Source organism: Panthera leo, chromosome A1 (genome assembly GCF_018350215.1).
Source record: "Panthera leo isolate Ple1 chromosome A1, P.leo_Ple1_pat1.1, whole genome shotgun sequence".
Taxonomy (NCBI): domain Eukaryota; kingdom Metazoa; phylum Chordata; class Mammalia; order Carnivora; family Felidae; genus Panthera; species Panthera leo.
This window is the reverse complement of record NC_056679.1, coordinates 149766141-150054498: the sequence shown is the minus strand read 5'-3', so window position 1 is coordinate 150054498 and position 288358 is coordinate 149766141. Positions and strand designations below refer to the sequence as shown.

General features: G+C 35.8%; 2 protein-coding genes and 1 long non-coding RNA gene across 4 annotated transcripts; 2 read left to right on the top strand and 1 right to left on the bottom strand.

The window, feature by feature from the left end:
- Nucleotides 1–98839: 98839 nt before the first annotated feature.
- Nucleotides 98840–118196, top strand: CCNH (cyclin H). Of its 2 annotated transcripts, none has more exons than XM_042942932.1 (9): nt 98840–99098; nt 101166–101288; nt 103943–104016; nt 105033–105243; nt 108677–108840; nt 112020–112090; nt 114533–114644; nt 117424–117499; nt 118043–118196. In XM_042942932.1, the coding sequence occupies exons 1-9, from the start codon at nt 98982–98984 to the stop codon at nt 118079–118081; spliced, it is 987 nt and encodes a 328-aa protein (XP_042798866.1). In that variant the 5' UTR covers nt 98840–98981; the 3' UTR covers nt 118082–118196. The 2 variants fall into 2 exon arrangements, with proteins under 2 accessions (XP_042798866.1, XP_042798875.1); XM_042942941.1 differs by having other exon boundaries at nt 98841–99098; nt 117424–117484.
- Nucleotides 118197–118731: 535 nt separating this feature from the next.
- Nucleotides 118732–122832, top strand: LOC122222440. The gene is made up of 2 exons (XR_006203758.1): nt 118732–119728; nt 121817–122832. It is a non-coding gene; the product is annotated as an uncharacterized LOC122222440 (long non-coding RNA).
- On the bottom strand, nt 120406–235637 carry RASA1 (RAS p21 protein activator 1). Its single transcript, XM_042942920.1, has 25 exons — nt 234545–235637; nt 182000–182152; nt 180597–180732; nt 179876–179946; nt 175543–175660; nt 172412–172443; nt 163304–163356; nt 160789–160939; nt 155875–155953; nt 149779–149899; nt 148652–148808; nt 140929–141016; nt 138891–138968; nt 136890–137047; nt 136299–136375; nt 134794–134966; nt 134316–134475; nt 133087–133229; nt 131572–131687; nt 130763–130849; nt 128499–128566; nt 126413–126501; nt 124972–125049; nt 122260–122394; nt 120406–121211 (listed from the first exon to the last, which is right to left on the bottom strand). Exons 1-25 carry the CDS (start codon nt 235057–235059, stop codon nt 121128–121130), a joined length of 3120 nt encoding a protein of 1039 aa, XP_042798854.1. The 5' UTR covers nt 235060–235637; the 3' UTR covers nt 120406–121127.
- Nucleotides 235638–288358: the final 52721 nt, after the last annotated feature.

Sequence of the window (288358 nt, the reverse complement as noted above, 5' to 3'; positions counted from 1 at the left end):
AACTTTAAAAAATCTTCACAACAACTTCACTAGGAGTAGATTCTATCTGTAAAAGACATATTCATTACTCATCCATAAAGCAACTCCTAATTTGTTCAAGTTTGATTTTGAGATGATGGCAAGTCAAATATAATAATAATGAAAAGCTTGAAATTTTGCAAGAATTAACAAAATATGACACAAACACAAAGTGTGTAAAGGCTATTGAAAAAATGGCACTGCAGACTTGCTTGATGCAGAGTTTATTCAAACCATGAATTTTGGTAAAAAAAAAAGGGGGGGAGGCAATTATTTAAGCCCAGTAAAAGAGCCCAAAGTATAACATAAACAGGTAGGTCTGTATTTCATTTACAAATACCTTCTCCCATTCAGTAAGTTGTGTTTCATTTTGTTGATGGTTTCCTTTGCTGTGCAGCTTTTTTTAGTTTGATGTATTCTCATTTTTTTTGTGCCTGTACCTTTGAAGTCAGGTCTAAGGGAAAAAAAATATTAAGACGGATGTCAATGTTTTGTTCTAGGATTTTTATGGTTTCATGTCACACATTCAAGTCTTTAATCCATTTTGAGTTAGTTTCTGTGTATGGTGTAAGAGAGCAATCCATACCAATTCTTTTACATGTAGCTTTCAAGTTTTGTCAGCACTATTTATCAATGAGACGGTCCTTTCCCCATTGTATATTCTTGTCTCCTTAGACATAAATTAACTGATAATGTATGTGTGGGTTTGTGTCTGAGATCTCTATTCCCTTCCAGTGATCTATATACGTCTGTATTTATGGCAATACCATACTGTTTAGATTACTATATCTTTGTGGTACAGTTTGAAATCATGGTGCATGATATCTCCAGCTTTGTTCTTCTTTGTCAAAATTGTTTTGGCTATTTGGGATCTTCTATAGTTCCATACAAATTTTAGAATTATTTGTTCCAATTCTGTGAAAATTTTCAGTAGAATTTTGATAGGAATTGCATTGAATCTGTAAATTATTTTGGATAGTATGGATATTTTCACAATAGTAATTCTTCTAATCCATTAGCATGGGGCATCTTTCTATTTACTTGTGTCATGTTCACTTTTTTTGTCAATGTGTTAGAGTTTTCAGTGTACAGGTCTTTCACTTCCTTGGTTAAATTTATGCCTGGGTATTTCATTTTTTTTTTTCTGATATGATGATAAATGGGATTGTTTTCTTGATTTCTCTTTCGGATCATTTGTCGGTGTATAGAAATGCAACAGATGTTGTATATTTTGTATCTTGCAACTTTACTAAATTCATTCATTCCAACAGTTTTTCTGGTAGAGGTTGAAGATTTTTTGGTATATAATATGTCTTCTGCAAATAGTGACAATTTACTTTTGTTTTCAATTTGTGTATCTTCCTTCCTTCCTTCCTTCCTTCCTTTCTTCCTTCCTTCCTTCCTTCCTTCCATCTATCCATCCATCCATCCTTCTTCCTTTCCCTTTCTTTCTTCCTTTCTTTCAGCCTAATTTCTGTGGTTATACTATGTTAAATAAAAGTAGTGAACATGGGCATCTTTGTCTTATTCCTGATCGTAGAAGAAATGCTTTCAGCTTTCCACCATTGAATATGGTATTAGCTATGTGTTTGTCATATATGGTCTTGTGTTGAGGTTTATTCTCTCTATACCCACTTTGTTTAAATTTTTCTCACAGGGGCACCTGGGGCCTCAGTTGGTTGTGCATTTGTTCAACTCTTGATTTCAGGTCATGACCCCAGGGTCATGGGATCAAGCCCTGCATCAAGCTTACTTGGGATTCTCTCTCTCTCTCCCCCTTCGATTCTCCCCTCTCTCCCATTCATGCTCTCTCTAGATATAAAAAAAAAATTTTTAATTACCATAAATGAATGTTGGATTTTATGAGATTTTTTCTGCATCTATTAAGATGATGATATAATTTTATCTTCCATTTTGTTGACATGATATTACACACTGATTGATTTACATATGTTGAACAGTTCGTGCATCCCTGGAATAAATTCCATTTGGTCATGGTGTATGATACTTTTAATGTATTGTTGATTTCAGTTTGGTAATATTTTTGAGGATTTTTGCCTCTGTTATCATCAGGGCTATTGGCTTGTATTCTCCCTTTTTTATGGTCTCCTTGTCTCGTTTTGGTATCAGGATAATGTTAGCTTTGTAAAATGAGTTTCAGAGCTTTCCCTTCTCTCTAATTTTTTGGATGAGTTTGAGAATGATAGGTGTTATTCTTTTTTGTTTGGTAGAATTCACCAATGAAGCTGTCTGGTCCTGAAGTTTTGTTTGTTGGAAGGTTTGGGGTTGCTGATTCATTCTTCTTACTAGTAATTGGTTTATTCAGAATTTCTCTTTCTTCATGATTGAGTCTTAAAAGATTTTAAATTCCTAGGAATGTATCCATTTCTTCTAGGTTATCCAATTTGTTTGCCTATAAATGTTCATAGTAGTCTCATGATCTTTTTTATCTCTGTGGTATTAGTTGTAAGTTCTTTTTTATTTCTAATATTATTTATTTGAACACTTTCTCTTTCTTTCTGGGTGAGTCTATCTAAAGATTTGTCACTTTTATTTATCTTTTCAAGGAACGAGCTCTTAGTGTCATTGATCTTTCCTATTGTCTTTTTAATCTCTATTCCATTTATTTTCACTCTGATCTTTGTTACCTTCTTTTTTCTAAAATGCTGGGGTTTATTTGTTCTTATTTTCCTAGTTCGTTTAGGTGTAAAGTTAAATTGTTTATTTGGGATTTCTCTCTGTTTGAAGATAGGCCTGTATTGCTAGGAGCTTCTCTTGGAGAACTGCTTTTGCTGCTTCCCGTAGATTTTTGTTAATCTATCTCAGTTTTCATTTGTCTCTGGGTACTTTTTCTCCCCTGATTCCTTCAATGAGCCAGTGGTTTTTCGGTAATATGTATTTGTAGCTTTTTCAGTTTTCTTTTCCCACTGTGGTCAGAAGTGATTCTTCATATGATTTCCGTATTCTTGATTTCAGTGTTCAATGTTTTATTGCCTCAACATTTAATGTTTCCTGGAGAATGTTCCCTATGCTCCTGAGAAGAATGTGTATTCTGTTGTTTTGGGATGGAATGTTTTGTATATATCTGTTAAATCCCTCCCATTTAATGTGTCATTTATGACTGATGTTTTCTGATTAATAATCTGTCTTGGATGATCTATCCATTGATGTAAATGGGTTGTTAAAATACCCTATTGTTACTATATTGATGTCAATTTCTCCCTTTTGGTCTGTTAATACTTGCTTTATATAATTTGGTGCTTATCAGTTGAGTGCACTTTTATTTATAAATGCTATATCTTCTGACAAGATTCACCTTTTTATCATTATGTAATTACATCCACCTTTGTCTTTTATTATAGCTTTGTTTTGAAGTCTATTTGGTGATATCCATATAGCTATGACAGCTGTCTTTTTGCTTCCATTTGCATGGAATACCTTTTTTGAATTCCTTCACTTTCAGTCTTTGGGTGTCCTTAATTCTAAAGTGAGTCTCTTATGGGCAGTTTATGGATGTGTCTTATTTCTTAATCCATTCAGTCACTTTATGCCTTTTGATTGGACAATTCAGTCCATTACATTTAAAGTAATTATTGATAGGTATGCACTTACTGTAATTTTGTTATTTTCTAGCTGTTTTTGTAATTTATCTTTTCTTCTTCCTTTTCTCTGTTCCTTTGTGGTTTGATGATTTTCTTTAATGTTCTGTTTGGATTTCTTTCTCATTTTCTTTTGTGTATTTACTATAATTTTACTTTGAGATTACTGTTTGGTTCATACATATCATCCTGTATTTATAGCAGTCTCTTTTAAGTTCATGGCAACTTAAATCTGAACACATTCCCAAACTCTTCGTGTTTACTTCCACCTTTCATATTTTGTATTTTTTATTTTACTTTAGACATGTTTTTATTTTATGCATCTATTAACTCATTACAGTTTTAATTTTACTACCTTTATTCCTTTAACCTTCATATTAGCTTTAAAAGTAATTAATCTACCTTTATTATATATTTACTTTTCTAGTAAGATTTTTACTTACATATGTTTTCCTCTTAGTAATTAGTACCATTTCTTTAATGGTCCCTCTAATATTTCTTGTAAGGCAATTTAGTAGTAATCAACTCCTTTAGCTTTTGTCTAAAAAATTCTATCCTTCAAATCTGAATGATAACTTTGCCAGGTAGACTATCCATGGTTAGACATTCTTCCCTTTCAGCACTTTGACTAGTGTGGCTTGTATATTTTCTGCTGAGAAATCTGCTCATAGCCTTATGGGGTTTCCTTTGCAAGTAACAATTTGTTTTCCTCTTGCCACTTAAGGTTCTCTTTTTTTCAACTTTAACTTTTAACATTTTAATTATAATGTGTCTTGGTGTGGATTTCTTTGTGTCCATCTTATTTAGAACTCCATGGGTTTCTTGGAACTGGATGTCGATTTACTTCTTTAAATTAGTTAGGAAAGTTTTCAGCCATTATTTCTTCAAATAAGTTTTCTGCCCCTTTTTGCCTCTCTCTTCTCCTTCTTGGACCTCTTTAATGCAAAAGTTACTACCCTTGATGTTTTCTCATAAGTCTCTGAAATTATCCTTTTTTAAAAAAAATACTATTTTTCTTTTTGCAGCTATGTCTGCGTGAGTTCCATTATTTATTTTACAGCTGGATGGTCTGTTCTGCTTCATCCAGTCTGCTGTTAAACCCTTCTGGTGTACTTTTCAGTCCAGTTATTGTGTTCTTCAGCTCTGTGGCTTCTGTTTGTACTTTGATATGTTTTCTCCCTCTTTGTTGGAGTTCTCGCTGTGTTCCTCCATTTTTCTCCCAAGTTCATTAGCATCTTTATGACCATTACTTGAAATTCTTTATCTGGTAAATTACTTTTTAATCCATAGCATTAAGGTATTTTCTGAGATGTTGTCTTCTTCTTCATTTGGAATGTATTTCTTTGTCTCCTCATTTTACTTGACTCCATTTCTATGTAATAGGTGAAAGAGCTATGCCTTTCAGTCTTGGAGAGGTGTCCTTCTATAGGTGATGAACCTACTTGCCTTAGCTGGTGGTTGTCTCTCTAACCTTTGTGATTGTCTAAACTGTCTGACTTATTACTGATACACTCCAGTTGTTGAATATATGCCAAGATCTATCCGTGGAAGAATCTCATTTAGCATCTAGTTGCAGGCTGATTGGAAGCCAGCCATTTAAAGTATGCACATATATACAGTCCTGAGAGTCCACAATTGTAATCCCTGTTTGCCTCCAGACCGGGATATCTGGTGTTGTCCTTTAGGGAGCAGTTGCAAAAATCAGGGGTCCATATAAGTGTATAAGCTCTTTTCAAGGAAATCTTGTTAAGCTGTAATGAGGCCAGGGGATATGCAAGGATGATGCGTATTTTGCATATTTGCTTATTTTGCATAAGCATATTTGCTTATTTTCCCTGGGAGTGCCTCCTTAGCCTCTAGAGGTATGGCAACCTAAAGTCTGTCTGTCAGTTTAAAGCTCCAGTCTAGGAAATAGGCCTTTTTCAAAGGAATACTGGATTGTGTTTCAGTCGTCTGTGTAGTGATATGGGAGCATGGGGCAAGCTGAGGGCAAGGTGCATGCTAACAGCACCACCGCCCCCACCCCCCTACTCCCAGTGGGATGTGTATGATATTCCTTGGACACTCCAGACTATCCCGAAACAGGAAAGGACAAAAAACCAAATGGTTAAACTGATAAGCGTTTCCACCAGTTTACCAGAAAAAGGCAACCCCATCACAGCCTGAAGTCCAAGAACTCCCTATTGTCTTAATGTTACTGCTTTGCTAGAAGGAAAAACAACCTTAGCTTGACAATAGCGAGGCCACCCGTAAGTCTTTAGCATGTGAGTCTCTTTGGAAACTCCCTCTTGACTTTATTCCCCCCACTACATAAAAGGTTGCCCCCTACAACGAATGTGCAGCTCTTCGTGCCCATGGGTTCTGTCCCCATGCTTAAATAAAATTACCTTTTTGCACCAAAGACATCTTGAAGAATTATTTCTTAGTCATCCGCTCCAGACCCCACAAACCCACTATCACCCCAGAACTTCATCACAGTGCCCGCCAAGAACCCTTTCTGATTGTTGCAGTCTGATGGTGTTAGAGAATGCAGCCCTCTTGGCCACTAAGGCTAGGTAATCAAGAGATGTCCTCTGATGGGTTGTCTGTGCCCACTGGCTTGAGCAAGTCATCTGGAGAGGGGTGGGTGTGGGGCAAGCTCACCAGCTTCAGAAAGGCTGTAAGGGAAATGTCTTGACTGCCTGAGTCCACATTCTTGAGCAGTACGGTAGGAGGGTGCCTTGTCTGTGCACTCATGCCAGCTTTAGCCTAGAAGTGGGAGACTGTTGAGACAGTTCTCACTCACCAGCCCTAGACAGAAAGTGAAGTAGTGTCAAAACCACCAGTGCTCACAGACTTTAGCTAGGGAGCTGGAGAACTCTGAAACTGTTGGTGCTCATCTGCTTTAGCCAAGGAATAGGAGAATGCTGCTACTGCCAGCCTCATCAAGTGCCTTGACCCCTCACCCCTGCCTATTCCAGGAATATGACAAGAAGTTTCCTCATGACAGCTTGCTCACCTGTGCTAGTAGACTATATGGAGAGTATAATGATGTTGTCAGCCAACATCTCCATCATCTCCTGGGAATGTGTGAACTGTCCCCTGCCTCTCCAGCTGATGGTCTCAAATCAGCAAATAAATTTCCCTCCCATATATTCTAGGCACTTTCAAATTGCTTTTTTTCCCCTTGTGATCTTGAGGTGAATGAGACCACCTACATGCCTTCCAAAAAGGGAATTTCTGTTTCTCATAGCACTTTAGAGCCCCCAGACATCTATCTCATTGGCTTTCCAAGCCAGACGTTCTGGGGACGCACCTCTCCAGAGCAGATCCCAGGGGCTGAGGTGCCCAATGTGGGGCATCAACCCCTTGCTCATCCAGAAGTGTCTGTCTGATGAGATCCCTCACTATTGTGTGTCTCAGTACTAGGGGTGGGGATTTTTATGAGATCATGTCTCTGCCTTTCCTAACCGTCTTCATATGGTCCTTTAATCCTTTGTTGTGGGGAGCAGTTCATCTAGCTTTCAGATCTTTTTTCAGATGGAAGTGATCTATGTGTACAGATTTGGTGTCTCCGTGGTAGGAGGTGAGTTCAGGATCTTTCTACACTGCTATCTTTGACCTTCTCCTCTCTTCAAGGCTTAAGAAATTCATTTGTCCCTTTCTGTGCGCCCAACCTTCTGAATATCATTAGTGAACTCTCTACAATTCCAAGTCCATGATCCTTCCATTCTATTATTTAGTAAATGATCTATTTTTCCCAGGTACTATAATATTCTCTGGAGATAAGTTAAAAAACTAGACAAAAATTCCTGCTCTTAAGGAGTTTACACCTTATTGGGCGAGGGAGGAAATGGGAAAGAAATTAAATAATAAAGTAAAATATACAGATGGTAATACATGCTATGTATATACATGTATATACAGAATATACAGAATATACAGAATATACAAAATATACAGAAAAGCAAAGTAAGAGTGAGTAGAGTGTGTGTTTGTGAAGGTATAGGGCAGGGAAGGTGTGGTTTTATTTTATTTTTTTATTTTAAATTTTATTTATTTTGAGTAAGAGCATGAGCTGGGGCAGGACAGAGAGAGGGAGAGAGAGAATCCCACGCTGAAAGTGGAGCCAGGTGCTGGGCTTGATTTCAAGACCAAGATCATGACCTGAGCTGAAATCAAGAGTCTGGTGCTTAACCTACTGAGTCACGCAGATGCCCTGAGTGTGGTTTTAAATAGAGTGTTCGGGATAACCGTCACTGGAAAAGTGACAATTGAACACCGTGCAAAATAAAGGAATCAGTCATTGGCATAAGTATTCAGAGCAGAAGGGAAAAGGGAACTGCAAACTCCCAAAAGCAGATAATGATTCTGGACTCAATTTTGAAAAAGACGGGGAGTGTTGAGGATATTGACAGAGTTGTGCCATGATCTGACTTGCATTTGTGCTTTGTGCTAAGAGTAAATGAATCTAAAGCTCTATGCAGGTAAATGTAGGGTGGAAGATGTAAAAATGAGAGTCTTGAGTACAGATGGAGAAGTTAAAAGCAAGAAGGTTCATGGAAACTTCCAAAGAAAGTGTGTGAGAAGAAAAATCAAATAGGGGCAATAATGGAAGTTTGCTGGATATTAATAGGTAAGGGAAGAGAGAGATATATGAACTTAAAGAATCCAAGAAAGAACTGGTCAAAAACAAATGGGAAAAATGAACAGGCCTGAAAGGTAAAGACTGTTGAGGTTCATTAAGGACCCAGATAAGCTTAGAATCATTAATTTGGACTCAGCGAAATTTGGACTGACGTAGGGTTGTTTGGTAGGTTTAGCAGTACTACTCTGCCAGGATAGCATAGAAGCCTTGTTGAAGAATTGATTCAGAGTTGTGGTTCTGTTGAGCAGGTGCAATAAACAATAGAAACATCAAATAATTGAGATTCAGATGAGAGAAAGTGGGTAAGATATTCAACCACATGGTTCCAGGCAGGGGAAAAGTCAATAAATCCAAAAGAAGGATAAATAATGAGGAAACATAAGCATAAAGAAGCATGATGCATCTAAGGACCTGAAGAGCAGATTTAATGGGAATGAGGTTGAGATTGTGGATGCAAAAGAGTTGTTCGAGAGTGGGATATGGGTGATTTCAATTTTTAATGTGGAACATAATACAACAAAATATAATTATATTGAACTTACTTAAAAGTTGATATGTTTGTTTAAAATATCTTAGACTATAGACATTTTCATTTCATGATATAAATTTTGCTATTCTCATTTAACCTTTTTGGCTGTTGTCATAAAATCCCATATTAAAAGATTGTCTTCCAGGTGTTTTTAGTTAGAGATATCTGTTCTAGTATATGCCAACTGACTGCTATGAGCAACACTGAGGGCCCCAATGCAGCAAAGCTACCTCCAGTGTACAGAATCCTCTTGTCATAAGGCTTATTTCACAATGGATGCAAGCATTTTACTCAAACTTGAATAGTTTTAGGGAGTCCAAACATCTTGAAAGAAGTTTTTGCTGTGATCAAATGGCAAAATGCCATCTGAGTGGGTTTTCTTTTCTGTTAAATAGTCTGAATTAAAAGCATTCACAATTAGTAAAGCCAAAGAAAACAAGACATATAGAAGCAAAGATGTATTATTTAAATAGAAATGTTGTGCTTACTACCAATTATAATCATAAAGATTACATAGATAACAGATGACTGTTATAGATATAGACATAGATAACAGATAATAGCTAGCTAGATGACTTTTGTTCTCCTTTTAAACTGTAGTCGAATAACTCTCTTAGAGCAAGGTAACATAGTTCACTCGTTCTGCTCATGCTTCTTCAACTTTTCTGTGTCTTTTTTTCTAAATCAGCAGAGCAAGTTCTGTCGGGTGTGATTTTCTTTTTCAGTCAAAGCTGAAGCAAATTGCTTCACCTTCTCTCAGGTGAAGGGCACTACTTTGAGTTTGCTGCTGGTCCCTTTAAGTTCCCATTACTAAGTGTGAACCTAAATTTGCAGTTTTGCCCCCCTTTTCCTAGTATTAAAATCTGCCTGGCTGTGGAATGGATGCTTACCACATTAAAGCTCTGTGTAAAATCATGACAAATTGACCTCAAAGGCTCCTTTGGTCATTAATCTCCAAATGTCCCTCTCTAATGTATAACCCACAAAGGAAGAACTTGGTAACTCCCTGCAACAGAACGAAATCAAAATTTTATGGTCCTCAAAAGTAGTGCTCCCGAAAGTAAATTCAGCGGCACAAGGTCCTCCTATTTCACTTCCACCAAATAACCACTTTTCCTGTACCATTAATAGAGAATTTATCCAAAAAAAGAATTCCATAAAAGCTTAACTAGATGTTAAGAAAAAGAAGTAAACTAAATGCAAGAGTTAATAAGAGGGATGATAACATCAGGCATAATTTGATGGATCATGTCCACCAATGTGTTAAAATAGGAAATAAAAGAAAAACTGTGGCGAAAAAAGAGAAAAAGGAACAAAGTCCCAGAGACGTATAAAGGGAAAATGAAGAAATGAATGAAAGAAGGCGATGAGAAGTTAAATTTTAAAATAGAGGATGGAGAATTTCTTTTAAAGTATAACATTATTATTTTAATAGTAATATTAAAATATTAAATCCCAGGGTGATTAGTAAACAAAGATAAAATAATTTTTTAAAATTCTGTTTACATGCCACTGTTATGTTTTTTTTTTAATTTTTATTTAGTGTACTGCCATTTAATTAAAAATGTCAATACCCCTTTCTTATATCATTGAGTGGATTATTTCATATAAATACTTTCACATGAAAAGAATAATCACACAGTGTCTCAAATGCAGAGGACCCATTATGTGTGTACATTAGTCAGAATATTCAATTCTACTTGAATAAACACAATTATAGTGCTCACATTTTTAAATTTCCTGGATGCCTAACTATTCCATCAGTGCTTTAGGATTACCCACTTATTTCAAGTGTAATTGGGATATTCCCCCCCAAAATCTATATTTCTTCTTTATTATAGACATGTGCTCAGATTTATTCAAACAGGGAACAATTTCTGCAGCATCCTTTAAAAATAAATAAAGTATCTGATGGTGATTGTTGTGTTGCAGGTTCAGACGTTTTAATGTATTCCTCCTTGGAAAAAAATAACAACTAGGAACAATAATCACAGGCAAAACTTTGCAACACCAATTGCCTTGAAAAGGAAACAAATATTTCCCACACACACAAGAAAAAATACTGTCCATTCCTGTCAGCCTTTTCAACCTCTTTTGTGTTCCAAGAAATTGCGAGTAATGAAAACAGGGCAGAGCCAATCAAATGGGTGTGTATACTAGTGCACTGTGAGAGTTGAAAGCTCTGCATTTAAAATAAGGTTTATGCATAATTCATAGCCTATGCATGTTTATGTAAATTACCAAAGGCGGAAGTGTATACTAAACCAGAATCTGAGGTAAAATGACGATGTTATAATATACTGCTGGACTTGCACCTCGCCAATTCAACATATCCCCGTTATACTATTCTTGAAAATTACATCATGTGCCAGTTCACACTAAGAAATCGAATAAAACTTTGGCTTACACACATTGTATACTTTTCAACATTTCCTTCAGGTTCAATATAATATTAAACACCGACATTTAGCCATATATAATTCGAACAGCCCGGGAATAAAGATGTACATATATATTCCTGTTAATGGGTGTTAGGAAAGTTGGGAGAAATAGAAACAGTGCCTGGAAATTTAATTTAAAGATAGGAAGGTTTTTAATGTATAGGAATTTTCAGTTAAAAAAAAAAAAAAAGAAAAAGAAAAAGGAAATGAACCCTTCCATCATTGAAAACGGTAAATTTTGGAGTATAAAATAGTATTTGGAAGGCAACTTCCCATCTAACATGGAACACTGGAGTGGTTTCTGGTGGTGACATTCAGCTCAGACTCATCTTCTGGGTTAAAGTGTTCTTTTGAATCAGTCATTGTGGGCTGCCAGCAGAGGAGAAGAGCTCATTTGCATGAGCTCTCCACCTCCTGGTCAGCGCTGAAAATCTTGGCAGCTTAGCCCTGCAATTGGCAAAGGAGTGTTTCAAAAAAAAAATTAATAAATAAGGGCTTCCAAACAAAACATTGTTGCTGAATTAAGTCCACTGCACCTGAAATTCATTGCTCTGTTATCTCTTAAATTGTTGTAAATATAGCAGGCATTTTAAAGTCATTTCTGTTTATTCCCTTCCTAATGTACTGTGTGAGCCATTTTTCACATGTGTTAACGTACTATATGCAAATGGCGTTTAATGTGTTTTATTCACAGAATGCATTTGCAAATCATTTTGTGTATGGAGGAAAGCAGTTGCTTCACTTTTGCATGTGACACAGAAAAGGAGGAATACATATCACTACATTTCTAAAACGAGAGAACATTTAAATGAAATGAGGAAAGCCCACAGATGCTACAATAGAAATTTTCTGTTTCTAATTTACCTATTAGTACCTTTTTCACAGACTTTCAAAATAGGGAGCTGAATTTCTCTTGCTAGGAATTTTAAGCTCTTGTCATTAAAAACAATTATCCCTTCCATTATTCGTGCTTAAGTTCACGTGTACTGTTCCTCTTAGAAATCAAAAGAAATGCTCAGAAAACAGCAAACACTTCTAGGTGAAGCAAAAATTAATTTAAACATTTGTGCTCCATGTTCTACCACAGTAACTGAGAGTGATTTCTCACACATCTAATCATCATGTATTTTATTCATGGCATTTAAAGACTTTGAAATAATTTGCAGCAGAATTTATTTTACTTTAAATTGTTCTCATACACTAAACTATATAAAAATCAGTAGGTATTTACAAATTGCAGAGTGGATTAAATATTGACGATGTATTAAAATTCCATTTTTGTGTATTAAATATGTAACAAAAATGAACATCTCTAATTGTGATAAAAATAATGTGAGGAATGTGTATAACATAATGCTTTTATTCTACTAATTTATAGAAATAGGTCCCTAAATGGTTATTATTTTCATTCCATGTATATAGAATGACCAGGAAAATGCTGGCAATTACTCTGTGAATGGTGTTCTACCCTGGCATGAAGCTATAACTAATTTGCATATAGCATTGTTGGAAATGAAGCCTGTGACATACAGATCATCATCAACATTGGGAATTCACACTGCCAACTGTACCTCCTCATACAAATACATACTGCCACTTATGGATCAAAGAGAGTGTTGCGACTGTCGTCCTTAGCTATTAAAACACATCACGCTACCAGAATTTTAAAACATGTTATAGAAGTGGGATATTTATCGTTAGAAGGATGGTTTTTTTCTTTGTTATGTAAACAAAAGGAATTCTCTTAAAACTTACTCCATCGAAATATTTATCTTTTACTTATGTCGTATTTTCCCCAAAAGAAAAATCATAGAGTACAAATTTTTTTAAATAATTTGATATATTAGCAAACACACTTTATGTTTTTCTATTGACAGGAAGAACATTTAACAGTAAGAGAAAAATTAAAATGTAGATAAAAATCCACTAATTTTTGAACAATGGCTTAGTAGTTTCTATGGTGACATGAGTCCACAAATAGAAACTCAAGAGTGGCAATTTTTACCTAATTTATCAAATAAATAAGCAAAAGAGAATTTTAGGTTACCTGAATAATTACCTCAGTGATTGCTTTCGTGTTGCATATAGAGACTGGCTTATGTTCTACTATTCATCTTTATTTAAAAAAAAAAAATGTTTTCCTGTGCAGTTTAGAAGACTACTTTGAATTTCACAAAATAAGGTTTTTATTATTACTTGACATACATAAAAGCTTTCTTGACAACAAAATAGTGAATTGGTTATGAAACTTGAAGAGAATTGAGCTCCCAGCACTAAGATCTTTTCTACCAAATTTTTGAAAGAGGGCATGTGAATGTATTACAGAATTCACATCTGCCCTATGGGACTGTCTATAGCAGATTGTTTCTATACATTTTATGTCAAGACTTGCCTACTGAGGCATATACAATAGGTATGCACTTGAGTATAATTTATAAAGTATGCTTACAAGATATTTCTCTAATGTCTTCACCTACTGCCTATTACCTTTCTTGCCCTCTAATTTTCATGAGGCTCCGCTGTGCATCTTATTTTCTATTTAGCGAAGAAGTTGAGTGATCGGTTATGGATGATAACAGAAAAAATCAGTCAAATGTGGACAAGGCTGGCCTGATAAGACTGCAATGAAGTATGCTTTTGGTTGTGTAATAATTTTCCAGCTGTGTTCTAGTTTAAGAAAATGTCCAACATGACATCCCTAGCTTAACTCAGTCACACATTTCATACAGGTAGTATTTTTCAGATGACACCAAGTTCGAAGGGGTTGCTAACACTTCAGAAGAGAAGATCAGAATTCAAAGTGACCTCGATAAATTGAAGAAACAGCATGAACCAGATGAAATACTAGCTGCCCTCAGGTCCTACAGGGGGAAAAATACATCTGAGCTAGAATTCATCACTCATTTATTCATTCATCAAATATTTATTGAATGCCTACTATGTGCCAGCCACAAGCTGAGTGTCATTTAATGCAAATGTAGTTTTAGTTAGAAATCTGTCCTCTACTTTAATGCATAACTGGCCTCCTTTAGGAAATGAATCCCTTTCAAAATTGCATGTTCTTACAAAGTGCAAAACGAATAGTTGTAGAAAGGAAAACACAAGCACCTCAAGAAATACCAGCATCCTACTGAAATATGTGTGTGTGTGTGTATACTTCTTTTAAAAGTAAATATATTTGTGTATATAGTCTTTTTTCTTTAGTATACTATACATTGATTTTATTTTGTCCATATCTATGTTTATTTGAGCACTGCTCGACTGGTTCAGTGACATCAATTTTTTTTCTTTTTTTAATCTCTAAAGTATTTGTCTCTGGGCTGTGGTCAAGACTCAAAAAAACACAAAAACCATTTTGATTATGTTTCTTGTTCATTTATATACTACAAAAGCAAAGCGTGCCTTTGTTTACAAGAATGTTGACTGATTGAAGTTCAGTTGACACACAGTGTTATATTAGTTTCAGATGTACAACATAGTGGTTTGACAACTCTGTATATTATGCTATGCTCACCACAAATATAGCTGCCATGTGTCACCGTACAGAGGCTGTTACAATGCCGTTGACTATATTCCCTATACTGTACTTTTCATTCTTCTGACTTGCTCATTCCATAACTAAAAGCCTGTACCTCCCACTCCCTTAACCCATTTTGCCCATGCCCCCCTCTACCCATCCTCTGTATTTATAAATCTGTTTCTGTTTTTTGTTGTTGTTGCTTATTTGTTTGTTTTAGATTCCACATATAACTAGAATCATAAGGTATTTGACTATTTCATTTGGCATAATACTCTCTAGGCCTATCCATGTTGTTGCAAATGGCAAGATCTCATTTTTCTTTATAGCTCATTAATATTCCCTTGTATATAAAAATACTAGATTGTCCTTATCCATTCATCTTATCCATGGACACTTAAGTTGTTTACATATCATGGCTATTTAAACAATTCTACAATGAATGTAGAAGTGGATTAACTTTTCTAATTAGTGTTTTCATTTTCTTTGGGTCAATACTCAGTAGTGGCATTACTAATTTCCTGTGGTATTCCTATTTTTCATTTTTTGAGGAACTTCCACAATGTTTTTTCCAGTGGTTGCACCAATTTACATTCCCACCAATAGTGGGAAATTGAAAAGGGAGCGTTCCCTTTTCTCCACATCCTCACCAACTCTTGTTTCTGTTCTTTTTAATACCCGGCATTCTGACTGGTGTGAAGTAAGATCTCCTTGTGGTTTTGATTCATGTTTCCCCTGATGGTTAGTGATATCGAGCATCTTGTCAAGTGTCTGTTAGTTACCTGTATGTCTTCTTTGGAAAAAATGTCTATTCAGGTCCTCAGCCCATTTTTAAATTGGATTATTTTGTTTTTGGGGGGTAAGTTGTGTAAGTTCTTTATATATTTTGCATACCAACCCCTCATTGGATATATTGTTTGCAAATATCTTTGCCTGTTCAGTAGGTTGCCTTTTAGTTATATCTTATTTTCTAAAATTTTCAAATTCCAGTTTAATTAATGTACAATGTTAGTTTCAGGTGTACAATATAGTGATTCAACAATTGCATATAGTACTCAATGCTCATCACAATAAGTGTACTCTTAAGCCTTTTCATTTTGTTGATGGTTTTCTTTGCTGTGCAGAAGCTTTTTGGGGTGTGTAGTCCCAGTAATTTTAGCTGTTATTTCCCTTGACTGAGGAGACAGATCTATAAATATGTTGCTAAGGCTGATGTCCAAGAGATTACTGCCTATGTTTTCTTCTATGAGTTTTATGGGTTTCAGGCCTTGGTCCAGTTTTATTCTTTTACATATAGCTGTCCAGTTTTCCCAGTTTCTTCTCCCCATTGTATATTCTTAAATCTTTAGTTCTAGATTAATTAACCATATACGTGTGGGCTTATTTCTGAACTATCTTATTTCATTAATTGATATGTCTATTTTTATTCAGTACCATACTGTTTTGATTGCTATATTTCTGTAGTAGCTTGAAATTTTGTATTGTGATACCTGCAGCTTTGTTCTTCTTTCTCAAGATTGCTTTTCTTATTCAAGATCTTTTATGGTTCGATACAAATCTTAAGATGATGTGTTCTGGTTCTATGAAAAATATTATTGGTATTTTGATAGGGATTACATTGAATCTGTAGATTGCTCTGGATAATCTTTTCTAAGTAAGTCATTTTTGGAGGCAAAATAAATCATATTTAATGTTTAATTTTGGATTATCATAAGATTTATAATAAAAGTAACTACAAATGTATTTTACTGGTTCAGTCTTTGTCTGCACAATACAGGAATACTCATTTGACTTTTAAAAATTTGATCCAAGGGGCATTTGGATGGCTCAGTCAGTTACGCATCTGACTTCGGCTCAGGTCATGATCTCGTGGTCTGTGAGTTCAAGGTCTGCATCAGGTTCTGGGCTGACAGCTCAGAGCCTGGAGCCCACTTCAGATTCTGTGTTTCCGTTGCTCTCATCCCCTCCTCCTTCACACTCTGTCTCTCTCTCAAAAATGAGTAAACATTAAAAAAAAATTTTTTTTTTTGATCCCAGTAGTGTCCTACCTTTGTTCCCACCCTGGTTGCCTTGAAGAAAAGTAATCATGCATCCTGGTTTGATTGGGACAATTTACACCTGCTGTGCCAACATAATTATTAATGTCTATAAGTGATCAGTTTAAGCAATAAATTATGTGATTCCCCCTGGTTTGAAGTGTCTCTTCACTTGTACCCAAGCACTGAATCTTTTAATGGGGTGAAATAAAATGCAGTTCTTAAGAAGTTGGCTGGACACCAAGGGAGACATAAATATCAACAGATCCTTCCAGGGGGAAAGCAAGGACCTGAAGGATGAACAGACTTCACACAATGGTATAGATAAAAGGGAGCTAGTACTCAAGAACCCATTAAAGCTGTCAAATTTGAGAACATTGGACAGCAAATCCTAATTAACAACTTACTTGACACAGTTCATCTTTGAGCAAAAACCACTTGAGAGAGGTGTGTTCAACTTGAAAAACATGTTCCAGAGACAAAACAGGCAGAAATGATAATAATATATGATAGTAATACTTACAAATAAATATTAAATACCTATGTATAATAAAAAAATATTTTTATTACTTTTCCAGCCTTTCACCATTACTTGAAAACAGACAATGTATATGTTTTTCTGGTAACCAATACTTTGTTCTACACAGATTACAATTTTTTGTAATGTTTTCCTCTTCTCAATTTTGTAACTTTAGGTGTGAGGAAATAAAGAGTTAAATTTTTAAACAGCCACTGATATGCTCTCTAAAGCAATTATTCCTTCTGTCACCAAGAGATAAATGTACTACCACAAGACATTACAAATGTGCTCCTCTAGACTCTAATACAAATTACTGTCAGACCACACCATTTAAAGTCTTCCTCCTCTTATTTAGTGAAGCCAATTTCTTTTGATTCTTTTTACATATAAAGAAGAAAATATCTTGCTCCGATGATTGTTGAACACATTTTAACAATTTTTAACCCTTTTAAAATGACATTAACCACTTAGTAACTCTTAACACCATTCAATACTGAGATTCACAGACATTCTGGAACAAGTTGATGGGGAAAAGAGCATCTGGTATTGTATGAGTTTTCTACCATCTGTTAGGGTTGCAGAAAGCACCCCAATCAATGGAAGGGACTCTAGAGTTAGTCCTAACTTCAAGGCTCATGAAGAATTTAAAGTGCAAAAATTGGAGTATAGGTTTACCTCCATTATAGTCTCATCCCAAGAAGAAATGGTCTCAGTCATTCAGAGCATATAATTCTGCTTAGAGATTATGAGCACATGCATATATATAATTTGTGGCTTTGCAGCATAACATTTTCAGCTTATTGAGCCTGTGAAAAAATAAATCTAACTAGCAACTCATTCTTGAGAAGGTGAAATTAAAACTGAACTACTTGGCAGTATACAGGCCATGAAAAACATGCCATGAATTAGGCTAAGGCCTAAGCAAGGTTGTGAAAGAATACTGACTTTTTAAAAATTATCTATTTATTTATTTTGAGAAAGAGAAACTGCACAAGTGGGGAAGGGGCAGAGAGAGAGGGAGAGAGAGAATCTCAAGCAGGCTCTGTGCTGGCAGCAAGAAGCCCAATGTGGGGCTCCATCCCACGAAGCATGAGATCATGACTTGAGCCAAAATCAATAACCGATGCTTTACTGACTGAGCCAAGAGTAATGCCCCAAGAGTAGTGACTTTTTAAAGTAAAGGTCTCCAGTTTGTAGAGTGGAGAATAATGTAGAGGTTCAGAGCAAAGAAATGGTTTAACAAAAGCCTAAAAGACTGTCCAGTCCTAGATTCATTTCCACACTAGCCTTGCTAGCCAGACTGGACCAGCTGGACTTCCAGCCCCAGATGTTCATACTACCACACCCCTTAATTACTGTATCTCACAACTCTCTTGTTTTACCTCTCCAACTAAAAAAAAAAAACATCTAGGGAAAAAAGTGAAGTTTTAAATGTATAAGTTTAAATGTGTGAAACAGAGAAATTTTCATGAGTACAGAGTAGAAGTAGTACGTTGAAATTAATGAGAAACGGGTTAAATATTATGCCAAAATACTTGGAAAATCAAGCTTTGAGACCATTTGTCATAAAAACAAAAAACCTTGTCTATACTTGATTGGAAAAACTTTGACCAGGTTTAGAATAGGGAACCACAAGGCCTTGGCCTTTCTTATCTCAAGATAATTTATGCATTGATAAGATAAAACATTGGAAGGAAACAGACAGATGGAATATTCTGCAAGTCATGCTTTCTTTTTGGGGAAATTATGTCTACATTCTACTTAATGTTTTTATATTAGATCTTAAAGAAAATCACTTCTCTGTGCCCTAATTAGGAACAGTTACATTTCAATACTATCACTTTGAATTATCATTCATAAAAGATGAAATATCTCACCTTCTTTGAAACTAGCCACCACATCATTTCCCCTGAGTTTGGGCTATGAACAAAGGTGCTTTTTGGTAGACCCTCATACCTCTGATGATAAATCTTAAGTTTTCGAACTTTGAGAGAAGCAAAAATCAGCAAAGAACCAAAACCCAACATATATACTTCTAATTATTACTTAAAATTAACTCAGGTTGGTACTTAATGCCACCAAATACTACACTTCAAAATGGTTAAAATGGTAAATTTTGTTATATGCTACAATCTAAAAAAATAATTCAAGTTAAAAATAAAAAAGACTTTGAGGCACCTGGGTGGCTCACTTGGTTGAGCAACCAACTCTTGACGTCCGCTCAGGTCATGATCTCTTGGTTCGTGAGTTCGAGCCCCATGTCACATTCTGTGCTGACAGTGTAGAGACTGCTTGGGATTCTCTCCTTCTCTCTCTCTCTGCTTCTCCCCTGCTTGCATGCACTCTCCCTCTCTCTCTCTCTCTCAAAATAAATGAATATTGAAAAAAATTTATAATTTTTTAACATTTTTATTTATTTTTGAGAGACAGAGACAGAGCACAAGTGGGGTGGGAGGCGGGCAAGGGGACAGAGAGAGGTAGACACAGAATCTGAAGCAGGTTCCAGGCTCTGAGCTGTCAGCACAGAGTCCAACGAGGGGCTCGAACCCATGAACCATGAGATCATGACTTGAGCTGAAGTCAGACACTTAACCAATAGCTACCCAGGTGCCCTGAAAAAAAATTTTTTTAATAAGAAAAGCTTTAAAAAAGAAAAATCCTTTGACTTGTTTCTGCCTCTTAAAATTCTTAGTTTCAGAGCCAACTGATTGTGAAATAATTAATACAGTTAAGTAGGATGTGAATAGAGGAAGCAGACATCCATGATCCAGGTTTTCTAAAATGAATGAGGTAAGGCTAAAGTAGTGCAGGCCTTAAGAACTGGTTAGTCTTATGTTAGGGATTTAAAATAAAACAAGATTAATCCTCAATCCATCTTTACTTTTGAGGTCTTAATTAACATGATGAAGAGAGAGAAAAGAAAGGACCAGGTAAAATGGAGACATAATAATTAAGAGTGGAAAAAATTGATTTTTAAACATTCAAAAGCCCTTGACTATAGTGATTGCTTAGCTATAACTGCAGTGATAGGACTATTAGTTTTGTTTTTTGTTTTTTGTTTTTTTTTTAAGTTGTTGGCACATCAAAGAATTAAGCAAAATAATCCCTACTTACATTTTAAAATTGTGGCTACGATGCTTTCAAGTAAACTAAGCTCTCCTAACCCCTATAGGGAACGGCACTTTTTGAGAGAAAATAGTTATCAGAACCATATTTAATAAAATACTTTTTGCCCCTTTTAATAGACCATAAAATGCTGAGGTAATTCAGATATTCTTTATACAATGCAAGCCAGTATGTTCAATTTCTCTACCAAGAAGTGTATACAGTAGGGAATTAACTCAGCTAAATTCACAATTATGGACTATTTTATGGGCCTGTGACACCTCTCTCTGCTACTCTCCAGGGTCATTCTCATGCTCTTTCTTTTTCTATTCTTTGTTCTCTGCCAGAAACAACTCTTTTGCTTGGTCTCCATCAAATATCAAGCAAGACATCATCAGTTAAAAAATGGATAAGAATCCACCAACTGCCAGATGCTTGTGTAGCAGTCATTCTGCCTCCCCAGGAAAAAATGGCAGACAGGGGCTCTATTTCTAATAGAATGATGTCTTTCTAAAAGGTTATAACAAAATATTTTCTTCCCCAATTTTATAGAAAATACAAAGCAAGGATTTGGAAAAAATAATGAGGTTTTGCTTTTATTTTGCATGTTTTATTGACATGCTAACCTGAGTCCAAAGAGGAAGATAAAATGCTTTGATTAAGGTGCTAAGCAATAAGGACTTTGACTGGTTTCTCTCCTACTTACGTAATAACAAATGACAGTGTCATGACTATGCATTGGCTCTGAGCAAAGTTACTCATTAGAAGAAATTTCCCACTGGGGCTTTCCATGTCCTTTCATTACCTCTCCCTTCTTGGTGGGATGTATGTTGGTAAAGACTTTTGGGAATATCTTTAAACTTTAAAATACACATACTCCTAGGTGTTCTTGGGTGGCTCAGTTGGTTAAGCGTCTCTTATTTCAGCTCAGGTTATGACCTCACAGTTTATGGGATCAAGCCTTGCATCTGGCTCTTCACTGACACTGCAGACCTGCTTGGGATTCTCTCTCTCTCTCTCTCTCTCCCTCTCACTCTCACTCTAGAAAATAAATAAACAAAATTTAAAAAATAAGAACAATACACATTCTCCTTGATCCTGACACTTGTATAAATACTTCTGTAGGAGTGATTTTGACAAAGAAAAAGGCAGCCTCTGACATCTAGGAACTGTCCTAAGCCTTGATGGTGGTAGTTACTTGCCTGGCACCCAAGGTGAGACAGAGGTGTTCTTCTCTTGGACATAATCTCGTAGAACACCAACATCAGACAAGGTCAGTTTGTGACTGTGATGAGGTGAGAACAAACAGAAAAAACAATACAGCTTTCTGGAATCTTGCCCCAAATTGCCTAACTAAAACCCATATTTCATAAGTGCTTTCTCACACATGGTTCTTCATGACGTGCAGTCTCCCTTTACAACAACCAATAAACTCCTCTTACTGTCTGGTGGTCTTTTGTGAGAGGACAGAGAGAGTATTTACAGGAAGAATGTTGTTTAAACAGTATATATAATAGCAAAACTTGGAGATAGCCTATTTTTGCAGAAATATAAAAATGATTCAGTAAGTTATAACACAGTGATATTATGAAACAGACCTTGAAGAATAAGGTAAATACATGGTTATTCAGGGGAAAATCTCTAAGACATGCTGTTATGTTGGAAGAAAGGACAAACAAATAAAATTACAAAAATAGGATACTGTTATCTGTCGAAAGAAAACCCAACTGCTGTGTGTGTGTGTGTGTGTGTGTGTGTGTACAAAGTTCTGAAAGAATGCATATCGAACTTTTAACAGTGACATGGGGAAGAAGTAAAAAGGAAATGTTGATACTTTAACTCATACACATCTATATTGTTTTAATTTTGGCAGTTTTGCAATGTTTAATTTTTAGAAAAGACTTTATTTTTTAAAAAATAGACTTCTCAATAAATGCCCATATGATCATATATACATAAATACTATACATATATTTGCATTACATATGTTGAGGTGGTAATATACACAGAATTCTCTGCATTTACTTTTTTATATATATTCTGGAAACTCTCTAAGGCTAGTGCAGGCCTCAGTATTTATAACAGCTATATAATATTTCATAATAAAGATATTCAAGTTATTCATTATCCTGATAGACTTTTGTTTTATGTACTTTTTTGTCCACTATATATTAGATATTTTATATATATTTTGGCCACTATATATATTTCTGTGTATTTGTATACTTTCATTTTAGTGTTTTTTTTTCCCCCATGCCGTATAGATTGACAGGAATGGGATTTGGGAGACAAAGAGCATGGACTAATCTCAATTTTTAAATATTGAGATAATTTTCCTCAGAATAATTATTTCTACCAGCATTGTTTCAGAATATTCTTTCATTCAAATCCCAGCCACTAGGAGGTATCCTCTCTCTCTCCATGAATTTTGCCAAGTATAAAGTAATAACCTATTTTTACATTTTTCTGTTTTTGTTTTTGTTATTAGTGAGCTCTGGGCCCAATATGGGACTTGGACTCATCACCCCAGGATCAAGAGTCACATGCTCTACTGACCATGCCAGCCAGGTGTGCCTTGAATTTCCTTTTATAATGGTGGTTAAATATGTGCACACTAGTTTATTAGCAGTTTTGAATTTACTTTTCTGTGAATGGTCTTCACAGTGTGGCCTGTGTTCATTGTTCCATTTTTAATCATTTTATTAATAATTTATGAATTTTTTATATATTACAGATAAAATTCTAATTTGAAATATTTTTTCATTTTCTCTCCTATTTGGTATCTTGCTATTTTTAAATATATGGTTAAGTGTGCATTTCTTTCCTTTAATGATTTGAGAGTTCTTGATTAAACATTACCTCTAGTACCTCAGGTTTTACTCTCCTAAATTTCCTTTTTCAATTTGTATTTTCACATTCAAGTTTCTACTCCATCTGCAATTATATTCTGTATTTTACAGAAAGTGAGGGATAGTTCTCTTTTCTTCCAAGTGGAGAGCCTTTTCTGCCACTTATTAAAAGTGTACCTTTCTCACAAAGAATTGATAAACCATCTTTCATACATTAAAGTACCATATGGACTTATCCATAGGTACTAGTCCCATGTGTAATGGAATCTTTATTCTGACTCAGTTTTCTGATTTACTACATTCACCAGGACCTCCAACAGAAGTTGAATTATAATGATGTTGTACATTTTTACTAACTTTAATTTTTAGCTTTTCACCATTCAGAATGATGTTTGCTAATAATTTTGCACAAATAATATTTTTTCCAACTGAGTCAGTTGTATTTATTTAATTAAAAAAAATCATTGGGCACCTGATGGCTCAGTTTGTTAAGCGCTGGACTCTTGGTTTCAGTTCAAGTCATAATCTCATGGTTTGTGAGTTCGAGCCCCACGTTGGGGATTCTCTCCTCTCTCTCTCTCTCTCTCTCTCTCTCTCTCTCTCTCATTCCCTCTCTCAAGAATAAATAAATTTTAAAAACTTGTTTGAGTATATTCGACACACAATGTTACCTTAGTTTCAAGTGTACAGCATAGTGATTCAGTGTCTGTACATTATGCTGTGCTCACCACAAGTGTAGCTACCACTTGTCACTGTACAATGTTATTAGAGTATCACTGACTACATTTTCTTTACTATGCCTTTTATTCCTATAACTTATTCATCCATAACTGGAAGCCTGTATCTGTCATTCCTTTTCACCCATTTTGCCACAAATCCCCCCCTTTCCCCTCACCTCTGACAACCATCAGTTTCCTCTCTGTAATTATAGGTCTGATTCAGCTTTTTTTGTTCATTCGTTTCATTAATTCCATATATGAGCAAAATCATATAGTGTTTGTGTTTATCGGTCTGGCTTCACTTAGCAAAATACTTTCTAGGTTCATCCATGTTATTGCAAAGGACATGATCTTGTCCTTTTTATGGCTGCATAAATATTCCATTGTATACATATACCGCATCTATTCATTTATTGGACATAGGTTGATTTGGGGCTATTGTAAATAATGCTACAGTCAACATAGGGTATGTATATGTTTTTGAATATCTTTCCTTGTGTCAGTACACAGTAGTAGAATTATTGGTATTTGTATTTTTAATTCTTTGAGAAATCTCAATACTGTCCCACAGTGGTTGCACTGATTTTCATTCCCACCAGCAGTGCACATGGATTCCTTTTTCTCCACATCCTCGCCTACACTTGTGTTTTTGATTTTAGCCATTCTGACAGGTATGACGTAATAACTCATTGTGGTTTTGATTTGTATTCCCTTAATTACTAATGATGTTGAGTGTGTTTTCATGTGTATTTTGAACCTCTGTATGTTTTCTTTGGAAAAACATCTATTCAGATCCTCTGCCCATTTCTTAATACAGATTGTTTGTTTTTCGGTGTTGAGTTGTATACACATTCTTCATATATTTTAGATACTAACCCCTGATTAGATACATCATTTGCAAATATCTTCTCCCATTATGTAGGTTGCCTTTTAGTTTTGTTGACCATTTCCTTCCCTGTGCAGAAGCTTTTTGCTTTGATTTGCTCCCAGTAGTTTACTTTTGCTTTTGTTTCCCTTGACTTAGAAAGTACATCTAAAAAATATTGTTACAGCCAGCATCAGAGAGATTACTGCCTGTGTTCTCTTCTAGGACTTTGATGGTTTCATTTCTCACATTTAGATCTTTAAATCTATTTGAGTTTATTTTTGTATGTGGTATTAGCAGGTAGCCCAGTTTCATTCTTTTATATGTGACTGTCCAGTTTTCTCAGCACTATTTAGTGAGGAGCCTGTCTTTTCTCCATTGTGTATTCTTGCCTTCCTTGTCATAAATTAATTGACCATATAATCCTGGGTTTATACCTGGATTGTTTATTCTGTTTCATTGATCTATATATCTGTTTTTATGACAGGGCCATACTTTTTTGATCACTCTCATTTTGTAGTTTATCTTGAAATCTTGGATTGTGATACCTCCAGTGTTGTTCTTCCTCAGGATTGCTTTGGATATTTGGGGTCTTTGTGGTGCCATGCACACTTGGTACTAATTTTATATCCTGTAATTCTTCATAATTTATTTATTACCACTAGTAGTTTTTTGGTGGAGTCTTTAGAATTTTCTATGTGAAGTGTTATGTCTTCTGCAAATAATGGCAGTTTAACTTTTTCTTTACCAATTTGGATGCTTCTTATTTCTCTTGTCTGATTTCTGTGGCTAGAACTTTCAGGAGTATTTTGAATAAAAGTGGCAAGGATGGGAATTCTTGTTGTGTTCCTAATCTTAGAGGAAAAGCTCTCACTCTTTCACCATCAGTATGATACTAGCTTTGGGTTTGGTATATATGGCCTTTATTATGTTGATATATGTTCCCTCTAAGCTCACTTGGTTGAGAGTTTTTATCATGAATTGGTGTCGAATTATGCCAAATGCTTTTTCTGTGTCTATTTAGGTGATCACATAGTTTTAAATTTTGTGTTATTGATGTGTATCACATTGACTGATTTGTGAGTATTGAACCATCCTTGTATCCCCAAAATAAATCCCACTTGACTGTGGTGAATTTAATGTATTGTTGAATTCAGTTTGTTAATACTTTATTGAGGATTTTTGCATCTATAGTCACAGAGAAATGGCCTGTAGGTTTTTTGTTTTGTTTTTGTTTGTTTGTTTGTTGTAGCGTAGTATCTTTGTCTGATTTGGGTGTCAGGGTAATGAATGTATTTGGAAGCTTTTCTTCCTCTTCTATTCTTTGGAATAGTTTGAGGAGAATAAGTATTAACTCTTCTTTAAATGTTTTGTAGAATTCACATGTGAACCTATCCTGTCCTGGATTTTTATTTTTATTTTTTGTAGTTTTTTAAATTACAAATTCAATTTCACTATCACTACTAGTAATTGATCTGTTCAGATTTTCTCTTTCTTCCTGATTCAATTTGGGAAGATGGTATTTTTCTAGAAATTTATCCATTTCTTCTACGCTGTTCAATTTGTTGGCATATAGCTTTTCATAATAGTCTCTTATAATCCTTTGTATGTCTGTAATGTCAGTTATTATTTCTCTTTTGTTTCTAATTTTATTTGAATTCTTTCTCCTTTTTTTTTTTGATGAGAATGGCTAAGGGTTTATCACTTTTGTTTGTTTTCAAAGTTCCATCTCTTGGTATCATTGATTTTCTTTCTTTCTGTCTTTCTTTCTTTCTTTCTTTTTTTCTTTCTTTCTTTCTTTCTTTCACCGATATGTCACTAATTTCTCATCTGATCTTTTTTTATTTCCTTCATTTTACCCATCTTGAGCTTTGTTTGTTTTTCTTACTCTATGTCTTTTAGGTGTTAAGGTTAGATTATTTGTGTTTCCATTTTAATTTCTCTCCATGTATTTTTTTGATTCTTCTTTCATTGCTCCATTGACCCCTTGGTGGAATATCATGTTTAGCCTTTGCATGCTTTTTCCATGAATGTTTTTTCCAGTTTTTTTCTTGTGGTTAATTTCTAGTTTCATACCATTGTGTTTGGAAAGTAGGCATGGTATTATTTCAATCTTAAATTTATTGAGGCTTGCTTTGTGGTCTGACATATGATCTATACTGGAAAATGTTCCATGTGCACTTGAAAAGAATGTGTATTGTGTTTTATGGGGTGGAACATTCTGTATTTATCTGTTACATCCATCTGGTCTAATGTGTCATTCAAAGATATTATTCCTTTATTGATTTTTTGCCTATCCACTGATGTAAGTGGGGTGGGTGTTAATGTCCTCTACTATTATTGTGTTATCATCAATTTCTCTCTTTATGTCTGTTAACATTTGCTTTATATATTAAGGCGCTCCGTTGTTGAGTGTGTAGATATTTATAATTGTATATCCCCTTGTTGGATTGATTCCTTTAACATTATGCAATGCCCCTCTTTGTCTCTTGTTACAGTCTCTGTTGTAAAGTTTATTTTGTCTAATATAATTATTGTTCACCTGGTTTTTTTTTTTTTTTGCTTCCATTTGCATGATAAATATTTTTCCATCTCTTCCCTTTCAGTGTGCATGTGTCTTTAGATCTGAGGTGAGTCTTTTGTAGGCACAATATAGATGGGTCTGGTTTTTTTATCCATTCCACCCCCCTCTGTCTTTTTATGGGAGCAGTTAGGTCATTTACATTTAATTGTTGATAGGTATGTACTTACTGCCATTTCACTATTCTCTGGTTGTTCTTGTTTTTCTCTATTGTTCTCTTCATCTCTTTCTTTGAGATTAATGAGTTTCTGTAGTATTATGTCTGGAATTCTTTCTCTTTATTTTTTGTGTATGTATTACATATTTTGAGTTTGTGGATACCATGTGGTTCATATATAAAACATCCTAAATATATAGCAGTCTGTATTAAGTTAATGGTCATTGAAGTTCAAACACATTCTTTAAAAAAACTTTTTTTTGTTCCTTCCTCCACATATTTTGTATATGGTGCCATAATTTACATCTTGTTATTCATAATTTTCTTAGGTCTAATTATGGCCATTTCTTTTTCACTTAAAGAAATCTTTTTAACATTTATCGTAAGGCTTACTGGTGATAAACTCCTTTAACTTTTGTTTATCTGAGAAACTATCTCTCCTTCAAATTTAAATGATAATCTTGCCAGCTCAGTCGGTTAAGCCTCCAGCTTTGGCTCAGGTCATGATCTCACAGTCTGTGAGTTTGAGCCCCATGTCAGGCTCTGTGCTTATAGCTCAGAGCCTGGAGCCTGCTTTGGATTCTGTGTCTCCCTCTCTCTCTGCCTCTCCCCAGCTCATGTTCTGTCTCTCTTCCTCTCTCAAAAATAAAATAAGTATAAAATTTTTTTTAAAACAGGGAAAATGTGCCATGAGAGTTACAAAAATATAAAAACATTTTCCTTTCGCCCCACAAGCTCTCTGTTGACCTAACATGGAGGTTTTGTGTTTTTGTTTGTTTGTTTTAACTTAAATATAAGTTAGTTAACATATAGCACAATATAATTTCAGGAATACAATTTAGTGACCCATGACTTACATGTAACACCCAGTGCTCATCCCAACAAGTGTCCTACTTAATGCCTCTCACCCATGTAGCCCATCCCCCCACCTAACACCCCGCCAGCAACCCTCAGTTTGTTCTCTGTATTTACGAGTCTCTTATGGTTTGTCTTCCTCTCTGTTTTTATATTATTTTTGCTTCCTTTCCCCTGTGTTCATATATTTTGTATCTTAAATTCCACATATGAGTTAAATCATATGGTATTTGTCTTTCTCTGACTGACTTATTCCACTTAGTATAATATCCTCTAGTTCCATCCACACAGTTGTAAATGGCAAGATTTCATTCTTTTTGATTGATGAGTAACATTCCGTTGTGTACATTTATACCACATCTTCTTTATCCATTCATCTGTTGATGGACATTTGGGCTCTTTCCATACTTTGGCTATTGTTGATAGTGCTGCTATAAACATAAGGGTGCATGTGTCCCTTCAAATCAGCACTCCTGTATCCTTTCAACAAATACCTACTAGTGCAATTGCTGGGTCATAGGGTGGTTCTATTTTAATTTTTGAGGAACCTCCATACTGTTTTCCAGAGTGACTGCACCAGTTTGCATTCCCACCAGTAGTGCAATAACATGGAGTTTTTATTTAGTATTTAAGAACCTGCTTTCTGGGGCTTGGCAATACTAATGACCAAATGCAGACCCTCACAGGCACTTAAGGGGGCTGTGATCTGGCCCACAGGAATGCCCACCAGCTGCCAGGCTCCTCAGCCAGCCAGTCCCATCAGTACATCTTGAGGCTTTGTTTCCTCTTTAAATGGTCTTGGCAAGGTTGTTGAAAATATTTTGGTCACAGTTGTAGGAGTTTATGTCTGGACTCTCAATTCTATTCTATAGATATATGTTGATTATGTCAATACAACACAAAACAGTGTTTTTACTTTAGATTTACTGCTGATTTTAAAATCAGGAAGTGTGAGTCTTCCAACTTTGTTCTCCTTTTCGAGATTGCTTTGACTTTTAGGGACCCCTTGCAACTCCATATGAATATGAGGATTGCTTTTTCCAGGTCTTCCAAAAGGGTCATTGGAATTTTTATAGGAAGTGCATTGAATTGCTTTAGATAACAATGAGATTGTAACAGTATTAAGTCTTCCAATTCATGAACACGGATGTCTTTGCATGTATTTAGTTCTACTTAAATTTCTTTCATCAATGTTTTGTAGTTTTCAGTGCATAAATCTTTTACCACCTTTTTCCAAATTATTTTATTTCTTTGGATATAAAGCATCTTTTGGATGCTATTATAAATGGATTGCTTACTTAAAAGAAACATTGCTGAGTTTATTAGCTCTGGTAGCCTTTTTTGCTTGTGGATTTTTTGTGTTTTCTAAATATAGGATCATATCAACTGGAAATAAGTTTTGCTTATTTCCTTCCAATGTAGATGCCTATATTTCTTGTTCTTGCCTACTTACTCTGGCTAAAACTTCTAGGACAATGTTTAATAGCAGTGGTAAAAGTAGGCATCCTTGTTCTGTTCCTGTTCATAGAGAAAAGCTTTCATTCTTTCATTATAGAGTATGATGTGAGCTGTAAGTTTTCTATAAATGCCACTTACTGTGTTGATGAAGTGCCCCTTTAGCTTTTGGTTTAGTTTACTCTTTCTACTTCCTTACAGTGTAGTTAGGCTATTGATCTTTGCTTATATTTTAAATTTAAGCTTTCATAGGTGTCTTTCTTCTAGTTTTTTCTATGGTTTTTGGATCATCTACATAAGTTGACATTTTTCTTTGATTCCTCACTGGGGATCAGACAGCCACTGGAGTACCTTGGGAAGTGGCAGTACCAAAAGTGGTGTTGTGGGCTAGGTGCAGAGGCGCCAGCAAGTCCCTAAAGCTCCGTCTGACAATGGAAGAAGGTCTCTCCCATCCAAGTACTAACCAGGCCCGACCCTGCTTAGCTTCCGAGATCAGACGAGATCGGGCACGTTCAGGGTGGTATGGCCGTAGACTGGAAGAAGGTCTCTCTAGACCCCTCAACTGTCATCCTCTTTACCTAGTAAAGAGAACTCAGCCAACCTACCTGATCAAATTTCCCTCTAGCTTCCCAAATACTAGGTCAATCTATACACCTTCTAAAGATTGTCACATGGATCTCTGTGTCTGGAAATTAGTGTAAATATTTTATCTGATTATTGCTTTGATTTTTCCGAATGGTCTACAAAGCACTGTCTGTCCCTTCAAAGTAGGAAAAATTCAGTGCAGCCCTCTTGATCCAGACCTGAAAGAGCTTGAGGCTTCTAGGGCCCCCTCTTTCCACCTACCAACCTAGTGTCTGCTGATGCAGAGAAATTAGTTACCTGGTCTGCAGTTAAGAATATAGGGTGCCAGTCGTGTATTTTAGCTACCATTTTCCCAGACATTTAAAAAATGTATATTTTGATAATATTTTTCTTTTGTCTGAAGGACAGTTTTGTCATATCATGCAGCTATCCTGTTTATATTTAAGTGCATTTTGGAGTTTTAGATGGGAAATATAATCAATAAATATAAATTTCATATATAAATAACTTTTCAAGTATTCATCTCTTCTTACATAAATAGTATAATCATCACACTTCATAAATGGATATTAATATCATTTGCTCCAGAAAAACAATGAATTGAGGTTTTGTTTTTGTTTTTTGTTGTTTTTTTGCTATAGTTAAATTATTTCTTTCAATCGATGAGTAAACAAGCATACTTTGGAAGACCAATTCCAAAGGTAGTATTAAGAAGTATAAAATACCCCCAGCATATTTTTTGCTTGCAAAATGCAAAGATTTACCTCTTTATTTTCTGAAAACAAAGCCACAGAAGACAAAGTGAAACTTCAGAATAAACATTAGTCAAAAATTTACCCAGAGTCATCAGAACCAGTTACTGTAACTTAAATATATATTGTCTTATGATTTTAATAACCTTTGTAAGTCAAATGGTTCTCAAATGGCATTTATTTTCCAGTAACAATAATTGGTTTGCTGTAAGTCCCCTTTCCCTGAGCTATTTCTAAATCTGTTAGAAAAGACACTGCATGTACTTCAAAAAAATCTATTGCAAATGATATTTTTTTGCTAAAATATTTCTTTCCAGTTTTCTAGCTTTTAATTATAAACAATAAGTTAATGTCCCAAGTCTCTCTGTTGTAACCTACAGAGCCCCACTCTCACATTCCCTTGTTCACGCTGTCTCTCTCATAATAAATAAATAAACTGAAAAAAAATTTTTTTAATGAAAAATAAAACGCTAACAGTTTTACTCTTTTCATTACAAAAACTCAGAACTCACACATTTGTCACCTTCATCTAATAAAATGTTTCACCAGCTAAAGATAAATAGTAAGTAGCAATTTAGAAGTTACCCCAGGTAGTAGCACATTTTTATTTGCACTTTGTTGAACTGCCTTAGAGTTTTCAAATACTTGTTTTTTATTTTTTTAAGAGTTCATCTTTTGACAAAGAAGAGAAATAAAACTATTTGTTAATTACACTGGTAACCCACAGTAAGAAATAAGTGGGAAAGTTTGCTTGCATAGTTTAAAAATGTTCAAAATTTTCCGATTCTAAATTTTTAAATAAAAAGACAATCTTAGTTATAACAAACTCTGTCATCACCTACATATACTTAACAGTCTTTTAAAATATCAGTTTTAATCCCTCGTGAATTGCTTGCCAGTGTTTAAAATTGTAATGATACTACTCTGTAAATCTACTTGCTGTTTTTCTTCATTTATGACACTATTAGGTAATATATTCCAAATTGCACTTGAAAATGGAATTGTCCTGAAAATTCCAGTGTACTATAAGTGCCACATTTCACAATGAACATAGGATAGCCAACTGCACAGAGTTCAGACTTCAACCACAATTTCCCTAAATCGTGTATCAGGTAATCAGTCCATAGGTACTCATAATACATGAACTACTTTATTTTTAATAACAAATACAATATTTACTCACTGTGGGGATTTCAGAAAACAAAAAATTATGAAGAATTTATAATACTCATCTGTCAGCCTACTACTAACTTTACATTTCAGTGTATAACTCTTCATAAATATATACATATAACCCACCACAGTTGAGATCATATTACATGATTTATTTTGAAGGCTGCCTTCCATACCACATATATCATATAGAATTTTTAAAAATACTAGTGCTTTGTATATCTTCTATTCATTTTTTAAGTTTATATATTTATTTTTGAGAGATAGAGAGATAAAGAGCGAGCTGGGTAGGGGCAGAGAGAGGGGGGAGAGAGAGAATCCCAAGCAAGTTCTGCGCTGTCATGACCTGGGCTGAAATCAAGAGTCAGATGCTAACTGACCAGGCGCCCCACTTTGTATATCTTTAAATTGAGCTTCCACATAGGTATAACAGTAAGTATACTAGTTTTCCATGCCCAGGATAATAAATTAATTTCTTACAGATATCCACATTGTTCCTTGAATTTTGCTTAGGTATTTTAAACGATGTATTTCCTCTTTTAAGTAGTTGCTAATTAATTAGTATATTAGTGACTTAAACTCATAACAGATGTAACCTTTAAAGTGAAAGGCCTTTTAGTTGTTTTTTAATTAATAGACTCCAATTTTAAGAAAGTTAAGAGCCCATGAACCAGCTGGGTTGAACTATTATATACGGAAGGGTTGCTTTATATTTCAAATGTACACTTAGGTATTTGTAAATGATTAAAAGTATTAAAAGTAAAGACCTCAGTAGCACATAAAAGTTTAAAAAGTACCGTTCATAAGTAGATAGTAATTTTTTTTTGTTTTTGCATCTAGTTTATTCACTTCTTTTTATAAACGGTATTTAGAAATTAACCATATATCCATTAAGGCTGACCCAAAAGCTTCTCTTCATCCTCATTGCCTAACACAAAAAATTGTTGCTGCCACTACTGTTTCTGCTTTTATTGATAAAATTGATAAGAAAGTCCTCTTTCTGCTTTTCTCTATCACTCTTCAATAGCTTGGGAAAGTTAATGTATATTTTAGTGATCTCCAAAACAGAGTTCAGCAAATACTGAAAAACAAAGCAAAAAAAAATCTAAGCCTTAGTTCTTGGTGGTCATTGAAAAGACTTTAGAAATTAGCCTATACAAAGTGAAGTGAGGTGAGCAATCTTGGATGCCTAGGCCACAGGCAAAGATGTTACAGTGGATAACCCACATCTCTTTCACACTGGCCTGAATTTCTCTCCATTCATAGATTTAAAATAATGCCTTCAGCCCTTTGCCCTTTAATCTCCAGATAATGTCTTATATGACAACTACTATTGATCCTTAAGTGCCCTGGATTCTCATTAGCAACCTAAATGCTTTATGATGCAATGTATCTACTACCAGTATATCCTTAGTGTTCAGTCTCTTTATTGGTGCTGGATATCAGGGAAAACATTTATGGCCCAAATGGTATCTTTAAGTATGTGTTGGCTGGAACTATCACAGGTCACAATCTGCAAGTCTTCAGAGGATGGGGCTACAAAAGACAACCACCTCCATATTGGAAGTGAGGTTCTCATTTGCAGACTTCCTCCTCCATCCTTGCTGATGAGAAAAAAGCTAAAGTGAGTGGCAAGATGAAAACTGTTTCAGTGGGGAAAGAATTAGCATATGTAAGGTTTTACAAAACTGAGAGCTCAGCTTGATATGTTGGATCATCTTTACCATGATTCCATTGTATTTCGTGAGGTTAGTAGTTTTTTTCCCATTCTGTAAATCAGACTAGTTAGTCTTTACTAGATTATCCCTGTGACTTCATAGAGACCAAAGCTACATGGGTGTGTTATGCCCAGAATTCGTGATCCCCAAAGACCACCAGGGAGCTGAGTCCGATGCAAAAGCAAAGAGCCTTTATTTGAGCTAGCTCGAGCTCAATCCCCTACCTGCACTGAGGCAGTGGGGAGATACCTGAGAGAGAGCCTGAGTTTCAAAAAGCACAAAGGTTTTATAGGGATCATGGCCTTAACCGATTGGCTGGGGAAGGGTCATGGCCTCAGCTGATTGGCTGCCAAAGTGTGGTCCTAGATCAGCAATTATCAGCATCACCTGGAACTTGTTAAAAATGCAAATGTTGGGCCTGGTGGTCACAGACCCACTGAATCAGAAACTCTGGGGGTGGGGCTCAGTAATCTGTGTTTGAACAAGTCTTCCAGGAGATTCTGATGCACCTGAAGTTTAAGAACCACTGTGTCTGAAGTTGTTTAACATGTTTGGCCTCAGTGTATACAGAACTTTTCTCACTGGTCACCTATTAACCATTGGCTGTCAGCCTTGCTGTGTTATATAAATACCTAGCACCATCCCCAGAGACTCTGATTTAATTGGTTTGGGGAGGGGTCAGTTATTATAATACTCTCAGGTCATTCTAAGCCTGGACAGGGTTGAGGGCTCCTGCCTCTGGCCCCTACCTGAGAGAAGCCCTCCCTCTTCTACTCACACTTTTCATGCCTCTCACACTCCCCTTCCTCCCACCTCAGACTTCGGAAGAATGCATCAATCGGTAGCCTGCTTTCTTAGAAAACATAAGTTACTCAAGGGGAGGATGCGTGGTCTGAGGTTTGAGCGGGAACTTCTTTCTGCGGCCATGTCGGGGACATAGTCACTAGTCAGCCAGCCTAGGTCTGCTCTTTCAGGTGAAGGGGTCCCAACACTATTAACACAAATTTATTCTTCTCGTTTCTTAAATTGCTATAGTTTTGTATTGAGAATAAATGAGACTATACGATTTCCTGGAGGCTAGTGTGAGGTCTATCACTTCTCACTAAAGATTCAGGCAGTGGTATCTGGAGCAAAGCAGAGATGATAATAGGAGGAAAATAACATGGAGGAAAAAAACTAAAAGAGTGATCAGAAGAAATCCTTGAATATAAAATACCTCTGTACATTCACTTCCTTGCACCATTTAAGATCCAAATCACTGATTTACTATAAAATGCTTACATTGACTAGGTGACTTCATTGAGGTTTTAACAGTGAATTGTAAGTCCTGAAAATAGTTTGTCTCCATTTTCTTCATTCTAGGAACTCTCTTAATGTTTTGTTTTCTTACCCTACTCAATCCTCCATCAGCATCTCCTTGTATATGTAGTTTCTTTGTGCATATTCTCACATAACATTCCTTATCTCTTTAACTTTGCATGATCCACTTTAAGCTATTTAAAGATCACAGATATGTGCTAATTAGAGTGTCCCCCCAAAGGTATCAGTAAATCAGGCTGCTGCTAATCTAACCCTCCTAGTGTAGTTGAAATGCCCTAGGATGCACAAGGGTATTGAAAATATCAACCCTGGAGAACAAGATTTATCACCCCTGTCAAATAACACTCACACTGATGAATTCTGACTTTCACCTCAATATAAGTTAGAATCCACTTATTATTTAATTAGCCAATCTATGTAACTTTTGCCATTAAGTTTGACAACATATGCAGCCCTTCTCTCTACTTATATTATGGTGTAACCTAACATGAATAAAAGAGGAATTTAAAATTGAGAGTTCACCCTTCAAAGTCACATATTCTTTGACCTGTAGTTTGGCAATATGAATTTCTATGAAAACCTAAACCCTGTTGTAGCATTATAAGGTCTGGTGGCACTTTTAAAATGTAAATTCTTGATATCATATTGAGAAATATTTCTAGAAAGGAGTAGCTTATGGGTATACATTGGTTTATAAGGTTTATCTGAAATAGGCTGTTTAAATACTTTGTCTTAAGTATTTACTTGAGTATTTATTGATGACCTGAGCTATATCTTCTACCTCTATGAGAATGGTAGAGTTTAGCTATAGAATTGAAAATGCTTCTGAAAGAAAGAAAGAAAGAAAGAAAGAAAAAAAGGGAAGAAAATTCTAGTACTTCCACATATTGTTTAGCTGATGAAGCCAATTCTCTAAGTTTAAAGGGAAAGTGCATTCCATTCAAGGTACTACCCCCATGCCAATAAACCTTCCTTTTAAAAAAAAATTCCAACAAAACCTCAGTGTCTAAAAATGCTTCCATGTTGTAGTAGCTGCTGTTTTTGTTAAACTGGCATCCTGCCCCACCTTACATTATCCTAAGCACTATCCCATTCTTTTGTGGAATTTCTCCTTCCCCAATCCATCCGTGTGTTCCTAGTGGGGACTTCCCTTAGTATACCACTTCCCTAGCTACAAGTGGGATGGGTCCCTGATACATACTGAGCTGAACATACTGCTCTATCTCTGAGGCTACAAGGATTGTAGTAACACCAAATGGGTGACTCAAACTGAACTAGAGGACTTCTTAGTAGTATCTAATGGGAGATTGTCATGATCTCATTATTGCTTTTCAAGTTACATAGATGGAAGTTTTGTAGTCTGAAGTGATCTAGAGCCATATTTCCAATCATGAAGAAGATTCATCTGAAATTGGAAAAAGAATGTCTGATACGCAGAAAGAATCATAGAGACAGGATAGTGAGAAAAATAAACCTGATTGGGTTAAGTCCCCAAATCCTATCATCTTTAAGTCCAATTCCACACTTACATTTGCTGTGGATTGGTTATGTGAGACAATAAATTCTTCATATTTGCTTTAGTTGAGTTTTGCCACTTGAAATTATAATTAGATTATAGATTATAATTAAAGTATTTAGAACTAAATAAATAAGAATTCTGAGCCCTGGAATACATGGAAGTCTTAATAATTTTCAGGAAGCCTAGCAGGCTCTGATAAACCTTAAAAATTTTAAGAGGAAAGACAAACTTGCATCTAAGCACATATAATATGCAAGATATACAGGATACATAGTGTTATACTAACTGTCCATAATGATCTGTCTCAAAGAAGTAGCATTTATGAAGATGTTCAGATCATGGGTATTGCTCACATAATTTATTTACTTACTTTTTTAATATGAAATTTATTGTCAACTTGGTTTCCATACAACACCCAGTGCCCATCCCAACAGGTGCCCTCCTCAGTGCCCATCACCCCTCATCAACCCTCAGTTCAGACAATTTGAATAACTCTTGAGCCTCACTTTTCTCATATGTAAAATAGAGATAATAATATGTATCTCATAAGATTCATTCAGTGTCCAGTTAATACAAAGTACTCAAAAAAGGTATCTTGAAATCAATGACTATTCATCTCAGCTACCATAGTTTAGGCCCTTAAAACAGATAGAACCAAGATGTCCTAACTAAATATTTTATGCAGCATAATGAGAATAATGAAACTTACTAACTGAAAACATTTACTGGCCATTTAGAGCCTTCCTTCATAGTTTTATAGGATAGTGTAAATACACACCCTCATGTGGAATTCTACAGAGTAGAAAAGTTAACTGGTGTACGGGGAAGAAACACACAATAAAGCATTATTGTGTCTGGAAATTCACCTTGCCAGAGCATGTAAGTTCTCTCTGGACTAAGTTTACAGTATAAGCTGCTCACCATAAACTACAAAAGCTAGAAGGCAAATGAATTATGTCTTCAAAGTACTGAGAAACAAACAAAAAATCAAATGTAGAATTATGTCTTCAGTGAAAATAACAAACAGATAAAAGCTGAGAAATTTATCGTTAGAAGACTTAGGATGGCCTGAAATGTTAAAGTTCTCCAGGCAGAAGCAAATTGACGCCACATGGAAAACTTGGGCCTAAACATAAAAATATCACCACAAACAGTAAGTGTATGGGTAAATATAAGAGACTTTTTTTTTGTTAAAGGGTAATTGACTGTTCAAAGTATATTGTCTGTTTTTTCATGTGTTTAGAAGTAAAACATGTTACAAAAATAGCTCCAAGGACAGAAGAAAAAAAAAAGAAGTATACTGTTTTAAGGTTTATATGTTACAAATAAGTGATATAATTTGAAGAAAGATGGTGATAAGTATAAATTGGATATAATAAACTCTAGTGCAAATGTTGAAAAAAGTCATATAGGTAATAAGCCAGTAATGGAGACAAAATAAAATATTAACAAATGCTTAATTCAAAAAGACAGAAGAAAAGGGAAAATAAACCAAGAAGAACAAACGGAACAAATAGACAAGTTGGAAGATTTAAATAAGCATACTGATAATAACATTAAATGTAAATGATCTAAACAAAGTGTAAATGATCTGAACACAAAAGACCAGAGTGTCATACATATAGAAAGTCAAGATACAACTGACTGCTATCTATAAGAAACCTATTTTATTTATTTATTTATTTATTTATTTATTTATTTATTTATTTAATTTTTTTTTAATGTTTTATTTAACATTAAATAACAGAGAGACAGAGAGAGAGAGAGAGCATGAGCAGGGGAGGGTCAGAGAGAGAGGGAGACACAGAATCCAAAGCAGGCTCCAGGCTCTGAGCCGTCAGCACAGAGCCTGATGTGGGGCTCAAACTCACAGACCGCGAGATCATGACCTGAGCCGAAGTCAGACGCTCAACCGACTGAGCCACCCAGGTGCCCCAAGAAACCTATTTTATTTTTTTATTTTATTTTATTTTTTTTTTAACGTTTATTTATTTTTGAGACAGGGAGAGACAGAGCATGAACAGGGGAGGGTCAGAGAGAGGGAGACACAGAATATGAAGCAGGCTCCAGGCTCTGAGCTGTCAGCACAGAGCCCGACGCGGGGCTAGAACTCACGGACCACAAGATCATGACCTGAGCCGAAGTCGGCTGCCTAACCGACTGAGCCACCCAGGCGCCCCAAGAAACCTATTTTAAATAGAAAGATTCAAATAGTTAAAAAGATGTGGAAATATTATATTATACTATACTATAATATGGAATTAAACTATACTGTAGGGTAGAAATACTATAATATATAAATACCATAAAAATACTAAGTATAAGAAAGCTCGAGTGACTATATTAATGTAAGACAAAGGAGACTTTAGAACAAAGAATTTTATTCCCAGTGATAACATATGATAATGATAAAGTAGTTCACTAGCCAAGATGGCATAACATTTCTAAATGTCTATATATCTAATAAGAGCTTTAAAACACATAAAGCACAAACTGATCAATCTGAAAGGAGAAATGGACAAGTCCACAATTGTACTTGGCTATTTTACCACTCGTTTCTCAGTAATTGACAAAACAGAGAGAATATTAGCCATAATATAGAAGATTCAAACAGCACTAACCTGACTTAATTGATGTAAATAAAACATTATGCCTAACAATTGTACAGTACACATTCTTTTCAAGTGCACATGTAACATTCATTGAGGAAAGGCATATTGTGAATCAGTTTAAACCATACTGTTAAACAGTTAAATTAGGGACGAATAACAGAAAGATATCTGGAAAATCCCCAAATATTTGGCAATTAACGGACTTCTGTATAATTTACAGACCAAAGAAGAAATTACTAGAAATAAAATGATAAATAAAATATTTTTCAATCATTCATTCATATATCATAACTCCTATGGTATATTAGATGTTAACTTCTGGGAATGCATGATGTGAGAAGTGGCCTCTAATTGCAAACTAATGATCTTGTGGAGACAATAATGTGAAGCAACTCTTTATGGTGCTTTTTGTTTACAAAAGTCAATTTTTAACTTTTATCTTCCAGTATCTGAGACTTTACCATCCCTCTTCATTCTACAGTGAAACATTATAAACTATTTTCTCAAGCTTTTATTGGTAGATGTTTAAAGTTTTATACCAGGAACTGTGTGATATTGTTTTTAGTTATTGCTATTTTAAATGGGATTACATCAGATTACTTAAACAATTATTTAAGAATATATAAAAACATTGTTGATTTTATGTTAATTTTGTTACAAACTCAGTTTTGGGTATAGTGATTATTTTTGTTTGTTTTATTTTTTACTTTGACAGTTTATTTCAGTATTACAAGTTAATTATCACAAAAAATATAATCTTTAGCAAGTAAAATCATGCCAGGTGTTTTTGTTTGTTAGTTTTTTTTGTTTGTTTGTTTTCAATTCTCAAGTTAGCAAACATACAGTGTAGTCTTGGCATCAGGAATAGATTCCTGTGATTCATCACTTATATACAACACCAGTGCTTATCCCAATAAGTGCCCTCCTTAATGCCCATCACCATTTTAGCCCACCCCACCCACCCACCTCTCCTCCAGCAACCCTCAGTTTGTTCTCTGTATTTGAGTCTTTTATGGTTTGCCTCCCTCTGCTTTTATCTTACTTTTCCTTCCCTTCCCTTATGTTCATCTGTTGAGTTTCTCCAATTCCACATATGAGTGAAATTATATGATATATGTCTGACTTATTTTGCTTAGCATAATACACTCTAGTTCTATCCACATTGTTGCAAATGGCAAGATTTTGTTCTTTATCATTGCCAAATACTATTCCATTGTATACATATACTACATCTTAATCCATTCATCAGTTGGTGGACATTTGGGTTCCTTCCATAATTTAGCTATTGTTGATAGCAATGCCATAAACACAGGGTGCACGTGCCCCTTCAAATCAGCACTCCTATATCCTTTGGATAAATTCCTAGTAGTGCAATTGCTGGGTCATACGGTAATTCTATCTTTAATTTTTTGAGGAATCTCTATGCTGTTTTTCAGAGTGGTGCCCTAGTTTGCACTCCAATCTTCAGCTCCTAAAGCTGTTTGCAAAATAGAAACTGGCACTCCCCATATTTCTCATTCCCCAGTCATGGTTTGGGGAAGATTCTACCTTGTATCAACACAATACTGCACTTCCACAGCCTGTCTTTCCCTTTTGTCTCTCCACGAAAGGGGATCCCCCCCTCTGTTCCTATGCCACTGTTTATCTCTCTCAATTTGCATACATGCACCTCTGTCCTGCCAAGTTGTCTCCCTCCATCTGTGGAGATCTTTCTTTCACTCTGCAGATTGATTTCCTGGGTGTTCCAAGAGATCTGTGTTTGAGGTCTAGGGAAATGCTGGTCCCCCTACTTCTCTGCCATCTTAACTCCTCCAAAAGGAAGGAAATTCTAACACATGCTACAACATGGATGAACTAAAACCCAGATGCTTCTTCCTCTCTAGGCCACTCAAAGACCACATCACAGTAAACTGGTGGACAGTTGGCCCAGCCTAAGGCTACTGTTAGTGCAGGCATGAACAGCTGTATTGATCGTAGAGCAATCTTTACCCTATAAAGAGCTAAAACTGTGTTGGCCTTGGCCTTCAGCACCACAGCAGTGGTTGATAGGAGATGGTGGAGCATTATAACAGTGGTTCTTTAGTTTTAGTGGGAATTAGCAACTTCCAGAGAGTTGGAGAGTGGAGAGGGAAGATGGGGCGTAGGAGGACGCTGGGCTCACCACGCATCCTGCTGATCACTTAGATTCCACCTACACTTGCGTAACTAACCCAGAAAACCACCAGAAGACTAGCAGAACAGAGTCTCTGGAGCCAAGCGCAGACGAGAGGCCCACGGAAGAGGGTAGGAAGGGCGGAGAGGCAGTGCGCGCTCCACGGACTGGCGGGAGGGAGCCGGGGTGGAGAGGCGGCCTGCCCGCCAAGTAGAGCCCCCGAGTCTGGCTGGCAAAAGCAGAGGGGCCGGACAGAGTGTGTTCCGACAGCAAGCGGGACCTGACATCTGGAAGGTTATAAGCTAACAGCTCTGCTCAGAAAGGGGGAAGGCTGGAGGACAAAGGGAGGGAGAGTTGCTGAGCCCGGGGATGACAGAGCTCAGTTTGTTGGGGAACAAAGGCGCTCACCAGCGCCATCTCCCTCGCCCATCCCCCAGCCAAAATCCCACAGAGAACCGGTTCCTGCCAGGGAACTTGCTCACTCTGCGCAAACAACCAACGCTGTGCTTCTGCAGAGCCAACCCTCCCGCGGCTGGTCTGACTCCCTCCCGCTGCCACAGGGCCCCTCCTGAAGTGGATCACCTAAGGAGAAGTGAGCTAAGCCTGCCCCTCCTGCCCCCGAGCACCTTGCCTACCCACCTTGCCTACCCCAGCTAATACACCAGATCCCCAGCACCACAAGCCTGGCAGTGTGCAAGTAGCCCAGACTGGCAACGCCACCCCACAGTGAATCCCACCCCTAGGAGAGGGGAAGAGAAGGCACACACCAGTCTGACTGTGGCCCCAGCGGTGGTCTGGGGGCAGACATCAGGTCGGACTGCGGCCCCGCCCACCAACTCCAGTTATACACCACAGCACAGGGGAAGTGCCCTGCAGGTCCTCACCACTCCAGGGACTATCCAAAATGACCAAACGGAAGAATTCCCCTCAGAAGAATCTCCAGGAAATAACAACAGCTAATGAACTGATCAAAAAGGATTTAAATAATATAACAGAAAGTGAATTTAGAATAATAGTCATAAAATTAATCACTGGGCTTGAAAACAGTATAGAGGACAGCAGAGAATCTCTTGCTACAGAAATCAAGGGACTAAGGAACAGTCAGGAGGAGCTGAAAAACGCTTTAAACGAAATGCAAAATAAAATGGAAACAACGACGGCTCGGATTGAAGAGGCAGAGGAGAGAATAGATGAACTAGAAGATAAAGTTATGGAAAAAGAGGAAGCTGAGAAAAAGAGAGATAAAAAAATCCAGGAGTATGAGGGGAAAATTAGAGAACTAAGTGATACACTAAAGAGAAATAATATACGCATAATTGGTATCCCAGAGGAGGAAGAGAGAGGGAAAGGTGCTAAAGGTGTACTTGAAGAAATAATAGCTGAGAACTTCCCTGAACTGGGGAAGGAAAAAGGCATTGAAATCCAAGAGGCACAGAGAACTCCCTTCAGACGTAACTTGAATTGATCTTCTGCACGACATATCATAGTCAAACTGGCAAAATACAAGGATAAAGAGAAAATTCTGAAAGCAGCAAGGGATAAACGTGCCCTAACTTATAAAGGGAGACCTATAAGACTCGTGACTGATCTCTCTTTTGAAACTTGGCAGGCCAGAAAGGATTAGCACGAGATCTTCAATGTATTGAACAGAAAAAATATGCAGCCGAGAATCCTTTATCCAGCAAATCTGTCATTTAGAATAGAAGGAGAGGTAAAGGTCTTCCCAAACAAACAAAAACTGAAGGAGTTCATCACCACCAAACCAGCCCTACAAGAGATCCTAAGGGGGATCCTGTGAGACAAAGTACCAGAGACATATCTGCAAGCATAAAACATACAGACATCACAATGACTCTAAACCCATATCTTTCTATAATAACACTGAATGTAAATGGACTAAATGCGCCAACCAAAAGACATAGGGTATCAGAATGGATAAAAAAACAAGACCCATCTATTTGCTGTCTACAAGAGACTCATTTTAGATCTGAGGACACCTTTAGATTGAGAGTGAGGGGATGGAGAACTATGTATCATGCTACTGGAAGCCAAAAGAAAGCTGGAGTAGCCATACTTATATCAGACAAACTAGACTTTAAATTAAAGGCTGTAACAAGAGATGAAGAAGGGCATTACATAATAATTACAGGGTCTATCCATCAGGAAGAGCTAACAATTATAAATGTCTATGCACCGAATACCAGAGCCCCCAAATATATAAAACAACTACTCACAAACATAAGCAACCTTATTGATAAGAATGTGGTAATTGCAGGGGACTTTAACACTCCACTTACAAAATGGATAGATCATCCAGACACACGGTCAATAAAGAAACAAGGGCCCTGAATGATACATTGGATCCGATGGACTTGACAGATAGATTTAGAACTCTGCATCCCAAAGCAACAGAATATACTTTCTTCTCGAGTGCACATGGAACATTCTCCAAGATAGATCATACACTGGGTCACAAAACAGCCCTTCATAAGTTTACAAGAATTGAAATTATACCATGCATACTTTCAGACCACAATGCTATGAAGCTTGAAATCAACCACAGGAAAAAGTCTGGAAAACCTCCAAAAGCATGGAGGTTAAAGAACACCCTACTAAAGAATGAGTGGGTCAACCAGGCAATCAGAGAAGAAATTAAAAAATATATGGAAACAAACGAAAATGAAAATACAACAATCCAGACGCTTTGGGATGCAGTGAAGGCTGTCCTGAGAGGAAAATACATTGCAATCCAGGCCTATCTCAAGAAACAAGAAAAATCCCCCAAATGCCCCAAATCTAACAGCACACCTAAAGGAAATAGAAGCAGAACAGCAAAGGCAGGCTAAACCCAGCAGAAGAAGAGAAATAATAAATATCAGAGCAGAAATAAACAATATAGAATCTAAAAAAACGGTAGAGCAGATCAACGAAACCAAGAGTTGGTTTTTTGAAAAAATAAACAAAATTGACAAACCTCTAGCCAGGCTTCTCAAAAAGAAAAGGGAGATGACCCAAATAGATAAAATCATGAATGAAAATGGAATGATTACAACCAATCCCTCAGAGATACAAACAATTATCAGGGAATACTATGAAAAATTATATGCCAACAAATTGGACAACCTGCAAGAAATGGACAAATTCCTAAACACCCACACTCTTCCAAAACTCAATCAGGAGGAAATAGAAAGCTTGAACAGACCCATAACCAGCAAAGAAATTGAATCGGTATCAAAAATCTCCCAACAAATAAGAGTCCAGGACCCGATGGCTTCCCAGGGGAGTTCTACCAGACGTTTAAAGCAGAGATAATACCTATCCTTCTCAAGCTATTCCAAGAAATAGAAAGGGAAGGAAAACTTCCAGACTCATTCTATGAAGCCAGTATTCCTTTGATTCCTAAACCAGACAGAGACCCAGTAAAAAAAGAGAACTACAGGCCAATATCCCCGATGAATATGGATGCAAAAATTCTCAACAAGATACTAGCAAATCGAATTCAACAGCATATAAAAAGAATCATTCACCATGATCAAGTGGGATTCATTCCTGGGATGCAGGGCTGGTTCAACATTCGCAAATCAATCAACGTGATACATCACATTAATAAAAGAAAAGAGAAGAACCATATGATCCTGTCAATCGATGCAGAAAAGGCCTTTGACAAAATCCAGCACCGTTTCTTAATAAAAACCCTTGAGAAAGTCGGGATAGGAGGAACATACTTAAACATCATAAAAGCCATTTATGAAAAGCCCACAGCTATCATCATCCTCAATGTGGAAAAACTGAGAGCTTTTTCCCTGAGATCAGGAACATGACAGGGATGCCCACTCTCACCGCTGTTGTTTAACAGAGAGTTGGAGTAAAATGTAGATAGTAGATGCTCACTTTGCATGTGATCTGATTTAGTAGGTCTTGGGTAGAATACCACCTGTTCTCACCCTGGGAGTTCTTGGCTTACACTTTAATGCTAATCAGTAGAGATAGAAGAAAACGTGATACAACATACCAGGTATTCATTTTGTGTGTATAAGACAGTACAAGAAGAGTCTCAAATATGCAAGGATTCGAGAGAGAAAACTCACCAGCTATATTTGAAGATAAAATCCATTTAAAGGACAGATCCAAATAAAGAACTGAAGAATGAAGAATCATGATATCCTCTACTATTATTTTATTATTGAAAATAATTGACATACAATATTATTTTAGGTATATAACATATTGATTCAACAATTCTATATATTACTCTCTGCTCACAATGTAGTTACCATTTGTCACCATGTAATGTTACAATATTATTGACTGTATTCCTTATGCTGTGCTTATTCCATGACATATTTATTTTAAAACTGTAAGTTTGTGCCTCTTAATCTCCTTAATCTATTTAACCCCTCCCCCAGCCATCTCCCCTCTGGCCAATTCCCCCTTATTTAAAGTCTGTTTTGTTCGGGGCGCCTGGGCGGCTCAGTCAGTTGAGTGTCTGACTTCGGCTCATGTCATGATCTCACAATTTGTGGGTTCGAGCCCCACGTCGGGCTCTGTGCTGACCGCTCAGAGCCTGGAGCCTGCTTCAGATTCTGTGTCTCCTTCTCTCTCTGCCCCTCCCCGGCTCACACTTTGTCTCACCCTGTTTCTCAAAAATAAATAAATGTAAATTTTTTTTAATTAAGTCTGTTTTTTTCTTTGTTTTGCTTTTAAGATTCCATGTATAAGTGAAATCATGTGGCATTTGTCTTTCTCTGTCTGACTTATTTCACATAGCATTACACTCTGTAGGTCCATCCATGTTGTCACAGGTGGCAAGATCTTACTTTTTATGGCTGAGTAATATTCCAGCATATATATGTAACTCATTTATCCACTTATCTATTAATGGACACTTACATTGTTTCCAATTCTTGACTATTGTAACTAATACGGCAATAAACATAGGGTGCATATATCTTTTTGAATTAGTATTTTTGTTTTCTTTAATACCTAGAATTACTGAATCGTGAGGTATTTCTGTTTTTAATTTTTTGAGGAAAGTCCATACTGTTTTTGCAGTGGCTATACCAATTTACATTCCTCCCAACAGTGCACAGTTGTTCCCTTTTAACCACATTCTCACCAACAGTTGTTACTTGGGTCTTTTTAATACTAGCCATTCTGACTGGTGTGTGGTGACATCTCACAGTAGTTTTGATTTGTGTTTCCCTGATCATTAGTGATGTTGAACATTTTTTCATGTGGTCATTGGCCATTTGTAGGTATCTGGAAAAATGTCTATTCAAGTCTTTTGCCCATTTTTTAGTTGGATTAATTGGGGGTTTTTTGGTGTGGACATGTATAAAATCTGTATATATTTTAGATATTAACCCTTTATCAGATATCATTTCAAATATCATCTTCATGTGGTAGGTTGCTTTTTCATTTTGTTGGTGGTTTCCTTTGCTTTACAAAAGCTTCTTATTCTAGTGTAGTCCCAACATTTTATTTCTGCTTTTAATCATCTTGCTTGAGGAGACATATTCATAAATATGTTGTTAAGGCTGATGTCCAAGTGATTACTGCCTATGTTTTCTTTTTAGGATTTTAATGGTTTCAGGGCTCACAGTTAGGTCTTGATTCCATTCTAAGTTTATTTTTGTGCATGGTGTTAGAAAGAGGTCCCATTTCACTCTTTTACATGCAGCTCTCCAGTTTCCCTGACACCATTTATTGAAGAGACTATCTTTTGTCCATTGTATATCCTTCTTGATAATAGATTAAGTGACTATATAGATGCATTTTTATTTCTGGACTCTCTTGTCCCAGTACTATACTGTTTTGATTACTACAATTTAGTAGTAATTATTAGTATATCTTAATATCTGGGATCATGATACCTCCAGCTTTTTTTCTTCATCGATATTGCTTTCACTACTGGGGTCTTTTGTGGATCCAGACAAAATTTGGAATTATTTGTTCTAGTTCTGTGAAAAATGTTATTGGTATTTTGATAAGGATGACATTGAATCTGTGGATTGGTTAGTTTAGTATGGACATTTTAACAGTATTCGACCAATTCCATGACTGTGGAATATCTTTGAATTTACTTGTGTGGTCTTCAGTTTCTGTCATCAATGTCTTCTATTTTTAAGAATGTAGGTTTTTCACATCCTAGACTAAATCTATTCCTAGGAATTTAATTTTTGATGCATTTGTAACTGGGGTTGTTTTCTTAATTTCTCTTTCTGCTATCTTGTTATTAGTCAATAGAAGTATATTTCTGTATATTAATTTTATATCCTGCAACTCTACTGAATCCATTCATCAGTTCTAATATTTTTTGGTAGAATCTTTAGGTTTTTCTTAGTATAGTATCAGGTCATCTGACAGTTTTACTTGTTCCTTGCCAATTTGGATGCTTTTTTTTTTCTTGTGTAATTGCCGCAGCTAGGACTTCGAGTATGATATTTAATAAAAGTGGTGAGAAAGGATATCCTTTTCTTGCTCCTGATCCTAGAGGAAGAGCTTTCAGTTTTTCACTGTTGTGTATGTTGTTAGCTTTGGGTTTATTATACTGAGGTATGTTCCCTCTACACCTACTTTGTTAAGAGTTTTTATCATAAATGAATATTGTATTTTGTTGAATGCTTTTTCTGCACCTATTGAGTTGATCACATGGTTTTTATCCTTTCTCTTATTGGTAGGATATGTCACATTGATTGATTTGAGAATACTGAACCACCCTTGCATCCCTGGAATAAATACCATTTGATTGTGATGAATGATATTTGTAGTGTATTATTGAATTTGATTTGCAAATATTTTGTTGAGGATTTTTGCTTCTATCTTCATCAGAAATTTTGGCCTGTACTTTTATTTTCTTGTAGTATGTTTGTCTCGTTTTTGTATCAGGGTAATGCTAGGCTTGTAGAATTAATTTGAAAGTTTTCCTTCTTCTTTTATTTTTTGGAATAGTTTGAGAAAATACATATTAACTTTTCTATAGTGTTTGTTAGAATTTACCTATGAAGCCATTGGTTCTGAACTTCTGTGTATGGGGAGTTTTTTGATCACCAATTCAATTTCATTACTAGCAATCAGTCCACTCAAATTTTCTATTTTTTCCTGTTTGGTTTTGTAAGACTGTATGTTTCTGGGAATTTGTCTATTTCTTCTGAGTGACTGAATTGTTGGCATATAATTTTTCATAGTATTGTTTTCTAATTCTTTGTATTTCTGTAGTGTTGCCTATTTCTCCTCCATTTTTTATTTTGACTTCTCTCTTTTTTTCTTGATAAGTCTGGCTAAAGGTTTATCAATTTTGTTTATCTTTTCAAAGGACCAGCTCCTGGTTTCATTGATCTTATCCATTGTTTTTTAGTTTCTATCTTATTTCCACTCTAATCCTTATTATTTCCTTCTTTCTATTCATCTTGGGCTTTATTTTTTTTCCCCCCTGTCTCCTTTAGGTGTAAATTTAGGTTTTTATTTGAAGTTTTTCTTGTTTATTGAGGTAAAATTCATCCCTCTAAAATTCCCTTTTAGAACTGCTTTTGCTCCATCCCAAAGATTTTGGAACATTGTGTACTCATTTTCATTTGTATCCATGCACTATTGACTTTCTTTACTGACCCATTGCGTGTTGAGTAGCATGTTGTTTAGCCTACATGTGTTTGTATTTTTTTCCAGTTTTTTTCTTATAATTGATCTCTAGTTACATACCATTGTGGGGGAAAAAAGATGTCTGATATGATTTCAGTGTTACTAAATTTATTGAGATTGGCTTTGTGACTATGATCCATTGTAGAGAATGTTCCATGTGCACTTGAAAAGAATTTGTATTCTACTGTTTTTTGGATGGAATGTTCAGTGTATATCTGGTAGGTCCATCTAGTCTGTGTGTCATTCAAAGCCACTGTTTTCGGACTAATGTTCTGTCTGGATGACTTATCCATTGTTATAAGTGGGGTGTTAAATTCCTCTACTAGTATTATATAACTGTCGATTTCTCCCTTTATGTCTCTTAATATTTGCTTTATATATTTAGGTGGTCCTATGTTGTGTGCAGAGATATTTATTATTGATATATTTTCTTGTAGGATTGGTCCCTTTATCTTTTGTATTTTAAGTCTAATTTGTCTGTTATAAATATTGCTACCTGGGGTTTTTTTTTTCACTCCCATTTGCATGGTAAATATTTAATCCTTTCACTTGCAATCTGTATATATCTTTAGATCAGAAGTGAATCTCTATTAGATAGCTTATAGATGTTTTATTTTTTTTTAATCCATTCAGTCACACTTTCTCTTTTAATTGCAGCATTTAGTGCATTTACATTTAAAGTAATTATTGGGGCACCTGGGTGGCTCAGTCGGTTGAGCATCTGACTTTGACTCAGGTCATGATCTCCCACTCATGGGTTCCAGCCCGGCATTGGGCTCTGTGCTGACAGCTCAGAGCCTGGAGCCTTGCTTTGGATTCTGTCTCCCTCTCTCTCTGCCCTTCCCCCGCACCTCGCACTCTGTCTTTCTCTCTCAAAATAAATAAACATAATAAAAAAAATTTTTTAATAAAAAAAGTCATTATTGATAGTTATGTACTTATTGCCATTTTCTTAATTTTTTTTTCTGGTTCTTTTTGTAGTTCTTTTCTAGTCCTTTCTTCTCTTCTCTCTTCCCTTGGAGTTTGATGGCTTTCTTTAGTGTTATGATTGGATTCCTTTATCTTCATTTTTGTGTATCTATTACAGGATTTTTGATTTGTGGTTACCTTTGGGTTCATATATAACCTCCTATATGCATAGCAGTGTATTTTAAGTGATGGTCACAAGTACACACTCAAAAAGCACTGAATTTTTACTTTACTCTCCACATTTTATACGATGCCCTATATTTTTTAAAATTTTCTTGTATTCCTTGCCTAATTTTTGTAGATATAATTGATTTTACCACTTTTGTGTTTTAACCTCCATATTGACTTTATAAGTGATTAATATTTACTATTTGCTTTTATCTGTGAAATTTTTTCTTCCCTAATTTTCTTATTGCTAGTTATGGCCTTTTCTTTACACTTAAAGAATTCCCTTTAACATTCTCACAAGCCTGGTTTAGTGGAGATAAACTCCTGTTAACTTTAGTTTGAGAAACTTTTTATCTGTCCATCTATTTTGAAAGACAGTCCTGCTGGTTATTCTTGGTTGAAGATTTTTACTTTTAGCACGTTGAATATATCATGGCACTCCCTTCTGGACTGCAAAAAAATTTCTGGTGAAAATTCAGCTGATAGGCTTATATGTAACTGTTTTCTTCTTTAAAAAACATTAATCCAAAACGGGCTCCAGGGTCTGAGCTGTCAGCATAGAGCCCAATGCAGGGCTCAAACTCTGAACAGCTAGATCATGACCTGAGCTGAGGTCGGATGTTTAACCACTGAGCCACCCAGGCGCCCCTTTTCTTGCTTCTTTTAAATTTCATTGCTTTTTGTGATTTTAATTATTATGTGTCTTGGTGAGGACCTCCTTGGGTTCATCCTTCTTAGAGGTTGTTTCCTTCCTGAACCTGGATGTCTGTTTCCTTTTCCAAATTTGGGAAGTTTTCAGCTCTTATTTCTTGAAGTAAGTTTTCTGACCCCTTCTTCTTTTGCTTCTGGGATCCCTATAATGTAAATGTTACTATGTTTGATGATATTGCAAAGTTCCCTTAACTAGTTCTCATTTTTTCTTTTTTCTTTTTGCTGTTCAGTTTGGTTGCTTTCAATTACCTTGTCTTACAGATTGCTGATCCATTCTTCTTCATCCACTAATGCTGAGAAGGGACAGAAAACTCTGTACCAACAAATGAGATTACTCCACACTTGGCTATGAAAGAGAGGAGAAGACATGGGGGTCAACGATCGCAGACGAAGATCCAAGACCTGGTTCACCTCACTAGTAAGTACTCTGATTTATTGCAGGCCAATCACAGATCTCAGTTGGCTTGTTGTATACAGAGGGCGTTTAACATTTCAGGCTTGTGAAACCAGGGGGTGCATGACTTAACAATGCACAATCACAAGAGACAAATCAGAGATTTGCAGCAAGAGTCTATGTGTTCTATTGTTTTTCTAAACTTTGTATACAATGTATACATTGTACACAATGTATACATTGTTCCCCAAGGACAGCAGAAACACCTGGGAGGGCTGGTACCCCAGGGCATTCCTCAGTCAGGGTGGTTACCCATGCCCCTCCTGAGCTTAACTTCAGCCCACCAGAAATTTCTCTGTTACATTTTAGCTAGCCAAGCAATGTGTATAATCTCATCATCCTCAGTAATAACCCCAACACACTAATCTATTGATTTCCCCTAGTTTATTTTCTATTTCAGTTGTTGAATTCTTCAACTCTGTTTTTTTTTATATTTTCTGTCCACTCTTTTCTCAAGTCCAGCGAGTATTTTATGACCATTACTTTGAATTATTTAACAGATGTACTTCTCATATGTTTCAGTTAGCTCTTTCACTATAATTTTGTCATTCTTTAATTTCTGACAAATTCCTCTGGCTCATAATTTTGTCTAATTCTGTGTTAGGTAGTTCTGCCATATCTCCTGGTCTTAAAAGTAGTGGCCTTACGCAAAGAGGTTCTGTGGTGCCCTATAGAGCAACTCTTCCTGGTCACCAGGACCAGGCACAGCAATGGTGTCTCCTGTGTGGGCTGCATGTGTCGTTCTGTTGTGGCCAAGCCATGGCTGCCTTTAGCCCAGCCAGGTGCAGTGACCTGCTTTGCCTGCTGTGGGTGCACTGGCCAGGAGTTGCTTTCCACACTTTTGAGAGACTTACCTACAGCAGCTGTGTGCTTGTGGATGGGAGAGCTGTCTGCAATTAGCCTCTCTGTCACAACTGAAGACGCATCAAAGGGCAGGGCTTGCTGCCTGCATGGCCATCTGTGATGTTCAGCTACAGGAACTGCAGGCATGCTGATATGGGCTTATCTTCCCCTCTCCCCAGAGCAGGAGGCACTTTGAAGGGATGTCTGCCTAGACTGTTGGGTTGGATGGGGCAGGTCCACAGGAAAATGCCAGGGTGGGGCATATGGTATTAGGGCAGGCTATTCTAAGTGTCCATCTGTCTAGGCTAGGGAAGGGGAGGAGAAATGGTGCCCAGTAGTATTTTGTTCCCAGAGAAATCTACTGCTGATCCCTGTTGCTCCAAGACAGGTTCTGAGATTAAGATAAGTGAATATATTTCCTTCACATACACCCCAGGCTCGTTTCTGCTTCTGTAACATTTCTCGGGCTGAGTTATTTAGTGTGCTGACTCTTGAAGGGTGGGAGCTTAGTTTCCTCTAGCTGTCCTGCTCTCCCAGAATTAAGCTTGCTGATTTTTAAAGCTTCCGGAGTTAGGCCATGCTGGTTTTCAAAGCCAGACATAATGGGGACTGGTCTTGCCAATTGTATCTCCGGTGTCAGGAGTTCCTTGTCTGGCATCTGATACTCTTGCTTCTCTGTGCTGGTAGTATCCCTCCTGTTTGTGGCTAGTCATGCCAGGGCTTTGGTTTCCATGCATGTCTCCACTGCTCCTACCCTTTCCAGTGCAGCCTTTCTCAATGCTTGACCTTGGAAAGTCTGCTCTGCTAGTCTTCAGGTCATTTTCACTGGTAGTCACATAGATGTAACTGTTGTCTCAGTGTGTCCGTGGGCCAGGCTGGGCTCAGGATCCTGCTACTCCACCTTCCCAAAACTCACAGAAATTAAGTATTTTGAACTTAATGAAAATAACAACTTAATATATTAAAATGTAGTCATGAATATTAACAACTAAATGCTGTTAATCTGTCAGTTTTCCTCCAAATTGATCTATAAATAAATTGTCCAGAATGGTAGCCATTAGCCACGTAATCACATAATTGCTATTGAATACTGGATATCTGGCTAGTCTACATTAAGGTATGCTGTAAGTACAAGCACACCCCAGATTTTGATGACCTGGTGCCAAAAATGAATGTAAATTTTCACATCAATACTTTCATATTGATAACATTTTGCAGGGAAAATACTTTTGTATATTGAGTTAAATAAAATAATTTCTTGGGTTTAATTTTTTACCTTTTTAGTGTAGCTACCAGAAAAATTTAAATTATATATGTTCCTCATATATTTTGGCTTGAATTGTACTATGGTCTGAATATTTGTGTTCTCCTCCTTTCTCTGCTGACCGACCCCCAATTCCTATGCCCAAGGTGATGGCATTAGGACGTGAGGCCTCTGGGAGATGATTAAAGCTGAGCCCTCATGAATGGGATTAGCGCCCTTATAAAACCCACCTGTGAAAGCTCTCTCACACCTTCTGCCATGTGAAATTAGGTGGGATACTACTGCTCATAAACTGGATGGAGGACCCCACCAAACACAGAAACTGACCATGCAGACACCCTGATCTTGAACTTCCAGCCTCCAGAGCGGTGCGAAACATATTTCTGTTCTTTATAAGCCATTCCGTCTGTGGGATTTTGTTATTGCAGCCTGAACAGGCTAAGACACATTATATCCCATTGGTCTGCATTGATCTATAGACTAGTTTATAATGATTTATAAAATTATATTGAAATGCAAAAAATTGGCCCCCACCATATATCCTGTTAGTTTTCAACAACACGTGAAAGTAACCAATGAGGAAAGGATAGTATTTTCAACAAATGGTGTTGGAACAACTGGATAGAAAAATGAACCAAGGGGCGCCTGGGTGGCTCAGTCGGTTAAGTATCCGACTTCAGCTCAGGTCATGATCTCACAGTCCGTGAGTTCGAGCCCCGCGTCGGGCTCTGTGCTGACAGCTCAGAGCCTGGAGCCTGTTTCAGATTCTGTGTCTCCCTCTCTCTCTGACCCTCCCCCGTTCATGCTGTCTCTCCCTGTCTCAAAAATAAATAAACGTTAAAAAAAAAAAAAAAGAAAAATGAGCCGTGATCCTTGTCCCTAAATGTGGTACATAACAATTAATTTTAAATGGAACATAGAACTAAACATAAACTCTAAAATTATAAAGCTTCTGGAAGAAAACAGAAGAAAATATTTACAACCTTAAGGTTGGTGAAAATTTTTTAGGATGAAAAAGTACAAAGCATAAAAAACCCCAAAAAAATGGATATTATGAAAATTTTAAATTTCTACTCAACAATAGACACAATTAAAAAATAAGATACCACACTGAGAGAAAATATTTGTAAGAAGTATATTTAAAGACCAGATCCAGATATACAAAAAATATTAAAATTCAGTAATAAGAACAGAAGCAATCTGGTTAAAATTAGGCAAAGATTTTAACAGAATTTTCACAAAAGAAATAGATGGCAAAAGAGGAATTAAAAAGCTACCCTTAGTCATTAGTGAAAAGCAAATTAAAACAACAATGAGATATAAACACAAACTCCATAGCATAGGTAAAATATTTTAAAACTGATAATACACAGTATAATACAAAGCAAGAATATGGAGTAAGGATTTTCATACATTATTAGTTCAGGTGTAGAGTGGTACAATCACTGTGGGAAACTGTTGGGTAGTTTCTTATAAAGTTAAACATCTATGTATCAACTGACCCAGCACTTTTACTCTTGGATATTCACCCAACAGCAATGAAAAGAGTTGTTTATGAAATTCTATAGATTTATCCATAATAACCCTAAGTCAGAACAGACCACTGTCCATAAATGGGTACATAAATCATGCTAGTTATATAATAGAATACTACTTAGCAATAAAAAGGGATAAACTTCTGATAACATTCAACAACCTGGATTAATATCAAAAACATTGTTCTGAGGGAAAGACTTTAAAAATAAAAGACTATGCACCTTTTGATTCATTTATATGAAACTCTAAAAAAGGCAAATTTTATCTCTAGTGACAGAAAGAACACTGGTAGCCTGGGGTCAGAGGGCAAAGGAGGAACTTGTAAAGGAGGAATACAGGGAATCTTTTGGAATTTCTGAAATCTATATCTTGATTGTGGTGGTTACATGGGCATATGTATTTGTGAAAACTCATACATTTATTGTGTGTAAATTTCACTTCAATAAATTTGGGGACTTTTTTATTGATGAGAATGAAAGAGATTATTGAAGTGGGATTAAAAGACCAACAGTTTTATGTAATGCTCTTATTATAATTTTTATTTAAAGATAAACTCTTACCAATGTGATTCCCTTTTGCTCCATCATGTTCTTCTCCATAAAAATAGCTGTCCTCACTCTGTGGTTTTTTCTCTTATCCAGTATAGCATCATTGTTAAGAGAGAGTCAAGTTTTGAGGATGCAAAAAATTCAGAAACCATTTGAACACAACTTCATAAACTCGAGAAATTGATGGCTAAATAGCCATTTGTAGTATAATTTTGTTTCAAAAAATGAAGACTATTTCTCCAGAATTCCAAGCTCCTGATGCAAAGTTGTTTTTGCAGATATTCTGAGAAATAATTTCCTGGCAGCCAAGTGCTGTAACCCACATATTAGACAGAACACAGCTGTAAAAGAATGAAAATTCTGTCTATAAGACAAATTATTGTACCTATTGTCTTTTTTCTTCTACAAGGGAAAATAAAGTTACAGAACCCCAAGTCATAAATTCATGGATCATAGCTTGTGAGTTTTGCAACATTTTATCAACTATAAAAGAAGTCTAGTGAAGGTAAACACTACTCAGATTTTTTTTTTTTTGGTTACTTTTTTATGCTATCCTCAAACTATTATTCGTTAGTAGCCAAACAAACCTATTCATGCTAACTGGAGGTGAGAAAGTTCAACTTGCTTATCAAGAGAGGAATATTTCATTGCCAATGTTTTCTACAGTGACGCAAACTGATAAGCTTTAAATGAGGAAATCCACTCATGCTAGGAATATGATAGAAGAAATTATCTCTAGGCTTAACCTTTCTTGGGATAGGCATAAAGAACAAAATTTTCAAAATACATTTTTTTTTTTTGGTATCAGACTAGTGGTTTACATTTCCACACATTTAGAAAATAAAGAATAGTCCAAAAAAGTATTCAAACTGTGTTGATGTATTTAAAAAGAAATTGTGTCCCTGTCTTTTTTTATTTTTTATTTTTTATTTTTTATTTTTTTGGTTCTAAGTTTACTACTCTGACACATCTAACCTGAACCATATGCACAGCTTTGTCCCCAAGTCACCATGTGTCTTTTGGGAAGTGACTGAATTTCTCTTTGCCTTATATATATGTCTGACAAGATGAAAGAATTAAATGAGACAGTAGATAAAGGTTTTCTTAAAAGCATGTAGATTTTTAAAATCAAGGTCAGATGGTTTCTGATTACATATTCATGCTTGTGAAGGTCCTGTGTATTATAAATGATTCCAATGCAAGGTTCATCTCACTATCTTCACCCTGAATGAACAAATACACTTAACCTTTTTTTCTTCTACAGTCTCCCTTTCAACACAGCATTGAAGGATGCTTGTCTTTACAGTACAAATCATTCTTCCTTCTCCTTTATAGGCTCCACTACCTGTTCACCTAGCAAAATGGCTGATTGGCTACTAACTATATACTTATATTCTTATGACAGCTTGTCTACTTCCTCCTCTTTCTGAAGTTTTAGTTTCAATTGAAATATTTAGCAATAGGTACAAAAGCAAAATGGTGACTTTATTCTAACATTGATAGGACAATTTATTATTTATGCAGAAGGACAATGGAATTTGGTCCCTACCTCATACCATACCCAAAAGTCAATTACCTAAGCAATAAAGATATAAATGTGAGGAATAGACCATAAACATTTTAAAGGAAATACAGTTACAACATCAGGAGAGGAAAACAAGACATAAAAAGCAACATATATGAGACAAATGTTTAGGAGAAAAACATAAATTCAGGATAGGGAAGAATTTTTTGGACACAAAAAAACAATAGTTAGAAAACAAGGGAGTGCTAAATTCAACACATCAAAATTAAGGATTTCTGTTCAAAATACATGCAAATAAAAAGATGACAACTGCCACAAATATAGACATAAATGGAACAGAATTCCATTCCATTCCAGAATTCCATTCCATTCCAGAATTCCATTTATGACAGATAAAAGTCATAAATAAAAAAGACAAAAAAAGCTGAGTAGAAAAGTGGGTGAAAAAATAAAAAGAAACATTTCATAGAAGCATTTTAATAGAAGAGAAAACATGAATAGCTCATAAACATAAGAGACTCATAATAATTATTAATTGTCTGGAAAATGTAAATTAGAAACACAATTTCCTATCATTTGACATCTACATTGGCATAAATTTACAAACGTGACAATATCCTGTACTGGCCACAATACACATGATCAAGGAATCTGAGACACTTGTTGGGACCATAAATTGGCACCATCACTTTAAGAAAACAATTTAGTGTCATCCTGTAAAGGTAAGTAATCACATTACCTACAATTCAGCAATTGCACTCCTGGGTATAGAGCATCTCTCTTACACATGTGAAAGAGATATGTAGAACAACAGCAGTATAATTAATAACCAAAAGCCTGAAAAGCTAAATTCTATCAACAGGAGAATGAACAGTTATGTATTAGTGGAATCACTTAATGTGATCTTATAAAACAGTGAAATGAATGAACCATACCTACTTCTGTATGGAAGAATCTTAGATACTGAGACGTAAAAGCAAGTCCCGTAAGACATACACAAAGCAGTACTATTTTTTTTATGTTTTTTTTTAAGTTTTTATTTATTTATTTTGAGAGAGAGACATTGTGAGTGGGGAGGGGCAGAAAGAGAGAGAGAGAATCACAAGCAGGCTCTGCACATCTAGCACAGACCCTGACGTGGGGCTTGAACACAGAAACCCTGAGATCACTACCTGAGCCAAAATCAAGAGTCAGATGATTAACTGACTGAGCCTCCCAGGTGTCCCAAATCATTACTCTTTTTGTAAAGTTCAAAAACACAATGCATTTCTTAAGTATGCATTCATATGTGATTATAAAAGAAGCAAGTAATTGATAAAATTCAGGTTAGTGTCTACTTCTTGGAGGGAAGGATGGGGTTAGGAGACGGAGGGAGACCACAAATGGTTTCACAGGTATTTACAATGTCCTAATTCTTTAGTTGATGTGATTTCATTGGTGTTTATTTGATTACTTAACATTTATCAAAGAGTTGAAAACTAAAAGTTTAAAGATAAAGGTGTATTATGGGCTGAATTGTGTCCTTCTCCCCAAATTTGTATGTTGGAGCCCTAACCCCAAGTACTTCAGAATGTGATTGTTTTGGGGGCACCTGGGTAGCTCAGTGGGTTAAGCGCCTGACTTCAGCTCAGGTCATGACCTTGCAGTTCGTGAGTTGGAGCCCCACATTGGGCTCTGTGCTGACAGCTCAGAGCCTGGAGCCTGCTTCAGATTCTGTGTCTCCCTCTCTCTCTGCCCTTCCTCTGCTCGTGTGCTCTCTCTCTCTCAAAAATAAGTAAACATTAAAAAACAGTTTAGGAATGTGATTGTATTCAGAGGCAAGGTCTTTACAGAGGTAATTAAGTCAAAATAAAGTCATTAGGGAGGAACCTAACTCAATATGACTTGTGTTCTCATCAGAAGAGAAGATTAGGACTCAGGTGTGCACAGAAGGAAGAAAATGTGAAGACACAGGGAGAAGACAGTCATTTAAAAGCTAAGGAGGGAGGCTTCAGAAGATACCAACCGTGCCAACACCTTGGTCTCAGACTTCTGGCCCCCAAAACTGTGGGAAAATACATTTCTCTTGTTTAAGCCCCCCAGTCTGGTATTTATTATGGCAGCCCCTGCACACTAATGATATATACTTCATGAAATAGGATGAGTTACATTTATTACTTAATTTTTTTTCTGTTATTTGTGAGCTTAATTCATTTCTGTTAACTGGGAATTTAGCCATCATTGTGATGTGTTTTTGTTAGGAAGTATATTCCAGCTTTAAAACCGATGATATATAGTTAATATTTTGATTATAATCCATTTTTATACACAGGGTTCTGATTTTCTCAGCGTTCTGTTGATGGGCCCTGATGGAAGTTCTTTAGTCACCTTGTTACTGAACCTTAATTTTTTTTAAGTGCCTAATTCCTTTTAAGAATGGTGATATGTGGTTCTTTCATAAATTAGAGCCTGACGAGTACAAGTGGTTTATTTGGGAGTGAGAGTGGAGAGCCAGAAAAAAACCAGAAAGTCAGCAAAGGGTGTGTTAGGGAACTAGTTAGTCTTGCATCCAGGGGCGCTCCAGCTGGTGACCCACTGAGAAATCATAACCTTACAACTATCTCTTGATATATAGGAGGCTAGGGCATTTCCATCAACTCTAGTCCTCCACCAGTTGAAATGAACTGTCCAGCAATCCCATATTGCCCTTCCCCTGCTCGCACTCTCTCTCTCTCTCAAAACTAAACAAACATTAAAACAGTCAGTTGAGTGTCTGACTTCGGCTCATGTCACGGTCTCATGGTTTGTGAGTTTGAGCCCCACAGTCCGGCTCTGTGCTGATAGCTCAGAGCCTAGAGCCTGCTATGGCTTCTGTGTCTCCCTCTCTCTCTGCCCCTCCCCTGCTTGCTCTCTCTCTCAAAAATAAACAGATGTTAAAAAAAAATTATAACAAATCACTAAGGAAAGTGCCTGTAGACCTGCTATAGACATCATGTAAGTAAAATATCAGAAAAAATACACAAGGCCAAAATTTACTGGATAAGAAATTGCCTATACTTTTTACTGATAACATCAAATTATAATTCATATTATTTTAACTAATCTCTCTTTTCCATTTTACATAAATAATTTTTCTTTATGCTGGCAAATCTTAATGCCAGTAACACCTATATGGGCAAAAACAGTGAGTTAATCAATGAATCTGATTCCCTGAAATAGCACAAAACTTGAGAAAGAGGCACATGCTTATGATTTGCACATAGAATTTATTTTACTGCAAGCTATGATCAAAAGCGACTTCTTAGTTTAAAAATCTGAACCGATGCTGAAAAACTGCATAGAATCACCATTATTAATATGTGAAAATTTCTTTCCATGCAGAACATAATCCTTGAGCAATGCAGGAACATATATTATCACTTCTGAATCAAAGTTTTCTTGTGTTGCCTCAGGAGTCTTCCCTTTGCTCGTAGTTTCTCTCCCTCAGTGCCCTCTGCTGCTTTTGGGAGAGTAAACCCTTCCATCAGGGACCAGTCCAAGTCTGCTTCCTCTAAGTCACTGCTCTGACTCCTTTCCTGACAATAACAGCCTCTACCCTTAAACCTTATCTTTCTTCTTTAGATCTCAAGATTCTTAAGCCTCCATTATAGCTCTTTATGGTGTTTTCTCATCCACTAACTTATAAATCCTTAAATGCAGAATTCACATGTGATTTGTCTTTGAGTTCCTATTGCGTCTAAGTCAAGCAATTTGCATATGGTAGTTCTAAAAATATTTATTGGCTCAATGAGTTAAATGATTGTTTCCTGGTAATATGCCATAAGTTATTTGTTGCTCCTTGCTTCTATATCCCAAAAAGCTACTCTGATCCTTACATGTAGAAGTCTAGTTCTCCCATTCATCTGACCCATTGTGTAATATGTGGTTTTTCACTTTAATTCACAAATAGGTTACTGTTAACTATTTACAATCTAGGCTTAAGTTGTCTAGTGACAGTATACATTCAGGAATCCAGTTGGGCTAATGACAGTACTAATAAATGATAAGGGGTAGAATCTCCAAATGAAACACTTGTCTTGAATTTCTTTAAAAATAGAAAGCTTATAAATTAGTTTGTGAGCTCACATAATAGTTCCTTATTTATTCCAAAAATCTTTAGGATATCTTCATCCATGGAAATTATTCAAAAATTAGTTGTGTCCTTGCTACTTAGGTTTTCTGAAAATGGTTTGTAAATATTACAGGAAATTGGGAGAAAAAGAAATTTGCTTAATTCAGCCAGTTGGCAAAGGTAAACCATTCCTTTCCTCCCTTTCTCTTTTTCTTCGCTGGAATAGCATTCTGAGAAGGAAGTATCTCTCTGTAATCAAGGAGACTGGAATGAAACCTCCTTTAAAAGAATTTACAATTTCCTCATTTCAGTCACCGAGGATCCACACTGTGTACGTTTACACTCTAAAAATAGTGGTTATAAACTAATTCAGTAAAGAGCTGGTTTCTGCAAGATATTCTCAATTCTATTATGCTAATATCACAACCCGATCTACTCAATCTGTGAGGAACTTTTTCCAAGAATATTTCATGGGCAAAACAGAATTCACTAAGTTTGCCACTGGTTTCTAATCTATTACCATCAACTTAATTACAGTCTCTGGGAAGAACATTGGGAAAGTTCTTAGGAGCGTTTAAACACTTTTTTGGGGAGCACCTAATATTAAATTCAGAAAACATTGCCAATTTGTTAACTTTTCCAAACACCTCAAGAGATGGATTCTGTTATCTTACTAAGAAAAATAGTATTTCTACAGGGTCATCATCCTTTGAAGAAGGTGAACCTCAAATGCCTTTGGTGATATTTTATGCTCTAGACCTGTGCTATCCAATACAGTAATTAGGAACCACGTGTGGCTGTTCAGCACTGGCAATAAGGCTGGTTCACACTAAGATAAACTTAAATGTAAAATACAAGTCAGATGTTGAAGATGAAGTATTAAAAATGTAAAAATCTCAATAATTGTATATTGGTTATATGTATTAATAATATTTTAGATATTTAAAATATTATTTCACTTCTTTTTCCTTTTTATAAAAACAGTTTTTAGAAAATGTTAAACTATATACATGGCTTTTTAATTTTATTCACCTTATATCTCTATTGGACAGCATTGTTTTTTACTCTTAACCAGCTTTGCTCAAATAAGAAACATTTTGGGGGGTGGGTATCTGGGTGGCTCAGGCGGTTAAGCATCCGTTTCTTGATTTCAGCTCAGGTCATGATCTCATGGTTCGTGAGTCCTGCGCTGACAGTGTGGAGTCTGCTTGGGATTCTCCCTCTCCTTCCTTCTCTGATCCTCCCCCACGCTCGCTGTCTCTCAAAATAAATAAATAAACTGGGGCGCCTGGGTGGCTCAGCTGGTTAAGCGTCCGACTTTGGCTCAGGTCATGATCTTGCAATTTGTGAGTTTGAGCCCCACGTCGGGCTCTGTGCTGACAGCTCAGAGCCTGGAGCCTGCTTTGGATTCTGTGTCTCCCTCTCTCTGTGCCCCTCCTCCACTCAATGTTACCAATGATTATTAAGTCAAAAATTTTAAGAAAATAATGGATAATAACTGATCTTTCAAAGATGGACCGGTATTTTAGAGGTAATAGTTTGGCAAGTGATCTTTCCTTCATCAATAGTTGTGTTCAGATATAATGACAGTTTTGTGACTAAGTCTGGTACGATACTCAGGTGCCAAACTTAATGCCTGGTTGTGTGGTATGAGATATTTATTAATGTTAAGTGCTGATCAGTAGATATGGAGAACCAAGTGCAGTGTGTCAGCTCCCATTTAATGACTAATAATCACTCAAATGTTAATACTCTAGTGTCAGGATATCAATAAAATAAGTGCAGAATTAAGAAAAGAATAATTTAAAGATCTTAAAAGGAAGTACTACTAAGAACCAGAATCAAGTTACTAAATTAGAGTGACTTTCTTACCCTATCATTTAATCCACAGAGTGTTTTTTGGCCACTGGGATAGACAGCAAACATTACAGGTATAAGGGGAGTTTTCTTATAACTTTTTTTTTTAATCTGGATTTTTGCAAATTCTTTACCTGCTTTGTTTTTGAGAGAGAAAACTATTTTGTGGCTTCAAGTCATGAAAAGTGCAAAAGCAATGACACGCTAATAGGAAGGAGATACTTTTGGAGGTGTCTATTAACATATAAAAGTATGTTGCACACTTGTCAAATTTTCAAGTTTTTGTAGACAGTGCCAGTTTGCTATCATTTCCACTAGAAATGATTCAGAATCAGATATGTACTTAGCATTCAGAACCTCAGTGTTATTTAAACCAGACGAAGAGAGACATGAGTAGTGGCTGAGTAGTGTGGCTTTCCTTGCAAGGTTTTTGTTGCTAAGGAAACCACTTCCTTCTAATCCTTGTGTTCAGCCTGTCCATCCTCCTATCTGGCATCATTGCCTCTCAAGAAGGGCAACATCATAGCGTGGAATAAGAACAGGAAACAAAAAGGACAAAAACCAGAACATTAACCTGCTACACACAAACATTTCTCAGAAAATCTGCATGGTAGTGACTTCTGGGAAATGAAAAGCAGAACCAGTCCCCTAAAACTGACACACGTACATGTGCTAGCAGCTGCAAGGTACCGCATTCACACATACAAGTATGCAAAAACACCAATTTTCAAGTCACACTTGTGATTACAGAAGGGAATGTAATGTGTGAGGCCTGGACAGGACAGGACTTGGCAGATCAGAATCTCAGGGCTTGCTGGGTCAGCGTGGAGCCCTGTGATCCTTCTGAGAGGCAGAAGTCACTGGCAGGCAATGTGATCAGTGAGGTAACTTTGTGGGAATGGATTCGAAGGACCAGTACAAAGACTGAGACCTCTTAGGTCCTGGAGTGAGGCTGAGGTATGAAACAGCGAGCCAAATAAAATAATGAATAAATGAAAATAAAACTGACATGTACTGTTAAAAGAACCATAGGCAAAAGTAACTGTCCTCACAAACCCACTCTTGGCTTTCTCCTGGACATCTTAGCAAACCACTCCAAGACCCAAACTGACTTGCAAACAAACACAAAGAAAAAAAACCCAAACTCTAAAGAGTGATAATACACAGCAACTGATTTGAATAAATAAAGTCCAAAGCACAGTTCTGTCATCTGTGCTTCCAGAAGATATAAGATAATCAGTTCCTCTGCTGTTTGTTTGTTTTACTGTTTCTAGTAATTATTGCATCTGTTCTATGAACATTTGTTAAATTGAGTGTACCTGTATGGCAGAGGGTAAGCAATGTCCACCAAATTCTGAAGTCAGTTGGTGACATAAAAAGCTGCAGCCATAGTAACTAATTACATAACTAAATCAGATTTTAAAAAGCTGACAAAAAACAAACTTTTAAAATAACCGTTTACCAAAAGTTATTCATCATGAACCAGATGTACTAGTGGGTGCAGCTTGGTATAAGACCATGTTCAACACAAAAGGCCCCGAATAGCCAAAGTAATTTTGTAGAAGACCAAAACAGGAGGCATCACAGTCTCAGACTTTCGCCTCTACTACAAAGCTGTCATCATCAAGACAGCATGGTATTGGCACAAAAAAGACACATAGACCAATGGAATAGAATAGAAACCCCAGAACTAGACCCACAAAATTATGGCCAACTAATCTTTGACAAAGCAGGAAAGAATATCCAATGGAAAAAAGACAGTCTCTTTAACAAATGGTGCTGGGAGAACTGGACAGCAACGTGCAGAAGGTTGAAACTAGACCACTTTCTCACACCATTCACAAAAATAAACTCAAAATGGATAAAGGACCTGAATGTGAGACAGGAAACCATCAAAACCCTAGAGGAGAAAGCAGGAAAAGACTTCTCTGACCTCAGTCGTAGCAATTTCTTACTTGACACATCCCCAAAGGCAAGGGAATTAAAAGCAAAAATGAACTATTGGGACCTCATGAAGATAAAATCTTCTGTACAGCAAAGGAAACAATCAACAAAACTAAAAGGCAACCAATGGAATGGGAAAAGATATTTGCAAATGACATATCGGACAAAGGGCTAGTATCCAAAATCTATAAAGAGCTCACCAAACTCCACACCCAAAAAACAAATAATCCAGTGAAGAAATGGGCAGAAAACATGAATAGACACTTCTCTAAAGAAGACATCCGGATGGCCAACAGGCCCATGAAAAGATGCTCAACATCGCTCCTCATCAGGGAAATACAAATCAAAACCACACTCAGATATCACCTCACGCCAGTCAGAGTGGCCAAATGAACAAATCGGGAGACTATAGATGCTGGAGAGGATGTGGAGAAACAGGAACCCTCTTGCACTGTTGGTGGGAATGCCAATTGGTGCAGCCACTCTGGAAAACAGTGTGGAGGTTCCTCAAGAAATTAAAAATAGACCTACCCTATGACCCAGCAGAAGCGCTGCTAGGAACTTACCCAAGGGATACAGGAGTACTGATGCATAGGGGCACTTGTACTCCAATGTTTATAGCAGCACTCTCAACAATAACCAAATTATGGAAAGAGCCTAAATGTCCATCAACTGATGAATGGATAAAGAAATTGTGGTTTATATACACAATGGAATACTACGTGGCAATGAGAAAGAATGAAATAAGGCCTTTTGTAGCAACGTGGTTGGAACTGGAGAGTGTTATGCTAAATGATACAAGCCATACAGAGAAAGACAGATACCATATGTTTTCACTTTTATGTGGATCCTGAGAAACTTAACAGAAACCCATGGGGGAGGGGAAGAAAAAAAAAAAAAAGAGGTTAGAGTGGGAGAGAGCCAAAGCATAGGAGACTGTTAAAAACTGAGAACAAACTGAGGGTTGATGGGGGGTGGGAGGGAGGGGAGGGTGGGTGATGGGTATTGAGGAGGGCACCTTTTGGGATGAGCACTGGGTGTTGTATGGAAACCAATTTGACAATAAATTTCATATATTAAAAAAAAAGGACCATGTTCAAAGACTATATTCATTTTGTTTCCTTTTTCTTTCATAAACCTGGCACTTCACCTTATACTGCATTCACTGCCTTATAATATATATATTCTTGTATCTTCTTAAATGATAGCTGGTTCCCTAACACTTCTCTACAGAGCACCTTTGAGGACCTCCTCAGATAACCATCCAATTTAAGGCTTGTTCTTCTAGGCTCCCAAGAGTGACATTCTGTGCAACCCCACAATATAATTACCAAAACACACTGAACATGTAATAGCAATTTTTTTAAATGTTTGTTTATTTTTGAGAGAGACACCGAGACAGAGAGACTGAGAGAGGGAGACACAGAGTCTGAAGCAGGCTCCAGCATCTGAGCTGCCCGTATAGAGCCTGATGTGGGACTTGAACTCATGAACTGCTAGATCATGACCTGAACTGAAGTCAGACCCTTAACTGACTGAGTCACCTGGGCGCCCCAACATGTAATAGCAATTTATTGAATATTTGAAAACAGAAGCAAGTGGTCTTAAAATCTCTTTCCAATCAGTTTATCCATCAGTTTCTTGACTGTTTCTAAAGGCAGTCTCACAGACATATGCCTTCAAATTTTTCTTCTGTAGACATATCCAAATTGTCTTCTGGAACTCCCTTTTTACATGTTTATATCATCAGCTTTGAAAAATCTTAGCTATATCTGAGATCTGTATGAGAGAACTTCAAATTCATTTTCAACAAAGTATAGAGAGGAAAATAGTAATTTGCTATTGAGCACACTAATTTTGATTCCTTTTTTTTTCCTAGATAAAGACTATATTCCCATAGGGACCCAGTATTAATAAAGGATTCCTTTCCTGACAATTTGAGAAATTAGTTGCAGATGTTATAAATACTTAATCTCCATGCAATGTAGGAGTTACTTGCTTATTCATGCCCAGTAAAGAGAGAGAGAGAGGAGGTAGGTAACATTCAAAACTATCTAATTGTGAGCTGTTTCTGTTCTCCAAAATGTAGTTTTAGCATCACAGCACCAAAGACAAAGCCATACATGGGAAAAATTACATTCTCACAAAGTTGTCTGCTTTTATTTTACTCCATAATCTGATGTAAGGCTACAGCCCTTTGTGATGTTGTCTCCCTTCTACCCATGTTTCTGATATGAGTATAATGTTATCATTTTATGCTTAGGCATGAAGCACAAATATAATTTATTAACAGTTCTTCTACCATCATGAGGCATCCACTCTGTGTTTGACCAGTGAGCCATTTCTGAGCTGCAAATGTCTGATTTGGATGATGGTCGATTCGATTAGCTCAAATGTTAGTCACTGATGCATAGAAACAACAGAGCTATTTGAAGAGGCTGAATAGATGGTGAAATAATTTTTAATATTTTAATAATCTCCAATGGAACAAAAATTTGTAGGAAATTTTTACCCTTTGTTTCACATCTCCTGCTCAGCCCCAACCCGTCAGTGAAAGTACATTTGGGTATGTCCCATGTAGCTTCTGCTCCCTGCTCTCTGAGAGACAGAGGTCAAAATCCACTCAGGCAAGTCTTGAGGAAAACAGTAATAGCCAAAGACAAACTACCTTTCACAGGAAGCTGCATGTGTTGGGGGTCGTGAAGTGTCTGCTGGGCTCCAAGTGGGAAAGCCTAGCAGGATGGAACATGGATTCAGGGAGCATAAGAGGCTAGAAGAGAGACAGGGTGTGTAAGAAGATTGGAATTCTTGTTTGGAGGATTGTTGAAATGCTACACCGGTGTAAGACTAGTCCCTTTGGGTCTCATTTTTGTAATCATAACCCATACTAGTCAACTATAATATTCAGGTCATACATTTCTTTTGATGAAATTCCCAAACCTAATGCTTCCTCTGGAGGTGGGGGAAAAGGCTACAGAAAATCACAAAACAAGACCCATACTAACAAATCCATAACTTGGAAGAATATGGTAGCATCATGTTCATGTGTGACAACCAAGTGTGGCTTATCTCTTGGTAGTTGGCCTCCTGCTTATTGTATATAAAATTTTCCTTGCACACCCAAGAGCCTGGGCTGCAGCCAAGTCTCCCTAACAGGGCAGCTTCCTCCAGCCTCTCCGTGCCTTTTACACTTTTCTTTCTCACCAAGTAGCCCAGAGCCACATTTTAATAAGTGACCTTCAACAAGCTGAATAATTTCTTCAGTACATGGGTACATTCAAAAGCCTTGAAGGATTTAGCTGTAATAAGTAGTCCTAGCAAATATACGGTCTTATGAAGCCTTTGAAGTCTCTAAAAACTTCCCTTAAATAGCCTCAATTGAAGGTTCAGGCTAGATGATTTACAGAGCCCCTTGCAAAGTAAAAATCCTATGATTTGGGATCAGCAGAACCAGCTGGATATTACAGCTTAGTGCAGTTAATATGGCTCTCCTAGCTCTAAGAATATTTTTGGATCCAAACCATGGCGCTTGAATTGTTCAGCTATTAACTATTAATTAATGCCCTGTCTTCCCTGGGCTAACAATGAAACCAAACAACGTAGAGATTTGTATTCTCATTCCCCTACCTTAAATAATGATCTGATAAAAAATTTTCCATTAAATGCAATTAGAAAACATTGTACATAAATAAACATTTTTTAAAAGGTTAAAAAATGGGGGGCACCTGGGTAGTTCAGTTGGTTAAGCATCCACCTTCAGCTCAGGTCATGATCTCACGGTCCGTGAGTTCAAGCCCCATGTCAAGCTCTGTGCTGACAGCTCCCTTTCTCTCTGCCCCTCCCCTACTCTCTCTCTCTCTCTCTCTCTCAAAAATAAGTAAACATTAAAAAAATTATATATATAAAAAAAACATTGTGCAATACTGCAAGGCCAAAGATATTTTTCATGACTCTGGATTAATTGTCACTTAGCTGACTCAGGGTTTGTATTTATCCTTCAATGAACTATTACGTTATAACTCATACCTTCATCACCTATTTCTATAATGTATAAAAATGTTTGAAAATAATGTAGCAACATGTTCTTAATATTTCATTTTTCAGTTGGAGGTATTAAATACCAATTTTTTTTTTGGTTAAGTAATGAGTCAAATTTCTAATCATGTGCACTGAATATCTTTTTTTGAAATCCTTAACAACTTTTTATACTAATTACTGCTTATCAGAATAGTAATTGCTTTCTTAATCATGTATGGCATCTAGAGCATGATTTTTGGAGAAATAAAATTTTATTTTATTTTTATTATTTTTTAAAAATTTTTTAATGTTTATTTATTTTTGAGACAGAGCATGAACGGGGGAGGGTCAGAGAGAGAGGGAGACACAGAATCTGAAACAGGCTCCAGGCTCTGAGCTGTCAGCACAGAGCCCAATGTGGGGCTCGAACTCATGAACTGCGAGATCATGACCTGAGCCAAAGTTGGATACTTAACTGACCGAGCCACCCAGGTGCCCCTATTTTTGGAGAAATAAAATTTTAAAGAACAACTACAACAAACACACACATAAAGAATGATTATTAATAGATAACATAGAAATTAACTGAAAATTAACCTGTTAAAATCATTTTGATTAATAACCAGTTCCTGAATGGCAAAACTGACTGTTCAGTTCATAAAATTTACCAAAAATTTGTTTCAAGAAATATTCTTAGAGTATAGCCAATGAATTTTTTGAGTGTATCTACTGAACCTAATCTTTTGTTTTCCCCTAACATTATTGGTGGACTTAAAATACATCAGGCTTATTTTAAGTACTTTACATAAATTAATTTACTGTTCACAACAATCCTATTATCCCCATTTATAGAGAAGAAAACAGAGGCACTGTTATGCTGGGAAGCTTGCTCAAGGTCACACAGCCAATAAGATGTAAAGTCAGGCTTAATATTGCCATACTTCGTCATAAAATGACATTCACGGAAATTAAGAAGTTTAAGAATGTGTTCAGTATATCAAAAAATAAGGAGACTAGGGGTGAGGAGTTAAAATGGTGGAGTAGTAGGAGGACCCTATGCTTGCCTCATCCCTCAAACACAGCTACATAAATATCAAATCATTCTGAACACCCAAGAAATTTATCTGAGGACTGACAGAACAAACTGCACAACTAGAGAGAGAGAAGAGACAAGATCGTGGAAAGTAGGAGGTGTGGAGAGGTGATTTGGGGGAGAAAAGGATTGCAGGTGCTGAGGAGGGGAGGGAGCCGTGATCATGGAAAGGAGAGAGAGAGGGAGAAAGCAGCACACAGGGGACTGGACAAGGAAAACACCTCCCTAAACCCATTGACTGGGAAAATGAGAGGGGCTGACTATCATTGAATTTTAGAACGAGTGGAACTCAAAGACTGGAATTTTAGAAGTCTGTGCTGTGGCTGGTATTGAGCCTAGCAGGCACTGCAGTGCTCCTGTGAAGGAGGGCAGAGGTCCTGGAAAAGACAGAGCAATCTGAAGATTCCTTCCGATATGCTGGGAGAGATGGCTCCCCTTCTGAGTGCATCTGGGAGAGGTGGCATTGCCTCTCAGGGAACAAAAGAGCTGGCAGGGGCCATTGCACTCCCCCACCCCTTAAGCATAGGGGCAGAGACACCTGCTGAGGGCAGCTAACCTGGATGTTGGCTTTTGCTGCACTTTAAACTCCACATTCCTTCATGTTGGTGTGTCTGCCCTTCTGGGACAAACTGGCACCAGCCATAGCATTATGAGACTCTTCCCCATAGAATCAGTGCAGGTCTATGCCATACTGGGCCCTTAGAGTTTGGAGTTTTGAAACTCAGTGGCATGCCTGAGATAAAACACAGTGGACTGCAGCTGCCAGATGGACAGATGGTCCAGACACAGTCAAGGTGAAGGCAGTGATCTAAGGATGCCTTGGATACACCAGGGGAGATTTTTCATTCTCCTGTGAGAGCTTCCCAGAGAATGGTGGGGATGAACTCCCCTCTCCAGAGAGTAGGAAGAGGGCCAGAGCCATTTTTCTCCCCTGCCCATCAGAATGAACTGACTTCAGTGAGCAACACAATGCCAACAGTGGAGGCCTGAGCTAACCTGAGCTAACCCTGCCCCCTCGTGCTCTGCAGGTGCTTCTTTATTAGGGCAATGTGCCTGAGAACCAGAGCAGTGGGTCTTTCCTCAGAAGACCAGCACCCCACCCCCACCCCCACCCCCATGCACACAACAAGTCTACTGGCTATAGAATGCTTCAAAGCTACAGCTCTATTGGAAATAGGGTCAGGCTTTTTTTAACAAAGAGACTAGGGCACAACTAGTTAAAACTCACCACACTCTGGAAAAGATCCAAATATTTCTGACTGCAGGAAAGGAGAAACTCTGAAGAGGACTGACATTAGGAAAGAGCAGCCAAAACACAGGAGCAGAGTGCACACAGCATACACCAGAAACTTCCTGAAGCACCAGGTCCTGAACAGTATATGACCTTTTTTAATAAAGTCATTACTCTAAGGAGCAAGAAACGTAACAAGCTTTCTTAACACACAGAAGACAGAGACCTACACAAAATGCCAAGATGCAGGAATTCATCCAAAAAGAAAGAAGAAAGGGTCATAGACAGGGATGTAATTGAACACATATAATTAATATGATTGATCCAGAATTTAAAACAACAATCCTAAGGATACTACGGCTTGAGAAAAGCATAGAAAACACCAACGAGTCCCTTACCACAGAGATAAAAAACCTAAAAAGTAGTCAGGTTGAAATAAAAATGCTATAACCAAGATGTGAAACCAAGTGGATGTAATGCTGACAAGAATGGAAGAAGCAGAGGAAAGAGTTAAGTGATATAGAAGATAAAATAAGCTGAAAATAAGAGGAAGAGAAAAATGTTGGATCATGAATGTACACTTAGAGAACTGAGTGACTCCATAAAGCATAATAACATTCATATTATAGGAGTCCCAGAAGAAGAAGGGAAGGAAAAGGGGGTAGAAGGTTTATTTGAGCAAATTATAGCTGAAAACTTCCCTAACCTGGAGAAGGAAACACATCCAAATTCAGGAGGCACAGAGAACTCCCATCAAAATCAACAAAAGCAGGCCAATACCAAGGGATAGAGTAAAATTTTCAAAATATAGAGATAAGGAAAAAATTCTAAAAGCAGGAGGGGAAAAAAATCCCTAATTTATAAAGAAAGACAAATAAGGTTAGCAGCAGATCTCTCTACAGAAACTAGGCAGGCCAGAAGTGAGTGGCACCATATATTCAACGTGCTGAATGGGAAAAATGTGCGGCCAAGAATATTCTATCCAGCAAGGTTATCATTCAGAATAGAAGGAGAGATAAAGAGTTTCCTAGACAAACAAAAACCAAAGGAGTTTGTGACCACTAAACTAGCCCTGAGGAGGAATATTAAATGGGAATCTTTCAGAGGGAAAGAAAGGCCAAAAACAACAAAGACTAGAAAGGAACAGAGAAAATCTCTGGAAACAAGAACTTAACAAGTAATACAACGGCACTAAATAACTATTTATCAATAATCACTCTGGATGTAAATGGACTAATGCTCCAATCAAAGGAATCAGGTATCAGAATGGATAAAAAAACAACAAAACAAGACCTGTCTACATGCTACCTACAAGAGACTCATTTTAGACATAAAAACATCTGCAGATTGGGGCACCTGGGTGGCTTGGTCGGTTAAGCGTCCGACTTCGGCTCAGGTCACGATCTCGCGGTCGGTGGGTTCGAGCCCCGCGTCGGGCTCTGTGCTGACAGCTCAGAGCCTGGAGCCTGTTTCAGATTCTGTGTCTCCCTCTCTCTGTGACCCTCCCCCGTTCATGCTCTGTCTCTCTCTGTCTCAAAAATAAATAAACGTTAAAAAAAAAAAAATTAAAAAAAAAAAATCTGCAGATTGAAAGTGAGGGGACAGAAAACCACTTATCATGCTGATGGATGTCAACAGAAAGCTGGAGTAGCCATACTAATATCAGACAAACTAGATTTTAAACCAAAGACCATAATAAGAGATGAAAAAGGGCACTATATCATCATAAAAGGGTCTAACAACAAGGAGATCTAACAATTATAAATATTTATGCCACCAACTTGGAAGCACCCAAATAGAGAAAACAAAACACACATATAGGAACTCATTTATACAATACAATAACAGTATGGGGACTTTAATACCCCACTTAACAACCATGGACAGATGATCCAAGCAGAAAATCAACAGGGAAACACTGGGTTTGAATGACAGAGTGGACCAGATGTACTTAACAGATACTTTCAGAACATTTCATCCTAAAGCATCAGAATACACAATCTTTTCCAGCACACATGAGACATTTTCCAGAATAGATCACATACTGGGTCACAAATCAGGCCTCAAAAAGTACAAAGAGATTGAGATCATACCATGCATATTGTTAGACTACAATGCTACTAAACTTAATGTCAACCACAAGTAAAAACTTGGAAAGACAACAAATACATAGAAGTTAAAGAAGACTCTACAAAAGAATGAATGGATCAACCAGGATATTAAAGAAAAAATAAAAAAAAAATACATGGAAACAAATGAAAATATAAACATTATGGTTCAAAACCTTTGGGATGCAGAAAAAGTGACCGTTAAGAGGGAAATATATAAAAACACAGGCATATCTCAAGAAGTCAGAAAAATCTCAAATACACAACCTAACCTTACATTTAAAGGAGCTAGAAAAAGAACAACAAATGAAACTTAAAGCCAGCAGAAAGAAGGAAATAATAAAGATTAGAGCAGAAACAAACAAATGAAAAAAAAATAGTGGAACAGATCAATGAAACTAGAAGCTGGTTCTTTGAAAGAAATGATAAAATTGATAAACCCCTAGCCATAGTTATCAAAAAGAGAAAGGACCCCCAATAAATAAAATCACAAATGAGAGAGGAGAGATCTCAATCAACACCACAGAAATACAAACAATTATAAGAAAATATGATAAAAAATTATATGCCAACAAAGTGGGAAATCTTGAAGAAATGGATGAAGTGCTATAAATATATAAACTACTAAAATTGAAACAAAAAGAAATAGAAAATTTAAAAAGACTGGCAACCAGCAAAGAAATTGAATCATTAATCAAAAATCTCCCAAAAAACAAAAGTCCAGAGCCAGATGGCTTCCCAGGGAATTCTACCAAACATGTAATGAAGGGCTAATACCTATTCCTCAGAAATTGTTCCAAAGAAAAAGAAAACTTGCAAACTCATTGTATAAGGCCAGCATTACCTTGATTCCAAAACCAAAGACACCACTAAAAAGAAGAATTACAGGCCAATATCTCTGATAAACATGGATACAAATATTCTCAACAAGATACTAGCAAGTTGAATCCAACAGATTAAAAGAATCACTGAGGGAGCCTGTGTGGCTCAGTTGGTTAAGCATCCAACTCTTGACTTCAGCTCAGGTCATGATCTCACAGCCATGGGATCTAGTAGTCCCATGTTAGGCTCAGCACTGATAGCCTGGAGCCTGTTTACAATTCTCTCTTTCCTCTCTCTCTCTCTGCACCCCCCCCCCCGCCACTAGCATTCTCTCTTTTTTTCTCTCTCTCTGAATATATGTGTATATATAAATATAAATATATATATATATATATATATATATATATATATATATATATATATAAATATATATATATATATATGAATGATTCATCAGGATCAAGTGGGGTTTATTCCAGGGATGCATGGGTGGCTCATTATTTGCAAATCAGTCAGTGTGATACACCACATTGACAAAAGAAAGGATGAGAACTATACAACCCTCCCAATAGATACAGAAAAAAACATTTGACAAAGTACATCATCTGTTCTTGATAAAAACCCTCAAGAAAGTAGGGACAGAAGGAACATACATCAACATCATAAAGACCATATATAAAAGACCCACAACTAATAACATCCTCAAAGGGGGAAAAACTGAGAGCTTTTCCTCTATGGTCAGGAACACAACAGGGATATCCACTCTCACCACTGTCTTTGTTTGACCACTGTTATTTAACACAGTACTGGAAGTCCTAGCCTCAAAAGAAATAAAAGACATCCAAATTGGCAAGGAAGAAGGCAAACTTTCACTATTTGTAGACATAATGATAATCTATGTAGAGAACCTGCAAGACTCCACCAAAAAATTTTCAGAACTGATACACAAATTCAGTCAAGTCACAGGATACAAAATTAACATACAATAATCTGTTGCATTTCTTTACACCAAAAATCAAGCAACAAAAAGAGAAATCAAGGAATTGATCCCATTTATAATGCAACAAAAACCACAAGATACCTAGAAATAAATAAAACTTTCCAAACTCACGACAGTATTTGAGCCAAGGTAATGCTTTTCCTGGGAAGCACCTAGCCAGTGACTGAGCACAGTGGATGTCCTAGGGCCTGCCCACTTCTGCATCATGAGGATTCTTTGAAGAGGCAATCTTTAATCTGGGGCTTACCATTGATTTGGTCAGGACTTTCTCATACTTGTATCACACTTTAAGTCTCTCACTGCCCAATCTTGCCTCTTTCCTGTCAGGTGTCAGGTCAAACATGCCCATGACCAATCATTTTTTCACTTCTTTATCTTTGATAGGCACTATCAACCCTCTGTGTTTCTGATCAATAAACTTTTTGCACTTCTGACTCCAAATCAGCATCAGACTCTCAGAGAACCCAAAGTGACATATTAGATAACTCACATATTTATATCTCCTTGAAGTTTCACACCTGTAATTATATACATCTATTTAAAGTAACCTCCTGGATGTCTCAAAGAGAACTTAAATGGAACTTGGACAGATTTAACTCATAATCTCCTCCTAATTTTTTTTTCCATTCTGTTTAGTGAACAGGCCTAGCATCCATTTGGTTGGGCAAGTCAGAAAACTGGGAGCCATCCTCAACACTTATTCTTGGCAATCCTGCATATCCAGGTCATCAGCAAGTCATGCTGGTCTTACCTCCTATATATGCTACTTTTTCTGTTTTCTCTCTAGCTCCAATACCAATGGCCTTGGTCTAAAATACCATCATCTCTTGACTTATTTTATGCTAGTCTCCAAAAACTGCATCCACTATCATCACCAACCAATCTGCCATTCTCCATACTACAGCCATGATTGTTTTTCTAAACACACATCTGATCATGTCACCATCTGGTTTAAAATCCTCTTGTTGTTTCCAGGGTGTCTGGGTGGCTTAGTTGGTTAAACATCTGACTGTTGATCTCAGCTCAGGTCATGATCTCATGGTTAATGAGATCAAGCCCCACGTCATTCTCTGGGCTGACAGCATGGAGCCTGCTTGGGATTCTCTCTCTCCCCCTCTCTCTTTCTCTGTCTCTCTGCCCCTCCCCTGCTTGTGCTCTCTGTCTCAAAATAAATAAATAAACATTAAAAAAATAAAATCTTCCTGTTGTTCCCAGTTGTTCCTACAATAAAAACAAAAGTCTTTAATACAGAAAGTTCCTGTGTTCAAGCTCCAACCTCATTTGCCTTTCCTATGCCATATTGCAACTGCATGATGGCAGGGACAGTGCCCATTTTATTTATCATTTTATCTCAAAGTCTACTTGAACAACTGGCACACATCAGGTGCTCAATATATAGTTGTGTAATACATAATTAAATGATTGAGCAAATGAGTGCATCATTTGATTGAATCTATTCACAATCCACTGGACACATTTTGTGTTTTTTTATTGTTGTACTTAATCTCAGGGATGCCTATCTAAATCTTATCCATCCTTTAATTTTCAGCTCAAATATAAATTCCATCAAGAAGTTTTCCTGGACTTACTAGTTGAAAATAGTTATATACTCTATTATAAAATCCTATATTCTTAAAAACTACACTTAATATGTAATCATTTGATTAAATATCTTTAATATAACTAATATATCCAATTAAACTCCACATCCCTCAAGACAAGTGTTGAATTTATGCCTTTAAGTATTCTGCACATCAACCTACATACACATGTGTGTGTAAGTGCATATTCTTGACTTGATTGAATGATTTGATTGACTGATCTGGCAACATCTGGATGATTTGTCTTGCTACTAGAGCAACGGTGGTGATATTAGAAAGAGTGGATGAGGCTAATAAAAATGTGATGGCCCAGTAAAAAATGTTGGTTAGGCAATATATCTCTTGACTCTAACTTGAAGTATCAAGAATAGGAGACTCGTTTGGCCTATAAATTTTTGTTGGTTTTCTAAACTCAAATGTCATAAAATCTACTTCATAGCCACAAAATGTGCATTGGCTGTGTGTTTGTAAGAATTGCCTAAGCTTGACAATGGAGAAATTTTCCAAAGGAATAAAATGTTTACTGTTGAAGACCAAAAAGTTGATTTTAGGTGCTAGAGAGGCAGGCTGTTTAAAAATTTTGAACTGATTTGAATACATATTGATGTACATTAGAAAAAATAAACTCTCACATCAAAACCATGACTGTTATGGGGCGCCTCAGTTAAACATCCAACTTCGGCTCAGGTCATGATCTCACTGCCCGTGAGTTTGAGCCCGATGTCGGGCTCTGTCCTAACACCTCAGAGGCTGGAGCCTGTTTCAGATTCTGTCTCTGTCTCTCTGCCCCTCCCCTGCTTGCTTTCCATCTCTGTCTCCCTCGCTCTCTCTCAAATATAAAATAAAACATAAAAAAAAAGACGTTCATAGCTAATAGAGCTTTGGGTAGGATTGAAAAACAAGCATTTCAGTTTTGAAAGGTAATTGTAAATAAAAATATTAAAATCATTTGTGATATCAGATATGGCCAAAACCATGACTGAAGCTTCACAAACATTATTTTAGAGAACTGAAATGTTAGTCTAACTCATTATTGAAACCTAGATTCTTAGCACTCTTGAATCAGTAATTCAGTTTAATAGCTTTCATTCATCAGATATTTATGGAGCACTGTGTATAAGTAAAGCACTGAGCTCAAAACTAGAGAAATAAAATTATTAATAACATGTCTTTTGCTCAACAAGCTCACAACCTCAAGGGGAGGACACCATGGGAAAAAAAAAATAAACCTAGTGTGAATGCCCTAACAGAAGGACATTTACTGAAGGGTTAGTTGTGGAGGAGGAAGAAAGGTAAGAATAATGAGCTCTGCCTGGTGGAGAGGGTATCACATAAAAAAAGAGGGGTTAATACAGAAGCTTCATTTGGGAGGCCAGGTAGAAGTTCATCAGGCAAACAAGTGAAGTCACATAATTTCAGGTAAAGGCAACAATCTTTGTCAAACCAGAGAGGTATCTACAAGAGGTATTCCCAAAGGGCTGGAGCCTACATTGCAGTATGGTAGGGGACTGGAAACTATGGTAAGAGTCAAGTACAGGCCTACTACCCATGCCAAAGAGTTTTTGCTATACCTTAAAGATGTTAGAGGACCACTATTTCAGATACGCACATGATCAGGTTTCTATTTTTAAAAATAATATAAATGCCAGAGGATTTTTTGTATTCTCATGAATTTTAATGCAAAAAGTTTGAAAAGTACTTTTTCTAGCATAGATTCTCTTAAATTTTTTTTTCCAAAACACCCAAAAGTGAGATTTGAAGAAGAGACAAAAACTGAGGTGAGATGAGGAGAAACTTAAACTATTAGGGGAAAAAAGTCATCCACATTCATGAGTTCCAATCTCCTGTCCTGAGGGTCCTGCCTGTTTCTTAAGGAAAGTAGTTCCACTCCTACCTAGTCATTCAATATTCTTCTTTCATCTAAGAATTTCCAGAAGTATAATTGCATTAGCAATCACAAAAAGGGTACATTTTTATTATAAAAAGCTTCAAGTGATCACAGCTAAAATCACCAACAATGGGACAAGTAACATTGTTTTTATATTTTAAAAATTTCTTTAATGTTTGTTTATTTTTGAGAGAGAGAGAGACAGAATGTGGGGGTGGGGGGAGAGGAGCAGAGAGAGAGGGGAACACAGAGTCCAAAGCAGGCTCCAGGCTCTGAGCTGTCAGAACAGAGCTGGACATGGGGCTCGAACACCACGAAACGTGAGATCATGATCTGAGCTGAAGTCAGACGCTTAACCAACTGAGCCACCCACGCACCCTGGGACAAGTGACATTGTTTGCCCTCAGATAGTCTTCCTGCCAAAAATGCTTAACCTCATCTAATCATGAAGACTCATCATATAAGTTCAAGTTGAAGGACAAACCAAATTTCGGGAAGGTCAGTGACAGACTGGAGAACTGTTCTAGATTAACAGAGAAAAAAGAAGCAAGGCAAATTAATATAATGTGAAATCTTTGACTGCATCTTGATTTAAAAAGAAAAAAATTGGGATCTAATTGGGATAAGTGGAGAATTTTGAATATGGACTATATGTTAAATAATGAATTATCATTGTTAAATATCCTGAATGTGATCATTACATTGGGTGCCTGGGTGGCTCAGTTGGTTAAGCGTCTGACCCTTGATTTCAGCTCAGGTCATGATCTCTAAAGTTTGTGAGATGGAGCCCTGCATCAGGCTCTGCACTGACATCACACAGGGGGTTCTCTCTTTCCCTCTCTCTCCCTTTCTCTCTCCCCCTCCTCCAACTCAAGCTCGCCTTCTCCCTCACTCTCAAAATAAATAAATACACTTTAAAAAAAAGGACAAAGAAAAAAATGTTCTTGTTCTTCAAGTTATATGAAGAAATATTTGGAAGCAAAATTTCATAATTTCAAAATAAGTTACTCATATGTTTCAAAAATAAAAAATATTAATACTTACATAAAGAGAGAGCTAAAACAAATTTGTAAGGGTATATGGATCTTGATTTACTATTCTAGTGGATATTCTGTAAGCCTGACAGTTTTTCAAAATAAAATGTTAGAAAAGAATTGATGTCTGCGTCGCACCCTCAAGATTTCTGACTTCATTGGTTGGAGGTGGAGCCTAAACATGGAGGCTTTTTGAAGCTCCCAGATAATGCTTAACTTGAAAACCACTGCAACTGTTCAAAATTGTTAATCATTTTACAATTATGGGGTGGGGGTGGGCAGATATCACAAGTCCTTGAGGCTAGCAGTTCTTGAGCTTGGACTATATGCCATACACTTTTTAAGTGCTTACTATGTATTAATTGACTACTTTGATGAATTTCACAGGGAGTAGGCTTGGATAGATATTTGATTTTAGTTTGTTATTTATTTTTACAAGATGTGTCTGTGAGAGATTTACTTTCTAACAGAAACCCAAACCATTCCATCCCATAAATAAGATCAAACCATTTAAAAGAGCATCTGCTTGGAATATGTAAACTACCAGACCAGAGAGTTAAAATTTGAGAGTTTATGTGAAAAACGTTCAAATTAATAGGTGGTCATGATATATATCAGTGAAAGGGCAAGAGTTTTTCCACATAAAAACATATTAATGCAACAAAATCAATGATAAAATATGTACACAGTTAACTGAAACACTGAAAGAAGAGAGATATAAATTTCTAAAATAAATAGCTTAGTAAAAAATCAAACTTTATATCTGGCTTTCATCCAGAATAAAAGAGTTAAGGTGAAGATTCCAAGTTATTATTTTATGTTACATTTTATTAAAAGGTTAAATTGGAGACCTAATATCAAAGGAACTTTGTGTCTCCCTGGCCAAATATAAATTTAGCTTTCATTTGGTGCTGATTTCAGGGATTTGTATCACTTACAAGGGGAAAAATAGACATAATCTGGAGTTATAATTATGCCTTTTTATTTTTTGCCCTGGCTAGGCAATGTGCATTTGCCTAGTCAATGTTCTTGGTCTTTCCATGTTTTTGCATGGCAAAAATTAAATAAACGGTAATATTTCTACAAAAGGAAAGTTCACACAAAAAAACAGAAAATACTCTTCAATATAGTAGATTCAGTCTCTGATTCATTGCTGTCTCAAACAATGTATTACTTTTTTATTGTTATTACAGTAATTACATTGTAATATATCATTAAACAGAATTTTATCCTTTAACAAAATACAAGTAATTGGTTCCACCCCTTTCCTCCATTTGTGGTAAGAGTTCTAGTTACACAGCTTAAATTCAGCATGTTTAGAGCTTATCTTACACAGTTGTCCCTTGAACAACATGGGTTTGAACTATGCATGTCCAATTATACTTGAAATATTTTCTATAAGTACAGTACTATAAATATATTTGCTCTTCCTTGTGATTTTCCTAATAACATTTTTATTTATTTGTATCTTACTTAATGGTAATAATACATATACAAATATGTGATAATTGACTATGTATGTTATTGGTAAGTTTTCTAGTCAACAGTAGACTATCAGTAGTTAAGTTTTTGCAGTCAAAAGTTCTACGTGGATTTTCCACCACACGGAGGGTCAGCGCTCCTAACCCCCATATTGTTCAAGGGTCAACTGTACTGATAAGCACACAATGAATCTTTATCTTTCAATGTTCCTAAAAAACAAATTTTATTTAACTATTACTTCAGATATTATTCCCATACGTACATTAGCCAAAACAACTCACTTCTTCAGTTTTTAATTAGAAGAAATGAAATCTCCTGCCCCTTGTCTCTTCACTGCCATCTGCCCCCCTACAACCACAAAATGATGCATTATTTAAGAGCAATAATGTCCATGTTTTGAATTGGTCATATACAGCTAAGGAAGCAGCCATATGAATTTGACATACGAATTTGTTATTTACTTACACTTAGTAGTTTTAGGAGACAACATTGGAAATGAGTAAATGAAAAAAATTAATACTAGGAAGAGTTTTGGATAATGGTGGCCTTGAAAATCATAGGGAAGGAAATTTCTCCCTTATGGGTTTAGTCCTTCTTGTCCCTGAACACTATTTGCTCTGGAGTGTGTGTGTGTGTGTGTGTGTGCATGTGTGTGTATCTGTTTCTGTGTATGATTCAACAACTACTCACTGGGCATTAAGAATAAAGATTCCCACCTACAACTCATACCATTTGGAAGACTTTTAGAGGATAAGCTTGGAAAGGTTACACTCACTCTAGACCTGAGAGCTGGAATGTGCATGATGGATCTGAACTGTCCTTGAGCCTGCATGGGATTATTCTAATTCACAATTAGAATAGACTTCTGTGAGGTCTGGTAAATAGATTCTGGAGTGAAACGAACCTGTGGATGAGGTATAGAGTTTCTAACACTAGTTGGTGAGATTGCAAAGGAAAAACTCCTAGAAATATGAGGATAAAATGAGGTTGGGAACTAAAATGTGGAAATCGTTGGATGCTTCCCTGTTGGACAATGAGCAAGCCATATCTAACACACTCACTTACAATTCTTTCTCCATTATTTTTAGTTTTTGTCAACACTTTAATAAATTCAGATATAACTTAGCTGTTTGTAGTGGTCATGAGGTAGAAGTAAGAAACAGAGCCAATGAGACATATTGAGGCTGCACCACTTTTATCAAGAATATCTTCTGAGGGGATTTTGGCAAGGACCACCATTTTCTGAAGGGACCTTAAGTGTATGAACAGGATTAAAAAAAAAAAAAGTAAAGTCTTTCATCTGTTTTTTTCTAATGTATGCCATTGCCTGCCATCCTGCCATGTCTCTTCTTTCTATATACATTAGATATTGTTAAAAATAAAGTTTTTAAAACTGATTTTTTTCATCAAAAATGAGAGGGGGAAAAAAAGAACTGGAAATGAATAGTGTAGAATGTTGACTTCAGTTCCCAGAAGTCATTAAACTTGTCCCCTGACCTCTGCAGATGAACGTGGGATATCATAAAGTCCTTGTTAGGACCTTGGACATTTTACTAGTAAAAGTATAATCCCAGAGAAGCCAAGGTCTCAAGTCATTTCAAGAAGCATATGAAATGGTTTTCATTTGGGAAATTCATTTAGGAAAAAAATATATACGTTGATGTGAGTACAAACATATGTTAAACACATAGATTGACCCAAACCCATGATGCGTAAATAAGAGCCTGCTCATTTTTTGTCAACTCCAGAACTCTCACTGTACCCCACTTGGCTGTACCACGCATAGCTGTATAAAGTTGGCTTGCACACCTAAGAGATCATAATGAACCTGTAAGTTCCCTAGGATCTTATGGAATGTCACAAAGCCCTGCTGGGACCCTGAGGGCAGGCTCTGACAGCATCACTTCTTTGAAAATGTGCAGCAGAGTTCTGCTTATCGGTAACTAACCATAGAAGGGTACTAATACTTTCTGCTTTGTTCCAAATGAAAAAAGGACATGGGGGCATCACATCTGACATGCAGCAGGATCTTCCTGCTGGCAGACCTGAGAAGCTGGGATATTTAGGTAGTTAAAAGGTGACTGGCAGGAGGATCCATTGTGTTCACTGCATTGACATGCTTAACAGAATGTTGGGTAACAGTAAAATTCTGAATGCAAGATATAGATTTCTTGTCATATATCATGTTTAATAGATGTATTTAATATTCACTATTGAATATTAAAACTATATTCCCGTGAAGCAATAGAGGTATCAAGAAAGAAAAATGACATGTTATCTTTTTTGACATACAGAATAGTGGGAAAAGATTCAGAATAAATACTAACTTAATCATGACAGGTGTGCCTGGGGAAAGCACATGATAGTTACCATAAGCACTAGAGCATCAGATGAGGAGTCCAGAAAGCCTAGTTCTGTTCATGGCTGAGAGATCAAATATATTAACTTGGACAACCTTAAGTCACTCTCCTTAGTTTCCTCACCTGTCAAAGGCAGCAGCTAATCATATGTGTATATTAATTTGAGGAGCAAATAAGATAATGGGCATGATCACAGCAAACTTTTATAAAAATCCAAGTTATTATAATGGTTTAATGAGGTAAGGCCTCTATTATAGGCAAACACTGTCCATTAAGCATAAAATTATTTTAATTAGCAACTACAGGTCAGCTAAGCTATCCATATCAAAGTAGATAATATAAATATTAATATGAATATTTAAACAGGAGTGAGAGAAACATTGAAACAGTATTAAGATGGGGCACGTGAATGGCTCAGTGAGTTAAGTGTCTGACTTGGGCTCAGGTCACGATCTCACGGTTCATGGGTTTGAGTCCTGCATCAGGGTCTGTGCTGACAGCTCAGAGCCTGGAGCCTGCTTCAGATTCTGTGTCTTCTTCTCTCCCTGCCCCTCCCCCACTCATGCTCTGTCTCTCTCTGTCTCTAAAAATAAATATATGTTAAAAAAATTTTTTTAAAAAAAGAAACAGTATTAAGAGTAGTTTCAGGCCCTAAATCACTTCTCATCCCATTGACACAGATAAGTTATATCAAGCTCTTAGAAAATTCTTGATATTTTAAAAGAAATGTATCAATGAACATTAAATTCTTAGTCGTGCAATGTTTTTAAAGAAGAACTAGTATAGGGGCGCCTGGGTGGCTCAGTCGGTTGGGCGGCCGACTTTGGCTCAAGTCACGATCTCGCGGTCCGTTAGTTTGAGCCCCGCGTCGGGCTCTGGGCTGATGGCTCAGGGCCTGGAGCCTGCTTCCGATTCTGTGTCTCCCTCTCTCTCTGCCCCTCCCCCGTTCATGCTCTGTCTCTCTCTGTCTCAAAAATAAATAAACGTTAAAAAAAATAAATAAATAAAAATTAAAAAAAAAGAAGAACTAGTATAAAGAATAAAATCTTAGAAACTTAAAAAATTAGAATTGATGCATTAGGTACATTAAAATAGTGCACTGTAGGATATGCCTAAATTTACATAGTCCCAGTTCAGGAGGGCCCCACACTTTGGTGTGCCTCTCCTAAAGCCTCCTCTGGTCCCAGGTACTGGCCAGAGTTGGTGGTGCCATTTGTTGTTCTCTAAATCCAAATCATGAACTACAATGGTTCCGGTCACCTCTTCTCCACTTTGGGGAACGCTCCAATCCTCTTCCCAGGGTGTAAAATCAACCAAATATTCATAGAAGCTCTGGGATTCATGCCGATGGGGTTTTTCTGCACCCCAGAGTTAGTCCCTGTTCCAGGAGGGCAGCCTGTTGAGTGGATAACTCCTGCTAGTCAGCACAGCATTTCTTTTTGCAGGATCTGATGACATTGGGTTGCCATAAAGGCACCTACACAGCAGATGTCACTTAACTCTCTCATCAGATGTAAGTTCAGGGCTGGGCTACTGAGAATTCATGGCCAAGCCTGGGCTAGAGCTATGTGTAGGGGCTTGGGAATGAGATCTCACTCAATTCTCTTCTGACCACAGTGCCACCTCTAGTGTAGTATCCAAGGGTGTGTTTTACCCTATGAACCCCTGGCTACTGACTCCTAGCACAGTTGCCCATCTCCTCTGCAGGATCCATGCCATATCTACCAGCCCTCTGACTGTGGCCATACTTATTTATCCAACGACTTTGGATTGATATTGGCTCTTGCCTTTGATCAATGTGGTAATGCCATGTTCTTCTGAAATGATTTCCTTGTGCATATTTGATAATTTTTTTGCTTTCTCCTCCCCCAAAACCTCTCACCTATCCTTTCTACTGATGGCAGTGGAAGAAAGACAGGTAGTTACCAGTAAACTCATATTCTAAGAATGCAGTGATGATGGCATAAAGAGTTCAAGAGAAGACATGTTTGGAAGACGTGTTCTATGTTTATGCTATAAAATTCTAAATGGTAAATTTAATATGAGTGGAAAATAATTGTTTGCATTTTCCTACCTAGTCTAAGTAAGGCTTGTATTTGTGGTCATTATCAGGGAAGCTCAGTGAAAATATCTGAGAACAATCCTTAGAAGTTATCAATCTCAGGAGGAACTATGATGCATTTATGAGTGAATAATTATGTGAACAGAATTTAAAACATGACATTAGGGAAGTGCAGAGGTAAGATCTATATTTTTTAATATAAGCAGGTTCCAAAGAACTTTGACCTGTAACAACATTAATGCCTTTTGTGTCGATGAGATATATGCAATTAGCCAGGAATGATGCATTTGACAATGTAGGACATGAAGAAATGGTTCCTGAACTAGAGGAGATAATCCTCAGATACTACTGGGAGAGGCCACCGACCTTGAGATCTGCCACTGACCTTGATCAGTCCTGCATGTTCTTGCTCATTGTGCCAGATTATAAAATTAGTCTAACTCCTGCTACTGACCAGTTTCTATAACTGGTCACAAAAACATTTAGTAGGTCAAGGTGACTACAACAAGTGGTGGAGGGGTAGATCTGACTGGTTTACTGCTTGCTACAATATTTTGCAACTTGTTCAAAAAGTTTTGCACCTCCTCCCCTTTGGATACTCTCCTGTAATACAGCCCCCTTCATGTGCAAGTATCACCTGGGCCCCTTGCGTCACCCTCTGGGACTTGGCAAGGAGAACCAATACAAATATGCTGGCAATTATGCTGTTTTCTGTGCTGTGAACAACTGAGTCCATTGTCTCTGACTCTAGAATCCTTGAAATAGAAACAAAGTTGTTAGACTGCAAGTAGTAACCTCTCACAGACTTCACCTTTCTTGGCAGATAACCACACAGAATTTTCATGTGCATTGACTGGACAGTAAACAAATGCATAAAGATCCCTAATCATTATTCTAAATTTTCATCAATATAGCACTATAACTCACATGGGTGTATGAATTTTGTAACACATTTTGAAATCAGATTAGTCACATAGACTGGAACCAGACAGAAAATATTCACCCTGGACTCTGTACAGTATTACACTCTAGGTAGGGATGACCCTAGGTAGGTTTTCATTATTTGAATGGCTACTTATGCTGTTGAGTAGGAAATGTACCCACGTTGGCTTTTTGTCTTGTGAAACTGAGAGTGCTGAAATAATATTTAGGTATCCTCTGCTTTTTTGAAAGTTCGCATTATGCCACTTCATTTTTACAAAATACTTGTATTGGTAGCTGTTTTTGCTAACTGAAAGAAATCTGCAGAGAAGTTTCACTTTTACAGAAAAAAGGCCAAAAGTGAAAATAGCATTCAGTGTTTGTTTCACAGTGAGCCATCATACAGGCACTATGGCCAAGCTCCTAACCTGGAGTGATAGCTTTCAACTCTGTCAGTGAGCAACTGTGTTTTATCTGGGTTTATTTTGTGCAACTGTTAGCAAGATGTGTCCTGAGGTATCTGAAAAAGCCTAAGACAGGTTATTTTTGGGGCCTGGGGATGCTCAAGAAACTTGCCATACAAATTAATGGTAATTGTTCCTTTGCTTTCTGCCATTTCAGCTTACAAAGTTTTCATTAGAATCCTTCACTTTTGGATAATGGGGGAAACCTGTAGTCACATGTGTTAAGTATTACAGTTCTCAAAATATGTATTGTATAAGTAACCAAGAAAGTTAATAATTAAAAAGAACATTTTTATTGAACTATCATATGTCAGTCCCTGATCAAATATTTGATATCATTGATCTCATTTAATCCTAAAATCCTATTATCCTCAATATTCTTCAACCATTTAACATGTCTGAAATTCCATCCCTAATTAATATTTTAAAATACTCTACTTAAAGACATGGATAGAGTGAAGCTTAGGATAAGGAGAGTGTTAAGGACAGGTTGGGTTTTTTACAAGATATATTCAGAAGATACCAGATTACCTTGTAGATTGGATAAGAACAACAGAGATGAGGAACCATGAAAACTAAGGTTTTCAAGGACCTTAGGGATTGGAACTAAGGATTTGAATGCCTTCCTCAGGACTCTGTTTCTTTCCTTTTTTTTCAGTTCCTTTTTTCTGTTTAGAACTCATGGTACAAGCCTAAATCACCACCACTGGAAACTCCTGGACTCAGATTGTTAAATCTTCACCACTTGAGATAAAAGGGCTCATCCCTCTAACTTAAGTTCCTATGAAGGAGTCTGATGGGCACAATACGTATCACGTTCATATCCCAGAAGAAGGGCAAGATGCCAGACAAACTAAGCAAAGAAATATCTACAATAAGACATTAGACAATTATGGGTCCATTTTTACTTTCAAATTATGAACTAACTTTATCAGTATCACTGGTTTATTTTTGCAGGGAAAGTATGAAACTTGAATGCCACCTAGGAAGCCAGAACCCACAAAGCGATGAGCTTCCTACTATTTATGAGCATGGCACTGAGGTTAAAAAAAAATGAGGCTCTGTATAGCCAAGAAATGTATTCTAAACACATTGTAGTTATCAAGGATCATCAACCCCAAAGTATTCCTTATCACCAAAAAGGGATTGCCTAGTAAGGCCAATAAAGGCAGTGGAGTTTATTAATTATCTTTAACAAATAACTATATTAAGACTATCCAATGTCACAGAAACACTAGTTAATTGATTCAGCAGCATGTTTGAACTTACATTCGAAAAGGAAAACCACTTGTTCAGTATTGCACAAAAATACCGTCCATATTCTAATCGTGGATTTTGACGTCAAAGGTGCTCAGCTAAATGGGAGCTCTTTGCAATGGTTAACACTGTCAAAAACATTTATTTTCATAAACTTGCAAACTCCAGAGACAACCTCTTTCACTAGGGGACGTTTTACAGAACTGCTCCTGAAAACTGAGTGTACACAAAAGGACTGTATTATTTTGATGACTGTTCGCACTCATTTCTAGTATTGGCACCTTTTTATTAGAGCGACATCAAGATGTGTCTGTTAAAAAAAAAAGGTGCCTTTTACATGCCAAATGACTTACTAGGTGCATGCCATAGTGAAAAGGCAGGTTAAGGGGATGATTAGAGGGACATTTTTCTGTTATTTGTCATGAGTGCCTGCAACTATCTCCTCTCCTGATTGGGGGGAAAAATGTACTGGAATAGATACTGATGGCGTGAAAATAAAGATTAAGATACCCTAGTAGGCAATCAGCATTTATATCCTGTGGCAGGCTTGGAGGGGTAGATTTTTTTTAGGGGTGTTGGCTCCTTCCTTACTTTTTCTGAAATCAGGGCCATATGACATTCTTGGTCCTAAGACACTTTTGTCTTCCTGGGCCCCTTCCTCCATAAAAATCATTACAAATTGTATTTATCACTGGGTTGGCAGAGACAAATATATTGCTCCTTTATATTAAAACATTTTCTTTGACCTAAAAGTCTATTTTTATTTTTATTTTTATTTTTTTAAGAAATACAGATTCTTTTTTTTTTTTAATGTTTATTTATTTTTGAGACAGAGAGACAGAGCATGAGTTGGGGAGGAGCAGAGAGAGAGGGAGACACAGAATCCGAAGCAGGCTCCAGGCTCTGAGCTGCCAGCACAGAGCCGGACGCGGGGCTTGAACTCAGGAACTGTGAGATCACGATCTGAGCCGAAGTCGGACACCCAACCGACTGAGCCACCCAGGTGCCCCCTAGAAGTCTATTTTTAATTCTGATGTGAAGTATATTAAACCATGCTCATGCACCTCTGAAAGCGCTGTGGTCACCGGACACTGTGCCTACTGTGCACAACAGATAAGGTGGCCCTGACTAAAATCCACCTCTTTACTCTTCAAGAATATCCAGCCTTGGAAACCTAGTTCACTTAGGTTCGTGGCACTTCTAGGTGAGAACTATTATAAGATCAAAGATTCTAAATGGCTAGCCGGTGAGTCCAAAGATCCACTCATTTAAAAAGAATAACTAAAGAGCATCATCACCCACAGGCAAACAGTTCATTCTGTGTTGACTCAAACACAAATGTTGGAGTTGAAAAATTTAGATCAAAAAGAAATACAGTGCAGAAGCACATGCTCCCAAGGAAGCTTTCAAATGTTCCCTTTGAGTGAAATAAGTTGGCAGAACAGTGTCAGCTTAGAATATATTTAATATCTGTTGGTTAATGTCATGCCACATTCTACACTCCAAGCCACAGAAACTTAAGCAAACGCTTAGGAGGTGTTTGACAGAAACAAATATCTTTGTCCTAAATGAGATGAAATCCACTTCACATTATTCCGTTAATCATTCAATAAATATTAATTAGTTTCTACTGTATTAGATGCTAGGGATATGAGCCTAAGCCTGGTGTGTTGGGGGGTAGGAGATAGTGGTGGTGACACTAAAAAGGCAATGTGAAAGGGATTGTTTGCCATGTTAAGGAACTGATTTTATCCTAAAGTTGATGAGGAGCCAATGAATGATTTTAACTGAGGAATAGTATGATTAAAATTATAATTTAGAAAGATATTTATAGTAGCAGTATGGACCATTGGTTTTACAACCTTACTTTCAGGACAGAATCACCTGTTGAGCCTTGAAACTTGTCAATGCTCAGACCCCTCACTCCAAAGATAACTGTTCATTTAGCCTCAGGTAGGGCCCCAACCCTAAGGAGTTTTAAAAATTTCCAAGATGATTCTGATGTGCAACCAAGGTTGGAGAACCCCTGCTATGGAAGACTGGGATAGAACAAGACTGTGCGGTGAGAGATAATAAGGAACTAGATTAATAGTACTAGAGGAACACAGAGGAACTCACAGCATACAAGAACAAGAAATTTGTTTGGTTGGATTTACCATGAGTGATTTCAAAATGAGGACAATAAACCGGTGTCTCCAGGATCTAGCCACATGGCTCCACCATGTGGATAAACTGTGATGTATCAAGTCAGCTGATGGGTTTTTTTTTTTTCTGATCCTGGTTGCTGTTAACATGAGAATATTAGTAAAAATAAATTAAAAAGCCAAAAATAGTACATTGATTAGAAGAAAAATATGTATTGATACTTTAAAAGATTTAGAACTCAAATACTTTATTCAAATGTGATATAATGCTGTACATACGCTTTATAATTTTTCCTTGGGTACAACCTTTATGAGAAAGGTATTTATTTACTTGTATTAAGTCTAAAGTCTATTAAATAGTGAAATTATCACATCTGGTTTTGGGAAAAATATATTAGGTGAGTTGCTTTGAGGACTCAAAATGCCAAACATTTATAATTGCTTTTTATCTCTATAGGATTCCTTGAAAGTAGCTTCATAATCATACCCACTCTTATTCTTGGGCTATACTGAAATAATTCAGGTAGAAATTTTAAACTGATTAGAAGAGCAAAATAAGTTGATTAATTTTTATGACTATAGAAGTTTCTCATCTTATTTAACTACTCACATAATTCTCTTTAAAAGCTTGGAATGTGTGATTCTTAATGGGAAAATAAAACATCTTCATAGTCTGTAAACTTTCATACATGATTGGCTATTGTAATTTATCAATATCTCTTCAAGCAAATTCTAAAAATGAGATTATTAAACTAGTGAAATTAACATAGCAGTTCTAATTCTCCAGTCTTCAGACAGTGTGCTCAATAAGCACTTTTTCAGTTCATAATTAAGTTGTACTTTTCATCTCAAGGTTTAAGCCAAGTTTAAATTTCAATTCCATATTCTAATTTAATATATAAATCCAAAGGTTTATATTTCACTTCAAAACTGTCTTTGTTCTGGAAGAAACATAATCCTTACCAATTGAAAGGTATCAAAATCTATTAAAGCAAAAAAATAGTTCTAAAAATGTAAATGGCTAAGAATATTGTCTCACTGTAATGACACCCTGTTGACAGAAAGGTCTTTTTCTACACACAGGACAGTTATTAACAAATTAATAAATATTTTTAGATTATCTGCCAGATGTAAGGCACTATGTGTGCATCATAGGTGATGTCTAAAAACAGGATCCCTTCTTCAAAGAAATTTAAGTCTTTGTGGCAGTTCATATAATCACATATTAAAAGTCCAACAACAAGGCAACATGGATTATATTTAAAGTCTAAAACAGCGAAGCAAAGCAAGTGCAATGAGTAAGAAGACATCGCAGTAAGCTAGAATACTCAGGCAGTAACAGAAGAAACAGGATTTAGCTAGATAGACTTAAAAGAAATTTGTACAGACAGAAGGAGTTTAGGGCATTGCAGTCAGGGACTGTGACAACAGCGATAACTGAGAAACAGAACACAGTTTGCAGGCCAGCAGCATTGGCCATACTCAGGAGTACATTAGAAATAGAGAATCTTGTGCTTGGCCTATGGATCAGATTCTGCATTTTAACAAAAACTCTAGATGATTTTCACTTACATAAAAACTTTAAAGTACTCTTAAAGTAAAAGCAAACTTTTTTTTTTTTTTTGTAAAGGGTCAGATAATAAATATTTTTGTCCTAATGGGCCAACTACTCACCTTTGCTGCTTAGCATGAAAGCAGCCATAGATGATAACATGTAAATGAACAGGTTGGTTTCCAGTAAAACTGTATTATTGTGATGGTTAGTTTTATAAGTCAATTTGACTAGGACAGGGGGTGCCTAGGTATTTGGTTGAACATTGTTCTGGGTGTGTCTGAGAATGTTTCTGGATGAGGTAACATTTGAAATGGTAGACAGAGTGAAGCAAACTGCCCTCCTCAGTGTGGGTGGGCCTTATCCAATCTTTTGGAGGCCTGAATGGAACAAAAGGACAGATAAAGGTGAATTCACTCTTTCTGCCTGTTTTCCAACTGCCATGTTGATGCTTTCCTGCACTTGGACTAGAACTTAAAATAGGTTCTCCTGAGTCTCCAGTTTGTAGACAGCTGATCCTGGACCTTCTCAGCTTCAATAATTGCATAAGCCAATCCCTTATAATAAATTATAAGATATATAAATATATAAATAAATACAAATATATGTATGTATGAGTGTTCTGTTTCTCTAGAGAGCCCTAATATTTTTATCATCTCAATTCTAAATTTTATAACAATGGAAGAATAATAAAGAGGTTAGTAATTTTTATTAGTCTATAACCAAAGGATATTTTAATCCAATTGTGGGAGAATGAAATTTTCCTCACCTTTTTTAGCCAGTGGGAATGTGGTTATGAATAATTTTTTTTCAAATGGACATTACGTTTCACTGTGGTCATGTTGCTTGTGTATAAACATGAGGCCAACAAATGAATAAGCATCTCCTATTATTTCTTCTCACAAAGGTAACCTGGAATAAAAGTATGGTTGCCTTCATTCAACCTAACAGGTGGAGACTCTCCATGATAAGGTATGCTGTCATGCTTGTCATCCTCTGGGCTTTAAAAATCAACTGCATTGGGGTGCCTGGGCGGTTTAGTTGGTTAAGAATCAGACTTCGGCTCAGGTCATTATCTTATGGTTTGTGAGTTTGAGCCCTGCATTGGGCTCTTTGCTGACAGCTCGGAGCCTGGAGCCTGCTTCAGGTTCTGTGTCTCCCTCTCTCTGCTCCTCCCCTGCTCATGTGCTCACTCGCTCGATCTCTTTCTCTCTGTCAAAAATGAATATTTAAAAAAAAATAAAAATAATAAAAAAAAATTTAAAAAATCACCTGCACTGATATAACTGGAATAGTAGTTCTCAAAGTATAATCCAAGTTCCCAGCATCACCTGGGAACTAGTTAGAAATGTTAATTCTTGGTCCTACTCAAGACTGGGTGGTAGGGCCCAACAATTTGTGTTTTAACAAGCTCTCTAACTGGGTATGTTGAACATTAAAGTTTGAAAACCACCAAACTCAAGGGAACTCAATGTAACAATGCAGATTCTTGGGGCTCCACTCTAGATGTATTGAATGGGAATTTCTGATTTACATTTAACAAGCTCCCAAATGACTGTTAGATTCATTCATATTTGAAAGTCCCTATTTTAGAGTTGCTGCTTGTCTTTCAACCTACCACCCATCCAACCTGTAGGGCTTTGCCAAGTTCTATATTTTTTACATTTGCAAAAACTTCCAAACGTAATGCTAATTATCAAAAGAACCTAAGATTTTTAAAAATACAGACTCCCAGGTCTCACTCCAGAATTACACACAAAAACATATTATACAAATGTATCCCATTTCATATAGCATATATCATATGTTATATGATACGTATGACACACATGATATCTATCTGGGAACATGGTGAGGAATTTAATTTTATATTTCTGAATCTTATATAGCTATTCAAAGAGTGGACATTTGGGCCTCACCATTAGAATTGACCCCCTTGTCCTATTTTAATGTGGATTTTATAAAGTCTTCACTATTAAAACAATCACAAATAATTTCCAGATTAAAGTAATGCCATTCTGATTTTTCTCTCCCACTCAAAAATTTTAACATTATTACATACAAATTACTTGGCTTCACATTCAACACCCTCTGCTAATCTTCTTACTAATTCATGTCTCAATTAATTCACCTTTTTCTCCATCCGAGCTATGTTCTTTTCTGTCTCTAGATACACCTTGTAATTTGTTCCCCTCTACTTTGCCCAAGCAGATCCCATGCACCTGGAGTGATGCCTCCTTCAATATCAATAACAAAACCAAATTCACATAAGTGTTATAGCCTCCAATTAGCTTGTTCTAGGTATCCATTAGGTAATAGCTAACATTTATTGAATTATTTGTGGGTTGAACTATTGAACTATTTCCTTCACTGTCCAAAAGATGAAACTCAGGATAAAATAGATTAAAGTGATTTTCCCAAGAATACTCAGTAGCAAGGCAATACTAGATTTGGTGAGTCACAAGTGAAATCTTTCCACCCTGTTAAACTGCTATACAATTGTGGAAATGATTACGTGGTACTCTATGTAATAGATGTACTCACTATTGATTAATGGATATGGACAAAGAATAAAGTTGTAACAAATCACTTCCAAATATGGTCTCAAGAGAACTAAGCCCAACTGTTTTGGGGAAGGGGGTGGTTAACAGTAATCAAAACGACAGCAACACAGGAATCACCTTCATATTGACCACCTAACTCTGACTATCCGAAGAGACACTAAGCCTGTGGAATGAACCATGGCTAGCAAGGGTTGAATGAAGTAGGCTCTGGGTTTTCAATTGGTTTCAAACCACATAAAGGTCTTGTCTACATTAGTACCAGGTATCAGCACTTAGGGTTAAGAAATCTTACTACCCCACTCCCTGTTGAGCCCTACCCAAGGTTCATGTCATTGTGAGGAGACTGTATTTGTGTATGTCATAGTCATTCTACTATAGTCTAAGAATCCTGAGATAGGGACCGTTTATCTCTATCACCATCATCACCACCACCTAACAATTAGTACTAGGCTCTGAGTATAGTGATGATTTAGGAAGATGCTGAATTGAGTACGGATTTATAGAATTTGCTCCCCATTGTGTTGTCAAGCCTCTTTAATTTTAAATAGCCCTAAAATGAAAGAAAAAGTGTTTCAATTTTGGGGGTTACATTTAGACCAAGGATATTTTTTAGATGTTGTTTATTCTTTTTCTTTTACTTTAGCATTAGTCAGACTTTGGAGAAACTCGGTATTAACTGCATGCAACTCCTTTTCTCTTTTAGTCATAACTTGAAAACTGAAAGAAAAAAAAACTACGAAAGGGTTTTAGAGCTAATGCTAATTGCATATATCAAATATATTTGCAAAGAGCCTGTTTTTGGTTTCTTTGTTTTGTTTTGTTTTGTTTTTTAACCTTTTCTTTTTTTTAATGCAACACAGCCTTCCGGGTTTGTTTTCAGCAGATACTAAGCGAAATCAATTACTATTCCCAAGAAATAGTCCACTGAAAAATTATTTTTGTTTTTTTTTGGGGGGGGGGGTTTTTTTTTTTTTAATTTTTTAATATATGAAATTTACTGTCAAATTGGTTTCCATACAACACCCAGTGCTCATCCCAAAAGGTGCCCTCCTCAATACCCATCACCCACCCTGCCCTCCCTCCCACCCCCCATCAACCCTCAGTTTGTTCTCAGTTTTTAACAGTCTCTTATGCTTTGGCTCTCTCCCACTCTAACCTCTTTTTTTTTTTTTCCTTCCCCTCCCCCATGGGTTTCTGTTACGTTTCTCAGGATCCACAAAAGAGCCTGTTTTTGAATATCATTGCCAAGTTATATTTAGAATGTCAGGCACCCATGTCAATAGCTGAAGGGGGGGTACAGTTGAATGTCAGATTTTAAAGGAAGAAGGATATTGTGTGTTTCTGTGAGCATAGATGTGCCTTATTCTTCCTCCCAGCTTAAATTTTTTTTTTTTCTTTATGGCCCTAAAATCAGAAACTATGTGGATACGGCTATACTAGTGTGTTTGGGAAATAACTGTAAGTTAGTTAGCACACTTAATGTTTTACTGGACCACAAAATTATTCCAAGTTCCACATAGATTCATCAGGAACTCCCTCACCCTTCCAATTTCCCTTTTCTTCCTTTACTCATAAGATCAAGCAGTTTGATATTCCTTATTTTTCCCAAAACATTAAGAACACTAGGGCAGAGCTGAAGAAGAGGGAAAATTACCTTGTAAGAAAATAAGAGAAATTCCTAATTCTGTCATGAGAAACTTTGGCATTGCATGTGGCTCAAGTATAGACCTTTCCACTATGACCAACGGATGATACCTGTTTTGCATCGCCTGATCTCAATTCACAGTCCTTCGTTTTGAGGTAATGCATGCAGTCAAAATACTTAGAGTTTGTCAACAAATACATACTGTAACACAATTTAACAACTGTAGGACAATAAAAGAGATTGTGTTTACTTAAAAAAAAATCACTGTAATCTTTCCTGTTAACATTCACTTCTGGATAGTGCCTATTGAAATCTTTGTTTTCAAGTTTTGAATCTCCATCCAGTGTTGGGGAAATTGTGCTGTTAAAGTAATGAGGCTGGGGTGGGAAGTGGAGGAGAAGTGACCATGTATTGATAATTTTGAAATTCATTTCTCTCTATTCTTTAAACTTTCCCATAAGTAAAATAAAAGGCATGGAAAGAAACACTTGCTACTTTTTAGTAGGAATTTAAATGGAACTAGGTAAAGGCACCAAGTTCTAAGTCCACAGTCTGCCTTCCACTGTAGAAATAGCAATAAACTTATATTCAATAAGCTAAACAGGGGAATGTCACTCAGACATAGAGATTAATGTTGCATCCAGCATGGTCACCTTAATAAGAAGAAATCATATATGAGCCTTATCAGTAACATCATCAGTAACAACTTTATTCTGTAGCTGGTTAACCTAGATACCTTTCTACATCCCAAAACTATGGTGTTAATTTTGCTAGATAAGATTTGTTACAGGTTAAAAAAAATAGTTATATTTTCAACACCAGGTTTTTCATATTTGTCTTCTTGATGAACTATGACAGTGAGCAATTTTACTCTCATTCTGTGGGAATCCTATTCTTCCATCTCTCTAAAATGTCGATCTCTATTTCCTTTTACATAAAACTAAAGGAGTTGTCAAATGCGTTTCAGTAAAACAAAATAAAAAGAATTGACATAGTATACATAACTGTCATTGTTCTAAGATTTTATACATATATATACTCATTTCCTCACTTCCTATCTTTTGCAACTTGCTGTTTTTCCTTTAAAATTATTCTTCCCCATTACACAGTATTTTAGGGTGCTTATAGTCCACTGGACTCATAACTTGCCATGCCCTTCCTTAACATCAGCATATTTTCTCCTTTCTCTTTTCTTAGCCAATTTGCTAGTCCAAATCACCAACATATGTTCAAGGAGTGTTTGGATTTCCAAAGTGATAAACTACAAATATTCAAGTGTGAGGAATTCAAATAACTCTAGCAAACTCTACCCTCAATTGCACCTACCAAAATGAAACAAAAAAGCTCTCCCTTAAGCCTCTAAAAACATTTTCATAGAAAGCAGATTTCTGGATATCTTGCCACCTCCTTTGGCCTATGTAAAATTTCAGGACGTAAACTCTCTTTATCTGCCTTTTGTTTTTAGAAAAATTATTTGCTGCAAGTAGGTCCATCTTCCTAACCTGATGTGTGATGCACAGAATAAAGTATGCCTAAATGGGACAAATATCTAAACCAGTAAAGGCTATTAGAATCCATATAGATTTTGTATCACAAATGCAATTTTGAAAATACTAGTAATAAAAATTGCAAATCTCTTAAGCATTAACAATAGTTTATTGTAAGGCTCCCTTGGGGCAGTAATGAAGATGAATTCAAGAAAATCCTAAAACTACCATACATAGTGCTTCTGATACGGAAACGGGATGAGACTGGCTAGTAATCAACAGATGGGGAAAGAAACGATCACAGGAAAAGGACAGGGTCACATTAGTGGCAGAACAGTAAGGAACAATATATATGCACCGCTTGTAGCTTTTCAACCATGTTCCATGCTCTCTGAGGCCGTTTTTTTGTAATGTTCCTGGCACAGCCTTTTTTAAGACTCAGGAATGCTGCTGCCTTAGGACTTTGTTCTATCTGCCTCAAGATCATCCCCCGCGTGACGGATAGGCATACTCCCTCAAGTCTTTCAAGTCTTTGCTCAGATGTCACCTCCTCATGTACCCTATTTAAAAGTTGACACTTTCCCAGGTCCCTTTGTCCACTTATTCCCCCTGTGAATTGTTCATGTTGTCCTCTACATGGAACTTCCGTCTGGTTTTCCACACCCTCCTGTCGCTTCTCCTTTAAATTTTGTCGGGAAGGGGCGGAGCTTAGAGGCTAAGCTCACAGATAGGAGGAGCGTATCCGTAGGCTCCGCCCACTTGTCTATCAGGCGCCCGCCGGAGGGACGCGCGGGGTGTTCTCCTCTTAGTCCGCTCCGGAAACGCGACTGCGGACGGAGGTACCACGTGATCGTAACGTCAACGCGCCGGCGCCCGCCTAACTGACGCGCTCGGCTTCGGCGGGTTAGTGGTCGGGGCTTAGGTGATCTCCCACCCCCGTGTTGTGGCGTTTGGGGTCTTTTTCTCCAGACTTCCTGGCCCTGCTCTGGGATTTCACGATGTACCACAACAGTAGCCAGAAGCGGCACTGGACTTTCGCCAGTGAGGAGCAGCTAGCACGACTGCGGGCGGACGCCAACCGTAAATTCAAATGCAAAGCGGTCGCCAACGGGAAGGTGAGGATCCTGGCGGCCGGTCCCCTGCCCTCGCTTCTAAACTCTTGAGCAGCTGCTGCCCACCCTCCCTTGTCCACCCTGCCTTCCCTGGGGCCCCTGCACACCTCTGTCCCCTCCCCCGCCCGTGCGTCTCTGGCGCGCGGGACGTTTATTTAACGAACGGACGGGTACCTTGCCAGGTGTTTAGGCTGTGGAGACGAACTACGCCCTTAACGTAGTCGAATGGCAGGTGAGTAATCAGTAACATGGCGAAGGAAGGTCTTTGTAGGAAGCTAACGTAGTGCGGGAGCAGAGCCTTTCGTTTGTTAAGAGGCCATGTCAGGGAAGGCTTTCCCCAGTAGTTAATGCAGAGAAGATGGGAAAGGAAGTTCCGCGCGGACAGAGCCACAGGTGCAAAGTCGGAGGTCGAAAGTTGCGGGACGGGGCCTTGGAATGCTCAGGGTCCTGTGTCGCGGAAGGTCTGAACAGGTGCAGAAACTTGCCAGCTGAAGTGAGGAGTTTGAGTTTATGATGATGAGGTGGGGAACCTTTGAAAATTTAAACGGGGAATTAACCTTTCAGATTCTGTTGTAGAAAGAGACCTCAGGAAACCTGGTGGTGAATGTATTGGGCGGGTTCGGGGGCAGGGTGGACGCGGGGAAACAGGAGACGGGGTAGCACAAACCAATTGAGGATGGTTTAGACTTTGGGCCTGCCAGCCAAATCCTTTCTCTTACAACTCACGCCGGTTTAATTTTTTTTCATAAATTGCACCACCTATTCTAGTACAAGCTTCTCTCCATCAAATATTCCATGTGTCAGACCTTTTGGTACTCAGGTACTTTTCCATTTAATTCACTTCTGATTCATACTGCTTATTTTGTACTACGCAAAGTAGTACATACCACGCTGTGTACCAGGCACTATTCTCAGCATTTAGTGAGTTCCTGTAATCCTCATAACTATCCCGTGAAGTGGATACTGCTATTATCCTTGCTTTCCAGCTGAGGAAACTGAAGTGTAGAGTGGTTGAGTGACTTTTCAGGGCTACATTGTGGCAGAGCCAAGATTCGAACCCAAGGAGTCTAGTTCCGGAATTTCTGCTCTAAACCACAATGCCATACTATCTCTGTAAAATTAGAATCTGTGATAGTTTCCTAGGGCTACCCTAAAAAATTAGCACCAACTGGGTGGCTTAAAACAACAGAAATTTATTGTTTCACAGTTCTGGAGGCTAGAAGTCTGGGATAAAGTTGTCAGACCATGCTGTCTGTAGTCTCTGGGGCAGGATCTTTGCTCTTGCAGCTTCTGATAATCCTAGGTATTCCTTTGCTTGTGACAGTGTAACTTCGCTTTCTGTCTCTCTCTACATAGTGTTCTGTATCTGTATCTTGGCATGTTCTTTTTATGAGGATACCAGTAGTATCGGATTAGGAGCCCACTGTACTTCAGTATGACCTCATCTTAACTAATTACATCTGCAGAGAACGTTTCTAGATAAGGTCACATTCTGAGGTACTGGGGGGTTAGGACTTCAACATACCATTTTTTGGTAGTCATAATTAAACCAATAACACTACCTAGTGGATATTTGTTGTAAAAGTGTTATATTATTAACCATCTAGTGTATTCTGTAGAAGAGTATATAAAGACAGTTAGGAGGTAATGTTTTAAGGGTGAGAATCGTCCTTGAGACACTTACTGATTTTTACCTCAACTGTGTGACTTAATGACTGAGAAAGGGACGTTGAGAGCTCTCCAGCCAATGACAGTGTGTATCTTCTTTTTGATTTGTAACTGATGTCAAACTTGTGAGCATATGTACACACACACTCATCATTCTTTTTTCTCTGAAGAAGCAACTGTCCAGCTGACATTCTGAGAAATTGTGAAATGATGGTATAGTTCAGTTTATCAAATATTTTACTAAAGCTGTTTTGTGGAATAATTAGTAGCTCTATAAAGAAAAACAGTGACGTGGTATATTTCCCTTTGGTTGAAGATGAAAACTAAATTTAATCTGGATAGAGAATAGTATTTTAAGATTATTGAATTCGTTGAACTTTTGCTGTAACTTTTGATCTAAAGGTTCTTCCAAACGATCCAGTCTTTCTTGAGCCTCACGAAGAAATGATGCTCTGCAAATACTATGAGAAGAGATTATTAGAATTCTGTTCAGTGTTTAAGCCAGCAATGCCACGGTCTGTTGTGGTAAGTTATGATACTGATGAAGTATAATGTCCTTTAGCTGACTTCTGAAATCAGGACTCTTCTAAATGTGTAACTCAGTTCTCCATCCGCTGTAGTCAAAAATGCACCTTAGTTATATAAATATGTAATTTATGTATTCACATTTCTGTCACTCTGTGTTATTTTTTGATAAACTCCTTAATTTAGGAATTTCTGTATTGTTTCTTACAAAGTATTTCAGGTCTCATTTCATTGTCGGAAGAATTTTGAGATCTGCTAGACAGGTCACGACATCCTCATCTTAGAGAGAAAGAAAAGATTAAATAATTTTCCAGGTTCTCAACTAACGAGCAATAGAGCTGGGAGTAGAACACAGACTAGTGCCTTTTTAAGTCTGTCACACGTTTGAAATAATGCATTCTTTCATCATTTGTAATCAGATGCCCCGGCTAAAACTCATGCCGTAAGAAGTTTTTAAGCCTTGATTAGGAGAAGCTGGAGATTTATCTTTTGGTAAAAAATTGTCTTCTGGTTGTTTCCGATGTCTGGTTCTAAGAACTCCGTGTGTGTGTGTGTGTGTGTGTGTGTGTGTGTGTGTGTGTGTTTACTGTGGTATGGTAATGGTGAGAAACAAGTAGTTCGGACTTTTTGGCTATATGGATTTACATGCACTGTCCTTGTAATTGTTCCTTTAGAATGTATTCTTGTTTATTGAACATCAGCTGAGGTTGAAAAGCTGAAAGAAAAAAAGGAGTACAAAATATTTTTTCATAATTCTCTTGCCAGTTTGTTGTGAAGATCAAATATGGAAGTCTGTCTTGAGTGAAAGTCTATCTTAAGTTTCAAAGTTATATAGAGTGAATAACTTATGACTCAATAGAGAATAACCCCCCAGGAAATAATCTTTTTTTTTTTTTTAATGTTTATTTATTTTGAGAGAAAGCTTGCACAGGTGAGCGAGTGAGGGGCAAAAAGAGGGGGAGAGACAGAATCCCAAGCAGGCTCCATGCTGACAGCACATTGGTCATGGGGCTCCATCTCATGAACCATGAAATCAAAAGTTGGATGCTTAACCACCTGAGCTACTCAAAGTGCCCCGGAAATAATCTCCATTTTCAAAGTTGAACATAAATTGAAGTATATTGGAAATACCAAGTTCAAAAGTACTCGTGATGTTTTTTTGTTTTTTGTTTTTTTTTTAAGTTCACCTGATCTTCATCTGAGAGATAAAAGATTTATGAAGAATATCAGATGGCCTTGATTAGTTTCTGTCTCCAGATTTGGTTCTGTTATTTTCTGATAAAAGTGCTATAACATAAGGCAGTAGGTTTATGTGATCTTTTCAGATGAAGAAACTGAATTCTTGAATAAACTTATTTGTGGAATTTGTCTTTGTATAACGTGCTTATTTATAACTAATAAGTTTTGTTGTTTCACATAAAACGACAAAGTTAAACTTTTAAAATATTTAAAAGTGTTTTTTTTTTTTTTTTCCTATCTAAAAATAGATAAGTGTTTATCTTGTTGGTTCTAGCCGAATTGCATAGTGGTTAAAAGTACAGGCAGGTCTTAGGTGAATCCACCCCTATTGCTCATCGGGTGTGTGACCTGGTACAAGACCGTTAACCTCACTGGTAGTCATTTTCCTTTTCTGTAAAGTGGAGATGGCAATACTTCACCAAGCTCTTGTAAGGAATAAAAAAGATAATAGCTTGGTGCTTGGCACAGAGTCTGGGAAATGGGATATGGTCAATAATTGGTAGGTGCCTCTTCTGTTTAGTTTGGCAACATGATCATGATTCTATCACACAGACCCAGAGCGGATTTAGAGAGAAGGCTTATTGCCCCAACTGTGTTAATTCTGTCAATGTTTTGACAAGATTGACTGGTTTAAGCTGTGAATATTTGTGTGTTTTTCTTGGTTTCTTCTAATCTAGGTGGCTTTGTTATTCTCAAGTCTAAAATAAATACACACAGGGTGCCTGGGTGACTCAGTCAGGTGTCCGAGTCTTGATTTCAGCTCAGGTCATAATCACGGTTCGTGAGTTCGAGCCACACATCGGACTCCACGCTGACAACGCAGACCCTGCTTGGGATTCTGTTTCTGTCCCTCTCCTGCTTGTGCGTGCACTGTCTCATCTCAGTCTCATTCTCTCTCTCTCTCAAAATAAATAAGCTTAAAAAAATAATAAATACAGACTTTTTGAAATTAAGTTAGTGCCTATAGGAAAGATAACCCAGGGTGTGTGAGGAGGAACAACAAAGGGTCTTTTGGCTGTAGCGTTTCTATAGTAATTGGTCACAATTTATAAGATTAAAGAAGAAATAAGAAGTTTTGGTATTTTGTGTGGGTAACTTTTTTTTTTTTTTTTTTAACATTTATTTATTTTTGAGAGAGCATGAGTTGGGGCAGGGAAGACACAGGGAGACACAGAATCCAAAGCAGGCTCCAGCCTCCGAGCTGTCAGCACAGAGTCCTCGTGGGGACTCGAACTCACAAATTGTGAGATCATGACCTGAGCTGCAGTCAGGCTTAACTGGCTGAGCCACCCAGGCGCCTCTGCATGGGTAACTTTTTTAAAGAAACCTTTGCATAAGTAAATTTTTTAAAACTTTTAATAAAACAACATGTATGTGTGAGTGGATTCTGATAATGTATATATTTTTAATCTTAGGGTACAGCTTGTATGTATTTCAAGCGTTTTTATCTTAATAATTCAGTAATGGAATATCACCCCCGGATAATAATGTGAGTATAATTCTTTATTGATTTTCATTTAAGAAGTCTTTTATACAATTTGTGTGGAAAAAATGACTTCGTAATGATAATTTAGACTTGTATTCTGTTCTGAATTTCCACTATCGTTATACTTCTCATATATCTACAGTACTTTCTCCCTGTAATACTCATGTCATCTAAACTTCAACTTGTCCAAATTTAAATTCTGTTTTTCTCAAACTAACTTGGCTAATATCTCTTTCTGTTAGTGGCACCTTTCTTCTCCCTGTTGCTCCAATGAGAATCCTTTGTGGTACCTCCTGTCTTTGTACATCAGTTAGTTTACAAGTCTTGTAGCTCCATATTCACTTCAATTTAATAAAGGTCCCTTAAACATAAGGATGAAGTTAGTGTGAGACTCATCAAAGAGTTTGCTGTCAGTGACATTGTCCCTGTTTATTTTCTCTCTTTTTCATTTCCATTTCTACTAGTCTAGGTCAGGCCCTTGTTACTTCGAATTTTGATTTTTGTGGTAATTTGATTACTAGTTTCTTACCTGAAATTTATGGTACTAGCCATGAGAGTTTCATAAGTTAGTTCCTGAGGTAATAATCCCTATTGAAATGCTTTCAGAGACATCACTGATGGCCTTCCAGTGTTCTTTTAACCTACCTTCCCAGGTACACCTCTGTGTACTATTGTGTTCTTTCATCTACATTTCATGATTCAGAGTACTTTTATTCTTCAGTTATTTTTCCAGATATTTATGTTGAACTGTACAAAACTGCCATTAATAGTAGTCAATAATGGTTAAATGCTGTGGCAAGATTATACAGTTCAACCTAATTGTATAGTCTCCTAATGGATAAAAAGTTTGAACAGGAAACTTTCTTTTTCTCTTTTTTTTAAATAAATTTCTTGCAATATTTAGCATAGTCGCTTCTTAATATTAAGCATTTTTAGAACGTATTTTTAGAAATAAAATATTCAGGTATTTCTCAAAGTATGTACAGATACCATTCCCTTCCCTTTGTTTTTTCCTCTAGGCTCACTTGTGCATTTTTGGCCTGCAAAGTAGATGAATTCAATGTATCTAGTCCACAGTTTGTTGGAAATCTGCGGGAGAGTCCTCTTGGACAGGAGAAGGCACTCGAACAGATTTTGGAATACGAACTACTTCTTATACAACAACTGAATTTCCACCTTATTGTCCACAATCCTTATAGACCATTTGAGGGCTTTCTCATTGATTTAAAGGTAATCTTACTGATATAAAAGGTAAACTAGTAGAGTGTACACCTTTGCTATAGTTCTTGAACCAGAAGAATCTGAAATCTCGTTATAATTTATATTCATCCTGATTGTTAAAACATGAGCTCATCTGAAACATGAGTTTAGCGTGGACTTCCACATCATTAATTCTCAAAGTTGAGTGTCACCTGAAAGGCTTGTTAACTCATATTGTTGGGCTGCACTTACAGAGCTTTTTATTTCGTAGATCTGCAAATATTGGTCAAAGAACTATAATGAGGACTATTGTCAATTTAGAGTAATGCTTTTGAACTTAAGTCTTCTAACTCTGGAGTATACTGTCATGGATCTGATTTAAAGAACCACAAAAAAATCTTAATTTTAAACTAGAAGATTGCTAAGTGATTTCTAGTTTTAGTGCATTGTGAACTTGAATCAATATATACGCATCAAAAATATAAGTAGATAAACATGCACAAAAGCAACTTAAGCTATTTTGTTTTTGCCCTCACAGAGGACTTGAAAAGTGGGAGTGAAGTCAAAATGGAAGTAAAAAACTGGTTCATGCATCTCAATTGAGTGGCAAAATTTGGGCACTTTCCATATGTGAAAACACTGTTCTTGAGGATGAAGACAGGAACGCCCTCAACTATCAGAGGCCTTACAGTCTAATGGGAGAGACAGTCATATATTCAGTATGCCCATTGTTACAGATGGAAAAATACAGGATACCTTAGAATGAGATAGCAGGTTGAGAGAAAGGAAGACAGTTCTAAGAAAGTGTCATTTAGAGTGAAATTTCAGAGCAAGAGTAGGAATTAGGTAAAAGAACATCCTAGACAGAAAGACTTCTTTGGTCAAAGGCCCAGATCTAAGAAACCATGGTGCAGTAAAGAACCTAAACAGAACTTAGAGATAGAGGGGGAAGACTGCCACAGAGTGCTGCCTGAGTGGGAGGTAGAGTCTCTACTGTGGAGGTGGTACTAAGGATTTTGAGTAGAGCGGTGGGAAACCATTGTGAGGCTTAAGTCTGGGGATTTGCATGATGAAGTTTGCAGTTAATAAAATCCTGTTGGCAAGCCCTTGCATCAGTCTGCATCATACATTTATTGCACATATGCACGCGTCAGGCAGAGTGTGGAGAATGGATTAGAACGGATGAAGGGGTACCAGTCAGATACTGTTAAAGTAGTCCAGCAAAAGATGGTGGTTGGTTTGACTCTGATAGTGGCAGTGGATACAGAGAGCTTCCTGGACAGAAATTCCTGGCGGAATCACTAGAGCTTGGGGATTGATTTCATATAGAGATTGAGAACAGAGGAGGAACCCCAGGTTTATGGCCTAAGGATATAGGTAGATGGTGGTTTGCTTCCTGATGGAGGAAACACTGGCATAGGAGAGATTTGTGGATGGTGGAGGGGTGGGGGTTGATTGATAAATCTGGTTGAGGACATAACTTTTAGTAGCTGCAAGACATCACGTGATAGTATCTGGAGATCAGAGCAATGGCTAGGCTAACTCAGAATGGATGTAGGTGGTGTTGCTCCTGGAAAATTTAAAGTGGATTGACCGTAAGGACCATTTAAAGAGTAGTTGGAGAAGTATAAGATGCTAGTAAGGAGACTGAAGAATATTCAGAGAGAGAGCACTTTTTGGAGAACTGAAGGGAAGAAGAGTACTTTTAGAAGATGAGCACAGGCTCCTTTCCAGGCCTGTTCAGAATTCAGGCAAAGTAAAAGAACAAGGGTAGTGTCGGCTGGATTTAGTGCCAGAAGGGTCATTTGTGATTTTTGTGAAATTAGTCTCCGTTGAGTGTGGAGAAAGAAAGCAGGCTGGAGCCAGTGGGGAATACATAGAAGGTGAGCAAGCAAGTAGGTGTAACATGGATTAAACAGCTTGTCTTTGAAGTGGAAAAAGATGAATGATTGAGAAGATGGGGGAACTCCTAAAAAGAGATGAGAGAGATGATTTTTTTGTTTTTTGTGTTTTGCTTTGTGCAAGAAACTGATGAGGACAGTGAGCAGTGAGAAAAAGCTTAAAGGAAGGAGTGAAAAGTAAGTAGCTCAGGTTTCTCTTTGGAGTACGGTGGAAGTAGTTGGCATGGGATTCAAAGCAAAGTAGAGTTGGCCTTGAGAGAACAGTAGGTCTTTTATATTAACAGAAAGAGGGAAATATGGGTTGATGACCGTGTTACGCCTGGGTGACTAGTGCCGACAGGAAATAAGAGTGTCTCTCTTAAAAGCCGAGATCATTGACAGAGAGTGTTGGAGTTTCAGAAAATTATCAAAGACATTGAGACAGGTGGAAAACATTGAACACAGTTGCTGAAAAATGAGAGAACAAATTTTCTGTGGAACATAATTGTTAAAAGCCCTGCTGAGTCAGTGAACTTGAATTTATAGTAATATTACAAGACTCTTGGTGGTATTGTTTTCTGTAACAACACTCAGAAATCGGGGTATAGTATACATATGTTGACAGCATATTGGGGCAGGAAATTCTGGAGGGAAATGAGGACCAGTGGTGAGTAGGAGCAAATAGCGGGATACGGGACCAGAGGTTCTGGGGAGGAAGTCAGGGAATGGCTGTGAAGTAATTGAGCAAATATATTGGGAAAAGGAGCACTGTGGCCAGAGTGGAATGTCTTCATTTGTCATACCAGCGGTCAGGCATTTCAGAATGGTAAGATGTGGGTGTGATGGTACAAATGACTCTGGATATTTTGTTGCGGGTATAGAAGAAATTTCTTACTGCTTTGGGACTTGATGCAGATATTTGAAATAGACCTGATGATCTAGGATTTAGAGTTCATCTTAAGTATAAAAAGAGTTTTTAGCAAATATTAGATCGTCCATATTCTTGGGCATATTCTAAAAATCATTCTGTAATCAAACCAAGATCCATTTCCATTGACTTCTTCCCAAAACTAAACTTTAAGTAGCAGGAATTTCAAATCAAGATAAGTGCTTTGATTCCTAAAAGGCCTTGTAGCTGAATCATCTGGTTTGCCTTGAGAAGCATTTACCTTGGACTGTGTATTTCCTAGGTCAACTTCAAACGTCTCTTCCCCTTCCTCTTCAGGTGGAAAAGGACAAAAAGAGGGATTAACATAAATCAGCATAGTGCCAAGTACTATACTAGGAAGTTTAGATAAATTATCTTAAAGCATGTATTTCTTGTTATGGGTTGTGATTAAAAAAGTGTGGAAGCCCCTGAGGAAAAGCACATTCTTAAAACATGCAGAATTTAACGACTGCACTTTTGGTACATTCTGACGCTGCATACAAAACAATCTTACGTGGAACGATTAAGCTCGGGTGTTAATTTCATAAATAAAAGAATCCTCTATTAAGCATTATGTTGTTAATATAAATATTTTTGAACTGTTATTAGTGCATTAAATCTCAGAAGTGATAATATTTACAAACTTCCTTTCTAGACTCGCTACCCCATGATGGAGAATCCAGAGATGTTGAGGAAAACAGCCGATGACTTTCTTAATAGAATTGCATTAACAGATGCTTACCTTTTATACACACCTTCCCAAATTGCCCTGACTGCCATTTTATCTAGTGCATCTCGAGCAGGAATTACTATGGAAAGGTACTGATCTGTGTTTTAACTTTGCTGAGTCAGTTTATTCCTTCCTTGGAGACTGAGTTTTTAAGTGAAATTAATTCACTTTGTGACTATAGTCCTTTATATCTACTATGGTTGGGAGGGTTGGTGAAGGCAACTGAGAATGGAAATGAAATCACCTTTTCAGGAAATCTTTAAAGATTGAGTATCTTTGAGCTGAGAGGATCCATTTTATGACTAAAGTAGAAGTAAATCCGGTGATCCTCAAAAGCTTAGCTCTCAGTATGGGGCAAGTTTTGTAAACTGGTAAGCAGCATGTACACAGCAAATAATCTGCCTTGGTTTATCATTTATCTCCTGCTGTGGAGCATGTGTGGCATGTGGAATTCAGGAAAGAACTGGGGAATGAATAATACTTGAGGGAATGTCCGAGTGAATTGCACTTGAGCTATAGATAGCTGATACATAAATGCCCATTGTGAACTCGGCTTTGCGATAAGCACTTTCCCTGAATTAAGTTTACTTGATTCTTTACAACAAAGTCTTATGCACAGATTAATTAAGCATTATTGTCATATTGATTTGTAACTTAAGCACAGGCTAGTAGCAAATTAGACTTTGTAAATTTTTATAATAATTTCTCTGTGGCCTTTGAAGTTCTGCCTGATTTTATTCCTGGAAAAAGCTGACGAGGAAAGATGATCAGACTTTCTGAACGTAAACTGTTCTACATGTTTATAAGCCCCTCATCCATAATTTCAAAATCTGTTGATAATGGTGGTAGCAGACATGAACAGATGTGATTTCATCTTTATTCAACTTAATGGGAGTATGTATATGTATCCTTACACAAATATGAGTGTCATGGATAACAGGTATCCTTCCACAGACATCACTGGACTGTTTCACATTTCATGGAGTATTCACCAGTTTCCCTTTCCAAAACACGAACAGTTTATGTATTTCAAAACAAATCCAAGATAAGGGATTGTGGGCTTAGGTTTTTGTCATGCCTCTTCTCCACAAACACAGCTCACCAAATGTGCATAAATCTAAACATTTAATCCCAAAGTAATCTATACCTCCACTTATTTAAGCAAAACTTTTTCTGAGCGCCTCCTATATACTATGCACTGTTTTGTTAACATGAACAAAGCTCTAAATCCTTGTTCTTGTTAGGAAAGACAGCCACAGATAATTGATGTCTTTGGAGATTAGGTGTGGAGCTTCCAGCCTTGAAGAGGAGAAAGCCTCTTTTCCACAATTCCACTAACCACATGTTTGATTAATTTGTTTAAGCATCGTATCTTATGCAGTATATATGCAGATTCTCCAATGGTGAGATTTTTCTGTTTTTCTCAAGTAGATGAAGAGGCATGAAGCATCCTAAAGTCCAAATGAGAGTTTATGTCACCTTGAAAGTGTAGTTATAATTTCAGATAGCCAAAACTGAAATTGTGGTAATTTGGACTCTTTGTAAATTAAATACACTTTTGGATTTCCCAGGGAATATAAACATGTGGGCATTTTTTTTTTTTTTTTTTTTTTTTTTACTTTGAGAAAATATTTTCAAATCACTTTTAAGTTCTCATTTACTTTGCAAACTTTGGGGATATGTTGGAGTTGCCTTTACATGTATTGCTAGTTTCAAAAAGGGAAAGCCCTTGTGCTGTTATATCCTGGATGATGCTTTAGATTATTACTTCTAGGATGTTCTCTTGTTAGTTCTGAGTTTTCTTCTTTTACTGAATTTTTTTTTAATCAAAATACTAAAATTCTAATTCAGGATTGAGATCGAGTTGCTAATTTAAAGCTTCATAGAGGCAAATGGTCTGGTCAGCTATCTCTTAGAATCAAATGTATCACTCTTATGATTAAGGGGTGGAAAGGAAAGGAAGAATGAAACGAAACAAATGAAGATGCCAAAAGTATGAGGGGTTTTAGGGAGAAAAGGAAAAGGAAAAAACTGGTAGTATTACTGATAACCAGAAATGCATTTTTATATCTAAAATTAGGGGCGCCTGGGTGGCTCAGTCGGTTGGGTGTCCGACTTCGGCTCAGGTCATGATCTCGCAGTCCATGAGTTCGAGCCCCGCGTCGGGCTCTGTGCTGACAGCTCAGAGCCTGGAGCCTGTTTCAGATTCTGTGTCTCCCTCTCTCTCTGACCCTCCCCCATTCATGCTCTGTCTCTCTCTGTCTCAAAAATAAATAAACATTAAAAAAAATTTTTTAAATAAAAAAATAAAAAAAAATAAATTCCCATCATAGATGATGAAGTTGTAATATCAACCTTAGTTGTCAGTCTTACATAATAACCTGTAAATAATCTGTATAGTTTAAAAGATAGCAACAAAATTTCTTAATTGTCTTTCTTTTGTTGTAATTGTATTTCACCGTTTATTCATTTCACTATTTTTCAGAGGAATTAATAATTATTTTGCACTTGTGTTTGAAAGATTACTTACACCTCGAGAATCTGTTCACTTGGGCTTTTATCAATTATAGATCAAGCTCAGAATAACTAAATATTTGAATGTAGACATTGTATTTTCATGCTGCTCTCATTGGTTCTGAGAAAGGAATTGGGCTTTACATCCATTTATAGAAAAGTATTAACACTTTTGATTTGGCCTCTTTGCAGATATGATACAAAAGATTTGTAAAGCATAAGTTGATATTTTTAACTGGTTTGAATACCTGTTAGTACCAAGAAGAGTTCACTTGATGCTAAGGGGAGAGAGAAGCCTTCCTAGTGCCAGGCTCCAGCTCTCCTTCTTCCTATCTTTATAACTTTGGGCAAGTTACAAAGTCATGACCTGTCTGTGCCTCTGACTCAGATTGGTCATCTGTCAAACAAAGTTAGATTCATAGGGTTTGTATATTAAGCACTTAACCGTAGTGATAATCGATACTTTTAATGTTATTTTCATATCATTTTTTCTCTGAAAGCATATATATTACAAAATTTAGACAAATTAGTCTTAACATTAAACACCCTTTAAACTGAGTGGTATTAAATCCTTAAGACTAATAGTTATAGATTATAGTTCTGTGTTCAAAGTTTTGTTACTTAATACTTTTAAAGTAAATTTTAAAATTGACCTTGATGAAATGAATGTAGAGGAAACTAATTTATGATGCCATATTACTCAAGATGCTATATGTGTTCAATAGATTAAAACTTTTTTTCTGTTCTTTACCAGTTATTTATCAGAAAGTCTGATGTTGAAAGAGAACAGAACTTGCTTGTCACAGTTACTAGATATAATGAAAAGTAAGTGAAACAACTTTTATAAAATGTTCTTTTGTTACAAAGTTGCTTTCTAAATAAATATTATCTTGATATTTAACTTGAGACATAGATTATTGTTTAGATTTACTTTCATTGAATTAATGTATCATGGAGGCATGAAGGATACATTGGTGGAGAACAAATAGAAGGTACCCTAAAGGAAGTACTTTTCACACATATAGACTTAATAGGAGAGTGAAAATATAAGATTCAGAGAGGGTTAAGACTCAAAACAGACCTTTTCAAGTGTGCACAGAAATGTGGTAGGCACAGAAAAAGATCTAAATGGAACCAAATCAAAGATAATACTTAAATTTGGTGTTCTGTTTTGTAATCAGCTCTAACTAGTTTATACATGTCATTTGCTAGTCACGTTGGTGTTACAGAAGCCATGGGTGTGATTTTTGCATTATCTGGGACACTTTTGGTGTCAGAACTCTTGGCGTGGTGGTGGCTGCTACCAGCATCTATTTGGTAGAATTAAGAATGCTGCTAGACATCTTATAATTCAGCATAGTCTCACTAGGCTGAAAAGTGGCTCCCCAAAGATACCCATGTCTGAATCCCTGGAACCTGTGAATGTTGTTATAAAGTCTCTGCAGATGTATTAAAGTTAAGGATCTTGAGATGGGGACATTATCTTGGATATCCAGGTAGGGCATAAATGCATCACAGGAGTCTTTATTAGTTAGAGAAAGGCAGATGAATGGACGTTTGACAGAGAAGCCATTGTGAAGATAGAGCACAGAGGTGGCAGCCTTGAAAATCGGGAGTGATATGGCCACAAGCCAAGGGGTGCTGGCAGCCACCAGAAGCTGGATTTTCCCCTGGAGCCTCCAGAGGGAGCCTGGCTCAGCTGACATTTTGATTTTGGCCCATTGAAACTGATTTCAGACTTCTGGGCTTCAGAACTGTGAGAGAATAGCAGACTTGGGAAACAAATCTTGCCCCTCATGACAGAGAATTTTCTAGCCCAAACTGACACTGCTGAGTGCCATTGTTGAGAAACCCTGTCTTAATGGTTGAGTAGAGATCAGCCAGCCCTGTCCTTCCTTCTTGCCCATGTCGCACTGAATGCTCATGGCCACTAAGCTCTAGGATTCAGTCTGTTGTATTTGTCCCCCAAATTTTTTGTGGTATTTGTCCTTGCTAATTAAATATGCAGTTGAAATAATAAACCAATAAAATAGCATAAAGATCGCTATTGCAGAAATGGGTAAATGGGTGTACTTTTTATATTGTTTATGTTTTAAAAGTTAAGATGCTTCAGAGCATGTAAATATCATTCCTTGATTCTCTCCTTGAAATTGAGGGCTTCCTTTCCTCTTTAATTGAGAATGATGGATTTGTGATTTATGAATCATAAAACTGTATGTCTTCAGTTACACCACTAGAGGGTTCACTTCCAAAGCTAATTGTGATGTGGCTAGAGATCTTCATTAGGATCATGGAATTTAGTGGGTAAAATGGGCCTTAAAGATAACCCACAGTGCTCCTTGTACGCTGACAATTTATTACTGATTTCTTCTCAAGGATCTTTAATTTACTCCACTATTTTAACATGAAGGAAGGATAGCTCTTGACAAAACATTCAGAGCTTTAACGATAATTAGGGTATCTTATTCATAAGTTTTTGGAACAAAGATACTGTCCTCAGGGTACGGAGTCCTAAGTATTCAGTTGAAAACACTCCATTGTTTGCAGTATGAAATAAGCCAGTAGCTCTCCCTATTTGAGCATGTGGCCAGCTAGTAATAAGCCCTGGATCTCTCATCAGTCCCCTGAAAAATCTTGAGGTTTATATTCTTAGGTTTATTATAGTTGAATAATATTAACAGACCAGGGTAGAGGATCGTTCTGCAATTATTAAGTCACTGACAAAGTAGTTTGCTTTTAGCCTGAAGAGAACATTTTTGTTTTCTTGGCGATGCTTTATTGTATAGGATCTGCATGTTGTTGAAGGACCATTGACACATTTTACTAAGCATCCTCCCTTAATTACATGTCATCTAATAGTGATTTCCTTTGTAAATAAGAAGTATAACCTTTGGACCACCATCCGTAGGACAGAATGTTATAAGTACAGTTGGTGGCAGGAAACAAAGCATGTTCACTAAATCATGGGATTTATAAAGCTTTAAACCTGAGCAGAAAGTGACCATGGTGGGATTTGGAAAAAAACTAACTAGAATGTAGAACATGGTTATTTTTGTGCTGTATGTGATATGGGCTAACCAGCAGACAGCTCTAATTACTTGAAGTATGCTGTCCGTTGGATTTTAATGCAGAGCAGTGCAAATCCTGATAATAATAATAATCACATTTCAAGAGTTTTGTTATTCCCATTATAAGGTGGGACCGTACTCCGCTCCCTTATGGGAAAAGACTTTTTATTATCCGTTATAAATCTTTTTATCCACTTAGGTATGAGAAACTTGGTAAAAAAATATGAACCACCCAGATCTGAAGAAGTTGCTGTTCTGAAACAGAAGTTAGAGAGATGTCACTCTGCTGAGCTTGCCCTTAACATAATTACGTAAGTAGATGTGTTATTCGACAATTGTCAAGTCTAGCTCGTCCTTAAAATAAGTCATTTAATTGGTAACTGTTTGCTTTCGCGGGGAAAAATGACTTACTCCTTAAGTTGGATTTTTTTAATTGAGTGGACATTTCTAACAGGATAAACACGAGGTAATGGTCTGGTTTTCGTAATACAGTTCTCCTGCTATGACTAATGTGTTCTTTGGCTTGCAGGCCCTGTCCCATTCTTTTACTCCTTGTGGGGTCTCTAGAGTCTTTCTCAGGAGTCTCTGAACCTCTTCTTGCTCTTTTAATCTTTGGGTTCTTGGCAGGTCTTATACCTTGTCTGAGGGAACAGGTATACTGTTCCAGGTTTCTATTAGGTAGAGTAGGGAAAGTTGGCTTATTTTCTTTCAGTGGTAAACTTTATACTTAAGGAAGACCTGTAAGGTATCTTACCGATTTGTAGGCTAAGTGTGGCAGCTAGAGAATTCAGGTTCTTGATGCTTTGCAAATTGAAGGATCCACTCAAACCTAATCTTTCAGGAGTTTGAACACTTGGGCGTCCAGACACATAATAAGAATGGAAAAACTATTTTCTATTTTCTGTGGAATGCATTCTGATTCAAAGGTTCTACCTTACTTGTTAGTATTTAGTGGGAATTAGCCCTGGCATCTTACAGCTAAGGATGCATCTAAGATGTTATCTCTATAGTTGGTAAATATACTCAATTGGATAATGAGAAACCAGAACAGTGTTTCATGGCCTTCAGATCCAGGTACACATGAGTCAAACTGTGTAAGTACACAGTGGTAGTAGGAGATTTATGAAGCATGCCAAATATGGATCTACTTTATTATGTTCATAACTATAATTGCAAAGCATGGCTTAGCATAAGACTTAAAATTGGTAGATTTCACTCCTGGGTTTCAGTGGTAACTCATAGGAATGAAAGAGAGGTTACAGAGAAGTAAAGAAATGTTGACTTTGGTAAGTAAAATTATTATAGCACTGATCATCTTCTTTCCACATAGATTTTGAAGGGGCTGGCAAACTCTGGCCCACAGGCCAAATGTGAACTACTACCTGTTTTTAGAAAGACTTGTCTTGGACCAGAGACATACCCGTTAATTTGCATGTTGTCTGTGGCTGTTTTCACACTACTGCCGGAGTTGGTTAGTTGTGACAGAAACGGACTGTATGACCCTACAGGGTGTGAAATATTTACTTTTTGGCCATTTAAAGAAAAACTTACTGGATTAGACCACTGAACTATTAATCTACCCTTCTAGCTAGGTAAGTGAATGGCCCGGGCCGTAAGCCAAAATTCTGAATTGCCAGAGTACTACCTCTTACTCCCAAGTTACTATCTGCTTTACACTATGTCAAGCAAATTCTGCATATCCATGAGTACTTGAGAGGTGCTTTTAAAAATGCAAGCAATAAATTACTAGAAAAAGGAAATAGACAAAATATAAGCTTAAATTTTATTAGATTCAACTGACATAAAATCAACAGAATTACTTTAAAAGTTTCTAAACACACACTCAGTTTCTGTACTTAATCTTCTTGCATAGTGGAAATGGTTCATGGATCGACCAGCACTGGTCCGTGGACCACACTTAACAGGCATTACGTTAGGATAAAATATTTGTTTTCTTTATAAATAAACTCCTTTATCTTTTTTCCATTACACAAGTAATAACTACATTGTCATTATTAAAGTCCGTCGATTCAGGTAAACCAAAGTTCTGTTAGATCAAAACCCAAATCCACTTGTGACCTCAGGGGTAATTTCTAGGTGGTTTACCTTTGCCATCATTTTCTCTGCATGTGTGTATGAGGAAGTTTGTTTTTTTCTCTTCATTACTGTTTTCATACATATTGTACATTTAATAGTATGAATCTTTAACTTTTACCAGTCTGGGTGAAAGAAGTGATCACATTGGTATTTTAATTTGCATTTCCCCTATTACTGTGAGGCATTGATGTTTCTGTGTTCAACATTTATATTTCTACTTCTGTATTGCTTGCTTATAACCTTTGAGTGGTTTTCTGGTGTTATCTTCTTGATTTGTAGCTCTTTTTATATTTTATATACTTTTTAAATATATCTTACACCTGTTTTCTTCTGTTTCACCTTGTGATAGATTTCTTCTGTTTTCCTTTGTGTTTTACACCTTTGTATCTCAAAACCTTTTCCTACCCTAAGTTAATCTACATTTTGCTTTTTGTTTAGCTGTCAAAACTATTTAGAATTATTTGTGAATGTTCTGAGGTAGAAATCTTAATACTCATTTTTTAAAATCAGTAATGTTATGCTAGTCACTTTTTTAAAAATTCATAATTTTTCTCAGTTAAATATTCATTGTATATTAAGTTCCTATATATAGTTGTTTTTTTGCTTGTCTGCTCTGATCGTTGATCTATTTAAATCTTGCTAATCCCATACTTTAAGTTACCATATCTCTTACATATAGTGTTCTGATGATAACTGGGACAAGGGCCCCACACTGTTCTTTCAGATTCTTTGGCTATTTTTGCAGTCTTTCACACATCAGAGTTATACTTGAAAGGTTCCAGGAAAAGCTTTATTAGGACTTTAGTTAGAACTGCATTGAATTTGATTAATTTGAAAGATACTGTCTTCCTATCCGTCGTAGTTCATCTCTTTCCATTTATGCAGGCTTTGTTCTTCAGCAGATACATACATACCATTTACCAGCCTTGCTAGTTTATTTTGTAGTTTTTGTTACCAGTATTCAATTGCTTACTGATGGTTGCTCAATCATAGGAAGAAGAGGAAAGGCTATGAAGATGATGATTATGTCTCAAAGAAACCCAAACATGAGGAGGTATGTTGTCCAAAGGTAAATTTTAAGTTACTCTTGTTGTATAATTTGGTCTGACCATACTGTTAAGATTTTATCATTCCAGAACATGAATATTAGAGAGGTGTGGGCTTTGAAAGCCTTCATTTTCATTTTCTTGCACCCTTCTTTATGTACATTCTCTTATTATCTTAGCCTATTGTGAAGCAGTATGATTGTTACTTGACGAATTCTTCCTATGATTATGGAAGGCAGCAGAAATAGAACATGCTAAATTTTTGGTATTTGACTCTCCCAGGATTCTTCTCTTATCCTTTTTTTAAAAAAATGTACCTTGTAAGTTAGATATAGATTAATAGGCAAAAGGTCACAGTTGTAACCTTTACTCATCATTGGTGTAGTCTGGTAAGACCAAGCCATATTACTCTAAGATTGAACTACCACAAAGTTTCCTGGTTGATTTACCTTCCTATAATCAGCAGAGTAAAAGTAGAACATTTTCTTAAAAGGAGGCAAGGAAGTAAACATTAATGTTATGCTTCAGTGTAATGTTATTCTTACTACATTTTCTTTCCTTCTTAGGAAGAATGGACTGATGATGACCTGGTTGATTCTCTCTAACCATTTGAAATTGACTTTTGAATGCTAACTAATCAACAGAAGGATGAAACCTATCTGGCATTTAAGTTTATTTAAAAATGAAATGACGTGAAAGCATTAAAGATAGTAAATTTTCTATTTTTGTTAGTTAAATTTTCTTCCCTTTCAGGATAGCTTTATGTGAAATAAAACCTTTTCAAAGGGGCCAGAATAGCACCTGGTTTAGATAGTCTTGCCCCATCATGACTAATATCAAATTAATCTTTCTATAGTAGTGAAAGCTGTAATTTATTTGCCTGTATTGTTTAAACAAATTACAATATGCAAACCTATTTTTTAAGGAAAAGCACAAAAGTTAAAAAAAACTGAGTAGTCTGCTTTAAACGTGCTAGGGAATGTTTTTCACTCTCTACAAGCCTTTATATAAATGGTTTCTCAAATGTCACTGTGATCTACTTAGCTTTTTGTAGGTTACTACTGAACTACAAAATGCGCTTCAGCTGTCAAGTGGTAGTCAGTATTTGTTTTCCTCAGTTACCTGAAAACATTACCAAATAGGTTTCTAAAAGAGAAATCAAATAAATATGCAGTCTTTTATTTTTTTTAATATTTTTTTAATGCTTATTTTTGAACGAGAGACAGAGCAGGGGAGGGGCAGAGAGAGAGGGAGACACAGAATCCAAGCTTTGAGGTGTCAGCACAGAGCCTGACGCAGGGCTTGAACTTCATGAACTGCAAGATCGTGATGCAAGCCGAAGTTGGGACGTGTAACCAATTGGAAGCCACCCAGGCATCCTGGTAAATATGCAGTCTTGAATAGTTGTCTCGATAAAAATATTAAGTTGCTATTAACCAGTAGATGGGTGTTATAGTTACTAAGAATTTTTCAAATTAAAGATGTTTAAGAAGTTTAATTCGAATTGAAGTGAGTTGATATTAAATGTAACTCCACAGACCTCTGTGCCAATTTCCTAAGGCGCAAATGGGGAAAATAATCACCTATGTTTCCTAGGATTAATTGGAATAGTGGTTGCCTATATTAAGTGTTAATAAATGTTGGATAGAAATAGTATTCAGGTATTTAACTGTGATTTTACTATTCTGTTTTATTCATAATTTGGAACCAAATTATGGATGTCTGCTGAATTTTTTCTGGAATACTGGTTGAAGGAATTCGGCAAAACTCAGTAGCCCTGTGAATCTGAATGTTATGGATACACAGCTTTCCTCAATGTCTGTGCATCCCAGGCTGCACCTTCCATTTAGAGTATATTTTAATTACATCTCAGTATTTGAGGACAGTATTTACTATATGCATATTCTTCTAATAATTTTTTATATTTTAGGTTTTTTATTTTTAGTTCCTTCTCACTTTAGAATGAGGAATGAAGTTCATTAAGTGTGATTTTATAAAAGTCGAATAGAAGAAGCTTAAGTTGACCATTTCCCAGTGCATTCCAAGTTATGTAGCAGTGCTCCTAGCCTCTAGACAGCACTGTGGAGTGTTGGTAACTTACCTTGTTTGTCTTTTAGGTCAGTAAGCTTTGGCATCTGAGCAAGGTCCACATTTATCTCTGCAAAGTCTCCTACCCAGCCCCATTTTAAAAGTTTTAGAGGCTTTATTTCATCATTGACCCAACTAGTTACTGCAAGTTCCACCCTACAAAGGTAAATGATGTTTCCTATTCCAGCTTAAAAGATAAACGTGGCATTAAAATGTGATTAGTGGTGGAGAACTCGATTGCCTAGTGCTAGAATTTGGACCTCTTTGCTCCATGTCCCTTCTGGTCTGTCCTTCATCCTGTAACCCAAGTGGGATACTCCCGTAAAGCAGGAGTGATGGAAAAGTAATGGAATTGACACCAAGAGAAAGGAGCACAGGGCTGTTGAACACCACTGCTCACCTGCCTCCACAGAAGGCTTTTCTGCCATGTACTACTTTTTGTGTGCCTTCCCCCTCCTACACAATCATAGGAGGGAAGGAATTGTTACTTGTCTTTTTCTTGCTAGGCCTTGCTCTGGTACTAAATTTGAACTGCCCCTGAAGGAGAAAGAAAATAATGAAATGCTTAGCTGGATTTAGACAATTATTCAAGATATCCCTTGGTTTTATTTTAACTTAACCCTTGTGAATACTTCACAAAAATACATATACAGAAGCAAATAAAACTATACAAACTAAATATGCAGCAGATAGAACAAGTAGTCAGAAGTTCAAAGATGGAGAACTTTAAAAACATCAGTTTGGAAATGAATACTTTCAACAAAAGCATTCCAGGTGTTTTTAAACACAAAATAAATTGGTAATGTATACAATGGATGAATGGGGAACATGCCTTGATCAGTACAACGACCAATAATATTTATTGAATTCAAACTATTTACTGTTGTAAACATGTAACGAAAGCATCATGAGATCTAAATACAGTCTTTGACAATTCCAACAAAATAAGTGGTATGTTTAAAAAATAAAGCTGATGAGCAATAGATCCATTCTATATATTTTCTTTCAACAGTTCCAGCAAGAGAAATAGCACAGTATTTTAAAAAAGTATACAGCAAAGATTGTTCCTATTATAATGGCAAACTCTGGAAACTGTAAATACAAATAGTCAATGAACAGTCAAACGGTCGTATTCCTAATGAGGAAGGAGTTACAGTAAGAACAGTCAGTGATCCAGTTATCCTCAATTGTCAACAGAATCCTTTCCTTTTTCTTGTCAGTTGGTTTCATAGTTCTTTTTTTGGCAATTGGATGTAGGGAAAATACATTTTCCAAGTTCAAGATACAGTCATAGCATTTTGTTGTGTGAAAGGTGATCTGTACACCAAGGCTCAGAAGTTGGTAAAGATTGATTCCGTATGTGGAAAAAGTGCAAATATCCTGCACAGATAGCTTACAAAAAGCTGCTGGCACAGTTACTCACCAGCAGAATCTTGGATTTTGTTTGCATAGCTCACACATCACTGGAATGTGGAAAAGTGTGCTATTTTTTGGCAAGAGCAAAGGAGACATTATACTGATGTGAATTACCGTGTTGGGCTTGCTGCACTTGGGCGAAGGCTGCTACCTGACATCATTAGTTTTTGTATACTGGTTTTGTTTTTGTTGAAGCAGTTCTGTTATGGCCAGGAGCTTTTTCAGTACATGCTAAATAAACAAAGAGAACAGTACAAAAATAATGAGTAAATAGGGTAACAGTCTGGTCAAATTTGAGGGAGCCTGGACTTGTAAAAAGCCATTATCAATTCAAAAGAATTCAAAAAATATTAACCATTCTACTCAAAAGATGAAACCGTAAAGGTTTCTATTCAGTCCTTGACTCAGTATTTTTGTACACTTTTAAAGTAAGTAAATTCATTTGTGTGGCATTCTCCTATCTACCTAGGATAGAACATCTTTCCAGAAAACATTTATCATTACAAGTGACACATACATCTTAAACCCTGTAAGACGATGGAAGGACATTCCACTTGCAGCCTACTGAATAAAGATTATGGAAGAAAAAGGACTAGGCCTAAAATTTTTTAGTCAAATTGTCCAGTAAGAATTTTATTTTTAACTTAAGGCAGGCCATAATAAACTGCACCAGGTAGGGAGAAGACAGTATACATACCATGGACATGTAAGGAGGCCAGTGGCACACATCCTTCCTGCCTAAGCTTTTAATAAGCCAGAGTGTTATCTAAACTTGAGGATTTGGGGTTGAAGAAAACTCAAAGTCCCCAAACACAATGTTTTAATCTCTTCTACAGGGTCCCTGCCAAATGAATGGCCAGGCTAGTGACAGTATTCAGGAAGAGCTTAATAGAAATGGCATCTTCCCACGCAATGCTCCAGAATCTCTGAATCTGGAGCTTGCAAGTCACTTGGCCATGCACTGCATATGTGAGAGAAACAAAGAAAACGCCACCTCACTATTGACTTCATTGTTCATTTGCCATCTTCAGAAATCACTGAAGTGTGTGAAACACATCATCGTTTGAGGTCACACTGTGCAGTATCAAACATACATAATTTTAGCCTGGGTCCACTATTCTTTTGCCAAGATCTTGGTGGAGTTATGATTCAGATTCTTAAAAATGTAACTGAGAACAGTTTTGACCATAATTCAGCGAATTCCCTCTCAATTTTATGCTGACATTCTGCTTAAGTGTTAATCAAACATCACTGTTAGTGAAGGCTGGCAAAAACCTACCTGCTGTGCACCCCGTTCATTGCTGAGTGTTCGCAGTTCATCTGAATGGGCCACACAAATCTCATGCAGTGCTGCTAAATCACGAGACAGGTCAGTTCTAGAATGCTCTGTAGTGTCCGGAAGTTCAGGTACATTCTTTAAGAGAATCATAAAACTGCATTTACAAATACAAATCTTTATAGTCACTTCTGAAAAGATCCTAATTGCTTATAGTAGACAGAATTTTTAACATAATATTCTCTTAAACTTCTCTTAATATTCTAAGGACTTACTGAAATGTAACATTCAGTGCTAATTCTGATAAAACACAGAATCTGTGACCTCAGCATTCACATCAAACCTTATGTGTGGTTTTCTACCACATAATGGCAGAATATTGTACAGTACTGTTATTCTAAATAAATGGGTTTCCTAAACCCCTTTATTTAGAGTTCTGGGTTTTATTGATCTGGTATATAGGCAAAAAAACCCCAAAAAGACAAAACAATACAGTGTAACAGCTAATCTGGATTAAATGCAACCTAAACTTAAAATGCCTCTATTCTTGCAAACTAACCTTCATTATTCAGCCGGTATATTTTGTTTGACTTTATCAGTATATATAAGAATTACACTATGAAAGTGTGATGAGAACATGTCAGGCCTGTAATTATCTGTGGACTATGCCCAAAACATTTGCTTATGTGTGGAAATGATCACTGTTAATTATGATATCTTCAGGTAACGTTCATTAAATAACTTAGTACTTTATTAGCACTAAATAATCAATGTTAGTTTCAGCCTGAGAATAAACTTTAACATGGGCTCAGCCTGCTGGTAGTTTTGAATAAATCCACTCCTCTCCCTAATGATGATAATACTTGTTAATTAACTCAGTTATTCATTTATTCATGCAGTGAATGAAGGATTACAGAAATGAAAGACTTTAAGTGCCTAGGTCACTCAGTTAAGTGTCTGACTCTTGATCTCAGCTCACGTCATGATCTCATGGTCTGTGGGTTCAAGCCCCACATTGGGCTCTGCCCTGGCAGTGCACAGCCTGCTTGGGATTCTCTCTATGCCTCTCCCCTGCCTGCCCTCTTGTTCCCTCTCTCTCTTAAAAAAAAAAACTACAGTATTTGCCTTCAGGGAGCTTGCAGTCTCTGTAGAAGATACGTAAACGAATCACAGCAACACAGAGATATCAGAGATGTGCAGAGGACTCCTGGGAAGCAGAACAAAAGGTATTTGATTCAGGTTTAGTGCTCATCAAAGCCCTTCTGAAGGAGATACTTCAGGTGAGTGCTGAAAGATGAATTTGATTTTTGCAGGTGGTAAAGGAATATAAGAGCGTGAGGAGACAGGAAGAGTATTGGGAATTTGAAGCACTTTGAAAGGATACATTTTGAGGCCTAACTAGGAAAATGATGAGGAAGCTGGAATGTTGACACTTGTGGAGTATTAATGGAGTCCTAACCATTAATCTGAAGAATCTAAAAACTAGAAATATAGCTTAAGATAAAGCTAGCTGGTATTAAATACTGGACAGTTTGATTTTTGTTTTTTTGAGAGTGTGTGTGAACAGGGGAGGGGCAGAGAGAGAATCCAAAGCAGGGTGTCAGCAGAGCCTTGACGTGGGGCTTGAACCCCCAAACCACAGGATCATGACCTGAGCCAAAGTTGGATGCTTAACTGACAAGTCACCCAGGCGCCCCTTGACAGTTTTCAATTTTTTCAATCCTTGACCAGCTGTGTTTTTTTGATAATCAGAAATACTGGTATCTGCAAAACTTCCCTGAGTTCATATATAAGAAAGATGGACATTTGGCATTGGCCCCTGTATTTCTCAATTTTATCCTAAGTATAAACTTACGCTGTAAATAACTTTTTACACTTGTTTTTATCCCCGAGGTTGCAAACTCAGGGCCCTGGGGCAGTGCTGGTTGCTTTCATTGCATACTGGTGTGGCTGTGTTTTTAACTGAATTCGAATACCTTAAGGCAGGACATGGGTACCTCAGTCTCGTACCATAGCATTCCCTAATGTCATACACCTGGCTAAAGTGATCACCTTTTTCATAAACCTGTTTTTTATATATGAACTGGATCACTAATGTATTTTAGTTTTTAATTGATTCAATGTCTGAAAATCTACAATCAAGAATATTCAACTTTAAGAAATACAGGATCTTATAAATTGTGTGTGTGTATATATATGTATACATACATACACATAAAATACATATATATAATATATAAATTCCCTGTTTTATCATTACAGTTTATTTATAAAGGCCCAATTAAGACATAGGTAGTACCACTAAATGAAGTGTAACACTAAATCCATGTATTTTATTCTAGAAAAGCCTCAAGAACACTCATTCCAGTCCATTTATTTAACCTGGTCAGATCTGAATCATCGATCTTATTTCAAATGCCATACACTAGCAGTTCAGTAAATACAACAACAGATTATCACAGTAAGGAGATTGAACAGCTAAAAGATAATGAAGGTCAAGATAGAAATAAGTACTACAAAAGCCATAGTGAATACTTGGCATAAACCATTTAGTGTGGGAACAAATGGTTAAAATAATTTGGGAAAGCAGGCAAAGATAGGCAGCTTTTTGTTTTGTTTTTTCCCAGATGGAAAATCTAAGCTCTTGCTTAAATACATTAACTCTCAGCTATATTAACTATAGGTCTTAAAGTACTTCAAAAGTTACACACATACCCCAAGTTCATCTAAAAACATGATCATACGATGTTTGTTACTTTTGATAAATGGATTGACACCTTCCATATAGGGCTCCTAAAAACATAAAAACAAAAACCTTACAATTTACAGATCAAAAACAAACACTGATCGATAACGACCATACATGTAGCAAGAATTCTTACAATCTAATTATGCCCATCAATAGCAATACATGTTCACAAGAATTAATTTAACCATACAAATTTGTCTTCTAATAAAAGCAAATAACTAAACTGAGGAACTGGAATCTTTTTAATGAAAGAAATTCTGGATGAAAAGAAAACACTGAGCAATGACCAATAACTTTTGACTTCCCAAAAACTTGACTGATAGCCTAGTTTTGACCAGAAGCCTTACTGATAACAACTGTTAACACATATTTTATATGTTACATATATTCTCTTCTGTATTATTACAATAAAGCTAAAGAAAATACTAAAATCTTAAAATATATTTACAGTACTGTAACAGCCATAAGTGGACCTGTACAGTTTGAACCTGTTGTCAAGGGTCAACTAATTCAGATAGAATTACTGAGAAACTATTATTTGCCAACTGCCAAGATAAACATGAGCCAAACCAAGAGGTTAGAATGTAGCAGACTACAAACAATTAAAATACAGTGAGCTCAAGATTGCAACAGGAATATATACTACTCACAACCTGCTTCAGGATTCAGATAAATTCAAATGCTAAACCATACTACGAATTGCTCTCCATACTAAAATCTTAAGCCTGTTTAAAAATGTGCTATGTTGTAAAACAAAAAAGGTTTAACACAAACTCTTTTAACATCAATAACAAATGGTAAGGAACTCTAGTCAATTCCAAAGAAACAGACATGAAAAGTAAAAGTAACATTATGGTTAGCAAAAATTAAAAACAATTAATAGTCACTGACTTTTGGCAAGGATCTGAAGAACAAAAAGTCTTACCTAAGAATTTTACTCCAAAGTTAAAGGAAGTAACTGGACAATTTTGAAAGAAAGTATGTATGGATACTTGTTATAGCAGTATTTATAACAGTGACAAGTTGGAAGCCATCTAAATAATGAGTACAGGAGTATTTAACACCTACATGACAACATAATCATTAAAAATAATACAATAGTTGTACAGCAAGAAGTTTGTTAAATACTGACAAAATCAGGCACCATGGTATGATCACCACTAAATATTAACAATGCTTAGGAAGTGGTATCATAGATGGATGTTTTAAAAACTCGTCTGAGTTATTTACAGTAAATGTTTATTATGAATTAATGAGATGGATTAAGGTATGTTTAAAAATATACTTAGTGATTTTCTTTATAAAATAGCCACTATTGAAAATCTACCTAAACTGTCCATATTTCATGGTTTTATTATGTCAAAATTTCATTTGTAAGTGGCATTTTAAAGTATCAAAAGGTTTTACCTTAGCTCCAAATTCCACAAGATTTGCTAAGTTCTGCACAGATTTAGCCACTAATATCAGTGTTCTTGCAGCAATAGGAGACGGGGAATCTATGAGAGAGAATTGGGCACAGGTAATGACACTGACTCCAAAGGCATTTTCAGGTAAAGCGTTATAAATTTAGCACTTTAATATTTCTTTACCGGGGGCGCCTGGGTGGCTTAGTCGGTTAAGCGGCTGACTCTTGATTTCAGCTCAGGTCATGAATGATCTCATGGTTCATGGGTTCGAGTCTCACGTCAGGCTCTGCGCTGAGAGTGCAGAGCCTGTTTGGGATTTTCTCTCTCCTTCTCTCTCTACCCCCCCCCCCCCCCCACTGGTGTACTCTGTTTCTTTCTCAAATAAACATTAAAAATAAAATTTATTTACTGTTAAAAATACTAACACTCTTCCATTTAGAGCTCAATCTTTTTTGGGAATTACATGACCTGTATAAATCAAAAAACAAGTTAAAGGGGGTAAAGTTAAATAAACTGATCAATATTTATAGTTTGTGAAAAGGTTGGTGCTACAAGACTCAGCAGTTCTCAACTGGTTGGTATTTCAGAACACCTCAAAGCCTGCTTTATCTTTATCGCTAAAGAAGGGTCATTCCACAAACCCTTCATGACAATTCGCAAAACTAATTTCAACCCACTCAGGTTAGCAATTTGCAGTCTGTGCACTTCCCTACTCCCAATCTTCCAGTGACTACAAAATCACTTTAAAGCTCAAAAACAAATATAACATCTGGGACTTTTGCTTTATTTTAAGGAGAGAAAAAAAAAAAAAAACTTAGAATAGTGTAGAATAAACTATGAAGATTAGTCAGGAGACCTTTCCCTATAGGATGTACATAGTAGGCTACAAATGAAAACTGTAGCGATTACATATAATCCCTGAAACATAACAATTACTTCACAGTAAAAATGCATAGCTAAGTCTATTTGTCTAATTTTAGATTGTACTTTTTATCTTAAGCCGAACTATAAATAAGTAGTGCCTGGTGGCTAGGAGGCCAACATTCAGATAAACCAGTCTCTCCAAAATCTAAACTTTTTTTTTTTTTTTAACGTTTATTTTTGAGACAGAGAGAGACAGAGCATGAACGGGGGAGGGTCAGAGAGAGAGGGAGACACAGAATCGGAAGCAGGCTCCGAGCCATCAGCCCAGAGCCTGACACGGGGCTCGAATTCAAGGACCGCGAGATCGTGACCTGAGTCGAAGTCGGACGCTCAACCGACTGAGCCACCCAGGCACCCCTAAACTCTAATTCTTAATAGAACCAGAGATTTAACCATTTGAGTAGCAACAGAAGATAATGACAGACATCTGGTGACTATAATAAGGTAAAAATTCAGATTTAGTCCAAAATATGTTTAAATACAACTTTGAGCTTCTAATTATCAAAATAAAAACGGTTCAGGTTCCTTCTGTTCCTAATGGCTCATTATTACATTTGGAGTCACAGGGATCACCGTTTCCCTTTCTTCCAAAGAAGCCTACGGCATCTGGAAGTCCTTCCATAATAGATACACAGGAAATAAACCCAAATCTGCTTTGTTGGGAGTTTAAACTGGCCAATTAAAACCTCTCCTCTCTACAGGGCCACAAGTATTCACAGAGCACTACTGAACCTGTAGCTATCATTTTAATGTGACCTGAAAATACAACTTGCAGTAGTAGTGATAGAGTCTAGCGTGGACTAAAAGCACAAGGAAAGCTCTTCCCAACCTGAAAAAGCCAAGTTGCAGATTGGAAAAAGTCATCATAATGTGAGTTTCAGACACAGGTAGGGATGGGGAAAGAGTGACACGTGTCTAGTCACACCACCTCAGGCTTCAGATATTAGATGGAAAGAAAAGGTAAGTAAGAGAGGGTAAATAGCAAAAGGAAGGAAGAAGAAAAGGGCACTTTGGAATGCTTATGTCAAGTTTTAGAACTTGATAATAAAAAATCAGATGTCAAAGATAAAATGACATACAAGGTAAAAAAATAAAATCAGATGTCAAAGATATAATTTTATTCTAATTTTTTTAATTTTAAAATTTTATCAAAAGCTGATTACCTGAGATGATATTAAACATCCGTGGATTCAGGATGGCAGGACAGATAAGTCGAAGAAAAACAAAACCACTGAATGGGAGGGAAATTTTCTTTTTTAGAAAACTATATATGTTACATAAAAATAATAAACAAAAGTTTTAATACTTGTAGAACCATGAACTATGAATTAATATAAGGAAGCCCAAACATAGCTTCAAGAAAATAATAAGCTAAAGTATCTTACTTTAAGAACATGTATCTCTGCTTCTTATACTAGTTCCTTTTCCCAAACTTGGAATTTTCAGTTTATTTTGGGAAGATTTAGGTTGTATCTGTAACATTTACGGTCTTGGCAACTCTTTATTTATCCCGCGCTAGTAGTGCATCTTACACTTGCTTTGAGGAAGAAGTAGTATTAGGAACACTAAGAATTTCTGAAATACTATAGGAGTACAAATAAACCTTTTTATAGATACATAGTCCTGTACGGTCCTAAAACTTATATTCTCTCACTTCTTTCTTTACTTATTTAAATAGAATAGCCCTATAAAGTCGTTATAAATCAAGTTGATTATTCTGATTTTGTTAATGAATTACCAAATAAGAGCCCACTGTAGTAGGGAAAAGTGACTTCCTGATAAGTGAAAATGTATTCAATTTAATGTTGAAAAGCTTTTATGATAATAAAGAAAAAGACCTCACCTTCTCCATTACGGAGAGGGTAAACCAACTCCTCAGCATTTACTTTCCAACATCACAACAGTTCACTTCTTTTTGGACTCTTAGAAATGGTTGTTACTTCTCAGATAGCATTTATTGCAATTGTAATACACAATTATCAGCTCTTTAAATACCTCTTTTAAACTAATTTGTGAAGAATCTTGCATAAATTTTGTTTGAAAACATTTTAATACTTAAGTCTTTGAATCTGAAATCTAACCTACCAACATTTAATCATGAAAGAATTTCAGTATGCAAGTCTACTTTCTGTGTATTTTTAGAGGGAATTTAACTTTAAAAAGGATACTAGGACCTACACTAGGGTCAGAAATCATCACCTTGGGCATAAGTGCCCCTTAAAAACTGTATAGTGTCCAACAATTCACATAGCAGAATTTCCTGCTGCATTTGCTTAACAATTATACTCATTTGAAACTGAGTTTACAAAAACTTTAATTTACATCATATACACAACTGTGCTGAAACATGCTTATAATTCTTTTCTAATTCTCAGTCACTACTAAAGCCAAGACATACAGAATCTACAGTTCTTCAACACTCATGTCCTATCATTACTAACCAAGAGAAATTTTAACTGTAGAAAGAGTAGAAAACCTCTTTTACAAAACTCAGGCTGGGGGCAGGATTAACACACATTTTTCAAAATCACCTGTATAGTATTTGTGTCTTGAGTGGTTGTCTAACTTCTTTTTAATGGGATATAAAATGACTGACAGTATATATTCTCCATAATATCTTATTATTTGACTGCTATATTCTCTGATGCTTTTGCACTGAATCTCCAGTTGTCTTCAGTGGGCTGGAGGTACTTAACAAAAGCCTATAATAGCTTAGAGATTTTGACTGGATCTTAGAAGCCTGGCCTTTAGTTCTGCCTCAGCACTACATGACCTTAAGCAAACAATTTTAACCTCTTCTAGAGCTGCTTCCTCATTGGAAAAATAAGTTAAAATAATGATAATGAAGTCCCTTTGTGTAAGATACAACATTCTGTGACTTGCCAAAGCAATTCCTCCTAATTAATGCACAGCAGGCACACAAAAACACAGCTTCACAACTAGACTGGAGATTAGCCCAGAGTCACAGACTATTATAAACCAAACAGTCAGTATCTCAAGGGTCAAATATTGCTCCTCCTCTTTAGCATCACATCAATCTGTTCCACTCCTCCCACTGTCCCCTTCCCTCCTCTTCTCTGTGCATATATGTGTATATGCCTATATGCATGTAGATATGTGTTGTGTATATGAAGAGTACTATATAAGATAAAAAAAATCCCAAATAGTTAACTATGAGTGTTCAGGTTTTTAGAAAACGTATACAGTAGCTAAATATCTCTTAGTAACTTCCAAAAAAAACCCACAGTAAAGTTATAGTTTCAAAGCCTCTGAACTCAGAAAATATTCAACAGGACTCTGACATCAAAGTCAGAGAAAAAAGTCTTCAATACTGTTAGTTGTTAGTCTTCAAATTTTCACGGTTACCCACTTGACTCTCCATGCATGCTATACATAATGATATAATGAATGAATTGATGAGCCTTACCTAACAACTCTTGTTCTCATGGTCGTATTTGTAGGCCACTTGTGCTGGACAGATTTCTGTAAACACCCATAAATATATCTCAGTGTCCTGCCAAAACAACACAATTGTCTCAATACATAGAGTGAGGCAAAATGCTGATCTCACTGCAGCCAAAAGCTTAATTTACCAAATACATGTTTTAATGCAACTTGCCTTCCCTCCACCCCAAAAGTACTCTGCTACAAGTAACAACACATTTAGCAAGGGATAACGAGAACAAGTTGTCATCATCAATTCATTCAGCTAGTTCTTTACATTTACTTTGGGAGAAATTTTACCATTTTTAGAATATTTCTGTATTAATGAAAAAGATGAAACAAAGTACAGGAATGAGGATACAGAGGAAATACTAAGTTTAGATGCCAGGAAGACAGATTTTTGACTTAAGTTCACTCCTACCTGAGTGAGTTCACTTACACTAACAGCTGTTAGGCAGATACTAATTATCTGGTGCATATCTAACCAAGATCTGTATGATCCCCTCAAATCTGAGACTATTAAGTCTCTACTCACTACCAAGTTACCGTAGAAACCAGACATAGTAGCCTATATAAAAAGGTTTTTATGTTCATGTAAATATGTCACCACAGTGGTTTCTTCAAGTCACTCTTTTGCCTTAAACACAATTTACCTTATAAAGATGAAAAACCCTAACTTTTTCAGAGTATAAAAACAGGACAGTGGAAAAGCTTACACATGTTTTAGAAATACAAATTTTTCAAAATGCAGATACACAATTTCTTGTCAAATTAATAAATTTCACCACTTACGGTGGAAGTATTTCTGAAGCCATGAATATTTTCTCCACAAGTTCTGAAAGTATGTTCAATAGGTGTGCTAAATTAGTGTTCACATCTTCATTTTTTTCTAACTTTGATGGACTTAACTAAGAGAAGGAATAAATCAATATAAATGCATCTTGCCAATGATAAATGCAAATGAATCAAGGCAATCAAATAGTTGTTTTCAAGGTTCTCTGTTTTTCCATTTTTCAATCTGTTTTAGTCTTGGGGGTAAGTATAAATGGGAATTTTAAGGCAGTCTGCTCTTTGGAGATCATTTACTATTAATTTCCAATTACTCAACTGAAGAATAAGCAGTGATTATTCAACACTTCAGCTGTTCTGGGATTAATACCAGTGTTAAAGTTCTCTTTTATTCATTCACCATGCTTTACCATAGATTTTTATAGGCACACAAATTGAATTAGACATTATTTAAAAACTATATATATTCTCAACTAGAAGACAAAACCCCATCTTTAGTGGCCACGTATTCACAAATATACCAGGAATATGAGAAGAATGATTACCATAGATTATACAATCTATTTTATTTATTTGGAAAAAAAATGATTAAAATAGAAAGGGTTTTCTGAATGCCGTAGGCAGAATAATGAACGTTTCTCAACATTTTTCCAGTACCCCTTGAGATCTAAGAGTTCTGATCTAGAAACAATGGACTAGATTTATCTACGTCTCAACTCCCTAGCCTGAATCCAGTGTCCACAGACTCTCTTCAGACTTTCTCCACTTCTGTATCCATTTCAGTTAGGCCAACTATGTCATTACCCCAGGTTTTCAACACTAAATCAATTTCTTCCCTCTATGTTAATTAGTAAAAACTGGCAACTTGGTGCAAAATTAACATCTGACAGGTCCCAGTGTATGTTATCAAAAGCAATTCCTTCTTTTATTAACTTGGTATCAGATCTAAAAAATGTATTTAATATCTTCCTTCTATAGATGTTCTACCTTGAAAATCAGATGAGAGAAGAGCCATGTGAGATTCCATTCTTTATCTTAATGGTTTATTATGAATATACACTGAAGGCTTAATAATTAATCCTAAAAGGATGCTTTTATCTGCTTTTGAATGGATTATATCGTACTTCTTTCCCCCAAAAAGCCTTCAAGGACACCCCTAGTTGTTATTATGAAGTGTTTCACAGACCTTAACTATGTTATAAAACGTTAAGTCTCCAGCAAAAACTTCAATTTATGTTATATACACTTTCTGAAAGCAGCATATCCTTTATCATTAGTACAGCAGGAGAAATGAGAAAGTACTTTCATTAATTCCTGGTGTAATTTCTGATTTTTAATCTCAAAGTACATCTTTTTTAAAAAGTGTTTTGTCTAATGTTTTTCTAAATGTCTCACAAAATGTGTAAGTGCTCTGATGAATAATTTTAGAAGCTAATATATTTGCCTTAAAACATAATTAGCTATAAAGCATTACCTATTAAAATACCCCCTTTAAATACTTAAACATGAAATTCGTACCTCGCAAGACTGCTTGCTTTCCATGATCTTTAAAATCGAGTCTTTCAAAGCATGATGAACAAACTGTGTAGCAGTGGCTTTCATATACTGCTCCATCAAGGTGCTCGCAAGTGTTGTGGCTCGAAATAGAGTAGTGGCTTCATCTACACAAGTATTTATTTTGAAAGATTATTTGTAAAGGACTGTACTAATGTGAACGAGACTGGAAATTAACTTCATTTTTAAATACCTCATTTGTATGCAGCATTGAAGTACTGATTATAATAACAACCTATATTTCTAAAACTTAACTCTTCAAAGGACTTTACTACTTCATTAGATCATCAACAGACGGTGTTGACACTGCCATATTCATAAGAAGAGAAAAAAAAGGCTTAAAATGATTCTATGACCTGTAAGACCAAAGAGCCACTGAGTGACAAAACTCCTATCGGAATTCAGCTTTGATGTCCACTGAGCCCATGCTTTGAAAACTCTGAGTTGATTTCCAAATCAGAATATAATTATGTGGTATAAACAACTAGACCTATCATTTGGATCATTCTGTAGTGTGTAAAAACACCAAGTCTCTATCATATATACCTGAAACTAAGAAGATATTCTATGTCAATTATACTTTCGTTTTTTTTAATGCAGAAAATGACCCCCCCCCCCCGCCAAAGTCCCAGTATAAATCATTAGCCTAAAGTATGGCTATTGATGACCTAAAAAACACAAACACTGCCAAAAATGACAATCTCAGTGTAACATATGGACCATCACTTTATCCTTCCTGACAAATCTGTATGTTTTTACATATTCTATGATTGGGAGGAAATAGTTCTAGTTTCTACAATTTATTGGGGAACCTAGAAGCAAGCACCGTTATTGAGCCAAAGTGCTAGTTGGAAAGGGGTTAATTGTGACAAATATGTAAGCTGTTACAAAGCACTGTGGATCCAGCTGCATTGCTACAAATAAAATGCAACCATCACTCAACTTTTGTGCAATGGATTAGTAAGTCAAATATAAACAAGAGAACATGGTAAGTCTACCAAACTGTTCTTAAAATCAAGTACCATGTGCCATGAATAGGGACAAAAAGTCACTTTCTTATGGCTTCTAATAGTTCACCATGACAGAAACTTGTTTGAAATACTAACTGGTTCCCACAGCCAAATGTTAGCCAGCCCAAGAATTTTAAAGATGATGTCATTTTAAAGTATCACACCAAAACGTCCATACTTTACCTTCCATGCTTATTTCTCTGTCATTTAGTGTACATAACAACAATGATTCAAGCTTTTCATGAAGAAAAATCCTCAGTAGGATGCTAGCCAGTAGTGTTCGGTCCTGTCCACATACATGTGATAAAGCATAGACTACATGAAGCTCCTTTTGCAGTATAAGCTAAAAAGCACATCAAGAAAGATTGTTGAAAGTATGCGGCATTAAACTCTCAATGAGACTAACAGGAATTGTGTTATGTTCTTCTATTCAGAAATCTGTTCTATTGAAAACATCTGTTAAAACTAGAATGAGTTTATTGCCTACATATCTACAGTCTCTTAAGACCAACATCTTCCTAGCACAAGGCTTTTCAACCTTCTGTGCCTATCACTGTGCATTAAGCTATACCATTACTATAATTAATGGATCTTTTATTTAAATGTTAAATATTTCTGTTAATTCCATCAAAAATAATTAGACTGGTAAATAACTTAATACCTCTTTAAATTCACTGTACTCTTCTTCTGGCATGATTTTTTCCATAGAATATCGTGCTCGGACACGCAGGGATCCTGGTTCAATACCTTTTAATGGTATATGGGAGCTCAGCAAAAACCATTCATCTGTGGCATGCCCTTTCTGTAACCGGCTCAACTGGCAGCGCATAAATACTTTGATAGAAAAACATCAAATGATTACCATCTAAAAAGATGACACTATAATTAGTCATACAAGTAAATTTTCCTGACATTTTGTTTTCTCTATAGTGTTAGATGCTTTAAAGGACTTTTCAGTGGTAACACAAAACCAAGAGTTGACACTTCATATACTTCGTTCACTTACTGAATGCCTACTGTGTGCCAGACTATGGTGCGCAGGGACATGGGACACAGACATGATTAAGACATGGTCTCTGACTTGCATTGGAGGTCACCGTCTAGCCAAGAAGGCAAGAAATCAATTATGGTTCCATGTGGGAAGTGCTGTAACAGTGCTTAATGCTACCGAAGTACAGAGAAATAATACATAATTCAGCCAGTGGAGGTTAAAAATCCATTCCAAACAGGTAACCCCTAAAGCTAATGTGTAACAGGATGTGGAAGTGTAGCTAAAGAGAAAGGCAGAGAAAAAGAAAAAGAGAGCACAGTTCAAACAGAAGGTACAGCGGGCACGTTTAAAATCCATGGATTACTTAAGAACTACTAAGAAGGCTGGCATACCTAGAGAGGACATACCACAGATACACTATGAAAGCAATGGGAGGAGTGAGTGAGGAAAGGGCTTTTCTTCTCTGTTTACCAGGGGTTTGGATTTTATGTTTGAAGTAATGGGAAACCACTAAAAAAATGTTAACCATTTAAATAGTACAGAAATTACAGAATAACTATTTTACAGAGAAAAATTCAGGCTTTGATCTGTTAACGCCTATCATTTCTTTCCCTACGCCTGACTTTTAAGAAGGTATTAGCCTAATTCAGTGTGGTGTGAACTGTTAAATCCCACTGCCACCTGCTTCAGCAGAGGCTGGGCAAAGGTGTGCTACCAAGAACAAGCACTGAGAAGGTTCATCAGAAATGAATAAATAGTAGACTAATTTAAAGAAAAAAAATTAATAGAGTGCTTTTATTCACTTACATCAAACTATATGGAAAGAGGAAAAACCTAAACAGTAGAAAGAAGGGATAGTGGAAGCACCACAGAAAGAGGGCTGCTCTCACTGTCCTCTCGTTCTTCCCATCTACTGGGGAGAGGAAGATGAGAGAGATGATACAGAGTTTAGTAACAAGGACTTAAATTTACAGTAGGTACAATTTAGCGATTTTGGCCTTTTTTTTCTTAAACGTTTTCTCAACAATCAAAGCTTTTTAGAAGTACAAAAAGAAACTATGTTATTAAATTATGCCATTTGCTCTTTTGTAAATCTCTGTTTTAGACTACATTTCATATAAATTTAAAAAGTATAATGTGTTTTACTTCAGTAAGAAATTTCTGTATCAACTTACAGATATCAGGATCTTTGCTTTTCTTTGTTTTGTTACTAAGAGTTATTTCAAATCTGTTAATGTCAGGAGGAAGATCACTAAAGGAGCAAAAAGAAAAAGAATTAACAAAACATCCTGGCATCAAACTATCTAATTCTTTTATTTCTAGTATCAAATAAATTCTTTATATCTGCTACTAAACAGTTTGAACATGCTGGATTTAAAAATGGATACAAAACATGTTATTATCTATAAGACAGGAATGCAGACAAGCAAATCATTCCTACTATCTTTAACCTCAAGTAAATCCTGGAAACCCTTGTAAACATTTTCTGTGTGTGTTAGTAAATGATTTTATACTTGTCAGTAACGCTAATTCACATTAGTAACTAGGTGAAAAACCAAGGACACAGCACTTCACTAATCAAAAGTGACCATATACAGCAGGAAAAAAAAAAAAAAAAAAGTATGTACTATTAAAACGCCTGGACTGGTACCTTGTTCTGACCATTGAGATACAGAGATGATGGGGGGAGGAAGGGAAGGGACCACGAAAGAAAATGCAACAGGATAAAAGAAAATGATTTAATGTAATACTAAAATAAGACTTACTCAAAGACAAACTCTTCTGACCATACTGGGTTTTGCCCTTCCCTTGCATGAGTTTTTGCTACCTGGACACTGTTCAGGTAGATGTTACAATATGGATTTGTAAAATGTTTTACGGGGAGTTTATGGGCTTCTTCAATGTGTAAAACAAGACTGCTGACCTAAAGGAAACACAAAAGTTATTACCCCAGATTTTAAGACTTATGCTTTAGGCTTCAAAAGCAATTAGTATAAAATAACAACCAACCAACCAAAAGTGACTTATTTTTCTCCTTTCTTTAGAAAATGACCTGTAATTACATTTTCCTCCTGTGTGATATATAAAATACAACATTCAAGCATTTGAAATAATTCTTCTCACAAAAAGTGCAGTTTTATTTTACAAGTTAATCCTCCAATTATATTCTTGCAGTAATTTAATGAAATGCATCGTTTTTACTAAAAAACAGTGGTTCAGAGAAAATGAAACAAAGAGGATTTTTTATTAACGTAAGTAAACAATTGTCACCACCCAAATCAAAATCCTCTAAGTTAAAATAAAGCTCATTTGGAAGATTTATTTCTATAAACCTCTACAGCTAGAAACTATTTTTTAATTTTTTTTTTTTTAAGAGAGAGTGTGACAGGGGGAGGGGCAAGGAGAGAGGGGAGACAGGATTCGATGTGGGGCTCGAACCCACCAACCATGAGATCATGACCTGAGCCAAAACCAACTGCTAGACATTTAACTGACCGAGCCACCAAGGCGCCCCCAGAAAATATTTTTAATACACTGATTATGCCTTCTCGTTTTACAGAAAAATATACAAATCCAAAGAAACTAAGTTATTTGTCAGTTTTGGCCAAAACCTAGACCATTTGCTTTCTAATACCAGGCCCTCTTTCCCTCTGGCCATACACTACTTGTGTGGCATTGGACAAGGTGGCCTCACCTCCTCTATAATATTAGGATCAAGTCTACACTGCAAGTTGTTGTAAGGATTAGCAATAATATGTGTAAAAGTTCCAGCAGAGTACCTGCAAAAGGGCTCAAGAGATAAAAATGGTAACTTTATAGCTATAAAGTTTCACACAAGACACAATATGCAAAAACTTAGTCTGATTTTTTAGAGCTTACAAAATGTTAAATTATGATTTGAGAACACATAACAATTATGTGTATAATTAAATGTCCTTGGAGAAAGGGTTATTAGACTTTTGATTACAGGAACTATAACTTACAGTCATCTAAATATTAACCATTTATTCACTTGAAATAGAGCAATATATTAAATTCACAAAGATTACTAGAAATTTCCATAAATAAAACAAATACTCTACTAAATGTTCCTCATAACTCCAAAATGTTAAAATTACTTAACTTTTTCCAACTATCTAGGGATAGCTATTAAAAAAAAAGATATGGAGGGTATAGAGTTGATTTTACATAACCTAGGAAGAAAGAGAAAGCCCAGCTTAACTCTATAAAATGATCACGTATGACATGTTAAGGTTCAAATAAGACAGGATACTAGTTATGTAATAGGTTTCAAAAGCAATTACTATAAAGTGAAAAACTGAAAAGTTTACTGGGATTAATGCTTAAAGTCAGATGATTATTTTCAAAAAAATACCTTTAGTGCTACCTTTTTAAAGCAGGCCAAAATAATTTTTTGAGGAAAAAAATAATGAAAGTGCCCAACAGAATGGTTTTTGTTGTTGTTGGTTTGGTACTGTTATTTTAAGTAGAAGAAATAAAATCCTTGGTATGTATTCAAAAGATGGCATTATGGACTAAGTACCCACTTAGGTATATAAAGAATATTCTCTTTCATAAATAACTATTTCTCTTGCTACTGAAGCAAGCAGAAGCATGGTTTTAAAATTCCTGGAAAGACAAACTTCTCTTCAGAATTCAAAAGTGTTTGTAATGTTGCCCAAAACAGTTCAGCTAGAAATAAAAATGAAGAGCAAAGTAACAAAGCAAAATGTGACAACCTCAAATCAAAGAAAATTAAGTTTCACCTGACGCAGGCGTTTATTAGATGTCCCTGGACTACTTTTCCGTAAACTGCAGAATGCCTGCAGACCTTTCATCCAATCCTACAAAAAAATGACAGCATTTCAAAGAAATATACTATACTTTATTCAGTTTCTGATCATTTTTTTTTTCCAAATTCAAGAGTTATTTCCTATTCCAGACTGCCATTTCTACACTCAACAGTATGTTGCACTTTAATACATCTGTGGCCCCATAAAGTTAAAACAATGACCAAAACTATTATAATAATTCTTAAAACTGTATTTCTGTAGAATCCCTAAATTAATGTTAAGTACACCACGAGTGACCATTAATTAGTCCCAAGCTAAAATTATATATGGTCATTAAGCAGTCATGTTTTGTGAAAGGAGGGCTGAGTACCAAACCAATTGACCGTGTTTTGACTGGTCTGATGACGAGTACTCTAATCTTACCTTAGACCAGGATATAGGTAGAAACGTGTAAGGGGATCTGGGTTATTAATAAGCTTTTCAAATGGAACATTAAAAAAAATTTTCAGGCTAATATTCCAATTAAATTGAAGCCATTTATTTTTAAATGTTTATCTAGTGGTCTGGAGAAAGGAGAGAATCATCTTAGGTTTATCAAAAATAAGTCTAAATGCTTCACGTTGGCTTACATATTTCCACAAAGTCCTGTACTACTGCTTTATTCAGTTTTCTCTCTAGCTTGTTGGCTATTTCAATCAGTCTGAACTCTGTGAATGTTTACAGAACATCTTTATAGAACAAATTAAGACCAAATCAATTACCATAGCTTCAGAAATAGAAGAGTAACCACAGATCCCACAGGCCACCAAAGTAACAGAAACTGGAAATACCAGTAGTATTTTTGGACTTTAAGTGGTATACAGAAATAAAGAAGATGAAAAGTGTATATATAAGTACAAAAAGAAGATGTTCTATTTATACTGAAATGCCATGGAGTATAATAACACATTTTTATTTAGAAAGAGGGATCATGGTGAAATAATTGGAAGGCTGGATAATGAAGTTTAAATTTCTTTGCTAAGTCAATTTCTAGCATTAAGAAAATATATATCTAAGTTACCGAAATGATTTGAACTCTACTTTTTGCATCTAAATATTAGGAATAGTACCCACAAAACAAGCTTTTTTTCTGTGCTATATGTTAATATTTATTTGAAATATTTTGGAAAGATTTGAAACATGACATTCAATTATGAGCCATAAAACATAATGTGGCTCATTCATCAAGTTTATTCTAGAGTCTGAGATAGTTTCATAATTTACAAATCAGGCACACATGCCTGGATCCAGTTTAAAGAGCTTCTGCCTCATATCTAGAGTTGGCAAGTTATCTTCTATTTACAACAAAGTTGTTTTCTTTGACCTCTTAACCACCTTCTGATTCCTTCCATAGACTATAAGCAGAACAAATATCACCATATTTGTACAAAATACCAGTAAACGCCCCTGAAACATTATGGCTCAAAGAAATCAAAGTGTCTTCACAACACGGCTTAAAATTTAATAAAAGTTTTAAGAAGGGCATTGCATATGGATCAATGCCCAGTGCTGAAAGTAGACATTACATGCAGAGTAGGAGAAAATAGAAAATTCCTAAAATACTTTTCTTTTTGATGACTGAACTTCTATCTTTAGGAATGGACTAGTGAAGAATAACAGTGCCTGTTAGCAAAACTAACTGGCTTACCTTTCAGTTGTACTGAGAATATCTATAACCTTTCTGCAGAGAGGATTTTAAATGAGCATTTTCAGCTGGACTCAACATCACAGAGTATTTAAAAAGGTCGATTTAAAATGAGGTTTTCATTCCTAATAGCCCTTCACTGCAGTTTTGTGCATTTCTTTATAAAAAAATTTTACACATCAAAGTTCTCATCCCTTGAAATAAAAAGATGATTTCAGTATTCCTTTTTATGTCTTTATCATAAATCTAACAGTTTTCTATTCTAGTTCAAAAGAAAACATGAGCTAAATAAAAGCTTGCAGTAGTTGAAAAAAACAATGAACTTACCTCTGCTTGTTCTGGAGTTTCTCCTGCAAAGTAAAAAATGTAATGTTCTTCACTAAAGTGCTGAACCACTATCTGAAAACAGTTTGGCCTTTAAAATACAAACAGAAAAGTTATTAGGAAGGTTAATAAAAAGCATTAAAACACACCAACTTAAAAAAAAATCAGAACATATAATTATATAATGTCTAACAATTAACATAATTCTTAATTTTGAGAACTACTCCAATGTACCAGATCATTCCTGGGGGAAACAAAAAAAAAAAATGCCAGCTGCATTTATTTTAGACAACTTTTTGTCCGCACCACTGAAATTTTATGAATCCTTCAAAGTTTCAAAAAGTTTTATGCTAGAATTGTCCATCTAAATATTTTTTAAAGCAAAATGTTACTAAATTCACCACTTCAGAATGATATATAATATACATTTAGATGTGCTGGAAAGACTAGACATGTTCTTAGACCAAAAATGTTCTTAATGGTTATCTCTCAATGGATTGTGGGTAATTTTTTAAAATCTATTTTTATGTATTTAAAAAAATTTTTTTTTACAACTGACCATCTATCCTCATTTGTTAAAATGGAAACATCATCTGCTCACACATATGCTTGTTCTGATGATTAAGTAACCCAATGGCGATACACAGTATATGTTAGTTCTTGTCCTCCAATAGCACACACCATTACTAGAATTCATTTGACAGGGAAGTACATTAGATAGTACTTTGTATCTTTTTTGAAGATGGACTGGCTTTCCAACTAGACTTGAAAATGATCATAAAATGTTTTTTAAGGACCTTCATGTGTTTGAAACTCAATAAATGTTTTTTCTAGTTGCCTTCACCAAAGATTATATCTTTTAATGTTAGGAGGCCATAGCAAAATACCCCAAGTACAAGCTTACACATTTATTAAAGATAAAAACCATCCTTTCATGTTTTGAGAAGGCTATAAAAGAATAGAAAATACCAATTAGAAACTTCAGGATCCGAAAGCATCTTGAATCAGTCTGACCTTGCCGGCTTCATAAATTATAAACAAAAAACAACGTTTGAAATCACTAGAGAACAACGAGAGCAGCTAAGACTTAAGAGGCCAAGATCACAGTGAGATGAGCCTGCCTTTCTCCACAGCTTTTCCTTTCAAGGTGGTGCCAGTTTCTAACTGTGTAGGGCAAGAAGCTGAAACGCTAAGCAGAAAGCCGCATCTGAGAGGCTCAAAAGCCAAACCAGCACATTGAACAGTTTCATATTGCTAGGAGACAAATGACTTTGGGGCCTTTAAAAGAAAAGGCTTTGAGATAAGACGCGTACAAGGGCCATGCCTTGAGAATAAGGGTAATCCAGGAATAGAACGGCCTTCACTAATACATCCATTATACCTCCAATTGATCCCTGAGGGGACTCCTCTGGCAGAAGAACAATCCTTTCTGGAGGCAATAACATTATCCATAGCTTCCACAGTTTTTCATACAGAATTGTCCACCATTTAGTCAAACATAAGTAGACATCCCAGGAATCATGATCAAATGACTGAAAAGCCAAAAAACAAACAAACAAAAAAACCCAAAAAACAAAACAAAAAAAAACCAAAGTGGAAAGACCTACATATAATCCAGATGCTGTTTGATACAACTTTCAAATAGCTGTAATAAAAAGGTATAAGAAAACAGGTAACAAAATAGACAATTTTGCCAGATAACTACATCCATAAAAGAATCAAATGGAAATTCTAAATTCAAAAATGTAATTAATAAAATTAAGACCTCAAGAAATGCATTCAATTACAGAAGAACAGATTAGTGAATTGAAAGTCAAGTAAGAATACCCAGCCTGAGGCACATAAAGGAAAATAATATGAAAAACGTGGAAAACTATGTCATAGACACATGGGACATAAAGATGTAACATGGATCACACAGAGCAGATGCACAAGAATGTGGTGGAAGAACTGTTTAAACAGATTATAACCAAGAATTTTCTGAAACTGGCAAAAGACATCAGTGTCAAACTGAAGAAGCTCTGCTAACATTAGGGTAAAGTGTTTGTTTGTTTTTTAATTACCGGAGGCACATTACATTGTTTAGCTACTAAAAATCTAAAGAAAAAGCTCAAAGCAACCAGAAAAAGATAAAATATAGTACACCTCAAAGAGAAAAAAAAAAAGATCGATTATTTCTAAGAGACAATCAGAATCAGAAACAGAAGAAAATGCTGGAAGGCAGAAAAATATCTTTAAAATACTGAAAAAAATGTCAACTTAAAATTTAATATCCAGTAAAAGCATTGTTCCTAAATGACGATAAACAGTAAATACTGCCACAAAGAAAGATTAAGCCTATGAAAAGATAAAAAGTATAAAACATTCCCACATAAATATTCACTACAATAACTCAGTCACTGAAATGTTTTTCAACTTGTCCTGCTGGAATGATTATATTTAAAGTAAAACCATTTAAAAGTGAGAAGTTTAATATAAAGAAATAGAATGCTTAGAGACCTCTTAATATTGAAAATGATCTGGAAAAACCACATAGCTGTGCAGCTAAAGCAGTTTAGGAAAACATGCACGGTTCACCTCTACTACAGGGGCTGTCGTTAACTTTCACATTCCATTCCACGCACAAGCCACAGGTCAGTGTACAGGCTTCTAGCCATACCCAGAGCAAGAAACGTTCAGTGTCAGCCATGTATTTTAAAGAAAAAAAGTGCTGCATTCATCCACAATTTCCCCTTTTGTACTATCAGATTTGCATTCCAGGATACAAAATCTGGTATCAACCTCTTTTTCACTAGTCCTACTATCTGGTAGAAGTGTCTGTTCATTTCCTTGATATTGCTGATGCTGTTTTTCTTGGCATCCATTCTTTCTTGGTGCTACCCAACTATTTCACAGTAAGTCCCCCCAAAATAAAGTTGGTGATGGTAAGCTGGCATACTTTGAAAAAACTGAGGGGCGCCTGGGTGGCTCAGTCGGTTAAGTGTCCGACATCGGCTCAGGTCATGATCTCACAGTTCCTGAGTTCAAGCCCCGTGTAGGGTTCTGTGCTGACGGCTCGGAGCCTGGAGCCTGCTTCAGATTCTGTGTCTCCCTCTCTCTGCCCCTCCCCTGCTCATGCTCTATCTCTGTCTCAAAAATAAACAAACATTAAAAAAAAATTTTTAAAAAAACTCAGTTCTTTAAAATAAAAGACGTACCTAAGTTCCCATGAATGTAACTTTTTCATACCACGTTTAGACTTGGTCTCATTAAATACAACATCTTCAAATTCTTAAAAGCCACCTTCACCAAGAAACTTTGTACAAGAAGCAAGCTGTGTGATCTTGCAGCAAATGGAAAATGTGTATTTACTGCTCTTCTACAACCTGAAACTCCTTTCTTAATATTAACCGTAACAGGAATAATTCAGTCTCTTTAAATTGCATTAAAAGACACAGTCTTGGGGCGCCTGGGTGGCTCAGTCGGTTGAGCGGCCGAGTTCGGCTCAGGTCACGGTCTCGCGGTTCGTGAGTTCCAGCCCCGCGTCGGCTCTGTGCTGACAGCTCAGAGCGTGGAGCCTGTTTCGGATTCTGTGTCTCCCTCTCTCTGACCCTCCCCTGTTCACGCTCTGTCTCTCTCTGTCTCAAAAATAAATAAACATTAAAAAAAAAAAAAAAAAGATACAGTCTTTCCTTAACTCTAGCAGTCATTCCTTTAATTGGCAAGTGTAATGTTAACCTTTCTTTTTGATACTGTAAACTGGTTTTCAGTCCACTTGCGCCTGTTCATAGAAAGTACGTCAAAATAATGGTACAGCTTTTCCCCAAATTTACACAGATGTAGCTTTGTCTTAATAATTCTTTAAGATTATTACTGAAATTATACATATCAATAGGGAGTCATTTTTAACCTCATTTTTCCAAAGTTGAATTTCTGCTTTGAATCCATAACCTATCAGAACATATTAATATACTTTTGTGTTCTACTTCTAATTTTGAGGAACTTTATCCATTCTTCAACTAATCTGTAAAGTGGGAATCATTCACCAAGAAGATTTTTCTTATAGATCATAACACTTCAGTAAAACTCTTCTTCTGGATGACTTACGGACTCTGGTCTCAAACAGCAGAGTGGTATTCTGATCCTCTTTCCTCCCATAAAGCTGAAAACATGTGCAGCTGAAGCAGCTTGGATTTTATATGACTCCATTTTATAATATTTAGCGTGGAATTCAGGTCCAAAGACAGACTTTTACTATGAGAGCCTCTCTGTATTGCTTATTTTCCAGAATGAGTTTTTGATGTAAAAATCTTTAAATGTTCCTATCATGAAGCTTCATCACTGATCATAAACTTAAATACTATTTCTGCAAGATCTTCTTGCAGAAGATATAATTTACTGTTTTATATACTTTATCCTCAGCAATTTCTTTGGTAATCCTTTGAGTAGCCAACAATGTACTTCCAAGTATTTCTCTAATGTTTGCAGATTCATCAGTGTGTAGTGAAAATGTCACCTCTGGATCTGTATACAGCCTCTATCATTTGATACACCCACCAATGCATTTACTGATAATACTATCTGAACACAATCAAATACTATTTGAAAATGGTATCTCTTCTAGTTCTTTTGCTTTTTGGCTTCAAACATAAAACTGCCAATTTCCATGCACACTGATTCAACAAGCAAATACTCCAACTCTGTGTGAAGCATTCTGGCTTTAGCTTTAGCTATTAATTGCAAGAGTTCCCAGAAAACTTCCCAAATAAAATGTTACCATAGGAACAGATCTATGGAGGGGAGGGGATTGGGAGGGGAAATAGAGGGGGGGAAAGCTTTTATTTAGTAGTAAATGCAAAATATTTAGGCTGAGGATGAGAAGCTGTATTGGCTTTAGTTATCCCAATACATTTTTTAAAGTTTATTTATTTTGAGAGAGAGAGAGAGAGAGAGACAGCATGCACACAAGTGGAGGAGGGGGAGAGAGAGAGAGAGAGAGAGAGAGAGAGAGAGAGAGAGAGAGAATATCCCAAGTAGGCTCCGTGCTGTCAGCACAAAGCCTGATGTGGGGCTGGAACTCATGAACTGTGAGATCATGACCTGAGCTGAAAATGAGAAATGAGTTGGACACTTAACCAAATGAGCCACCCAGGCGCCTCTGACCCCAATACATTTCTTAAGAGGCCTAATTAATAGGCTGCATTTTTTAAAATTAAGGCTACTGTTTTTATCTTGTGAATTTAATGACTTTCCAGCTATAATCACCAAAATGCCCTTTATGGTGGGAAAATAACTGTCTATACATTAAAGCCAATCATAAAGAACAATGAAAAAAAATCTCGTTATTTTTTTTAAAACTCCCTTATATATTTTACAGTAAATGCAAGGTTAACTTCTGTGTTAACAGAAAAAAAGTGTAAATGTAAAATACAAAATGAAACTAAGTCTTACCACTGACACAAAAAGTAACTTCAATGATGATCAACAACAACAAAAAAACGAATAAAATAAGGGGCGCCTGGGTGGCTCAGTCAGTTAAGCGTCCGACTTTGGCTCAGGTCATGATCTCGCGGTCCGTGAGTTCGAGAGCCCGCGTCGGGCTCTGTGCTAACAGTTCAGATTCTGGAGTCTGCTTCAGATTCTGTCTCCTCCTCTCTCTCTCTCTGCCCCTCCCCACCTCATGCTCTGTCTCAAAAATGAATAAATGTTAAAAAAATTAAGAAAAAAACGAATAAAATAACATTCAGAGTAAATGGGTGATTTAAGAAAAAACTCAGAGGAAAGTATCCAAGTGTGTGCCACTGCAGAGAGCTTTTCGGTCCACAAGTGTTATGTGCCAGTTCTTTTGCCAAAATAAAATAGTAAGTTAAAACAGTTTATAAAAGAAGTCATAATTTCAAGTTGTATAGATTTTGAGATACAAAACATTTAATATTTTTATTACGGTAACATTTTACAACCACCAATATCTCAACCAATTTGCAGCATGCTAGTTGGGAAGCTCTGATCTAACTGTCTAAATGAATTTATACCCATCTTCTAAGATTCGGCTTAAGAGCCAGCTATTTCATATTACTTATTTCAATAAGCTTGTCCTCAAAATCTCTTCCCTCTGGGAACTATTCACAGCACTATTAGGGAACAGTGACTGGTAGTGAATAGTGTGACTGTCTCCCCAACATGTGTTTCCCTCTCCCACAGAGAATACATAGCAGCCTCACTATTTGGATGTGATCATCTTCAGCAACAGGACTTGGGCACCCGATGGCCTCTGTTTATGAAGGTAATCCCACTCCAGACTGATTGAGAGGTGGCTCAGTAGAGCATTCTCAGGATTTTCAATCATTACTGGAGGGAATGCTTACTTTTCCTTTGTCTGGGTACCATATGCCACTATGCTACCATGTTTTGTGACAAAGAATTCAGCACACACAAAGGCAAGCAGAGGGGAAATCTCAACAGAAAAAGAGCCAGGAGTCTGATCTAACCACACCTGAAGGCCAAGATTCCATACTGTGGGGGGGGGGGGGGGGGGGGGGGGGGGGAGGGAATCTTAGGAAATCCTATCTTACCCAAAAGATTATTGTTTGTTTTTTTGCAATAGCTGTTTTTATGAAATATTAGGAATTAAAAAAAAAGTGGGAGGAGTTATCAAAGTCCAAAGGATTCATGAAAATACTTCATATTATACTTCCCTGTTAGTGACTGATTCACAACAGAAACACTTGGGCTAAGGCTCCAAAAAGCCCTGTTGTAAAGATAAACTATCTGTTCGAGTCAGCATTTCTTAAACCTTGACCATTTTAAAAAAATGACTAAATTTTTAATTATTAATTTGTCTATAATTAAAATTACACAATAACACTATTCCTAAACCCAGTTTGGAAAGAAGAAATGACAAAGCCATATGCTCTACATGAACTTTTCTCAACTTAAATAGGATAAAACTAGACTTGCTTACTAGAAATGCCATCCTCCAGCAGAAAAAAGTTGTAAAAACCATTTGTTTTAACGGCTTTGTGTTTTATTAGTAACAGTAAGTAATGAAAATGATACATGTATCTAAAAAGGCTCCAGAATGGATTATTAGTAATACTGATGGGGAAAGGTAAACAAAGGCCAGGGTTCCTAATCAAAAAACTAGACGTAATCAAGAGCTGGATTTGCCTTATGTCCAGGATACACCTTTAGCTTATATTATACATTTATATTTATTTTTTGAAAAGCTCTGAAATTAATGTAAAAAAAAAATGTTTCAACTCCAAATCTGAAGTACTCTCCTGTTTCCTAGGAAGCAATTATTTTTATATTAAAATTGTTCCTTAATATCACATTTTTTAGGAACAGGCCTATCAAGCTAATAGTACAACTGAGTGTATTTAGGACTATCAGATGCAGTGAGTTCAGAGGGAATGTGATACAATAGGGAAGAGGACAAGACTCAAAGTCAGTCACTCAAAAGACTGGTGATGGGGCAGGGAGGAAACATGCCTTATGCAGGTTATGTTTTACTAAAGGAAGTGTCATTCCAAAGATTTCTATGTAATAAAAGAGTAGAATTTCATGCACAGGTTAGTCTAAAATAAATAAGGAAGACAGAAATTACCCTACAAAGTATATCTGACATTTTAAGATGATTTTAGGACTCACAGAATCAGTTGGCTAGGTTTTGAAAAATGATCTGAACACATCCACCTGTTTTTTTATTAAAACAATTCTAAAAAGAAATAGGAAACCAATTTCTTACCTGCCAAAGAGACTATCATGAACAACATAGACAGAACATACACTGAGATCTATTAATCCTTTTGGTTTTGTAGCTCGTTTTTCACTTTCAAAATAAATAAGTTGGGCATCACTGCCCTCTAAGATAAAATATAAATTTTTCCACCGTTTTCCTTTGCCTGTTAAAAAAAAAAATGCTTCCCGTTAGCCAAATAATAAACTATTGAGTGATATATATATTAAGTCATAAAAATCATTATTGCTAAATATAAAAATCATGTTTCCATTTTTATTCCAAAGCTTCAATAACACACCAATCCTTATAAAATGAAAAAATGCCTCAATTTATCTGTAGAAAAATGCCTTGTAAATGACAAAATTACCTGAACTACATCTCTGGAGATTTCATTAAGATAAAATCTTTAAAACTCTTGCTTAGGTGTAATTTTTTTCTAGTCGTAAGAAAAAACACTCTTCTACCACACCCCCTAACAGCCAACCCTGTGACATTTCTTTATGTCAAATTGAGGCAAATCTATAAAACAGAAACATCAAAACAGTCAATGTGTTTGGGGCACTTAGGTGGCTCAGTCGGTTAAGCATCTGACTCTTGATTTCTGCTCATATCACGATCTCATGGGTCATGAGTTTGAGCCCCATGACAGGCTCTGCTTGGGATTCTCTCTGCCCTCCCCAGCTCATGTGCCTATGCTCTGTCTCTCTCTCAAAATAACTAAATAAACTTAAAATTTAAAAAAAGGGAAACAATGAGTGTGACAAGTATCAAAAAAGTTTCTCTTAAAAAAGAAAAATAATAATGAAGTATGGGGTGGAGAGGGGGCAAAGAATCCAACACCTTGCACTGGAACTGACTTTAAGATTTAAAAGATATACTTGGAAATATGGAAGCCTGTTTCATGAAACTCTGCTGGGGCATGTTGACGTAATACACCTAAACTCTACATTTTGAAGGATCCTTACATAAAAGCTTTAAACAATGGTCAATTACTAAATAATAATTCATGTCAAAACAACTTATTAAATACAAATCTCAATGGGAATTTTTATGCCCAATATTTACAATGTTTCTACTAAATATTAATGGTAAAATACTGAAATTTAATCTTTAGTCTTAAAGTTAACACTTACCCTTTTTCAGAAGATAACCTTTTTTAACAATATTTTTATAAAAGGCATCCTTTGTTTTTCGACGAATCGTATTATAGATTTCCTTGCCATCTACTGTATCACTGAGTACTTGTTCTTGATCCTGAATTTTTAAAAATATTAAAAATTATTTCATGAATTCTTGATGGAAATTAAGCAAAACCTACTTGATAACTAATTAAAAGCCAGGCTGCTTGTCTATCTAGACATTTACAAAAGGTTTTAATGCTAAAATTTCAAATAACACTAACACCTATATTCAGAGATCCTTTGCTTTTCAAAGAAATTTTCAAAAATACAGTTTTGTTGTGTTACAGCAAATAACACTGTTTTGAAAACATGACTTTGTCCCAACAGAACTGCTAAGTTAGGAACCAATTTAAGCAGAACCAAATTCATGGTTGCTGATCCCGTTACATCTGCGAGAATCACTAGGCGAATGCAGAAAACTGCACACAGCTGAAGTGAGATGCACGGGAGTATACAAAACACACCTCAAGTACTAACAGCCCTCTCAGTTCGCCAAGCGCTATATGCCTTACCCATCTATCCACACCTGATATTACGCCATCTGATTTCAACTAGTTCTCCTACCACTTTACAATATTCACAACCCTTCTGATGGCCTCTTACGCAAGTAAACCTCATGTCTTTTTCAAGGTAAAGTGCCATATTTATTGTAGTAAATATCTTGGAACCATTTAGCACATACAAAAACTATGTTACATTTTATTACGTTCTCATCTGTATGTGTTACTGATGAGGTTTTTGAGTGTTATACCCCTAACGTCACCTTCCCATAACGTTGTAACTTTTATTTCATGGTTTTACATAACTCTTTGACTTATAGGAATGCATGCATGTGTCTTAACTGCTAAATCCTCCCAAATAACAAAATTAATTCTGATGTCAGGAAGAATATAAAGAGTGTCTTTATAATGATCTTTCCAAAATAAATCAATCATCAGTATTACCACTGGGATCCACTGGACTCAATTTCAGTTTTTAGTTTCTTTGTTGAGCACTTCTTAATATTTGCTAGGCTTAAGATTTTATGACTTTTTTTCTAAGAGACCTTATGGGTCCATATGATCTTTTTAGAAATCTAAGATATGAGATTTTCACAAATCTTATTCTTCCCATATCTTGAAACATTCTGCTATCTCATCATCTTATGAACCATTTCATCATTATTCAGCAATTAACTCCCAAGTATGCTAAAGAGTAGGGGTTGGCAAACCATGGCCCCTGTGCCAAATCCAACCCACTGCCTGTTTCTGGACATGCAGTTTTATCAAAACATAGCCACGCTCATTCCTTTATGTTTTGTCTGTGGCTGCTTTCACACTACAAAGGCATAGTTCAGCAGTTGAGATGGAGACTGAGTGGCCTGCAAAACCTAAAATATTTATAATCTGGCCCTTTACAAAACAGTTTGCCAACCGTTTGGCTTAGAGGATGATGCAAGAGTGAAATCAATCATCTCTGTTGCCTCACCCTTTGTTGTTGTCTTTTGACTGTGCTGCCAAGTGTTGCAGCATCTTTCAAAAAAGTATGTAAGACCATCTAAGTTATCTTTATATTAGCTTACACTGAACATGGCCCAGAACTCCTAATATTCTGCTCATATTAGCAAAGAGGAAAACCTGACATGAGAAGATGTCTGACAATTATTGAAAGATTAAGATGAATGCCAAGAGGCAGCAGCACTTTGGGATCTACTGTGATGATAAAATTGATTTTTGAGAAGATGATAGTATCCTCGGTGAACTTTATCAAACTCAAGAAGCACTGAGTAAATCATACATTTCTAAGAGAAAAAAAGAAAATACGATGTTTTTATCTAGTCAATCATTTAGTAGGAAGGATGTCATCATGCAATATTTTGTGACAAGAATCTAGATTGCTCTGTTTTGATCTTAAGAAATAAGGGCTTTTTAAATGTTTATGTTTGTGCACCAAGATTTACTTAAGGTAATTTTAAGCACACAAAAGGTACTTTGTAACCAAAGGTAACTGTAGAATTTTTTAAACTCACCATATTTATCATTGTAATTGATGTTTATAAATCTAAACAGGAAAATATTTTACCTTTATGGAGTCGAGAACACTGTATTCTACCAACAAAACTATAAGCCATCCGAAAGTTTTTAAAGTATATTCCATTTGATCATTCAAGTACATGACAAACCAGCAAAAATCACAAACTAAAACCCATAGAGAGATATCTACATCTGGAATCAGTATCAGATTCTGACCGTGAAAGTGTGGGAAGAAGAATCAGAGTAATTATAGGCAAGAGTTGATTAGCGATGTACTGCATCTCTAATTGATTAGAGATGAAATCTGGAATTAGGATTTACAAGATGGAAATATCCAGGTCCACGCGTGACAGTAGGTTAAGTTAGCTGCCTATTTCAAGTATGTAAGCCTTTATAACCAAGGAAATTCAGAAAAATATTCGAGTTTGCTATGTTTAAATTCTTAATGAATTTTCTAGTAACTTTTTTTGGACTATACCTTTATTCCTACTTCTAAGAATTATTCATAAAATGACTTCAGAATTAAAAATTTAAAAGGATACATTGGACCCAGATGATAAAGAGTAATGACTATGTTCCTGGTTATATAGATTTGTACTTATCAGTCTTTTATTTCAATAATGATAATATTTAGTATTGGCTATGGAACGGGGCATAGTTGTAGTCAGTTATTTATGATGTATAACTAATATTAAGATTTAAACATATGACTTCCAGACAATCTCTATAGGTTTTTTCTAAATTGTATTATGGCAGGGACTGATATACTAATTTACAATTCCCAAAGGATTCTAATAAATTAGATGACACTATGACCAAGAACACAAATTCACTTTCCAAGTTCCAATAAAACACTAGATGACAAGAGGGAAAGCTTCAGGGCCTACTCTCTACACACTTCTGGAGAAGTCTTAAATGCTCCATCACATTTAATTCAATAAATGTGTGTGGAGTGCCAGGTACTGCTCTAGTTTTTGAGATACATCAGTGAACAAACCAAAGATCCTTATCCTCAGAGAACTTATATTCTAATGAGGAAAGATAATAAACATAACAAATAAAGCATAAGTTAATAAATGTTAAGTGCTTTTGTTAAGTGCTTTACATGGTAAGGGCGAGTAGCAGTATTAAATAAGGTGTGTAGGCAAGTCTCACTGTGAAGCTAACTTCTGAGCAAAACCTGAAAGAAATAAGAGAATGAGGCAAGTGGATATTTGATTAAAAAAACATTTGTGGGCAGAGTAAACAGCTGAAGTAAAGATCCTAATACAGGAAAGAGTGTGGCATATTCTAAAAAATAGCAGAGAAGCCAGCATGAGTAAACAAACACAAGTGAGAGAGAAGGATGGCAGAAAGAGACAGGTTCAGAGAACCAAAGACAGACCATCTAAGAGTCTGCCAGGCCACCGTAAGGACTTTAGCTTTCACTCTGAATGAAATGTAGAACATATGCAAATATTAAAGAGAAGAGTGAAATGATTTGACTCACAATTTAAGTGGATCCCTCTGACAATTATTCAGTGTTAAGGGGTGAAAGTGGAAACAGGGAGATGAAAGTCAGATTCTGATGGTGGTCATGTTCTAGATTTATTTGGAAGGCAGAGGCAGCATGGTGTTCCTGACAGTATGGATACAAAGCATAGGAGAGAAAGAAGAGTCAAGAATAACTTGACGCCCTAAATAATTTACTTATCTTCTCCAGTCTGAATTTCCCTGTCTTACGGTAGCAACGTCATCAAGTTGTTGAAAAAATTAAATTAATACATTTAAGAACGGTGTCTAAAACATAGTGCTTAAAAAATGTTGGCTATTTTCTTGTGGGCTGCATTCTCTCAAAAGGCTCCTTCTCTTCTAGTGTCTGTCTTGAGAAGTGTTAGCTCCACAAAGTAAGCAGACTTAGCTAGGATTCTACTCTTTCTGTTCCAGCATCTTACTCTGGGTGAGGGTATGCAGAGTCCCCTTAGTGAGAGGGAGCTAATCAGTTTTTCAATAATAAAAGATTACTCCCCTTTCTGTTCTCTTATAGAATCCTGCTGGGAAGCATAGTTAAGTATCAAGATTCCCAAACTTCTACAGTAACCTACTTTTACTCCAGGCCCCCCAAAATAGACTTCAAATAGCATTTAATCATTGTCATGTAGTAATCAAACTGCCTTGTAATTAGCACTGGTTTCTGAAGTATCCGATGCATTAATTGGCACTTTTGCAAAGGACAACAATTTGGGGTTTGTTCAGTAATTAAACAGCAACTCAAGCGTGAGGCAGACTGTTTACATGAAGTAATTTCTTAAAACAACCTTATAACTTAGGTACAAACATTTACTAGATGTCAAATTTATTCTAAATTTATTTGATGTCTACATGTCTAGATGTTTGACTAGATGCCAAATGTATTGCTTTTTTATTCTAAAAAGTAATTTTTTCTAAAAAAATTCAATAAATCCTAAGCACAATTTCAAGATGGGAAAAGTCTGACTTAATCTGTAGGCCAACACAATAAAATCTGTAGACCTCTAAAACAAATTAAAGCCATCATTAATCTAACATCCAATGTGAATCAGAATTCAGGACATAGCAATGGGATGCAGTGGCAGAATCTGTCATCTGCAGGTAAAGGCACCTCTGACCCCTAATAAAAAAGACCTTGAGCAGTGCTTCTAGAAAACATGTACCATACTATGTTATTTAAAATAAACAAACAAAAAAAGTTAGTGTTAATGTTTGTTAAGTACAGTGAACAGCCCATGTCTGCCAGAACTGCCAGAGAAAGCAGGACATCAGTGCTGACTGCAGTAATTAGGCAGGTGTCAAGAAGGAAGTGAAACTTGAGATGGATCTTCAACTAGAGTGTTTACACAGGCCTATAGGAAGGGGCTGACATGAAGACAGCAGCAAGCACAATGAGATTAAGAGACATCAGTGATAATACAGAGGGGGTGAAGCGAGTGCTCTTCCAACTGGGGAGCACATAGTCATTCATTCAGCAACAATGATTGAATACCTCATGCCAGGTACTATTCTAGGCACTGGGACTACAACCCAACATCCCTGCTCTCGTGGACCATGCATTCTACGAGGAATGAAGCTATATTAAGTGTGACAAGATGATGATGATTCTTGAATTAATATTAAGCATCAGATAATGACCGCATCTCAGCAACTGTAATGACTAGCAGGTACAGCCATCTGAAACTAACGTGTTAGGAGGAGGGAAAATTGAGAAGCTAGAGACACAACCAAATACTGTGGAAGTTTATTTGGGTAACTGAAAATTCTTACAATCCTTCTTTATATCCTTAAAGTTCAGTGCCTCCATTTTCCACACAGGAATATTCTTAATCACTCTTTCAAAATACCTGTTCCTAACCTCTGCCACAAGCTTTCCCCAACACTCTCCAGGAAGTGTAAGAAATAAACAGACTAAGCAATCACCCTATGCACTAAGCAGCTAATATTCAACAGGCCCTCTTGTTCAGTACCAATCTTTCTTCTTATGTGGAGGATGTGAACCACTCTTGCCTTCCCTAAGACCTTGTACATCAGGTACTGCCAGTACATCTCACCCACTCTCCTCTTTACTAGTGGCTCTACCCAGAGTATACACATGTGCTCGAAACTCTCTCCCCGTAAGCCTATAGGCAAATAAACAATGAAATAAAAAGTTTAAACCTCTCTTAGCCCTGTATCTTCTTCTAGACATCATTTTTATTTTATTTACCAAGCTCACCTAGGTAAGCCCAGCTGTGATTTATCTTTGCTGCCTCCACTTTTGCCTCCAACAAACTCACTCCTTGACCCACTGACACTTGGCTTCTGCCCCAGCACTCCTTCTATTCTCAAAAAGGCACCAAGGCTAGAACCAACATAAATAAAAACCAAGTGATTCTCTTACAATTTACTTTCTGAAACAATCAGAATAATGGCAGTTTTAAATTTTATCCAATTTTAAATGCGTGAATGTGTGCATAAAACATACTACCAAAAATGCATTTTAAAATAAAATGCTTATTATTGCAAAAAGAAAAACAACACTGACCTGCATTGGTACAGGTTCCTTAAGATAATACCCTTCAACAATTTGTTCTTTTCGATAGTGATCTATGATGTCCCCAATGCTGTTAAAAATAAAAATAACTAATATTGACATAATCTGTCTTATAAAAAATACAAATCTTGAAAATACACAAAAACCCTATTAGCAAGGATTATCCATTTGCGTTTTTCCCAAGCATATAACCCAAATACATTAATAGTAAATATGATTATAATAGTCACATTATTTTAGAAAATCAAGAATTGGTTTACAGGTCAGAAAAACCTGAATCAGAGATTCCAATGTTGCATACATATACTCAAGAAGTCACTACAAGTTAGGAAAGAATAAAAGTCTACCATTTTTTTAAAAGAGCATTACTTTTAAAAGAGCAATTGAGAAAACTGATAAAGTACTGACTTCAAGTAAATTTTAAGAATTTTTATACTCAAAACACTTACATTCTGCATTCTGCTTTTATAACAATCAGATGAACTTAGATCAAAAAACATATTCACAGCAGGTAAAAGCAGAAACAAACAAAAGACTAGGAGCTGATTTTACATGTGGGATTATTGCTACAACAGGAAAGGCTTACTCATAATTTTTATAAACAATGCTACAAAATATTCCTACTATTTGGGAAATTTTACCAATAAAGCTGAAAATAAAATGACATTATATAATGTATTTTAACACAGATTTTAGCATGGTATAATGAGTTTTTTCAATATAGAAGTGTTCTGTCTAATCAGTAGGCCCTTTTATTGCCCTGAATACTTAAATCCTACACTTTTAAACTATTCTTTAATATACTGGAGGAATGGGTACTTTGGGGACAGCTAGCAAACTTTTCTCAAAACAGATCTTGTTTAACCTTCCGCTTGATTTTTTCCACAGTTTTCCCTACTAACAGAATTGGAAGATACATTTTATCTTTAGAGACATATGTGTACACACACACACACACACACACACACACACACACAAAGATACACATGTATATATACATATATAGATCTCCAAAGATAAAATAACTTTGTTATACTACAAAATTAATTTAAACCACATATAATGTTAAAAACAGCAAAATAGAAGACTTGAAAAGATTAATAAAAAAACAATTATGAGTGTATATGAACTAAATACCAGACGCAGCATTTTAACATTTATTTATTTTTGAGACAGAGAGAGACAGAGCATGAACAGGGGAGGGGCAGAGAGAGAGGGAGACACAGAATCTGAAACAGGCTCCAGGTTCTGAGCGGTCAGCACAGAGCCTGATGCGGGACTCGAACTCACGGACCGTGAGATCATGACCTGAGCCAAAGTCGAACACTTAACCGACCAAGCCACCCAGGCGCCCCAGACGCAGCATTTTATACAACGAAGAGAGAGGTGCAAAATGAGACACATAAAAATGTATTAACATTAAAAAGACAAGGATGGTTACAAGCTTTTAAAGAAAATATGTAATACCACATACAAATCCAAAAATGTTAAAAGAAAAAGAAAATCAGAAAAGAATACAAGTGAAGACAGATACCGTTACAGAGATGACGATGTGGTTCGAAGCAAAAAGCATCAAATTTATGAGAAATAGCAAATATTAAAAGGTTTCTAAGTGTAAAATGCAGTTGATCCTGTGGATCATGTCAGTGTCACTATACAATTCTTGTCCATGAGCTCAAAGAACAGGACACTGCTATGGAGTACACTTTAGACTGCCCAAGAACAAATTTAAAAGTGTGTGACAACCAGATATGTTTTTACCAATGAGTTGGATTTTCAAGATTTCTTTAAATTACTTTAGTTCATATTCTTCCCAGATATACCTAAAACAACAATCAAGGGAGACACAACAAACCACAATTTCCTAGACATTCCATAAAGGTTTTAGACATGAAATCAGACAGATTTACATCTCAGAAAACTAAAACATGTTCACTATAAGGTGATTTGTAAAATAAATGTGAGTTTCTAGAGATACTACTATGTCTTATACTTGCATTTTAGTAATTTACTTAATAAATAAATTAATAAATGTGTCTCTCTCTCTTCTTGAACCCCTAGATAAATATTAGTAATCTTTAAGGTCTGACCAAAATCCTACCTCCCTCTTCCTTCTCATCACCATCTCAACTACCCTCTTTCCACTGACTCTATGTCCATGTTTACATCTCAGAACTCATCAGTCAGCCTACCATCTTTTCTCATAGACCTGTACTTCATAGACTTTTCTCTTTAATGAATATGCACAGGAGCTGTACAATACATTTCACAAAGAAAATTAGTTAATAAATGTTTGCTGAAGTTTATTTGCTGTTAAATGACTCTCCCGCTTTTCTAAAAGTTTTAATATAGGATTGTTAAGGTTATATTTCAACAAAGCAGTTTCTAAATGAAACAGACTTAAGTGTTATCTCTTTATCAAAAAGCTAATGTAGAATTAATGGGGAGAAGACAGTAGAGTATGTCTCTGTTACACAAATTTAATGGATATTCCCATTTTATATTTACATATCTAAATAATCATTGCTAGTCACCAAGTTGTATCTTTTTTTGTTGTTTATATATATCTATATATCTATATATCTATATCTATGTAGATATAGATATATAGATGTAGATATAGATATAGATATAGATATATAGATATAGATATATAGATTTTTTTTTTTTTTTTTAGTAATCTATACCCAATGTGGCGCTTGAACTCAACAACCCTGAGATCAAGAATCACATACTCTGTGGGGCACCTGGGTGGCTCAGTCGGTTGAGCATCCGACTTTGGCTCAGGTCATGATCTCACGGTCTGTGAGTTCAAGCCCCGTGTCAGGCTCTGTGCTGACAGCTTACAGCCTGGAGCTTGCTTCAGATTCTGTGTCTCCCTCCCTCTCTGCCCCTCCCCTGCTCATGCTCTGTCTCTGTCAAAAATAAATAAACATTAAAAAAAAAAAATTTTAAAGAATCGCATATTCTTCCAACTGAGTCTCAAGCCAGGTGTCCCACAAACGTGTATCTTCCAAGAGTTACTTTATTACTGACACTAATGTTGAAATGGAATATATTTCCATGCTGAAATATCTATTCCCAAAATAACTGTAAAACTGCATTTTTTCAGGCATCAGATTTACATAATTCTAGCTTTCGTTAAAAAAAAACTTTTTAACATTAATACTAGAAACAACAATACTCCTGAACTTTATCAAATAAATAAAACTAAAAAGAAAATTTGGGGGAATGATCACAACCACTAAATTAGTATCTACTTAAAAAATTTTGAGCCATCATTTTGCTTTTTTTTTTTTTTTTTATGAAAGTCTTTTTTTTAATGTTTATTTTTGAGAGAAAGACAAGGTACAAGTGGGGGAGGGGCAGAGAGAGGGAGACACAGGATCTGAAACAGGCTCCAGGCTCTGAGCTGTCAGCACAGAGCCCGACGCGGGGCTCATACTCACAAACTGCGAGATCATGACCTGAGCCAAAGTCGGAGGCTTAACTGACTGAGCCACCCAGGCGCCCCTTGACTCATCATTTTGCAAGCAGACTAATAATTTTGTAATAATTTAGAAAGAAATATACTTCAAATACTTCTTTCTTCCTATTTCATTCAGTTCTTTATCAATAAAAAAGACATCCTCCATTATGCAGGAAGAATTTTCATCTTTGCAGAATGTGCATAATAACAAAGTTTGAGTCAGTAAACAAACTTCCCTGAAAATAAATCTATGTAAATTATTTTATCTTTAAAATTAGTCTCCAGACAGACATTTATCAATTTAGTTAAGAATATGTTTTCAACTTAGAGTTTTATATATTCCAAATCCCTAGAAAACTGGACAATGGGAAAAATTAACTGACCTTTATATAGAGCTCAAAGTGCAGCTAGGTGGATTTTCAGTGAGGGTATCTAGATCGAACTATAATACAGAAGCCACTCAAGCAGCTTTTCTATAAGAAGTGTGCAAAAGGATCCCAATTACTAGACTCACATCTTCCATTTGATATCTTATCACTGTCCACTGGCCTCCTAGGCAAGCAAGTTCTACTTGTTTTTTGTTTGTATTGTTTTCTAAGATGAACCACCTACTGAATCCCTATACACTCAGAGGTCAAGCTGGAATTAAGAGAAATTCTAAATAGAATGGAAAATACTGCTGTGGTATTAAGGGAGTAACCTAGGCAAATGGCACCATTTTAGTTTACGAAAGCTTCCAAGAGGAAGATAATGCCACTCTAGAGTTATCAGTATAGGAAATTCTTTACATTCGGGGGGGGGGGGGGGGGGGGGGGGGATGAAAGATTACTTTCTAATATACAAAAAAAATTTTAAAAAGCTAAGATTCTATCATACAGTTTCTCTATTAACTTATTTTTCTGATCAAGTGGCTAAAGTTCATTCTGAATTTTGGGATAAGCAACAAGTTTACTTAGAATTTTAAAAATGACAAGTAGGATCCAATAATTACAACAAAGAAATACCAACTTGAGAACAAACCAATTACATGACTAACATTTGTAACAAGTCTCTGTTTACTCTTTAAGAACCTTTTTTCCTATTAAAATGTCTCACTGATAAGAGAATGTAAAATATTTTCTTTTTCTTAGAACAGATGTTTTGCTATCCTACAGACAATATAAGGACTTAGCAAATTTTCTGTAAACAGTTTGTGCATAATCAACAACATAAATTATCTTAGAAGAAAACAAATTATCAATTATTAACTTATATTCATGTTTGACCCTGTCTAAAGAATTCTTGGACATGACTACTACTAAATTATAATGAAGGCCTTATAATTTTAAATTTTAAGAAGAAACTTTCATGCAATTTTGAATCCGATATACTACATTATTAAAATTTCAACTATTTTTGCCAAAAGTAAAAGATAACTAAAATCTCTCACAACTTACCTATTATAATATCGGCCTCCCATCATAAACTGATTGTTTGGTGTTGGACATATTTTAAATCGCTGAATATTTTCATTGGTCCGAAAGTAAAGTGAATAATCACCAGGAGTATTGTCTGAAGGCCTCACAAGAAAACTGCAGACTTGGCCAACTGTAAAAATGAAGCTGTTAGTTTTATTTCCTAATTATCAAATAAAAAAGAAAAAAAAATGTTAAGTATCCTAATTATAAAGTACATTCAAAAGTCATGAACTTTCACCAGGAACTTGCTTTATAATAAAGACTATTTTAACACATTTTTGTATTTTCTAGTTTATGAGTCACAACCGCCCATGATGCTGCATTTCTGTAACACATAAAAAATACAGAAGTCTACAGCAGTGATTTCTGGTTAATAATGTCTATACCTGTCATAACTTGGAAAGAATAATCTAACCATGGGCAGAGAATATGGGGTAAAATGGCCACATACTGTCTGTAAATCCTCTTAGTAAGAATAGTCAATAAATTACAAACAGTAAATTTTGTTTAGGAATACTCTATTTAATCAATGCTTCTGATTAAACATGAAAAAGTACTAACTATAGGGGCACCTAGGTGGCTCAGTTAGTTAAGTGTCTGACTCTTGATTTCAGCTCAGGTCACAATCTCACAGTCTTGAGATCAAGCCCCACATCACACTCTGTTGACAGTGCAGAGCCCCTTGGGATTCTTTCTCTTTCTCTCTCTGCCCCTGCCCAACTCATTCTCTCCAAAATAAACAAACATTTAAAAAAAAAGTAACAACTGTAATAAAATAGTGCCAAAGCTTATAAAGGTTGATTAAAAATGAAATATGTGTACACCTCATCAAAATCAGTACATGTACACTACATTTCATTTAATAGGTAAGAACCTGAAAAGTCACATAAAAATAAATTATCATATTTTAAGATTTTCTCACTAATTTTAGGGAAGTCTTTTTGATATCTTTGATAGGCAGTGACTCTTAAAACTAAAATGCTTAGTTTTCTCTTTGTCTTAAGTACTAATCAAACAGGAAACATCAGAACTTGATTGCTTTTAGGAAAACACAATGAACACTTAGAATATGAGATGTAATTTTCATGTAAATTATCGACAGCTCCAATCATCTAGCCAAGACACTTACTACCAAGTAATTTCATGTTCAATACAAAGAATAGGAATTCATCCAAAATTATGCATGCAAGTGCTTAGGTGCACTTTTCAGGGGAAAATATCACCAGATTCTTAAAAGAGCACATGACCCAAAGGAAATAAAAAGTAACGTATAGAAATTAAGTTTAGCTCCTTTTCAAGCTGAAATGCCTAAAACAAGAATGAGTGCTTCAAGTCCTTGATGGTGCAAGTTCAAAAATATAAACTTATATTCAAAATTCAGTAAATTCATTAAAATAAATATTTTGGTTCCACTCTCAAGGCTGATAGCATGTCATGTTGGTTGAGGGTCTGGTGTCTATTAGTACCATGCAGCATCATCATGTTTATTTTTAACCTGCTTAACCTACATCCTCACAAGAAAATCAAACACCTCTGAAACTGTCTTGACTCTTTCAAAAGAGCCAAGAATTAATTATATTAAACTGCAATTCCTGTAATTCAAAACAATAATTCAGATAACACCTTTAATAATCACCATATACAAAAACTATCAAACACTGGTTGTTTTTAAAGAACTAATATTTCTCAACTGTAGATAATGGCTTAAACTGGTCTCAAATCCTTATAAAGTGTGGTTTACTCAAGAGATATTTTGTAGTTAAATTAATTCAGTATTAAATGTTAGGATAAATGATGACAGGATTGTTTCTAATTTAAATGATAAACCCACAATATAAGTCAATTTTTACTTTACATACCTCTATAACCAGAGTTTTAGGAAAGGTTGAAATTAATATATTTTAAATAAGGCACAGTTCTGTAATTCCACAAGTACACAAAGATAAATGCAAGAACATCTGCTAGAGCAAAAAAATAAAAACTACACAATATTCCTCTATAGATATATAAAAACCATAATTATCTAACAGAAGCTTATGGCCATTCAAAAGAATAATGAAAACTTATATAAGCAGATATGCAATGATCACCCAAAATATATTCTAACATGAAAAAAGTGTGTTGCACATTCCTGTGAATGTGTGTGGAGGGGGTATGTTTAGGGGTGCATGCAGAAGTGAGGAAGGGAGATACATACAGACACTGAAAACTTACAAAAATACAGAAAAAAACCTCTCATCTGGTGCTGCTTCTAGTGAAGAAATTGGGAACTCAGACAGAAAGAAACACATGTCACTGAATTTTATACTGCATATATGTATTCAACTAAAAAACACCAGATAACAAGTACACTAGTTTCTCTGTGGTGGGCAAGAAATTACAGTACGTATAAATATCAAATTAGTGCTAAAGGCAAAACAGATGATAAATTGTTGGTTTTCTCTTTTACTTTTTTAATAAAGATATTAGAAAAGGCAAGTGAATATACAATTACCTGTCATTAATAAGTTATAAGCTTCTTGTTTGGAAATTTTCCCATGGAACCATCTTAAAAGGAGAACAAATTAAATATGTGAATCTAAAGTCCTTTTTGCTGTTATACAATCAAAATTAAACACAAGTTTAATTCAAGGTGCAATAATGAAATAAATACAAATACAACTGATCAAATTATCTTATTCCTTCTACATTTATGTTACTACACTTTGTTAAACACACTTTCAACAAAATATAGAAAAATCAGGGACTAGTATGAACTATAATTTCCTTATTAGTTAACAATACAAAAACAGCAATGATTTTAATTCTGATAATGACAAACTGTTATATGCTTACATCATAGCTAGTGTTCTCTTTTCTTTGTATTAGGAGGGATGGTACAGGTAGAGCCCACTAGATTTATCCAGAAAAAAAAAATACTCAGTGACTTTTCCTCACATTACTCTCAAAATGAACTTCCCCTACAATAGGTGATAGGTTCTCTCTTGAAAGAAAATAGACCTGACTGGTTAATACTTTCCTTAAAGTCAGAAAATAAGACTGAGCCATGACAAAGACTGGATACCAGCATCAAGAACTGAAGTAAAAGAATGTCTTAGCATTCCTAATTCTGTTTGAGCTGACAGCATAACAAATTAGATGGCTAGAGTATTTTAGTTTCTGTGTACTTAAAATAAGCATTTAGAAATTATTATAAATGGCATTATAGGCAAGATCCACTGCATATAACTAAAGTATTTAAATTTTACCTTAAACTAAAATGACACATCTGGTTTTAAAAATTAATTATTAGTAATTAAATTTCTTAAAATCTCCTTTCATTTACCTGAAGATCTATTATCTATCTTGTTGATTAGCACCTGTTAATGCCAAGCTGACAACCCTAGATCATACCTCTATTACTTTGTCATTAATTCTTAGAATCTACTATTATTTTTGACAGTAGCTTAAAAAACAAATTGGAAAGTAAAAATACTAGAAGACTAAAACAAAAAAAATCAAGAACCATCTAAATGCTGCCTACAAGAGACTCATTTCAGACCTAAAGACACATGCAGATTGAAAGTGAAGGGATGAAAAACATTTACCAGGCAAATGGAAGTGAAAAGAAAGCTGGGGTAGCAATACTTTTATCAAACAAAATAGACTTTTAAAACAAAGACTGTGAACAAGAGACAAAGAAGGACATAATAAAATAATAAAAGGAATGATCTAATGAGAGGATATAACACTCATAAATATCTATGGACCCAACATGGAGGCACCTAAATACATAGTGCTATTAACTCTATTAAGACATAAAGGAAGAAACTGACAGTAATACAGTAACAGTAGAAGACTTAAACATCCCACTTATATCAGTGGATAGATCATCCAGACAGAAAACCAACAAGAAAAGAGTGGTTTTGAATGACACATTGGACATTAGACTGGATGGACCTAACAGATATATACAGGAAGGACATTGCATAACACTTCCCAGGGTAAATCACATTAGCCCACAAAAAAAATTCAAGACATTCAAAAAGAATGAAATGCAAAAAGACTGAAATCATATCATGCATCTTTTCTTTCCACAATGTTATGAAACTAGAAATCAATCATGAGAAAAAAATCTCCAAAGAACATAAATACATATAGACTAAATAACATGCTACACTGAACAATGAATGGGTCAACCAAGAAATCAAAGAGGAAATCAAAAAATACATGAGATAAATGAAAATCAAAACAGTCCAAAATCTTTGGGATGCAGCAAAAAATGTTCTAAGAGGGAACTTTATAACAATACAGGCCTACTTCAAGAAATAAGAAAAATCTCAAATAAACCATCTAACCCTAACACCTAAAGGAGCTAGCAAAGAAGAACAAGGCCCAAAGTCAAAATAAAGAAGGAAATAATAAAGATTCGAGTAGAAATAAAAGAAACAGAAACAAAAACAAAACAAACAAGCAACAGAAAAAGATCAATGAAACCAAGAGCTGGTTCTTAGAAAATATATGCAAATTATATTAAACCTTTAGAAAGACTCATAAAGGAGAAAAAGAGAACTGAAGGAAATATAATCAGAAATGAAGGATGAGAAGTAACAACCAACATCACATAAATACAAAACACTGTAAAATGAACTGGACAATCTAGAAGAAATGAATAAACTCCTGGAAACAAATATTATTCCAAAACTGAATCATGAAGAAACAGAAAATTTGAAAAGATTGGTTAATAGCAATGAGATAAACTCAATAAGCAAAAATTCCCAAAAAACAAAAGTCCAGGACCAGATGACTTCACAGATGACTTTCACAAGTGCCATCTATCTACCAAACATTTAAAGAAAATGTAATACCTATTGTTCTCAAACTATTGCAAAAAATAGAAGAGGAAGAAAAACTTCCAAATTCATTCTTCAAGACCAACATTAATTACTCTGATACCAAAACCAGACGAAGACACTACAAAAAAAAAAAAAAATCTGAATAACAGATGTAAAAATCCTCAACAAAATACTAGCAAACCGAATTCAACACATTAAAAAAAAATGATTCACCACAATCAAGCAGGATTTATTCCAGGGATGCAAGTGTGGTTCAATATTTGCAAATCCATCAACGTGATACATCACATTAACAAAAGAAATGATAAAAACCATATGATCATCTCAACAAATGCAGAAAAAAGCATTTCACAGAGTACAACATCCATTCTTGATAAAAACTCTCAACAAACTAGGTTTAAGAGGGAACATACTTCAACATAACAAAGGCCATATATGAAAAACCCACAGGTAACATCATACTTAATGATGAAAAACTAAGAGCTTTTCCCTTAAATTCGGGAACAAGACAACGTCCTCTCTCACCAATATAATTCGACAGACTACTGTAAGTCTTAGTTGAAGCAATCAGACAAGAAAAAGAAGTAAAAGGCATCAAACAGGTAAAGAAGAATTAAAACTTTCACTATTTGCAGATGACATGACACTGTATACGAATAACCCTGCAAAATGGTGAAGCTGCTCTGGAAAACAGTGTGGAGATTCCTCAAAAAATTAAAAATAGATCTACCCTATGACCCAGCAATAGCACTGCTAGGAATTTACCCAAGGGATATAGGAGTACTGATGCATAGGGGCACTTGTACCCCAATGTTTACAGCAGCACTTTCAACAATAGCCAAATGATGGAACGAGCCTAAATGTCCATCAACTGATGAATGGATAAAGAAATTGTGGTTTATATATACAATGGAATACTACTTGGCAAGGAGAAAGAACAAAATATGGCCTTTTGTAACAATGTGGATGGAACTGGAGAGTGTGATGCTAAGTGAAACAAGTCATACAGAGAAAGATACCGTATGTTTTCACTCTTATGCGGATCCTGAGAAACTTAACAGAAGACCATGGGGGAGGGGAAGGGGGGAAAAAAGAGAGGGAGGGAGGCAAACCATAAGCGACTCTTAAAAACTGAGAATAAACTGAGGGTTGATGGGGGGATGGAAGGGAGGAGAAAGTGGGTGATGGGCACTGAGGAGGGCATATGTTGGAATGAGCACTGAGTGATGTATGGAAAAACCAATTTGACAATAAATTTCATATTAAAAAAAAAAAAAAGAAAATCCCATTTACAACTGCACCTGAAATAATAAAATACTTAGGAATAAACTTAAAGGAAATGAAAGACCTGTACCCTAAAAACTATAAAACACTGATAAACTGAAGATGACACAAACAAATGGAAAGATATTCCATACTCATGACTTGGAAGAACACTGTTAAAATGTCCATACTATCCAAAGCAAACTATAGATCCAAGGCAATCCATATCAAAATACCAATAGCATTTTTCACAAAACTATAACAAATAATCTTAAAATTTGCATGGAACCACAAAAGACCCCCAAGAGCCAAAGCCATCTTGAAAAAGAAGAACAAAACTGGAGGTATCACATCCCAGATATAAAAATATACTACAAAGCTGTAGTACTCAAAACAGTATGGTACTGGCAAAAAACAGTACACAAAAAACAAACAAACAAAAAAAAACCCCAGACCCAATAGATCGATGGAACAGAAAAGAGAGCCCAGAAATTAACTCACAATTATGTGGTCAATTAATATAGGGCAAAGGAGTCAACAATATATGCTGGGGGAGAAAAACAGTCTCTTCAATAAATGGTGTTGAAAAAACTGGACACGTACATGCAAAAGAATGAAAACTGGGTTACTCTCTTATACCATACACAAAAATGAACTCCAAATGGATTAGAGACATAAAGGGGGACCTGAAAACATAAACCTCCTTAAAGAAAACACAGGCAGTAATTTCTTTGACATCAGCCATAGAAATATTTTTCTAGATAGGTCTCCTCAGGCAAAGGAAGCAAAAACAAAAGTAAACTGTTGAGACTACATCAAAATTAAAAGTTTCTGCACAGTGAAAACCTACGGAATTTGCAAATGATGTATCTGATAAGGGGTTAATATCCAAAATATATAAACAACTTCTAAACCTCAACTCTAGAAAAATAAATATTTCAATTAAAAAAATGGGCAGAGAGGCACCTGGATGCTTCAGTCGGCTAAGGAACGGACTCTCAATTTTGGCTCAAGTCATGATCTCAGGGTCATGAGATGGAGCCCTGAGTCAGGCTCCATGCCCAGCTTAAGAGTCTCTCTTTCCCTCTCTCTCTGCCCCTCCCCTGCTCATACTCTCAGTCTCATTCTCTGTTTCTCAATAAAAAAAAAAAAAAAAAAAAAAAGCAGGGGGGGTGGGAAGGGCAGAGAACCTGAGTAGACATCTTTCCAAAGAAGACAGTATATCCACTCCTATGGTTAATGTCATGTAATTTACAGTAGCCAAAATATGGAAGCAACCCAAGTGCCCAAGGATAGATGAATGGATAAAAATGTGGTATATACATACAATGGAATATTAGCCATAAAAAAGAAAGAGATTTTTGCCATCTGTATCAACATGGATGGAAGTCAGTCAGACGGAGAAAGACAAATACTATACGATTCAACTCATGTCTGGAATTTAAGAAACAAAATGAACAAACAAAGATAAACAAAAAACACTCTTCACTCTTAAATACAAAGAACAAACTGGTGGTTGCCAGAGGGAGGAAGGCATGGGGATGGGGGAAACAGATAGGGGGGATTAAAATTACACTTATCCCAATGAACACTGAGTAATATATAGAACCGTTCAATAATTATTTCTATTGTATACCTGAAACAAATTTACCATTGGATTTAATTATACTCCAATTAAACATTTCTTAATAAAAATAAAAATTAGAAATTTCTCTACATAAAAAAAAGCTCATTGTATATTATGTATGTTAATAAATTCAGTGTTGTTTCACTGAATGAATGTGTTCAGAACACTGTGCTGTATTTAATACATACTGGAAAGGCACATTAAAAATTACTTCTGAGCATGCTAATTATATATATGAATAAGTATAGTGTTATTTCAATAAAAAAGATATATACCCAAAAAAAGCTGGAAAATAAAAATACAAGTCTAAAACATGTAAGTGCTCTAAAGCCCAGTGTTACAGATTTAGAAGCTGTTAACATTGTTTTAAATTACCCATACTATTACTTATCAAAATATAACTGCATATTTACCTTTTCACATGAATGAAATGTTAAACTTTTAAATTCCCTCTTTAACATTATTCCCACCATTAACTCATTAACTCAATGCAAATTATGAATACCATACAGCAAGTACACAACAACTGGAGCAATCCAGGCTTCCTTAAAAGGTAGTAAGGGACCATACTGCATTCAAGTATAATCTAAATGGCCATTTCCTATAAATGCTAGAACAGGGTTTTTATATTCTGGGGGAGAGATGAGTAGATACCCTCAAAGGCTATTCCTATATTTTTATAGCAAGAATAAAGAAAAACAAGGGAATTCAAAGTGAGGAGCACCAAACGGGGTTTAGAGAACAAATCGGCAATAATGATTTTGTGAAGTAGATCTGAGTTTCCTCATTCAGACATTTATTACCTATATGTAAAATGTACATATTTCAAACACATGGTTTACACCAATGATAGAAAGAGGAGTCCCTGTTCTTACCAAGTTCCCATTCCAATAAGAAAAAGCGACACAAATACTGTATAACTACAAAAACAATGTCAAAAATATAATAAAGTGCAGTGATAGAAATGCACAGAGGGCATTTTTGGAATAAAAGAGGAGGGCACCATCTCTATGGAACATGTGAGGGAGAAGATAAAGGAAGACTTCTTGGGAAGTGATAAGTGAGTTAAGTCATTAAGTAAGAATAGAAATTAACCAAACATAATGCAGTGGTATTCTGACCTAGAAAGTAGCTTAGACAAAGGTGAAAAACAGTTTTACACATTTGAAGATCGACAAGCTGGAGAGTAGAATATAAACATAAAAGAGTTATGACTAGTAAAGGACACAATAGTCAGATGAAAGGATCATTTCAGGCTCTGCTAAGGTAAAGATGACAGAGAATAAGGTAATGCTTTTAAGTGCAAAAGTGATGCAGTCAGATATGGGTTTTAGGAAGATTATGCTTGCTACTGGAAGAAAGGATTTAAAGAGACTGAAAGCATCAAAGAAAACCAACTTGGAGGTTACTGCTACATCAAGTCCTGTTAAGAAATGAGAAGAACAGACCTATAAATACAGAGAACCAACTGATGGTTGCCAGAGTGGAGGATGGGCAAAAGGAATAAAGAGGAGTGGGGGATACAGGCCTCTAGTTTGGAATGAGTAAGTCACAGGAACAAAAGGCATACCATAATGAATATAGTCAAGGATGCTGTAATAATGATGTATGGTGACAGATGGTAGCTACACCTGGGGGGCGCAGGGCATCATGTACAGAATTGTTCAATCACTTTGTTGTACACCTGCAACTAATGTTAACACTGTGTGTCATCTATCGTCAATTAATTTTTTTAATTAAAAAAATAAATAAATAAAGAAAAGGGCCTGAACTAGAGTATGGTTGCTTAAGATTGAGAAGAAGACACACATTCAAGAAATATTCTAGGGGCGCCTGGGTGGCTCTGTCGGTTAAGCGTCTGACTTCAGCTCAGGTCATGATCTCGCAGTTTGTGAGTTTGAGCCCCGTGTCGGGCTCTGTGCTGACAGCTCAGAGCCTGGAGCCTGCTTTGGATTCTTTGTCTCCCCGTCCCTCAGTCCCTCCCCTGCTCATGCTCTGTCTCTCTCTGTCTCTCAATAATAAATGTTCAAAAAAAAAAAAAAAAAAAGAAATATTTTAGAAAACAAAATTATCAGGACTTGATGTCTATATCATTGTTAAAAGGGAGCCAGAAAGAAACACAGTTCAAGTTACATTTGTTTAGTCTGAAAGAGCACTCATGGATGCTACTGGATGCTACTGAGGTTGCTTCACTGCCAGTCTCCACCTTAAGAAATTAGAGGGAGCTGAGAAATACATAAAATAAGTCAACAGCGCAATTTAGCTTACACTAAATACCAAATGAGTAGATAATTACAAAGTTCAGAGATGTACTAACTAAAAAACATTCCCAGCAAAAGTGGGATTTATACTTTATGCTGTGAGAAAACTGGATGAAGCTTTAAATATTTAGTGGCATGTGACCAACATTTTTTTCCTTTTCTTTTAAAAATATATCTATGGTATTATTTTAAATAGGGATAAAAATACAGATTTCAACTGTATCTTGAAAACCACGAAGATCTCACAACACTGGACTCCCGTTTTTGCACACATCAATTACAGCAGTCAACTTACTGCAGGGAAACATTACTAGTTTTTGGCTTCCCACTCTCTAATACAAAGAGAGAATGTTAACTGCCATGTATCACCATACTCTGCACTGTTGTTTGTACTGTAGGGAGCCAGTTCCATGTACCTTAATCTTCATCAAAGAAGGAAAGTAAGAAAGATCAGCATTATTTTAATTTGGGAAAAATAAGAATATTTATACCTGACCCATTCCATTTGCTTACATTATCAGTATGCCTCCCCCAAACACTAATTAGAATTTGTAATTTGATACAGGTAGAGGGAAGACTTCACACAAATACAGTCAACAATGTACCATCTCACTCATGGAGGCTATTTTGCACCTACACAAACAACAAGGAAAATGGAGTCAGAAAACATTTCATATGTTCTACTTAAAGGAAGCATCAGGAACTAAGCGAGGTTTACTGAAAGTGGAGAATTCAGCTTACTGTTTTTGTATTCTAATGGTTAGAAAAGAGAATAAGCAAACACTTGAGAGGCAACCTTTAAATTCCATTCATCAACACTGACAGGATGGTAAGGAAAAAAAGTGTTCCACTGAAAAGAGATCAAAAGATGAACAGTCTTAATTAAAATCATGAGTAAGACAGAATTGGGATTAAGAGTTAACGTCTTTAAAAGAAAATTTTTATGCAAAGTAAATGAGGGATGAGCAAAACACTAAAATAGATCTCCAAGGACAATAACAAAATCAGAGTAAATTTCCCATAGGAGGTTACTTTTAACAGCTAATAACTTCTGAAATACAAGAGATGACTGTGGCAAATATTAAGTACAGTAATACCTGGTCTTTGAATTAGCCCTTACAAGATACCTAAAATCAGCCTGAAAAGATTATGAAAAAAAAGGCCTTGTAGAATCTTAATAAATACGGTAAAGAGTCATGATCTTGCTGAAAAGTTCTCTCTCTCTCACACAAAACAAACTGAAAAAAACTGAAACATAAAATACCCAAAAGATGTGGTTACAAAAACAAGAAATGCTATAAATAAATCAGTAAGGAAACAAAAATATTATGAATCATGACATTCATGATGTTATTAATGTTGTTTATAGAAAAGCCTTTAGTTTGGTGATAGAAGAGTTCTATATAGTAAAAGCCACCATCGTTATTTAAAAATAAAACTACCCATAGATCCTAAAGAAAATTTTAACATACCAGTTCTCGAGCCAAATAAAAACCATTCTTAAGTCAGCCCCCAAAGTAGCAATTTTCTTTTAAAATAAATTTTGGCCTAAGTTTTTCAATTAGTAGGTTTACAACATAGTTTCTTTTTCCTTTTAAAAATTAACACAAACTCACATTTTGCCTTCATGTGGATCTTCTTCCCGGCCCTAAAGGATAAGATATTAAGACAGTATTTTATACAGTTTTAACTATTACATCTATTTTCATTAAAGTTAATAAAAATCATATCTTCAAACACATCTCTACCCTGTCCCTAATATTTACTTATACAAGAAAAGATGTATCGGTTCAAGAAATGTCTTTCTAAGACTCTCTCCCTTACTTGTTGTGGTTACTCTAATCCAGGCCCTTGTTCTCTCTTTTCTTCAATAGTTACCAAAGCCCAACTAGTTTAATTACCTCTGTGCCCTGTCTCACCCCACCATCTCACCACTCCAATCTGGATTCTTCAGTTTCAACTGCAACTTTGTCCTGCACTAAGGTACACCAAACAAAAAACAAACAAACAAAATGTAAAAACCAAACCTTTAATACTGCTCTACTTCCTAAAAATTCCTTTTATAAAACCAAAATCCTTTATCATAGAACTCAGGTCTACATTTCCTGTCTTATACTACCAACTCTCTTAAGCTATCTATACCATGGTCACACATAACTACCTATTTGCTAATCCACATTCTCCTACCACCTAGTTTATTCTTTTTAACCTAGGATGTCTTTCTCACTCACTGTTTCCTACCTGTTTCCTACTATCTAGGTAGGATCTTTTTCAAATACTACCTCCTCAGTGAAACAATGAGTCCCTAGAACATAAATATAAACTTTTACTTTAAATCAAAAAGACATCCTTCTTTTATCATCTTTTTAACCTTACCTATTTGGCATTCCTATTATTTAAGATACACTGGTGTTATTTATTCATTCCAGTATAGTGGCTACATGCATCGTAACATCTTAACTATTCTTTAACACCTACCACCACCATAATCACTAGCACAATGCTGTTCATATAGGTTGCACTGAATATTTTTGAGGTGTACCTCTAGGACCCAGCAAAACTGGGTATCTGGCACCAAGTCTTCACTGAATAATGAAGGAAAGAGTAGAAAAATAGTCAATCTGTCCATGGATTTACTTCCCTCAATTTTTCCTCACTCATCAAATACCTACCCAAAGTAAAACCACACACTCACTGAATGCCTACTATATGCAAAGCAGTATGCTAAAAAACAAACAAACAAAAAAACCCCCACAAAAACAAAATACATTATCATTGCCCAAAAGGAGTTCATCTCTATAGAACTGGTTTACACCATAAATTAATTTTATACAGTGTAGTAAAATACAGAATTAACAAGGTGCTATAAAAACATAGGAGAAAACAATTTAGACTAAGATAGGCATAAAACCTCTGTGAAAAAAGGGGCAACATCTGGGCTGAATTGATAAAAATGAATCAAATTTTACAAGTCAGTGGTGTAGCAGGGCAAGAGTGTCAAGGAAGAGGAGAAAGTATAGGCAAAGAGATATTCATTCAACAAACATTTGCTGAATGTTTACTAATACGAGACACTATTCTGCTATGGGAATACATCACTGAATTAGAGACAAAAATCCTCACAGAGCTTACATTCTAGATTTAAGGCATAAAAGTATAAATGTGCTTGGGGAACAGTAATCAGAAGTTCAGGGTGGGAAAATCCTTAAATCCAACCACCAAAGTAATGTCTGAAATCTAGACAATCTCTAAATGGCTTTTCAACCTACAAGGAATCACTATGCTCCAATGAAGACCATTATGAAAACTTATTATACATACTGGTGTGAAACCTATTTATAATTCTAACTTGAAACTATTCCACTATTAATTCAAAGTATGACTATATTCCTTTTTAGCAGCCACATCACATTTTTTGTTCATACTGAGTTATTAAATTGTTTTTATTTTTTTCCTTTTATTGACATGAGGTCATGTCTCTTTATCTTAAATTGAGCTTTTTTTTTTTTTTTTTTCCTGTACTCCTTGGATAACTTACACTTATTCTTCTTAAAGTTTACCTAGTTGGATTTGACCCAGAATTCAAGAGCTAAAGAAAAGTTAAACTATACTATAAATCCTTCAAATAATCAGAAAATTGGGGGGAAGGGGGTTATAGCAAGGAGAAAAAAAAATCCAACATAAAAAATTTTAACTAAGAAATTTCATAAGTAAAACCAGTGAGATTCTTCAGTTTGAACACTTCTGGCCTATATGGAATAAATATCCCTTCCTACTGTAAAATTCCAAATAGTAACCTAGGAATTAGAAGTTCTAATGCCAGCTCCTCTATTAAGTAACTATGTGTATGGAATTTATCATACCATTTCCTCAACCTCCCTCCACTTTTTGTCAGTATGTTTTACTTTTACATATCAAGTTCTATTAGTCAAAAGAATAACAAAAACAAATATTCTCCCCTGCTGTCTTCCTGTAACAATAATCAAAGCACAGGTTTCAGAATATTACCAGGTTCATGACATATTTTAAAAACAGTAGCTCTGAAGGTTATGAAAGATAAAAGGAAACCATTCCATCACCCTAACCAAATCCAAAAAGGAAGGGTGAATTCCAAAACTGTAATATTTTGGATATGATTCAGTGATACTGAGTAGTATCTCTGAAATGCAAATGCTGTTTGAATGCAGACCTGCTATTAAGAAATGCACAATTATTTACAGTGATAAGATTTCTAATACTATATTATGTGGTGACAATGAAAATGGAAATACTGATAATGTAGAAACATGTGATAATGTATGTGTAATACAACTAAGCTTTTCCAAAGTTACTAGAAAGTTATACATGTATTTGGGAGATGAAGAATTTGAAAGCAAACATGGACAACTATTTGAATGAGATTTCCATGATCAGTTTGACATAATGTCACTTAAGAGAAAAACCACCAAGACGACAAAAAGAGATACAAATAAGCACAAATGTTAATGTTCTTTATTCTTAGAAACTCATAAAAACTTTCTGAAAATTGGCAGTTAAAGATTAAAACATGCTAGCCTAATTATGGTCTTTACAAAAAATAACATTTATTACAGTAAATACATTTTAATGAAAAATTCCTTGTACTTAGGAATTAGGTTTCTCATTAAAACAAAATGTTTCACAACTAATTTCCATGATTATGGACAAGTTCCAAAAATGTACAAAACACTGACAATTCTGAGAGTGAGAAGAAAAGAACAAAACTTACCACCTCTTCCACTAAGTCTTCAACAATAAGGCCCTGTTCATCTGTTCTTAGATTTGTAACCCACATCCATCCATCTTCTAATTCATTATGAACAATAAACATATCTCCTTTTAGGAAACTGAAAGTGACAATTATGAAGTTATTAAAATTGAATTAAAGTTTTAAACAGGGAAAATTGACTAATCACGTAATACAAGAGATACTATGATATTGGAAAATGCAAGAAATTAAAGTCAAACACTCTGGATTTTTGTCCTGTTTCTGGCATCATCTAAATGTAAAACTTTGAAGCCACTTAACAATCTGACTCTTAATTTCATCACGTGTAAATGGTATCTGCACCACTGGATTATTATTACATTCAAATTGGAATGTTTGTAACCAATAATTATATATGCATTACAAGCTTTAGGGTGTAACTCCAAGAAAACTGACTTAAAAATTTAAGCTTCTGTGTAATTATCTTTCAGATATGGTTTAGATATAAAATCATAATATAGTTAATTCATTACACATAAACAAGACACAGTTACTTTGGAAAAACTTTATTTTGAATAAGCACCATTAGTCTAATCAGCATATGTTTATGAGAATTAATATTTTTCTCATAAAGAACGTTAAGATTTATTTAATTTACTTAGATACCTATGATACTACATAGCATTCTTTTTGTTTGAAAGTGGTAGTAAAGCATTTGAAAATTTATGAATGTTTTTTCTGTTACAAACTTCTGAGTAGAGGGAAACACACAAACTAGTTTCTTTTCCTTGGAATCTAGATGTTTGCAACCTCCACCAAATCACAGGAGGAGTAAGTTAGTTTTATACTGATGCCATTTATCAACATCAGTAATTCGCTTAAGTGTCCTTCTAAGCCTGAATGAATGCCTCTGAACATTTAAGGTTTCAAGATTGATTGGCTGCTACCATTAACCCTACATCTATATCCATGTCTGTCAAATATTTTTTTAAAATCAATTTTCCTTTCAATCTTAATTTTCAGAAACCAAACTTCCATTAAGTAAATCTTTTCTCATACTTCTGAAAACCGTTTTTCTCCGGAATATCTCAAGCCTGTTTCTTATACAAATTCAAGAAAAGAAAACTTGTACACAATACTTTGGGTGATTGCTATATGAATGAGCATGACATACACTGCATTCTATCTTGACACTACAATCCTTGTTAACAGTGACCAATATTTCACTCACTGATGAGCAGCAGACAGCAGACATTACCTCTTAGCCAAATATGTTATTCCTTTCTAAAACCAACCTCCTAAACAACTACATTAAAAAAATAATAATTATGAGTAAAAAAAGGAATACATATGGACAAGAAGTAAAAGAGAAAGGAGAAGTGACAAGTTACATTTCTTGGTCAAAAGTAATCATAAGAGAATTTGTTTTTTTAATTTTGACTTTTGTTGTTGCTAGAACACTATCATGCAAAAATGAAAAAAAAATTAAAATAAAAAGCTTACTAGCACAAACAATACAATCACAAGATTCTTTATGTATTATTTTGCATTCTTCCTCAAAAAAGGTTAAAACGCCTTATTAAATCTCATTACTCTTCAGATGTTTTTACCTAAAAACAAAACAAAACAAAAAACTTCACAGATATATACAAATTTTAAAAGACTTAGGGGCACCTGGCTGGCTCAGTTGGTGGAGCATGCAACTCTTGATCTTGGGGTGCACATGCTAATTTTGTTTAAATTTTCATCTTCCTAGATCGGTAGTTCTCAGGGTTTTTTTTTGTTTTTGTTTTTTTTAATTTTTTTTAACGCTTATTTATTTTTGAGACAGAGAGAGACAGAGCATGAACGGGGGAGGGTCAGAGAGAGGGAGACCCAGAATCAGAAGCAGCTCCAGGCTCTGAGCCGTCAGCCCAGAGCCCGACGCGGGGCTCGAACTCACAGACCGCGAGATCGTGACCTGAGTTGAAGTCGGACGCTTAACCGACTGAGCCACCCAGGCGCCCCTGTAGTTCTCAGTTTTGAGGTTCTCTTAGGAGCCCTATATACTCTTAAAAACTGACAACCTAAAAGGCTTTTATTTATATAAGTTCTACCCATTTAGATTTATCATATTAGATTTAAAATATAAATGTTTTAAAGTATTTACTGATTCGTAAAAAAATACACCCCATTATATATAACATAAAGAATATGAAAAATAATATTTTTAAAGTTTGTGACAGTATTATTTCACATTTTTGCAAATCTCAACATCTGTTTCAACTGAAAACTACTCGGTTCTCCTATTTCTACATTCAATCTGTTGCTTTATGTTTTTTTATCCGAAGTATATGAAGAAAAATCTGGCCTCACAAAAAATATGTAGTCATGAAAGGGGTATTTTAATAGCCTTTGAGATTGCATAATTATAGATATTCTATGATGTAACATCAAAAGCTCAGCAAGTGGTACTCGAAGGTTAGTTGTAATGTGGACTCTAAAACTGCAGCAAGAACTTTCTGCATCCCATTCCAGTAAAATGTATTTGTCCATCTTGCACTCTGAATGGATCTTTACCCAGGCAGAATTCTTTAACAGCGTGCATTGTTCATTTAGAAAATATTGGTTCACTGAGCTATGTAGACCTTTCAGACATAAATACATTTTACACAAGCAAAACATCACATTTTTTAATATCACCACCAATCTCATCAGAAAAATCATGAACTATTTATATTTAGGAAGCTGTCAAACTCCTGATGGGAGATACAGGGTTTCTAAAATCCTCATTTTTTTATTCCAAGCTCAAATTTTCTCATTGGCAATAAATACTGCCAGTTATTTCCCCTGAAGTAACATAAAACACTCACTTTACCAAAAAAAACAAAAAAAAAAAAAAAAAAAAAAAGAAAGAAAAAGAAGAAAAGAAAAGTCAAATCCTCTAGTCTGAATAACCATAGTTTGCCTGTCAGTCATTCTATTAAGTATATGTGGTATACACAAAAGCAGAAGCTACCTCAGCTCTCAACTCAATGCTCCACTCATGCAGCCAAGGCACTTTGTGCATACTTCCCATTTCATCACACCAGTTTTCATCACAGAGAAGATTAAAAAGATAGTCATCATACAGAATATTAAAAGGGTTGAGATTTAATAAAATACATTTTGTAGTTGCACCAAGAAAAACCTTAGAGGACACTGGTTGATACTTTTTACCTCTAAGTGTGTGGCAGTGAAGAACACCATACACTATGGTGCCCCTGCCTTAATCTGTCCTAAGGTCCTAATAGATTTACAGCTCTGCTCGTTGCTCATGTACCATCAGTGTACATGTATGTCACAGTGGAAAGGGTATATTTTATCTTAGTCTTATTAAGAAAGCAGTTTGGTTCTTGTGAACCCTCTAAAGGGATCTCAAGGATCCTCGAAGTTACATGGATCACACTTTGAGCACTGCTGTTCTAGATGATTCACTGGGAATTTACAAGTTATCCAAACTTCCTGAATTTGTAGTTCACCATTGTTCTTCATTATTGTATACATTTCCTTCCTTCGTTTTCGTTCATTTGCTTTTCCCGCTTAGATCACAAATAAAGGTACGCCAATAAAAACTAAATGAGAAGTTATTTTGTGGACAATCATATAAAAATGGAATCCTTATTTTGAAATTCCAGATACTTGAGTCTTTTTTAAATTATCCTATTTTTAGAAATTTCACTATGCCCCAAAGTTATCGCTGTATTTTAAATGCTGCTGTTGATTTCAGTGAGAAGCTGTATACTCAGAATCAGTAAACATTTTGCCAGCAAGAAATAAATTTTCTATTGTAAAGTTAAAGAGCTTACAGAAAGACACTGAATATTTGATAATTATCAAATTATATAACAAATCAGTTTATGTAAAAATAATAAAACAAATTATATATAAATCAAATTATATAAAAATAATTTTTAAAGATTATCACGTTCTGTAGTTCTATGCCACACTTAAACTATTCACCCATCATGTAAAATAGAAGTTTGGTCATCATTTAAGTACAAATTACAGTTAAGATATAAATGCCATGTAGTAATAAAAATTAAAGGAGAGTACAGAATATAACAATTATCCTTACTTTGTCAGAGATAGTCTAATAAAAGCTGAATTATTTCTGTCATCTTCACTGTGGCCACTCTGATCCAAATCCATATTCTGAACAAATAAGCCAAACACAAGAGTACAGGAACAATGAACTCAATATTAAAGGTACCTTCATCCTGCTACAATGCTATTTCCTCAAATTCCAAAACCTTCCTAGTCCAAGAGCAATGTTTTCCAAGTGTGTCAAATGCCTGTTTCAAATGCCTATAAATGAGAATACATTATAAAATACCTTATTTCATCAGTGTCTGGAACTTTTGTGTAAGGTAGAATGGCTCGAACACGCCTTCTATCTTCTACTGGCTAGAAATCATAAAAAAAAAAAAAAAAAAAGATTTACAATAGATAATCTCTTCATGTCAAAGTCAAATCAGGTTATGTCCACATAAAGTTAAAACCAACAAAAATCCACATTATGAACACCACAGGATCAGTCAAACTATTTTTTACTCAGGCTATAAATACCTAAAGCCTAGAAATGCTGGTCTTGTTTCTGTTGCTGCTTTTTTACAAATTCTTTTAACTGTATAACCAATGTTTGTATCAAGTAATAGGAGTAACCATTTAATTTTAAATGAACTACGCAGAAAATATAAATTAACCTTTTTCTAATGAAGTAGAAGGCATTTCAGAATCTTACGGCAACTTCAGGATTAGCCCTATACGATCAGTGATTCCTCCTCAACCCTTTAAAAATATTTGTTAAGCTATCACCATACAGTATTATAAAAAAAAAAAAAAAAAAAAAATTTAGAAACGTAAAGACAAAATTACAGAAAAATTATTTTATTTTTTTAAAGAAGGTGGCAGTTTTGCTAATACGACAGAATTAAAATTCAATATGGTATTTCTTGAATTATAATAAACACCATAAAAAACTGAACAAGAGCTAACCTCATTAGTAAAGTGAAGTAATAAATTTTTGAAAAATATTTTATTCAAGTTTTACTTGCCTCTGGTGGTGCAACTGGATAAAGCAATTTTTCTCCTTTAAGCAAACAGGAAACATGACTGTAATAACCTATTAGGTCTGACAGTGAAGAAAAACGTCTTCCACCAATGTAGTAATCGCCACACATAGCAATAATCCTATTTGTACAGGAAAAAAAAAAAATACAGTATAAAAAAATCTTTAGAGCCAATGTGGAGACCAATTTCTAAATTTAGAAATGCTAAATCTCTAATTCTCATACTCTTTTATCTACATCCTGTTTTAAAGTATCACTTATTCATATTTTCACCAATGCAAATTTACTTGAGGTTATTTCTTCTAAAAACATATATGTATATACTTGATACAAAATATTTATCTGACTTATAAACCCATTACATAATTTACTGCAATAAATATAAATCTAACTATAGATACCTCTGCTCACCTTTTATATTTAAGACTGAATAGCAATTTTAATAAGTTTTATCTGGCTAAAAGTAGCTTTATATACTCTTCAAATATTTATAGAGAACTATTTACATTTATTTATAGAGAATTATTATAATAATTTCACATTCTATGTGTGGTATAAAGTACTTTGAAAACTCATTTTAAAATCTAAAAATTGGGGCGCCTGGGTGGCTCACTCAGTCAATATGTGAGATCAAGCCTAGAGTTGGGCTGTGCACTAACAGCCCAGAGCCTGCTTGGGATTCTCTCTCTACTCCTCTCTCTCTCTCTCTCTCTCTCTCTGTTCTTCCCCTGTTCATGCTGTCACTGTCTCTCATAAATAAACTTAAAAATAAATAAATAAATAAATAAATAAATAAATAAATAAATAAATAAAATCTAAAAGTCAAGGGTATACAACCATTTTATCAGTTAATGGTATAGGCACTATATGACTTTTTTCCCAATGTCTGCCATAAAAATAAAATTAAAGACAATATAGGTACATATATTTATACAGACTTTGATATCTGTGCTTAAAAATCTGTATACCTTTAACTGACATGAATGATTACAAAGAATTTCAGAACAATGAAGTAAAATAAATTAAAGGGCACACACCTTGACTCTTTAAATACTGTTTCCTCAATGTGGTTACTCTGTATTTAAAAATATATTGTTCTTTATTTCTGCTTTACCAAAGTTTCTTTATAATTCTTTATACTTTAAAAGTGATAATTATATTTGAGATTAGCATAGTAATGCCCAGTAATCTGTTTTTAAACAAAAAATGCAAGCATTCAATAATATCTACTCTATAATCATCCGTTTCAATCACTTAACTGAAAACAAATCACTTTCCCATCATTTAAATATTGCCGAATCATTCACTTTTATTAAAGCAAGTATATTTAAGAACACTACAGAAAAATCACTGTATTATACAGTCTCCCAAGAGAAATAAAGACTTACCTAAAATGGTTGACAACGTTTGTGTGGCTAAGGAATGAAAGTACAAAGGAGCCTGGCCTCCGATCACTCTCTCTTATAAGGTAGCTGCCGGACTTCCCTGCCTGCCTGAGGCGCTCTTCTGCTATAGTTCTGTCAAGTTTTCCATGATACCACCTAAGAGGAAAAAGGTGAGATTAGAATGCAAATAGCAATCAGAACATTATTATTAGTAGTTGAAAAACATACTACTAGAGGTTTTAAATACCTACATGTAACTTAAACATTTACCTTTTACTATGAACCGGTTATTCCAATTTTAACTCCATTATTAACTTTCTGTCTCTCAAAAAAGTTCATTTATTCAGTTTTTAATTTGTTCTATAAGCTCAGGACTAATCATCTCACATACGAATCGCTTCCATTTCTGCCCATCTCTCTACCTCCAGGATTGTCTACCTGGTCAAGATACAAACACTTATTACAATCAAATCTTAATTCAGAAAAATAAGAGTAAGATGGACAAATGGTAACAACTAATTTACTACCTCTCTATATACTGAGGAACCAAGATTTGATATAACAAGGCACAAAGATCCAGTAAGAAAATAAAACTTTATTCCCTTTATGTCTGTGCCGTACAACAGGAAAACAGAATGATACTATCTAAAGACTACTACTCTAATTCCCCATTTCAACATGAAGCTGATTATTCCCCTTGTTCTTAAGATCATCTACTCCATAAGCACACATCTGATCTTAATTCCTCAAATGTATTCAACAAACATGTGGAAAATAAATAACACCACTGTTCCTTTAACTTTCCTACTCTCAATTTAAATATATTCTACCTAACTATATTACCAGATAATCTAAACAAATGACTGTAGCATCATCCATGCTACCAATTTATGCCTATAAAAAAGTCTCGTGGACTGATATAAACAGAAGAATACTTAGAAACATACTGGAATTTTCACATGGCCATGGTACAACCTTCGTACTTGTAATCTTATCTTGGACACTCAGAGGAAGACAATAAAACATTCACATCCCAGTGATACATTTAATATCTGGCCGTAAGTCAACAGTCAAAACTATTATAGTCCTAGGACTGCTTTTGTAAACTTGCTATAATGAAAACTTACTGTTCTTGACTCATTAGTTTATATGAAAAAAAAAAAAATTCTCAAAAGAATTTTCAGTTTTCTTCTAAAAACCAACCCATTTTATTGAAGTCTGTACATAAAATTAAAATAAAGCAATGAAAAAAATCATGGAGCTTCATTTTAACCTATTAGGAAAAAAAGCTGCTAGTTTAGAGGAGAAGGGAAAGACCAATCAACACTGCATTCTTCTATAATTCTAATCTTCTTTATCTTAGAGGCTATCAATAAGTAAATTTAACTTTCAGCTTTTTTTTTTTTTTAATCTAAAAAGTTTAGACTATTGATGATTAAAAGTTCCCTGAGGAGTTAAAATTTAACCATACATGATCAGGACAAAATTTATGTAGAAATTTATTTAGTTGTGAAAATACATGTAACATGTCCTTAGAATATGAAACTGGTACATTACCTAAAGCAGTGTAGCTATACCACAGAGCAGATTTATTCACTGAACAGACAAAAATTAAAAACAATTTTAAGGAAAATCCCTCTTTTATGTGTGTTACATTTGTGAAATTTCTCTTATGTTTTACCCAAAATATCAAGATTAAAAAGCTGTATTTAATCTTTCATCTTTGAACCCACCATGAGATGATACACAAGGCCATGAGGTGTCACACAATTACTAATTTATAATACTTGAATAAAATCCTTTACTGATATATAAAAGATATATATGTTATCTTTAGTTTTTACCTCTATGCTGTCAGATTCTGGAATTAACACAGGTATTCAGTTTAAGACAGACATTACTCTAAATAAATAGCTTTGTTTCTTGAATATTACTAATTCCCTTTATGCCAAAAGCTCATTAAGCTTCAAATACATGATGTAAAACATGTATTTTTTTTATTTTTATTTGTAAATGAATAAACAAAATGGGTGAAGAAGAGTGGGAGATACAGACTTCCATTTATGGAATGAGTCACAGGAACAAAAATCACAGCATAACAGTCAATGATACTGTAATAGCAATGTATGATGACAGATGGTACCTACATTTGTAGTGAACATAGCATAATACATAAACTTGTCAAATCACTATGTTGTACACCTGAAAGTAATACAACATTGTGTGTCAACTATAGTAAAAAAAACACCTGTCAATTATTGATTATGATTACAAATTAGGTTATCCAGTAATAGGCTGGATGAGCACACATGTAGTTGAGTCTGATCCTTTTTTAAAAGTTTTGAAATTCCACGGTTAAAAATCTCTGGCTGTTCTACAAAAAAAAAAAAAAAAAAAAAAAAAAAAAAAAAAAAGAATTATCTTAATCAAAACTTAGACTTTCTTGAATTATCTTTATTATTTATTTCAAATTATCAAGGTGTATCATAACAATATTTTAAATATATCTGCACAACAATTTTAAAGCTACTATTGAAGCATAAAAACGACTTTAATTAAACTGTAAAAACCTGGAAGTCAAAAAAAATCAGTATCATACTAGGTAAAATAATAATTGTATTATAATTGCAGATAGCATCATGACATGTAGCTAAAACAAATATTTTATAAGTAGATCACAAATCCAGCGTGATAGGATTTGACTGAAATACTTCACAGAGTTATAGGACCTAAATTACTATATCTAATGAGCAGTAGTCCTTGGGTCTTTAAAACAGTGTCTTTCAACCCCTTTTGAACCCAGGACCTTTTTGATAAACATAAAAATTTCACCTATCAGGAGATTCAGAATACTTAGGTTGGCAATTTCTCACAGAGGATCATTTCAGATTCTATTTAACCCCAGGAGAAAAAAAAAAAAAATGCTGAAAATACTTTAACTTTCTGAAATTTGTAGTAAAATTCATTTTATATAAAAAATAATGTGGAATATGGCTTCTCAAAACACACCCCCATACCAAAGATATGACACTCTCCTACAGGAGATAGGTCCCTAGTAGACATTAGTTTAAGATTCAATTTAACAAAAATGCTACACTTCCTAACTGTACACAGTTACAGTAACATTACAAGGAAATGAAAAAATCTCTTTAATCATCCCCACTATTCATTTACAATCAAAGTCTTGTACCTTGTTAAGAGTAGTTTTGCTGGTTGGTGATTGTTTTCAAAGAAGTTAAAAAAAAACACCAAATACAAGAAATGCAACTGAGGCTAGAGTATCTCGAACACCTAAGTATTAACTGGTGTTGTATTGGATATGAGGATATTCTTTCTGAGTGTAACAGGAAATTACCAAGTATCTATGGGTGGCATTATCTAAGGTAAATTTATTACTGTGCTTATTACATTTATGGCAATTTTTACTCAGAGAATGTACGTGGCACAGAGTAATATTAATTTTAAAAGCATTTGTTAAATAAAGGAAGAAGTGTCAAATCATAAACCATAATGTTGGAAAAAATGTGACGAAAATTTCTTCTTTATTGTCCATAATAAGAAAGTTCTGATCTTTGAGGATTGCTAACTAGGTCTAAAAAGAATATGAAAATAATTTAGTATGACAGAGCTGAAAGAAGGATGGCTACACTGACGTTTCCTAAATGTCTTCAAAAGAGATGAAACCAAGTGGTGAGATGAAGACTTACCAGAAACGTCCATGACTAGGGTCAAGTCCAGCCTCTCCATTTTGCACCCCTTTACCATCATTTGTGAAATATGGGAAACAATCTCCATCTCAACCTTAGAATAAATTAAGTATTTGTCCTAAATTCCTCTAAAAATATATAAAAATGAAAAACTGCTACACAGGCTATAATTGCATAATGATTAAATAAAGACTGGAGCCATGGTGCTTCTGTTTGAATAGAACCTTTGACACCTGGCTGTACAAATATGGGCAAATGACTTAATTTCTGAGCCTCAGTTTTCTCCTCTATAAAAGGCATATAATAACAGTTATCTACTTCATAGGAGGTTGGCTTGATATTATTGTTAAATGAATTAATACATATAAAACTATATATACATGTAAAAACTACAAGATTAATACAAATTTCATCAATGAAAATCTCTAATTTTAAGACTGTGGCATAATGGATGATTAGTCTGTAGATAACCTAAGCCCCAATTACCTTCCTATTTTCCAGTTTTGTTCACCTTCCAGCTAATTTTGGGTAGAGAAAAGAAGAAACCAATCTTTGTTTCTGCTAAAGTATCATCTTTAAGAGGAAATTTCTTTCCCCAAAATTCCTTTTCTGAACCCTATACATTAAGTGGGACTGGAGGTGCCATTGTATTCATAAACTAGAAATTCTTCCATTTCTCCTGGCAACTCTGGAACAGCCTCAGATAGCTCCATTCTTTCTCAAGTGGATCTATTCTTTGGAGGGATGACAAAGCCAGTATGCATTTGATACTATGACTTAAATTTCCCTATTAATATAGCACTTTAATAGTAAAATATCTAATGTTCTCCTATTTAAAAGTAAATTACCCCTCTCTCTCTTTTTTTTAAGGACGTAGGGAAAACAGGAAATTTAAAAAGTAAATATTTTTTTCTCAGCTAGCTTCGCAATTTTTTTAAGAAATCTATTCTTTTTCCCAAGTTTTTATTTAAATTCCAGTTAGTTAACATATGGTGTAGTTTTTGTTTCAGGAGTAGAACTTAGTGATTCATCAGTTACACATAACACCCAGTGCTCATCACCACAAATGCCCTCCTTAATGCCCATCACCCATTTAACCCATTCCCCCCCTCCCCCCCTCCCCTCTGGCAATCATCAGTTTGTTCTCTATAGTTAAGAGTCTGTCTGTTGGTTTGATCTCTTCCCCCACCCCCATCCCCTGCCCTATGTTCATTTGTTTTGTTTCCTTTTTTTTTTTTTTTTTTTTTTAATGTTTATTTTTGAGAGAGAGAGAGACAAAGCACAAGCAGGGAGGGACAGAGAGAGAGGCAGACACAGAATCCAAAGCAGGCTCCAGGCTCTGAGCTGTCAGCACAGAGCCCAATGAGGGGCTCAAACTCACAAGCCATGAGATCATGACCTGGGCTGAAGTCAGACACTTAACTGACTGAGCTGCCCTGGTGCCCTGTTTGTTTCGTTTCTTAAAGTTGAGAAATGAACAGGCAGATACAGAGTCCCTTGATATCCTTTTATTAGAAACTACATAATCAGTTTATCCAAAATATCTAACACCCAAGATGATACTATATATTTAAAAAGTCAACCATAAAAGAGACAAGTTGGACAAGCTGCAGGAATTACTTTACCTTCAAATTTGGAATGACATGAATTATTTTTATAGACTCACGTTGTACACTGGAGGAGGACTTTTGAGGGGTCTTACAGGGGCCTTTGTGCTCTTTAGTTGGTCTCTCCTGACCAGGAAAAATAATACAATTTTCCTATGCAACGAGAAAACCAGCTGGTCTGAATATGGACACTTCATTCAAACTATACAGTTACTTAAAACTAACTTGACAAGCCTAAATGGAAACTGTTTTACTACTAGAAAACAATTAAATAGTGTCACCATCAACAGACTTCCTTCTTCTAAAAAGGAAACTAAACTGAAGTTCCCAGATCACTTTTACTTTCCACTATGCTCTTCCTCTTAATTATATCACTGACAGGCACCAAGTTCTTACAGAGAAATACGTATGCAGATATCCAATTGCCAAGAAATCTCTTCTGTCACCTACATCACTTGGGATTCTGTGTGCCTGATCATACCACAAACTCCTAAAGTTTTTCTGTAATTCTCAAAGATGCTAATCAGATTTTCTTATACATGTTTTGTCCTTCCTAAAATTAAATCAGTTATTTCAAGATGGTAAGATACTAACAAAAAATTTAATAAAACTTATATACATCTCCTAAAGCCCTCATATTTCCTTTCAACAGAATTCTTATAGTCACCAAGTCTGAGCTGATGAAGGAAAAGAAACCTACTTTTTAAAGTGAATGAGAAAGTAATTTTGCTTTATACCAAGTGACTTTATTTGGTCTCTTTTTTCATATCACTATGCAGAGGGAGTAAAATTTGGTCATGAGTAAATTCATTTGAACAACCACTAGACGTAACAGGTTTAGTATACCTGCCCAGACTAAATGTATCACTTAAACTTGAGGGAAAATGTTTATGTATATGTTAGGTATATGTAATGTTTATCCTTATGTGCTAGGTATCTTGAGTATATTTGTGTTCAGGCAAATAACATGTGTGGGTGTATTTAGTTATATACCTCAAGCCAAATTAGCTCAAACCAAGGGCAGAAATTCTATTTCATTTTGCTCCAAGTACATACTTACAGGGTAAAAAGAGTTTTAATTCTTGGAACTATTTCTAAAGAAAAGCACTACCATGTGATCTACTCATCCAAAAATTCAGTCTGCTGAACAACTAACATATGAAAGGTGGGTATCAACATAATGCTTACATAGACAAAAGTGTATATATTAAAAGGCACTCAATCAAGATAGCCTCATTCTCATTACCCTTAACTCCCATCACCGTAGATAACAGACAATGAAGAGTAGAAAAAGCCACACTGTCTCTAAAAATGTTCTGAACTAATCAAACATGTTTTAAGAGAGAGAGAGAGAGAGAGGGAAGGAGGGAGGGAGGGAGGGAGGGAGGGAGGGAGGGGGAGAGAGAGAGAGAAGAGAAGAGAAGAGAAGAGAAGAGAAGAAAAAAGAAAGACAAGGAAAGGAGGAAGAAAACAAACATAAAAAGCACAATACCTAATACCTACTAGTAGGAGGCTAACATCAATTCCTGCCTCCAAGCTCAATCAGTTATATCTATGTAATTTCATGCCTCAAAAACTCTCAATTCTTGCAGCTGAGTTTTTCTTAGAACCTTAACAACTATAGGGTCATAATGGTAGGAAAACAGGGCAAGGAAATAACTTGTGGCCCCCTGGTCCAATACCTTGAGGCAACATAGTTGTAAACCACCTTAAAGCAATCCTTTATGTAAAAGGAAACATTGTTTCTCCAATTTTCACAATGTTCAGTCTAAAACTTTGAAGGTAATGATGATTCAGTGGCTACCTATTGCAACTAAAACATTTCTTAACCTTTAAGATATATCTTTAAAATACTGAATCTGAAGGTTAAAAGCAAACTTTAGTCTAACATTGCCTTCTCCATCTCCAACAAACTACGGCCAAGCATTGTGCTACATGGGAGAACACCACCGAACACCATGACAGAGAAATTTATGATCTTGTGGAGAATATAGACAAACCAAGCAACTGATATCTGGTCCAGTAAGTACTAGAATATGTGGGCACGGAGTAAAACATCAGTGTTAGGATTTTAGTATACACTTCCGGAAAAAAAAAAAAAAAACAAAAACTGATGGTCAAATGGAAACTTAAAAGATGAGTAGCAACTGATTCAGAAAAAGCAAGAGACTGAGAAGGTGACAAAGATGTCACAGGCAGAGGGAAAAGTACAGGCCAAAAATGGTTATATAGAGATATAAAAACAGGAGAATACTTCAAACTTTCAAAATATTCCTTACAAATCTAATTCTTATCAGAAAAAAAAAATGGAAATAAATATATGCTTTCAAATTAGACTAGACTTAAACCTTACTTGCTGAACGTCTTTCAGTTCCTCAAACAGAAATGTATCTCAAAGAACATTTTAAAAGTTCAAGATTTCCTAAAATTTATTCTCTAATCTGGTGCCAGGGCACCTGGGTGGCTCAGTCAGTTAAGTGTCCAACTCTTGATCTCAGCTCAGGTCATGATCTCATGGTTGGTGAAACTACTAACAACAGCACAGAGCCTGCATGGGATTCTCTCTCCCTCTCTCTCTGCCCCTCCCTGTTCTCTCTCTCTTTCTAAATATAAATAAATAACCTTAAAAAAATCTTTATAATCTGGTCCCAGCAATAACCCTATGGGGGGCATTATACCATTATACCACAGCTCAAACCCCTATCTCCCAACCAAATTACGTTTATTCACTCAAGCATTTTTAAAGCACCTACTACATTGTAAGCACCTCTCTCTCTGCACTTTCTCAAGGAGTTTTTCCTATGTAACTTTAAAAAAAAAAAAGGGGGGGGGTGGAAAGATTATGTAGCCAAAGGTCATTCCAGAAGCACTTCCCATGAATTTTTTTTCCCTCAGAATTTTCTATTCTTTATTTGTTCTTACTCATGGAAATATCAGTCCTTCCGTGCCAGCTCAAACTGTAACTACTATGAGAATGATTCCCAAATTCTTCTCACTAAAGCTCGTTTTCTTCCTAAGCATCAGGCCTAACAAGTACCTAAAATCTTCAACATAAGGTCAATACAGCCAAACCTAAAAAATTAGCAATAACCCTTACCAACACATATGCACAAACACACACACACCTCTTCCTCTTGCTTCTCTATACTGTTAATGGCACCAGCATCCTTCCTAACATTCAGACTCAAAACTTCAAAACCAACTTTGATTCCTTCCTATCACTCTAGCCATAAAACTAGTGCCAATCTGTAGATCACATCAACATCACTGGAGTTGCAATATACAAATTATTCTCCAGTTTTCCATTCCCTCCTCGAATACTCCAAGCCCTCTTTTCTTCTCACACTGTTCTTCCTACAACTGTGGGAAGATCCATCTTCCTGGTAGGCTCTTCCTAAACCATAGGCTTAATCATTTTACTCTAATAACTTAGAAGTCTACAAATGGCTATCCATTAGCAAATGAGGGACAAACTATTCAACATGGCATTCAAAGGCCACCACAAAAGGCTCCAGTCTATCTTTGAGAGAGAGATACAGAATTTAGAGAAAGTCAAAAAAGAAAAAGAGGTTTAAGTTTTGAAGTATGTTCATCATTATCAAACTTAACATTTGTCTATTGCTTATCTAGAAATGAGAATTAGCTATCCGTTGACTTTTAAAAAGCTATTTTTTTTTCCACTCTGGTATCTTACATTTCTTCAAGTTCATTACGAAACCAAAAGGCCCTCAACAGCATAACCATAGTAACTATCTAAAGAAAGAACTGTTTTCCAGGTACCATGGCCAGAGCAATGATACATACCTTAGAGGGCGTTTGTTAAAGGCAGGAGAGCAAGGCACAAGCTAATAATTATTTCTCATACTGGTTTTAAATTTATACCCTTTTAGCTTGTCTCTTCAAATAAATAGATCTGGTCTCAAGGCATTCTTGCACAAAGAAATTAAACATTAATAGCTCTCTGAAATCTATCCACAAAATGTCAGTTTAAAATGTATTAGCAGGACACCTGGATGGCTCAGTCAGTTGAGCAACCAATTTCGGATCAGGTCATGATCTCGAGGTTCACAGGTTCCAACCCATGTCAGATTCTGGACTGACGTATCAGAGTCTGTAGGCTTCTTCGTATTCTGTGTCTCCCTCTCTCTCTCTCTCTGCCCCTCCCCCGTGCTCGCTAGCATTCTCTCTCTCTCTCTCTCTCTCTCTCTCTCTCAAAAATAAACATTAAAAAAGGTTTTAGTAAAAAAAAATAAAATAAAATATATTACTTTGATAGATTTGAATGTCTACTATCCCAATTTTTGCTAAGTTTCAATGAATTACAAATAAATTACAAATAAATTATCTAAGAAGCTACAGATAATTTTGATTAAAATTCTGTATTTACATTAACAGAAATCAAAGGATCAACCTATTGATTTATTAAAATTAGGGGTTTGGGGGAGCACATGAATGGTTCAGTAGGTTGAACATCCAACTCCGGCTCAGGTCATGATCTCATGCTCATGGGTTCAAGCCCTGCATTGGACTCTGCTGACAGCTCAGAGCCTGGAGCCTGCTTTGGATTCTGTGTATCCTTCTCTCTCTGCCCCTCCCCTGCTCACACTTGTCTCTCTGTCTCTCAAAAAATAAGATAAACCATTAAAAAAAATTAGGTTTCCCCACCCCCCAGAGTGTATTTTATTTTGCATCAACACTGTTTCTCAAGCAAAACAAATAACCATAATTGCTGGTAAGTATTTAATTTGCTTCAGTACTCCTATATGAAAACTATGGAAAACAAGACTGTTTTTCTCAAGTTGTTTCTCACTTAATAATACATAAGGTACTATTTAATAGTACATAACATGTAATAATACCAGAAACAATTGTTCAATCCTTGGCCATATCAAGCATTCTAACATTAGATATCAAACAGTACTCTATACAGTTGGCTCTGAATAATCAGGGGTTAGGTGTACCAACCCCACACAATGGAAAATCTGCATATAACTTTTGACCCTCCCAATATTTAACTACTAATAGTTTACTTTTCAAGCCTTACTGATAACACAGCCAATTAAACAATATTTTGTATGTTGTGTGTATTCTATATTGTGTTCTTATAATAAAAAATGTTATTCAGAAAATCCTAGGGAAGAGAAAAAAACATTTACAGTACTATATGCTGTATTTATTGAAAAAATCCACATGTACATTAATCTATGGAGCTCAAACATGTGTTGTTCAAGGGTCAACCAGAAAGTAAGTATACTTCTCTGAAAGTATGTTCTCTGAATATCCCTGAAGATAGCATACTTCATTGAAAACACTACATTTTTTAAAGGAAGCTTTTGCCTGTTAGCCATTAGTAAGAGATGCAACATGATTCTGTACTTATTTATGAACATGGTGTTCCAGCACCTGGGCCCCCCAAACACCTTTACTCTGAATTCTCACAATATCTGTTATCTACCCAACTTACTGAAACTCAAAGATGCTGATTTGGAAGTTGCCTGTTCAGCAGCCATCCCATTCGGGGAAAAGACTCCCACGCCCTCTCTGGGAGGTCTTTTAACATCATGGTTTCTGGAGAAGCTTTCATTTAATTTGAAGGACATTCCAAGGTGAGTAACTGAACCAAAAAGAATCAAACTCTATGTTCAAATATTCTGTTCACACTGGAACTGAAAAAGAGTCGGTTCTCTGATAGCATAAACTATAGGATGCATGGTCAAAAAAAAAAAAAAAAAAAGGATTTGTGTGTGTTTGCTAAATTTCCCACCACTTGGAAGAGTGAGTTGACAGGGCAAAACAGAGGGAAATGTAGAGTCAGGATTGCATTCAAATCCCTGATTCCAGTTCTGAGATCCCAGAAACAAGCCTACTCTTCCCTTTGTTTGTCTGTTCATCTCATCCTTTTATTACCTCTAGACCAGCTTTTTGATCTCTAGCTTCTTTCACATTTTTAAAAAAACTACTGGACCCAAACAAAATTTGTTTATGTGTGTTATATATACATCAATATTAGTTGTATTAGAAATGAAACTGAGAACATTATCTGAATACTCATACATGTTTCTACATTTAATTAGTGTCTGCTATTGCTGTGGTTCATAGTATATGCAGACCGTTACTTAATGAGGTTACTTATAAGTTAGACGAATATAGTATCTAACCATGCCTATCAAGTGTTCTATACTCCACTCCATTAAAATCCATTGCTCTATCATTTACTCGTGAATATTTTGCAGCATCATGTAACAGTCACTTGCAATATTAGTTCACCGAGCTATGACAGTCTTCCAAGTTTCAACATATTTTATAATATCAAAACATCACATTCTTTATATCACCACTAGACAGAAAGTACACTTGAGGGTTGTGCAAAGTATGCATGTCTGGCCCTTGCCTGGTTCCTGGGAGATAACCTCTAAGCCTCTGAAATATCCTGCCCAAAAAGAGTGTCTTTGTTTACTGAGAACCCTGGGCCACACTAGATATTTATGATTAACAATGTGATTTATGGTGTGGACCCTGGTCCATATAGTATCACTTTGGCTTCTGGAATCAAACAGATGGAGTAACTAAGGTCAGCCACAGTGGGGCTCCAGACCTATAGAATCAACCCTTAATAAAAATTCTGGACACCAAGACTCAGGTGAGCTTTCCTGAGTGACTGGTGGTGTCACACACTGCTGTTGGGAGAATTAAGCACTGTCTATCCGACTCCAGTGGAAGGGGACAACTAGAAGCCTACATCTAGTCTCTTCTGGACTCTGACCTATACACTTTCTTCCTTAGCTGACTTTAATGTGTATCCTTTTGCTACAATAAATGGTTACTATGAGTTTAACAGCTTTGCTGAGTTCTGTTAGTCCTTTAAGAAAATCACTAAACCTGAGGTTTTAGGGACCTCAAACAACCACCATCAAGATCATCATAAAAATCATTAAGTATGTGCAAAATTCTCAAACTCACAGATACAAGATTCTGAAAATTCTAATTTTTACTTAAAAGCTCAAATTTTGCTTGAAAGAACCAAATATTTCCAGTTATTTTCCTTAAAGTGACAGACTCACTTTGTTCTTTTTCAAGAAAACATCTGTTAAGTGCTCAATTCTGAATTACCATAGTTTGTTGTCCTTTATAATAAAAATAGGATGTCATAAAGGCAGCAGGTAGTTCAGCTCTCAACTCAAATAATCACACACTGCTTTTCCTTAAGACAATGTACTTAGAAATACAGTATTATGTATATTTTCAATTTCACAACACAAAATATTAAAAAAACATACATGCAAAGACTGCAACTTAATAATTTTTACTGCTACATTAAGCCATTCTTATTTTTTTTTTCCTAATGTTTATTAATTTTTGAGAGAGAGACACAGTGCAAGTTGGGGGGCGGGCAGAAGGAGGGAGATAGAATCTGAAGCAGGCTTCCAGGCTCTGAGCTGTTAGCACAGAGCCCAACTCAGGGCTCAAACTCACAAACCTAAACTCACGAACCAGGAGATCATGACCTGAGCAAAAGTTGGACACTTAACTGACTGAGCCACCCAGGTACCCCTACATTAAACCATTCTTTTTTTTTTTTAACTTATTTTTTATTTTTTTAAATTTACATCCAAATTAGCATATAGTACAACGATTTCAGGAGTAGATTTCTTAGTGCCCCTTACCCATTTAACCCATTCCCCCTCCCACAACTCCCCAGTAACCCTCAGTTTTTTCGCCATATTTACGAGTCTCTTCTGTTTTGTCCACCTCCCTGTTTTTATATAATTTTTGTTTCTCTTCCCTTATGTTCATATATTTTGCCTCTTAAAGTCATATGAGTGAAGTCATATGATTTTTGTCTTTCTCTAATTTCACTTAGCATAATACCCTCCAGTTCCATCCACGCAGTTGCAAATGGCAAGATTTCATTCTTTTTGATTGCCAAGTAATACTCCATTGTATGTATATACCACATCTTCTTTATCCATTCACCCATTGATGGACATTTGGGCTTTTTCCATACTTTGGCTATTGTTGATAGTGCTGCTGTAAACATGGGGGTGCATGTGTCCCTTCGAAACAGCACACCTGTAGCCCTTGGATAAATGCCTAGTAGTGAAATTGCTGGGTCATAGGGTACTTCTATTTTTTGTTTTTTGAGGAACCTCCATACTGTTTTCCAGAGTGGCTGCACCAGCTTACATTCCCATACATTAAACCATTCTTAATTGAAACCAGTTTTGTTTGTTTGGTCAAAATACAGCAGTGACAAATACAATGACTAATGGTACAGTCTGGTGCCACTACATCAATTTACACTGACGTACCAGAAATTTTACCTCACATTGCTCTGCATTGCACCATCAGTGCAAATGTGTCAACAAAGTGGAAATAATGGCTTAGTGTTATGAAAACCATTTTAACTTTACAGATCTCTTGAAAGGGTCTCAAGGAACCCTAGGGTTCAGAACCAACACCTCATCAAAGCAGACTAGAAGAAGCCATTGATTCCAGGGAAGCTATTCCAACCTCTTTCCTCAACAACCGCAGCTGTTCTATAGAAGACAAGGTCATCACCAGTATAACTACAATTTTAATTACTTTCTATTTCCTTATGCCAAGCCCACTCAGTCTCCATTAGTTATGAACATTTGGTTCATTGTTTTTAAATAAGATCAGCTCCATTATCAAGTACCCTATTTCCAAATAATTTATTTATTCAAACATTATTACATTTTACTGATACGTTTAAGATGTTTTAACTTCCTAGCTTTGACATCTTTCTTCTGGTTAGTAATATTTTGATGATCAACTCTATTCTCTCTAGATTAATTTTTCTTTAGTTGAATAACAGGCTTAGAGAATTCTTTGAAATTCTTTTAAAATTCCTGTTTCTACTTAATGGTTTGCTATGTTCCTTACCTTTAACATACTTTCAGCAATTCTTCAGTTAATCTTACAGATAACTCTTAAGTTCTGCACAGAGAAATGAACTTCAAGCCAGCCAACTAAAATCTAATTGATCTTCAAAATCGATAAACTCCTTGACATTACTTGACACAGCCAACAACATAAGTCTTTCCTCTAGTCAAAACATCACATACACCTGCTGCTTCTTCTCTCCCCCCTTCCCTCCCCCGCTAAAATTTTCTCTCCAGGTACCCAACCAGCCACACATCTTTCAACTACTATGCACACATCAATTCCAGAAAAGGCCTCATCACATTAAAAATGTAATTATATAATGGAAGGCACAGCACAAAAAGTATTCCATAAATAGTCCTACAACAATCAATTGGATGTTTGGAAATAGTCAACTTAGATTGTAAAACAATACCAAATTAAACGCCAGATAAATTATTTAAAAAATGAAACTATAAAAACTATAGTTTTATATATAAATTTAGATAGATGGCAATCTATATTCAAAGAAGCCAAAAAAGAAAAAAATATACACAAAGATGATTGAGATTTTACATCATAATGATTCTGTTAATATAAAAGTAAAGCAAAATATTAAATGCACATATTTGTTCACATAACAAACAAGGATCATCACAGTAGCCGTGTACAATATTATGATTACATAAGACAGAATTATTTAATGGCTAGAGATCTGACTAAATAAATTAGACACATCTGATTGAAAATTACATTGCTACTTAAAAGAATACACAAAAAAATCTCCTCAATGACTCCTATTCAGACACCCTATTTAAAATTACATCTTCCCTGGTACACATGGGTAGCTCAGTTTGTTAAGCTTTCAATTTAGGCTCAGGTCATGACCTCGCAGTTTGTGAGTTTGAGCCCCGGGTCTGGCTCTGTGCTCACAGCTCAGAGCCTGGAGCTGGCTTCGAATTCCCTGTCTCCCCTTCTCTCTGCCCCTCCCATGCTCACATTCTGTCTCTGTTTCTCAAAAATAAAGAAACGTTAAAAAAAATTTTTTTAATTACACCTTCCCTTCTAACATCGGCAATACCACTTTATCCTGACCAACTTTTCCCTCTTTTTTTTTTTTGTCTTAGCACTATTACATCTAACATTTTGCACAACTTATTTATTAGATTTATTATCTTCCTACTTCTAGCAAAATGTAACCTCCAAAGGGGAAGCTATCTTCATGTTTGTTTATTTATCCCAAAGCATTTAGAACAGTGGCTGGTAAAAGGCAGGTTCTAAAAAATGTATCTGTTAAATAAATAAATATATTTAAAAAGTGGTAAACAGTTGACCTTAGAAACCATAATGAGAGAATTGACAGCCAGTAGTAGAATAATTTTATCCCTTATTTATTTACATTTGTTTTCACTCAAGTTTAGTTGATACACTGGAGGTGTACAGAATAGTAATTCAACTATACATTATGCTATGCTCACCACAGATGTAGCTACCACCTGTCCCAATCCAATGCTATCATAATACCGCTGACTATATTCCCTATGCTGTACCTTTCATCCCCCCTGACTTACTGATTCCATAACTGGAAGCCTCCATTTCCACTCCACTTCACCCATTTGCCCATACTCCCACCCACTGCCCCTCTGGCAACTACCACTTTTTTCTCTTTATTTATGGGTCTGCTTTTTTTTATATGTATTTTGTTTTTGAGATTCCACTTATCAGTGAAATCAAATGGTATTTGTCTTTCTCTATACATATTTTTCTTATACACATCGCATTTTCCCCCACATAACAAATATAAATTGCCTACTGGAAAACTTAATCTTAACACTCATAACAATCACATATATGTTATATATATATGTATATATTTATGAGCAAACATATACACATAAATAATAGCAATGGTTACTAATAAGATAATAAAACAAAGGAGGTATGAGGGAGCAGAGACTTTTTCCTGTATTATTTGGTTTTTGTTTATTTCACAAGAAGTATTCATGCAATACTTATAACATTGATTACAGCAGAATAAGCAAATAAAATACAAGAAAAAGAAAAAAAGAAGTTTGTCCATTTGAAATCATCCCAGAGTTCCTGAGGCAGTTACAATGTCAGGAGCCCGAATTTCACAGGAAGAAGAACGCCATCGGCAGCCACACTTTTTCCCTCAGAGTATTTCCCAAATGTGGTCACAAAGAGGCTGAGAAAACAAGCAAACAACCCAGGTCTTCTGCCTGGGTCCTACTGGGAGGAAAAGAATCCAGCAGAGCTTTTGATGGTCTCACAAAGCTGGTAAAACACATATGAGAGCAAAGAGCCAGGATTCCTATCATAGAGGAGAGACAGAGGAACTGAAGGATAAACTGAACTAATTCCCCTCTAAAGATAATTACTAAATTCTGAAGCTAGAAGAAATCTAGCAAAGACTCTGCATAGCAAAATGCAGTATTTAAAATGTTGTGATTAAAGTGATTAGACTGCATTCTATCTGTTTAGCAGAAGAAAGGGTGAGCAAATTGCCACTCAGATTCCCTATAAAATGTTAACATGTCCTGCATTTAATTAAAAATTAACGGCACACGCTGAGACAGAACCCAATAGAAAACAAACAAAAAACAACAAAAACAAATATAAAACTTCAAACACAAAGCAAAAGCTGTTTCTTAGATTAATAAGATCAACAGACTCTAGAAAAACTGATCAAAAGAAAAAAAAAAGCCACAAATTACCAATTTCAGACCCACAGGTAAATAAATCTGAAATTAACAGAGACTGTAGCGACTCAAGAAAATATAGGAAAAGACAAAATAAATAAAAAGGTGGAATTTAACCATAAAATTGGTAAGATTAAAAAGCAAATTAACAAAATTAAGAACTACATACAAGATCAACATCACATTAGGCATATTTTTAAGAAGCTAATAAATGAGTAGCTTACAGAGAAAATGTCCTTATTGAACCACAAAAAGAGGGGGTTCCTGGGTGGCTCAGTTACTTAATCCATCCAACTCTTGATTTCAGCTCAGGTCATGATCTCACGTTTGGTGGGTTTGAGCCCCGCCTCTGGCTCTGCACTGACAGTTCAGAAGCTGCTTTGGGATTCTCTCTCTCCCTCTCTGCCCCTCCTGTGCACACTCTCTGTCTCTCTCAAAATAAATAAATAAATAAAAACTAAAAAAAAAAAAATAAACAAACTTATGAAGCATAAAAAGAATAGAGGAATAGAAAATACAGAACAGAGCATAAAAGATGAGTGGGACAGAATTTTTTTTTTTTTTTAAAGTGATTAACATGCATGTGGAGTCTCAGAGGAGTGAAAGAGAATGGAATAAATGCAAAATCTGAAGAGAAAATGGCCAGGAATTTTTCAAACCCAAGGAAAGATATCAACCCAAATATTCAAGCAGCTCAGTATACCTCAAAAACGGAAGGAAGAAAGGAAGAAAGGAAGAAAGGAAGAAAGGAAGGCAGGCAGGCAGGCAGGCATGGAGGAAGGAAAGGAGGGAGGCCCGCCAAGCCCTGTCACATATAGGCACATCATAATAAAGATACTACAAAACAAAGACTACATTTTAAGAGCAGTCAGAAGAAAAATGCATTATCTTCAAAGAAATAACAATAAAATCTTTGCTGACTTTTCAAGAGAAATACTTGAAGGACGACAGAATGAAATTATCTTCACATAGGAAAATAACTGCAATCCTAGAATTTTATGCCCCAAAATAATATTTTGCTTCAAAAGCAAAAACAAACATATTTTCAGATAAACAGAAAGTAAATATTTTGACAGATGTTTACCAAAAGAAATACTAAAAGTTCTATAGGCAAAAAAAGAAAAAGAAAAAAAAGAAAGAAAAAGAAAAAAGCAAGAAAAAAAGTTCCCACAGAAAAACCTGGAAATGCAGTATAAAGAGGGTAAATCTAAATAAACATTGACCATATAAACCAGTAATTTCTACTAAATATTAAACCATGCGTACAATGAAAATTCAGGACAACAGTTCAAAAGTGAAGGAGTTTAAGTAGAGTTCAAGTGTTCTAAGTTCTTAGCATTGTTAGGGAAGTGGTAAAAGTAAATATTTTCAGTACACTTCAGTAAGTCAATATGTGTTGTAATCACTAAGGCAACCACTAAAAGATCAAGATTGTCAGAATGGATAAAAAATAAAACACACTATGAGAGATACATCTTAAATAAAAGAACACAAAAAGGTCGAGAGTAAAAGTAAAGAAAAGGTTATACCATGCTAGCACTAATCAAAAAAAAAAAAAAAAAAAAAAAAAAGTGCCAGCCAAACTAGATGTTTGTTATTAGAGATAGGGCATTTATAATAATAAAGGGACCAATTCACCAGGAATTTAAGCTAAGATAACAATGCATAAGCACCCAAAAACAAAACAACAAAATATACACCACTGTAGGTTGGGAACTTTGCACAAACTTCCCTATTTTAATAAATGATAAAAGAAGTAAATGAAGGGAAAAAAATCAGTAAATACAAAGATATGACCAAGATCCATAAGTATAATCGAATGCCCTATACAAAACTGCATTGAGTAACAAAATAATATATATTCCTTTCAAATGAACATGGTACATTTATCAAAACTGCCACAGGCTGAATCAAGAAAAAAAAAGCCTCATTTCAAAGGACTGAAATCAAACTATGTTTTCTGGCCTCAATGGAATTAGTCAAATAATCACTAAACTAAATCAACAAATAAAAAACAAAACCTATTAACAACTATTTGGAAATTAAGCAACTATAAGGAAACTAACTCTTGAATCAAAGAAGAAATCACAATGGAAAACCAAGTATTTAAATGAATGATAATGAAGAAAGGACATATAAAAGTTATGAGTAACACGCAGCTGAAGCTATACTTGGTGCGAAATATGTGACCTTAAATGCTTAAGTTAAGAAAATACACAATAATTATTTAAGTATCTACCTCACAAAACTAGCTAAAGAATGAAAAGTTGTATGTGAAAAAAGGCAAAAAACAAAGTAGAAAAGAACAGAATAAAATCAAAACAAAGACACAACATAAAACTTCAGAAGAAAAATCAAAAGTTGATTTTTGAAAAGATAAATAAAACTCAGGATTTTACAAGACAGAAGAAAAAAGTCATAAACTGTCAATTTCAATAATAAAAAGGAAAATTTTCTGTAGGTCCGACAGAAAAACTAGTTATGCAATCATTTATCAAAATTTACTGCAAAGATAAAGTAAATGAAAGGGAAAGAACTGAGATGTAACAGACTGACTCATAGACTGCTGTTAATTTATGACAATGATAAACCTGAAAAAGATTTTTTTTTGTTTTTAAAATGCTGCTGGGTCAACAGGATATGCATATATAGAAAAACACAGACATACACAAAATCAACTCCATATGTATGTTACATCTTAAAGTGAAATACAGGGTGGCTCAGTTGGTTGAGCATCCAACTCTTGGTTTCAGCTCAAGTCATGATCTCACAGTTTGGTGGGTTTGAGTCCCACATCAGGCTCTGCACTGTCAGTGCGGAACCTGCTTAAGATTCCCTCCCTCTCCCTCCCTCCTTCCCTCCCTCCATCTCTCTTTCTCTCTCTCTCTCTCTCTCTCTCTCTCTCTGCCCCTCCCCAACTCATGCTGTTTATGTCTCCCTCAAATAAAGAAATAAACTTAAAAAAAAAAAAAAAAAAAGTGAAGGTGTACCTGGGTGGCTCAGTCAGTTAAGTGTTCAACTTTTAGCTCAGGTCATGATCTCCAAATTCACGAGTTCGAGCCCTGCAGACAGCTCCGAGCCTGGAATCTGCTTCAGATTCTGTGCCTCCCTCTCTCTCTGTTCCTCCCTTGTTTGCTCGCTCTCTCTCTCTCTCTCTCTCAAAAACATTTTAATTTTTTTTTTTAAAAAGTGAAAAATTAAACAATAAAGCTTCTAGAAAAAAGATAGGCAAATATATTCATGCCCTTAGGACAGGCAAAGATTTCTTAAACGTGACCAAAAAAAATACCAAAAAAATCAAAAACAACCCACCACCAATTATAAAGGAAAAAAATTGACATACACAAATCCATATAAATTTTAACAACTTCTGTCACTAAAGGTGGCATTAAGATGGTAAAGATGTGGGGCGCCTGGGTGACTCAGCCGCTTGGTGTCTGACTTCAGCTCAGTTCATGATCCCACAATTCCGGGTTCTAGCCCCCCATCGGACTCTGTGCTGACAGCCCGGAGCCTGGAGCTTGTTTTTGCATTCTGTGTCTCTCTCTCTCTGTCCCTCCTTCACTCAACACTTTCTGTCTCTCTCTCACAATAAATAAATTTAAAAAAAAGAGAGATAGTAAAGATCTAAGATGCAAACTGATTTCTGTAAGGTATACATACATCCAACAAAGGATTAATATAACAGCCAGGACAAAGAACAACTAGAAATCAGTATTTAAAAAACAAATAAACAAAAAAAACCTCAATAGAAAAATAGCACAAGACTTGAATAATTTATAGAAGAGGCTATCAAAATAGTCAATAAAAATGAAAATGTACACATTATTCATCACATCAGGAAAATACAAATCAATACCACAAGGACTATTTCATCACTCACCCACCAAAATAGCTACAATGAGGGGCACCTGGGTGGCTCAGTTGGCTGAGCATCCAACTTCGGCTCAGGTCATGATCTCAGAGTTCATGAGTTTGAGCCCTGTGTCGGGCTCTGTGCTGAAAGCTCAGAACCTGGAGCCTGCTGCAGATTCTGTCTCTCTGCCCCTCCCCTGCTCATGCTCTGTCTCTCTCTTTCTTTCTCTCTCTCTCTCTCTCTCTCTCTCAAAAATAAACATAAAAATTTTTTTTAAAGTAGCTACAATGAAAAGATTAATACCAACAGTTGCCAAGAATGGGGAGTAACTGGAATCCTCATACACAATTGGTACCAGCACTTTGCAAAACCATTTAACAATATCTACCAAGGTTATCATATGAACACCTTATGATCCAGCAATTCTAATCTTAGGGATGCAACTACTGCAACTGCATATAAATGTTGTTCAAAAGACATTAAAGAAGATTCAGAGTAGCACTATTTATAAGCCAAAACTAGATACAACCTAATTACGTCCATTAATAGCAGAAAAGATAATAAACTGTGGTAGAGTCACAATGTAATACTATAAGCAATAAGGCGAGTGAAATATTGCTACATGTAACAACATGGATAAATCTCACAAATGTAAAGTTTATGAACACAAAAAAATATGTGCTATATTACTCAATTTATATAAAACCTAATTTACATAAATTCAATAACCCAAAAATAATCTATGGCATAAGAAACTAGGATTGTGTTTATCTTGGAGAGAGGTGGTATGGGTATTACACTGGAAGCAGGCGCAAAAGGACTTCTAGGATGCTGGTAATATTCTGTTCTCAAATTTAAAGATGGATTACACAGGGATTATTACTAAGTGGTAATAATGTACTAATATGTATTAAAACATAGTATCAAAAATATACAACACATATAAACACAACAGCTATATTACTACATAAGTACTACTTATTAAAATTCACTGAGATGAAAACTTAGGATGCTAAACTTAATATATGTTATGATTCAATGTTATCCTTAACTGCATACTTAAGAAAAGTAATTGTAAATGCAGAGAAACTCTATACTAAAACTTGCATTTTAACATTAAAAAGGATCATGCTTAAATATATTTTGATACACACAATACTAGGCAAAATTATATCCACATTAGACATCTCACAACAGTATATTGTCCAACTGTTGCCCTCCACCCCCATCTATTACATTATCCTGGACTCAATATTCCTTAACCCCTAATACTGCCAAATGTTTGCACAGGCCAAGACTGTGGTAACTACATTATATTCTGCGCAATAGCCTAAGACTCTATGATCAGTACTAGAAGCTGAGTCAATGGATGACAGAGCCAGGACCTACTCTTGTTTCACCTGTTCTGGCTTCCTGTTACCAACAATTCATGACCACTAAGGTCAGATATATGATGGGAATACATGCTTCTGCCTCTTTGACATATGTATTTTTATACATTTTAGTATTCTGTCACCATTCTTCCCTTTTCCTATTCATTATGTAACCTTAAATCATATACATCATTTTAAGCTGTTCCAGTAATTAAAAATCTGAATGCTTTAGTCTCTCTTCATATAAAAAGCTTTCATCCCCAATTACCACAGGCATTATTCTGAAACTCATATAAAGTTCCTTAGAACAAAGCAACTATATTAAATGCAGACGTTATCTCAAAAACAACTGCTTATGATTTTACCCAAAAATTTTCTATCATGTTTCTAACATATTTCTGTCATTAATAAGCGGGATAAGCTTTCCTGCTGGGAAATTTCCTCGTATCTCTAACTCTTAACAAGTAACACTAAAATGTATATTTATTCTTTATTGTTATCTCATCCTGGCCACAAATTATTTTGTGTGAAAAAAAATTACATGACAACTCACATCATTAGCCCTGCATCCTCTACATAAAGTTAACATGCATTCACTTATGTACTTGATTAATTTACCGTTTCAATATTTAGACAGCTTTCTGATTTCTGTGCCAATTCACATCAATGTGACCTGCCTCCATAAGGGAGGTGTCAAATGTTCACCTTCTCTAAAAATCACAAACAAACCTTATCCATAAGTGCTTTTACAAAAGCTGTTTTTATAAATAAGAACAATCAACATTACAGGGAATTAGAAAAGGAGAAAAGTTACCAAATTTTACAAAAGGAAAACTGAACCAAGAGGAAATTAAATACATTTTCCAATACAGTGATTCACTAAAAGCATTAAAAACAGAAACTCAGGTTTTCCAAACTCTAATCTATGGGAGCTTCCTCTATATACTACTTCCCCTATAAACACCAGGTGGGTAGAAACCTAGCTACTTTACAATTAATGTTTCTCAACATGCTCCACAAACAGTGTTCACTGACCATGTAATTAAGTTTAGGAAAGGCAGAGTTAAATGAAAAAGTTTATTTTTTACCCTAAAAACATAGGGATCCTTGAACCATGTGCATTCTGGATTTCTAAGAATATAGATCCAAATTATTTAACAATCAAAAAGTCACAGGGGCACCTGGTTGGCTTAATTGGTTAAGCGTCAGACTTCAGCTCAGGTCATGATCTCACGGTTTGGGAGTTCAAGCCCTGCATCACGCTCTGTGCTGACAGCATGGAGCCTGGAGCCTGCTTCAAGTTCTGTGTCTCCCTGTCTCTGTCCCTCTCCCATTCACTCCCCACCCCACCCCCCAAAATGAATAAACATTAAAAAAAAAAATAAAGTCACAGAACACTAATTCTTATGACTGAATGATGCACTGCACAATTTAGAAAATGTTACGAAGTGCTTAAGAAACAGAGGACACTGGCTGATCGGCTAGTAACTTCCTCTAGTTGTTCAAACTGCTTTCTCCTAATGATAAAATCTCTGCCTTAATTTTTCTAGGTTGTGACTAAATATATTAATATAATTTAAAATAAATCATAACTTGCTTTTGAACACAATAAAGTATAAACAAGAAACCCAAGCTAAATGCTTAAGAACACATTTAAATATTTACTAGGATTAAAATATAGTAGTCTCATTCACATTAGTTCTCTTTGCTATTTTGAAAAAGCTGCTACTTTGCTATGCCTTCTAGCTACCATTCTTTTGAAAGGTTTAGCCTCAAAATTTCCATAAACCAAACTCATTTTAAACTCTTTAAAACCTTTCACTTAAAACTCCTTTAAGTCACTTGCAATTGTTTTGTCAAGATCTCTGATGGCTTGGATCCATCAGAGAAATGAGGTCATAGGGCCCCCAAGCTGCCCCCAAAACTGAGAGAAAAACAGGCAATTGAAGCAAATCATAACTTACCTGAGCAGAAACCTCCCTGGGGGAACCAAGCACCAGAGAAGGAAAACCTAAACTGCTATTGAGGAATTACTAGAGGTTCAGTGTGGACAATTCTGAGAGTTTAAAACTCCAAGGGTACCCAGTAATGGAGGGAGGGCAGCAACACTTTTGTGAGTTTTACTTTCAAGACCACTATCACGTCCTCATAGTAAATATCTGAGAAAAATCACCTCATGCCTCCGGGACTGGGAGGGAAAGGAACCATTTTGAAATTCTCCAGAGCAATATATTCTTAACAATGCTTGAACTCGGAAGAAATTAAGCTATCAATGCCTAACATGCTGGGGTCTTATCAAGAGTCTAAACCACCTAAAGAAAGGGAAATATCCAACTCAAGCCAGCTCTAGCCTTCAATGTAGGGAAAGGGAAATATTCTACTCTAGCCCTTTATAGCTATCCTGTCCCACCTAAAGGATAAAACAAACTGATAAACAGTTTAGGGTTCAGAGTCCAGGGGCACAGAATCACCTAAAAACTAAGACCTAATCATAGCACTACAGAACACTTCCTTTCCCCCACACCTTATCACTACACTGTTAAAGGCCTATCTACCACAGTTACTTTTATCCAGTACATTACGCCCACCTTCCAACAGAAAATTACAAGACATGCTAAAGGGCAAAAAACAAAATTTGAAAAGACAGCACAAGCATCAAATCAGAGTCAGATATGGCAGAAGGATGGAATTATCAGGCCAGAATCCTTTTTTTATTAACCTATTATTAACATGCTAAGCATTTTAATGGAAAAAGTAAACAAGAACAGAAAGTCAATGTAAACAAAGAAATGTAAATTCTACAAAGCAATCAAAAAGGAACATTAGAGATAAAAAACACAGTAACGGAAATGAAGACTGCCTCTGATGGACTCATTAGTAGATTGGAAATGATAGGAAACAATGAACAAACCTGATATGACAGTAGAAACTTCCATAACTGAAAAGCAAAAAGAAAACTGCCTGAAAGAAAAACAGAACATCCAAGAACCGTGTGACAATTACAAAAGATATATCTTATAAATTACAAAAGATATATCATAAATATAATATATTTAATGAAAATAACAGAAGAGAAAAAAAGAGAAAGTAAGAAAAGCAATACTTAAGCAATAATGATGGTGAATTTTCCCATATCAGTGTCAGACACCACAGATTCAGGAAACTCAGATACCAAGCGAGATAAATGCCAGAAGAAGTACACCTAGGCACATCATATCATGTACAAACTTCAGAAAATCAAACATTTTATGAAAATGTTGAAAGAAGCCAGAGGAGAAAATACACCTTACCTATAGAGAAGCAAAGATAAAGAATTAAATTCAACTTCTCCTCACAAACCATGCAAGAAACAAGAGTGGAATGAAATCTCTAAAGTGCTGAGAGAAACCACCAACCTAGCATTCTATACCCTGTGAAACTCTCCCTCAAAAGCACAGGAAAAAATACTTCTCAAACAAAAATTAAGGAAACTGGTTGAAAGTAGATCTGCTTTGCATGAAATGTTAAAAAGAAGTCTTCAGAGAGAAATCTGGTTGGGATTCTGTCTCTGCCCCTTCCTCTCTCTCTCTCCCTCTCTCTCTAAAAATATATAAACTTTAAAAAAATCGTGGGATAGAGCAAACCAGTACTTAGAAATTTATAGCACTAAATCCATAAATTAGAAAAGATCTAAAATCAATATCTGAAGCTTCAACCTTCAGAAACTAGAAAAAGAAGAGGAAATTAAATCCAAAGCAAGCATAAGAAAAGTAATAAAAATTAGAGCAAAACTCAGTATTTTGAAACTGAAAACAAAACATCAATAGAGAAAATTCAATGAAATAAGAAATCTGACAAATTTTTGGATTTTTGACAAAATCCAACACCTCTTAATGATATGACAAACCTCCCAAAAATCTAGAAATACTGGGGAACTTCCTTGGTAAAGATCTTAAAACTTTAAACAAGTATAGAGAAAAACTGAAATTGACATCACAAATGGCAAGAAACTTGAAGTTTTCCCATTAAGATTAGGAATTATTATTATTATTATTATTATTATTATTATTATTATTAGGATTATCTTCTCTCATCATGCCTTTACATCCTACTGGAAAGTCTTAACACATTAGACCAGAGAAGGAAATAAAAGGTATAGAATTAGGAAGGAAGAAATAAAACTGTCTTTGTCCTCAGATGACATAGTTTTCTGTACAGGAAATCCAAAAGAATCGATTAAAAAAAAAAAAAACTGTAATAGATTATACAGCAAGGTTGCAGGATACAAGGTTAATATAAAAAAGCCAATAGCATTCCTATTATCAGCTATGAACAAATGGAATTTGAAATTTAAAACATATCACCATTTATTTTAGCACTCAAAAGAGAGACGCAGCTATAAATCTAACAAAGTATATACAAGACCTATCTATATGAGGAAAACTATAAAACTCTGATGAACAAAATCAAAGAGCTAAGTAAATGAAGAGATTATCTCCACGTCCATGGATAGGAAGACTCAATACTGTCAAGATGTCATATCTAAATATGTCATAACTAATTCTAAAGTTTATATGGAGAGGCAAAAGACCCAGAGTAGCCAACTCAGTATTAAAGAAGAAGAAACTTAGAGGACTGACATTACTTGACTTCAAGATTTATGGCAAGGCAACAGTAATAAAGACAAAGTGCTATTAGTGAATAAACAAATCAAGTAAACAGAATAGGGAGCCTAGTAACAGACCCACATAAATACAGTCAACAGGTCTTAGACAAAGGAGCAGAGGCAATATACAGAGCAAAGATAGTCTTTTCAACAAATTGTGTTGGAACAACTGTATATTCAAATACAAAAAAAAAAAAAAAAAACAAGAATCTACATCCAGACCTTAAATCCTTAACAAAAATTAATTCAAAATAGATCACAGATGCAAATGTAAAATTCAAAACTATAAAACTCCTAGAAGATAATGTACTACAAAAACCTAGATGACCTTGGGTATAGTGATGACTTTTTAAATAAAACACCAAAGGCTTAATTCAGAAAAGAAATAATACCTAAGCTAGACTTGATTAAAATTCAAAACTTTTGCTCTGTGAAAGACAATGTCAAGAGAATGAGAATACTCGACACAGGCTCAAAGAAAGTATTTGCAAAATACAAATCTAACCAAAAGACTGACACCTATTAGAATGGCCAAAATCCAGGGGCACCTGGGTGGCTCAGTCAGTTAAGCATCTAACTTCAGCTCAGGTCATGATCTCGTGGTTTGTGAGGTTGAGCCCCACGTCGGGCTCTGTGCGGGCAGCTGGAAACCTGGAGCCTGCTTCATATTCTGTATCTCCCTCTCTCTCTGCTCCTCCCCTGCTCGCACTTTGTGTGTGTCTGTATGTATGTCTCTCTCTCTCTCTCTCTCTCAAAAATAAACATTTAAAAAGAACAGCCAAAATCCAAAACGCTGATGAGGATGTAGAACAACACAAACCTTCACTCATTGCAGGTGGAAATGTAAAATGGTGCAACTGTGGAAGACACTTTGGAGATTTCTTAATAATTATACTCTTACCATATAATCTAGCAATTGTATTCCTTGATATTTTCCCAAATGAACTAAAAATTTATGGTCCCTATAAAATCCTGCAACAGATGTTTACAGCAGCTTTACTGATCCCAAAACTTGGGCACAACCAAGACACCCTTCAGTATGCAAATGGATACATAAAATGAGGTATATCCCAGACAATAGAATAATATTCAGCAATAAAAAGAAATGAGCTATCAAACAATGAAAATATATAGGAACCTTAAATACATATTACTAAGTCTAAGTAGCCAAACTGAAAAGATTACAAACTGTAATGAGATTCCAACTCTATGACATTTTGGAAAAAAGCAAAACTATGGAGATAGTAAAAAAGACTGCCAAAATTTGGAGGGTGGAGTGAAGAGAAAGCGATGATTAGGTTGAACATAGAGGATTTTTAGGGTAGTGAAATTATTCCACCACTGTATGATACTACAGTGGTGGAAACATGTCACCTTACATTTGTTAAAACCCGTAAGATACACAGCACCAAGAGTGATTCCTAATGTAAATCACGAACTTTGGGTGATAATGATGTGTTAATTTAGGTTTGTTGACTGTAACAACTGTACCACTGTGATACAGGATGTTGATAGTGGGAGGGACTGTATATGTGTGGAGGCAAGGATATGAGAATCTTCTGTACCTCCTGTTCAATTTTGCCTTTAACTTAAAATTGCTCTGAAAAATAAGTTGATTAGTAAAAAAACAAAAAAAAACAAAACTTACCTAAATTACCTAAGCTTACCTATAATCATTCACCGTCTTACTCAAACAGCACTTCTATTAATTATTCATCACCTTAGCCAATAAAATCCAATGCCTTTTCTGATATGCATCCCCCTGGCTCTCATTATTTTGACAAGGTCACTGTAAAAACACATGAAACAAAAGGATGCTAGGCAGAATTAACTTGCTGGCTGCCAAGACACTTCATGACATAGCAATAGGCAGGGTCTGCAACTCAAATTAAAGTTAGTTAAGTTTCAAGAGTTGATGAGACAAAGGCTGTCGATCCATTCTAACAAAATTCATAAATGACTAATATAGAAACCACAGTAATTTTTCTATTAACAACAAAAATACATGTCTCTCTTCCCAGCTTTCTTTACCCCAGAAAGCCTGTTAAGTGAGAAGCCAAACTGTTACCACAAGGTTGTGTAATGAAGACTGCCAACTAGGAAATTTCAAAGGTATAATAAACAGGGGCAAAAAAAACCCCTCACCATTCTACAATACCATTACAACAGAGTAATAACTGATTCAGTTAAAAATCATCAATGAATACTAAAACCAATGGGTATTTATTATTTATTAATTTCCTTTTTTTAATGGCAAAATCTGATGAAATCCACCTTAGCCAAGTTCAAACTTCTATACATCAGTAGGACAAGTGACATCATGTGCCCCTGGATACAATGTACAGAAGTCATGATCTATGAAGTATTTCTGCCAATAGTTAACCTGAATCTAATTATGAAGCAACAATCAAACAAATACAAACTGAGTCACATTCTCCAAAGCAACTGTCCTGGACTCTTCAAAAATGTCAATGCCATTTAAAAAAAAAAAAAAAAAAAGTTGAGAGAACTGTTCTAGATTAAAGGAGACTAAAGAGACATAACAAATGCAATTCATTACAATAAAATTAGCAGACATAAAAAGACATTATAGGGGGGCGTCTGGGTGGCTCAGTCGGTTAGGCGTCCGACTTCAGCTCAGGTCATGATCTCGCAGTCCGTGAGTTCCAGCCCTGTGTCGGGCTCTGTGCTGACAGCTCAGAGCCTGGAGCCTGTTTCAGATTCTGTGTCTCCCTTTCTCTCTGCCCCTCCCCTATTCATGCTCTGTCTCTCCCTGTCTCAAAAATAAATAAAATGTTAAAAAAAAAAATTAAAAAAAAAAAAAAAGACATTATAGGAACAACTGCAGATACCTGAACATGAATATTAATGTTAAATTCAATATATTTGGCTATGTAGGCTACTGTCCTTATTCTTATACAAATGAAGTATTTTAGAGTGAAGAAACATGATCTCTGCAAGCATCTCACAAATAGTTGAGCAAAATATACATGTATAAAGGCAAACAGATAAGTGAAATGCAGCAAAATATAAAGGTAAATGATATTTGCAGATATGAAATTTTTCAAAACAAAATTAGTAGAGAATGCTACTTATTGAGCATGAAATCTGGACAAAAAGATACAGATAATTCATATATTTAATTAAAGTATTTACATAATAAAAAAATAACTGCACCGGAAACAAGCAAGTTTTATCTTTGGGCTTAAAAAAACCCAATCCCCTGAATGTAGATGATCACTGACAAAATTAACCTTAATATGGCTCCATTTTCTATGAGCCTATTATGACAGTGTCATTTTCTAAAACCTCCATTACTTAAGTATATCAATAGCACCAACCACATTACTGCTAGGTCTTTCTAGCCAGAAATCTTTTATTCACCCCATGTTAATTAATATATTGCCATTTAATTCTTTAAGAAAACATTTCTTCTCAAATTTGTTTCATGAAATCATTGTTGTCACTGCTTAAGAAGAAACCTTTATTTTTAGTATGTTTCAGTAATGTTCCAGCTTTCAGTAATGTTCCAGCTGTATTCAGAAGAATGAATGAGAGTTTGTCACACTATCAAGAGAAAAGGGCACCCCAGACAGGAGACATGGTAAATGGAGAGACAAAATACCAGGTCAGGTTTAAGGAATAAACAGTATAGTACTGATGAAATATACAATATTGTAAAACAAGGTAGGTTGGTGTTGTCTGTCATACTAAAGTAAGCTTTAATTTTTTTTTTTTTTTTTTTTTTTTTTTTTGGTCTCAACCTGCATGTCTCAAAAGCCATTGGGTCAAGAAATCCATTGTGTAGGTCCAATCAGCATTTTTTTTAAGTGAAAAAGATGAGAACAGAATAGCAAATAGAAGGCATCACAGGCAGTAAGGGTAAATTTTTTTCATTGAACTTTTGTTTCCATTATAAATGTCTGTTTATATGCGTATACTAGGTCACAGATGTAAAAATCTGGTTGTTGTTTTTTTTTTTGGTGAGTCACAGTCAAAATTAGATTTGAAAGTCATTACTCTCTGGATGATATAGATTCATGGAAGGAAAGGTTTCAAGAAAAAAACATGGGAAAATTTGTTTTTACAAAATTATACTGGCAATTAATACAAAGCAGCTCTTCATGCTAATGGGAGTCTGGAGTTAAATTCAGTTACTCTCTACCAGTAGGTTTATGTAGAACAGAACAGCATTACAAAGAAAATAAAATGCATCCTAAGTAGAAATTAAAAAGGGTATATTTCATGCGTTTTGGTCTCATTGTTTTGTATTTCACACACAGATAAATTCTGTATCACAACATACAATGAATTTCTTAATTTTTACTTGGATGAAATAAAAGAAATTTTGGAAGTTACTGATAAAGAGAGTGATTACTTGGCAGAAAAAGAGATGAGGGACAAGGAGAAAATTAACAAACTACTCCAAAAGGAGGAAAGAGAAAATGAGGGTTTGAAGCCATAGGAGATTTAAAAAAAGAAAAAGAAAAAAAAAAATTTTGGAAGCAATTTAGGAGGTAGAAAAGAACAATCTTAATAAATGTTTAGATAGGAGTAGGAGGAAAAAAAGAAAGCCAGAATGACTGAAATCTTAAAAAAAAAGCAACTATTTTGAGAAGTAGAACAGGATTCCTCTCTGTATTTTACACTACAATGCACAAGCTCCTTAGCCTGGCATGTAAAGCATACCACGATAGGTCGGCAAACTATTAAATCTCAATTTTTCTTCATTGCACTCACTCATAGGCCTTTTCACTAGGTAAATAATACCACTTCCATAAATATTAATACTATTTTGTTATAAGGTATTAATGACCCTACAGCACATTAAGACTCTATATGATTTCAGATACTATAGTGTTAAATGTTTTTTTTATCACATCACATAGGTTCCTTAAAAAAAAATAAAAAAAGGTGAAAGTAAAAATATTAGATATTTTCTATTAACTTTTAAAATTACATCAAGGGGCAATACAAATCAAAACCACATTGAGATACCACCTCACACTTGTCAGAAGGGCTAACATTAACAACTCAGGCAACAACAGATGTTGGCGGAGATGTGCAGAAAGAGGATCTCTTTCGCAATGCTGGTGAGAATGCAAACTGGTGCAGCCACTCTGGAAAACAGTATGGAGGTTCCTCAAAAAACTAAAATACAACTACCCTATAACCCAGCAATTGCACTACTAGGTATTTTTCCAAGGGATACAGGTATGCTGTTTCAAAGGGACAAATGCACCCCAATGTTTATAGCAGCACTATCAACAATAGCCAAAGTATGGAAAGAGCCCAAATGTCCATTGATGGATGAATGGATAAAGAAGATGTGGTATATAAATACAATGGAGTATTACTCGGCAATCAAAAAGAATGAAATGTTGCCATTTGCAACTACACAGATGGAACTAGAGGGTATTATGCTAAGCGAAATTAGTCAGAGAAAGACAAATATCATATAACTTCACTCATATGAGGACTTTAAGAGACAAAACAGATGAACAGGGGTGCCTGAGTGGCTCAGTTAATTAAGCATCTGACTTCAGCTCAGGTCATGCATGATCTCCTGGTTTGTGGTTGGAGCCCCGCATTTGGGCTCTGTGCTGCCGCCTTGGAGCCTGGAGCCTGCTTCGGATTCTGTGTCTCCCTCGCTCTCTGCCCCTCCCCCGCTCATACTCGTGTTCATCTCTCTCTGTGTCTCAAAAATAAATAAATGTTGAAAAAAAATTTTAAAAAACAGATGAACATAAGGTAAGGGAAGCAAAAATAATATAAAAACAGGGAGGGAGACAAAACATGAGACTGTTAAATATAGAGAACAAATAGAGGGTTGCTGGAGGAGTTGTGGGAGGAGGGATGGGCTAAATGGGTAAGCAGCTTAAGGAATCTACTCCTGAAATCATTGTTGCAGCATATGCTAACTTGAATGTTAATTATAAAAAATAAATTATTAGATAAAAAATAAATAACATTACATCAAGTGGCACCTGGATGGCTCAGTTGGTTAAACATCTGACTCAGTTTTGGCTCAGGTCACGATTCTCACAGTTTATGGGTTCAAGCCCTGCATAAGGCTCTGCACTGACAATGCAGAGCCTGCTTGAGATTCTCTCTCTCCCTTTCTCTCGGCTCCTCCCACTCTCTCTCTCTGTCTAAATAAATACAACTTCAACAATTTTTAAAAGAAAATAAAATTATATCAAAAATGGTTTCATGATGAAAACATTCTGAGGATGATATTCAGGAATTTTGGAATTAACTAAAGGATGCAATCTCCTGTCAGTGTGAGATCTGTGTTCCTTTCTTCTGAATTTCAAGAGACATTTATGTAAGGACTAAAAACAAACATCAAATCATAATTAACTTGCCTTTAATTGCCGGCAATGACAAATAGAGACAATTCTTTATAGGATTCCAAAGCACTACACTTTGAACTACACAGGTCAATTTATATGCAAATTCTTTTCAGGAAGTATAGAATAGTACCGCAAATGTATTTTCTCTTCCTTATGATTTTCTTAGTAATGTTTTATTTTCTCTAGCTTACTTTACTGTAAGAACACAGTATAAAATATATATAACATACAAAATATGTGTTTATGTACCGTTTATGTTATCAGTAAGGTTTCCAGTTCACACCAGGTTATTGGTAATTAAGTTTTGGGGGAGTCAAAATTACACACCGATTTGACTGTGCGGGGGGGGGGGGGGAAGAGGGGGGCCAGTGCCCCTAACCTCCATATTGTTCAAAGATCAACCATACTGAAAACTAATTTTAATTCTATTTCTATTACCACCAATCAAAAGCATTACTATGTCCCATAAATAAGTACAGTAGCAATTCCACTCTAGATATCTGGATTAGTTTTCTTAGCTAAGAACTAAAAGGCAGTAAAATATTGCTAAGCCTTCATAAAGTCACTATTTAACCCAGTGATTAGGAATTTCCTCTAAATCCATTCTTAGGCAGCCATGCTAAAACTCAACTGATATGGATAAACAACTAAGGTCACTGTATGTATATAATGAGTGACCTTATAGTCACTTAAGTGAAAATAAATGGGGAAGAATTTCTTCACAATTGTTCAAGAAATAAAGCTAACAAGGATCTGCTTTTAAAAACACACTACTGCTCTTGAAAGGAGATACAAACCTATAAAGGAAAAAAAAGGCCTATTATTGCTTTCCATTCAAATTTAAAGAAGTATTCATGTATTTAACTATCCATGTGAATGCATTAATAGAGGTATAAAAGCTTTTTTCTCTACTATGTAAGGTAATCTTTCAAAATATATGTATGTATAAACAAACTCAAATATTTATAAACATAAATGTTGAATTACTAAAACATTATTCAAAATATTTTAAGAATGTTATAAATTTATTGATGATTCCTCCTCAAAGTTCATTCTCCTACTGAAACATTTCTCTTAGGGGCACCTGGGTGACTCAGTCAGTTGAGCATCTCTGACTTCAGCTAGGGTCATGATCTAAGGGTTTGTGAGATCGAGCTCCCATTGGGCTTGCTGCTGTCAGGGCAGACCCCACTTCAGATCCTCTGTCCCCCTCTCCTGCCCTTCTCCCACTTGTGCTCCCTCAAAAATAAATAAAACATTAAAAAAAAAAAAAACCTATCTTAAATGGTTTAAAAAAGAATTAACATAACAGGCTGTTTCATAGTGGTTTACAGTCAAAAGCTTGGTTTGAATCATTTGATAGCTTTGTGATCTGAGAAAGTTACCTAAAACTCTTACTTCAATTTCTGCATATACTTTTTATATAATATATGTGTGTGTGTGTATATATATATATAGTATATATTGTGTGTATATATGTATATGTATATATGTATATATTGTGTGTATATATGTATATATGTGTGTATATATGTGTATATATATTGTGTGTAATATATGTGTGTGTGTGTATATATATATATATATAGTATATATATGTATATTATATATATATATACACACACACACACACACATACATATATATTATATATTATATCTAAAAGTATTAGTTATAAGTATATTGGGGGGATGGAAATATACACATAGTTCCTTTATATGTATGTATGTATATGTGTGTGTGTGTACATATATATATATACAGTATACAAAAAGCACTAGCTACTTTTGGTAGCAAAAGAGCGATTTTTTTCTTTGTATTTTCCAAGTCTGCAAAGTTTCTGCAATAAAAATATATGAATCAGTCTTAGGGAGAAAGGTAATTTAAAAATGTCCAACAATCAAAAATCACCCATCATACTAAAAACCAAATCACTACTGGAAGAGAAAAAGACAATCAACAAAAGCCAAAACTGGTATGAATTACATATTAGAATTATCTAACAAAGATCTGAAAGCAGCCATCATAAAAATTCTTCATCATTCAATTAAAATTCTCTTGAAAAAGACAAAAAAAAAAAAGAAAACCTAAGCCAAGAAAAAGAACTTATAAAAAACAATTAGAAATTATAGAACTGAAAACTATAAAGGAAAAAAAAAACTTATTGGATGGGCTCAAAAGTAGTAATTATAAAGGGCAGAATTCGTGAATGTGAGGACAGATCAATAAAATTTACCAAATCTGAACAAGACAAAATTTACTGAATATAAACTAACAAAGACTCAAAGATCTATGGAGCAATAATGAAATATACCACTCCCTATCAATGGAGTCCCATAAAAGGAAGAAAAAGAGGGTAGAGTTGAAAATGTATTCATAAAAATAATGGATGAAAACTTCCAATTTTTGAGAAAAACAAAAACCTACAGACTCAAGTGAGAACCCCAAACAGGTAACCCACAGAAATTACACCTTGCCATATTATTTCACATCTGAAAATAAAGAAAACATCTTGGAAGCAACCATAGAGAAAGGATGCAGTACTGATAAGAGAATATGAATTCAAATAATAGATTTCTCATCTGAAACCACAAAGGTCAGACAACAGTAACAAAAATTTTTCAAGTGCTCAAGGAAAAGAACTGTCAACCATTAATTCTATATCTGACAAAACTATCTTTCAGGAATGAAGGGGAAATAAAGACATAAACAGGCAAAGGAACACTTAATTTGTCATTAGCAATGTATCCTTTGAAAACAGCTAAGGAAGTTCTTTCAAATGATCACAGAAGGAATCTGAGAACATTAGGAAAGAAGAAAGAACAATGGGAAAAGCAAGAATATCAGTAAAAACTGTGGATTCAATAGATTACCCTTCTATTCAAGAGGTTTTAAAACCAAAGCTGACAGGGATGAAGTAAGTTAGAGTTCATCAAAATTTTAAAAACCTCTGTACATCAAAAGACCCTATCAACACAGCACAAAGGAAACTCACAGAATAGAAGCAAATTATTTGCAAACCATTTATCTGAAAAAGGTTGATATCTAGAATATATAAAGAACTCCTGTATTTCAACAACAAAACTGATTTAAAAAAGGACAAAGGACTTAGACATTTCTCCAAATAAGATATTACAAATGGCTAATAAGCACATGAAAAGATGCTCATTTATTAGGGAAGTGCAAGTCAAAGTCACTGTGAGATAGCTCATTATGGACACCTACTATGAAGAGGAAGAAAAAGGAGGAGGAGAAACGAACAGAAAATTACAAGTAATGGTGAGAATGTGGAGCAACTGGAATCCTTGTGCATTGCTGGTGGGACTGTAAAATGGTACAGACACTACCATAGATGGTATGACAATTCCTTCAACACTTAAATACAGAATTAACATGGGATCCAGCAATTCCACTTCTAGGTACACACCCAAAATGAAAGCAAGGACTTGAAAAGATATTTGTGCTCCATGTTCAAGCAGCATCACTCACAAAAGGCAAAAGGTAGAAGCAAACCAAGTGTCCATTAACAGGTAAATGCCAGAACAAAATGTGGGAGAAAACTAGAAGAGTATTCAACCTTAAAAGGAAAATTCCAATAAATGTTACAACATAGACAAACCTTGAAAACATTATACGAATTGAAATGTCAGTCATAAAAGAACAAATATTGGGGCGCCTGGGTGGCTCAGTCGGTTAAGCGGCCGACTTCGGCTCAGGTCATGATCTCGCGGTCCGTGAGTTTGAGCCCCGCGTCGGGCTCTGTGCTGACAGCTCGGAGCCCGGAGCCTGTTTCAGATTCTATGTCTCCCTCTCTCGGACCCTCCCCTGTTCATGCTCTGTCTCTCCCTGTCTCAAAAATAAATAAAACGTTAAAAAAAAAAATTTAAAAGAACAAATATTGTATGACTCCACTTACATGAAGTACCTAGAGTAATCAAATTCATAAAAACAAAGTAAAATGGTGGATGCCAGGAGCTGGGAGAGATGGAAATGGGAAGTAAGTATTGAATGGGTACAGGGTTTCCATTGGGCAAGACAGAAAAGTTCTAGAGATGGATGGGTAACAGCTGCACATCAATGTGAATGTACTTTATGCCACAGAACCGTTCACTTAGAAATGGTTAAAATGCTAAATTTTATGTCATGTATATTTCAGCACAAAAGAAAAATATATTCACACCATCTGATCAGGGCTCAATGTATGGAGAAATATTCAAAACAATGATATTTACAAAATGAGAGGGTAAAAGAATCTAAATGGAGAAGTTCTTTCCACACGTCACTCAAACTGATAAACTTTATACCAATAGACTGCAGTAAGTTACATATAAATATTTTAATATCCAGTGCAACCATTAAGAAAACTCCACAAAGTGATAAATTTGAAAATTATTATAAATGCATCAGGGTGAAACAACAAATGTTCATGTAACCCATAAAAAGAAGAGAGAAACAAAGAAATGAGAGAGAAAAAAACAAGAAATGAAAACAAAATGGCAGAAGCCCTAAGACTAAATGATATATCTGAGAAAGGGTTAGTATCCAAAATATATAAAGAAGTTATAAAACTCAACATTCAAAAAACAAATAATCCAATAAAAAATGGACAGAAGATATAAAGTGCCATTTCTCCAAAAGGCACCTAGATGGCCAATAGACACATGAAAAGATGTTCAAAATCACCACCAGGGAAATGAAAATCAAAACTACAATGAGTTATCACCTCATACCTGTCAGAAAGGCTAAAATCAACCACACAAGAAAAAACAGGTGCTGGTGAGGATGCAGACAAAGGAAAACTCCTGCACTGTTGGTGGGAATACAAACAGGTGCAGCCACTATAGAAAACAGTATGGAGCTTCTCAGAAAATTAAAAAATATAACTACTCTACGATCCAGCAATCATACTACTGGGTATTTACCCAAAGAATATAAAAACACTAATTCAAAGGGATACATGCACCCTTACGTTTATAAGCAGCATTATTTATAGTAGCCAAGACACTGAAGCAGCCCAAGTGTCCACTGACTGCTGAATGGATAAAGAAAAAGTGGTATTTATATGCAAATATATATATATATATATATATATATATATATTATTTACCAATTAAAAAAGAATGAAATCTTGCCACCTGTAACGATATGGATGGAGCCAGAGACTATTATGCTAAGCAAAATAAGTCCATCAGAGAAAGACAAACACCGTATGATTTCACTCGTATGTGGAATTTAAGAAACAAAACAAACAAACAAAAAGGAAAAAAAGGGAGAGAGACAAACCATGAAACAGACTCTTACTTAGTAAGACTCTTAGTAAGAACAAATTGATGGTTACCCAAGGCAAGGGGGAGTGAGGGGTTGGGCTAAATAGATAATGGGGATTCAGGAGTGCACTGCACTTGTAAGTGAGGAGCGCTGAGTGATGTATGGAATTGCTCAATCACTATATTGTACACCTGAAACTACTGGAATTAAAGTAAAAACTTAAAAAAAAAAGCCCTCACATCAACAATTACTATAAATGTTAAAATACACCAAATAAAGCAAATGTTGGCAGTGTGGACTTAAGAATGAATGATCCAAGTGGCTTTTTATAAACAGCCTGTTTATAATTAACTCACTTAAAATGACATGATAAAGCATGAGGAAAGATGCATGTAAACAAAATAGAAGCAGGAGATAAACTTTTTAAAAAAATTTTTAATGCTTATTTATTTTTGAAAGACAGAGGCACGAGGCAGGGATGGGTAGAGAGAGAGAGAGGGAAATACAGAATCCAAAGCAGACTCCAGGCTTTGAGCTGTCAGCACAGAGGCCAACACGAGGCTCTGACCCACGAACCGACCGTAAGATCATGACCTGAACTGAAGTCAGACACGTAACCAACTGAGCCACTCGGGCGCCCCTCAATATTAGGTAAACTTTAAAGCAAAAGCAATTGCTAAAAACAAAAGAACATTATATACTGATAAAGGACGTATCCATCAGGAATACATAACAATCCTAAATGACACACACCAATCAAAATACATGAAAAACTGATAGAGCTGAAAAGAGAAATAGACAAATTAATTATAGTTGGAAACTTCAAGATCCCCCTCTCAGAGACCACAGAAATCCCAAACAGAAACTCAGCAAAGATTTAAAAGTTCTGAAGAACACAATCAACCAAAACGATCTGACATATATAGAACACTTCACCAAAAAAATAGCCACATACTTTTTGTTTGTTTGTGTTCTCAAACATCCACAGAACACTCACCAAAACAGACCATATTCTGGGCCATGAAACAAACTTCAACAAATTTAAAGTATTGAAATCATAAGAGTATGTTCTCTGACCATAATGGACTCTAACTAGAAATCAATAACAAAAAGACAACCAGTAAATCCCAAAACACTTGGAAATTAAACTGACACACTTCTAAACAATCCATGGATCAAAGAATAATTCTCTAAGTAAATTAAAAAAGAAACACAGAATTGAATAAAAAATGAAAAGACAACAAAGAAGACACAACATCAAAAGATGTGTGACACAACTAAAGCAGTGCCAAGAGGAAAAGGTAGAGCATTATTACATGAGCTTATAACATGAGCAAAAAGAAAAAGTCTCAAATCAATCATCTTAAATCCCTACCTCAAGAAACTAAAAAAAATAGGAGTAAAATAAACCCAAAGCAATAAGAAGGGAAATAATAAAAATAAAAGCAAAAATCAGTAAAACAGAAAACAAGAAAACCACAGAGAAAAATCAATGAAAAAGCTAATCCTTTGAAAAAATTAATAAAATTGATAAATCTCTAGCAAGACCAACAAAACAAAAATGAGAGAAGACATAAATGATCAACATCAGCATTAAAGAAAATATAATTGAACATTATAGAGCCATTAAAAGGATAATTAGGAAATAGAAACAAGTTTGCTCCGAAATTAGACTAATTAAAACAAATGAATCCATTCCTCAAAAACCACATACAGACCTTCCTCTACTTATGATAGGGCTATATCCAATAACCTCACTGTAAGTTAAAAATATCATAAATCAAAAATTCATTTAATGTACCTAAGCTACTAAACATCACAGCTTAGCCCCCCTACATTAAACATCCTCAAAACACATTAGCCTATAATTGGGCAAAATTATCTAATGCAAAGCCTATTTTATTAAAAAAAAAACAAGTGTTGAATAATACCTCATGTAATTTATTGAATACTATACTGAAAGTGAAAAACAGAATGGTTTTAAGGGTACAGAATTCTTTTTAAGTGTATCAGTTGTGGCTGTTTACCCTCGTGAATGCATGGCTCACAGGGAGCTATGACTCACTGCTGCTGCCCAGCATCACGAGAAAGAATCCTACCACGTATTGCTAAGGCCAGGAAAAAATCAAAATGCCAAGTACGGTTTCTATTGAATGCATATCATTTTCACACCATCATAAAGTCGAAAAATCTTAAGTCAGGGACCATTTGTATTATCAAAATTCAACCAAAACAAATATTATGTATAATCCTATAATCACTAAAAAATGAATTCATAATTTTAAATCTCAAAAACAAAAGAAAAAAATCCCAGGCTGTGATGTTTTCACCAGAGAATTCTACCAAATATTTAAAGAATACCAATACTTCACAAACTCTTCTAACGATTAGAAAAGGAAGGAAAGTGTCCTAGCTCATTCTGTGATGCCAGAATTATCCATATACTGAAACAAGACAAAGATACCACAAGCTGCAAGCCAGCATCTCTCATGAACTTAGACACAAAAATTCTCAAACAAATCAACAACCTAAATCCAGCAATATGTGAAAATATTACACATCCAAACCACATGCAATTTATTCCATGTTTGCAAGGCTGGTTCAACATTAGAACAAAAAAAAAAAAAAAAAAAAAAAAAATCAGCGTAATCTCCAATATCAACAAACTAAAGAAAAAAATCCTATCATATAAATTGAGTCAGAAAAAGAATTTGACAAAATCCAGCATCCATTCAAAATAAAAACTCTCAATAAAACTAGGCAGACAGGTGACCTACCTTGACTTGATAGAGGATCTACCCAACTACACCCCCCAAAAACCTATACTTAACATCATATTTGGGCTGCCTGGGTGGCTCAGTCAGTTAAGCATCCAACTTTGGCTGAGGTCATGATCTCATGGTTCACGAGTCCCAGCACAGCATCAGGCTCTGTGCTGACAGCTCAGAGCCTGGAGCCTGCTGCGGATTCTGTGTCTCCCTCTCTCTCTGCCCCTCTCCCACTTGCGCTCTCTCTCTCAAAAATAAATATTAAAAAAAAACATACTTAATGATGAAATACTAAATGCTTTCCACCTAAGGCAAGGAACAAAGCAAGGATGTCTGCTCTCACCACTCCTAGTCAATACAGAACTGTAAGTTCTAGCCACCACAATAAGAAATAAAAGGTATACAGATGAGAAAGAAAGCTGTCCCTATTTGCAGTTGACATGTCTATGTAGAAAATTCCAAGGAATCTGTTAAAGAAAACCTCTAGACACTAAACGGTAATTTTAGCAAGGTCAAAGAGTACAGGAGCAATGCAAAAATCAATCTTATTTCTATGTATTAGTAATGAACGTGTGGAAAATGAAATAAAAAACATAACAATATTCACAAAATTGCTCCAGAGAAAACAAAAAAACATTATAATTAAGTATAAATTTAACAATTAGTATACATTAGGATTTGATATTACAAAACACTGATTAAAGAAATCAAGGAAGACCTAAAAAAATGAAGGCATGTCATTAAATATAGCAAAGATATCAATTCCCAAACTGATCTATAGGTTTAATACAATTCCTTTGAAAATCTCAGCAAAGTTTTTGTACAAGTGTGGACACGCTTTGGTCCAAATATGGATAAGCTTGTTATAAAATTTTTATGTAAAGACACAAGCCTTAGAATAACTAAACCATATTGAAAAGTGAGAGGAACAACTCTACCTGATACTAAGGTTTACTACACAGCTGTAGTAATCAAGAGTGTGATATTAGCAGATAGAGACATATAAACGAAGAGAACTCAACAGAGAACCCAGTAGTAAAGCCACACATACATGGCCAATTGATTTTTTTTTTTTTAATTTTTTAACGTTTATTTATTTTTGAGACAGAGAGAGATAGAGCATGAACAGGGGAGGGTCACAGTGAAAGGGAGACACAGAATCTGAAACAGGCTCCAGGCTCTGAGCTGTCAGCACAGAGCCTGATGCGGGGCTCGAACCCACGGACCATGAGATCATGACCTGAGCTGAAGTCGGACGCTTAACCGACCAAGCCACCCAGGCGCCCCGCCAATTGATTTTTTTTTTTTTTTTTTTTTTTTTTTTTTTTTGTGATACACACAATATAATTTTATTTAGCCACAGACATCACTTTTACACATTACGGTGAATATATTTATTAACATGACCCAAAGAGATAGCTGTATAGCATATAAAAATAAGTAAAAGTACACAAACCATAAGTTATACTTTGTAATTAATGTTTCAGTATTCTATTTTTTTTTTTTATTTATTTTTTTTTTAATATATGAAATTTACTGTCAAATTGGTTTCCATACAACACCCAGTGCTCATCCCAAAAGGTGCCCTCCTCAATACCCATCACCCACCCTGTCCTCCCTCCCACCCTGCCTTCCCTCCCACCCCCCATCAACCCTCAGTTTGTTCTCAGTTTTTTAACAGTCTCTAATGCTTTGGCTCTCTCCCACTCTAACCTCTTTTGATTTTTGACAAAAGTGCAAAACCACTTCAATAAAGGAAGGATATTTACCTTTCAACAAATGGTGCTGGAGCAACTGGATATCCATAGGCAAAACAGGAACCTCAATTTAAACATCTTATCTCTTATAAAAACGAAATCAAAATAGATCATGGACTTAACATTATATCATTAAACTATAAAACTTTTATAAAACATCATAGTAGAAAACTTTTGAGACCTAGGCTAGGTGAAGAGTTCTTACTTAGACTTGCCTCCAAAAGCACAACCTACAAAAGGAAATATTAATAAATGAAGTCTCCTCAAAATTAAAAACTTTTGGAGCACCTGGGTGGCTCAGTCGGTTAAGCATCTGACTTTTGATTTCGGCTCAGGTCATTTTCTCATGGTTCAGGAGTTCAAGCCTGATGAGAGCCTGTTTGGAATTCTCTCTCTCCCTTCCTCTGCCCCTCCTCTGCTTGCACTGTCTTAAAATAAATAAACTTTAAAAAAATTTAAAAACTCTTTCACATAGAAAGACCTTGTTAAAAGGAAAAAAAGACAAGCTACCGAACAGAAGAAAGTATTTGCACATAGCAGACAAATGACTAATATTTAGAATTCTCAAAACTCAACAATAAAACAACCCAATTTGGAAAAAGGGCCAAAGGTATGAACAAACATTTCACCTAACAGGACATACAGATAGCAAGTTAGCATATGAAAAGATTTTTAACATCCTCAGCCATTAGAGAAATACAAATTACAACCAATGCACCCAGGTGGCTCAGACTTCGGGCTCAGGTCATGAACTCATGGTTACTGAGTTCAAGCCCCACATCAGGCTCTCGGCTGTCATCAGGGAGCCTCCCCAACCCCGCCCCGCTTCAGATCCTCTATCCCCACATTCTCAAAAAAAAACCAAACAACAACAACAACAACAACAACAACAAAACATAGCGAGATCACTAAACACCTATGAGAATACCTAAAATAAAAAATTATGACCATATCAAATGTTGGTGATGATGCAGAGATAGAGAATCTGCATCATTCATACATTGCTGGTCAGAATGTAAACAGATACACCCACTCTAGAAAACAGATCTGCAGTTTCTCATAAAACTGAACATGCAATTACCACACAATCCAGCCAAGTGCACTCATGAAAACTTTTTTTTCACGTGAAAACATAAACACAAATGTTCATAGCGGTTTTTTTTCCCTAATAATCAAAACTGGAAATAATCCAAATGTTCTCCAAAGGGTGAATGGCTAAACTGTCCTACATCCATACTATGAAATACTCCTCAGCAAACAAAAAGGAACAAAATATTGATACATGCAACACCTTGAGTGAATCTTGAGGGAATTATGTTGAAAAACAAATGCTAGTCCTAGAAGGTTGCATGCTATATGATTCCACCTGTACAATGTAGTTTTTTTGTGTTTCTTTGTTTGATAACATTTTTGAAGCAACAAAAGGAAAAACAGACTAGTGGCTGCCAGGAATTAGAGATGAGGGAGAGGAGGAAGTAGGTGAGCTTGGTTATAAAAAGGCAGCACAAAGAACCCGGGTGGTGATGAAAATGTTCTTTATATTTACTGAGGTGATGGTTACACAAATCTACATATGTGATAAAACTGCACACAACTAAATGCACACTAAACATATAAGACACACACATGACTGTATGCCAAGCCAACGAAATCAATGTCAATTTCCTAGTTGTCATACCAGATGTTGCCACTAAGGAAAAATGGTGAAGGACACATACTTTGTATTATTTCTTCCAACTAAATGTGAAATTACACAATTACCTCAAAATTAAAAGTTTAATTTTAAAATCTGAGAGATAATAGGCAGACAGATAGACATAGATGGAGAAGAGACATGGTCTATTATACAAGCGTTTTAGCTGTGAATGCAGTCTAGCAGGTTGAACCTACAAAGAGACTTAAGAGTTGAGAGAGATCTCTAGGTCTCTCCCTTAAGCTTCAGACAGATACGTAGGAGAAAGACAATTTCAAAAGTAACACTGAAAGAGCTTCCAGTTAGTGAACACATGGAGGTGGGAGAGTGGTTTGAGGAGTGGAATACCCCATGACAGCACAGAAGCTCTGTACCCTTTTCTACATAACTTGTCCCAGGATTCTCTTCCATTTGACTGTTCCTGAGTTATATCTTTTGTAATAAACTGAGAATCTAGCTTGATAAACACTGAGCAGGTATTTATCTTATTGACATCCAGACAAAATAATAATAAAGATATGCACGTATACATACATGAAAAAGTAACACTGAATAATACAACAATGAACACAGAGTGAATACAGAAATTTTGCTGGAGTAATGTCTCCCCCACAGGATTTTCCCTGGCTACCACTCATGGTCATATGTAGGATCTTTTCACACTATAATAATCAGACATGCATTTAAATAATTTTTCCATCTTTCAAAACAGGGTAGACCTCACTAACACATAAGAAAAGAAGGTAAAGTATAAGGGAAGTTTTTCTTTTCTACAGTGAAAGATAGGAATAAAAAAAAAAAAAAATGAGGACCTTATTTCTCAAGTAGTAAATGTGCATCTAATCTGCTCCAAAATCACCCAAAGCCATTTTTAAAGAGGCAGGGTTATCTAGTGTATCCTATCAGTCAGCTTGCACTGCCTTCACAAAATACCACAGACTGAATTGCTTAAATAACAAAAACTTATTTTCTCATAGTTCTGGAGGCTGAGTCCAAGTTAAAGTGAAAACAGAGGTGCTTTCTAATCAGGCCACTCTCCTTGGCTTCAGATGGCCACCTTCTCACTGTGAATTCACATGTCCTTTTCTCTGTGCATGTGCATTGCTGGTATCTCTTCCCCTTCTTATAAGGTCCAACAGGATTATGGACGCACCATTATGACCTCATTTAATCTTAATTACCTCTTTAAAGGCCCTATACATAAATCACCACATGGGGGTTAGGGCTTCAACCCTATGAGTTTTAATGGGACACAATTCAGTCCATAATACTCAGTGACCAGCCAGCCTTTAAGTATATGTTTTCTATGAGTGTGCATAGTGCGTATTATACTTAATGGAAGGAGGCAAGACAAAGGAAAAAGTATAATATTTGTATTAGAATTCCATCACTCAGTTTTCTGAACACTAAAAATGAGAAGAATATCTATTCTCATTGTGTAGCTGTGAGAGTTAAACAAAATAATCTATGTAAAGTGCCCAGCAAAGAGTAAAGGACTAGTCAATCCTGGGCCTCTACCTTCCTCCCCCCACCCAAATTCATTATAAATATTTCTCAAATCTAAACATATCTGAAAAATTATGGGAACTGGATTCTGTGCCAGTTCTGCCACTACCTAGCTATGTGACTTTAACCAAACCACTCTAGTTCTGCATACGGGCTGTCTGCCAGTCTGCTTCTGCATCTCGGCAAATGAGAGTTTCATCTACCACTTAAACACTATGTATCTATGAATACCACTTTTATGATTATAATATCAAATAAACAATACTACAAAAACTATTCAAACTTTCTGTAAAACTCCACTAAGAGGATTACAGTATGAAATTTCAATTTATTCGTTCAGATACTTTCATTCTTTAAATCCTTCCACAACTATCTCCTAATTTGAAAAATGTATCTGTACCACACATCTTTAAGATTAATTTCTCATCTTATGTCTCTGTCATTAATGCCTCATCTCTCAAGTAGACTGTACATTCTTTTATATTTCTGCCCCCTAAAATGTTCATTGTTTTATTCACAAAAATCACTGAAATGCCTAAAATTATGCCCCAAATCCTGTTGAGATAATGATTAGACATAGGGAGAAGTTACCAGTAAATTGTATCTGATAACTGTTTCTAACTTAGCCCACAATTGAAATGTACTGCAGGTGATTTCAAGATGATACACCTACCATACATACACTGAACATTCAAACAATGAGCGATAATAGCATCCATTCTCCATAACTTGCTTTAAAATTAAGATAATGGTGGTCAGAAGCAAAATCTACTTACTGTGAGGCTATCTGAATCATTTAATGAAAGACAATTTACCACGTCAAGCCTAAGGGAAGAATTTTTAAGTACTTGCCCTTTCTCCCACTTCATCCCTCACCACTCCTATCCTAGTATTATCTATATTACATGTACATGAGTAACATAGGAAGTAGGCTGTTACTTTGATGCCCTCAACAAATCTCACCTTCCGGTAGTGATGCAGTCCCACCCATACTAACTCTAAACTGGGTCATGTTTATTAGCACTGGCCATTGGAACATCAGCAAACACTGAAGAACACAGAGACTTGATACGTGTTGGCACAATGAGGCTTGCCCTCTTGACATGCTCCCTCGCAAAACCCAGCTGCCATGTTGTAGAGAAGCTCAAGCTAATTAAGGGGGAAGGCTGAATGAAGGGTATACAAGGAGAGAGGCAGCCATAGTCCCGGCTATCCATCAGCTGTTCCAGCCGTCCCAGCTAAGGCATCATTAAGAAGCCACCTTCGATATGATAGCCAACAAATGACACACGCAGCAGTCCCCATCAAGCCTTGCCAACTTTAGAATCAAGAACAGATAAACATTTAGTTTTGGAGTGAAGCAATATATAACTAAACCAACACATGTAAGCCAATTAGAACATTTCTTGTTAGGTAGTAAGCAACCAAAAAATGTCAGCAGTAATAACAGTTATTATTAATACTGTCATAAGTCCCCCTCACCACTACCAAGGTATTGTTTTTGGGTATTAGAGCTGCTCTTAAAGGCAGTCTGTCAACCCCCTAAAGGCCAGTAAAAAGACAAGAGTAAAGCAACCAGAAAGGCCTGCATTTTGCTTTCCCTTTCTTCTTCCTAATTTACAGCTGTCCTTTTTCTTTTTATCTCTGTCAATAAGGCTTTCCTAATTTCCCCAAAGTACCTATCAATGACCCAAACTAATTCCAGCCTTTGGCCGTGCTCTGTATTCCCAGTAACTACAGACACCTCCTTCAATCTCCTTCCAGACCACAGGTAAGTAATTAAGAGTTCAGTAGGGCAGACTCTTCTCTTGGGGCCAAAAGTTTATACTCATTTAACCTTTAAGTCTTTTTTATCTGATATAATCATTAGGCAAAGAGAGTGGGGACCAAAAAGGTCATGTTTAGAAAATAAATTGAGCAGCCGGGATAACATACTTGCTACTTTTCCTCAAAGACTTACTGACCCTAATTATATAAATTTCTTATTCTTTTAAAGCCCATGACTCTTTGCTCATGCTTCGCTCATGATATTTATCTTAATCTAGCCTGAATCAGAGTAGTTGGTTTACTTAACTTCCTACTAGATCTATAACTGCCCAGAAAGAGAGACTTGAGAAAAAGGCATCCAACTCATTTTTTTTATCTCTTAAATTAAGCACCTACTACACTGCTCTACTATTCATACAAATATTGTAAAAAATATCTGGGTCCTCGTCAGCAACCGCTCTGTACCTAACTAATCTCTGCAATTCTCACCCCTACGTTTATTAAGAAAAAATGACTCACCCATGGTTATAATGCAATTAGTGACAAAGTTAATAAATACTACATGTCCTAACATTAACCTCTAATAATTATTTGGCTTAATTATGATTCTATTTTTGTAGAGATGGATTTTTTTTTAAAGAAAAGAAAGGTACCACTTAACATTCCTTATTTCCTCTTCCTTCAAGTTTCAGGGTTGACAAGCCGGCATATTAGGTCCAAGGAAAGATCTATGCCACATGCCAGGCACATAATCCCAAAGGCAAAGCAAGCCTCGTAGAGACTACCGCAAACTAGAGCTCAGAATTCACCTAAAAGGGGCAACCATTACTCAGCTCTGGCAATCTGCTCTCAAACAGGAACAGCAACTAGGGAGCCCCAAATCCTGTGATTTTGGAAGTGTGCTAGAAACTAAGACTTCTTAAATGTGACGTCTTCCTATTTTTTAAATGGTAGCAACTACTTACTAAATGTTCCAACTACACCAAAAGCACGCAATATAGATCTGTGGACTGGATTCATTCCAAGGGCATCCTGCTACTGCAGGTGACAGTTTAAAATCTCTACATGTAGGGGGTGCTGGGTGGCCCAGTCAGTTAACCATTAGTTAACCATTAAACTCCTGATTTTTTGGCTCAGGTCATGAGTCCTTAGATTGAGCCCTGCTTCAGGGCACGAGGCCTGCTTAAGATTCTCTCTCTCTGGGGTGCTTGGTGGCTCAGCCAGTTGAGCATCTGACTTCAGCTCAGGTCATGATCTCACAGTTCATGAGTTTGAGCCCCAAGTCGGAGCTGACAGCTCAGAGCCTGGAGCCTGCTTCTGATTCTACGTCCCCATCACTCTCTGCCCCTCCCCCACTTGTGATCTGTCTGTCCCTCTCTCTCAAAAATAAACAAACATTAAAAAAAATTAAAAGAAAAAAGATTCTCCCTCTCTTTTGTCCCTTCCCTGTTCATGCGTGTGCATGCTCTTTCTCTGAAACATAAAATAAAAATTTAAGAAGTCTCTACATAAAATTGAAGGTGGACTAAGGGAACAATGCTCCTTTACTGTCACCCCTTACCTCTAGAGAAGAGGCAAAAAATAACCAAGGCCACTAAGAGCAGGTCATAAAATCATAAGCCCTACCAGTGACAAACTCCTTTAACTTTTCTCTCTCTTGAAAAGGAAATCTGTTAGTTTTAGATAGAGCACCTTCTATAGCATAAAAATACACAGGGAGAATTTCATTGCTTTTTAATTGTTTTTTCCTCAAAACTTGTGAAAACAAAATATTCAAATAAATGTAATAGTTAAAATTATACAAACTTCTCCAGCCTTACCCCAACTTATGTAAATGCTCAGTAATACACATGAGACAATGATTCACCATGCACAGAAAAACAAGGTACAAAATATGAATGGCATTAATATATTTGTACTTATCTATCTACATATTGTCATTTGACTCTCTTGCGACCAACAGCACCAAACTAGCTGGATACACGGTTGAATACTGTGACCAGGGAATCCTACTCTAACAAACTACTATGGACTCAAACCTATGACCCGAACCTCCTTAATATCATGCTATCCAATAACTAAGGTGACCAGTCACTAGTAAACAAATATTAATTTAATCCAAGAATATTTCTTCAATAGCTTTATAAAAGATTTGACATTATTTAACCAAATCATTAAAGTTTTTGTTTCAATTTAAAATAGAACTTTATAGAAAAGACCTGAACTTCATCTCCAAACCTACTTAACCTATTGGAAGCCTTAAGGAGTCATAATTTTTAGGGATGCCTGGATAGTTCAGTTGGTTAAGCGTCCAACTTCAGCTCAGGTCATGATCTCACAGTTTGCTCTGCTCTCAGCACAGAGCCCACTTAGGATCCTCTGTCCCCCTCTCTGCCCCTCTCTCTCAAAAATAAACATTAAAAAAAAAAGTCATAATTTTTAAAATAATTAATCATGGTAGATAGGCCTTTGGAGTTCAAACCATTCTCTAAAGTAACGATTAGTGAGGGTGTCCCTGTACCAACAGAATTAGTAGGCAATTTAATGACAATAAAATAATATTACTGTTATTTAGGGATACTACTTATTGAACACTTACTATGCGCCAGGCACTATGCTGAAAACTTCTGGGTTCTCATTAAACCTTAAAGATGACCATATGATGGAGGTACCATTATTATCCCTATTTTACAGGTGGGGAAACTAACCTTTCCAAGATCACACAGCTATAAGTGGCAGAGTCAGGATTCCAACCCAAATCTTGTCTAACTTCAGAATTTGCACGCTTAACCACTACACTGTATTGCCTCCAGTGACTCTGGGCTGATATCTAAGATAAAGAAAAGAGGGAAATTTGTACTTCTCAGTGACAAACTTAAAAAACATAGGAGAAATGGAGGATACTTTTTAGAACATGAACATTTCTCAATAGTCATACAAATATTTTTATTCCAAAATACATACTAATAATGATGGAAATCTCACACAATGGACTTCTCACAAACACAAATTTTCCTAAGTACTCATTCATGTTTATTATTATCAATTTAATGGGAACACTATATTATTTTCTACGCAATTTTGCCGTGAAACTAAAACTGTTCTACAAAATTCTTTTTTAAAAAAATTTAGAATACACTGAACATGCCTAATGCAATTCCGTTATGAACACTAGCATAAGACAATATTCTTTCAGTATGCAAAGTTGCACTTTATTATAACTGCAGTGCTGAGCAATGTAGTGGGCACCTAAATATTTGATTCTTTCAAAAAGGCTTGGAGGTGTGTAAACAGTGCTGTAAAATTCAAATTTTTCACACTTCCAGAACACCTTCAGAAGTCTATAAAACAAAGACATAGTATGGCAAGTTGGAATAAAACCAGACAAAAAAATTAAATTCTCATTTAACAATATGAAAAGAATACAATACTGCTATATCGTGGCTGACATAAATAAGACTAATTTTACTTTTCCACCTTAAGTATCAAAAAAAAGTAGCCTGAAGTCAAAAATGGATTAGTATTACAGAATCTTTTTCTAATTCATTTTTTAAGTCCCTTCCAAATCCTCCAAAGCTTATCCAAAACAAACAAACCTTTCAATTGTCCATAGTGAATGTCAACTTACGAACCAAATCTTTTTTTTCTGATACACTAAGGGTGTCAAAATCTAAAGGTCAATTAATACTTACTTGAGTGATCTATATAAAAACAGTTTTGCCATCATTAACCACTTTTTATTTATTTACTACCATCAACATTTTCCTCCCATCAAGGTCCACCTTTATAAATACATACCTATGTTCGCTGACGAAGGGAAACGTACTCACTATTTGAAAAAGCCATTTGCCCTATGTGTTCAGCAATATTCTGTCAAAACTAATTGTCAAATATAACACTGTACTGGTCACCAACAAAGTGTTGAAGAGAAGCACACTTTTAATTTTATTTTACTTCAAAACTGTACTTACAAAGTCTCAACTGTAAAAGATTACACTAATAATAAATGGGAATTCTTTAGCCTGTTACAGACGTTGTTGGAGGATAGGCCCTTAATCACACCTGTAATTCACAGAACCCTTTCCTTTCTCGCTGACCCACATCTTCATAAATGATGTGAAGACTGCTGCATCGCTATGCTTTCAATTGGCATAAATGGGGATTTGCAGTGCCACAGAAACAAAGCGTTCTGACCAATGGATGTTTCGAATGATTATCAGTACAAAACTCATTCAAATACTTGTATATTCAAAGCTTCTGACGAATAATCGGGCTTCACCAGGGAATACACACATAGGTTAATACAAACTCCGACTGCCTTGGCAGCTGCAAGCTCAGCTGAATCCCAGGACGCCACCTAAATTTGGAAGGGGCAGAACTATATCCGGTTCTCAATGGATACACATTTTCCCCATGCTTCTCATCTTAAAAACTTTACGTCTTCCCAGAGTAACAATAAACATACAAAGACGCCAGGGAGTATGCCCGCAGGGAAGATGAGTTATCAAATTAAATTCCTACGCGCGGAACCTGAAGCTTCAAAACTTTTGAGAACAAATCACAGCTGAAAGAACGAGGTAGGTTTTCCCACTTCTTTCCAGGAGCCAGCTTCCCCAGTCCCTGAACAGCTGTCCTGACTTACTGGTTAGTTGGAGGAGCAGTCAACGGGATGGCGACCTCTTCTTCCTCGTATTCTGGTCCATCCAGAGAGTCACCTTCGTCCACCGTTCCCAGGCCGGCGCCCAAAGGGGGCAGCTGAGGAGGCGGCGGCAGAGGAGGGAATCCGCCGCCTGCCCCGAAGGTCTCAGCAGGCAACGAAGTGGTCCCCTTGGCGAGACCCATCTCTCCTCCAAGTCCGGCAGCGGCGCCAGCCACGCCAGCGGCAGCACCTCCCCCTGACAGTCCGGCTCCCCCCATTGCCCCTGCCACAGACCCGGCTCCCAGGAACCCTGACCCCAAAGCGGCTCCGCCAGCCAGGTTCCCGGCTACTCCGGTCTCCGCCAGCCCAGGATAGGGTACGGCAGCCACAGGCAGGGCCGCGGGTATCTTCACCCTACATACTGCCGGATAGGCACTCGAGCCCGCGGCTGCGCCGCCTCCTGCTGCCCCGGCGGTCACCGGGCCGCCCTCCTCACTGCCGGCCTCGGCCGCCATCATGTTGAAGCCCGATCTACTCTGCCCTACCCAGCTCGCCCGGGAGCCCCGGGGGCCACCAGGCCCGGGCTCCGAGCCGCCCCACCCAGGCGCGTCCCCCCTTCAGCTCCCCAGGCGGAGGAAACAACAACAAAAGGAGAGAGCCCGCCGCCGCGCCCCCTCCTCGGGCCACAGCCCCGGCTCCGGAGCTGCCCGGGTTACGGGAAGCGAAGTGGGCAAAAAACTCAACGCCTGCACAAACGCCGCCCCAAGCCCTCACCTTACACACCCACACTCACACACACACACATGCACAGAAGTGAAAAACTTCCTGGCTGCACTAAAGAGGAAGGGAAGCACAGAGGAAGCGGCTGGGGCGGCTGCCGCTCCTTCAGCCACCGCCGCCACCGCCACCGCTTCTTCACCACCCTAGTTCCGGCCACCCCCACCGCAGCCACCGCCGGTGCCGCTGCTGGGGCTGGGGCCACTGCAGCCGCTTCATCCTCCACCGGGCTGGAGATGGGAGGGGTGGGGAGCCAAGAGGAAGGGGGGCGGGGTAGCGGGGAAATCGACTGAACTGCTCCCAACCTAGAGTGCTCAGTGAAACCGACTAGAGAGAAAGGAAGGCGGGGCACCAGTGGAGGAGCCGAGGGAAGGAAGGGCGGGGGAGGAGGGCGAGGGCAACTTCTGCGCAGGCGCGTTCCTGGCGCGGGGGTGAGGGCGCTGGGACTGGAGGGAGGAAAAGGAAGCGTCGGGAGGGAAGGAAGCGGCGGGGACGCGCGGTGCGCGGCCGTGCTCACTGTTTCGCTGTGGTACGAGCGTGTGGTGGTGTGGCTGTTTCTCCCGTGGGTGTCGCCGGCGGCAGGGCGCGCCTGCCTCTCTGGGTTTTGTTTGATGGGCGGAGGGGAGGAGTGGGTACCCGAGCACGCGGCCGTGCTGCACTGTGAAAGCAGGAGAGAAAGGAGGGACCAGGAGGGGTGGAGAGGAAGGAACCGAGGAAAAGGGAAAGGAAGATGCCGCGAAGCCAGTTCTCTGCTTCCTGACTGCTAGAAAAAAACACCTTTACCCAGCTGTGCAGAAACCGGACGCGAAGCCCGGGGATGAGGGATTGCCTCGAAGTTCGAGGCATTGCTATTAATTGTTTTTTTTTTGTTTTCGTTGCATTCCATATTAAAAAATAAAATGAAATTTTAAACTACGTTCTGAAACTCAAACGAAATAGGGAAGTAATATGGGGTGACCTAAAAATTTTGGTGGAAATAATAGTTGTAAAGTGCGATTTCTGAGACTACACATTTTGTTTTGTTTCCCACAATCGCCATCTCCCCTGTCATACCTCTCTGTCTCTATTCCCGCCCAACACACACACCAGTGCCATCGCAGGTATGTTGGGTACTAATGTGGTGTGGAGAGGAGGGGTGACGTTCATTTGCGTGCAGACCACAGCGGGGCACGCTCCACAATGCACATGTGAAGCATAGAGAACCTTGAACCAGGCAAATACCAAGGTTCCAAAGTGCCATATACAATTATGCATAGCTTCAAAAATTATCAATAAACTGCTTTCTCACCCTAAATATAGCCAGAGAGATGGGGTTTGTTTTGTCTTTCATGCTGGACTATATATAAACTATCTCATGCATGCATATAGATGGAGGAATCATTACCATTGTTTGAAATTACAGTATGTGCAATTTGCCCTTTGGCAAATGATACTGTTTTGTTTTTTAATTCTCTCAGAAGGAATCCCACATTAAATACCTTTAAATATTGGTCTTTGAGATGGATGTTTTCTCTGCCAACGATGATCAAACCAAGAGAGAAGCACATAAGGAAGGGGATGGGTAGGGGCTATAACAGAGGCCCAGGAAAAAAGGAAAAGACCACTAAAAGAGGTGGCAAGGTATGCACAAGATATTTTCCTTTAGTATATAAGTTTGCATAAGCACTATTTGCCAAATCAGTGACTAAGTTGATTAGAAAGTAATCCTGAGGACTTCATTGTGCTTACCTCTTATACAGCATACCACTTGTGAGAGCAAAGATGGATTAGTCACAAAAGTGGTCTTAGACCAGCATTATCCTAGGAACTTGTTAGAAATACAAATTCTTGGCTCCACCCCAGACCCTCTGAATCAGAAATCACAGGAATCTTTTACTAGGCTCTCCAAGTTTACACATTTAAGAACCACTATACTATAGTATGCTAATCAAGAAGGAGGTATGCAATACCTAAAAAATGGTTCTGAAACAAAGAAGAATAGATGAGAAACCCACCTCAATGCCATTCATTAGGTAGGTGGATAACAGAAATAGATATTGTGTTGCTAAGCCCTGGACTATTCTAGAAAGGAGGTTGGGAAATGAGAAAATGCATAATGAAGTAATTCCATAATACTTAATAATTTTGGTCCTACTTCTTACAGTGGCCTCCATGAGAACAGTTTTTCTTTTTCTTTTAAACTTAGACCCTCAAAGTAAGAAGAGAACTTCAAAGTGCATATTCCACCAACTGCCAACAAATTTTCATGTAGCCTGTGCTTGAAAGCCACAGTGAATTACCACTTCAGTCCTCCAACACTCTCACCCCAATTACCCACAACAGCCTTTGAATGTAGGGCACTGGACTGGCAAGTTATGACCAGCTCTTGTTATCACAGATCTCTGAGTGCTCATACTTCTTCTGTATGCGCCTAAGATTCCAAGTCAAGCTCACTATTCTAATTTGCAGAATTGTCTTCTTCCCCCTTTTGAAATTCCTTAGCAATTAAAAGCCAATATTTAATTGGCCAACACCAATTATAGACTGAGTCACATCGTTTTCTAGTTACTTTTAGATTTATGTATCTACGAAGCTAGACTGCAAATACAGTATGTGTTCTACTGCCTAGCCCAGTGCTAGACATCCATGTCAACAGCTTTGAACAGGTCTCCATCCTTTTAACAAATACTGGATTAGATCAGCTCACATCTTCGGATACCAATTACTCAATTAGTACGAAACACCTACTATATCTGTGTATCAACCTAATACCAATATCTTACCATATTCAATCTTAGAGTTGTGCTGTCCTTTTTATCCCAAAGAGACTACCACTTATCATTCATCAGTTATTTTCAAATATCTTATATACTCCTTTTATTAGACAGATCTAGGCTTTGATCTTTACTATTACTTGTGTGCTTCCTGAATCTCAAGTCAGTCTTCCATCTTCAGTGGCATTTTATTTTTATAGAAGGGTTAAATGTTTATACCTTATTTTTGTCTATTGCCTTTTTTTAATTTTTCTATTCACCTTGACCCTCTGCCCTTCTCTCATTTGTGGTCTCATGTTCTCTTTGCTCCTACGTATTTCTCCCTCAATTTCTGTTTCTGGGTTTCCTTTTCTTTTCTTCCAGGCCCCTGTATTTCTTGACTCCTTGAGCTTTCATGAGTCAAAGTCCTTAAAGTTTCGTGAGTCAAAAACTGAAGAACATCTTTTAAAAAATATATGAAATATCTATGTGGAGAGAGGCATTACAGGGATTCTGCAGCAATTGGTGTTAGATGTGGTGTTATGTAACATCAGTTAACAAAGGGAAGTAAACAGTCTGTTAATTAAATTTACAGATAATATTAAACAAGGAGGTACTGAAAAAAAGAACAATTTACAAAAGAGGAAAATTCAAAATAACATTTAGCTTTAGTAAAACAATCTTTGATATCTGTGCTTTTAGAAAAGTTATCCAGATATTGAATTAAATATAGTATTTAGTGAAAAATAAATAATCAAAAATGCTGGGCAAAGACTTGTGGGTGAAAAGAATCTGAACATTTAATTTTTAGAAAATGAATTTGTCTCATTCTGATTTTATTGGCAACTTAAATATGAATGTAATACATTCCAACATATTTTTCAGTTTTGATACCTCAGTATGTAAAAAGGTCATTTTTAGGCAGTTATATAATTATAGAGAACCTCAAGGGGTTTAGTACAAATATATGAGTTGTTTCTGAGGGGAAAACTGATCAAGAAGTAATAAAGAGCTTACAGCTGTGTTTGAAGAATCCCAAATTGTGTTCCATGCCCTAGCACATCCTCAGCTATACAAATAGGCTTCCAAGTTTATCTAAATAATACCAAAAGGTTCCATTGACCCAAAAAATTTTGGAAAGAAGCTTTTACTCCTAACCCCTAATATTCCTATTGCATTTGCTGACCTCATCTTAGAATCTTCAAGAGCACATTTTTCCTTATTAGGGAGATGTTGTGAGAAAATAACATTGAGGAGACAGAGGTTAAAGGAAATTATTTTGACTAAAAAGTAAATAGTTCTGCAGAGATTACAGTATGTGGCATATTAACTAAATAAGATTTATGAAAATTATAAACACTGTGAAGAATTTAGAGAATAGTAAGTTCTCTGAGGCTATAAAATACACTTCAAAGAAAATTATCAGAAGTCTTCTGATGACTAAAGGAACTTAGAGCAGTTGGATCTAAATATTCCTTCTCTTGCAAGAAGAATAGATAAATGTCTTTAATTTTTATTAGTTTATTCTTATTCTACTGTCTTTATTTGGCTGATTTTTATTTATTCTTTATTAGCAATACTCCTCTTTCATTATTTCCAGTCTATTTTTCTTTGGCTACTATTTTCCTCTAACCAGAAATATTTCTGTATCACCTGACTGCACTTTGGTTCCTTTATGTGATAGTTCCCTATGGGAGAAGTAAAAGAAAAAAGGAAGTATAATGGTTTTGAGGAAAGGGAAATGGGAGAGTCAGGATGAGTAAGACTCTGGTCCATATTTTCCTCATATTTACACTCCCATTCTTTTCCTGTGTCAGCCACAATTTAAACATCACCTGAAGCACCATCGTGAAATCCAAGTAATCTTTGGCCTCTTCAGTTTAGGAGTTCTACAAAATCTCTAACTCATTGCATTCTTAAGTCTACCTAAAAATCTCCTGGTAACCCCTCCATCTCTAAATTCAGTTAGCACATTGAATATACAAACTTCTTTAATAGTTTTTATTTTTTTCAATGTTTGTTTACTTATTTTGTGAGATAATGCATGTACGCGAGCAGGGGAGGAGCAGAGAGAGGGAGAGAGAGAATCTTAAGGAGGCTCCACACTCAGCATGGAACCTAACACAGGGCTGGGTCTCACAAAGGGGAGATCATGACCTGAACCAAAAATGGAGGGTTGGATGCTTAACCAAACGGACCATCTAGGTGCCTCGTTAATAGTCTTTAAAATAAGCATACAATGAAAAGGTTAAGTGTGGCCTTGAGTTAATTACAGATAAAATAAGGCAAGAGTTTTAAGTACATCAGAAGAAATTGTGAGTAATATAACTTTACAAAACTAAAACTACCTTTCTTAAATATTTCTAACTACAATTATTTCTCAATTCATGTCCCTTTGAAGAAATTTTCAACTTTACCTGTTATCTTAACACAACACTTTTTCTTTAAACTTTCTTTTCCTTCCTTATCTAATTGTTAAAATAACAGTGAAATATAACACATAGAAAGGTAGTGATTTCCAGATTTCTGGATTCAACAAACATTGAGAGACTATTAAATCATTAGGATTGTTAACTTTTGGTTGCATTGTTGTTACTAACTACTATTTCCTACCACTTTATTTCATAAAAGAAAAGGACATTTCAAGGCAGAAAGAAAGGCAGAGGGGTGGGAAGGGAAGGAGAAAAATAAAGGGAAGGAAGTAATTTCCAGAAAGAGAAGTCTTTTGAATTACATAAATTTTGCTTCATGAAACGTTCATCATATATTATGTCCTTTTTATTTTCCCACAGATTTTTTTTTATATTTGTTTATTTGGGGGAGAGTGCAAGCAGAGGAGGAGCATTGAGAGGGGGACAGAGAATCTGAAGCTGGCTCTGCACTGACAGGGTGACAGCAGAGAGCCCGATGTGGGGCTTGAACTTATGAACCTCAAGATCATGACCTGGGCCGAAGTCGGACACTCAACCAACTGAGCCACAAAGGTGCCCCTGCCACAGATTTTTTAAAAATTGGCCTCAGTTTGCTGACAGGGTATCTTAGTTTGGGCTTCTCCAGAAGCAGAATCTGAGTAAGACTTGAGCGTTAAGTCATTTATTGGGAGGTGATCACAGCAAGTTTCAGAAAGACAGTAGGGAAGGGAAGAAAGCTAGAACAGGATGTGTTAATGAGCAGCTTACTGCTAATAGCAACTGAGGCTCATTCCCACCAGGGAGCTCTGGGAGAGAACACAGAATCCACCTGAGAGTATCACAGGTGAGGGTCAAAGAAACTGTAGTTTTTGCTTATCAGCTCCCATATGTTCATTTGTTGTTTATTGAGGGCTACTTCCAAGAGTATCTCCTCTCCAATCCCTCTACACTCGCCTCTTTGCAGGATGAGTGTCTCCCCAGGGTTGGGGAAAGCCCTCAAGGAGAGTGTTAACTGGTGTTTGCACTGACAGGCTATTGCCTGCATAGAATAGGTGAGTGCCAAAGGGGTATGGGGTTGGCAAGGACAGTACCTACAATACCAGGGTTTGAGAACCTCTGTGATGAACTTATTTCTGATAAATCTAGGTACCTTGGAATATCATTTGTTATGCTTGAGCCATTTTATATATAGTTTATCCTACTCTATGACCTCCTAAGTTTATTTAGCACAACTGGCTAAGAGACGTATTCAGCGTTAACCATGTTGTAGCTGGAATGAGAACTCAACTCAACATTTCCCAGCAATGCATATTATCACTGGAGCAAAGCTGACCAGAGGCAGTGGTTTTCTAAAATTCTCTTTTTAATGCTTGATATCAAACATATTTCCTGTGTTCTTTTTTTGTTTTACATGTATTTTGATCTAGATTATAGAAGCAAAAGTGACAACGCATTTGTCCTAAAATAGCTTATTGATAACCAATGGAAAAGACTAAAAACTATTTTGGATGTCAAAATAGCATTTTGGGGGTGCCTCGGTGACTCGGTCAGTTAGGCATCTGACTTCGGCTCGGATTCATGAGTTCAAGCCCCATATCAGGCTCTCTGCTGTCAGCAGGGAGCCCCCACTTCCAATCCCCTCTCCCTCTCTGTCTGCCCCTCCCCTGCTTGTACACACAATCACTCTCTCTCAAAAATAAACGTTAAAAAAATAAAATATCTTTAAAAAAATAAATTAAATGGCATTTTTGAAGAAATAATTTGATAGTATGTTTTACTTTATTAAAAGTGGTTCAAAATTCAGGCCTTTTATGTGTAGAAAATTTTCAAATCATCACAGGGCACCTGGGTGGCTTAGTCAGTTAAGCATCTGACTCTTGGTTACCGCTCAGGGCGTGATCTCATGTTTAGTGAGTTCAAGCCTTTTTGGTCCCGCTCTTCACTGACTGCGTGGAGCCTGCTTGGGACTCTCTCCTCTCTCTGCCCCTTCCCTGCTTGTGCTCTCTCTCCCTCTCTCAAAATAAACAAACATTTTAAAAAAAATTTGTCATCAAAGTGCTTTCTCATGCATTGTTTTATTCACAACTCTGAAAAGGTATGACAATATTATTATTCTCATTTGACAGATGTGTAAGCTTTTGAGTTCCAAAGGTGTGGTCAATTCACCTCAAGTAATGGTGGTTTATTATAAGGATGCCTGGGGAAGTAAGGCAAGACAAAAAAAAAAAAAAAAAAAAAAAAAAAAAAAAAACACTGTCCCACAATAAAAGTCTGGTCTCATAGGGAACTGTAATATCTTTATTTTTCAGGACCCAGAAGCAGCTCTAGGGAACTAACTGGAATGCTTGTGGTAATGCCTGAAGAATGGGGACCATATTATTATCTCCTCCAATGGCAGCACCATTGTTATGGCTCAAGTGCTCGGTCAGTAGTTCATTCTGTTTCTCTGCTCAACACAGACACTGCTTCTACTGATTCTGACTATACCCCCGGTATCAAACAGTGCTCTTCACACCTCTCTGTCTCAATATTCCTGCTTATTTGTGGCGTCTACTACTTCTTTGTTTCCATTTACAAAAATATATTAAGTGCCAGGGAAACAATGATGAGTCAAAATAGGCATCATCTTTGCTGTCATGGAGCATACAATTTGGAAAGCAGACATTTAATCAACTAACCACATAAAATAAAAGCACCAACAGTAAGATAAATTATATTAGGGAAAGAAAAACTAAACAACTTGAAATCTTTGTGGTTTTTATGGTCATTAAACAGAGTGTTTGTTGAATGTTCACAGAGTATTGCAGTATAATAATGCAAGGGATGTATCAGCCCCCAATCTGGGATGCTGGGACAGATAGACTATTTAAATCCCTCCTCTGCCACTGCTGGCTTTATAACTCTGGTCAAGTTTCTTAACTTTCCTGAGTCTCAATTTCCGCATCTATTATGTGTATGGATTGCAATATCTGTTGCCTTAGGTTGGGTTCCTCCAGAAGCAGATCCCAATATGAGAGTTGGATTATAAACTATTTGGGAGGTGATCCCAAGAAATTCCATTGCAGGGAAAGGAAGTGAGACAAGGAGGGGAAGGAAGCCAAAAAAGGGTATGTCACCAAATAGGTAATCACTGTGGGGACTCAATTCCACAGGGATCTATGTGAAATCATGTTAAACATATGTCAGACTTAACCCACCTGAGGAGTGAGGAAGCTGGGAGTACTTATTCTCCAACTTCCTTCCATGTACCTTGAAGGCTGCTCTGAGATTCTTTAACTCCCTACATGTCTAAGATGTCCCATGCTCACAGGCAAGAGAGTTCCCAGACAGTCACCAGGTAGACTCCATGACCATGCACTAGAGTGGTGAGTGACAAGGGAACATAAGCGGGGTGCTGAGAGCTTTTAAACCTACCTTTAGGAGGTTTTCATGGGGATTTGAAATACTGAGATAATGGAACAGAATAGGAATTCAATAAATTGTATCCACTACAATGGATAAAAGTCATGTTGAGAGGATAAAAATGCACTTATGAAACAGTAACGTAATATTACATGACAATGTAAAATTCAATATATAATTGTTAACATGAGTTAACATGTTACATTACTGCAATGGTAGTAGAAGAGTCAGTTTGTGTCCTGGAGAAAAAGGTCAAAGCTGTTTTTTGGTTTTCATTTTTTTTCTTTTTTTGAGCTTCTATTTATCTTTCTCTATTGATTCCTCTAGTAGTTAAAGAAGGACTAGATCTCCTACGAAAGGAGATCAGGAAAAGTGAGAAGACATGATGAACATTTTTCTGTGGTAAAAAAGGAAAGAGCCAGCCTTACTAGAGAAGAGAATTAATCAGAAAGGAAGATGAAGGTAAAGATGTAAGTTAGGACAAAGGCATGGAGGTTTTAAAAAGCTAATCAGAGGCATTTGGATTTCATCTTAAGGCAAATAGGCAGCTGCCAAAGATTGTTGAATAAGGAAGATCATCATGGTAACAAAAAAATCTAAGGATGAACATCAAGTATTAGATCTTAAAAGGAACATTGGAGTTCATCTAGTATAAGTCCTACGCAACACAAAAGGCTTTTTTAGAGAAAGTCTGTGACTTGGTAAAAATGTGAACATTTATGGTGATTAGATGTTAAGATACGGCATTAGTTGTGTTAGAAAGTGGTTCCCTTTATTAAGCAGAGATGTACTGCTCGTGATTTCCTCACACAGGCCCTAGTTCATGTTTCTACATTTATGTTAAACATAGAGCCCTTAAAATACTTGAAGGTAACTAATAAGTCCTCCAAGCCATCTTCTTAAATTCTAAATGTTGGGAGTACCCTTGCCTTTCTTCATAGTGAAGAAATAATTATTTATTTCTAAATAATTTGAGCCAGATTCATGACTTTAAATACCACATATTTGCAGATGTCTCCAAAATTACAATCTCCAACCTCAGTCTCTCCTCCTAGCTCAAACTGTCCCGTGGCATCTCTATTTGAATACCTCATCTCCAAAATAAAAGTCTTGGATTTGTTCTACATAAAACTTCTCCCTCCAGGGTCCCCATGTGGTAGTAAATGGTACCAAGCACTCCCCTCATGGCCAGAAACCTAGATAACATCATTGATTCCTCTTTTTCTCGGACGTCACGTTTCACACTTATCAGTGCATCCTCTCGGCTCTGCCTTCAAAATATATCTTACATTTCATTGCATTTTAATCTTAATTGTTACCACCACAGTCTAAGCCACCATCATCCCTTACCTCAACTTCTGTAATAGAATTTATAACAGTCTTCCTGCTTCCACTTTTACTTCTCTTGTCTAATCTACACATCTTAGCCAGGCTGACCTTTTTAAAATGCAAATGAGATCACCTCACATTCCTTTTTAGAATCCTCCCATCACACATAATAAAATGCAAATTTCTTCCCATGACCTATAAAGCCTTAACACGACTTGGCCTCTGCCTCTTCCTTAAACCTCAGTCCCTACCACGCACCTTCACCTCGTGACTATAGTCTTGCTACACTGAATCTATGGCTGTTTCCTGAATATACCAAGAATCCTACTATCTCAGAGCCTTTAGACTTATTATACCCCCTGCATAAAACACTCTTAAACTGCAGTTTTGCCTGGTTTACTTCACTGAAGCCTGCTCAGACATCATGTCCTCATAAAGTTCTTCAATGACCACTCTAACCACAAAAACCTTCCACTTAACGCTGTTTGATTTTTCTTCTTAGTGCTTTTCAATGCCTCAAGTTATAGCATATTTTCATTTGTTAACTTGTTTATTGTTCACCTCAACATATACATTATAAGCTTCATGAGAACAGGATTTCTGCCTATATTAACTGCTATATTCCACTTACCTAGGACAGTATCTGCCACATAGTAAGTGCTCAATCAGTCTCTGTGGAATGAAAGATGAACAGAAAAAAAGGAAAGAAGAAAAAAGGAGCTAGAATTTAGGGGGAATTCACATCCCACTGTTGAAAAACATTGAGTTTACAACAATTATCACTGAAGTATGTTCCCTATGAATAATTGTCAAGTCTCAGTGCTATATTTGTACAACTCAGTATTTAATCTGGTATATTCTAGTTTGTGTTTAGTACTTCAAGCTTTCAAAAAAATTTTTAAATCCACGTTATATAATACAATATATTGACTATGTCTTCTACCTATTTGGTGCATACGATGGTTAATTTTAGGCATCAGCTTGGCTACGCTATACTAGCCAGTTACTTAATTAAATCCTACCTAGGTGTTGCTGTGATGGTATTTTGAAGATTTGGTTAACAGTTAACTATAAGGAAAGATTACTATCAATAATGCATGTGGGTCACACCCAATCAGTTAAAGGCCTTAAGAGCAAAAACTGAAATTTCCTAGAGGAGTCATTCTGCCTCAAGACTGCAATGTAAGCTCCTACGAAGTTTCTAATTTGCTGGCCTGCTTTCTCAGATGTGAAAAGTAAATCATGTATATTATCACTCAAAGAGAAATTAGTAATTCAATGGATGGAGCAAGTACAAAGCTAACAACCTCTCGATGTAGACATAAATCCATTATTTAATACCATTTAGGTAATTTGCTCAACAAGCAAAAAATCCTCTTAGCCTACCTTTACCTTATTCCTATGTGTATTATAAGTGATTTTGAAAAAATACCTTATGGGATAGATATGACTATTTCCATTCTGTAAATAAGAAAACCAGGGGTGCCTGGGTAGTTCAGGCGATTAAGCATCTGACTTCAGCCCAGGTCATGATCTCACGGTTTGTAGGTTTGAACCCCACATAGGTTTCTGTGTTGACAGCTCAGAGCCTGGAGCCTGCTTTGGATTCTTTGTCTCACTGTCTCTCTACCCCTTCCTCCCCCGTCTCTCAAAAATAAATACACATTAAAAAAAAAATTGGAAAAAAAAATAAAGAAAACCAAAGCTTCCAAGTTTAAACTACTTGCCAAAGTCACACTATATCACAGTACTCTTCTAGACAGAACATGTATCCAATATCTATCTTCTGGATTCTTTTGTAATTATTACACCAACTGATCTAACTCATCAGAAATCCATTATCACACCTGTAAGCTCTTTCATTAGACTAAGATGTAATTTTTATGAAGATTTTTGTTGGAGCTCATTTAAAGCTACCATGTTCCCATTTAGTATTGTCTAACTTATCTTGGATCACAGGTCCTTCTGAAGTTGATTTCCAATCAAGCCACACTCAGAGTAGATTGGGGGAAGTAATTGGAAGAGGTTTGTAACTGACTGGATGTGAAAAGCAAAGACAGAGGTTTTTTGGATTTTTTTTTTTTTTTTTTTGCCTTTTTAAAAAAAAGTATTTCTTTTGACAGAGAAGGAGAAAGAGAGAGTACTAGCAGCGCTGAGGGGAGGGAGGGGAGTAGGGCAGACAGAGACTTCAAGCAGGCTCTGTGCTGTCAGAGTAGAGCCCCACGTGGGGTTCAAACTCACAAACCGTGAGATCATGACCTGAGCCAAAACCAAGAAGAGTCCAGGGCTTAACCAACTAAGCCACCCAGGTGCTCCTGGCTTTTTGTTGTTGTTGTTGTTGTTGTTGTTGTTGTTTGCCTTTTTAATAACTCCACTATATTAAGTCAAAGATAGGAGTGGTAGATTATACTTGTCATGAGTTGCTCTCTGCCTATCTGTAAGAAGATTATATGTACCCACATACTACCATGTGACTTGTAGTGCCTATCTAACAATGGAGTATACTTTCTAGCCCCATTGACAGGTTTGCCCATGTGATTTGCTGTGGCCAATGATATATATATACACAGAAATGAAATATGCCAATAGATATTTCTTCCAATACTCTTGCTCTTTCCCATTGTCATTAGAATAAAATGTTCTACACAAAAAATGTTCCTTTGGTCAAGGTCCCAGAATAAGAAGATACAATGAAGCAAAACCACAGGTAAACTTGTTGGCAAACATGTAATGTGAGGAAGGAATAAGTCGTTATTTTTTTTTAATCAGAGATAAAATAGTTTTTACTAAACATCTGCAAATGGCACAATGGTAGACAAGATTTAGAAATTAGAGCTGGCATTTCTTATGGAGGGTGACTATTTGCTCTGGCAGTATTCTTCCCATCTTTATCTAAGGAATATTGTTATTTTTAAAATTTTTATTTAAATTTTAGTTAGTTAACATACAGTGCAATATTGATTTCAGGAATAGAACTCAGTGATTCATCACTTAAATACAACACCCAGTGTTCATCATAACAAGTGCCCTGTTTAATACCCATTGTCCATCTAACCCATCCCAAGTCATTGTTATCTTAAGGAACAGATTTCTGGGATCATTTGTTACTGAAGCAAAGTCGGCTAGTAAAGGCAAAGGGTCCATAACAATCAAATATAGTAAAAAGTAATGGTCATTTAGGATTATGCTAATAGATCAGAAAATGCTACAAGTTTACATAGCCTAGAATCTAAATTATAAATAAGCTTTTACTACCATTAGGAAATAACCAAAAATATCTTCCAAAAGATATTTTCCAAAATGAAAATTTTTGAGGAATAAAAATGCTTTAAAATCTGAATCATCTGGATAACTGTGTACATAGTTATACCTCAGTCAAAGTGCATTAATTTGTAGACAGAATTGGAACAATGATGATAGACAGAATAGATAATTAGGTTTTTGTTTGGGATGGGGAGTCTTTGCTATTTTGGACTGAGGTATTGAAATTGATTTTGGATTTTCAGTTTTGTCATTTCTCCATTTGCCTTATTAATAAATCTTAAAGTTGACAAGGGCTTCCAAATATGTACTTTGTTATTTGGTATAAATATTTTTTATGTCTTAGCCAATAAAAAGGAAATCCATGAAATTTCTATACTTTGGAGATGCTTGAACCAACTAGAAAAACATACCAAGGATTTTTTATGTTTGTTTGAAAAACCAAAAAAAATATACTTGGTTAAAAAATACAGTGCCATGTTATTTACCTAGCCAGTTAAAAATTTATGACTTATTCATATAGCTTGACTTATTTAAAATTGTGTTTCACTCAAGTAAAATATTCAGTCTTTTAAAACTTGGCGTTAACCAAACCATGAGATGATTTTGGCCTGAAGTTTCTTAAATGCATTATGTATTGATGATCTTATTTCCTGAGCTTTCTGACTGAGATCATGGACAATATGCTGCTTATATAATCTTTGTTCTTAGATGATATAGTATGTTCAGCTTTTCAAAATGTTCTACTAAACCAATTATGATAATATTACAGGAATAAATTTACCTAATTAAATAAGTTTTGGAAGATTATGTGGTCATATGTAATATTTTTCTATATTCTGGATCTATAAAGGCTTTATATTATATCATTCATCAGATGTGAAGAAAAGTTCTGAGATTTATTAAAGGGCTAAAAATGTGTGATTCATCCTCATGTAAAACAATTTGCTGTCCCTTACAGTAATTATTTTTATTTTTAAATTGATTTAAAATATTCTATTTTTAATGTTTATTTATTTTTTAGACAGGGGAGGGACAGAGAGGGGGACAGGATCTGAAGCAGGCTCTGCACTGACAGGAGGGAGTTCGATGCAGGGCTCAAACTCGCAAACCATGAGATCATGCCCTGAGTCAAAGTTTAATGCTTAACTGACTGAGCCACCCAGGCACCTATGATTAAAATATTCTTTTTGATAAGTTGATAAAATGTTAACATTTTGTCTCATTTTATACAGACTAGATAAATATGTTAAGACTATCATATTGTTCCATGTTATAATAGTACTTACTTCTAAAAACTTTATATTTTTAGTTTTATATTGTTACAGCAAATATTTCATAATTTATATTTGTTTACTTTTTGATATATCAGCATTTATTTTTACTTCTGTAATTAAAATAAAATGCTAGATAGGGCATCTGGGTGGCTCAGTCAGTTGAGTATCCGACTCTTGATTTTGGCTCAGGTCATGATCCCAGGGTCATAGCATCGAGCCCTGTGTTGGGGAGCCTGCTTAAGATTCTCTCTCTCCCCTCTTCCCTTCCCTAGTGCATGCTCTCTCTCTCTCAAATAGAAAATAAATTAAATAAAATAAAATAATAAAATAAAGTGAAATATAATAAAATGAAATAAAATAAAATAAAATATAAAATAAAATAAGATAAAGTAAAATATTAGGAGAAGATAGAACCAGGCAATGCTATGACAAGATTTAAGGATTCTCTAGGAAAAGAACACTGTGATTATGGCAGATCTTGTTAGTTGTTTATCCATAAACCTTCTCCTACCTCTTTTTTTTTTTTTGCTAACTGAATCTTGATTTCGTTTAGGATGGCAATGAGTCTAGCCTAAGCAATGAATCCCAACTGCTCCCAGCCAGTCTTTAGCAATCCTGTTCCCTTTGGCAGACACTTAAATTCCCAGGCACCCTTGCAACTCAACATGACCTAGGATCCACTTGGGTTCCTTTTTGGTTTCTGGATCTGTGTCACAGTTAAAAAGACCTTTGCCATTATTTCACCATTTTAAGAAATTCTCCCAGTTATCTTTTGGTGCTTTTATGGTTTCCATTTTTAGGTTGTTTAAATATTTAACTTATTTGGAATTTATTTTGGTATAAGGAGTGAAATAGTCATCCACCTTTGTTTTTCTTTCTCTCTAAATATAACTTAATCCTTTCATACACTTAGTCATTGTCTTTATTTTACTTTTTTTCCCATGACACACTTACCCTGGTTTAAAACATTTTTTGATTCTCAGAGTGAGGTATTATTAAAAGAAGGAAGTAACATTAGGACTCACATTTTAATTATCTTTGGCATTCAGGGAAAGCTTCTATTATACTTAAAAGTTTGGAAATGGGAGATCAAGAACAACCTGCTTGAAATACCTCTTCCTTCCTTCACTTTATATAAACATCCACTTTAGAGTGAAAATACCAAGGAGGAAAAAAGGAACTTCCATAAATATACATGAAATATGATGATTTATCCAAAATTCTGTTGAAAATTTTTTGGGTGTCAAAGAGATTTCTGGCATTACACTTTTTAAAAGTTAAACAGAGGCCCTTTGTAGTTAAATGCTGTATTTTTATCAAAGGAAGGAATCACTTCTTGCTTTTTGTAGAGGAGATGTGTTTCATACATCCCCTATTCCTCTGAATGGATCATGATTCTCTTTATAAATAGAAATAGAATACAACCATTTATAGTTATGGTCTAGATTAGGAACACAAGTTTAAGGAAGATTCCCTTTAAAATAACATGAACCCATATTAAGGGATTTGAGAAAAGATAATTTTTTACAAAACTGGCAAACAAGAATGCTTGTTGAACGTAGGTGATAATGGTACTTGGAAGTTTATCATTCTGTTCATTCTACTTTTATGTACATTTGAAAAGTTTCATAATGAAAAGAGCGATATTTTAAACATTTGGTAGTCATTTACAGCTTATTTTGTATAAAGATCCTTAGAACGATGGGGGAGGAGCTTCCAGTAAGAGGTGAGGAGGGTGCACCTGAGAGGGATGCATTCATATCAATTAACAACTGGAAATAAAGCTATCATTTCCCAAACATTTGGAAATAACCCTTGTCCACCCAGGAGGAAGGAAAGCTTGAAAGGAGAACGGTACAAAATCTTCAGAACGTAATACAAAAGGGATCTGAAGACAACTACCAAATTTTCTTGAAAACAGTGTCTTTCCGTTAGACTAAAGTTGTATTACAATACTCCATTAGTGTGGCTGACTAGTTGTTATGAGTCAACATCACACCCCAACTTTTAGGACATTATGTCATAGTTTTGTAGCTATTTATTATTTCTTTTGTGAACAAAGGGTCTTTCTCTTCACTACAGTTTTGAGCTGGCCAGACAAATACAGAATCTTAAAATATAAACAGAATGGCACTTAGATTATTAAGGACCCAAATTAATTAACAGACATTATATATATATTATTAAATATGATATATTAATTATATATCAATCATATATATCCTCTGATTTCCATTTCAATTCTAAGATTCAAATATTCTTTGATTTGAAATAAACTAAGAATGAAACATAAAATAGCTCAATGTTCATTAAAGCCACATTTGTACTGAATTCTCAATCAAATTTTTCTAATCTTATAGCTTCATTTTTATCAGTATTCAGTTCTGCAAAAATGTTAATTAAAAGAACAGGAGAAAAATGTTGGTAAATGAGATAGGGTTCATTCCCAAGCCAGATCTCTCTTGTAGGTGATTCAAGCTAAAAGTTATATCATGTTTATTCTCATCTTCATTTCCAAGAAAAAAAAAAGAGAGAGAGACAGAAAAGAAAAAAAAAGAGATAGTGGGCTGAAAGGGACCAAGAAACATAAAAAATCAAAACCATTTTCAAGTATGTCACAAAGATGTAAATGAGGGGAACTGGAATATGAAATTACTCATTTTAAATAATAAGAAGTGGCAACAGAAGGAACAGATAGGAGAGAAAAAACAATATGAAGGTGGGAAGGGAATTGTATTTTGTTATTGTTTCATTTTGGTAGGCAGGGAGAACAATTAATTTTGAGGAAAAGAGATATATAAAGAAGGTTTTTATGAAGTTTTGGAGAGTGATTGGAATAGGCATAATTTGCTTTTAGAGTCATGTCTGTATTTATTTTAGATATGTTTCTAGGTTGGCATAGATCTATCTAAATTTGAAATAAAGTAGGCGCAGTTTTATTCAATTTTCAATTCAATAAAATGAGCTTCACTTGTGTTAGTCTAAAGCTTGTGTGTTAATATTCCTTCTTAAGGTCACTATTTAAGAAGACGTTATGTTAATTTTATTGTCAGTGACTCAATATTAGTTAATGTTAAATCAAAATACTGAGAGGAGGCTTTATATATTGGAAACCCTCATTGTTCATTCATTTGTTAATTCAGATACAGTAGGGTGAAAAGTTCACAAGCATTGTTTTCACTTAGAACTGCTTGAGTTCTAGATGTACCATGTAAAAGGTGGGTGATTTTAGGCAAATCAAACTTAATGGTTTCTATTTTTTATATATTTAAGTTCAATGATGATATTTTTTAGTTCTAGAAGTTCCATTTGGTATTTTTTTCGAAATTGCCTGGTACTGTTTGAGAATGTCATTTGTTTTTCTAGGTTTTTTTTTCTTGAATATTTGAACATATTTTGTTGTAGTCAATATCTAATAATTCTACTTTCTAAAGTTCTTGGGGTCTAAGAATGCTGTTTGTTGTGTTTGTTGACTCTAACTCTTGATGGATGATTTTCTCATGTGTTTCGTAATTTTGGATTGTGAGTGCGTTTAAATCAGAGCTTTATTTGTGGGAATCCTGCATGATGTCCTTCTAGAATGGTTTGTACTCTTACCTCTAGGCAAGATGGAGTAACAGGAACTGTACTTACCCTCTTGCCTGAAACAACTAAAATTCTGGACAAAAGATATAAAACAACAGTTATTAAAGACATTTATTATTAAATGTTATTGAAGACAGTTATTAAAGACATTAAGCAACAAAGACAATGGTCTCTCAGCGATGGGAATTAAATGAGGTAAGTTCCATGATTAAGAGGGTTTCTGGGGAAAGGGCACCCAGAAAAGCTCAGCAGTTTTATTGAGGTGAAAAGATGGAATTGGGAAAGTAGAAAGCCAAGAAAGCTAGAGATTACAAATCAGAATGTTCAGGAGAAGAGCTGCAGAGGGAGAGAATTTCAGAGAACTGTAGAGGGTATCCTCACATCTAACACACTAATTAAAAGGCAAAGGTTAACATATTGGACAAAAAAGTAAGACCTAACTATATACTATGTACAAAAAACACATTTTAATTATAAAACATAAAGATAAAAGGATAGAAAATGATATACCATGCCAACACTAACCATAAGAAAGTTGGAGTGGCTATATTAATAGTAGAAAACTAGATTTCACAGAAGAAAAATATTACCAAGGGTAAAGAGAATTATTTTATAGGCTGATTTGGTGTTTTCTTCTGCAATTCTTCTCATGAGTATTATTGGCTTTGATATTAATGGACAACAGGGAGAAAAGATTAGGCCTTAGTGGAATAAGAGGCAAGGAGTTGGCACTGAGGCTGGAAATTTCTTGGCTTAAAAGTTTCCAGACCCTAGAGAGAGTATAAATTCTAATCTCAAAACTGAATGTTGTCCTAAAGTAAATTCTGAGAAGACTTTGTTTTCTGACCCAGAATGCAGAGTGAAGACAAGCTTTTTCTGTCTTTGGTGTTACAGGGTTATTTATTTATTTATTTTTCTACTTCACCCTTTTGCTCCATTGCAGTAGGACCATCTGCTTACCAAGGGTCTCAGTTCTAAACCCCCATCTCATCTCGTCCAAACCTTGCCTCCGCATATGTCTATGCTTATAATGAATGAGAATACCTCGCATGCCCCAACCCTAAGACAATTTGTAGCTCTAATTTTTCGTTTTTCTCCACATTTGATCTCTGAGGATTTCCTTTACTTTCTTGTAAGCTCAGCTATGCATTTAAAGGATGTTTGTTATATTTTACCTGTATTTTTGTGTGTACTTTTTGGGAGGTTTTTCAGATGCAGATTACCGTAAGGCTGGTAATGACAGTCTGCCTTCTTCTAAGTGAAATAGGAATGATAGTGGCTATTATATAGGATGAGGGTAATATTTGAAGATTAATATTTATAAAATGCCCAGCACAGTGCTTGAAGTACAGTTAGTGCTTGACACAAATAGTTATCATTGGATAAGTGACTGTGGTGTCAAAGCCTTGGTACTTTAAAGATTACAAAACTCTAGAAAGAGTGCACTTTGGAGAACAGAAATAGGTGAGACACAGCTGTCTTGTTATTTTTGTAGAGTTTCAATAGGAGTTTATCAATACTTTTTTCAAAGACTTTTCATTTCTTTGTATTAGTAATCATAGTTGTTTTACATGAAGTACTCTTCCCTTTCTGAGGAAAAACCAGTATACAAAATGGTATAAGTATTTGAGAATAGCTACTGTCTAAATACACTATATTGAATAGTAAATTAATTTAATTCCTAAAGAAGGAAAAGTTTATCCATATCTTTGTCGAAACTAGTATTGAAGATGCTGAGATACAAAATAAACAGTTTTTTCCCCTAAAAAACCTGGGAATCTGCTGGATATATGAAACATATACATACTTGAAGAAAAGCAGCTGACTGTGTTACCAGAAAATATGTGCTTTAAAATAAACAACAACAATGGTTACAGTTAAGAAATACCATTGGAAGTTCAGAACAGGGAAAGCCCCTTGGTTTGAATTAGTCAGGAAAAACTTCACAGCAAATGTGAGAACAACTAGGTAGAATTAGGTAGGAGGGAAAGAAGGTAGCCAGAGGACAGGGAAAAAAGATAGGGATGGTCATGGAAGCAGTACAATGAAGAAATGAGATGGCTAGCCTAACAAGAGGGTACTTTCTAAAAAGGAGGGAAAAGCACATTGAGGAAGTCTCTGAACGTCAAGGACTTATATTTTAAGCATTAAGAGCAGATGAAGATTGAGACCATGACGTAAGGAAAAAGACTTTCTAGGATAATTGTCACTCCAAGATATTATATGAAATACTCTTTTATATACATATGTTTCTTCTCACACTAGAAAATATGCTTCTGAGGGCAGGAGTCTTATGCACTGCTGTCTTCTTAGCATTTGGATCACTTCCTAATAGGGGCGTCAAGGAAAGAATGAATGAATGATTCACTTGGCAGTAGTATGCAGAATGAGCTAGATATGAGGAGAGTTTTGAGGCAGGGCAACTAGTTAGGCTTTTGATATAAAGCAGGTGCAATGAGAATAGAAATTACAGGAAACACTGTAAAACCACTGGTGACTTACTCATCGTGGCCATTCTGGTGCCTGGCGTGGTGCCTAAAATCAGCAGGCCCTTGGTAAATGTTTATTTAATGAATGAGGGGAATGACATTAAACTTCGAGACTATTTGTTATAGGTATACGGCAGGGAAGGGCATGGAAGACGACTTTAAAGTTTCCATTATTAGTACTGGGAGGATGGTGATGCCATAAATAAAAATAGATTAGGAAAGAAGAATAGTTTTAGGGAAGAAAATGCTGCATTTTATTTTAGAAATGTTGAATCCAATTTAAGCTCTAAGATATGTGTGTGTAAATGCTTGTAGTTATTACACAAGTTCAATAACAGCTTATGTTTCACAGATATGTTAGCTACAATATTATTCTTCATATTTTCTGGCAAATGATTTCTAGAGTTATCCCTTTTATAAAAAACTAGAAAAAATTAATAACATTCTTGCATGGGTTCTCTCTTAAAATGAACTATTTTAGTGTAAAAAAGTAAAAATATTGGTAATCCAAGTGGGTTTCTATTTTTTAATTGTATAGTATACTCTAGCATGATAATGTTAAATGTACATAGTTTTATTTTTACATTGTTTCATCTCTGTAATTTTTAACACTGAGCCATCACAATTTTTCCTCCTCTTCCTCCTTCTTTAAATATCTCTCTCACATTTTTTTCTAATCTTCATATCAAGAACAGAGTGGATTTTTACATTATTTAAATACATTCCTTATGTTGGGAATTTACATATGGCCAATGTGCACCTGTAGTGAGCAGGATTTTAAAACAACCCTTAAAATCCCCACTCACTGACGTACAAGCCCTGTAGAATCCTCTCACCTTGAATATAGGCAGGACCTATTAATATGATGGGATAGCCACTCCCTTGATTAAGTTATATTGTATAAGATCTCATCTAAGCCAATTAAAGGGACAGATTCTCCTCTGGTCTTGAGGAATTGCCATATTGTGGAGAGGGTCCCATGTCCAGGAATGGCGGGCAGCCTCTAGAAGTTGCAAACAGTCCCCAGTGGACAGCCAGAAGAAAAAAAAGCAAGGAATTCAGTCTTTGAGTGGCAAGTAAATGAATTCTGCCAATAACCAGTGAGCTTTAAAGAGGACCCTAAAGTTTCAGAAGTGATCATAGCTCCAGTTGATACCGTAATTTCAACCTGGTGAGAGCCTGAGTTCAAGACTTGGTTAACTTGTACCTGGACCCCTGACACATAGAAATTGACATAATAAATTTGTGTTGTTCTTAAGATGCTACATTTGTAATTTTTATGAAGCAATGGAAAACTAACACATCACCCTTGTTTATGTATTTCCTTGTCTGTAATTATCCAAATTGTAGACTTTAATGACCTCGGGCAGAAATTGTTAGCTCAACTGCTTTTCGATTATCATTTTAATTTTTTAGAACATCTTTTTAGAAGATTAATTATCATTGACAAACCATAACCTTCTCTTCAATATTTGTTAATCATATACTTTGATTAATATTTTTAGTCACGGGGCGCCTGGGTGGCTCAGTCGGTTAAGCGGCCGACTTCGGCTCAGGTCATGATCTCATGGTCCGTGAGTTCAAGCCCCCCGTCGGGCTCTGTGCTGACAGCTCAGAGCCCAGAGCCCGTTTCAGATTCTGTGTCTCCCTCTCTCTGACCCTCCCCTGTTCATGCTCTGTCTCTCTCTGTCTCAAAAATAAATAAACGTTAAAAAAAAATATAATATTTTTAGTCACATGCTTGAGATACAAACTGATGACCAAATATTAAATAATTATAAATACTCATCTTTGCTGCCTCAAAAAAGGAATGATACTATGTGTGTGTGAGTGACATATCTATAGGTTACTGGTATGCGTTTTAATTTCAAATGGATATTTAGTGCTTATATAGTTTCATTTGAAATGTTAGCAATAGGCTTAAAGTTTTTCAAGGGTTAATTTCTAGTTAATGTCCATTTTCAGATACAGAGAAATGGGTCAGTGAAGTGCTGTTATGTTGACGGTTTTTGCTGGTGAGATTTTACTTTTTAATAAGGTATTACTGACATATAACATGTGCACAGAAGTGTGTGTAAATCATAGCTGTATTGCTCAGTTGATTTTCACAAAATGAGCACTCCCAAGAGATCATCAACCAGATCAACTAACAGAACATTAACAGAAACTCAGAAACCCCTTTCCAGTTCCTACACCCCTTACCCTGCTGGTAACCACTAACCTGATTTCCAACAGCCCGGATTCTTTTCACTTGTTTTCAACCTAAGTCAATGGTCTCATATAGCATATTGTCTTTAATATCTGGATTCTTTCACTCAGCACTATGTTTGTGAGATTCATTTACATTGTTGTAGTTATAATTCATTAATTCTTATTGCCATACAGTATTCTGTGGTATGAATTTGTAATAATTTATTCCACTGTAGATGGACATTGGGCTTGTTTCCAGTTTCTAGCTATTACAAATAGTGCACCTATGAACATTTTTACCCATGTCTTTTGTTGAACACATCTATATATTTCTTTTGGGTTTTGCCAAGAAATATATTTAGGAATTCCTAAAATATATGGTATTCCTATATTCAGCCTTAGTAGTCGGTGCCAGTTTACTAAAGCGGTTGTTCCAGTTTACGCTCTCAGCAGCATACATGTGTTCCAGTTGTTCCACATCTTCACCAGCACTTGATATTGTCTCTTTCTCATCTAATCTAGTGTTAGGGACATAGAGTAGGGTCTCTCTATGGTTTTCATGTTCATTATCTTGACAAATCATTAAGTTGCCAACCTTCTTCATATTTTATTGGCTATTTGGATATACTCTTTTGTTGAAGGGCTTTTTGAGTCTTTTGTTCACTTATGTATTGGATTATCATTCCTTTTTTCTTTCTTTTACTTGTCTGAGTTCTTTATATACTACAGATATGAGTTATTTGTTAAATACATAAACAAATATGTTTTCCCACCCTATAGGGCTTACTTTTTTACTTTCTTAATGGTGTCTTCTGATAAATAGAAGTTTTAAACTTTAAAGCAGGCCATATATATATATATATATATATATATATATATACACACACATATATATATATATACACACATATATTTATGTGTGTGTGTATATATATATATATATATATATATATATAAACTAAAAGGAAATATATATATACACATACATATATACACATATATATATACATATATATACACATATATATATATATATAGTTTATATTTAGTTTATATTTCCTTTAGTTTATTTCCTTTTAGTTTAGGCCATATATATATATATATATATATATATATATGGAATATCTTCTTGTCTTTGGAGCAGGCAAAGGCTTCTTAAATGGAACACAAAAGTGATAGCTATTTCCTTTTAGTTTATCACTTTTGTGTTCCATTTAAGAAGCCTTTGCTTGCTCCAAAGACAAGAAGATATTCCTCTATGTTTCATTCTAGAGGCTTTATAATTTACCTTTCACATTTAGCTCTATAATTCATTTGGGATTGATTTTGGTATGTAGTTTTTTGGATATTCTATGTACACAATCATATTATCTGCAATTAGTAGCAATTTTATTTATTTATTTTTGATCTTTGTGCCTTTTATTTATTTTTGTTGCACAGGCACTTGAAAAGAATTTCTGTTCTATTCTTGTTGGATGTAGTGCTTGATTTATGGTGGTTAGTTCAAGTTTGTTAATTGTCTTGCTTAAATTTTCTACACTCATTGTGATATTTTGTCTACTATTTTTATTGACTCTTGAGAGAAGTTTATTAAAGTACCCTATTATGCTTGTAGCTTTGTGTATTTCTCCTTTGAGATTTATCACTTTTTGCTTTATATATTTTAAAGCTTTTTATTAGGTGCATTCAAATTTTAAATTGTGGTATTCTCCTGGTGGATTAATCTCTTTATTGTTATAAAATTTCCCTCATTGTCACTAGCAATGTTTCTTGCTTTTATGTTCACTTTGTTCTGATAGTATCTTTTGAGAGAGAGAGAGAGAGAGACGGGGGGGGGGGGGGGGGGGGGGGGGGGGGAAGGGCAGAGACCATGGAAGAAAGAGATTCCCAATCAGGTTCTTCACTGTCAGTGCAGAGCCCAATATGGGGCTCCATCTCATGAAGAGATCATGATCTGAGCCAAAATCAAGAGACACTTAACCCACTGAGCCACCCAGGTGCCCCCAGGATTTCTTTGATTTAAATTGTTTTAATGCTAGATTGCCTCCACGTGAAAGATAAGCTTTCTGGTACTGTGGGACAACATAATATATTTAAATGCAATATTGATGATACTGTGTTTTAAATAATACTTTAAGTTTTTATCACAATACATTCATATTTATTATATTATTTTCATTTAAAGCTACATGTAAAGTTGCCCAAGATACATCTGCCAAGGGCAATATATCTTTCTTCTTGATTAAAAAAAGAAAGAAATCATAGGAGTTGCCAGATCACAGTGAATTTTTAGGATTATTTATATTTTTTCTTCAATATTGTTTTAATAGTATAGCTGCTTCTTTATAACATGTAGTCAGAGCTAAATTTAATGCTCAATTATAACAACTATATTAGACAGTGAAATGAACAATTTTGCTATTTTTCATCATTTTTTTATTTGTGTTTATTCAACTTTGTGAATGACTTATCTTCTCCTTTCAAATCCTTTTTGAAAAGTACTGGTGTATAAGTAAATACTGTTTAGACAAACAGGTATCACTTCTCTGTAATACTAGAGAAGCCAAAATATTTAAAAAGTGCTACATATCATCTTTTAAAATCCTGCCCCTCACCCTTCCTGATCCTATAACCTTGTTTTATATGTAACATCAAGCCACCCAACACTGATTTACTTTCTTTCTAACAGCTTATCATGTTGATATCTTTTTGAAACTTTACTGATTTCTGAGAGCATGGATTGCGTATTTACTTGAATATTTTCCAATTTGATATAACATATCTGATAAGAAGAAGATAGGGTAAAACTTCAAAGTATTGATTGCAAATTCAACCTTACATTTAATAGTATAGTTATTCTGAATGAAATAAATCTTGTTTCGTGTACTATAAATATATACAAAAATTATACTTCAACTACATTCAAAATAGATTTGAGATAGGATTGTAGACTTATTTACTCTAAGCTTCTTTCATTTAAATGTAAATATTAGTGGAGATATACGTATTTTTATGCATATCTGTTCCTTGCATCACCATTGATATTTTAATTTTAGTATTAATTTTCTATTTAAAGATGACATATTAATGTCACATCGATATAATACAAGATGTGTGGTTATTGAAAATATCAGAACCTTAGCTCACAAATCACAAGAATTTTGTGGTGAGTATCCTGCCTTGTCTGGCCACAGCTCTAACTACAATCAGACTCCAGTACAGTTACTACTTTGAGTGAATAGCTGCCACCACACATTGTGCTTATGGGACAAGAGCAACATAGAGAGATAGCAGTATGAAGGCGGATCAGGACACTGAAGCTGTTCCATAGTTTCCAGCTGGCTTCACTCTCTATCTCATCTTACACTTTTCTTTTTTATAAAATTATCTTACCCTTACTATATAGCGTATCAATATTTCATTCATTTATTCCACAAATACTTCCTGAATGTCTACTATAGGGCAATAAGTTTTCAATTGCTTATACAAATTATCACAAACTTAGCTTAAAATAACACAAACTTATGAACTCACAGTTCTGTAGGTCAGAAGTCCAGGCATGACATGACTGGATTCTCTGCTCAAGGTCTCATCAAGCTAAAAACAACATGTTGGCTGGGGTTATACTTCTTATCTGGCACTCAGGTTCTCATCCAAGCTCATCTAAGTTGTTGCCAGAATTCAATTCTGTGTGGCTGCAGGACTGAGGTCCTTGCTTTCTTGCTGGCTCTCAGTTGGGGGCTGCTTTTAGCTTCTAGAAGCTGCCCATTGTTCCCTTATCCACCACCCTTAGAACATGGCCTTATCCGCCACCCAAATGCTACATTCTTCTAGACCAGTCAGAATGTGTCTCTCTGTCCTCTTCTATGATCAGCAGAGAAAACTCTGTTTTAAAAGATTCATATGATCAGGTCAGTCCCACCAGGATGGTTCCCCTATCTTAAGGTCAACAGATTAGGGACATTGATTACATCTGTAAAATCCTTTTACCGTAATACACAGATTAGTATTTGATTGAATAAGTGGAGAAGGTATACATATATCAGGGGATATATGTACCAGGAATCTTAGAAGGCCATCTTAGAGTTCTACCCCAGAGAGATATTTATTATGTGTCTCATTACTTGGACACATTAGAGAAAAAAAAAATCTATCTATCTAATCAAATCTATAAATACCAGTCCACATGGAACAAACATTCTAGAAAGTTTAGATAGAAAATTATGCATAATATAAAGGTATCCTATTATTTCAGGAGCTTTAGAGAATATCCAGATAGAAAGTCATCAGAATAGGCTAATATACCTGTTTCATATTTATTATTCTCTTCTAGTACTCAGTTAACTATTTTTAACAAATGGCATTTTTTTCTTATAAACATGCACATATTGAAAATATATAAGTTGTAGTTTTACCATTTCAGCACACCTTTTTTTATTTTAGATTCATGGAATTTGAGGGAGGGACCTTAAAGATCATGCCATCTTTTATTAGCATTTAAGGGTAAGGTAGTTGAAAGGAGACTTTTCCTGTTTATAGCTAATAAAATATCAAGGTTCTATTCTATGTTTTATGAGTATGTGTATTTCTTTTCGAATGATAACAGATGTGACCATCCTAATGAGTGCATTTCTTGAAATAGAGAAGAAACTTAAATAGCTAGAATGGGCAGGATACCAAGGAAACAGACTAATCAGGCAGATGGTGACTATTTCCTAGGGAAAGTCTGAGTAAACCCGTAACTCTGCAGCAGTGATCTGAAAATAAAGGAACATATGTGAGCATGGAAAACTTAATGTTTCCATGTATTTTTTCATTACATTATAATCATTGGATTTATATACACATTGTTATTCATTACCATTGATCACATGACGAGATTTAGCTGTTTCCTTCATTATGTTTTTTCTTTGTAATAATAAAAGTTTGTCAAAAAAACCCACTTTTTAATAACTAAGATACAGCAATGGCTTTCCATTTATTTACGTATTTATTTATGCATAGGAAAAAGCACCTTTTGAGCATTTCTACGTCTCTTAAATTAATCATTTTGAAATGAATTCATTTACAAATTTAAAATGGACTTATAAATAACCAAGCTCTGTTGTATAAAAAATAAAAATCACAATAAACTGAAATGCATTTGCTAAAGCATGAAGTTTTACATAAAAAACAAAAGTAAAACAAACTAGCAGGAAACCAGGAACGGAATAAAAACACAAAAAGGTATCTCTGGCATAGTGCCCTGAAGCTCAACAACCTTGGCCAAGAGCATGAGGTAATGTCAGAAATAAGAAAACACCCCAGGTCAGACCTTGTCACTCTCATCCTAAGACCATTAGTGATCATGTAAAAATGTAATCTGTATAGTGATTTAAAACTATTATATACTGCATCTCATCTCTATCTTATAAGATCCTGGTGGGGCAAAGCAGTTCTTGTTATGCCTATTTTACAGATAAATATAGAAAGAAAGTAGTTTTCCAAAATTCATAGTTGCTAAGTGGCAGATCAGCAACAAGAGCGAAGTCTTCTAAATCTGAATCCAATAGACTTCTGAAGAATGGAACAGTCAGGAGCAAAAGTGACTATCAGTCAGGAAAACTACTTTGTTTCAACTTAGCTTTTTAATACATAGGCAACCCATAGTTGTCTTAGTATTCTTAGTACAGCATACTGTATTTTTAAGATAATGCTTTGGGGTTAGCATTATTAAAAATATAAAACAAAACAAAAAAAACCCTGTATTTCTTTCCAAAAGTTATGTGAATGGTTTGCATTGTTTCACAGAAATTTCCTTCATGAATTTTGTTGTGTCAAATGAGGGAAATCAAAAGGAGCAACCACAAAAAAAGGGAATCTGGTGGACCTTAAAAGGAGTGTCCTTTTGATTGATTTCATGATAGTTGCCACAAACATCCAAGTTAGCTGGGAAGGATAGGGAGGGTGGATTTGAAAAAGGTGGAGAAAAGGAACCAACCTTTTGAGGGTCTGTAATCTGATGCAAGCACAAATGTATGTTTTCTATACTGCAAAAAGGGTAGGGGCACTCTAATTAAAAATAAATTTATACTGGGGCATCTGGGTGGCTCAGTCGGTTAAGTGTCCGACTCTTGGTGTTGGTTCAGGTCATGATCTTTTGGTTGGTGAGTTTGAGACCCCCAGTTGGGCTCTCTGCTGTCAGCACCGAGCCCACTTCAGATCCTATCTTCCTCTCTCTCTCCCCCTCCCTTGCTCTCTCTCTCTCTCTCTCTCCCGCAAAAATAACTAAATTAAACATTTAAAAATAAATAAATTTATACTGATGAAGCTAATCTAATGATACTTTAGGTATAAGATGAAAAACAAAAAGTGTAATGGTACCTGAGTGGTCTTCACAATCCTTTTTACCCCCTATCATAGCTGTCCATCTATGTGGAAACATGATGAGACTATTGACTTATTTTTTTTTTTTAAATCTTATTTTGACAAAAAAAGTCAGGAGTATAGAAGTTATCACATATTACAAGCAATTTCTGTATTTACTTTACCTAGCTAGTTCAAATGTTAACGTCTTACCACAGGACAATTATAGAGCAGAAAATTAATACTGAGAAAATACTAACTGATCTATAGATCTTATTCAAATGCCACCAATTGATCACACATTACATTTAGTTGTCATGTCTCCTTGGTCTCCTCCAATCTTAGAGTTCCTCAGTCTTTCCTTGTATTTGATAATCCAGACACTTCTGAAGAATGTGTCTCAGTCTGTGTTTGTCTGATGTTTCCTCATGTTTACATTTAGATTAGTCATTTTTGGCAACATTACCATAAGAGTAGTGTTGTGCCCTTCTCAGTACATCATGGCAAGAGGCACACGACGTTGATATGCCTCATTACAGGTGATGTGAACTTGGAGACATTAGCTTCACGTGCCTTCAAGATGTGTTGAGAAGTGTACAACATGCTCAGATATGCTCCTTTCCTTTTCAATGGCTAGATATTGATGCTCAGGATGACCCTGAAAGTTATTTGTGGAAGTTATTTCTTCAGCCTGGGTCCATAAATGACTGCATAAAGCAGAATCTTTTCCAGCTCTAGCCGTTAACCTGCAGCTCTTTGAGGATGTTTATGTGTGAGAAAAATAAATTTGTACTGTGTTTGAGCCATTGGATACTTTGAGTCCTTTCATGAGAGCTGTTCACCTACTTTGCTATGTTACCTAGAGTTTGATTCATGTCCAATGAGGGGAAGTGCTTCATCCAAAAATGCTCCCATGGTTTTCTTCTCTTTATTACCAGTTGCCAAATCTATTTCCATAGCCCATATTTTCCACAAATATTTGTATTCAATTCTCCCCAATTTCAAGTTTGAAAAATTTAAGCTTGATATCCCATTAACATCTTTGATTATATTGTATTTAAGCACCCCCAAATTGGTCATTTTTTACAGTGTTTAACCAGATTTACCAATTTTTTTTTCATCACACAGACATTCCTTCTTGTATCCCACATACTACAGCAGTTCTTTTAAGGAGGGTCTGCAAGTAGAAACAAGTCTTTTTCTAAAGAGTGTCTTTATTTCACAAGAAATCTTGAATGATAGTTTTATCTTTTGAAGAGATTTATTTCCCCAGCATCAAACTTTTAAAAATGACTATGGGTTATATTAACCAGAAAGTTAAGGAGATTCTCAGATTGGATTTTAAAAATCTAAGTTTAAGCTACGTATTTTTTTCAAGAATCATACCTAAAATATAATAACCTCAGAAGTTTGAAAGTAATGGAGAGTAATGGGTGAAAATAGTTACACAAAAAATCCAACCAAAGTAAATCTGGCAGATTAATATTGATATTAGAAAAAACACTTCAGGGGCGCCTGGATGGCTCAGTGTGTTAAGTGTCCGAATCTTGGTTTTGGCTCAGGTAGTGATCTCGCAGTTTTGTTCATGAGTTGGAGCCCCGCATTGGGTCCACACTGTGGAGACTACTTACAATTCTCTCTCTCACCCTCTTTCTCTGCGCCTCCCTGATGCTCTCTCTCTCTCACTCTCATTCTCAAAATAAATAAATAAACTTTAAAAAAATGCCAAAAAGAAAAGAAAAAAGACAAAAAACAGTTCATAGCAATCATTATTAAGGTTAAAAAGTTGATAACTTAATTATAAAATGATCAATTCACCATGATGATAGGGACTTCTGGAGCCGACCAATATCCATTTTCTCCTCTTATTTTTTAGCACACAACTAAAATACTTTCATAGGCTTCTTATAACTTTATTGGGACTGCGTAGTTGACTTTTAGCCATTGGGATATGTCCAAAAGGTATTTGCCACTTCTAGGTCTGACATTAACTCTTTTGATTTGTGACCTTTAAGACTCTCTTCCCACTCTGCAGTAATTTTGGAAATTTGTTGTTGAAGATTGTTAGGCACTAGGTATTGCTACGTGCTTTCCATTTTCCCCCTTACTGATCTGAGTTTTTATTATAGTTAGTTCAGTCCATGATATGTTATTTTATATTAGATGTGTGTATGCGTGTTTTTGGGAGTGGTGGTAAAGATAAGTTGTCTTCAGTTCATAGGATTTAATTTCAGAAGAAGCCAAATATTCATATATTGGAGTAGACTGCACATTCCTTGGATATCGTGGACTGTGAGTTGAATAAACTGAGTAGAAGAGACTTTCTGTTGTCTTCTCTGGGGAGGAGACAAGTATATTCTTCATGTAGAAGTAAGAGTGAAATGATCATAGAAGTTTTTTTTTCCTTCTGTTCTTCCTGGGCAACAAATTTAAATGCATTTTTCAGATCTCTTACAGTTGGGTTGATGTCATGTGGACAGAAGTGATCTATGCCATTTCTAGTCCTGGTACACAAAAGCCTTTTATATGCTCCATCCTCCATTTTCCGTTCCCATTCTGAGGTAGCCTTGGAGACCACATGATGAAGATTGTGTGCCACAATAAGATGATTAAGTCCTTGATTAACTGCATCGATCAATAAACCAGAACCTGGTTCTTCCCAAAGAGTAATAAAATAGACAATCCTCAGAAAGATTGTTCAATAATGCAGAGAAGGCACTGGTAAATAGTATTAGTAATAAAAATAAAGTAATTATAGATATGGCACAAATTCAGATATCAAAAATCATAAAAAACTTATTAAAATTTTATGAAAATAAATTTTTAAACTCAAATGGAAAATTTTCTATACAAATTTAAATTACCTAAATTAACTCAAGAAGAGTAAACCTATATCTGAGGATATAGCAATCATGGAAATTGAATCAGCAGGCAAAAAAACTATCCAAAATAAAGGCACCAAGTCCAGACAGCTCTAGAGGCAGGTTTTAGCAATACATCAAAGGACAGAAAAATCCATCTTTTCAATATAATATGATAAAAAATAGAAAAAGAGGCAGATTATACAGCAGCTTTTATATGGTTAATGTATTCTAGATACTAAAACTAGAAAAACAAATAATAAAAGAAAAATTATAGGTTATCCTCCCTTATGAGTATACATGCCAATATCTTAAAGTATTGACAAACTGAATCAAACAGGTATTTTAAAAAATAGGCTATAGTCAAGGATAGTTTATCCCAGGAATTCTTGAGGATTATAAAATTCTTATTGGTAGTAGGAACAAGCAAATCATGCCAATGACCATCATTACTCTGGAGTTTCTGACCAGTGAAATAAAATAAGAAAGAAATAACAGTTGTATAGGTTAGGAAGACTCAAATACTTACTATCTGAAGATTATTATTTTTTAAGTTTTTTTTTTTTTAACATTCATTTATTATTGAAAGACAGAGAGAGTCAGAGCGTGAACAGGGGAGGGGCAGAGGGAGAGGGAGACACAGAATCCGAAGCAGGTTCAAGGCTCCGAGCTGTCAGCACAGAGCCGTATGCGGGGCTCAAACTCACAAACCACCAGATCATGACCTGAGTCGAAGTGGGACGCTTAACCGACTGGGCCACCCAGGCGCCCCTACTGTCTGAAGATTATTGCAAAGAAACATCTGGTAATGTCTAAAGACAAACAACAAGAATTAATATGAGAGTTAGGCAAAGTTTCTGTATGCAAGAGCAAGGTACCAATATCAATAGAATATCTATACGCCTGCTGCTAGTGAGAGTGACACATGCCAATGTGTCAATAATAATAATTGACATTATTCCAAGCAATGCATAAATCAGTATCACTGATATTTCCCCATAAGATATTGATATTCCAAATATATATTCATAAAAATGTGCTGTTACTTCAGGAATAAATTAATAGACCAATAGAACAAAACTCAGAGACAGGAACAAACACAAACACATATGTAGGAACTTGGCGTATGACAGGCATGGCATTATAATTCAGTGCAAAAAGACCAGACTCCTCAAATCTGAAGCCGGGACCATTGTTAGCCACATGGGAAAACATAAAATCTCTGCCTCACACTATGTGTAAGAATATACTCTAGATGAACGAAATTTAAATGAAGAGAACAAAACTTTAAAACTTTTAGAGCAATAAAGGAGAAGTTATGTATGACTTCAGAGGTAGGGAAGGATTTCATAAACCAGGCACAAAAGAAAAATATTGTCAATTTGATAAATTAAAATAAAAAAAAATCTATGTTCCATAAAAGACATCAAAATAAAATTAAAAGGTAAGTCATGGAGAGGAAGACAATATTTATAATGTATACAACTTATAAAATGCTTCATATCTCAATTATATAAAGAGCTCCTCAGACAAACGAAGAACAGAAAAAGAGGACAAAGCCATAAACATAGTTCACACAAGAGGAGACCCAGATGGCTAATAAACATATGAAAAAATGCCTAACTATTTTAGTATTTTAGCATCAGGAAAATGCCAATATGAACAACTAGGTTAATATATAACACAGAACAGATAGATCAAATTTGGAAGGACTGGGGAAAAACCCTTAACACATTAGCATGTAACACACATATACACACATACACACAACACAACACAACACAACACAAAACCAGAAAGCCTGCTAATAGCATAAATTTGTACAACTGCTATAGCAGATACTGAGAGCTGACTCTCCAACATCTATCCCTCTTTCTTCCGAAACTCCAGAAGCACACTTTTGTGCAGGACAAAAAGAGCTGGGTTCCAGATGATGGCTCATGACTAGTGTACCTCAATCAAGGCCATCTTAACCCATCTCTCTCAGCTGTGCTTGCACATGGGAGCTCGGTATGAAACTTTTCTGGCCAATGAGACATAAGGAAAAATATTCTGAGGGGGGTTCCTGTGAAAATTTCTGCTGTCTCTATCTATCCCTGTCCACCCTTCTTTCTGATTTATACTCAAAAGTGAGCAAATGATCTGAAGCTGCGGCAACTCTCCTGTTGCCATGAAGAGTGTTCTCAGTGTTCTAAGAGAAATGCAGACATATCACTTGTGGTTGTTAGGTTCTTTTACACTTGCCGCTAAATGCAATCCTCCTTGTCACTACTACATTGGTGAGCAATTTGTCGATATATAGTAAAGGTGAACATGTTCTTATTCTAAAATCTGGGAATTCCATATTGACTCCTATGTCCCATAGGTAAATCTTGCACATGTGGACAAAGAGACATACACAAGGCCCATGTTGCTACATAGATCGTAAAAGCACTGGGAACAATCTAATTGTCCCTTAATGGGTGAATGAATAATACATTTCTGTATATGTCAACAGTAGAGCACGAGAGAGATTTTAAAGCAGTTGGCTTATGTGATTATGGAGGCTTGACAAGTCAAAATCTGCTGGTAGGCTGGAGACCCAGGAAAGAGTTGCAGTTCAATTAAATACAGACAAACAAAAAAATTAATCAAAATAAAACTCAGGAATGGGGATACTGTGGTAAAAGAACTCTAATGAATGTAATATCTCTTTAAATATAAAACTAAAAGCAAACAATGTGGATATTATGTCAGAGGACAGAGCATAGATATTATTCAAGTTGATGAAGTAAACACCAATAGGAATTGGGAGGTGATGAAAAGGAGACAGGAGGAAGTTTCTAAGCACGCTGGCTTCCTCTGTTCACTACGAGGCACTCAATCAACAATGACTAAAATTGCAACATGAAATTCAAAACAACCTACAATGACTTCAAACTCAATGATTTTAATAAAATTTCCTAAGCTACAGTGATTTTTAAAAAATCCTTAATATCTTTGGAAAGCAAGAAACATTTATCCATTGTTTATTCTTTTAGTCACATTAGGACCTTTTATCTTTGTAAAATGTCATTAAAATTAGCTTTGCTATTTATATTTGAAATACACTGCATAATAGCATTGCATTTTCTATATCACTATCTTTTCATCTGCTTATTTGTGTAAAGGGATGTCTGGGGTGATAGTTATCCCAAATGTAAAATATGATTTATGAGCCTCTACAATATAAGCACCATGAAGGCAGGAGAATGTACTGGATTTATTCACTGCTAGATCTTCAGTTTCTAGACCAGTGACTGGCACTAAAGAGGTGCTTAATGAACATTTGTTGACAGTGGGAATTGGGGTAACATTTTATGTCTATTTTCTTTATTACTCAAACTTTTTATATTGAAAACATATCATTTTAATAAAAATAAAAGAATTATTTTAAAAATTAAAGAGATAGTGAAGAAAAAATAGAATGTTAAACTGTTACATAAATAGATGACTAGATCAGTGAAACAGAAAAAAAACTTCTGAAGCTATCTTACTCCATACATAGGAAAATTTCAAGATAAATTAGCATTAAATGAAACCAATTAATTTAAATACATTAGAAGAAAAAATTTTTCATAATCTTTATGTAGGGAAATGCCTACTAAGTCAGACTCAGAAACCAGATAATGGAAATATTGGCAGTTTTGAGTACATAAAATTTTAAATTTCTGCAAAAAAAAAGGAGACCATTAAAAACTTAAAGCACTGATGGAGAAATATTTGCATTCTACATATCAAATTTAATACGTATATTATATATACTTACATCTATATTATACAATATATAATATATACACAAATATATCTATGTATATAACATGCACTCACAGATAAATAAGATAGAGACAACTCAATTTGAAAATGAGCAAGGGATATAAAAAAGCAATTCAGAGAATAGTAATGACAATACGAATGACCAAATATGCAAAATAAAATATCTTTTTTGCTCACAAAACTGACAAAAATTAAGTTCAATAATATGCAATGTTGGTAAGTGTATGGACATGGGCAGTCTGATACCTTGTTAATGGCAATGAAAACTGGTATTGCCTTTTTTTAGGGTACTTTGGCAGTATCCATACAAATGTATTATGCATATGCCCTTTAGCTATCAATCTCACTTTGGAAGTGCACCAATAGAAATACTTGCACATAATAGTAGTTAACATGAATTGGTTGCTTGCTATGTGTAGGAATTTTCTGAATCTTCAGCAGCTAATTTCACAACATAACCTATAAAGGAAATACTATTATTATTTATTTTACAAATGAAGAAACTGAGGACTAGAGAGGTTTTCTACTTGTTCAAGGTCACACAATGAGGAAGTGGCATAGCTGGGATTAGAACACAGATTTATTTCCAGAACTCATAATGTTAACTGATAATGTGTATAAAGACGTATGTATGTTTAAAAATTTATTTGCAATGTGAAAAAATGAAAACTACTGAAATAGTCATTAAAAAGTGACTGAAATGCATATGTATTCATATTATGTAATACTTGAAAACTTAAAAAGATTACCATATTTCCATATATTTATTATCACATGGAAAGACTTAATTAAGTGTATGATGCAGGTCACAATACAATACCTGTAACATAATCCCACTTATGTAAAAATAAAAATATATAATTTATAGTCTATATGTATTTACATTTATACTTGTATATGTATATAACTGTATATGTGTGCATAGAAAAGGGTCTGGGGGTACCTGGGTGGCTCAGTTGGTTAAGCGTCTGACTTGATTTCAGCTCAGGTCATAATCTTGCAGCTCATTGGATAGAGCCCTGCGTCAGATTCCAGGCTGAGAGCATGGAACTGGCTAGGGAGTCTGTCTCCCACCCTCTCTCCCCTCCCCCGCGTATGCTCGCTGTCTCTCTTTCTCTCAAAATAAATAAATAAACCTAAAAAAAAATAATAAAAAATAAAAAAAAAAGAAAATAATCTGGCAGAATTTTACATCAAACTATTATTCCTGACAAGGGTGAGGTTTTGGGGCAGAGAAGCTTGAGATGTAAAGATGGAGTTTTCACTTGTAATTCTATATATTTCTTTTTTTTGTGTGTGTGGAAATTTTACATTGAGATTGTATGCTTATGTACATTATGCATAATTATATATAAATTATATATAATTTTAGAAAAAGTCAGATATCCATCATGTGAATAATAAAAAGAGACAAATTATAATTTTGGAAAAGAATTCAACAAAATATAAATAGTTCTATATTTTTGGTTGTATTTTTTTCTTTCTAAAATATTCAACTTTTCTGTAATAAATCTGTGTTAATTTTGCAATTAATTTTAAGTGAGGGGGAAAATTGTATACAGTTGGTGACTATATCAGACAACTCTTAGGTACTTCTTCAGACATTCTTATTTTACCCCAGCCACCACTGTTGTAATTAACACTGTATAAGCTATCCTGTGCTGCAACTAGATAACCAGTCTCTTAGGGTTATAATGCAACAGCACATTTCCTCATGACTGTGCCATTTGCTTCTTGACTTCTTCTCCAAGACTTCCCTGTTGCCTCCGAATCATGAGAGCCTGTAGGACCCTCTCAAAACCCAGGCATGTCCAACTTGGAATGCCAGGAGAGTAATTTCCCAGCAAGAGAACTTTTTTTCAAGGGGAAATAAGAGCTGGCATGTAAATTCTACCTTTTCCTACCTATGGACTGTCTTGAGAAACAGTAATTTATGTAACCTCTCAGAAGATAGTTCTTTGACAAGTAATCAGTTTGGCTTGATAGCAGACAGGGACAACTGGATAATGCATGCTTCCTAAAGCACCCTTGCCTCACACCCTTTTTTTTTTTTCACACTCTTTCTTCCCTGGGACTGGACTATGATAAAACAATAGTGTATAAGATGTTGCCAGGCTGTGCTTTCTTGGGAGCCCATGTTAACAGAGTGGCCTAATTTGGAACCATCTTTCCTGAGGAGTTAATATAAATGTTATTGTAAATAGTTTATTACTAGTAAAAGCAATACTATAACTGGCTGCATTAGGGGAGTCAGAGTAGAAGGATGTAAAGTGAACAAAATGGAATTTTTTAAAAGATTGATGCAATATTTCTGCTAATTGGAGGTTACGATTGAAATATCTGTTGACATACAATTATTTTCAAGTTAGACATCAAACTTTTAAATACACTTAATTATAATTGGTAATTAAATTATAATTTCAAACAACAGTATTTACCTCATCTGTGATTTTTTTTTTACCTTTAGCCAGTATGCAGATATTAGAATTTAGTCCATTGTCTGAGGTAAACTTTCCCCAAGTGCTTGCAAAACTTATTATGAATTAAATACATATTAATTCATAATAAGTTTCCCATTTTACAGAATAATGTTTGTATATATAATAATAAATATTAAAATTTGTGGATTAACACCATTACTTTTTATAGAATAGAAAAGTATCAAATTTTTTGATGTTTATTTTTGAGAGAGAGAGAGAGACAGACAGAGCATGAGCAGGGGAGGGGCAGAGAGAGAGGGAGACAAGGAATCTGAAGCAGGCTCCAGGCTCTGAGCTGTCAACAAAGAGCCCAACGAGAGGCTTGAACTCACAAACCATGAGATCATGACCTGAGCTGAAGTCTGAGGCTTAACAGAGAGAGCCACCCAGGTGTCTCAGAAAAGTATCAATTTAAATGCTAAAATGCAAATGAGTTTCAGGAGATGATTCATATCTGTTAGGCAAAATATAATTTAAATAAATCCCTGATAAATACATGTGTAATGCCAAATATTTTTTTTTTGTTTTTACCATTTTATTTTATTTTATTTTTTTTATTTTATTTTTTTTTATTTTTTAATATATGAAATTTACTGTCAAATTGGTTTCCATACAACACCCAGTGCTCATCCCAAAAGGTGCCCTCCTCAATACCCATCACCCACCCTGCCCTCCCTCTCACCCTGCCCTCCCTCCCACCCCCCATCAACCCTCAGTTTGTTCTCAGTTTTTAACAGTCTCTTATGCTTTGTGTAATGCCAAATATTTTAATTGAGGTTCAAAATTAATAGCTATACTTAAAGTATGAAATTAGTGATAGATGATATACAAGCATATGATAGAGCAATTTATCTCAAAATGGACAATTAGTTATTAAATAAAAAATATTTATTTTTGAGAGAGAGGGGGATAGAGTGCAAGCAAGGGAGGGGCAGAGAGAGAGGGGGACAGAGGATCCAAAGTGGACTCAGCAGAGAGCTGAGTGGGGTTCAAACACACGGGCCCTGAGATCATGACCTGAGCTGAAGTTTGAGACTCCATCGACTGAACCACCCAGGTGCCCCAATTAATGTACTTTTAAATGCTAAATGAGAAATTAACAAATACTGTTTGAGCAAAGGATCCTCTGCTTTGAAGTATTGACTTCTATCTTTTCAGGAGGCAAATAAAATTAATTTTCACAATGTATGAATATTATTTTCCCATCTATTGAGCTGTAACTCTCCCCTTCTTTGTGGGCTTAGATGTCTGATGACTTCACCACTACCTTAGAGGGAATTGTTAAAATATAGGCATTGACTACAGCTTCTAGAACACTTGTCTCCATAGTGAGATGTATGTCTCCAAGAAGGGGTGCATAGTCAATTCGATAGACAAACGGAGATATCAAACTTTACCTATATGGATATATGGATGTGACTAAAATCCAACCTTTTGTCAGATGTTTACTCTTCATACATAGTATGTGAAGTATGGCTGATGAAAGAGTCCCACAGTTAGAAGATTTTATACTGGCACTCACATTTGTGTATAATCATCTTAGCACACAATGCAGTTTATACATTCTTGACTTGGTCATATGATTATATCTCCTTTATTCCATGAAATATTATATAATTAGAGGACGTGTTTCCATGAACAGATTTTATAAAATAAGAGGTTTATACCTTATCTCAGGAAAAAATATTTATATCAGCTTGGGTTTCATTCTCATCTGGCAATGCTACCTTCAGGACCTAGAAGTGATAGAAAAGGGGAGTATGGCAGGGGATGAAAGCAAATGCAAATTGTATTATTAAGTGTGCACTGTAAGGATCAAATGTCACAACTCAGACTCATGTATCATCTTCCCTGACACTGTATAAAGAACTTTTTCTTGCCTTCATTGTCCCTTGGGAGGAGAAATGGAGAAGTAATTATCTTCTGTCCCCTTTCTGTTAATCAAAGATTGTGATGGTTAATTTTATCTGTCAACTCAAGTGGGCCACCAGATGCTCAGATATCTAGTTAAACATTCTGGGTGTGTCTGTGAAGGTGTTTCTGGAAGAAATTAGCATTTGAATCAGTAGAATGATTAAAACAGACCTTTCTCCCCATTGTGGGTGGGCGCTATCTTGAATCTGAAGGGCCTGAATGTAACACAAAGGCAGAGAAAAGTAAAATTTGCCCTTTGTCTGACCGAGACACTGACCTACCACTCTCTGTGCTCTTGGTTCTCAAGCCTTCACACTTGGACTGGAATCTACATCCTTGGCTCTCCAGCTCTCGGGATTTCAAACCACACCTGTGGCTTTCCTGGGTCCTCCAGCTTGCAGAAGGCAGATTATGGAACTTCCTAGCCTCCACATCACATAAGCCAGTATCTTACAGTAAACCTCATTATACCTGCACACATGTATATAATATATCCTATTAATCTCTTTCTCTGGAGAACCCTAACTAAAATAAAAGTTCACCCTGTGGGACTTTCATTCTCCTGAGCTTCTGGCTTGTCCATGTGTGACCACGGAGCAGTCCTGTGGCATTTTGTGCTTCAACGTCCAAAAAGAATCCCAGGGCTGGAGGAGAGGTGCTGTTAAATTTTACCTGTATGAATTTACCAATATGTATTGGGTCCACAGAGTATGTTGTGGCAGTGGCTGCTAGAATAAATACATGCACAGAAACCCCAGGGGCCAGTGAAGTCAAGATAAGTAAATTATCTTTCCATTACAAAAAGACAGTTGTTACAAGTGTGCATTTTATTAAGCAGCTTTTTAGGGGGGAAAGAAAGGTACATTCAATCTGTTCCTTAAAGGAAAAAAAAGGGTATTTTAGTAGTGAGAGGCTAAGAGAAAAATTACCAGGTGTACTCACAACTGCAAAGAAAAGATCTTTCCCCTCCCCCGCCGTTCCCGAAACCAGCCAGGGCGCGCCCGGTCGTAGTCTGACATAAAGGCGGGAACCAATCAAGTTCTGCTGAATGGTTTGAAATAAAGGCGGGAACCAATCAAGTTCTGCTGAGCGTTCAAATTTAAATGTCAACCTATAACAACTCTGTAACCTCAAAAAAATACCTAACTTGTTTGTGCCCGTCTATAAAAGAAGCTGTAAGATCCTTGCTCGGGGCCTCTTGCGTCACCGGCAACGAGTGTGCGGAGGACCAGGTTCGAACCTGCAATAAACGACCCTTGCCACTTGGCTTTGACTCTGGACTCTGGTGGTTTGTTTTCGGGGGGTCTTTCGAATCGGGGCATATCAGTAGTTAGTAAGAAAGTAATATTTTTGAGAGAAATTTGTTATGAGGAAACATTCTGAATATAAACATTTACAAAATTTTCAGCTTGATGCGATATCATACCTGCAAATGACTAAGTACAGTACCTATAAATACTCCCTTACCTGCATACTTAAAATATAATTTTCCAACGTATTCAAAATTATCCAAATAGAGAATTTCAGTGAGTTTTAAATTCACCAGTTACAAACACAAAAATATTATTCCTTTCAATTGGCTTAGGAAAACTGATATTAGGGTTAATTAAAACTTACCACATCAAAGTTACTGGAAACTTTTGTGCATTTGATAGATGGGATTAGAAATCAAGTATCAGAATTTGGTAAACAGAGTTAACAATATACTTCTTTCTTTTGGATTTAAGTGTTTTTGTGAGGTTTCTTTTTCAGACTAGAAAGTCATTAAAATCACATACTGAAATAAACTAAACTTAGTATCAGAACTTCAGATCACTCAGTTACAAAGTTAAAATCAGGATTAAATATATATATATATTTTTTTTTCTATTGTAAAATGTTTAATAATAGTTTTCTAGTGACAGCAAAGGGATTTTATAATATTAATGATAAAATGAAAGAGTAGTTTACAATTTTTTTAATGTTTATTTACCTTTGAGAGAGAGAGAGAGAGAGAGAGGTGTGAGCAGGGGAGGGTCAGAAAGAGGGAGACACAGAATCTGAAGCAGACTCCAGGCTCCAAGCTGTCATCACAGAGCCGGATGCTGGGCTAGAACTCACAGACCATGAGATTATGACCTGAGCTGAAGTTGGACACTCAACCAACTGAGCCACCCAGGCGCCCCAAGAGTAGTTTTAAATACAGCTTATTTCATATACATTTTCATCCTTTAAAATTTCTTTTGTAACAACTATTTTTAGAGTAGAATATATATAATTTATAAATAAGTAAATATTGGATATGCTTAAAATTCTTGATTGATAGGAGTGTGATTTAAAAAATGAAGATAGTGGGGCGCCTGGGTGGCTCAGTCGGTTAAGCGTCCGACTTCAGCTCAGGTCACAATCTCGCGGTCCGTGAGTTCGAGCCCCGTGTCGGGCTCTGGGCTGATGGCTCAGAGCCTGGAGCCTGCTTCCAATTCTGTGTCTCCCTCTCTCTCTGCCCCTCCCCTGTTCATGCTCTGTCTCTCTCTGTCTCAAAAATAAATAAAAACGTTAAAAAAAAAAAAATGAAGACAGTTAATTTTTTTTAATTTTTAATTTTTTTATTTTAGAGAGAGAACAAGAGCATGAGCAGGGGAGATGGGCAGAGGCAGAGAGACAATCTTAAGCAGGTTCCATGCTCAGCACAGAACCTGACATGGGGCTCAATCCCATGACCCTGGGATCATGACCTGAGCCAAAATCAAGAGTTGAACATTCAACCAACTGAGCTACCCAGGAACCCCTGAAGACAGTTACTGTTGGCAGTGTTATTATTTAAATAATAGTGTGTGTGTGTGTGTGTGTGTGTATTTATATATATATATATATATATATATATATATATATATATATATATTTATAGAGCCATGCAGCTTTGTCTTTATGATAACATCCTTATAAACTTAGCTGAATAGGTACTCTGTAGATTCCCATATAGTTTTACTACCTGTGATCCTGTGATCCCTTTTCGGTGGTAATTCCTAACTATCTTCCTAATCATTTTTCCTCATTCATTTAAGACTCAACTACTGACTCACTGCCTTCCTGTACATCTTAATTCCTGTCATTGTTCTTAGTGATTGCAAGAACCATGTGGATGAAATACACAAAACTTTAGCCTCTCTGTTCTTTGACCTCTCCTTCTTCACTCTCTTCCTCAGCTCCACCTTTGCCACTACCCTCATGAGCACTGGAATTTGTCATTATCAGGAAAGAAATCAGTCTTTATTTAAAGTATCCTACTCCATGACCATCACCTCCTATTCAATTTTACTCATCCTGGCCTTTCATTGCTGCAGATCTTTAACAACATAGTAACCTCCAGTCTACAGATCCCTCTCCTTGTCTGCACTTCAGTAGCAGAACATTGGTGGAAAAAACTTGGCTCATAATACTTGAAATTCATGACAAAATTTTAAACGCCCATTCAATACTGCCTAGAACTCCAGTATGTCTTCCTAGTAAGTTTGCTTTTCACTTTCAAGTCTTTTCATCCTTAACACTCCTTCCTTGAGCTTAACTGAGAAACAGGAGGTATCAAACTCGCACATCTTCCCACCCTAAATCTAACCAAATAGAACCTGTGCTTTGGTGGCTGCAGTGAAGGAAATACTCTGCTCCTATCAAATGCAAATCCTACTTCTCTCTGGATTTACTCCCTCTTGCCTTCTCACAGATACGGCTCCTCTACTTCTCACCATTTCTACCGGACCATATCAATAAACCACCCAGTGTGTCCCATGTTAGCAAAAAAAAAAAAAAAAAGTAAACACACGTCTGTTGATCCCACATTGTCTTGCAGGTATTGCCCAAGTTCTCTGTATCTTTCTCATAAACTTGAACTTGGTTCAGTTCATAAACTTGAACTGCTCTTCATTACTTCCAATTAATTCTTCACCCCATTCTAATGTGGTTTGCATATCCACTTCTGTGATGAAACTCCTTTTGTCAAGGTCTCCCACAGTTCCTGCATTGCCACAACTATCTTCTCTGTCCTCTCACTTGATGCTTCACATCATCTGACACTGACAAACACACAGTCTTTGAAACCTTTTCTTCCCTTGGCTCCCTTCCCTTGGTTTTCCTCTTACCTCACTGTTGTTGCTTCTCTTTGCCAAGGCTCAGGACTGAGCCCTCTTTTCAATTCTATCGGAACTTTCTCCTTAAGTGATCTCACTCAGTGGCATATTTAAGTGCCTTCTATATGCTAATGCTTTTCAAAATTGAATTTCCAGCCCAATGTCCAAAACTGAGCTTGTGACTTTCTTCACAAATCTAGTTTTCCACTACTCTTCTTCATCTTGGGATTTGGCACCATCATTCAACCATTTTTTCTTTTCTTTTTTAAAGTTTATTTGTTTATTTTTGAGAGACAGAGAGTGAAATGTGGAGGGGGAGAGAGAGGGAGAGAGAGAATCTCAAGCTATCAGTGCAGAGCCCAGTGCAGGGCTCAATCCCAAGACCATGGGATCATGACCTGAGCCAAAATCTAGAGTCAGACACTCAACTGACTGAGCCACCCAGGCTCTCCCATCAATTTTTAAAATAAAACTTCTTTTTCTGCAATTCCCCACATGCAATCCATCATTTATTTCTCTTGTTTCTTCCACCAAAAATATCTGATTTTGCCACTTCCCTCCAACTATACAACTGTCCTAAATTAAACCACCATAATCTCTTTTCTGTACTATTTGAAATAGTTCCTCAACTGGTCTCTTTGCCTTCTTCCTTGTTCTTATTCAAAAATATTTTTTCACATAGCAATTTGAATTATTTAAAAACATGAATCAGGCCATGTCATGTGATCTTTAGACTCATCCAATGGCTTCTCACTCTCTCAGAAATAGATTCATACTTCTGAGGACTGGCCTACAAGACTGTATAATGTGGCTTCTTCCTACCTTTACAAAGTCACTACCAATCCTATTAGCCTCACTTCCATTTCTCAAATTCCCCAAGTGCTTTCTGGAACCATTGCCTTTGCAGTTCCAGTTCTCTTTGCCTACAAAACTCGTACCTCAACATTTTGCATACCTAGATCATTTTCATTTTGTAGGTCTCAGCGTAAATGGCATCTCCCCAGAGATGCCTCCTTGACCATTCAAGACATATCTACATTGTACATGGTCACTCTTTATTACATCTCTTTTCATAGTACTCACCATGATCTCTACATGGCTTATTCATTTGTCTTTTATTTCTTTTTGGCAAATGTACATTCTATGGAGATAGGAGTGTGTCTTTTTTATTATATATCTTTGGGATCCAGTACAAAGTCTGGCACAAGATAAATTCTCAATGAATATTTATGAAGAAATAAATGAAACCTTATTTTTCCTTGGCTTCCTTGGTGCTATATTGCCCTGGCTTTCTCCCTGTTACTCTCCAATTCCCATTTCCTCATTTGCCCTCTTAGGCTGCTCAGACTTCCATAACAAAATATCACAGGCTTCAACAACAGAAATCTATTTTCTTACAGGTCCAGAGGCTCAAGGTCTAAGATCAAGCTTTCAGCCAATTTGGCTTCTGGTTAGAGCTCTATTCCTTGCTTGCAGATGGCTGCTTTCTCATTACGTCCTTACATGGCTTGGTGCGCGCTCAAGGAAAAAGAGAAAGAAAGAGTTCTCTGGTGTCTCTTCTTATAAAGACACTGATCCTATTGGATCAGGGTTCCACTCTTATCACTTCATTTAACTTTAATTACTTCCTTAGTGGCCCCAAATACAGCCACTGGAGGTAAGGGCTTCAGCACATGAATATTAGGGGGACACAAATATTCTGTTTATAACACTATCTGTGTCCTTGATGATCCCATTTACCCTGACAAAGTGTGCAGGCTCAGGCCACTATCCTGAACACCTACACTGCATGTTTTTGCATCATTTTCTGTTGTTATCTTTATGTAGATATATAAACCTTGGTTCTCTGGTGATTTCCACTTTAGTCTATACTCCCTTTTCCTTCTCCATACAGGGCCTTATCAGCAGTTATTCTGTGTGTATTTGCTGGTCTGTTGATTAAATCTAAATCTACATTCCCATTCATGAACTTTCATCCAAAATCAAATTCTTTATCTCCAGCTGCTGATTATATTTACACTTGAATTATCCACTTTGGTCTCAAATTACCATTTGCTCAACTACCAGCAAGCTTCCTTTTTCACTTTTCCTCTTTGTCACTGGCATCACATTCTCTCTACAATTTAAGCCTAAAACTTTGGCAACAATCTATGACTCATTAATTATGTTTTTATCTGCTTTATCCAATTAATCACCAAACCAGTTATTACTTCCTTTAACATCTTTCATGAAACATTTCTCTCCCTGAAATCTTTCTGCCACTTAAAAAATAACTTTTTGGAGCACCTGGGTGGCTCAGTCAGTTAAGCGTCTGACTATTGCTTTTGCCTCAGGTCATGATCTCATGGTTTGTGGGTTTGAGCCCTTAGTCAGGCTCTGTGCTGACCGCATGGAGCCTGCTTGAGGTTCTCTCTCTCTCTCTCTCTCTCTCTCTCTCTCTCTCTCTCCCCCCTCCCCCACTCGTGGTTGCTCTCACTCTCTCTTTCCCTCTCTCACAAATAAACTTAAAAACAAAAAAAATAAAATAAAAAAAATAAAAAATAACTTTGCCATTAATTTTTTTTTTTTCTTAACATTTATTTATTATTGAGAGACAGAGAGAGACAGAGAGTGAGCATGGGAGGGGCAGAGAGAGGAGGAGACACAGAATCCGAAGCAGGCTCCAGGCTCTGAGCTGTCAGCACAAAGTCTGATGCAGGGCTTGAACTCCCAAACCACGAGATCATGACCTGAGCCGAAGTCAGACCTCAACTAAGTGAGCCACCCAGGCACCCCTAACTTTTCCATTTCAGAATGGCCTTACATTTACAGAAAAGTTACAAAAGTAGTAGAGAATTCCATTATACTCTATACCCACTTTCCCCTACTATTAGCATCTGACATTGGTATGGTACATTTGGTACAACTAACAAAAGAATCCTGAACATTATTTTTAACTAAAGTCCATACTTTGTTCAGACGTTTACATTTTTTACCCAATGTCTTATCTGTTTCAGAACCCCATGCAGGATACCTCATCACATTTAGTTATATATCATAATCTCTTTATGTCTGTGACAGTTTCTCAGACTTTACGTATTGTTGATGACCCTGACAGTTTTAAGAAATATTGTTCAGGTACCCTGTAGAATTTCCCTCAGGTGGGGTCTGTCTGAAGTTTTTCTCATAATAAGATTAAGAGACTGAATTTTGAAGAGGAAGATTATAGAGGCAAGGTGCCATTCTCATCACACTGTATCAAGAGTAGATGCTGTCAGCATGACTTATCACTGTTAATGTTAACCTTGATCATCTGGCTGATGTGTTTGTCAAATTTCTCCACTGGGAAGTTACTTTCTTTTCCCCCTTTCTATACCATATTCTTTGGAAGGAAGTCACTATGTGCAGCCCACACTTAAAGATTGGGTTGTCATACTCCCTCTCCTTGAGGACAGACTGAGTATATACAGAATTATTTGGAATTTTTCATGGATATTTGTATGTATGTATTTATTTATATCAGCATGCCATGAATATTTGTTTTATATTTAGGGTTATAGCAACACTATGTTACTTATTTGGTTGCTCAAGTTCTGTCTATGTCCCTATGGCATACCTCCTTGGTGTGTGGGTAGCTGTGTGTGTGTGTGTGTGTGTGTGTGTGTGTGTGTGTTTTAATGTTTAATTATTTTTAAGAGAGAGAGAGAGAGAGAGAGCACACAAGTGGGGTAAGAGCAGGGAGAGAGGGGGACACCAGATCTGAAGTGGGCTTTGTGCTGACAGAAGCCAGCTTGACGAGGGGCTCAAATTCACAAACTGTGAGTTCATGACCTGAGGTAAAGTCCAATGCTTAACTGACTGAGCCACCCAGGCACCCCTGTTTGTGAGAGTTTTAAACACTTCGTTACTTTCTGGCACTATAGGATGTTGTAGAGTCCTGTTGTATATTTCCTAACAGTATTAGTTTACTATTACTACTGTAAAAACTTAACACAAACTTGGTGGCTTTAAACAACACCAATTTGTTACCTTATGATTCTGGTGGTCAGATTTCCAAGACAGATCTCATTGAGGTAATATTGAGATGTGGGCAGGATTGCATTCCTTTTGGAGGATCTAGGGGAGATTTCTTACTTTCCTTATTCTATCTTCTAGAGTCTGCTGACATCCTTGACTCACAGCCCCATTCCTTCATCTTGAAAGCCAGTAATGGCAACTTGGTTCCATTTCATGCTGCCATCTTTCTGCTTCTCCTCTTCTGTCTCCCTCTTCACATTTAAGGATCCTTGTGATTACATTGAGCCTACATGGAAAATTCATGATTATCTTCCTATACTAGAGTTCGTTGATTGGCAACCTTAAACCAACTCTCCTATGTTAATTCCCTTTTACCATTTCAAATAACATATTCACAGATTCTGGGAATTAGGATGTGGACATCTTTGCGGAGGGGAGGCATTCTTCCTAAAGAATCAATCATTTTCCCAAGGATTCTGGTTTCTTTATTGGAGAAAGGTATTAGAAACCAAGATTTGGGCACTGGATGTGCCCATTGCTGCTGTAAGCAGTCAAGAGTTAGTATTATGGTATGTAGTCCATAATTTCAAGTAGTTCAGTATCCAGTAAGTCACTGGAATAAAATGTCCTTTATATTTAATAATTATTTTCCATATGAAAAATTTTGGGGTATTTAGGTATTTCAGTTGTAGAAACATGTTTTTACTCTATTTCATCATCCAAAAGCTTGCTCTGCTCCCAGCTGTAGACAATGGAGGCCAGCAGAATCCAAATGCTAAGAGCATGGGATGTAGACATATTTCTGTACTAGATCACGGATTGGTCAGTAGCCAAGACCCCACTAGGATGAGGCCCCTGGACCAGTCCACTCTCATGCCAGGTGCTTTGAGGGCCACAAATCAATTCCTAAAGATAATGATCATCCACCTAAGCCAGATTGCTATGATTCCTAAATCTTTCTCTTAAAAATCAGCATTAAATCAGTCAAATCAGGTAATTAATCTGTTTTGGGAGCCTGAAATTTAATCACCATTATCCAATGGAATTTAAGTATTATATAACTCAGTTTATTAATGAAAAATACTACAAAGCAGTGTTTTCTGGAAGTGTGCAACATCCACCAATGATAATATCCAAGATGACAGAGGCACCAGGCATGACATGAGGTTCATGGATATGGCACAAATTAATACTGAATCACATAAAGATCATTTCATTTTCTTTGCAAACATCTCTCAGTCCTTGTGAATATATCAAGGAAGAAGTTGTAGTTCAGTGTTAATCTAGTCTAAACTTCTCAAATCCTCCATTTCAACAAGGCAGAGCACATTCGGGCAGTTTTCATCCAGTAGGAAACTGGCTAACACAAATTACCATATATTATTCTACTGTATTAATATTTATTGCTCCTTTCTATTTATGGCAAATATTTTTGGCTGGAAATATATTTTCAGGTCTATTTGATTTTGTGCATGTATATTTTTGTGCCTGATTTTGGAATCTCTCTAGCTGAAAAAGGCAGTGAAATCCATCTCTGCCTTCCTTACTTTTCTTTCTAATCAAACTTTATCTGTACCTTACAACCAACTGGATTTCCTCTCAGAAAGCTGCTACTATGAATGTAGGCTAATGTACATATCATCAAGGAAAGGGGATGTTACATAATAATCTAATGAATTATCCCCTTGGAAATATTGGTGTGTTTTAATTGTTTATCTTTGGGAATGACAAGCCAATGAACCATGAAATACCAGGCTCATGGGGCAAATTTTGAGAGGCTTTTCTAATGTTTCTCAAATAACATAATTCAGGAAACAGTGTATGTCATTTACACATAACAAATCAAATTAATTTTATTGTAAGACAAGGAGAAAAGCAATGTTAAAGTTGACATGTTCTTGGGTTGTAAAAAGAAGAAACATTTTGGGTTCTGCACAGTAGAACATACACCCTCTCTTCTTTTAGCCTTTCCTTTTCAAAACAAAGGCAGAAAATCTTTGTTTTGTTAACTGCTTCATTCCCATGGTTTTAGAGTTTATATAAAGGTATCTTTATATTTTCCAGAGGCTCTGTTTCCTTGCAAACTTATGGAAAAATTCCATTTAAGTATATTATCAAGGTCTATATGTCAATATTTATTAGAAAGAAGAAATGAAAGTATCATTTCTTTTCTTGCCTTACTCTTAGTCTAGAGTTTCCAGTATTGGCATTACCTCTGTCTCAAACTTTTTTTTTTTGTTGTTTTTTTTTTAAGGAGCCCTTTCTGCCTCAGGGCTACCCCAACACAAGCCTATCATACAGATATACAAGCCTTCAGGTACAGGATGGCAAAATATTTGCCAGAAATTCTCCCTGTTGCTTTTGGCATTCAGCCAGACCACACCTCTGAAGGACTTACTAAACAATTGAAAGAAAGGTCAATTTTTTTTTTCTTTCCAGATACATATTTCAGTGTCCTCTTTTCTGTAGCTTTAGTCAAATGTTGGTTTGGGATTGAGTATTCCTATAAATGCAGCCTACTTGTGACTGAGACCAGTGTATCTCCCTTAACTATGTTTTCCCTGGGCTCTGCTGTTTGTCATTTTGCTTCTCCTCTAACAAACAGTTGCTATTTCTTCTTGGTTGGATGGCTTCCCAGTAGATCCTGATACTGAAAAACAGGTTAGATTCGTTTAGTTCACGTCTGTCAAGGTCAGGCTCTTCGGGTGGAGGAAATGATTTGAATGAATCTCATTCATTTTGAAACAGCTCCATCCACAGCTGCTTACAAAATAAGGCAAATGGATTTTGAAATTGCTGTCTTGAATATATACCATGGCAAAGTCTACTGCCAAAGTTTATACTTAAGCGTCTATTTATCAAGTTTAAATTCCAGCTGTTTCTCTAAAATCTAAAATCTAGACTCTGAGACTTCATTGAGAAAAACTTCTGCACACTCCATTAGTTGCTGTATGAGTATTTTCATTCATATCTAAGAAAAACATTACAAGTATAGACCACCCAAAACATGCATTTTTGTATTAGGATAGCCTCCAAAAGGCACTGGCAATGGAAAAGTAACTTCTTTCCCTTCTATGTACAGGTAAATTATTCTTCTTATACAGATGGACTAGGGAAGCAAGTGTGATCCTGCAGGGAGAGGAGGAATAGAATTTGGGGAACTGGTTACTCTCCATTACTTAGTTACACTCAGTTATAATTTAAGAAACTATGACTCTGGCTTATGGTTATTATTCTTATTCTTATTTTATTTTTTATTTCAGCCCATTGGTCACAGTACAGGGTTTTCTGAGAATCCTACCTCAGAGAATTCAAGAGAAGGTTTTCCCCAGGTACATTCATAACAAAATAACAATGACTAAGAGCTGTTATTATCTGTGCTTTCAGTCTCATTCCTTTCTCTGGATGAATGTGAAGAAAAGTTAAATTAAGTAGAAAGCCAAGGAAATAGCTAATCTCTAAATGTCTCAGACCCTGATATACTTGATTTTTTCAAATTATTTGTGCTTCTTCAATTAGCTGAATTATACACTGTGCTACAGACTTTATACTTCGATATTTAGGTCTGAGCCTGGTAGGCTAAATAGTAACCAATGAGTTTGGCACTCCTTTTTTTTTTTCTTTGTTTCAAACTTTATTGAAGTATACTTGATGCAGGATGAGTTTGGCACTTCTGGGAGCAAAGGATACAGTGATTCAAGATGCGTATCCTGAATTCTGTCTTTGCTCTATGGTCTTGGACAGGTCATTTCACCTCCCTTGGTCTTAGTTTTCTCATCAGTAAAGTGGAAGAATAATGCCCACATTGTAGGGAATCTTACTGTGAAGATTAAAGATGATGTTTTTGAAATGCACAGTGCATGGCAATGTTGGTGTTTAAAAAGTCTATTAGTTATAATGATTCATTTTAAGTAAGAGTAAGCTATAAATATGTCCGATATTATTTCTAGGTGTTAGTAGTATAATTATCATTGTGTAAGCCAAAGCCAATTCCCAGTTCCTAGCCCTATGGCTGGACATTTTTTTCTGCTACTGTAAGAGTGTTGGAGGCATAAACCTTTCTTTTAATTACATGTTATGCAAGTGGAACAATTAGTAATCGTTATTTATAAAGGTTACAAAGCTATTTCTAAAATAAATCAACCACATAGGAACACCTTCAAAACCCATTTTCTTACACTGGTGACATTCTTTTACTTCTAAGGTCCTTAATGTAATTTTATTTCTATAAAAATCAACTAACAACTTCCAATAATGCATCTGACTCACAGTTGTCCACCTGCATTATAGTTAATCAAAAAAACAGAATAGCAGGCTTTCTTTCTTTAGGACAATTAAGTCCCTTTATTAATATTTATTAACAGTTCATGAAGGACGGGATGTGGTCTGATTGCAAGATGTGGTAATCAAAGTTCTAAAAGCTTATGGCGAAGATAATAAGGAAAACTGCAAATTCATTCTTTTGCGTTGCGTAACAGTGCCATCTAAGCTCCATGAAGGCAGGGATCTCTGTTCTGTTAACAGTATTCTCAGGGCTTAAAACAATTCCTGGATCAGAGTAAGTACTGAATAAATATTTGTTAAATAACTGAACTTAGACTTATTCTGTTATTACTAAGCGGTTCTTTTGCTTTTTGCATTTAAGTTTTTGTGTCTTAAAGCCACATCAACATTATATGTGAATTTGATATTATCATTTAAAAATCATTGAATAAAAATGTATCTGTATGATAAAAAGGTGAGCATTTCTTAAAATAAGACTTTGTGTCTGTGAAATAAGTTAAAACAGCAAAGATTTTCTTCAGAAAGATAACAAAATATAAGTAATTTAAAGTTTCAATTTGAAGATGTCTATCACTGTGCGTGGCAC

Coding starts and splice junctions, on each gene's coding strand:
- CCNH (XM_042942932.1), top strand. CDS start 98,982: ATGTACCACAACAGTAGCCAGAAGCGGCACTGGACTTTCGCCAGTGAG. Junction 99,099..101,165: donor AAGCGGTCGCCAACGGGAAG/GTGAGGATCCTG, acceptor TTTGATCTAAAG/GTTCTTCCAAACGATCCAGT. Junction 112,091..114,532: donor GTTACTAGATATAATGAAAA/GTAAGTGAAACA, acceptor TTATCCACTTAG/GTATGAGAAACTTGGTAAAA.
- RASA1 (XM_042942920.1), bottom strand. CDS start 235,059: ATGATGGCGGCCGAGGCCGGCAGTGAGGAGGGCGGCCCGGTGACCGCC. Junction 134,476..134,793: donor AGTACAGTGAATTTAAAGAG/GTATTAAGTTAT, acceptor TGTGCTTTTTAG/CTTATACTGCAAAAGGAGCT. Junction 121,212..122,259: donor ATGAACGGGGTGCACAGCAG/GTAGGTTTTTGC, acceptor TTGTTTATTTAG/CATGTACTGAAAAAGCTCCT.